Here is a 288,358-nt window from a genome sequence, read left to right on the forward strand (position 1 = left end):
ATAAAAATTTTTAATTAAAAAAGAACAAAAATAACAATATCAATATTGAAGAGACTGTGAAGAAACTGTAATCTTCACGCACTGCTACTGAGACTACAAAATGGTACAACTATTTTGGAAGTCTGACAATTTTTTTTAAAGTTAAACACAACACTCAGCATATGACTCTACAACCCCACTCCTAGGTTTCTACCCAAGAGAAATGAAAACATATGTCCACATAAAGATTTATACGCAAACATTAACAGCAGCATTATTCATAATAGCACAAATCTGGAAAAAAAAAAAACCAAATGTCCTCCAACTAGTGGGTGAATAAACAAATCATAGTATAGCCATACAATGGAATACCATTCAGTGATAAAATTGAAGGAACTGGCTGGGTGTGGTGGCTCATCCCCGTAAGTCCAGAATTTTGGGAGGCCAAGGTGAGAGGATCCCTTGAGCCCAGGTTGTTGACGGTGCATTAAGCGTGGTCGCGCCACTGCACTCCAGCCTGATGACAGAGTGAGACCCTGTCTCAAAAAAAAAGGAACTAATAAATGCAACAAACAAGCCAGACACAAGACTATGACAGAAAGTATCAGTGACTGCCCTGAGTGTGGAGGGGTTAGGCTATAACAGAGCATGAGGGAACTTTTTGGGTGATGGAAGTGTTCTAAAACTTCATGGGGGTGGTGGGTACACAACTGTATACGATGTATGCTTAAAATGTATTTATACTTTATTGTGTATAAATTATAGCTCAATGAAATAGTTTTTAAAAACCCTGCGTTGATTATATCTGTAAGTTATTAGCTACGTGACATTAACCAAAATGTTTTTTTTTCCTTCAGATATGCCTATTCTGTTTCATCAGTTTTCATTTCTCACATGCACAAGTTTTATTTTTAAAGTGAGCGATTCTATAATGTACTGCAGTTATTGGGCTTACAGATAATTCTTACTTCCACCGGCAAAAGTATATAGTTATCTGCACTGCTACTTGCTCTATCTTGTAAGATTGCTGTGAAACATCAAATAAGATAACTGATGAGAAAGTTCTTTGGTTACTGTAAAATAGTATTACGCAACTATACAGTAGACTTTACATTTTTGAAAAACAGACATGAAAATGTTTTTTCACATGAGTGACTTGAGACCCTTGTAAACCTAGGTACCCAAAGTCAATCTTTGCCCAAAAATAGAAAGCAGTTGTCTATTCAAATGCCACCTTTTAAATATCCTATCGGAACCTGTTTCCTATTGTCGCTTGAGTTACTAGATGGCTCAATGTAGTATCTAAGCTGCACTTTCATTTTTCAAAGGAAAAACACTAAAGAAATGTTTAAAGAGAGACAGACGAGCATGACACATTTATTTTTCAGGGGAAAGACAGATACGTAGAAAAATGTCTTCAATTCCATATGCATTTACTGAATTTTTCCTGATGAGACCTGCATTAGCAAGAGAGTGAATAATTTTAAGAATAGCAAAATTTCTTAAACCAGTGTAGCACAATCATTTCAACTTTGCCTTTTCCAAAATTTGACAGATTCTTTTTTTTATTTTGTTTCTACTACTGTTGTACAACTGGGCTCTTTGCTATCCTACCAAGTTTAAAACGTGTGGTATCTGACATTTAGCCTAGTTATAGTTGGAAGTTTCCAAACTGCAATACGTATAAAGGCTGTTTGGACATAATCTCCTCAGGTGCAGTTTTACGACTAAATTTTATCTTCAATTCAGGTTTATATCAAATCTTACAATTCCGAAAAGTTACTCTGCCAGCAACAGGTACTACAAGGAAAAATTAACAAAGCCTGTAACACAAAGTGCTCTGCTAACATTTTCCATTTTTAAGACTCCTTTTCAGTAACAGTTCTGAGGAGGAAGAATCTACAGCCAATTCCAAGGCCAGATTTCATTCAATTTGGTCTTGCTTCGGCAGTAACCTAAACTCAAGTTTCACATTTCTCCTTCGATAACATTAAGGTCGCTCGGTCCGGTTACTGCACACCTCCAATTTTAGCGTCCAAGAAACCGGAAAGAACGGCACCTTGCCTACTCGCTCCTCCAGCCTTCTCAACTCAGAAGCTTGGCCAAACGTGCCGCTCTCTCCACAACGCCAACGGAGCTGGAACGCAGCGCCCGGAGGACAACTGGTCACGGGGAGGAGGGGAGAACTTCGCGGCCCGAAGTACGGCGGCTGAGGTCCAATCCAGCCCGCGCCCAACTCTACTCGGTGCCAGGAAGGCGTGTGGACCCAAAGTCTCAGGCCGCGGTGCTAGGTCCGGAGGAGCAGAGTCGCGCGTGGCTGGAGGCAGGTCGTAAACAAACCGACGGGAGAAGGGGGAAGGGGCAACGGCGAGGCGGGTGGGGTAAAAGAAAAGGTAGGACCTCGCTCCAACCCTTCAGCGCGAGCCCGCAGCCGGCTCCACCCCACCGAGGACCAGATGCTGGTCGCGGCGCGGCGCTTCCGCTCGGGTCGGAACACCGAAGGCCCCAACACCCCTGGAGCCCGGAGCCCACAAGGCCATCGGCTCCGCGACCCCCGCCCCACAGCGCCCTACCTGAACCCGCAATCTGGGTCCCGGGAGTCGCGGCCGGGCGCGCCCAGCCCGGTCCTCTTGCTGAAGAGCTTCTGGAACAGCGTAGGGGCCATGCTAGCCACGGCCAGGCAGGGGTCGCTCCGCTGGGCGCTTGCTAGGCCCCTGCTCCTAGAGCCGCCCCGCCACCCCCATGGGCGCCTCAGTCATATGACAGAAATTAGTCACTTCAAACGGCCACGGCGCGCGGGGCGGGGCACGAGGCAAGGCCGGCACTCATTGGCTGGAGGTGGGCTGCATCACGTGGCGGCGCGCGGAGCAGGGGGCAAGGTGGGGGCGTGGGGCGGAGCTGCCTCCCATAGGCTCACTGGCGGGTCCCGTCACGTGGCAGCTCACGGGGCGGGGCGTGAGCCGAGAGGACCGGACTGGAAGGAAGGTGGCTAGGGATGTGTAGCGGGAGCAGGCTCAGTCTCGATCCTCCCCCTGAGGCTGTCAGCGACCATCAGAGGGTACGCCAGGGTGGCGCGGGGACGATGCCAGGAGCCTTGGAGTGCAGAAGCCTTCGACTCCCCCCACCCACAGAGTTGCGTAGGGAACCACGGGCAACCGACTCTTCCTTGTCAGCCCCTCCCTAGCTTCTGCGGCTTCACACCTCCATTCCGCGCCGGGCAGAGTCTGGCGGCCCCTGGAGCACGGAAGGCCCACAAGCGTACCCGTGGGGCCGCGGCCAAGGCTCGACTTTGAGCCCAGGACCACAGGCCCGCCCTTAGAAGGCCGCGCCGGCCCGCGAGAGGTCTGGGATCTGGACAGCGCGGGGTCTGGCTCACAGGGACTGGTGAAGGAAACTGCCGGGACCCCTGCCACAGCCATGGCTCCCCGCAAAGACGACCTGGAGCAGGGACTGCGGGCAGTTTGTACTAGCGCCTCGAACCCTGACACCGGGAATTAGTCTCTTGGAAGAGCTAGCGATTGGAGGCTCAGGAGTTAGGCTGTTTCCTTGGTAACCAACAAAATCAGGTGAAAACAACGAAGTCAGGAAGCCTAAAGACATATGTACAGATATCTAACCCTTTACGCTAATTATTTAGATTTTTAATAAATTTATCTTAATGTTTAGGCATGAAGAAGGGAGGAACTGTGGAATTTTAATCAAGTTACAGGGAAGAAACGCTTTCTAAAAAAAGAAAAACATTGCTCACATGTGACCTCACAGTCTTATTTAACCCATGGAACCAAAATATATCAGAGTTTGGATCAAACTAATCTTATAAATTTTCAGCAACCCCATCCATTCACTCCCCCTCCAGGATGAGGAAACTTGTACAATGGGATGCAATCCTCAGAGAAATTTAGGAAATAACTTGTATATGGTTGGAAGGCTGGATAAAAATACTTTGGGCAGGCGTGGTAGCTCACGTCTGTAATCGCAACACTGCAAGGCCGAGGCAGGCAGATCGCTTGAGCTCTGTAGTTCGAAACCAGCTTAGGCAACAGTAAGACCCTGTCTCTACAAAAAAAAATTTTTTTTAATTAGCCAGGTGTGGCCGGGCACTGTGGCTCACGCCTGTAATCCCAGCACTTTGGGAGGCTGAGGCAGGCGGATCACGAGGTCAGGAGATCGAGACAAGCCTGACCAGCATGGTGAAACCCCGTCTCCAAAAAATTAGCCGGCGTGGTGGCGGCGCATGCCTGTAATCCCAACTACTTGGGAGGCTGGCACAGGAGAATTGCTTGAACCCAGGAGGCGGAGGTTGTAGTGAGCCGAGATTGTGCCATTGCACTCCAGCCTGGGCAACAAGAGCGAGACACCGTCTCAAAAACAAACAAAAATTAGCCAGGTGTGGTCACGGCGCACACCTGTGGTCCCAGCTACTCAGGTGGCTGAGGTGGGAGGGTAGCCTGAGTGTGGGAAGTCAACGCTGCAGTGAGTGCCACTTGTACTTCAGCCTGAGCAACAAATACTTTTTGAGAATTTCATTTAATTAGGTATACAAATCAAATTTTATTTTCTTTAAGTGGCTACCAACTCCCACTGATTTGCAGCTAGAGTTTATGCTCTAAATAAGGGTCTGAAGATATTTAGAAAAGAAAAAGTAATAGGCAGAATTTATATCTCTGAGAATTTGTCAACAACCAAAATACTGAGTTTCAATGTTCCAAGACTTTTTTAAAGCACTATTTATTGATGATTAAGATATTGACATATTCATTCCACAATCATTTACGTTCTAGGCAGTGGGGATCCAAAGTAAAAAAGAGCTAACTTTCTACGTGAGGAGACAGTAAATAAGTATTTGAAGTTATTTCAGATAGTAACTACTCTTGTGAAGTTAGTAAGAACTAAGCAATGAAATGGGGGTGTCAGCAAAGTCTGAGGAGGTAACATTTGAGGTGTTTAGGTTGAAAATCATTCAGTTGCTCTGTATATTACCCAAGGTCCAGAAGCTACTAGGCAATACAGGATCAAAACAGCAGTACTATTTCACCTAGACATTTCAGATAATCCTCTGGTATCAAACGCTGAAAGATTTCTAAGAGGGTAAAATGAGCTGTGTATATTTTTCTCAAAAAACATTTGAATGTAGAAGGAAATTTTTGCAAACAAAAAAATAAAGTCAATGCAATTTTTAAAAAGTAAACAGAAGTGTAGATCCTATCAGTCAATTAATGGGGCAATCATTTGGGGAAGTTTTGTTTTTATGCTAGTTAAGTTACACTAAATGAGTACAAGTGGAAACAGGCTAAAGTCTGTCTATACAGGACCAAAGACACTAAGGACTGATGACTCTCCACGACTGGCACAGAAAAGAGTAGTTCCAGGTCCCCTCAGAAGGAACTTTCCAAATACAATAACCTTGTGTGCTTTCGTCTTGGGAAAAAATTACTTCATGGGTAATTACAGATATTAATAGTAAGGGAAAAGAATATAACTGCTTGCATAAGAGACACTTTCAGTATTCTCTAATCATGTAATAGCTTTATTTCTGTAGTCTCATTTAGTCTTATACTTGAAAGGTACAGAGAAAAACTAGATTTACTTCCTATTATTCATCACATTTCTCCTATGTGGCAGTATAATACTAAAGTCACAGAATCGGAGAGCGCTGAAATGATACAAGTTTGTAATAAAAGAGGACAAAACTATACATAATTATTCAGATTAAATTTTAAATATTTCAATCGCAGTATCAGTGAATATTATATTTTTCCTTTTACTTAGTACTACATCCTATCACAGAGAAGCTGAGGTGTCTTACAGGCAGCCTTTGTAAGTTTAAGGAGTCAGCAAAGAGGAAATGTGAGAAAGAAAATAATTATCTACTCATTCATGCTACGTTACATCAATGTGGAACTACTGGGTTACAAAGATTAGACATAAGGCCTACACTCTCACTCAAGGGTAGAAGATTTAGTCTCCTCAAAACTCCAACAGTCCATGGATTTCTGTCTACCTGCTTCAAAGATTCCCCTCCTGATAGCATAAAAGACAGGCACTCTTTGCTATAGGCATTTCCTGGTTACTACATATAGGAAAAGGTGGCAATAAAACTAAAATCTTCCTCAACCACCATGCTAATAAGTATAGTCTCAATTATGCTGAATTATCATGAAACAAATTAGAATTTCATTGATGACATCTCAGAACAAGATATTCAAAATCAAGAAGATCAAGGAGACCTGCCTGAAAAACATTTAGATGGGCTCAAGTTACGCCACTTTTAAAAACTCGTAAACCAACTGACCATTTATTGCTATATAATAAGGAAATGGCAGTATTCTGAAGCACCAGAAAACATAAACAGCGATTTATTCAACAAACACTTCTTGAGTCCCTCCAACATCTCAGACTCTACTCTAGGCACTGCGAATATGGTATTGAACAAGAGAGTCCTTATTCTTAGAAACTTAGTTTTTTGTGGGAAGAGACAAAATAAACAAGATGTTTGCAAGTTGTGCTAGGAGCCAGGAAAGAAAGCATGGATAGCAAGCAACTGATGGAGACCAAATTTAGATAGGGTGGTCAGGGAAGGCCTATCCAAAGATGCGTGATTTTAGCTAAGATGTAAAGAATGAAAAGGAACCAGCTATAGGAAGAAGGTGGTGAAGAACATTCTGGCAAAGAGAATAAAAAGTACAAAGGCTCTAAGAGAGAAATGGTTTTGGCCTGTTTGAAGAGGAGAAAGGAAGCCAGAAGAACTAAAATATTCTCTGAGAATGGGAGATGGTTTGAAATGGTTAGAAAGGTACAAGGGGCCAGATTATGTAGGACCTTGTAAATTATGGAAAGGAGGTTAGACTGAGTGTGATGGGAGCTATCAGAGGAGTTTGAAACAAGAGAGGGACATAACACAATTTATGATTCTACTGTGGCTGTTCTGTGGAGAAGGAATTTTAAAAGAGGAGGAATGGAATCAGAGAAATGAAATAGGTGACTACCTGTATTTTAGGAGAGAATTGATGGTGGCGAACAAGTTATTTTGGAAATACACACTTCTAATAGGAATGAAGGAAAGAAAAAGATGACTCCTAGGTTTCTGCTATGAGCAACTAAGTGGAAGTTATTTCCTGATTAAAAGACCAGGGAACACATGGATTTTAAGAGGAAAACCAAGCATATTAAGTTTGGAAGTATTAAGTTTGAATTGCCTATTGGACATTCATGTGGAGATATTGAGTAGAATATATGGGGAGAAGCTAGGATTAGTGAGAGCAATTTGGGAGGCATCAGCTTCTAGACAGAACTTATTTTTATTTTTATTTTTTTTTTGAGACAGAGTCTCACTCTGTCTCCCAGGCTGGAGTACAGTGGCATGATCTTGGCTCACTGCAAGCTCTGCCTCCCAGGTTAACGCCATTCTCCTGCCTCAGCCTCTTGAGTAGCTGGGACTACAGGTGCCCACCACCATGCCTGGCTATTTTTTTTTTTTTTTGTATTTTTAGTAGAGATGGGGTTTCACTGTGTTAGCCAGGATGGTCTCGATCTCCTGACCTCGTGATCCGCCCACCTCTGCCTCCCAAAGTGCCGGGATTACAGGCGTGAGCCACCGCACCCGGCTGACAGAATTTAAAGTAATGGAATGGATGACTTTACGTGAAGGGAGTGTATATATAAAGAAGAGGGTTCAGAACTAAAACCCAAAGAGGATAACACTTACAGGTCTGGAAGAGAAAGATCCAACATAGAAAAATGAGAAGCAGCAGCAGTAAGACAAGAGAAAACGTCTCTAAAAAGAAATGAGTCAACTGTGTTGAATGATGCTGAAAATTCAAGTGTTCATTAGATTTGTCAATATGGATATCTTGACAAGAACAGTTTCAATGGAGTAATGTGAGTGAAAGCCTGAGGCAGGTTCCAAAAGATAAAGAGGGCAAAAAGGAAGTGGCAAAAAGTGGAGCAGACAACTCCTCTTTTTTTGCTGAGATGGGGAGCAGAGAGGAGATGGAAAGGGAAAATTGGTTTTCTTTTGTTTTAAGATGGAAGATAGTAGAGAATTTTGTATGCAACAGAAACAACCTAATAGGGATGGTGAAAATAAGAACCTACTATGTTCCAAGTGCTAGGAATACAATATGAACAAGATGGGTACAGGCCCTGCCCTTAAGAAACTAAACAACAAAAAAAAATTACAGATTGTGATGTTATTTTAGGGAATCAAACTTTTCCTTCAAATATAAATTGGCTTGAAATCCTCATCTTGAATTCTATTATAAGTGCACAAAACTATGACAAAAATTATTTCAACAAATATTTTTCAAACATTTAATATGCTTAATATGTATCTGTGCTAGAATCCAGCAATACAATAAAGAACAAGACATAGTTTCTGCGTTCAAGGACCTTAGAGTCTAGGGAGAAAAAAATAACTGACAGGCTGGGTGCAGTGGCTCATGCCTGTAATCCCAACACTTTGGGAGGTCAAGGCAGGTGGATCAGTTGAGGTCAGGAGTTCAAGACGTGCCTGGCCAACATGGCAAAACCCTTGTCTGTACTAAAAATACAAAAATTAGCCGGGCATGATGGTGCACAGCTACCAGTAGTAGCAGTCCGAGCTACTACTCAGGAGGTTGGGGCAAGAGAATCGCTTGAACCCAGGAGGCGGAGGTTGCAGTGAGCCAAGATCATGCCACAGCACTCCAGCCTGGGTGACAAAGATCAAGACTCTGTCACAAAAAAATAAAAATAAAAATAAAAAATTGACAGGCAATTATAGTACATTTTGGTAAATACTATGATGTGGGAAACTCTAGAAAGATTTTGATTGAGTCCATTAGTCAGGATGTTCTATGTTGCACATGATAGAAAACCCAAACAAAACTAGCATAAGCAAAGAATGAAATTGATTAGCTCTCATAACTGGATCTAGTGTAGATGAAGAGTTCAGGCACAGCTTTATCCAAGGACTGCATCAATGGTATCAAGAATTCAGTTTCTTCTTCTCATCTCTAATTTCTCTGTGCGGATTCTATTCTCAGGCCATGTCTCCAATCATGGACATAAGCTGGCTGCCAGCAGCTTCCAGGATATATCCTTTCAGATGAAAGTCCAAGAGAAAAAGAAAAGTCTGTCCCCACATTCCAAGAAAAAAACTCTGATATTTAATCCCAATAGGATCGTTTTAGGCCTTGGACCCATCATTGAACCAATTACTGTGCCAGAGTTGAGAGGGCTAACATGAATTGGCTTATGCCATTAAAGGCCTACCCCTGGAACTATGGGTGGGATCAATCCCACCTAAACCATATGGCTGAGAAATGTAAAATCCACTTAGGATAAAGTTAGAAAGGCAATGGATAAATGCAGGGGAAGTCACCACACGTGTCCACTACCAATATCCATAACAGAGACAAAAACTTGGGGTCAGCTGCACAGAGATGGTAACTAAAGCCATTAGTATATGAGATCACTCAGTGCAAGTGTTGCATGAGAAGAGGCCCCAGAACAGAATCCCAGGAAACATCAAAACTTAAAGATTGGGCAGAAAAAAAGGAGCCTTTGTAAGAAATGGAAAAGAGTGAGCTAAAGATGAGATGAAAGCCTGGAGGGTAATGTTTCAGAGAAGTCATTCTTTTTTGGAGGCTTTTAAGAAGAAAGTACTAGTCTATAACATCATTAGCTGGAAGAAGTTGGGTAAGATGAGAACTGAAAAATACCCCTTAGATTAGCACCAAGGAGGTTGCTCAGAGCCTTAAGGGGAACAATGTCAGTGGAGAAACAAAGCTAAGGCCAAATTATGTGTGTTTGGGTATGTTTAGGAAGGGTAAAAGGTGAGGGGTCTGTGAGAAACTAGAAAGCATGCTCTTTAGGAAACATGAATGCAAACGGATGAAGAATGATAGGTTAGCTAGAAGAACATATGGAGTCAAGGTAGGATTTAACATGTAAGATGATGAAACATTTTAAAATTCAGGTTAGAAAATAAGAGTAAAGCAGGAGAGGTTGAAGATAACTTTTATCTGGAAAGTCTGGGCATCACACCCTTTATATAAACACATAGGCTATATACACAACATAAAATAAAAGGCTATTCATTACTGAACAAACCATGATGAATGATATCTTGGAGAGGTGGGAAAAAAATTCTAGTTAAAAATTTAAAAATGGAAATGATATCAACTTTCATGTACTTTTTTTTTTTTTTTTTTTTTTTTTGAGACAGAGATAGCTCTGTCACCCAGGCAGGAGTGCCGTGGCACGACCATGGCTCACTGCAGACCTGCCTCCCGGGCTCAAGCAATTCTCCCACCTCAGACTCCCGACTAGCTGAGACTACAGGCAAGCACCAGCACTCCCAGCTAATTTTTGTACTTTTTTTGTAGAGATGGAGTCTCCCTACGTTGCCCAACCTGGTCTGAAACTCCTGGGCTCAAGTGATCCGCTGCTTCAGCCTCCCAAAGTGCTGGGATTATAGGCATGAGCCACTGTGCCTGGCTCTTTCATGCACTTTTAACTGAACTTTTGAGGTACTTATGACATGAGATTTGTTTTTAATGACATAAAATTTTAAGATATAATTTTAAATGCTTAAAAATAAAGTTTAGTTACATGCTGAAGTAAAAGGGTTGTTTCATTAACCTTTTTTAGATCACAGACTACATTGAAAATAGATGAAAACTATGAACCCCTCATCCCAGAAAGAGATGAATTCCTTTTTTCATATTCTTCCAGGGAGATTCACTGAAAGAACTCTGAGGCCTGGAACAGATATAAGATTAAGCATACAACCTTTTCCAAGGACTTGCCAATAGGATTCCTCTTTGGACTTCTCATGTCACCAGCCAGCAGGCTTCTTCTGCTTTCCTTGTGTGGTTTTTGTTTTTTTTTTTTTTTTGAGACGGAGTCTCACTCTGTCACCCAGGCTGGAGTGCAGTGGTGCGGTCTCAGCTCACTGCCAGCTCTGCCTCCTGGGTTCATGCCATTTTCTCGCCTCAGCCTCCCGAGTAGCGGGGACTACAGGCACCTGCCACCACGCCTGGCTAATTTTTTGTATTTTTAGTAGAGGCGGGGTTTCACCATGTTAGCCAGCATGGTCTCGATCTCCTGACCTCGTGATCCGCCTGCCTTGGCCCCCCAAAGTGCTGGGATTACAGGCGTGAGCGACCGCGCCCAGCCATTCCTTGCTCTTAATCATAATTGAAGTTGTTATATCCTCCACTCCTAAGCCTTGAATACCAATGCCAATGCCAATTCCAATTCCTTTCTCCCTCCGACCTTTCCTTGTGCTGCAGTCTATAAAACAAAAATATTGAATATGCTTTTTCTGGGGAGAAGAAAAAAATATTATACTCAAATACTCCTGCCCCATACCTTGGCTCCATCACTTCCTAAATTACATAGCCCTGGCCAAACATTTACCTCTCAGAGCTACCTATATTTTCTTCATCAGCAACGTGAAACTATCAAATGTTTATTTCTTCCACCCCACCAGGCCCAATCCAAGAATCAAGTATCATTCTTTCTCACAGGAACCTACCACCTGATTAGAAACTAGCAAATAATTCATTCTCATTCTCTCATATCCCACTTGAAATATAAACTGCTTGAAGGCAGAGAAGAGGGCTTCTATTTCATTCCTTACTTCCCCACTGCTTATCACATTTCTTCTTTTAAAACCACCACAAGAGTTGCTGACTTAGTTGAGTATTAATTTAGAATACAGGTCTAAATTTTATGCTAACCTCCATCGTTAACATTCTCATCTATGTTTCTTCACAACTTTTCCGTATTTCATCTTCAGGTGAAACCACAAAATCACAAATAGCTTTGTTAGTGGCTTAAAGCCTTGTCAAATCATTGTAAGAGTATCTTCATAGGGATGCCTAGTTAAAAATGAATACTATATAGATTATTTAACTGCAAAATAACTCATAGATGTTACAATCTTTCTTAATCCTGAAGTTTTGAAAATTTGACTCTTATGAATGTATAATATTAGTAAAGCCCTTTAGCATCAAGGACTAATCAAGTTAAAATCTCTCCAAGTTATACAAGTGGACTCTGTTCACTTTACAGGATTATTGCTTTTTAAGAAGGGAATTGTTGAGATACTGCAAGTTATATTACCAAATTTTAAAAAATCCTACAGATAGTATTAGCTGAAGAAGGTTTTTTTTGGGGATAAGGTAATGTATTAAATAGTGTAGGACTGATTATACATATTACACATTCCCTACTTCAGCAAACCTTGAGTATAGAGTTTCTTTCAGTCAGACCTGAAATTAGGTCTCTCACTCATGTGGTTTCAATTAAGTTCTGTTAAAAATAGCTCGTAATGTAAGCATTTTCATTTTTAGCACTTCAATAACTTCACTACTTTTTTGTTTTGTTTTTTGTTTTTGTTTTTCTCTACATTGCTTTACAGAAAGATTTACTACTTTTAATGGTACTAGCGAAAAACTTTGAAGGAAAAAAAAAACAATCAAAGGAAGTTACATTGTACCCTGGCATTGTCTTTCTTTTTTCCTTCTCAGACCTCTCAGGGATGAAGGCTCTTTGTGAATAGCTAAAACCATCTATTTTAGTGTACAGTCTTCTAATACCAATGATTTGGTTCTTTATCTTATAATATAAATACATATATTTAAGAAGCATATGGAATAATTTTTTTTCTTAACTGATTAAAAGTAAATGACAAGAACCTCAGTAGAATTTCAACACAGAGATATATCACAAATAACTGGACAATTTTTAATTTTTAATTTCATATAATTTCAGGCAGACATTCTGCTTTATAGACTTTGACTTGACACTCTTGTCTTCAAAGTAGTGAAAATTCAGCCACAGCTGTTTTTTCATGCCATTTTTATTATGATATCTGGAGAAAAAAATATAACAATAGATTACTTTGTATGCAAGCAGGTGTCCAATACTTACTAATAACCAGTCTGCAGGGGAGAGAGCACTTAAAGCCCAGGTCACTCTTAATTTCAGCCCATCAAGCCTCAGGAAACAAATCCAGAGGCCATTAAAAAAAAAAGGAATATTTGGCTGATCCCTTCTAGGACATGCTGAGGACATCTTCTCTTTGGAGAAGCAAGGAGATCTGATCAATAACATTCTGGTGGAAAGCCCAGCAAAAATTGCTGTCAGTGGCCATCACAGGACCTTTAACCCCAGCCCTGTAACCTGGAGCACTTGATCCAGTTGTGCTTTTCATCCCTGTCCTCAGCCACCACCCAGGAAGAAGCCTCTCATATTCTCTTGCCCATCCTTCCTTTGCATTTTCCTACCCTTTATTACAATTGAACCCAGGCTCCATGCCAAAGCAGGACTGATTCTGGGGCCTTTGCCCCCACATCTTGTGCCAAGAGATCCAGAGTGGAACCAGCTTTACCTAGTTAACACTGCCACTTTCATACTATCATATACCTCATCCTCTGGCCAAATCAGCCTATATCAATGGCTCTGAAATTTTGTTGCATCTAAAGCTACCTAGGATTTTAAAATCCTGATATCTAGGCCATCTTCCATACCAATTAGATAAGGGACCCACATATCAGACAACCGGGAAGGTATGATGTGCAGCTAAGTTGAGAACCCACACCTGTATCTTTGCTATTCAAACTAGGGTCCATGGACCAGTTATGTCAGCATCACCTAAAAGGTTGTGATAAATGTAGAATCAGCAGTCCCATTCTAAATGTACTGAATCAAAGTCTCCATTTTAACAAGATCCTCAAGCAATTCACAAGTACATTAAAGTTTGGGAAATGCTGGCTATACTTACTACTCTCTACTCCTCCCTGTTTACTGACCTCAGACACTGCTCACTCATTAGACTTTGGAAAATGGTTCACAGTCATCCTCTCCACATGAACTTCTGGGTAACTTCCCAAATGGGTAATCAGCCCACCCAACTATCTTGTCTCACCTACCCTTCAACTTCTCAGTCTTCAAATACACATCCAAGGCCATGACCTATATTTCCCCTCGCCATCACCTACAATGCATCATTTCTGACACTTTACAATATTAAAGACCCAAAAGTCATCTCTAACTACCATTCTTTCTTACTACCGTGCACAAGTACCTATGTTAGTCACTAAGCCCTGTCAATTATACCAAGAAAAAATTTCTAGTTTAGACTGGTTCTCCTAAATCCTACAGAAATCCTAAATGAGATCCCTGAGGCGATGATCTGGGAATCTGCATTATTTATAAGTTCCTCTGGTTGTCTGGGCACCACATTTTGAGATACACTAGCTCAGATACTTATTTTTTCGACTTTGCTCACTGGAACTTTTGCAAAACTCCCACTTGGTCTTTTTGTTTCTAGGGTCATTTCTTCTCAAATCACCCCTGTACTTCCTGTGAGAATGAGCAAATAAAAAGTAAATTTGAGCCAAGTGTGGTGGCTCATGCTTGTAATCCCAGCACTCTGGGAGGCCAAGGTGAGCAGATTGCTTGAGCCCAGGAGTACGAGATCAGCCTGGGCATCGTGGTGAAACCTGGTCTCTACAAAATACATAAAAATTAGGTAGGCATGCTAGCACCTGCCTGTAGTCCCAGCTACTTGGCAGAATCGCTGGAGCCTGGAGGTTCGAGGCTGCAGTGAGCTGTGATCACACCACTGCACTCCAGCATGGGTGACAGAGCAAGACTCTGTCTCAAACAAACAAAAAAAAAACACATACATACCTCTATTGGGCTTGTTTTACATATCTGACTTCCTCTATGAGACTATAAACTTTATAAAGACAACTGTGTCTTTATCTCAATATCATCAGCAACTATTTCTAGCATATGATATCCAGACTCAATAAATGTTTGCTGAATAAGTGAACCAAATAACTGGAGAACTTCATCTTTTCATTCTATAACCACATGACACTAAAACAACAGACTTAAAAGGCCTCTAGGATGGCGATCTAGTTTGATTTCTTTATCCCCAAGGCACTGGCTGGCATACTTCATCTCTGTATTTTCACTAGAACAATGGTTCTGTGTCAAAGACTATACAAACTTACCTGACATATTCTTTACATGAGGTGGCATAACCAAATTTACCATCAATGACACTAACCAGTCAGCATATTTTAGGCTTTTTGCAATTTGATAAAAACCAAAGAACAGGCTGGGCACGGTGGCTCACGCCTGTAATCCCAGCACTTTGGGAGGCCGAGGCAGGTGGATCACAAGGTCAGGAGATCAAGACATTCCTGGCCAACATGGTGAAACCCTGTCTCTACTAAAAATACAAAAATTAGCTGGGCATGGTGGTATGTGCCTGTAATCCCAGCTACTCGGGAGGCTGAGGCAGGAGAATCACTTGAACAAGGGAGTCGGAGGTTGCAGTGAGCTGCCACTGCACTCCAGCCTGGCAAGAGAGCAAGACTCCGTCTCAAAAAACAAGCAAACAAACAAAAAAACAAACAAAACCAAAGAACAGTTTTCAAAAGGGAGATGAAGAAAGCTAAACTTGAGAAATTAACCTAACCTATAGAAACAAATAATTATTGCATAATGAGTGATTATTATATGTCACACTCTTTACAAAGATTATCTCTAGTCCTCACAACAATTCTTTGAGGTAAGAACTACTATTTTACCAATTTTACAGATAGGAGGCTAAAATTCAGAAAGTTTAAGGAATGTGCTTATATAACAGTTAGGACTGGAACTTAGGGATGTCCTATTCTTAAGTGATTTCTACTACCATCTTTCGGATACTCAAATTAATATGTTTCCACTTCATTTGTCATATATCTGTGTGATACTTCTGCCTGCTATTATTATCCAGAAAATCAAACTTCTCCCTAAAGATAACATATGCATCCAGTTAAAGGCTGTGATTCTACAGTACTAGACTGAGATATGAATTTATAACACATACTTTATCGTCTCTTCTGGAGCTCAAAATAAAATTTAAAAATCTTAAAATTTACTATAAGGATAGCTACAGGTTTTGTCTGATTAGCCAAAAGGTATTATTAGACTTTTCTAACACCTCAAAGTTAAACGTGTCCTCTCTTGGGTTCCTACAGTGTCTTGTTCTAGTTCTGATTCTACAAGTAATAAGCTCTGTGAATTTGGGCAATTCACTTAACCTGGCCAGGTCATTTTTGTTATATGTAAAATGAGTAAAATAGACTAATGAAATGGTTCTCAAATGTTTGTGCTTACTGGAATCACTTTCAAAATGCAGGTTCCTGTGCCATCTCTAGAGACTGTAGTTTACCAGGTCTGTAGTTATTCTGGTGGAGGTGGTCAGAAGGACCACGCATTGAGAAACCTTAGACTAGATGTTTTCTACAGCCCCCTTTATCTGGCTGTCACTATTCCAACGACTTACCCACACCACCTCCTCTGTCACATCTCTTTGGTTCACTTTCACCATTGTTTTTTCTTTAATCAGCATAGTGCCAGTTATTAACGAACAAAAAGCATACTGATCACAGTCCTAGACTGAAATTCAAAAGTGAATTTCACCCCGTAATCCTGATTAGATTACTGCCAAAATAGCTAAAACTTTAAATGCCAGGACTAAAAATAGGCTGCTGCATGCTCAAAATAACATGATCACTAGTTAGCTTGCTGCTTTGCTATTTTTACTAAAGGAAAGAGACAAGTGGCCAGAGGTTGAAAGGGAAACAGGAGGCAACTGTTACGGTGAGAGCCTAGAAAGAGGCCAGGAGATGGCACCATCAGTTCATTAGTTCAACATTAATGGGGAGGAGAACTGAGGGCTGTAAATTAAACTAAAAAACTTCAGTCTGAACACTCATAAGAACCTCCCAGACACACTTTGGTTTTGATTTGTTACATACTTAAGTCCAGAATTTTGACAATATCTAATGTCAGAAACTAATATGACAGGCCAAAAAGATCAAATTAAGAGTGTTTCTAGTGTTATTTGTAAACTTTTTCTTTTTTTTTTTTAAATTTTTTATTTTTGAGATGGAGTCTCACTCTGTCACCCAGGCTGGTGTGCAGTGGTGCAATCTCAGCTCACTGCAACCTCTGTCTCCCGGCACCTGCAACTACGCCCAGCTAATTTTTGTATTTTTAGTAGAGACAGGGTTCTGCCATGTTGGCTAGGCTGTTCTCGAACTCCTGACCTCAGGTAATCCACCCACCTCAGCCTCCCAACATGCTGGGATTACAGGCATGAGCCACCACGCCTGGCCAACTTCTTCTTCTTCTTTTTTTTTTTTTTTTTTGAGACAGAGTCTCACTCTCTCACTCTGTCGCCCAGGCTGGAGTGCAGTGGCACGATCTCGGCTCACTGCAAGCTCTGCCTCCCGGGTTCATGCCATTCTCCTGCCTCAGCCTCCCGAGTAGCTGGGCCTACAGGTGCCCACCACCACGCCCAGCTAATTTTTTGTAGTTTTAGTAGAGATGGGGTTTCACCGTGTTAGCCAGGATGGTCTCAATCTCCTGACCCGCCTGGGCCTCCCAAAGTGCTGGGATTACAGGCGTGAGCCACCGCGCCCGGCCCAGCCAACTTCTTAAAGTATAACAAATACACGGAAATGTACACATATGTACAGCTTGATAGGTTTTCACAAGCACAACATACCTGTGTAAACAGCACTGAGATAATGAAACACAACATTACCGGCACCCTAGAATTCCCCCTTGTAATCCCTTCCAAGTAATGCCCCCACTCCAACAAGGGTATCCACTATCATGATTTCCATTATAGTTTAGTTTTGCCAAGTTTTATACTGTATGTAGATAATATTAAATATACTCTACTGGGTCTGGCACCCTTTGTTAAATGCATCATTATGTTTGTAATTTTGTATATAACATGTAATATGTAACAGTTGTATATAACTTTATATTGTTGATTTTCACTGCTATATAGCACTCTAATGAATGAATATACCATAGTTTATCCATTTTACTTAATGGGCATTTGGATAGTTTCCAGCTTGAGGCTATCATGAACACTGATGCTATTAATATTCTAGTAGATATTTTTTGGTGACACATATATACATTATGGTTGGGTATATTCCTACAATGAAACTGGTGGGTCTCCAAAGGCCTTCCACCTTTGTAATTTCCAGGGGTCAAGTAGTATGAGAGACATCCCTATTAAGGTGAAGAATGAGGTATTGCATCTGGCACCTCCTATAACCAAAAGGCAGACACAATGCCTAGTCAGCTTTTTTGGATTTTGGAGTTAACATATTTTTCATTTAGGTGTGCCACTCCAGCCCACTCACTGAGTGACCTAAAAAGCTGCTAGATTTGAAGGGAGGCCCAGAACAAGAGAATGATCTGCAATAGGTCGAGGTTGCTGTGGGGCTGCTCTGACAATTGTGCCAAATGATCCAGCAGATCCAACGGTGCTTGAAGTGTTAGTGGCAGATAGAGACGCTGTTTGGAGCCTTTGGCAGGTCCCTGCAGGTGACTCACATGGTGAACCTTTCGGGTTTTGGAGCAAAGTCCGTCCATCCTCAGTGGAAAACCACTCTTTTGAGAAACAGCTTTTGGCTTATTGCCAAACTTTAGTAGCAACTAAGCACTTAATCATAGGCCATCAAGTTACCATGTGACCCACGCTGCCTATCATGAACTATGTGCTGTCTGACCTACCAAGTCATAAAGTTGGTGTTAATGGCTGCACTCCATTATCAAATGGAAGTGGTTTATGTAAAACTGAGCTTCAGCAGGCCCTGAAGTCATAAGTCAGTAACATGACGAAGTGACCCAAAAGTCCATGGCCCCCACCCTGGCTACATTACCGTTTCTCTCACTGCCTGCTCTGAAGATGACATGAGGAGTTCTCTACTATCAGTTGACTGAGGAAGAGAAAACTCATATTTGATTTACAAATGGTTTTCTATGATATGCAGGCCCTGCCTTAAAGTTGACAGTTAGAGCAACTACAATTTCTTTCTGGGATATCCCTAAAGGAAATTGGTGAAGATAAGTCCTCCAGTGGGCAGAACTGAGAGGAGTGCACCTGGTTGTGTGCTTTGTTGAAAGGAGAAATAACCAGATGTTTAACTATATATATATATATATATATATTTTTTTTTTGAGACGGAGTCTTGCTTTGTCACCCAGGCTGGAGTGCAGTGGCACGATATCGGCTCACTGCAAGCTCCGCCTCCCGGGTTCACACCATTCTCCTGCCTCAGCCTCCTGAGTAACGGGCTACAGGCACCCGCCACCATGCCCGGCTAATTTTTTTGTATTTTTAGTAGAGACAGGGTTTCACTGTGTTAGTCAGGATGGTCTCGATCTCCTGATCTCGTGATCCGCCCGCCTCAGCCTCCCAAAGTGGTGGGATTACAGGCTTGAGCCACCGCGCCCGGCCGATGTTTAACTGTATTCTAGAATGGTAGCCAATGATTTGGCTGTATGGTCAGGGACTTGGAAAGGACATTTTATTAGTCAGGGTTCTCTGAAGGACAGAACTAATAGGATATATATACATAAAAGGGAGTTTATTAAGGAGTATTAACTCACACGATCGCAGAGTCCCACAATAGGCCATCTGCAAGCTGAGGAGCAAGGAAGCCAGTCCAAGTCCCAAAGCTGAAGAACTTGGAGTTCGATGTTAGAGGGCAGGAAGCATCCAGCATCAGAGAAAGATGTAGGTTGCAAGGCTAAGCCAGTCTAATCTTTTCACATTCTTCTGCTTGCTTTTTATTCTGGCATGCTGGTAGCTGATTAGATAGATGGTGCCCACCAAATTGAGGGTGAGTCTGCCTCTCCCAGTCCACTGACTCAAATGTTAATCTCCTTTGGCAATACCCTCACAGACACACCCGGGAACAATACTTTGCATCCTTTAATCCAATCAAGTTGACACTCAGTAATCCATCACAAGTGGACTGAAAAATTTGAGAGGAGGCATTGGACAGACCTTTTGTTTTTTTTTTTTTTTTTTCCGAGACAGGATCTCACTCTATTGCTCAGGCTGCAGTGTAGTGGCGTGATTACAGCTTACTGCGGCCTCCACCTCCTCGGGCTCAGATGATCCTCCCACCTCAGCCTCCCAAGTAGCTGGAACTACAGGAGTGCACCACTACACCTGGCTAATTTTTGTATTTTTTTGAAGAGATGGTTTCAAAATGTTGTCCAGGCTGGTCTCAAACTCTTGGGCTCAAGCGATCCACTCGCCTCAGCCTCCCAAAGTGGTGGGATTACAGGCATGAGCCATCACACCCAGCCAGGACAGACCTCTCTCAATGGGGAAAAAAAGAAAAGAAAAGAAAAGAAGGATGTATGGCATAAAATTGTCACCAAAGGTGATCTTAGCAGAGGAGGATTTTAATAATGAAGTGAATATAGGATAATCAAGTCTGTGGAAACCAGTCAGTCTCTATTCCAGCCACCTCTGTCAGAACAGGGCTGGGGAAAGAGGCTAACTGGTATCCTCTTTGTTCATGGCTCATGAACAAAGTGGCCACAGTGGCAAGAATGGCGGTCATACATAGGCTCAGCAATATGGATTTCCACTATCCAAGGCCAACCTGGATGCCACTGCTGAGTGCCCAACCAGTCAGCAGCGGACAACAACACTGACTCGAAGTATGGCACTATTCCTCTGGGTGCTCAGTCAGCTTTGTAGTTGATTACATTGAACTACTTCCATCATGGAAGGGGTAGCATTTTGTTGTTACTAGAACAGACACGTGATACAGATTTGCCTTCCTCATACAAAATTCTGCCAAAATTGTCATCCACGGTCTCATGGAATGCTTTACCCATTGTCATGATATTCCATACAACATTGCTTCTGATCAAGGAACTCACGTCACAGCAAAAGAATTGCAGTATGAGTCATTGCTCCTGGAATTCACTGGGCTATGTTCCCTATCATGCTAAAGAAGCTGGCCTAATAGGATGATGGGATGGCCTTTTGAAGATTCAGTTACAACACCAGCTAGGTGGCAATAATTTGCAGGTAGGGCAGAGTTCTCCAGAGGGCTATATATATGCTCTGAATCGGCATCCAATAAATGGTACTTTTTTTTCCCTCCATAGCCAGGAATCAAGGGGTAGAAACAAAAGTGGCACCATGCATTATTAACCCTGGTGACCCACTAGCAAAATTTATCCTTCCTGTTCTCATAATTTTATGCTCCACTGGCTTAGAGGTCTTAGTTCCAAAGGGAGAAATTCCTCTACCAGGAGACTAATTCCATTAAACTGGAAGTTAAGACTGCCCCCAGTCACTTTGGAGTCAATAGGCTAAGAAGGGACTATGGTGTTGACTAGGGCGACTGATCCGGACTATCAAGGAGAATCTGAACTACTACTCCACAATGGTAGTAAGGAAGAATATGTCTGGAACACAGGAGATCTCTTAGGCTATCTGTTAATTTTATCATACCCTGTGATTAAGGTTAATGGAAAACTACAACAACCCAATCCAGGCAGGACTACTAATGGCCCAGACCCATCAGAAATAAAGTTTGTGTCACCCACCAGGTAAAGAACCATGACTATCTGAAGTGCTTCCTGAAGGCAGAAGGAATATGGCATGGGTAATGGAAAAAGGTGGTTATAAATACCTGTTAGGATCACCTGATTAGTTAGGCAAGTATCTTTGTTTTCTTCTCTCCCTTATCCCTTTATCATATAATGTACAATGTATTAATAATAGTTAACTTTATATCACAGTTTTTAAGTTACAGGATAGCAAGAAGAAGGGTGAACATTGCCTGAAACTTTGTATCCTCTTCTGGGGAAAAGGTTAGCACATTTTCAGTTTTATGCAGGACAGCTGTAGCATGTTAGGCAAAAGTATGACTTTATTATTGTCTTTATTTGGAGATTAAATATGGTTTAAGGAGATGCAAATGGATGCGTAGTTGATAAGGAGTGCGCTGTGATGGTTAGTTGTATGTGACAACTTGCCTAGGATATATTACACAATTATTCAGTTAAATACTAATCTAAGTGTTGCTGTGAAGGTACTTTGTAGATGTGGTTAATATCTATAATAAACTTTCTATCAACTTGAAGGAGATTATCCCTAATAATATAGGTAGGCCTCATTCAATCAGTTGAAAGGCCTTAAGAGCAAAACTGAAGTTTATCTGAATAAGAAGAAATTTATCTGTAGGCTGCATCATTGGCTCCTGCCCAAGAGTTTCCAGCCTGCCATACAGTTTGCAAACCTGCCCAGCTATACTTCTACAGCTCCATAACTGTATAAGTCAATTCCTTGTTTTATTCTCTCCAGAATGGTAATTAGCATACGTTAGGCCTTATTCTATCCTCTATAACTTTCAACCTCTCTTTAATATTTTCCATATATGTATATGTGTGTGTGTGTGTGTGTGTATATATATATATGTATATAATTGGCTCTTTTTGTTTGGTAGGATCCTGACAAATACAGGATCTTGCTATTCCCTACCACTATGCTGATGTTATCAGAGATAGAAGTCAATTACGTGCTTTCTCCTTGAAAACTTCATAACCTAAGGAATATGAAATATGAAAAGTCAGCACTGTAAATTATGTTAGGTAGCAAATATATTATTGTGAGGGTCAATTTTAGATATCAATTTGGCTGGAATAAGGGATACTCAGAAAGCTGCTAAAACGTTATTTCTGAGTAGATCTGTTTCTGTGAGGATGTTTCCAGAAGAGACTGGCATTTGAATCAGTGGACTGAATAAAGAAAATCTGCCCTCACCCAAAGTGGTCAGGCACCATCCAACTGGTTGAGGACCAGAATAGAAAAGGCAGAGGAAAGGCAGATTTACTCTCTCTTCTGGAGCGAGGACATCCATTTTCTCCTGCCCTTGGACCTTGGAAGTCCAGGTTCCTTGGCCTATGGATTCTGGGAGTTTCATAAACACTCCCCAAGTTCTAAGTCCCTTGGACTTGGACTTAGTGATGCCACTGGCTTCTCTGGTTCTCCAGCTGACAGATGGCACGTCATGGAACTTTTCAGCCTCCATAACCACATTAACCAATTTTCATTAAAAATCCCCCTCACTGGCCGGGCACGGTGGCTCACGCCTGTAATCCCAACACTTTGAGAGGCCAAGGCGGGTGGATCACAAGGTCACGAGATTGAGACCATCCTGGCTAACATGGTGAAACCCCATCTCTACTGAAAATACAAAAAAAAAAAAATTAGCCAGGCGTGGTGGTGGGTGCCTGTAGTCCCAGCTACTCAGGAGGCTGAGGCTGGAGTATGGTGTGAACCTGGGAGGTGGAGCTTGCAGTGAACCAAGATTGCGCCACTGCACTCCAGCCTGGGTGACAGAGCGAGACTCTGTCAAAAAAAAAAAAAAAAAAAAAAAAAATTCCCCTCTCATATATCTCTATCTCCTCTAGGTTCTGTTTTTCTGGAGAACCCTGACAAATACAATTATTAAGTATCAAATGAGTAGCACTGAATTGAGTATTCAAGGAACTTGTAAAAAAGAGAGATCTCTATAGACTTAGAGAATGCTCAGGGCAGGTACTGTGGAGGAAATAAGTACAAGAATTAAGAATGGACATCTTGGTTGAATTGAAGCTGTACATATCTAACTAAATTTCAATTGCTTCATTGGCTGTTTACTCATAAAAAGTCCAAAGTGCCACTGAGTAATCAGACATTCTGGCTGAAGCATTGTGGGGGGAGATGTTAAGCCTTCTCAACTCAAAAAAACAAAGAAAAAACAAAACAAAAAAACACTGCATTTGGAGTTTAGAAAGCTTAAAAGATTGAATTCCTCTCTACCACTTGGAAGAAGTATGATCTTGGACAAATTCCATACTACTTTAAATCTCAGAGTCTTAATATGTAAAATAGGAATAACAGTACACATCTCATCTATTATAAAGTCATAATGAAATATGAGGTTCTTAGCACAGTGCCTTTCACAGAGGAAGTACTCAACCAATATGAGGTGAATGCAAAAACATCTCCACATCTCTAAAAGGAATGCTACTAAAATTGAAACCAAAACAATACTAAATTTCACATAATTATAAGAGGAAGTATCCTGGATAGATTTTACATCAGTGTCATACACTAATTTTTCAAAAGATAAAGTATCTGTCTTTAAAGAAATTATTTTACTCTGGTTCTGGTTCTGAAATCTGACCACACTTTTTTTTTTTAATGAAGAGACAGGGTATCCCTCTGTCACTCAGGCTGGAGTGCAGTGACCTGATGATAGCTCACCATAACCTTGAACTCCTAGGCTCAACTGATCCTCCTGCCTGAGCTATCCAAAGTGCTGGGATTATAGGCATGAGCCACTGAGTCCACCCCGACTAGGCTTTTATAATTTTACCATTTCCACTTTGTGCAAGAACTCTTAGAATACAATTTATAACTGAATTTCCTGTGTACATACGGCATTTTTAATGAAAAAAATGTTTTATATCATCCAAAAAGTATGCTCTGCATTCATACTACAGTACCTTGAGGGATATCCTTAGGAAGAGAATATTTCTTCTTTACAATAACACCTTTATTTTTCACTTGTCTAGTTCTTGGTGATGTTCTAATAATACAACATATTTCTGATGCATTTGCCGGAAACTGGAAAAGAAAAAAAGCAGATATTGCATAATTCCTCCAAATACTACATTTGTATGTTGCTTTATTTCAAAAGCAACTAGTCTTAATATCTGTATTTCTTAGATATTAATAACAGCAAGCATTTATTAAATGCTTACTCCACTTCTAACAGTAATTGGTTTTAAAACATATGTTCATTTAATATTCACAAGAACCAAGCAAGGCAGATTATATTATCTCCATTTTATAAATGAGAAAACAGTTTCAGAGAGATTGACTTCCTTAAGGATAGGGAGTAAGTAATGGTAGAGCTGAGATTCAAGCATGCTGAAGTGGGAGAGAAAGTTTGCATGATTTATTGAGTTAAAACCCAAATTTAAATTTAACTGAGTTAAACACAAATTCCTTGATTTTTTACCTCAGGTAATGTTGACAATTTCCCATCAGGCAGATAGTCTCCGGAATAAAAAAATACCGGCTGGGCACAGTGGCTCACGCCTGTAATTCCAATACCCTGGGAGGCCAATGCAGGAGGATTCCCTGAGGCAGAGGCAGAGGTGGAGGCAGAGGCAGAGGGGGAGGGAGAGGGGGAGGGAGAGGAGGAGGGAGGGGGGAGTGGGAGAGGGAGACAAGGAGGGAGGGGGAGGGGGAAAGGAAGGAAAGAAATGCCATGTCTTTCAGAAGTGACGTATCTTGTTTTTTAGAATTCAGAAGCCGAGATGTATTTATCCAGGGCTTCTGTTATTTTAAATAAAGTCTATATAGAAACTTCTTATGTATTTTCTTTTTTTTTTGAGACAGGGTCTCATTCTGTTGCCCGGGCTGGAGTGCAACACCTTTGATCTTGGCTCAAAGCAACCCCTGCCTCCCAAGTTCAAGTGATTTTCATACCTCAGACTCCCAAGTAGCTGAAACTACAGGCATGCGCCACTACATCCGGCTAAATTTATGTTTTTAGTAGAGACAGTGTTTCACCATGTTGGCCAGGCTGGTCTGTAACTTCTGACCTCAGGTGATCTGCCCGCCTCAGCCTCCCAAAATGCTGGGATTACAGGAGTGAGCCACCGTACCTGGCCAGAAACCTCTTAGGTGAATTTAAAAAAATCTTTTTTAAGTTTTGTAAGTACATAGTAGGTATATATACTTATGCAGTACATTAGATGTTTTGGTACACACATGCTGTGCATAATAATCACATCTATGGAAAATCGGCTATCCGTATCCTCAAGCATTTATCCTTTGCATTACAAACAATCCAATTAGTTATTTTTAAATGTACAATTTTAAATACCAGACTTTTATAATTTTACTGTTTCCACTTTGTGCAAGAACTCTTAGAATATAATTCATAACTGAATTTCCTGTGTACATAAGACAATTTCCTATATGGCCAGCAAATACTAGGTCTTCTTCATTCTTTCTATTGTTTTGTACTCATTAACCATCCCCACCTCCCCCAACCAACCCCAATCCCGAGCATCCAGCTATCTTTCCCAATGTCTGGTAACCATCCTTCTATTCTCTATCTCCACGAGTTCAATTGTTTTGATTTTTAGATCCCACAAATAAGTGAGAACAAGTGATGTTAGTCTTTCTGTGCATGGCTTATTTCCCTTAACATAACGGCCCCCAGTTCCATCCATGTTGTTGCAAATGACAGGATCTCATTCCTTTTCATGGCTGAATAGTACTCCATTGTGTACAAGTATCACATTTTGTTTATCCATTCATCTGTTGACGGACACTTAGGTTGCTTTCAAATCTTGGCTATCGTGAACAGTGCTGCAACAAACATGGGAGTGCAGATATATCTCCGATATACTGGTTTCCTTTCTTTTGGGTATATACTCAGCAGTGGGATTGCTGGATCATATGGTACCTCTATTTTTAGTTTGTTTGTTTGTTTCCCCAAGACAGTCTCACTCTGTCGCCCAGGCTGGAGTGCAGTGGTGTGATCTTGGCTCACTGCAACCTCTACCTACTGGGTTCAAGCAATTCTCCTGCCTCAGCCTACCGAGTAGCTGGGATTACAAATGCACACCACCATGCCTGGCTAATTTTTGTAGTATCAGTAGAGACGGGGTTTCACTACGTTGGCCAGGCTGGTCTCGAATTCCTGACCTTGTGATCTGCCCACCTCGACCTCCCAAAGTGCTGGGATTACAGGCATGAGCCACCGTAGCCAGCCTATTTTTAGTTTTTTGAGGAACTTCCAAACAGTTCTCCATAGTGGTTGTACTAATTGACATTCCCACCAACAGTTTATAAGGGTTCCCTTTCTCCACATCCTCACTAGCAACTGTTATTGCCTGAGTTTTGGATAAAAGCCATTTTAATTGGGATGACATATCTTATTGTACTTTTGATTTGCATTTCTCTGATCAGTGATGTTGAACACTTTTTCATATGCCTTTTAGTAATTTGTATGCCTCCTTTTGAGAATTATCTTCTAAAATCTTTTCCCCATTTTTGAACTAGATTATTAGATTTTTTCCTACAGAGATATTTAAGCCCCTTTTTCCTTTAGAATTGTTTGAGCCCCTGGTTATTAATCCCTTGCCAGATGGGTAGTTTGCAAATATTTTCTCCCATTCTGTGGGTTGTCTCTTCACATTGATTGTTTACTTTGCTGTGCGGAAGCATTTTAACATGATGTGATCCTATTTGTCTATTTTTGCTTTGGTTGCCTGTGCTAATGGGGTATTATTCAGTAAATATTTGCCAAATGTCCTAGAGTGTTTCCTCAATGTTTCCTTGTAGTAGTGTCATAGTTTGAGGTCTTAAAGTATTTAATCCATTTTAATTTTTGTATAAGGTAACAGGTAAGGATCAACTTTCATTCTTCTGCATATGGATATCCAGTTTTCCCAGTATAATTTACTGAAGACAATGTCTTTCCCCAATGTATGTCCTTGCTACCATTACGGAAAATGAGCTCGCTGTAGATGGATGGATTTCTCTCTGGGTTCCCTATTCGGTTCCATTAGTCTATGTGTCTCTTTTTATGCCAGTACCATGTTGTTTTCATAGCTCTGTAGTATAACTTGAAGTAACGCCATTCCTCCAGTTTTGTTCTTTTTGCTCAGGATAGCTCTATTAGTCTGTTCTTACACTGCTATGAAAAAAATATCCAAAATTAGGTAATTTATAAAGGAAGGAGGTTTAATTGACTCACAGTTCCACATGGCTGGGAAGGCCTCAGGAAAGTTACAACCATGGTGAAAGGCACACCTCTTCACAGGATGGCAGAAGACAGAAAAGTGCCAAGTGAAGGGGGAAGCCCTTTATAAAACCATCAGATCTTGTGAAAACTCACTATCATGAGAACAGCATGGGGGAAACTGCCCTCATGATTCAACTATCTCCACCTGGTCCCACCTTTGACACGTGGGAATTACTACAATTCAAGGTGAGATTTGGGTGGGAACACAGAGACAAACCATATCAATAGCTTTGGCTATTCTGGATCTTTTGTGACTGCATATAAGTTTCAGAATTGTTTTTCCTATTTCTGTGAAGAATGTCATTGGTATTTTCATAGAAATTCCATTAAATTTGTACATTGCATTGAGTAGTATGGGTATTTTTATGATATTGACTCTTCCAATCTATGAACATGAAATATATTTCCATTTTTTTGGTGTCCTCTCCAATTTCCTTCATGTTTTATAGTTTTCACTGTACAGATCTTTCACTTTTTTGGTTAAGTAAATTCCTAGGTATTTATTTTACCTGTGGCTATTGTAAAAGGGATTATTTTTTAAATTTCTTTTTCAGATTGTTCACTGTTGGCATATAGAAATGCTACTGATTTTGGTATGTCGATTTTGTATCCTGCAACTTTCCTGAATTTATTTGTCAGTTCTAATAACTATTTAGTGGAATTCTTAGGTTTTTCCAAGTATAAAATCACATTATCTGCAAACAAAGATAATTTCACTTCTTCCTTTCCAATTCATATGCCCTTTATTTCCTTCTCTTGTCTAACTACTCTAGCTAGGACTTCCAATACTATGTTGAATAACTGGTGAAAGTGAGCATCCTTGTCTTGTTCCAGGTTTAAAAAGAAAGGCTTTCAGTTTTTTCTCATTCAGTATGATACTAGCTGTGCGTCTATCATGTATGGCTTTTATTATGTTTGATGGAGCAGAAGCACCGTCATCTCAGACAAACACTGCCACTTTAAGTTCCAGCTCCCTTTCTAGCCTCATGCATTTCAAGGAAATAATTTCTCTTCTAACTACAAGCAGCCAGAAAGAGCAGACAGTAAAACACAGATAAGACAGCTCCGGCACAAAGGGAGATGGGGGGAAAGTCTTTTGGGTAACTGCCAAACTTCACCCTCATACAATGGGCCCCAGCAAAACAGTGAGCCTTAATAGGCACATTCCTTTCTCTGCAGGTGCACTAAGATAGGGAAGCTAAAAGACTGGGGGCGGGGAGTGGGGGCGGGGGGTGGGTGGGTATGCCCGCAGCTGCAGAAAGACGTATGGGAACAGACACACAACTCTCCCTCCCAGATAAGCACAACAGGCCAGTCATGGTGGCTCCTGCCTGTTAACCCAGCACTTTGAGAAGCCAAGGTGGGAGGATTAGTTGACATCAGGAGTTCAAGACCAGCCTAGCCAACATGATGAAACCCCATCTCTACTAAAAATACAAAAATTAGCCAGGCATGGTGGTGTGTGCCTAAAATCCCAGCTACTCTGGAGGCTGAGGCAAGAGAATTGCTTGAACCCCTGAGGTGGAGGTTCACTTCCAGCCTGGGTGACAGAGCTAGAAGCTAGAATCCATCAAAAAAAAAAAAAAAAAAAAAAAAAGCAAGCACAACAAAGAGACACAGAAGCAGTCTAAGCTTCTAATAAACTCTCCTACTCTGAATCCTTAAAAACTCTTGGTCTGTAAGAGAGTGTGCCTCTGACCTAACTCAGCCAGAACGCTCCTCTCAGGTTTGTTTTCTCTAAAATAAACCTGTCTTAACTGGCAAGCTACCTTTCTTGTTTCTTTCCTTTTTTTAACTCTTACAATGTTGAGATATGTTCCTTCTATGCCCAGTTTTTTGAGTGTTCTTATCATGAAGGGGTATTAAACTTTATCACATGCTTTTTCAGCTTCAATTGATCATATGGATTTTGTCCTTCATTCTGTTGACACAATGTATCACGTTAATTGATTTGCATATGCTTAACCATCCTTGAATCCCTGGGATAAAACCTACTTTGTCATGATAAATGGTTTTTGTTTTTTTTTTTCTTTTTTGAGATGGAGTCTCCATCACCCAGGCTGGAGTACAGTGGTGTGTTCTCAGCTCACTGCAACCTCTGCCTCCCAGGTCCAAGTGATTCCCCTGCCTCAGCCTCCTGAGTAGATGGGATTACAGGCATGTGCCACCACACCTGGCTAATTTTTTTGTATTTTTAGTAGAGACAGGATTTCAGCATGTTGGCCAGGCTGGTCTCGAACTCCTGGCCTCAGGTGATCTGCCTGCCTTAGCCTCCCAAAGTGCTGGGATTACAGACGTGAACCACTGTGCCTGGCTGATAAATGATCTTTTAAATGTATTGTTGAATTTGGTTTACTACTATTTCGTTCAGGATTTTTCCATCAATATTCATCAGAGATACTGGTTTATAATTTTGTCTTTTTGATGTGTCTTTCTCTGGTTTTGGTATCAGGGTAATTCTGGCCTCACAGAATGAATTTGGAATTATTCCCTCCTCCATTTTTCAGAACAGTTTGAGTAGGATTGGTATTAGTTCTTCTTCAAATGCTTGGTAGAATTCAGCAGCAAAGCCATGAGGTCCTGGGCTTTTCTTTACTGGGAGACTATTACGGCTTCAATCACATTACTTGTATTGGTCTATACAGGTTTTTGATTGATGGTTCAATCTTTGTAGGTTCTATGTGTCTAGAAATTTATCCATTTCTTCTAAATTTTCCAAATTATTGGCATGTAGTTGCTCATAGTGGACATTAATGATCCTTTAATTTCTGTAGTATTCATTGTAATGTTCCTTCTTCATCTCTGATTTTATTTACTTGGGTCTTCTTTTTTTCTTAGTCTGGCTAACGGTTTGACAATTTTGTTTATCTTTTCAAAATACCAACTTTTTGTTTTGTTGATCTTTTGTATGTTTCTTCAAATTCATTTATTTCTGTGCTGATCTTTATTATTTCTTTTCTTCTACTAAGTTTGGGTTTGCTTTGGTCCTGCTTTTTCTAGTTCTATAAGATGCGTCATTAGATTGTTTATTTGAAGTTTTTCCTCTTTTCTGATGTAGGCACTTACAGCTCTAAATTTCCATTTAGTACTGCTTTTGCTGTATCCCATAGGTCTTGGAATGTTGTGTCTCCATTATTATTTGTTTCAATAATATTTTCAATTTCCTTCTTAATTTTTCATTGACCACTGGTCACTAAAGAGCACACTGTTTAAATTCCAGGTGTTTGTATAGTTTCCAAAATTCCTCATTATTGATTTGAAGTTTTACTCCATTGTGCTCAGGGTAGATGCTTGATATTGTTTCAATTTTTTGAGTGTTTTAAGACTCATTTTGTGACCCAACACATGGCCTGTCCTTTGAGAATGATTCATGCGTTGAGGAGAAAAATATGTATTCTGAAGCCACTGGATAAAATATTCTATAAATATCTATTAGGTCCATTTGTTCTACAGTGCAGATTAAGTCTGATGTTTCTTTGTTGATTATCTGTCTGGGAGATCTGTCCAATGCTGAAAATGGGCTCTTTAAGTCTCTAGCTATTGTTATACTGAGGTCTGCCTTTTTTTGTGAGACAAGATTTACTCTTTTGCTTTTGCCCAGGGTGGAATGCAGTGGTCCAAACACAGCTCACTGCAGACTTTACCTCCTGGGATCAAGCAATCCTTCCACTTCAGCCTCATGTATAGCTGGTGCCACCATGCCTGGCTTTTTTTTTTTTTTCTTTTTTTTGGAGACATGGGGTCTCACTTTGTTACCCAGGCTGGTCTCAAACTCCTGGGCTCAAGTGATCCTCCCACTTTGGCCTCCCCAAAGTGCTGGGATTACAGACATGAGCCACCACACCCAGCCTCTCTCTTTAGCTCTACTAATATTTGCTTTATATATCTGGGCGCTCCAGTGTTAGGTGCGTATGTATTCACAATCATTATATGCTCTTACTGAACTGACCCCTTTATATCTTTATATAATAACCTGCTTTGTCTTTTCTTACAGTTTTTGCCTTTAAATCTGTTTTGTCTAAGTATAGCTACTGCTTTTTTTTTGGTTTCTATTGGGATAAAATATCTTTTTCCATCCCTTTATTTTCATTTTGTGTGTATGTTTATAGCTGAAGTGTGCTTCCTGTAGGCAACAGATCATTGGGTCTTGTTTTCTTTTTTTTAATCCATTCAGCCACTCTATGTCTTTTCATTGGAGAGTTTAGTCCATTTACATTCAATGTTGTTATTGATAGTTAGGGACTTACTGCTGCCATTTTATTATTTTTTTTCTGGTTGACTGACAGTCTTCTCTTTCTTTTTTCCTTCCTTTCTGCTTTCCTTTTAGTGAAGATGATTTGCTCTTGCAGTACCCTTCAATTTCTTGCTTTTTATTTTTTGTGTATCTGTTGTATATTTTTTGATTTGAGGTTACCATGAGGCTTGCAAATATTATAACTAATTATTTTAAACTGATGACAACTTAACTCTGATTTCATAAACATGCAAAAATAATATTAAAACTATAACTTTGTCCTCTTGCTTTTTAACTTTTCATTTTTTCTCTTTATGTCTTACTGTACTGTCTATGTCTTGAAAAGTTGTAGTTATGATTTACTGGTTCACTGTTTAGTGTTTCTACTTAAGTCAAGAGAAGTTTACACACTGTGATAACAATGTTATACTATTCTGTTTTTCTCTGTGCTTACTATTACCAGTGAGTTTTCTACCTTTAGGTGATTTCTTATTGTTCATTAACATCCTTTTCTTTCAGAATGAAGAAATCCCTTTAGCATTTCCTATAGGACAAGTCTGGTGTTGTTGAAATCCCTCAGCTTTTGTTTGTGTATGGAGATCTCTATTTCTCCTTCATGCTTAAAGGATTTTTTTTTTTTTTTTGCCAGGTACACTATTCTAGGGTAAAAGTTGTTTTCCTTCAGCACTTTAAATATGTCATGCCACTCTCTCCTGGCCTGTAAGGTTTCTACTGTAAAGTCTGCTGCCAGATGTATTAGAGCTCCATTTTACATTGTTTCTTTTTTTCTTGCTGCTTTTAGGATCTTTTCTCTATCCTTGACCTTTCAGAGTTTGATTATTAAATGCCTTGAGGTAATCTTCGGATTAAATCTGCTGGGTGCTCTACAAACTTCTTGTTCTTGGATATTCATATTTTTCTCTATGATTGAGAAGTTCTCTGTTATTATCCCTTTGAATAAACTTTCTACCCCTATCTCTTTCTCTACCTCCTCTTTAAGACCAGTAACTCTTGGGTTGGCCCTTTTGAAGATATTTTCTAGATTTCGTAGGTGTGCTTCATTCTTTATTCTTTCTTCTTTTGTCTCCTCTCTGTCTTTTCAAATAGCCAGTCTTAAGCTCACTAATTCTTTCTTCTGCTTGATCAGTTCTGCTGTTAAGAGACTCTGATGCATTCTTAAGTATGCCAAATTGCAGTTTTCAACTCCAGGATTTCTGCTTGATTCTTTTTAAGTATTTGAGTGCCTTTGTCTAATTTATCTGATAGAACTCTAAATTCCTTCTCTATCTTATCTTGAATTTCTTTGAATTTCTTCAAAACAATGATTTTGAATTCTCTGTCTGAAAGGACATATATCTCTGTTCTCCAGGATTGGTCCTTGGTGCCTTATTTAGATCTGGTGGGGTCATGTTCTCCTGGATGATGCTGTTGCTTATAGATGTTCATCAATGTATGGGCATTCAAGAATTAGGTATTTATTGTAGTCTTTACAGTCTGGATTTGTTTATGCCTGTCCTTCTTGGGAAGGCTTCTTAAGTATTCCAAGGGACTTGGGCCCCAAGCCAAGTAACACTGGTTTTTGCAGACTTGTAGCAGTACCACCTTGGTAGTGTTGGATAAGACTTGTAGCAGTACCACCTTGGTAGTACCACCTTGGTAGTGTTGAATAAGATCTGGAAAAATTATCTGGATTCCTAGGCAGAGACTCCTGTTCTTTTCCCTTACTTTCTCCTAAACAAATGGAATCTCTATCTCTCTTTGCTGAGCCACCTGGAACTGAGGGTATGGTGATGCAAGCACCCCTGTGACCACCACCAGTGGGACTAAGCTGGGTCAGACCTGAAGCCAGCATAGCATTAGACCTTGCCCATGGCCTTTCCCTCCAGTGTGGTGAGTTCCCTCAGGCCTCAGGCTCTCAAGGATGAACAAGCAACCAAAAACTATCAGGAATAAAATGCAAGCCAGGTGCAGTGGCTCACACTTGTAATCCCAGCACTTTGGGAGGCCAAAGTGGGAGGATCACTTGAGGCCAGGAGTTCAAGACCACCCTAGGCAGCACAGTGAGACTTGACTCTAAAAAAAAAAAAAGAAAAGAAAACTTAGCCAGGTGTGGTGGTCCACACCTGTAGCCATAGCTACTCAGGAGGCTGAGAGAGGAGAATCACTTGAGCCCAAGAGTTGAAGGTTACTGTGAGATACGATCCCACTACTGCACCCCAGCCTAGGTAACAGAGAGAGACATCCTGGCTCAAAACAAAACAAAACAAAACAAAAAAACAAAACAATAACCAGGAATGGAAAGAAGATTTGAAAAAGAAACAACCAGAATTTCTTGAAATGAAAACGTTTTTGAAATAAAAAATTCAGTGAAAGGCTTAAGAAGCAGAGTAGATAGATAAAGAATTACTAAAGAAAATGCCCAGACTATAACAAATAAATGAAAAATATTGAACAGAGGTTGAACAACATGGAGAATAGAATAAAGCCTAACATATAATTACCATTCCAGAGAGAATGTAATAAATAATAGCTGAAAATTTTCCCAAATTAATGAAAGACATGAATCCACAGATTTAGGAAGCCCAATCCCAAGAAAAATTAGAATTTACAAAGAACAGCAAATAAAATTAATAATCAAGCCAGGTGCACTGGCTTACAGCTGTAAACCCAGTACTTTGAGAGGCTGAGGTGAGGGGATCACTTGAGTCCAGGAGTTCAAAACCAACCTGGGTAATATAGGGAGACATCATTTTACTGAAAAAAAAAAAAGAAGAAGCTGGGCATGGTGGCATGCATCTGTAGTCCCAGCTACTCAAGAGGCTAAGGTGGGAGGATCACTTGAACCCAGGAGGTCAAGGATACGGTGATCCATGATCTTACCACTGCACTCCAGCCTGGGTGACAGAGTGAGACCCTGTCTTAAAAAATAATAATCCTTATCATCCACTTATGTACACATTCCAGTAAAATTATAGCACACCCCAAACAAAGAGACCTTAACAAAATCCAGAAAGAAAAGATATATGTGTCAGGCCCCAAGACCACCCTCAGGCTCAGTGATTTGCTAGGACTCATAGGATTCAGAAAAGCTGTTATACTCAGGGTTACAGTTTATTACAGCAAAAGGATACAGATTAAAATTGGCAAAGGGAAAAGACATAGGGCCAAGATAAGAAGCAGTTGTCCTCCAGTGGAGTCACATGATCAGCACTTAATTCTCCCATGTGCAAAGGGAAAGCTCAGTGAGCCTTGAGGTCAGGGTTTCTATCTGGGGTCAGTCACACAGGCATGTAGTTCCTTTGTGACAGACCTCAGCTACCCAGCCCCCAGAGGTCAAACAGACACAGTGTGGAGCAAAGCCTTGGGCATCAAAAACAAGTATTTACCATAAACCACATTGTTTGTATAAACTATCTGGCAAGGCCCAAGACCTCAGGCATACAGACATTCCTAAGAGGCAGAATACTCCAAGACTCACAGGTTATCTCCCAGGAGCCTGGCCACAGGACAGTCCTAAGGACCTTGGGAATGTGCAAGCCTGCTGAGTTAACCCTTTCCTGCATACATATACTTTACAAGGCAATCACAATTATACTATTAGGACAACTGTAACTGCCACATGTAAATCAAAAGACAGTGGAATGACACCATCAAAGACCAGAGAGAAAATGACTGTCAACTTAGAAATGTGTACCAAGAAAAACTACCTTTCAAGAATAAAATCAAATTAAAGGCATTGTTTTAAACCTAACACAATCTACCACCAAAGACCTTCACTAAACAAACTAATCTAAATGGTGAATTTTTCTTGTGTTTTTTTTTTTTTTTTTTTTTTTTTTACTACAGCTGGGATCTCGCTATATTGCTTAGGCTGGTCTTGGACTCCTGGGCTCAAGCAATCCTCCCACCTTGGCCTCCCAAAGTGCTGGGATTACAGGCATGAGTCACTGTGCCTGGCCTAAATGGTGAATTTCAAAATGAAGAAAAATGATCTGAGATGATTGTCCTAAGAGGCAAGAATAAAAGGTAAGCAAATTTAAATATATGTAATATACACAAACATTGTCTAAATAATAGCAATAATGCTGATTATTATAATTTGGGGTTAAAGAAAAGACAGAACCAAAATACTGTAAAATAAAAATATGTCAGTTGGGAGTGGGTGATTGAACTTAAAAGTATTGTAAGGTTCTTATATTTTTTGCCAACAAAGTTGAGTTGTTTACTTTTAGACATTACTAACTTAAATATACCTCGTAAAATTTCAACAGTAGCCATGATTGATAGGGCTTGGATCTGTGTCCCACCCAAATCTTGAATTATAACCTAAATTATAATCCCATGTTGGAAGAGGGACCTAGTGAGAGGTGACTAGATCCTGGAGGCAGTTTCCCCGATGCTGTTCTTGTGATAGTGAGTGAGTTCTCATGAGATTAGGTTGATAAGTGTCTGGCACTTCCCCTGCGCTCTCTCTTTCCTGCCACCTTGTGAAGAAGGTACCTACTTCCCCTTTGCCTTCCCCCATGATTGTAAGTTTCCTAAGGCCTCCCCAGACAGGCAGAACAGTGAGTCAACTAAACCTCTTTCCTTTATAAATTACCTGGTCTCAGGTGGTATCCTTATAGCAGTGTGAGAACGGACTAATCCAATGATAACAAACAAAATAGAAAGCAGTAGTTTCAAATCAGTAGGGGAAAGAAGTGAAATGGAAAAAGTTAACTTTTTTTTTTTAATTTTTAAGAGTTTCACTGTGTTGCCCAGGTTAGAATGACACAATCATGGCTTACTGCAGCCTCAAACTCCCGGGCTCAAGTGATCCTCCCATCTGATCCTTCTGAGTAGCTAGGACTACAGGCATGTGCCACAATGCCTGGCTAATTATTTTTCCTTTTGTAGAGACAGGGTCTGTCTATGTTGACCAGGCTGGTTTTGAACTCCTGGCCTCAAGCAATCCTCCAGTTTTAGCCTCCCAAACTGCTGAGATTACAAGTGTAAGCCATCATGACCAGCCAAAATTGTTTTTTCAATGAACCAAAAATTGTTAAGAAGAAAAGGGAGGCATACAAAAAAACTGGATAAAAGGAATAATTATGATCACAGAAACAAGTCCAAATGTATCAATAATAACAGTACATATAAAGGGACTAAATTTGAAAGTTAAAAGACAGAGCTTGTCAGACTGGAAAGCTATTTACAAGAGATATACCATAAACATAAGGCCATAAGAAGGTTGAAAATAAAAGGGTAGAAAAAGATATACTAAGGAAATATGTAAAGAAAAGCGGGATAACTATATAGCAGACAAAACAGAATTCAAGACAAAAGAAAACATTATTAGAAACAGAAAGGCTTGCTAAAGAATGAAAACAGGTTCAGTTCACCAGAAAAACATAACAATCATAAACATGCATTGAATAAATAAAAGAGCTTTAAAATACATAAAGCAAAAATTTAGAGATCTACTGATTTGGGGTGGAGAATTCTGTAGATGTCTATTAGGTCCGCTTGGTGCAGAGCTGAGTTCAATTCCTGCATATCCTTGTTAACTTTCTGTCTCGTTGATCTGTCTAATGTTGACAGTGGGGTGTGAAAGTCTCCCATTATTATTGTGTGGGAGTCTAAGTCACTTTAGGTCAAAAAGGACCTGCTTCATGAATCTGGGTGCTCCTGTATTGGATGCATATATATTTAGGATACTTAGTTCTTCTTGTTGAATCGATCCCTTTACCATTATGTAATGGCTTCCTTTGTATCTTTCGATCTTTGTTGGCTTAAAGTCTGTTTTATCCGAGACTAGGATCGCAACCCCTGCCTTTTTTTGTTTTCCATTTGCTTGGTAGATCTTCCTCCAAACACCACACCTATTCCAAAATTGACCACATAGTTGGAAGTAAAGCACTCCTCAGCAAATGTAAAAGAACAGAAATTATAACAAACTGTCTCTCAGACCACAGTGCAATCAAATTAGAACTCAGGATTAAGAAACTCACTCAAAACCACTCAACTACAAGGAAACTAAACAACCTGCTCCTGAGTGACTACTGGGTACATAAGGAAATGAAGGCAGAAATAAAGATGTTCTTTGAAACCAATGAGAACAAAGACACAACATACCAGAATCTCTGGGACACATTCAAAGCAGTGTGTAAAGGGAAATTTATAGCACTAAATGCCCACAAGACAAAGCAGGAAAGATCTAAAACTGACACCCTAACATCACAATTAGAAGAACTAGAGAAGCAAGAGCAAACACATTCAAAAGCTAGCAGAAGGCAAGAAATAACTAAGATCAGAGCAGAACTGAAGGAAATAGAGACACAAAAAACCCTTCAAAAAATCAATGAATCCAGGGGCTCGTTTTTTGAAAAGATCAACAAAATTGATAGACCACTAGCAAGACTAATAAAGAAGAAAAGAGAGAAGAATCAAGTAGACGCAATAAAAAATGACAAAGGGGATATCACCACTGATCCCACAGAAATACAAGCTACCATCAGAGAATACTATAAACACCTCTATGCAAATAAACTGGAAAATCCAGAAGAAATGGATAAATTCCTCGACACATACACTCTCCGATGACTCAACCAGGAAGAAGTTGAATCTCTGAATAGACCAATAACAGGCTCTGAAATTCAGGCAATAATAGCTTACCAACCAAAAAAAGTCCAGGACCAGATGGATTCACAGCCGAATTCTACCAGAGGTCCACGGAGGAGCTGGTACCATTCCTTCTGAAACTATTCCAATCAATAGAAAAAGAGGGAATCCTCCCTAACTCATTTTATGAGGCCAGCATCATCCTGATACCAAAGCCTGGCAGAGACACAACAAAAAAAGAGAATTTTAGACCAATATCCTTGATGAACATCGATGCAAAAATCCTCAATAAAATACTGGCAAACCGAATCCAGCAACACATCAAAAAGCTTACCCACCATGATCAAGTGGGCTTCATCCCTGGGATGCAAGGCTGGTTCAACATATGCAAATCAATAAACATAATCCAGCATATAAACAGAACCAAAGACAAAAACCACATGTTTATCTTAATAGATGCAGAAAAGACCTTTGACAAAATTCAACAACCCTTCATGCTAAAAACTCTCAATAAATTAGGTATTGATGGGACGTATCTCAAAATAATAAGAGCTATCTATGACAAACCCACAGCCAATATCATACTGAATGGGCAAAAACTGGAAGCATTCCCTTTGAAAACTGGCACAAGACAGGGATGCCTTCTCTCACCACTCCTATTCAACATAGTGTTGGAAATTCTGGCCAGGGCAATCAGGCAGGAGAAGGAAATAAAGGGCATTCAATTAGGAAAAGAGAAAGTCAACTTGTCCCTGTTTGCAGATGACAGGATTGTATATCTAGAAAACCCCATCGTCTCAGCCCAAAATCTCCTTAAGCTGATAAGCAACTTCAGCAAAGTCTCAGGATACAAAATCAATGTGCAAAAATCACAAGCATTCTTATACACCAATAACAGACAAACAGAGAGCCAAATCATGAGTGAACTCCCATTCACAATTGCTTCAAAGAGAATAAAATACCTAGGAATCCAACTTACAAGGGATGTGAAGGACCTCTTCAAAGAGAACTACAAACCACTGCTCAGTGAAATAAAAGAGGATACAAACAAATGGAAGAACATTCCATGCTCATGGGTAGGAAGAATCAATATCGTGAAAATGGCCATACTGCCCAAGGTAATGTATAGATTCAATGTCATCCCCATCAAGCTACCAATGACTTTCTTCACAGAAGTGGAAATAACTACTTGAAAGTTTGTATGGAACCAAAAAAGAGCCCGCATTGCCAAGTCAATCCTAAGCCAAAAGAACAAAGCTGGAGGCATCACACTACCTGACTTCAAACTACACTACAAGGCAACAGTAACCAAAACAGCATGGTACTGGTACCAAAACAGAGATATAGATCAATGGAACAGAACAGAGCCTTCAGAAATAATGCCACATATCTACAACTATCTGATCTTTGACAAACCTGACAAAAACAAGAAATGGGGAAAGGATTCCCTATTTAATAAATGGTGCTGGGAAAACTGGCTAGCCATATGTAGAAAGCTGAAACTGGATCCCTTCCTTACATCTTATACAAAAATTAATTCAAGATGGATTAAAGACTTACATGTTAGACCTAAAACCATAAAAACCCTAGAAGAAAACCTAGGCAATACCATTCAGGACATAGGCATGGGCAAGGACTTCATGTATAAGACACCAAAAGCAATGGCAACAAAAGCCAACATTGACAAATGGGATCTAATTAAACTAAAGAGCTTCTGCACAGCAAAAGGAAACCACCATCAGAGTGAACAGGGAACCTACAGAATGGGAGAACATTTCTGCAACCTACTCATCTAACGAAGAGCTAATATCCAGAATCTACAATGAACTCAAACAAATTTACAAGAAAAAAACAAACAACCCCATCAAAAAGTGGGCGAAGGATATGAACAGACACTTCTCAAAAGAAGACATTTATGCAACCAAAAAACACACGAAAAAATGCTCATCATCACTGGTCATCAGAGAAATGCAAATCAAAACCACAATGAGATACCATCTCACACCAGTTAGAATGGCCATCATTAAAAAGTCAGGAAACAACAGGTGCTGGAGAGGATGTGGCGAAATAGGAACACTTTTACACTGTTGGTGGGACTGTAAACTAGTCCAACCATTGCGGAAGTCAGTGTGGCGATTCCTCAGGGATCTAGAACTAGAAATACCATTTGACCCAGCCATCCCATTACTGGGTATATACCCAAAGGACTATAAATCATGCTGCTATAAAGACACATGCACACGTATGTTTATTGTGGCACTATTCACAATAGCAAAGACTTGGAACCAACCCAAATGTCCAACAATGATAGAGTGGATTAAGAAAATGTGGCACATATACACCATGGAATACTATGCAGCCATAAAAAAGGATGAGTTCATGTCCTTTGTAGGGACATGGATGAAGCTGGAAACCATCATTCTCGGCAAACTATCGCAAGGACAAAAAACCAAACACCGCATGTTCTCACTCATAGGTGGGAATTGAACAATGAGAACACATGGACACAGGAAGGGGAACATCACACACCGGGGACTGTTGTGGGGTGGGGGGACGGGGGAGGGACAACATTAGGAGAGATACCTAATGCTAAATGACGAGTTAATGGGTGCAGCACACCAACATGGCACATGTATACATATGTAATAAACCTGCACGTTGTGCACATGTACCCTAAAACTTAAAGTATAATAATAATAAAAAAAGGAAGAAAAAATTTATAGATCTATAGGAAGAAAGTAATAAATCTACCATTGTAATAGTGGCTAATTTCAACACATTCCTCCATGTTATTGATGGCTTAAATGATAAGCTATTAGGAAAGGTAGAAGAATATTGGAAAACAGAATTAACAAGTTTTATTTAATTGACACATGGAGAATTTACCTATCAACAATTACAGAATAAACTTTCAAACACATGCAACAAAAACAATTTAAGTTAAATTACTTTCAAACACATGCAACATATAATAAAAACTGACCATGTATTAGGCTCTATTGCATCTATCAATAAATTTCAAAATAATTTGCCAGGCATGGTGGTGCACGATTGTGGTCCCAGCTGAGGTGGGAGCTGAGGACCATGATTGTGGTCCCGGCTCAGGTGGGAGGATCACTTGAGCCCAGGAGTTTGAGGCCATGAACATGCCTCAAACATGCCTTTTTGAGACCCTGTCTCAAAAAAAAAAAAAAAAAAATCAAGATCAGAAGATGTAGTAACCATGAAATAGTGAAGTACCCAGAGAACAAAAAAGAGCTCATGTACATTAAAAATATTATTGCATAGTACAAAAGCTTTAATATAAGATTTGTTTTGGGACACATCTGGCTCTGTTGCCCAGGCTGGAAAGCAGTGGCATGATCTCACGATCTTGGCTCACTGCAATCTCTGCCCCACCCCGGGTTCAAGTCAACCTCCCACCTCAGCCTCCTGAGTAGCTGGGACTATAGGCACACACCATCATGCCCGGCTAATTTTTGTATTTTTTTTAGAGAGGGGATTTCACCATGTTGCCCAGGCTGGTCTTGAACTCCTGAGCTCAAGCAATTTGCCTGCCTTTGGCTTCCCAAAGTGCTGCCACTGTGCCTGGCCTAATATAAGATTTGGAAGATAAGATTGAGGAAATCTTCCAGAGAGTAGAACAAAATGACAAAAGATTTTTAGAAGAAGATAGGAAGATGAGAAGGCCAATACAGGAAGCCCAATCTCCATATAACAGATGCTCAAAAAAAGAAAGAAGTAGAGATTATCAATAAAATGATTTTTAAAATTTCCCCAAACCAAAGTGCTTATTTTTCCAAATTAAAAGGATCTACCACGTTCTACCACATCACATAGGAAAAGACTCATATTAAAGCACGTTTCGAAGAATCCATACCAGGTATGCAACACTTTCTCTGACCATGATGTAATTAAGTTGGAAGTGAACAACAAATATATGTTAAAAGTCTTCATGCACTCACAATTTCTAAAATCCATATTTCTAAGGAACTCCTGGGTCAAATGAAAAGTCATAAGGGAATTTAAGACTACATAAAGCCAAATAATACTGAAATTATAACCTATCAAACTTGTTGGATAAAGCTAATCCAGTACTAAGCAATGTATAAAATAAGCTGAAAGAAAATAGAAGGAAAAAGTCAATAAAAATAAAAGCAGAAACCACTGAAGCACATCATCATAAAATTTCAGAATACAAGGGACAAGGAGAAGATCCCTCTAGCTTCCACAGAGAAATAGTTTATCATTATAATGGAGTAGAAATCAACATGGCTTCTCAAAGAAACACTGGAAGCTAGAACTATAATAAAGTTATACTGAAAAAATTATAAAGAAAATTATTTCCACCTAAAATTCTAGCCAACTTAAATAATCAAATATGAAGATGAAATAAAAACATTTTCGGTCATGAAAAGTCTCAAACAATTTCTATAGTATGTACCCTTTCATAGGAAGCCAATGGAAGATTAGCTCCTAAACTAAGGCAAAAAGAGAAAGCCATGGGATGGGGAAAACAGAAGATTGGCAAAGGAGTTCCCAGGATGATGGTACAAGCAGATCCTAGGATGGGGCACAGAGGGCAATAGCACCCTATGGAAGAACAGGTAAGAATGCTCTAGGAGAGACTTCCTTAGTAAATTGAAATTTGTGGTAAATTTGGTGAATCTGAAGATCTAGAGAGGCAATATAGGCAATCGGCAAAGAGTTTAGGATGGACTAAACAGAAAAATAAAAAAACAAGTGTTACGGGTTGAATTGTGTTCTCCTCCCAAAAAATATGTTGAAGTCCTAACCCCCAGTACTTGTGAAGGTGACCGTATTTGGACATAGGGTCTCTGCAGACTTAACCAAGTTAAGATCACAAAGACAAAGGGGGAAGACCGTCATGTGAAGATGGGAGATAGATATTGGAGTTATGCTGCCCCACAAGCCAAGAAATGCCTGAGTTTAACAGAAGATAGAAGAAAGTGCCTCCCCTAATGGCTGTGGAGGAAGCATGGCCCTGCCAACACCTTGATTTCAGACTTCTGGCCTCAGGAAATGAGAGAATAAATTTCTGTTGTTTTAAGAAGCCACCTAGTTTGTGGTTCTTTGTTACAGCATCTTTAAAGCATTAACATAAGAAGTAAACAAGATAATAATTTACTCTAGGAGAAACACAACACAAAAGTGGTCACAGTTTACCATATGCCATAAATTGGGTAGAATCTCCACTGATTTTAAGATTTATGAGACTGAGCACAGTGACTCATGCCTATAATACCAGCGCTTTGAGAGGCTGAGGTGAGCAGATCGCTTGATTGCAGGACTTTGAGATCAGCCTAGGCAATGTGGTGATACCCCATCTCTACAATAAAAAAAAAAAACACATAGAAAAATTATCCAGGTGTGCTGATACACGCCTGTAGTCTCAGCTACTTGGGAGGCTGAGGTGAGAGGATCAATTGAGCCTGGGAGGTCAAGGCTACAGTGAGCCATTATCATGCCACCGCACTCCAGCCTGGGCAACAGAGTGAGATCCTGTCTGAAAGAAAAAGATTTATGAACAAGAAAACAAAAAAAACAAAAAAAACCTTAAAGACTATTTGCATTACAAAAGAAAGTAAATGAAACTAGGCAATGATTGGAGATATAACAGAAAATGAGTTTAACACATTTTCAAAAGAAAAATATCTGTTCAGCAAGATTCTCATCTTCCTTTTGGTTATAAACTTTGTCACCTGACCACAGAAGTAAGCAAGTGACCCAGGATTAGCCAATTATAGTTTACCATTTCCCTGGCAATGACAATTGGTCCAAAATGTAGGCATGTCAAACAGTCAAAGCTAACTGGAGCCCTTAACCAGAACTGAAAAACATACACACCTAGAAAGAAACCTCTCCCCTTCAATCTAGACTGTGATAAAGTAAGCCACAAGAGATGGGTGGAAGTCTGTTTCTTGAGCGGAAGCCCAAGAAAATTAAGCCAATCAAAGATAGGTTAAGATTTTAAAAACAAGAACAAACAAAACCTACAAGTCTGAGGAAGACTTTGGTTTTATTTTTTTCAGACAGAGTCTCCCTCTGTCACCCAGGCTGGAGTGCAATGGCATGATCTCAGCTCATTGCAACCTCTGCCTCCTGGGTTCAAGTGATTCTCCTGCCTCAGCCTCCCAAGTAGCTGGGACTATAGGTGTGTGCCATTGCACTTGGCTAATTTTTGTTATTTTTAGAAGAGACAGGGTTTCGCCATGTTGGCCAGGCTGGTCTTGAACTCCTGACCTTTGGTGATCTGCCTGCCTTGGCCTCCCAAAGTGCTGGGATTACAGGTGTGAGTTGAAGAGGACTTTCTAACAAGATCCACTAAAGTTTGGATTCAACACTCTCCTCTCTCCTCCCCATTTATATGAGTCAATAAATCCTCTTTTGGCCAGGCATGGTGGCTCACACCTGTAATTCCAACACTTTGGGAGGCCAAGGCAGTAGGACTGCTTGAAGTCAGGAGTTTGAGACCAGTCTGGGCAACAAAGTAAGACTGCTGTCTCAACAACAAAAAAAAAAATTAAAAATTAGCCAGTCATGGTGCCACATGCTTGTAGTCCTAGCTACACAGGAGGCTGAAGTGGGAGGACTGCTTAAGCCCAGGAGTTTGAGATTACTGTGAACTATATCACACCACTGTATTTCAGCCTGGGTGACAGAGCAACACCGTGCCTCAATCAATCAATCAGGAAGTCAATAAATCCTCCTTCTACACTTTTTATTTTTGGCTTATACTATTTGGGTTTTTTTGTGATTGTAACTGTATTAGTCTGTTTTCATGCTGCTGATAAAGACATACCCAAGACTGGGAAGAAAAAGAGGTTTAACTGGACTTACAGTGCCACATGGCTGGGGAGGCCTCAGAATCATGGCAGGAGGTGAAAGGCACTTCTTACATGGTGACAGCAAGAGAAAATGAGGAAGAAAACAAATGCAGAAACCCCTGATAAACCCATCAGATCTCGTGAGGCTTATTCACTATCACAAGAACAGCATAGGAAAGACTGGCCGCCATGATTCAATTACCTCCCCCTGGGTCCCTCCCACAACACATGAGAATTCTGGGAGATACAATTCAAGATTTGGGTGGGGACACAGCCAAACCATATCATTCCACCCCTGGCCCCTCCAAATCTCATGTCCTCACATTTCAAAGCCAATCATGCCTTCCCAACAGTCCCCCAAAGTCTTAACTCATTTCAGCCAAAAGTCCACAGTCCAAAGTCTCATCTGAGACAAGGCAAGTCCCTTCCGCCTATGAACCTGTAAAATCAAAAGCGACTAGTTACTTCCTAGATACAATGGGGGTACAGGTATTGGGTAAATACAGCCATTCTAAATGGGAGAAATTGGCCAAAACAAAGGGGTTACAGGGCCCATGCAAGTCTGAAATCCAGCAGGGCAGTCAGATTTTAAAGCTTTAAAATGATCTTTTTTTGACTCCAGGTCTCACATCCAGGTCACACTGATGCAAAAGGTGGCTTCTCATGGTCTTGGGCAGCTCCACCCCTGTGGCTTTGCAGGGTACAACCTTCCTCCTGGCTGCTTTCATGGGCTGGTGTTGAGAGTCTGTGGCTTTTCCAGGTGCACGGTGCAAGCTGCCAGTGGATCTACCGTTCTGAGGTCTAGAAGACAGTGGCCCTTTTCTCACAGCTCCAGTAGGCAGTGCCTCAGCAGGGACTTTGTGTGGGGACTCCAACCCCACATTTCCCTTCTGCACTGCCCTAGCAGTGAGAACCCCGCCCTTGCAGCAAAATTCTCTCTGGGCATCCAGGCATTTCCATATATCTTTTTAAATCTAAGAGGAGGTTCCCAAACCTCAATTCTTGACTTCTGTGCACCCACAGGCTCAATACCATGTGGAAGCTGCCAAGCTTGAGGCTTGCATCATCTGAAGCCATGGCCCAAGCTCTGCATTCACCCCTTTCAGCCAGAGCTAGAGCGGCTAGGATGCAGGGTACCAAGTCTCTAGGCTGCATACAGCACGGGGGGATCCTGGGCCTGGCCCAGAAAACCACTTTTTCCTCGTAGGCCTCCAGGCCTGTGATGGGAGGGGCTGCCATTAAGACCTCCGACATGCCCTGGAGACATTTTCTCCATTGTCTTGGGGATTAACATTTGAATCCTCATTACTTATGCAAATTTCTGCAGCCAGCTTGAATTTCTCCTCAGAGAATGGGATTTTCCTTTCTCTCAAACTGTAAGGCTGCAAAATTTTCAAACTTTTATGCCCTGTTTCTCTTTTAAAACAGAATGCTTTTAATAGCACCCAGGTCATCTCCTGAACGCTTTGCTGCTTAGAAATTTCTTCTGCCAGATACCCTAAATCATCTCTCTCAAGTTCAAAGTTCCATAAATCTGTAGGGTAGGGGCAAAATGCTGCCAGTCTCCTTGCTAATTTGCTAAAACATAACATGAGTTACCTTTGCTCTAGTTCCTAAGTTCCTCATCTCCATCTGAGACCACCTCAGCCTGGACCTTATTGTTTATATTGTGATCAACATTTTTGTCAAAGCCATTCAACAAGTCTCTAGAAGGTTCCAAACTTTCCCACATTTTCCTGTCTTCTTCTGAGCCCTCAAAACTGTTCCAACCTCTGCCTGATACCCAGTTCCAAAGTTGCTTCCACATTTTCGGTTTAATTGGACTAACAGTTCCACATGGCTTGGGAGGTCTTAGAATCATGACAGGAGGTGAAAGGCACTTCTTACATGGCAGCAGCGAGAGAAAATGAGGAAGAAGCAAATGTGGAACCCCCTGATAAACCCATCAGATCTGAGGCTTATTCACTATCACGAGAATAGCATGGGAAAGACAAGCCCTCATGATTCAATTACCTCCCACTGGGTCCCTCTCAGACAACATATGGGAATTCTGGGACATACAATTCAAGTTGAGATTTGGGTGGGGACACAGCCAAACCATATTAGTAACCAAATAAACCTCTGAAATATAGCAATAAATTAATGTCTACCAAGTTCTAAGAAGAAAATGTTTGTAAAATGTTTATCTTTCCTTTGTTTCTACACAAAGATATTCTCAGATAATAAAAACTCCAAAAATTAATCACTGCATTCTTCATGAAAACCTTGTCTTCGGACACACTCTACCTACCTAAGAAATAAGTAAAAGTTAACAACTAAAAAATGAGAGAGCTGTGATGAAAGATAACTGGTGGTGGATACTAAAACAAACAGTTTTACATGTTAATAACGGCTGTACAAAACTGACTGCAAATATTTTGGTTTGGAAGGACAGGTGTACTAAGTGTCGACTGTATTTTATTTATAATCACCATTTTATTTTTTCCAGCTTTTCTCAGGTATAATTGACAAATAAAAATTGCATATATTCAAGGTGTACGTGATTTGATATACACATACATTGTGTAAGAAGTACCACAATCAAATTAACACATCCATCAACACACAGCTTCCCTTTTTTGTGTGTGGTAAGAACATTTCAAATCTGTTCTCTTATTATATTTCAAGTAAACAATTCACTGTTAACTATAGCCACCATGCTGTACATTAGATTCCCAGAACATACACATTTTATAACTAAAAGTTGGTACCCTTTGACCAGCATCTCTCCATTTCCCCCACCCCCAGGCCCTGTCAACCACCATTCTACTCTCTGCTTCTCTGTGACATTTTTAGATTCCACATATAAGTGAGATCATACAGTATTTGTCATTATATGTCTGGCTTATTTCACTTAGCATACTGTCATCCACGCTCATACATGTCACCTTTCTTCTTTTCTAATGGTTGATTGGCAAATGTATGTCACATTTTCTTTATCCATTAATCTGTCAATGGACACTTGTGTTGTTCCCATATCTTGACTATTGTAAATATTGCTGCAGTAAACACGGGAGTGCAGATATCTCTTTGAGATACCGATTTCATTTCCTTTGAATATATACACAAAGTTGAAATTACTGGAACCTATATTTTTAATTTTTTGAGGAACCCCCATCCTTTTTTCCATAATAATGATACCAATTTAAATTCCTATCAGCAGTGTACATGGGTTCCATTTCCCTACACTCTTGCCTATACTTTTTAATCTGTTGCTTTTAAAATAAGCAATTCTAACAGGTATGAGGTCATCTCTCATTGCAGTTTTGATTTGAATTTCCCTGATTAGTGATGCTGAGCTCTTCACATAAGTGATGGCCACTTGTATGTCTTTTTTGGAGAAATGGCAATTCAGGTCCTTTGAGCATTTTTTAATCTAGCTATTTGGTTTTTTGCCAGAGTTTTGTGTTCCAATATATATATATGATATATGATATCAACTCCATATCAGATATATGGCTTGAAAATATTTTCTAACATTCCATAGGTGTGTATTCATCATGTTGTTTTCTTTGCTGTACTGAAGCTTTTTTATTCGATGTAGTCCAGAATGTTTATATTTGCTTTTGTTGCCTGTGCTTTTGGTGTCATATCCAGGAAATCACTGCTAAGACCAATATCAAGAGGCTTTTTCCCTATGTTTTGTTTTAGGAGTTTTATTATGATTTCAGGTCTTACATTTAAGTCTTTAATCCATTTTGAGTTAATTTTTGTATATGGTGTACTTCTGGGCACTCTGTTCTGTTTCGTTGGTGTATATATCTGTCTTTTTTTTGTTTTTTGAGACGGAGTCTCGCTCTGTTGCCCAGGCTGGAGTGCAGTGGCGCAATCTCGGCTCACTGCAAGCTCCACCACCCGAGTTCATGCCATTCTCCTGCCTCAGCCTCCCGAGTAGCTAGGACTACAGGTGCCTGCTACCATGCCTGGCTAATTTTTTGTATTTTTAGTAGAGATGGGGTTTCACTGTGTTAGCCAGGATGGTCTCAATCTCCTGACTTCATGATCCGCCTGCCTCGGCCTCCCAAAGTGCTGGGATTACAGGCGTGAGCCACCATGCCCGGCCATGTCTGTCTTTTTTTAACTTTTAAGTTCAGAGGTACATGAAGAGGTTTGTTATGAGGTAAACCCGTGTCATGGGGGTTTGTTGAACAGATTACTTTGTCATCCAGGTATTAGGCCTAGTACCCATTAGTTATTTTTCCTGATCCGCTCCCTCCTCCCACTCTCTACCCTTTAAAAGGCCCCTGTGTTGTTCCCCTGTATATGTCCATGTGTTCTTATCATTTAGCTGTCATTTATAAGTGAGAATATGCCATATTTGGTTTTCTGTTCCTGTGTTAGGTTGCTAAGAATAATGGCCTCCAGCTCCATCCATGTTCCTGCAAAAGACATGATCTCATTTTTTTTATGGCTGCATAGTATTCCATGGTGTATATGTACCACATTTTCTTTGTCCAGTCTACCACTGATGGGCATTTAGGTTGACTCCATGTCCTTGCTATTGTGAACAGTGCTGCAATGAACATACACATGCATGTGTCTTTATGGTAGAACAATTTATATTCCTTTGGGTATATACCCAATAATGAAATTGCTGGGTCAAATAGTAGTTCTGTTTTTAGCTGTTTGAGGAATTGCCATACTGCTTTCCACAATGGTTGAACTAATTTACACTCGCAATAACAGTGTATGACTGTTTCTTTTTCTCCACAACCTCATCAGCATCTGCTATTTTTTTACTTTTTAATAATTGCCATTCTAACTGGTATAAGATGATATCTCATTGTGGTTTTGACTAGCATTTCTCTAATCATCAGTGATGTTGAGCTTTTTTTTTATACGCTTGTTGGCCACATGTATGTCATCTTCTGAAAAGTGTCTGTGCATGTCCTTTGCCCACTTTTTAATGTTTTTTTTTCTTGTAAATCTGTTTCAGTTCCTTATAGATGCTGGATATTAGACCTTTGTTAGATGCATAGTTTGGGAAGATTTTCTCCCACTCTGTAGGTTGTCTGTTTACTCTATTGACAGTTTCTTTTGCTGTGGAGACAGTCTTCAGTTTCATTAGATCCCGTTTGTCAATTTTTGCTTTCGTTGCAATTGCTTTTGGCATCTTTGTCATGAAATCTTTGCCTGTTACTATGTCTCCAGGATTTTCATAGTTTTGGGTTTTACATTTAGGCCTTCAATCCATCTCGAGTTGATTTTTACACATGGTGTTAGGAAGGGGTTCATTTTCAATCTTCTGCATATGGCTAGCCAGTTATTCAAGCACCATTTATTGAATATGGAGTCCTTTTTCCTTTGCTTGCTTTTCTCAGTTTTGTCCAAGATCAGATGATTGTAGGTGTGTGGCCTTATTTCTGAGCTCTCTATTCTGTTCCTTTGGTCTATTCGTGCTAGTACAATGCTGTTTTAGTCACTATAGTCCTGTAGTATAGTTTGGAGTAAGGTAGTGTGATACTTCCCCCTTTGTTCTTCTTGCTTAGAATTGCCTTGGCTATTCAGGATCTTTTATGTTTTCATACAAATTTTAAAATAGCTTCTAGTTCTGTGAAGAATATCACTGGTACTTTGATAGGAATAGCACTGAATCTATAAATTGCTTTGGGTAGTATGGCCATGTTAACGATGTTCATTCTTTCTATTCATAAGCATGGGATGTGTTTCCATTTGTTCGTGTCATCTCTAATTTCTTTGAGCAGTGGTTTGTAGCTCTCTTCGCTGAGATCTTTCACCTCCCTGGTTAGCTGTATTCCTAGGTATTTTATTCTTTTTCTGGCAATTCTGAATAGGACTGTGTTTCTGATTTGGTTCTTGGCTTAACTGTAAATGGTGTATAGGAATGTTAGTTATTTTTGTACATTGATTTTGTATCCTGAGAATTTGCTGAAGTTGTTTATTAGCTTAAGGAGCTTTCGGGCCAAGAATATGGAGTTTTCTAGATATATGATCATGTAGTCTGCAAACAGGAATAGTTTGACATCCTGTCTTCCTATTTCTATGCCCTTTATTTCCTTCTCTCACCTGATTGCTCTGGCCAAGATTCCTAATACTATATTAAAGAGGAATGGTGAGAGAGGGCATTCTTGTCTTTCTTGTGCTGGTTTTCAAGGGTAGTGCTTCTGTTTTTGCCTATTCATTATGATGTTGGCTGTGGATTTGTCTTGGATGTCTCTTTTTGAGGTATATTCCTTCAATATCTAGTTTATTGATAATTTTTAACATCAAGTGGTGTTGAATTTTATCAAAAACCTCTTCTGCATCTATTGAGATAACAATGTGGCTTTTGTCTTTAGTTCTGTTTATGTGATGAATCACACTGATTTGTGTATACTGAATCAACTTTGCATCCCAGGAATAAAGCCTACTTAATTGTGGTGAATTAGCTTTTTTATGTGCTGCTGGAATTCAGTTTGCCCATATTTTGTTGAGGATTTTTGCATCAATGTTCATCAAGGATATTGGTCTGAAGTTTTCTTTTTTTGTTGTGTTTCTGCTAGGTTTTGGTATCAGGATGACGCCGGCCTCACAGAATAAGTTAGAAGAGAGTCCCTCATTTTCAATTTTTTCGAATAGTTTAAGTAGAAATGGTATTAGATCTTCTTTATACTTCTGGCATAATTTAGTTGAAAATCCTTCTGGTCCTGGGCTTTTTCTGGTTGGTAGGCTTTTTATTACTGATTAAGGAAATCATTATTCATCTGTTCAGAGATTCAATTTCTTCCTGGATCAGGAAGGTGTATGTGGGAGGGTGCATGTGTATAGGAATTTATCCATTTATTCCAGAATTTCTAGTTTGTGTACATAGAGGCTTTCATAATATTATCTGATGGTTATTTGCTTTTCTGTGGGGCCAGTGTTAATATCCCTTTTGTCACTTCTAATTGTGTTTATTTGGCTCTTCTCTCTTTTCTCTTTATTAGTCTAGCTAGCAGTCTATGCATTGTATTTTTTTTTTCCAGAAAAACAATCCCTGGATTTGTTGATCTTTTGAATGGTTTTTCATGACTCAATGTCCTTCAGTTCAGCTTTGATTCTGCTTGTTTCTTGTCTTCTGCCAACTTTGGGGTTGGTTTCCTCTTGGTTGTCTAGTTCTTTTAGCTGTGATGTTAGGTTGTTAATTTGAAATCTTTCTAATTTTTTGATGTGTTCATTCAGTGCTATAAATTCCCTCTTAACATTGCCTTAGCCATGTCCTAGAGATTCTGGCATGTTTTATCTTTGTTCTCATTAGTTTCAAAGAACTTCTTGATTTCTGCCTTTATTTCATTATTTACCCAAATGTCATTCAGAACAGGTTATTCAATTCCATGTAATTGCATGATTTTGAATTATTTGTCTTGAATTTTATTTTAATGGTGCTGTAGTCCAAATGATTGTTATGATTTCAGTTCTTTTGCATTTGCTGAGGAGTGCTTTACTTTAGATTATGTGATCAATTTTAGAGTATGTGACATGTGGTGATGAGACGAATATATGTTTTGTTGTTTTGGGGTGGAGTGTTCTGTAGATATCTATCAGGTCCATTTGATCCAGTGCTGAGTTCAGGTCCTGAATATCTTTGTTAATTTTTTGCCTTGATGATCTGTCTAATACTGTCAGTGGGGTGTTGAAGTCTCTGACTATTATTGTGTGAAAGTCTAATTCTCTTTGAAGGTCTCTAACAACTTGCCTTATGAATCTGGGTGTTCCTCTGTTGGGTGCATGTCTATTTAGAATAGTTAGACCTTCTTGTTGAATTGAACCCTTTACCATTATGTAATGCCCTTCTTTGTCTTTTTTGATCTTTGTTGGTTTGATATCTGTTTTGTCAGAAACTTGGATTGCAACCCACGCTTTTTTCTCTTTTCCATTTGCTTGGTAGATTTTCCTCAATCCCTTTGTTTTCAGCCTATGTATGTCATTGCATGTGAGATGGATCTCTTGAAGACAGCATACTGTTGGTTCTTGCTTCTCCATCCAGCTTGCCATTATGTGCCTTTTAATTGAGGCAGTTAACCTGTTTACATTCAAGGTTCATATTGAAATGTATGGATTTGATCCTGTCATCATGATGTTAGCTGGTTATTATTCAGACTTGTTTGTGTGGTTGCTTTATAGTGTCACTGGTCTGTGTACTTCAGTGTGTTTATGTAGTGGCTGGTAACAGTCTTTACTTCCCATATGTAGTGCTTTCCCATATTTAGTGCTTTACTTCCCATATTTAGTGCTTCCTTCAGAAGCTCCTGCCTCCTTCAAGTTACATCTGGTGATAAATTCCCTCTGGTGAAAACAAATTGCTTGACTGAAAAAGATATTATTTCTCCTTCACTTATGAATCTTAGTTTGGCCTGATATGAAATTCTTGGTTGGAATTTACTTTCCTTAAGAATGTTGAATATTGGCCCCCAATCTCTTCTACCTTTTAGGGTTTGTGCTGAGAGTTTCATTGTTAGACTGACGGGCTTCCCTTTGTGGGTGACCTGAACTTTTTCTCTAGCTGCCTTTAACCTTCTTTCTTTCATTTCAACCTTGGAGAATCTGATGATTATGGATCTCATGGATGATCTTCCTTGTGAAGTATCTTAGTAAGGTTCTCTGCATTTCCTGAATTAAAATGTTGGCCTCTCTAGCTAGGTTGGGGAAGTTATCATGAAAGATATCCTAAAATATGTTTTCCAAGTTGCTTCCATTCTCCTCTATCAAGGACACCAGTGTGTCATAGATTTGCTCTCTTGCATAATCCCATATTTCTTGGAGGTTTTGTTCATTCCTTTTCATTCTTTTTTCTCTATTCTTATCTGTCTTATTTCAGAAAGCCAGTCTTAAGCTCTGAGATTCTTTCCTCAGCCTGGCCTATTCTGCTATTAACACTTGTGATTGCATTATGAAATTCTTGTAGTGTGTTTCTCAGTTCTATCAGGTCAATTACATTCTTTTCTACCCTGGCTTTTTGTCTATTAGCTCCTGTATCATTTTACTGTGATACTTAGCTTCCTTGGATTGGCTTTTAACGTACTCCCGCATCTCAATCATCTTCATTCTTATCCATATTCTGAATTATATTTCTGTCATTTCAGCCATCTCTGCCACATTCAGAATGCTTTGTGGAGAGGTAGCGCTACTGTTTGGAGGAATAAAGGCACTCTGGCTTTTTGATTCATCAGTTTTCATGTGCTGGTTCTTTCTCATCTTTGTGGGCTGATATTCCTTCAGTTTTTGAAGTTGCTGTTCTTCAGATGGGTTTTTTTTTCTTTTATCTTATTTGATGGCCTTGAAGGTTTGATTGTGGTATAAGGTGAGTTCAGTTGACTGGCTTTGTTTCTGCCCCCTTTAGGGGGCCAAGTCTCAGCTCCCAACTGCTGAACTGCATACTCTAACTCTGAGGGACTTGTATTGGGCCCCAACTTTGTTCTCTGGCTCCTCGAGGTTAGGAACCTACTGCACTGGGTGAGAGTGGTTGGGGGGCTGAGGTGCTCCTAGACTACTTGTCTCTACAATCCAATGGGTGGTGCCAGCCAAAGCATTTCATAGCTTGGTGGTAATGGGATCCATTCTCATTCTCATGTGACAGCAGCTAGCAGCAGTGTGGTGGGGCACGCACTCATCAGCTACAGCAGGGTGCTAGTGGATCCTGGGGTGCCTGCCTCCCTATGGGCATTTACAGCAGCAGTAGAGGCAGCACAGCTCTAGGCGATGGGAGGTTTCCACTGGTAACTGTGTGCACAGTTGTGCTAGTGGTGGTGTTAGCACAGGAGTGGGACACTAGTAGGTGCAGGCCTGAGTGTACCCTTTATGCGCATTCAAGCAGGCAGGGGTATATGTCTGTTTCTATGCCAATACCATACTGTTACACAGGTATATACTACTATTGTTTTCAAATATAGCTTGAAATTGGGAGGTGTGATGCCTCCAGCTTTGTTGTTTCTAAAGATTGCTTTGGCTATTTGAAATCTTTTGTGGTTCCATATGAATTTTAGGATTGTTTTTTCTATTTCTGTGAAAAATTACATGGGAATCTGGATAATGATTGTAACGAATCTGTAGATCACTTTGATGTATGGACATTTTAACAATATTAACTCCTCCAATCAATGACATGGTATATCATTACATTTATTTGTGCCTTCAATTTCTTTCACTAATGTCTTATAATTTTCAGTATATAGCTCTTTTGCCTCCTTGGTTGTATTTGTTCCTAAGGATATTATTTTCTTTTTTTTTTATTATTATTATACTTTAGGTTTTAGGGTACATGTGCACAATGTGCAGGTTTGTTACATATGTATCCATGTGCCATGTTGATTTCCTGCACCCATTAACTCGTCATTTAGCATTAGGTATATCTCCTAATGCTGTCCCTCCCCCCTCCCCCAACCCCACAACAGTCCCCAGAGTGTGATGCTCCCCTTCCTGTGTCCATGAGTTCTCATTGTTCCATTCCCACCTATGAGTGAGAACATGCGGTGTTTGGTTTTTTGTCCTTGCGACAGTTTACTGAGAATGATGTTTTCCAGTTTCATCCATGTCCCTACAAAGGACATGAACTCATCATTTTTTATGGCTGCATAGTATTCCATGGTGTATATGTGCCACATTTTCTTAATCCAGTCTATCGTTGTTGGACATTTGGGTTGGTTCCAAGTCTTTGCTATTGTGAATAGTGCCGCAATAAACATACATGTGCATGTGTCTTTATAGCAGCATGATTTATAGTCCTTTGGGTATATACCCAGTAATGGGATGGCTGGGTCAAATGGTATTTCTAGTTCTAGATCCCTGAGGAATCGCCACACTGACTTCCACAATGGTTGAACTAGTTTACAGTCCCACCAACAGTGTAAAAGTGTTCCTATTTCGCCACATCCTCTCCAGCACCTGTTGTTTCCTGATTTTTTAATGATGGCCATTCTAACTGGTGTGAGATGGTATCTCACTGTGGTTTTGATTTGCATTTCTCTGATGGCCAGTGATGATGAGCATTTCTTCATGTGTTTTTTGGCTACATAAATGTCTTCTTTTGAGAAGTGTCTGTTCATGTCCTTTGCCCACTTTTTGATGGGGTTGTTTGTTTTTTCTTGTAAATTTGTTTGAGTTCATTGTAGATTCTCGATATTAGCCCTTTGTCAGATGAGTAGGTTGCAAAAATGTTCTCCCATTCTGTAGGTTGCCTGTTCACTCTGATGGTAGTTTCTTTTGCTGTGCAGAAGCTCTTTAGTTTAATTAGATCCCATTTGTCAATTTTGGATTTCGTTGCCATTGCTTTTGGTGTTTTAGACATGAAGTCCTTGCCCACGCCTATGTCCTGAATGGTATTGCCTAGGTTTTCTTGTAGGATTTTAATGGTTTTAGGTCTAACATTTAAGTCTTTAATCCATCTTGAATTAATTTTTATATAAGGTGTGAGGAAGGGATCCAGTTTCAGCTTTCTACATATGGCTAGCCAGTATTCCCAGCACCATTTATTAAATAGGGAATCCTTTCCCCATTTCTTGTTTTTGTCAGGTTTGTCAAAGATCAGATAGTTGTAGACATGCAGCATCATTTCTGAGGTCTCTGTTCTGTTCCATTGATCTATGTCTCTGTTGTGGTACCAGTACCATGCTGTTTTGGTTACTGTAGCCTTGTAGTATAGTTTGAAGTCAGGTAGCGTGATGCCTCCAGCTTTGTTCTTTTGGCTTAGGATTGACTTGGCGATGCAGGCTCTTTTTTGGTTCCATATGAACTTTAAAGTAGTTTTTTCCAATTCTGTGAAGAAAGTCATTGGTAGCTTGATGGGGATGGCATTGCATCTATAAATTACCTTGGGCAGTATGGCCATTTTCACCATATTGATTCTTCCAACCCATAAGCATGGAATGTTCTTCCATTTGTTTGTATCCTCTTTTATTTCATTGAGCAGTGGTTTGTAGTTCTCCTTGAAGAGGTCCTTCAAATCCCTTGTAAGTTGGATTCCTAGGTATTTTATTCTCTTTGAAGTAATTGTGAATGGGAGTTCACTCATGATTTGGCTCTCTGTGTGTCTGTGATTGGTGTACAAGCATGCTTGTGATTTTTGTACATTGATTTTGTATCCTGAGACTTTGCTGAAGTTGCTAATCAGCTTAAGGAGATTTTGGGCTGAGACAATGGGGTTTTCCAGATATACAATCATGTCATCTGCAAACAGGGACAAGTTGACTTTCTCTTTTCCTAATTGAATACCCTTTATTTCCTTCTCCTGCCTGATTGCTCTGGCCAGAACTTCCAGCACTATGTTGAATAGGAGTGGTGAGAGAGGGCATCCCTGTCTAGTGCCAGTTTTCAGAGGGAATGCTTCCAGTTTTTGCCCATTCAGTATGATATTGGCTGTGGGTTTGTCATATATAGCTCTTATTATTTTGAGATACGTCCCATCAATACCTAATTTATTGAGAGTTTTTAGCATGAAGGGTTGTTGAATTTTGTCAAAGGCCTTTTCTGCATCTATTGAGATAATCATGTGGTTTTTGTCTTTGGTTCTGTTTATATGCTGGATTACATTTATTGATTTGCATATGTTGAACCAGGCCTGCATCCCAGGGATGAAGCCCACTGGATTATGGTGGATAAGCTTTTTGATGTGCTGCTGGATTCGGTTTGCCAGTATTTTATTGAGGATTTTTGCATCGATGTTCATCAAGGATATTGGTCTGAAATTCTCTTTTTTGGTTATGTCTCTGCCAGGCTTTGGTATCAGGACGATGCTGGCTTCATAAAATGTGTTAGGGAGGATTCCCTCTTTTTCTATCAATTGGAATAGTTTCAGAAGGAATGGTACCAGCTCCTCCTAGTACCTCTGGTAGAATTCGGCTGTGAATCCATCAGGTCCTGGACTCTTTTTGGTTGGTAAGCTATTGATTATTGCCACAATTTCAGAACCTGTTATTGGTCTATTCAGAGATTCAACTTCTTCCTGGTTTAGTCTTGGGAGGGTGTATTTGTCGAGGAATTTATCCATTTCTTCTAGATTTTCTAGTTTATTTGTATAGAGGTGTTTGTCGTATTCTCTGATGGTAGATTGTATTTCTGTGGGATCGGTGGTGATATCCCCTTTTTCATTTTTTATTGCATCTATTTGATTCTTCTCTCTTTTCTTCTTTATTAGTCTTGCTAGCGGTCTATCAATTTTGTTGATCTTTTCAAAAAACCAGCTCCTGGATTCATTAATTTTTTGAAGGGTTTTTTGTGTCTCTATTTCCTTCAGTTCTGCTCTGATTTTAGTTATTTCTAGCCTTCTGCTAGCTTTTGAATGTGTTTGCTCTTGCTTTTCTAGTTCTTTTAATTGTGATGTTAGGGTGTCAATTTTGGATCTTTCCTGCTTTCTCTTGTGGGCATTTAGTGCTATAAATTTCCCTCTACACACTGCTTTGAACGTGTCCCAGAGATTCTGGTATGTTGTGTCTTTGTTCTCATTGGTTTCAAAGAACATCTTTATTTCTGCCTTCATTTCATTATGTACCCAACAGTCATTCAGGAGCAGGTTGTTCAGTTTCCATGTAGTTGAGCGGTTTTGAGTGAGTTTCTTAATCCTGAGTTCTAGTTTGATTGCACTGTGGTCTGAGAGACAGTTTGTTATAATTTCTGTTCTTTTACATTTGCTGAGGACAGCTTTACTTCCAACTATGTGGTCAATTTTGGAATAGGTGTGGTGTGGTGCTGAAAAAAATGTATATTCTGTTGATTTGGAGTGGAGAGTTCTGTAGATGTCTATTAGGTCCACTTTGTGCAGAGCTGAGTTCAATTCCTGGATATCCTTGTTAACTTTCTGTCTCGTTGATCTGTCTAATGTTGACAGTGGGGTGTTAAAATCTCCCATTATTATTGTGTGGGAGTTTAAGTCCCTTTGTAGGTCACTCAGGACTTGCTTTATGAATCTGGGTGCTCCTGTGTTGGGTGCATATATGTTTAGGATAGTTAGCTCTTCTTGTTGAATTGATCCCTTTACCATTATGTAATGGCCTTCTTTGTCTCTTTTGATCTTTGTTGGTTTAAAGTCTATTTTATCAGAGACTAGGATTGCAACCCCTGCCATTTTTTGTTTTCCATTTGCTTGATAGATCTTCCTCCATCCCTTTATTCTGAGTCTATGTGTGTCTCTGCACATGAGATGGGTTTCCTGAATACAGCACACTGATGGGTCCTGACTCCTTATCCAGTTTGCCAGTCTGTGTCTTTTAATTGGAGCATTTAGCCCATTTACATTTAACGTTAATATTGTTATGTGTGAATCTGATCCTGTCATTATGACGTTAGTTGGTTATTTTGCTCGTTAGTTGATGCAGTTTCTTCCTAGCCTCGTTGGTCTTTAGAATTTGGCATGTTTTTGCAGTGGCTGGTACCGGTTGTTCCTTTCCATGTTTATTGCTTCCTTCAGGAGCTCTTTTAGGGCAGGCCTGGTGGTGACAAAATCACTCAGCGTTTCCTTGTCTGTAAAGTATTTTATTTCTCCTTCACTTATGAAGCTTAGTTTGGCTGGATATGAAATTCTGGGTTGAAAATTCTTTTCTTTAAGAATGTTGAATATCGGCCCCCACTCTCTTCTGGCTTGTAGAGTTTCTGCTGAGAGATCAGCTGTTAGTCTGATGGGCTTCCCTTTGTGGGTAACCCGACCTTTCTCTCTGGCTGCCCTTAACATTTTTTCCTTCATTTCAACTTTGGTGAATCTGACAATTATGTGTCTTGGAGTTGCTCTTCTCGAGGAGTATCTTTGTGGCGTTCTCTGTATTTCCTGAATCTGAATGTTGGCCTGCCTTGCTAGATTGGGGAAGTTCTCCTGGATAATATCTTGCAGAGTGTTTTCCAACTTGGTTCCATTCTCCCCGTCGTTTTCAGGTACAGCAATCCGACGTAGGTTTGGTCTTTTCACATAGTCCCAAATTTCTTGGAGGCTTTGTTCATTTCTTTTTATTCTTTTTTCTCTAAACTTCCCTTCTCGCTTCCTTTCATTCATTTCATCTTCCATCAGCGATACCCTTTCTTCCAGTTGATCGCATCTGCTACTGAGGCTTCTGCAATCTTTGCGTAGTTCTCGAAACTTGGCTTTCAGCTCCATCAGCTCCTTTAAGCCCTTCTCTCCATTGGTTATTCTAGTTATCCATTCTTCTAATTTTTTTTTCAAAGTTTTTAACTTCTTTGCTCTTGTTTTGAATTTCCTCCTGTAGCTCAGAGTAGTTTGCTCGTCTGAAGCCTTCTTCTCTCAACTCGTCAAAGTCATCCTCTGTCTAGCTTTGTTCCGTTGCTGGTGAGGAACTGCGTTCCTTTGGAGGAGGAGAGGTGCTCTGCTTTTTAGAGTTTCCAGTTTTTCTGCTCTGTTTTTTCCCTATCTTTGTGGTTTTATCTACTTTTGGTCTTTGATGATGGTGATGTACAGATGGGTTTTTGGTGTGGGTGTCCTTTCTGTTTCTTAGTTTTCCTTCTACCAGACAGGACCCTCAGCTGCAGGTCTGTTGGAGTTTACTAGAGGTCCACTCCAGACCCTGTTTGGCTGGGTGTCAGCAGCGGTGGCTGCAGAACAGTGGATTTTTGTGAGACCACAAATTCAGCTGTCTGATAGTCCCTCTGGAAGTTTTGTCTCAGAGGAGTACCCAGCCGAGTGAGGTGTCAGTCTTTCCCTACTGGGGGGTGCCTCCCAGTTAGGCTGCTCAGGGGTGAGGGACCCACTTTAGGAGGCAGTCTGTCCGTTCTCAGATCTCCAGCTGCATGCTGGGAGAACCACTACTCTCTTCAAAGCTGTCAGTCAGACAGGGACATTTAACTCTGCACAAGTTACTGCTGACTTTTTGTTTGTCTGTGCCCTGCCCCTAGAGGTGGAGCCTACAGAGGCAGGCAGGCCTCCTTGATCTGTGGTGGGCTCCACCCAGTTCGAGCTTCCTGGCTGCTTTGTTTACCTAAGCAAGCCTGGGCAATGGCAGGCGCCCCTCCCCCAGCCTCGCTGCCGCCTTGCAGCTTGATCTCAGACTGCTGTGCTAGCAATCAGCGAGACTCCGTGGGCATAGGACCCTCCGAGCCAGGTGCGGGACACAATCTCCTAGTGTGCCGTTTTCCAGGCCCGTTGGAAAAGCGCAGTATTAGGGTGTGACTGACCCGATATTCCAGGTGCCATCTGTTACCCCTTTCTTTGACTAGGAAAGGGAACTCCCTGACCCCTTGCGCTTCCCGAGTGAGGCAATGCCTCGCCCTGCTCCGGCTCGCACACAGTGCGCTTCACCGACTGTCCTGCACCCACTGTTTGGCACTCCCTAGTGAGATGAAACCGGTACCTCAAACAGAAATGCAGAAATCACCCATCTTCTGTGTCGCTCAGGCTGGGAGCTGTAGACCGGAGCTGTTCCTGTTCGGCCATCTGGGCTCCACCCAAGGATATTATTTTCTTAATCTCTTTTTTGGAAGCTCATTGTTAGTGAATAAAGACAACTGATTTTTGTATATTGACTTTGTATCCTGTAATATGATATCGTTTATTAGTTCTAACAGTTTTCATTGACGTCTTTAGTTTTTCTTTCATATGAAATCATGTCATCTACAGAGACAATTTAACTTCTTTTTTTTTTTTTTTTTTTTTTTTTTTTTTTTTTTTTTTTTTGAGACAGAGTCTCACTCTATCTCCAGGCTGGAGTGCAGTGGCACAATCTCAGCTCACTGTGACCTCCACTTCCCAGGTTCAGGGACTACAGGTGCATGCCATCACGCCGAACTAATTTTTGTATTTTTAGTAGAGATGGGGTTTCACCATGTCGGCCAGAATGATCTCCATCTCTTGACCTCGTGATCTGCCTGCCTCGGTCTCCCAAAGTGCTGGGATTACAGGTGTGAGCCACCTTGCCCGGCCAACTTCTTCTTTTTCAATGTGGACGCTTTTTATTTCTTTTTGTGGTCTAATTGCTCGGCTCGGACTTCTAGTACTATGTTGAATAGAAGTAGCAAGAATGGGTACTCAGGTCTTGTTGCTCATCTTAGAAGAAACTTTCAGCTTTTTATCATTGAGTATATTAGTTGTGAGCTTATCATTAACGGCCTTTATTGTGTTGAGGTACATTCCATCTATACCTAATTTGCTGAGAGTTTTTATCATTAAAAATGTTGGATTTTGTCAATGGTTTTTATGCATTGATTACAATGATAATATGTTTTTTCTTCTCTTGATGTTTTTCATTGTGATTTGTTGATTTTTTTTTTTGCAATAGTGTGTGTTCATTCCTTTCTATTTCTCTTTTGTGTATTTACTAAAGGATTGTTCTTTGTGGTTACCATAGGGCTCACATAAAACATCTTGTAGTTAGAACATCCTGTTTTAAGCTGATAACAACTTAACTTCAGTCACATACTTTTACTCCATGGAGTAAAAGTCACATGCTTTTACTCCACCCTTCCACATTTTATGCTTTGAATATCATGCTTTACAACATCTTTTTATTTTGTGTATTCTTTAACAAATGATGGTAGCTCCAACCCCACATTTCCCCTCCACACTGCCCTAGTAGAGGTTTACCATGAGGGCTCTGCCCCTGCAGCAGACTTCTTCCTGGATGTCCAGGTGTTTCCATACAGACTCTGAAATCTAGGCAGAGGTTCCCAAACCTCAAATCTTGCCTTCTGTGCACCTGCAGGCCCAACACCTTGTGGAAGCCACCAAGGTTTCGGGCTTACCCTCTTAAGAAATAACTTGAGCTGTACCTTGGCCCCTTTTGGCCATGGATGGAATTGGAGCAGCCGGGATGCAGGGTGCCATGTCCCAAGGCTGCACAGAGCAGCAATGCCCTGGGCCTGGCCCAGAAAACCATTTTTCCCTCCTAGGCCTCCAGGCCTGTGATGGGAGGGGCTGTTGTGAAGGTCTCTGAAATTCTCTGTAGGTATTTTTCCCATTGTCTTGGATATTAACACAGCTCCTCTTTACTTATACAAATTTCTGCAGCTGGCTTGAATTTCTCCCATCAGAAAATGGGTTTTTCTTTTCTACCACCTGGTCAGCCTGCAAATTTTCCATACTTTTATGCTCTTCTTCCTTTTCAAATGTAAGTTCCAATTCAGACCACCTCTTTGTGAACACATATAAACATAGGCTGTTAGAAGCAGCCAAGCCACATCTTGAATGCTTTGCTTAAAAATTTCTCCCACCAGATATCTTAGATTATTTCTCTCAAGTTCAAAGTTCCACAGATCTTTACAGCAGGAGCACAATGCTGCCAGTATATTTACTAAAGCATAGCAAGAGTCACCTTTACTCCAGTTCCCAATAAGTTCCTCAGCTCCATCTGAGACCTCATCAGCCTGGCCATCTCTGTCCATATCACTATCAGCATTTTGGTCAAAACGATTCAACAAGTCTCCAGGAAGTTCCAAACATTCCTTCATGTTCCTGTCTTCTTCTGAGCCCTCCAAACTGTTTCAATCTCTGCCTATTACTCAGCTCCGAAGTTGCTATCATATTTTCAGGTACCTTTATAGCAATGCCCCATTTCTCTGATATCAGTTTTCTGTATTAGTCTGTTCTCACATTGCTATAAATAACTACCTGAGACTGGGTAGTTTATAAAGAGAAGAGGTTTAATTGACTCACAGTTCCACATGCTGTACAGGATTTATGGCTGGGGAAGCCTCAGGATACGTGGTTATGGCAGAATGTGAGGTGGAAGCAAGCATATCTTCACATGGCAACAGGAGAAAAAGAAAAGGGAGAAGTGCCGCACACTTTCAAACAACTAGATCTCGGGAGAATTCACTCACTGTCACAAGAACAGCAAGGGGGAATCTGCCCCCATGATCCAATCACCTCCCACTAGATCCCTCCCCCAACACTGGGAATTACAATTCAACAAGAGATTTGGGAGAGGACACAGAGTCAATCTATAACATTCCAGACTTACCCTTTCACCTAAAACAACAAAGATAAATAAGAAAAAATACATGAAACAACAGTTTTCAGGACACCAGACATCAGACATTGAAGGACAGTAATCTCCAAGAGATGGAAAACAAACAATATGAGTCTTACAATTTCCTCAACTTACTGCCTTGCGAGAATTTCTAGCCTGCAGTACAGGGAGGGAAAACTAAGCAGTACCCAGCAGACTGCCTGACTTGAGGAGATGCAGCTGAGTGTCTAGGGAAACCAAAATGACTTAGATTATAGGGCGGAATACCAGAGAGGAGAGAGCTACACACAGAGAGAACCCCAGCAATATGCATACTGTTCAGTATGCAGTAGAGTACTGATCAGTACATGCTTATGAAGAAACTATCTGAGGCCAGTAGAAGAACTATCTGAAAAGATTAGCAGAAATAGTGCTAATGCTTACACAATACTGGGAACAGTACCTGAAGATTTAACAGGCAAGAACCCTTTTTTTCGCAGTTATTTTCTTTTCTCCTTTTAGGAGGTACACAATAATGGCTAGGACATTAAAAAACAACTGCATATACAAGGAAAGCTAGACAGTGACTGTGCATGTCTAGAGAAATATGCAAACCTCAGAAAAGACCTAAGAAGACCTTAAGTTTACACCTCAAGCTGATCTTTGGCATACAAGTAGCCTATGACAATGAAAACAAAAACAATTACAAAAGACGCCAAAGTTGGCCAGGTGCAGTGGCTCACGCCTGTAATCCCAGCACTTTGGGAGGCCGAGGTGGGTGGATCCGGAGGTCAGGAGATCGAGACCATCCCAGCTAACACAGTGAAACTTTGTCTACTAAAAACACAAAAAATTAGCCAGGCATCGTGGTGGGCACCTGTAGTCCTAGCTACTCTGGACACTGAGGCAGGAGAATGGCATGAACCCGGGAGGCAGAGCTTGCACTGAGCTGAGATGGCACCACTGCACTCCAGCCTGGGCGACAGAGTGAGGAGACTCCGTCTTAAAAAAAAAAAAAAAAAAAGACGGCAAAGTCTAAGAAGGGTGGAGAGACTCATTTCCACATTTACTACATTATTATATTCAAACATCCAGTTTTTAACAAAAAAATCAAAAGGCATAAAAGAAACAGAAAAGTACATTACATTCAAATGGAAAAAAAAATCAGCAGAAACTGCCTCTAAAAAGGAACTGATGATAAATGTATTCAAGAACTTTAAAACAATTCTCTTTAAAAAAAAAAAAAGATGCTCAAAGAACTAAAGGAAGATGTGGGAAAAAAAGTCAAGAAAACTATGTATAAACAAAAGTAAAATATCAGTAAAAAGAGAAAATCTCAAAAGAAGCAAAAAAAAAATCTAGAGCTTTAAAGTACAATAACTGAAAAGTAAAATTCACTAGAAAGATCCAAGGGCATATTTAAGCAGGCACAAGAATCTATAAACTTGAAAATAGGACAACAAATTTATTTAGTCTGAAGAAAATAAATTTAAAAATTGAAGAAAAATGAACAGAGTGTAAGGGACCTGTGGGACACCATCAAGCAGACCTACACATATATCGTAAAAGTCGCAGAAGGAAAAGAATGAGAAAAGGGGGAACAGAGAATATTAGAGGAAATAATGACTGAAATTTTCCAAATTTGATAAAAGACATAAACATCTAAGAAGCTCAACAAACTCCAAGTAAGATGAACTGAAAGACACCCACACTTATTATAATCAAACTTTAGAAAGAAAGACAAAGAATCCCGAAAGCAGCAAGAGAAGTGACTTGTTGCACACAAGGGATCTTTATAAGATAATCAACAGATTTCTTGTCAGAAATGCTGGCTACCAGAAGGCAGTTGGCTGATAAATTCGAAGTGCTAAAAGAAAAATATCTGTGAACCAAGTATCCTACATCCAGTAAAACTGTCCTTCAAAAATGAGGGAGAAATTAAGACATTCCCAGATAAACAAAGCTGAGGGAGGTAGTTACCACTAGATTTGCCCTGCAAGAAATGCTTAAGGGAGTCCTATAAGGTGAAATGAAAGGACACTAGACAGTACCTTGAAGTTGTATGAAGAAATGAAGATCTACATAAAGGCAAATAGAAGGAGCAATTATAAAAGCTACTATTATTATAACAACGGTGTATAACTTCTTGTTTTCTATATGATTTAAGAGACTAATAAATTTAAAAAATACTTATTGGTATAAGAGCTAGTATTATTGTAACATTGGTTTGTAACTCACATTTTATTTTCATAATTTAAAAGACTGAAGTGTTTAAAAGTATTACTGACTGGGCATGGTGGCTGACACCTATAATCTCAGCTGCAGGCAGACTGCTTAAGCCCAGGTGTTGGAGGCTTGCCTGACAAACATGACAAAACCCTGTCTCTATAAAAAATACAAAAATTAGCTGGACATGGTTGTACATGCCTGTAGTCCCATCTACTCAGGAAGCCAAACTGGGAGGATTGCTTGAGCCTGGGAGGTGGAGGTTGCAGTGAGTCATGATCGTGCCCCTGCACTTAGCCTGGGCAATAGGATGAGTTTCCATCTCAAAAAAAATTATTAATTTACGTTTTAAGGCACATGATGTATAAAAATGTTAACATAATCATCTGAAAGGGGCGGAGGCAGAGATGTAAAGGGGCAAAGTTTTTGTATGTCATTGAAGTTAACCATAAATTCTAATTAGAGTATCATAACTTTAGACTGCTAAATAAATTCAAATTAGAGTATCATAACTTTAGACTGCTAAATAAATTCAAATTAGAGTATCATAACTTTAGACTGCTAAAGGTAATCCCTCTGGTAACCACAAAGAAAATAGCTATAGAATATAAACAAAAGGAAATAAGAAATAAATTCAAATATTTCACTACAAAAAATCAATTAATCACAAAAGAAGACAGTAATGTAGAAAGTGAAGGACAAAAAAAGATAAAGGCATATAGGGAACAATGAGCAAAATGACAAAAATAAGTCTGTCCTTATCAGTAAGTATTTTAAATAAATGAATTAAATTCTCCCATAGAAAAACTGAGATTGGCAAAATGGATAAAAAACATATATGTTGTTTATAAGAGACCCACTTTAGATCCAAAGACATAAATAAATTGAAAGTGAAAGAACATATTGCAATGGTTGCCTTAAGGTGTTTGCTCGTTGTGTACATAGTGTGGTTAATCATTAGCTATACTGCTTCCCACTTGATTAGAGCAATGGGAAGCATACTGTGGCCTACCAGCATCTGGAAGTGTGTGCTCGATCTGTATGTGTGCAGAGGTGGTGTGGATGTGAGCGTGCATGAAGGAAAAAAAGCTGCTACTCCTAGTAGGCCAAACGCTCAGGTTAAACAACTGACGAGTGTTACTGTAGGGTGTTTTTTTGGTTTTTGTTTTTCTTTTTCTATCAAATTGCTACTTTTGTTGTGGAAGACAAAAGCATTTCCATTTCAATGAGTTTGTCAGCTTTATTAATGTTGGGCAAAAATTGATATGTCATGAAAATGAAACAGATCTATAGTTTTGGGACAAAATTATACAATTAAAATGTGTAGTTAACCTATTTATATACTGCTATAAAGTATTTTTTGAAGAGAGATGTGCAAAGAAGCTATTACGTACATAAGACGTATATTTAAAGTTTTTTTTTTCATCCTGGTGCCAGGAATATAAAAAAGAGTGGATATATTTAACCATAACATACTGTGATTCATCAAACAGCAAAACTTTCATTTCATGGAGTTTATCTGTTGACATTGATTTAAACTGTCACTTGTTTTATCATGTGGGAACATAAGTTATGTGGTCAAAAATATAAAGATTTTGAACTAACATTGATTCAAGTTGTATTGTCTTATTGTATTGTCTTTTCAAAGTGTTGCCAGTTGAAAAGGGAAGCATTATGTTTACAAATCTGTTTTGAAATGTTTGCCAAAATTTTGGTAGTGTCTTTAATAAAAATGTTTGTCTCCAGCATCTAGAAAAATAAATAAATAAATAAATAAATAAAAAGAAAGTGAAAGAACAGGAAAAGCTACTCCATGTAAATAGTAACAAAAGACAGCAGGGGCAGCTATAATAATATCAGATAAAGTTTCTATCAAAAGGTTATAAGAGACAAAGATGAACATTATATATTAATAAAAGACTCAAGATAGCAAGAACATATAACAATTATAAACATTTACACAGTGAATGACAGACCATCAAAATATATGAAGTAAAAACTGACAGAACTGAAGGGAAAAACAGATAGTTCTATAATAATAGTTAAAGACTTCAATACCTCCGTCTCAATAATTGATAGAATAACCAGACAGAAGAGAATACGAAAACAGAGGACTTAACACAATAAATCAATTACATGTAACATATATATAGAACAATCTTTCAAATAACAGCATATATATTCTTCTCAAGTGCACATGGGATATTTTACAGGATAGACCATATATCAGGCCATAAATTAAGTCTCAATATATTTTAAAAGATAGATATCATGCAAAGTATTTTGTCTGACCAAAATTGAATGAAGTCATTAAAAAAACCCAGAGTTTGTAAAACTGAAAAATTCAACAAACTGTGAAAATTAAACAACATGCTCTTAAACACCAGTGGGCCAAAGTAGAAATCACAAGGGAAATTAGAAAATACTTAGAGACAAATGAAAACAAAACCACAACATATCAAAACTTAAGGGATTTAGTGAAAGCAGTGCTAAGAGGGAAATTTATGGCTGTAAATGCTTAAATTGAAAAACAAGAACTGTCTCAAATCCACAACCTAACTTTACAACTTAAGGGACTAGAAAAGAACCATCTAAACCCAAAGCTAGCAGAAGGATGGAAATAATAAAGATTCGAGCAGACAGAAACAAAATAGAGAATAGAAAAAACATAAAGAAAATCAATCAAACCAAAATTGGTTCTTTGAAAATAGCAACAAAACTGGCAAACCTTTAATGAAAAAATACTAATAACAAGGGAAAGACTTAAATTACTAAAGTCAGAAATGAAAGTGGTGACATTACTGCCAATGCTACCAAAAAAAGAATTACAAACAGAATATTATGAACAATTGTATACCAACAAATTTGATAACCTAGATGAAATAAACAAATACCTATAAACACAAAGCCTCTCAATACTAAATCATGCAGAAATAGAAAACCAGAATATACCTACAGAACTAGTAGGGAGACTGAATCGGTAATGAAAAAACTCCCAACAAGGAAAAGCCCTGACTCTGATGGTTTCCCTGGTTAATTCCACCAAACATTTAAAGAACTAATACCAATACTTCTCTAACTTTCCAAGAAGAGAAATGAATGATTCATAACTCATTCTATGAGACCAACATTACCCAAAGTCGAACAAAGGGTCTTTTCTGGACAATACATGAAAAGAAAACTACAGGCCAATATCCATTAGAACATTGAAGCAAAAATCCTCAACAAATTACTAGCAAACCAAATTCAGCAGCATATTAAAACGATTATAGGCCACAACTAAATGGGTTTTATTTGTGGAATGCAAGGATGGTTCAACATACAAAAACCAAACAATGTTTTTGCTTAATTTGGCAAGACTTAAAAATATCAATCACTGTAATATACCACATATAGTAGAATGAAAGGAAAAAACGTGATCTTCTCAATTGATGCTGAAAAAGCATTTGACAAAATTCAATACCATTTTGTGATAAAAACAATAAACTAGGAATTGAAGGAAATTACTTCAACAAAATAAAAGCCATTGATATGGTTTGGATTTGTGTCCCTGCCCAAATCTCATGTGAAATTGTAATCCCCAATGTTGGAGGTGGGCCCTGGTGGGAGGTGACTGGATCATGGGAGTGGTACTTCACAGGGGTGGTCCCTAATTGTTTAGCACCATGCCCTTGTTGCTGTTCTAGTGAGGGAGTTATTGTGAGATCTTGTTGTTTAAAAGTGTGTGGCACCTCCCCATTTTCTCTCTTCCTCCTGCTCTGGCCATGTAAGATGCCTTGCTCCCCTTTTGCCTTTCACCATAATTGGAAGCTTCTTGAGGCCTCCCCAGTAGCAGGTACCAGAATCATGCTTCCTATACAGCTTGAGGAATCATAAGCAACCTCTTTTATTTATATAAAGAAACCTCTTTTCTTTATAAATTACCCAGTCTCAGGTATTTCTTTATAGCAATGTGAAAATGAACTAATACAGCCATATATGAAAACCCACAGTAAACATCACATTCAATGGTGAAAGATGGAAAGCTTTTCCTCTAAGATGAAGAAAAAGGCAAGGACGTCTGCATTTTCAACATACTACTGATAGTTCTAGCCAGAGCAATTAGGCAATTAGGAAAAGAAATAAAAGGCATCCAAATTGTAAAGCAAGAAGCAAAATTATCTCTGTTCACAGATAACATGGTATCACTGTGGAAAACCCTAAAGATTCAATTAAAACTTTTTAGAATAAATGAATTCAGCAAATTAACAGGACACAAAGTCACACAAAAATCAGGTGAATTTCTACACACTAACATAAGCAATTTGAAAAGAAATTGCTTTTCTTTTCAATGAATTGAAATTATCAATTCATAATAGCATCCAAAAGAACATTTAGGACTTAACCAAATAAGTCAAAGACTAACACAATGAAAACTATAAAACATTGGTGAAATAAATTAAAGAAAATATAAATAAATGAAAACACAAATAAATGAAAACACATCCCATGTTTATGGACTGGAAGATGCAATACCGTTAAGATGCCATTACTACCTAGGGTGATCTACAGATTCCATTCAATCTCTATCAAAACCCCAATGATGTTTTTTGCAGGAACAGAAAAACGCATTTGAAAATTCACATGGAATCTCAAGGGATCCTGAATAGTAAAAACAATAATGAAAAAGAAGAACAAAGCTGGAGGACTCACACTTCCTGATTTCAAAATGTACAAAGCTACAGTAATCAAAGCCATATGGTACTAACATAAAGACAGACATATAGATCAATGGAATAGAGAACCCAGGAATAAACCCTCACATATATGGTTAAATGATTTTTGGCAACGGGGCCAGACCATTCAATGAGGGAAAGGATGTTCCCTTCAACAAATGATGCTGAGAAAACTGGATATCTACATGCAAAAGAATGAAGTTGGACCCTTACCTAATATCATACACAAAAATTAACTCAAAATGGATCAATGACCTAAATACAAGACCTAAAACAAAAAAAAATTTTGAATAAAATGCAGGGCAATAGCCTGGGCACCATAACAAAACCAAGTCTCTACAAAAAATACAAAAAATCAGCTGGGCATGGTGGTTTACGCCTGCAGTCCTAGCTACTCGAGAGGCTGAGATGGGAGAATCACCTAAATCCTGGAAGTCAAGGCTGCAGTGAGTCTGTGAGCCTTGATTGCACCCTGACACTCCAGCATAGAGGACAGAGTGAGACTCTGTCAAAATAAAAGAAAAAAAAAAGAAAAGAAAAGAGAAAAGAAAAAAGAAAAGAAAAGGCAAAAAGCTTCAGACATTTGATTTGGCTGTGATTTCTTGCACAGGACACCAAAGGAATGAGCAACAAAAGAAAAAACAGACAAATTGTACTTCATAAAAAATATAAAATTTTGTGCATCAAAGACCCTAACCAAAGTGTCAAAAGGCAAACTGCAGAATAGGAGAAAATATTTGCAAATTATGTTTCTCATGAGTTAAGAGATTTCTTATAGCACCTCATATACAAAGTATCTAATGTAACAGTAATTATTTCCTTTAGTAATTGAAGGAAAAATGGAAAATACTACCTCATTTGAAGAATTTTCCTGCAAACTTGACACAGGAACAATTTCATTTGAATTAATATAATTGCTGACATTTGGAAATAGTTCTTCAAAAGATGCTTTTTGCACTGAGGACAAATCAATCTATAAAAGAATACATTATTCTTTTGTAGAAGTTAAACATTGCAAAAGCAATGATTTTTAAGTAATTAAAGAAAAGCTGAAAAATACCATCTCATTGGAAGCATTTTCCTGTAAACTTGACACAGGAACAATTTCATCTGAATAAACATAATTACTGACATTTGGAAATAATTCTTCAAAAGATGCATGTTTAGAGACAAATCAATCTGTAAAATGGGTTATAATGTTCTTTCACTTTATTTTTTAATTAGGAATTTTTGTTTGCTATGATACATTTTTTTTCTGTTCAGTCTTCCAGTTATCAAATGCCTGCTAAATGAAATTTATCTACTCAGCAACCATACTTCCTATAATAATTTCCCCTGCCCTTCCTTTAAATGTAAACTTCCCAGCACTCTTCCCTTATCTTCTTGCCTACGATTTGAACACCAGAGATTTTTAAATCACTATCTCTAACATAGAACTCTCTCCTAAGTGCCATATCCATTTTTCTATCAGGTTACTGAAATCACCACATATTTGTGTACCAAATTAAAAATTTCCAAAAAAGATGACTGATTGATTTAGAGATGATTTAAGGTGTGCAGGATGCACATAGGTTATATGCAAAAAAAATACTATGCCATTTTATATCAGGAACTATAGCATTCACATATTTTGGTATCTTTGAGAAGTCCTGGAACCAATTCCCCATGGATACTGAGGGATGACTGTATATAGTTAAGACAACTGAAAACACATGTTTAACAAACACTTGTCAACAAATGTTCATAACAGTATTATTCATAATAGATAATAAATGGAAATAAATGCCCATAAACTGAATTGATAAACAAAATATGGTATATGTATATAATGGAGTATAATTCAGTTGATTTGGTTTGGCTGTGTCTCTACCCAAATCTCATATTGAATTATAATCCCCATAATCCCCATAGGTCGAGGGAGGGACCCAGTGGGAGGTGACTGAATCATGGGGGTGGTTTTCTCCATACTGTTCTGATGATAGTGAGTGAGTTATCCCGAGATCTGACGGGTTTTTTTTTTTTTTTTTTTTTTTAATTTTTTTTGAGACAGAGTCTCGCTCTTTCACCCAGGCTGGAGTGCAGTGGCATGATCTCAGCTCACTGCAAGCTCCGCCCCCTGGGGTTCACGCCATTCTCCTGCCTCAGCCTCCCAAGTAGCTGCGACTACAGGAGCCCGCCACCTCGCCCGGCTAATTTTTTGTATTTTTGGTAGAGACAGGGTTTCACCGTGTTAGCCAGGATGGTCTCGATCTCCTGACCTCGTGATCCGCCCGCCTCGGCCTCCCAAACTGCTGGGATTACAGGCGTGAGCCACCGCGCCCGGCAATCTGATCGTTTTATAAGGTAGTTTTCCCTGCTCTTCCATGTTCTCTCTCGCCTGTTGCCATGTAAGACAGGCCTCTTCCCCTTCCACCATGATTGTAAGTTTCCTGAGGCCTCCCCAGCCATGTGGAACTGTGAGCCAATTAAACCTCTTTTCTTTATAAGTTACCCAGTCTTGGGTATGTCTTTATAGCAGTGTGGAAACAGACTAATACATTGGTCATAAAAAAGGAATGCAGTACCGATACCTGCTATAACATAGATGAATTTTTAAAACACTATGCTAAGTGAAAGAAACCAGGCACAAAACGCCACATGTTATATGATCTCATTTATATGAAATACTCAGAAAGAGCAAACCTATAGAGACCAAAACTAAATCAGTAGTTTCTTGGGAGTGGAGGGTGGGATGGGGGAATGAGGGCTGACTATTAATGAATAGGGTGATGAAAATGTTCTTAAATAGGATTGTGATGATAGCTGCACAGTTTGTAAGTATGTTAAAAACCATTGAATTATACACTTTGGTATACTGAGTTTTATAAAATGTAAATTGTACCTCAATTTTAAAAATATGTTGATATTTGTAAAATAGTCACTAAATTAGTTTTGCCACAAAAAAATCATTTTGGTACATTTGTTATTCATCAATACATTTTAACTCCAAATATCAACCAAGAATGAATAAAAAATGAGACACTCATTTTCTGGAAAAAGTATTGATTTTTGGGCCACTGGAAAGACTGTGAGCAGAGTATTAACAAAATCCTTTTTCCCATCATGAGCATCTCTTGGTTAAATCCGTAACTCCTTTCCCCTAGGAACCTGATAAGTATAAGAATGTCAACGGTGTTACTAGGCAACGTTGCTTATGGTAAAAATAATGTCTGATTGGAAAATTGTATCTCTAGGAGGAACTATAAATGCACTATAAATAAATAAATACTGCACTATAAAAGCTAAAATACTTTGGGTTTCCCTGACTGCAGGGACATTGTAATTACACATGTCCTTTGTGGAGACCATGGACGTTATGCCTAAGTGTTGTTACAAAAGATACTGGATTTCATTTCCTTGTGCCTGAGCAGTCCCCACACTGCTATGTAAGCTGCTGCATGAAACTCTGTGAGGATTGCTCACATTGAAGAGGAACATTGGATATTTGACTGAAGACTTGATGACACTGGATTTGATAATGATTTCTTGGATATGACATCAAAAGAACAGGTGATAAAAGAAAAAGACAAATTTTACTATGACAAAATAAAAAACATTTGTGCATCAAAGGACACTATCAACAGAGTGAAAAGGCAACCCATGGAAGGGGACAAATTATTTGTAAATCATATGTTGGGTAATGGGTTAATATCCCAGATATATGAAGAACTCCTACAACTCAACAATTAAAAATTCAAAAATAAACAAAGGACTTGAGTATTTTCCCAAATAAGATATACAAATAGCTAATTAACACATTAAAAGATGCTCAGTGTCATCCTTACTAGGGAAATACAAATCAAAACCACAATCAGATACCACCTCACATCCATAAGAACGACTATTACAAAAAAGAAAATAACAAGTGCTGGTAAGGAAGTAGAGAAACTGGAACTCTTGTGCATTTTGCTAGTGGGAATGTAAAATGGTACAGCTACTAAGGAAAACAGTGTGGTGGTTCCTCAAAAAGAAAAACTGAATTACAATATGTTCTAGCAATTCTACTTCTAGATACATACCCAAAAGAATTGAAAGCAGGGACTCAAACATGTATTTGTACACCCATGTTCATAGCAGCATTATTCACAACTGTCAAAAGGCAGAAGCAACTCAATTGTCCATCAGTAGATGAATGGATAAACAAAATCTGTGATATACATACAATGGAGTATCAATTCGTCCTTAAAAATAAAATTCTGATGCATGCTATAACATAGATGAATCTGAAGATGCCATGCTAAGTGACATAAACTAGTCACAAAGGACAAGGACAAATACTGTATGGTTCCACTTATATGAGGTACCTAGAGTAGTCAAATTAATAGAAACAGAAAGTAAAATGGTGGTTTCCAGGGGTGGGGTAGCGAGGAACAGGAAGTTACTGTTTAATGCATAGGCAATTTCAGTTTTGCAAGATGAAAAAAGTTCTAGAGATGAATAGTGGTGATGGTTGCATAATGATGTGAATGATACACTTAAAAATGGTTAAAATTATAAATTTTATGTTATATATATTTCACCACAATTTTTAAAACTGAAAGGAAGAAATGGAATAATCCTGGTTGTTGCTGCAGTACTCTAATTTTTCCTTCTCTCTTGCATGTATAGTAGTATACAGACTACTTCCATTGAAAGTGTGCTTAAGCAACAGAAAAACACAGATATTATTCTCCATAGGCAATATTCCCCTGATATGAGAAAAATAGAATGGGGAGAGAAGGAGCCAGAAAACAGATACTACAAGTGCCAAATGCTAATACTTACCACAAAACCAGCTGTCTCTGAAGATGGAGTACTTGTCAAAAGGCCTCTGTTTTTCTTACCAGGAGTACTGGAATTTGTTTTCTATAAATGTTTTTATAAAATAGGGATTGAACAGCAGAAGGAAATAAACTATTTTAGTATAGTAAAACTACAATTTAAAGTTAGTTGACTAGATCATAATGTACAGTACTAAGAAAATCTTTAATCTGTTCATTAAATTTTAAACCACTTCACAGGAAACTAAAGAATTTTCTCACTTGAGCTAGATCAAACAACGTCCAAGAGAACTCTATATGGCATAGCAACTATATGAGAATACCTTGGTTGAAATGAATACCTTGGTTGAAATTACTATTAATTTAGAAAGAAAAGCTACTTAGAGTGTTGAGTTAGGAAATGGTGTTTCAGTTATCTTTGTTAACTACTAAGAAAGGTATTTTACTTTCAGCATTTAATTCCTAGTATATTATTGTACTTTTTGTGGAAAGAGATTATAAGTTATTTCTGAAGCTGTGAAATGTATGTAGCAAGGATAATTGGTTTAAAATATATAACATTAAATGTATATAGATACTTTCATTTATGGAACATCAAAGTTAAAGAAATAATAAAGTAGGATGTAGGCTCATTTTCTACTTCTTGAAGATACAAAGAGTCAGACAGACAGACAGGTAGACAAAGCAAGAAAGAGTAAAAGACAGAGTGAGGAGAGAAACAGACAAGATACAAAACCTAAAGAAAGTGACAGAAAGTGAGGAAGGGACAGGCCAAAAGAGAGAGAGGGAGGACGGGAGAAGAGGGGAATGGAGAGGAGATGAAGGAAGAGGTAGAGGAGAGGAGGTAGGACAGGAAGAATGAGAAGCAAAAGACAGAGAAGGAGAGAAAAAGAGGAAGACCAAGAGAAGGAGAGAGGAAAAAAGAGAAGGACAGGAAAGACAGAGACCAACATAGATTGTGAGCAGAAATTGAGAGAGAGAGAGACAGAGCAGGACAGTGAGAGAGATCAACACAGAGACCAAGGAAAAGAGACAGACTGAGACTGCGAGAGAGAGAAAATCTAGGATAGCAAAAGCAAAGAAATGGGTAGAAAGGTAGAGTAGAAAGTAAGAGTGATAGAGAGTCAAACAGACAGAGACAGGCAGCTTTATTTCTAGAAATCAGCTGCCTTTTCGGCCTTTAGACTCCATGAAACAACCATATCCTTCTGATAAATGTTCTTTTTGAATAGGTGTCTCTTGTAAGATGTCAAGTCTGGAATCTTACTTTCACCCTTTCTTTCCCTTCTGGCTTAAAAGCTCTTAAACTGATTGTTGGTACAAGACATAATCTGGAATAGTTTATTAGAAAAATTTTTATCAGAAATGTTTATGGGTATATTTACAATAAAATGAACACATCAGCCTCTAACTTATTAGCAATATTTAATTTTCTCATTTGAACAATGAAGGTTAATCTATCTCTAGGGACTGTGATGCAAGGGTTACAAATAACATATGTAAAGAGAACCTATGGTGTCTGGAGAGTAGGAGCTATTCAATGATAATTATTATCATCATCACTGTGGCAGTCCTGAAGGTCCTCTGTTCAGGTTTCTTCGAACAAAGAACCAGCTGTTCCAGTGCAAGGAGTGTAGTTAGCTGATAGCCCCCAACTACAACATCTTTAGAATATGCTTCAGCTTTCATGCGGAGGCCACCATCTTTTCAAGCAGCCCCCAGCCAATGTCTGGGCATAACAGCCCAACACAAGACTTTCATAATAGACAATCTTTGCTCCAGAACTCCCCATTGTTGAGAGCTTCTGTCAGTTGTGCATTGAAGACTGAGGCTATCCCTGCATAATCCTGCTTCTTCCCTGCCTTCCTTTCTTAGTCATTACCCCCTGATGTTTGAACTCTTTATACCATCTTAGTATCTGCTTCCCAGGGGTCTCATTTGACATAATTGTCAACTATCAGTCCAATTTTAAAACATCAGCTTGTATGTAGCTGTAAGTATATAGCTTCCCTACATTTTTTCCTAGATTTGTTAAAATATATATATATATATTTCTAAATCTTCCCAATCAGTACATGTTTATAGTCTTTTCAAAAAATATTAGTTAATAAAAGACTAGTTCTTATCAATGCAGGTTTTGGGGACTGAGGCAGCAGAACTAAACTGTTCTACCTGCATTGCTTTCTTTCTATTTATTTATTTATTTATTTATTTATTTATTTATTTTTACTATACTGTAAGTTTTAGGGTACATGTGCACAACGTGCAGGTTAGTTACATATGTATACATGTGCCATGTTGGTGTGCTGCACCCATTAACTCATCATTTAACATAAAAGCAGACCTATAGTGGGAAGATGAACCTTGACTTTTAGATAATAAGAGTTTAACTGAAAATTTGTATCTCTATGTTCAGAATTTTTTCCAGGCTGAAACAAATTCATAATCAAGAAATAAATTTTATAGTGCTATAAAAACATTTCCAGCACTTCTCACATGTCCTATTACTTCAACTTGAAAAAAAGATTTAAACTTAGAAATAAATGATTTTCTGGAAAAAAATAACATGTCACACATTTAAGTTAAAAAATCTGCTGAAAGACAAAATAGTTTGAAATACAGGTGGAGCAGGATGGCCAGGGATGCTCATCCTCCAAGGCTCGCCATACTCTTCTAGGTGGCTTTAGCTTTTGGGTAACTGTAGGACCTGGAGAGTGGGGCAGTCTTATCTACGAGATGTGTCCAGTCCGATCTGAGTGTCCTCATCTGCCAGCCTCTCCTGGGGCCCCAGCCTGGCATGTCCACTTGTGGCACAGCCTCGCATGCCCAACCAGGGTGCTTCCTAGGAGCCCTTCTCATAGCTCCTTCACTAGCAGACCATGCCTCACCATCAGAGAGCTCCCGCTGACCAGCCACCATGGATGCGCACCTGCCTACCTACAGCCTCCACTCCCTTACAGACTTCCCCCACCTCACCTTGCCGTCATGCACTTGCCCAAGGTCCTCTCCACTGCTTTGCTGGCCCGCAAGCGCAGGCGACTATACTTCCTCTCTCCCACTGGCATATGTGTGTACATGCATCCTGCCTCTCCACCACTGCTGGTGTGAGCACACCCTGCCACCGCTAATGTGCGGCACTCTGCCCCGCCAATGTGGCCTGCATGAGGGTGTGTACAGAATCCAGTGCCTCACTCCTGCCAGCAAATGGCCACCCTGCCCCACCACTGCTGCTGCTGCCATACTCAAGCCAGCATAGATCTTGCTATGGTATGCCACTGCCTGAGGAAAGGCACTGGCCAGCACTCCCCATCAGAATGCTGTGGCCAGCAGAGCAGGAACACCAGGCCCCTCCAGTGCAGTGAGTTCCTAAGCTCCTGAGACTGGAGAACAAAGCTGGGGGCCTGGTACCAGCACCCTTAGAGTTAGAGCAGGCAAACTAGGAATGCTGAGCTGAGCTCTGGCCCTCTAAAATCTTCCTCAAACAAACTTAACAGACACAAAGACCAATGGAACAGAATAGAGAGCCTAGAAATAAAGCTGCACACCTACAACCATCTGATCTTTGACAAAGTTGACAAAAACAAACAACGGGGAAAGGACTGTTTTATTCAAGAAATAGTGCTGGGATAACTGGCCAGCCATATTCAGAAGACTGAAACTGAACTCCTTTCTTATACCATATACAAAAATCAAGATGGACTAAACACTTAAATTTAAGACCTAAAACTATAAAAACTCTAGGAGAAAACCAACAAAATACCATTCTGAACATAGACCTTGGCAAAGATTTCATGAGGAAGATGCCAAAAGCAATTGCAACAAAAACAAAAATTGACAAATGGGACCTAATTAAACAAAAGAGCTTCCGCACAGCAAATGAAACTATCAAGAGAGTAAACAGACAACCTACAAAATGGGAGAAAATATTTGCAAACTATGCATCCGACAAAGATCTAATATCCAGGATCTATAAGGAACTTAAATTTACAAGCAAAAACCAAACAACTCCATTAAAAAGTGGGCAAAGGCACAAACAGACATTATCAAAAGAAGATATATGTACGGCCAACAAGCGTATGAAAAAATGCTCATCACTAATCATTAGATAAATGCAAATCAAAACCACAATGAAATACCATCTCACACCAGTCAGAATGCCTTATTAAAAAGCCAAAAACTAATAGATGCTAGCAAGATTGTGGAGAAAAGGGGAATGCTTATCCACTGCTGGTGGGAATGTAAATTAGTTCAGCCACTGTGGAAAGCAATTTGGTGATTTCTCAAAGAACTTAACGCAGAACTATCATTTGACTCAGCAATCCCATTATTGGGTATATACTCAAAGGAATATAAATCATTCTACCATAAAGACACCTGCACACATATGTTCACTGCAGCACTATTCACATAGCAAAGACATGGAATCAATCTAAATGCCCATCAATGGTAGACTGGATAAAGAAAATGTAGTACATATACACCATGAAATACTATTCAGGTGTAAGGAAGGAGTCCAGTTTCAGTATGCTTAAGTCTTTAATCCATTTTGAGTTGATTTTGGTAGATAGTGATGATGTAGTGTGAATATGTGTTCCCATCCAAATCTCATGTTGAATTGAAATCCCCAATGATGGAGGTGGGGCCTGGTGGGAGGTTATTGGATAATGGGGATAGATTTCTCCGGAATGGCTTAGCACCATCCCCTTAGTGCTGTTCTCTTGATAGAGTGAGTTCTTACAAGATCTGGTTGTTTAAAAGTATAGCACCTCTCCCACCCTCTCTCTCTTGTTCCTGCTTTTGCCATCTGAAGTGCCTGTTCCTGCTTTGACTTCCACCATGAGTAAAAGCTCCCCAAGGCCTCCCCAGAAGCAGATGCTGCCATGCTTCCTGTACAGCCTGCAGAGCTGTGAGTCAATTAAATCTCTTTTCTTATAAATTATCCAGTCTTAGGTATTTTTTAAATCACAACACAAGAACAGCCTAATAAAGGTGAGAAATAGGGGTCTAGTTTCATTCTTCTGCATGGGGATATCCAGTTTTCTGAGCATCATTTACTGGAGAGACTGTGCTTTCCCCAATGTATGTTCTTGATGGCTTTGTTGAAGATCAGTTGACTGTAAATATGTGGATTCATTCCTGGGTTCTCTATTCTTTTCCTTCAGTCTCTGTGTCTGTTTGGGTTAGTACAGCCTTGTAATATATTTTGAAGTCAGGTAGTGTAGTGCCTTGAGCTTGTTCCTTTTGCTTAGGACTGCTTTGACTATTCTGGATCTTTTTTGGTTCCATATGAATTTTAGCGTTGTTTTTTCTAGTTATGTGAAAAACTACATTGATATGTAGTTAGAGATTGCACTGAATCCATAGATTGCTTTAGATAGTATGGTCATTTTTAATGATATGAATTCTTCTGATCCATGAGCATGGGATGTCTTGTTTCTTCTTCAGTTTCTTTCATCAGTGTTTTGTAATTTTCCTTGTAGAGATCTTTCACTTCTTGGTTAAATTTATACCTAGTTTTTTTTGTTGTTTTTGTTGGTTTGTTCTGCAGCTGTTGTAATGTGATTACCTTCTTGATTTTTTTTTCAGATATTATTGGTGTATAGAAATGCTGATTTTTGCTTGTTTGTATCCTGTGGCTTCACTGAATTTGGTTCAGTTCTAAGAGTTGTTTTTTTGTTTGTTTGTTTTTTGAGACAGAATCTTGCTCTGTTGCCCAGACTGGACTGCAGTGGTGTGATCTCAGCTGACTGCAACCTCTGCCTCCCAGGTTCAAGCAATTCTCTGCCTCAGCCTCCCAAGCAGCTGGGATTACAGGCACCCACTACCATGCCTGGATAATTTTTTTTTGTATTTTTAGTGGAGATAGGGTTTCACTATCTTGGCCAAGCTGGTCTTGAACTCCTCACCTCATGATCCACCCACCTCAGCCTCCCAAAGTGCTGGGATTACAGGTGTGAGCCACCACGCCCAGCCTGTTTGGCTTTTTTTTTTTTTTTTTTTTGAGAGAGAGAGTCTTGCTCTGTCACTCAGGCTGGAGTGCAGTGGCACAATCTTGGCTCACTGCAACCTCCACCTCCTGGGCTCAAGTGATTCTAGTGCCTCAGCCTCCCGAGTAGCTGGGATTACAGGCATGCACCACCATGCCCAGCTAATTTTTGTATTTTTTAGCAGACATGGGGTTTTGCCATATTGGCCAGGCTGGGCTCAAACTCTTGGCCTCAAATGATTGCCTGCCTTGGCCTCCCAAAGTGCTGGGATTACAGGCATGAGCCACCATGCCCAGCCCTAAGAGTTTTTTGATGGAGTCTTTTGGTTTTCTAAAAATAAGAATAGGCCAAATGCAGTGGTTCATGCCTGTAATCCCAGCACTTTGGGAGGCCGAAGTGCGTGGATCATCAGGTCAAGAGATCGAGACCATCCTGGCCAACATGGTGAAACCCTGTTTCTACTAAAAATACAAACATTAGCTGGGCATGCTGGTACATGCCTGTAGTCCCAGCTACTTGGGAGACTGAGGTAGGAGAACTGCTTAAACCCGGGAGATGGAGGTTGCAGTGAGGCAAGATCGCACCATTGCACTCCAACCTGGGCGACAGAGAGAGACTCTGTCTCCAAAAATAATAATAATAATGTAGTCCCCAAAGAGGGTCAATTTGAGTTCCTCTTTTATTCCTTTTTCTTGGCTGATTGCTCTGGCTACAACTTCCAGTACTATGTTTAATGGGCATGGGGAAGGTGGGCATCCTTGTCTTGTTCTTAGAGGAAAGGCTTTCAACTTTTCCCCATTGAGTCTGATGTTAGCTGTGGGTTTTGTCATATATTGCCTTTATTATTTTAAGGTATGTTCTTTCTATGCCTAGTTTGCTGAGAGTTTTTGTCATGAAGCGATGTTTAGTTTTATGAAATGCTTTTTCTGCATCTATAAAAATAATCATATAGTTTTTGTTCTTGGTTCTGTTAATGTAATGTTATCAAATTTATTGATTTGCACAGGTTAAACCATTCTTGCATCCCTGGTATAAAACCCACTTAATCAAGGTGTTTTATCTTTTTGATGTGCTGTTGGATTTAGTTTGCTAGTATTTTTTTGAGGATTTTTGTGTCTATGTTCATCAGGCCTGTAGTTTTCTCTTTGCTGTTGTTGTTGTGTCCTTGTCTAGCTTTGGAATCAGGGTAGTGCTAGCCGCAAAGAATGAGTTAGGGAGGATTCCCTCCTCTTCAACTTTTTGAAATAATATGAGGAAGATTGGTATTAGTTTTTCTTTATATGTTTGGTAGAATTTGGCAGTGAATCCATCGATCCTGAGCTTTTCTTTATTGGGAGACTTTTTATTATTGATTCAATCTCACTACTCACTATCGGTCTGTTCAGGTTTTCTATTTCTTCCTCATTCAATCTTGGTATGTTGTATGTTTCCAGGAGTTTACCCATTTCTCTAAGTTTTCTAGTTAGTATATAGTTATTCATAAAAGTCTCTGCTGATGTTTTCTATTTCTGTGGTATCAGTAGTAACGTCTCCTTTTTCATTCCTGATTTTGTTTATTTGGGTCTCCTCTCTTCTTTCCTTGGTTAACCTAGCTAGTGGTTTATTAATTTTATCTTTTTGAACAACGAACTTTTCATTCCATTGATACTTTGTATTTTTTTTAGTCTCTATTTCATTTCTTTCTGCTCTGATCATTATTCTTCCTTCTGCTAATTTTGGGTTTTGTTTGTTCTTGATTCTCTAATTCCTTAAAGTGCATCATTAAATTCTTTACTGGAAATCATTCTACTTTTTTTCTTACATAACATTAAATTTACATAAGCACATACTACTTTTTTGATGTAGGCATTTATTGCTATAAAGTCCCCTCCAAGCACTGCTTTTATGATATTCCATACGTTTTGGTGTTTTGTGTTTCAATTTTTATTTATTTCAAGAATTTTTTTTAAGAGACAAGGTCTTACTTTGTCACCCAGACTAGAGTGCAGTAGCACTACTGTAGCTCACTGCAGCCTCAAACTTTTGGGCTCAAGTGATCCTCCTGCCTCAGACTCCTGAGTAATTAGGCGTACAGACATGCACCACCATGCCTGACTAATTTTTAAAATTTTTAGGAGACAACGGGGTTTCAATATGTTGTCCAGGCTGGTCTCAAACTCCTGGCCTCAAGTGACCCTCCAACTGCAGCCTCCCAAAGTGCTGGGATTACAAGCATGAGCCACTGTTCCTGTCTTTATTTCAAGAATTTTTTTATTTCCATCTTAATTTCTTCATTGATCCAATGATCATTCAGAGGCATCTTGCTAAGTTTTCAAGTATTGTATAGTTTCCAAACTTCCTTGTGGTATTGATTTCTAATTTTATTCTACTCTGGCCTGAGAAGATACTCGACATGATCTCAATTTTTTCAAGTATGTTGAGACTTGTTTTGTGGCCTAACATAGGATCTATCTTGGAGAATGTCCCATGTGTGAATGAGAAGAATGTTAATATGTATTCTGCAGTTGTTGGCTAAAAGGTTCTGTATATGTCTGTAGGCCCATTTGGTCTAAAGTCCAGTTTAAATCCAACGTTTATGTGTTGATTTTCTGTCTAGATGATCTGTTGAGTGCTGAGTGAGTGGGGTGTTGAAGTCTCCCCCATTACTATATTGGATTCTGTCTCTCTTTAGATCTAGCAATATTTGCTTTATACATCTGAGTGCAGCATTGTTGGGTGCATATGTATTTAGTATTGTTACACTCTCTTCTAGATTGATCCTTTTATCATTATATAATGACCTTCTTTGTCCTTTTTTTTTTTTTTTTACTGTTTTTGACTTAAAGTCTGTTTTATCTAAATATGACTACTCCCGCTCAGTTATGGTTTCCGTTTGCATGGAATATCTTTTTCTATTTGATATAGTTTGGCTCTGTGTCCCCACCCAAATCTCATCTTGTAACTTCCATAATTCTCACGTGTTATGGGAGGGACCCTCTGGGAGATAACTGAATCATGGGGGCAGGTCTTTCCCATGCTGTTCTTGTGATAGTGAATACGTCTCATGAGATCTGATGGTTTTAAAAATGAAAGTTTGCCTGCACAAGCTCTCTCTGCCTGCCACCATCCATGTAAGACATGACTTGCTCCTCCTCACCTTCTGCCATGATTGTGACGCCTCCCCAGCCATGTGGAACTGTAAGTCCATTAAACCTTTTCTTCTTCCCAATCTCAGGTATGTTTTTATCAGCATTGTGAAAATGGAGTAATTCACCATTCCTTTACTTTGAGTCTCTATATTTCTTTACAGATAAAGTGCATTTCTTGTAGGCAGCATATAGTTGAATCATGTTTTTTTAATCATTCAGCCAGTCTATATCTTTTAAGTAGAGAATTTAATCCATTTACATTCAAGTTTATTATTGATATGTCATGCTTTGTTCTGGTTATATTCTTAATTGTTTTCTGATTGTTCTGTATACTCTTTGTTCCTTTCTTTTTCTCTTATTTGTCACTGTGTTTTGGTGGTTTTCTGTAGTGGAATCATTTGAGTCCTTTCTCCTCCTCCTTTGTGTGTTTGCTTTACTTGTGAGTTTTATAGTTTCATGTGTTTTCATGATAGTAACTATCACCATTTCACTCCCAGTTGTAGGACTCCCTTGAGTTTAGTAGTAATGAATTCTCTCGGCATTTGATTGTCTGGGAAATACTTTATTTCTCCTTCATTGATGAAGAACAATTTTGCTGTATATAGTATCCTCGGCTGGCAGATTTGTTCTTTCAGCACTTTGAATATATCATATCATTCTTTCCTGGCCTGTAAGGCTTCTGCTGAGACAGTCTGCTGTTAGTCTAATAGGGTTTCCTTTATGACTATATACTTTTCTCCTGCTGCTTTCAGAATTCTCTGTCTTTCACTTAGACAGTTTGACTACAATATGCCATGGAGAAGACATTTTTATGTTGTATCTGTCTGGGAAATCACTGAGCCTCCCATATCTGGATGCCCACATCTCTTGTTAGACTTGGGAATTTTTCACCTATTTCATTAAATAGGTTTTCAAACCCTTTCATTTTCTCTTTGCCCTCAGGGATATCAATACTTTGAGTATTTGGTCATTTGATAGTGTTCCATAGTCACAAAGGCATTGCTCATTCTTGTTAATTTTTTATTTTTGCCTAACTGGGTTATGTCAAAAGAACTGTCTTCAAGTTCTGAGATTCTTTCCTCTGGTTGATTTAGTCTATTGTTGAATCTTTTGAGTGTATTTTGTATTTCATTCAATGAAACCTTCATTTCCAGAATTTCTGTTTGGTTCTTTTTTCAATAATGTCCATCTCTTCGGTAAATTTCTCATTTGTATCCTGAAATTTTTTTCTGATTTCTTTGTATTGTTTTTTGGAATGCTCTGGCATCGCACCAAGCTTCTTTAGTATCAAAATTTTGAATTCTTTTTCCTGGGATTTTGTGAATTTTTTTTTTTTTTTTAAGATGGAGTCTTGCCCTGACACCCAGGCTGGAGTGCAGTGGCACAATCTCCGCTCACTGCAAGCTCCGTCTCCTCAGTTCATGCCATTCTCCTGCCTCAGCCTCCCGAGTAGCTGAGACTACAGGCACGTGCCACCATGCCCGACTAATTTTTTGTATTTTTAGTAGAGACAGGGTTTCACCATGTTAGCCAGAATGGTCTCAATCTCCTGACCTCGTGATCTGCCCACCTCAGCCTCCCAAAGCGCTGGGATTACAGGCATGAGCCACTGTGCCTGGCCATGAATTTCTTTTGTATTAGGATCTGTTGCTGGAGAATTATTGTGTACCTTTGCAGGTGTATATTTCCTTGCTTTTTCATGTTTCCTGTGTCCTCACATTGATATCTGTGCATCTGGTGTCACAGCTGCTTTTTCCAATTTTTTTGAATTTGCTTTCATCAGGGGCACATTTTTCTGAAGATGTGTATATGGTGTTGGTAGGCTAGAGCACATTTGCTCTGATTCTGGGCATATGCAGTATTATTGTCTTTGTATGATTTCTTTTGCTGTAAACAGCATCGGTGGTATCTGTGATTTCCTTGGTGGCTTAGCATGTGGTTGTTAGTGGAGGCTATGATGAAGTTTTGCTGGGGACTGGGATGCCAAGTAGACTGGTCACCAGGCCTCAATGGTGGCAGTGGTATGTTAAGCATGCCTGTCCTTGGGCCCCAAGGCAGCACAACCTGGCATTGGTGTTAGTGGATCCAGGTAGCCAATTCTTGGGCCTCTAGGTGTCTTGCTTGTGTGCCAGGCATGGCAGCAGTAGGCTGTGTAGGTGGGTGAATTCTAGAGTCCTTGTGGAGTGTGCATGGCATGGCCAATAGCAGTAGCAGTGGTAGGAAAATCCACTGGAACCCAGTCAACCGTGTGGGTGTTGGCATGGGTACAATGGGTTGGGAAGACTGGTTTCCAGATCTGCAAGTGGCACATGCTGGTGAATGCCAGCTGTGGTGGTAGTGGCAGGTTGACTGGGCCTGATCTCAGACCCTGGGGAGAGTGCTCAGGTGCAACCAATGGTGTACCAGGCTGGGTGATCTTCAGACCCCTGGATAGTGTCCTTGGGTACTAGGGGAGGTAGAGCCAAGCTAGGTTGTGCCCTTAGGCCCCCTCATGGTGTGTAAAGATGCTGGCTGTGGCATGCAGGGGCAGAATGACCCTGTGGCCATTGGCAGAATGCTCAGGTGGAGGCAGCAGCAGCTGTGCTGTGGCCCTGCAAGTGGGAAGAATGGGGTTGCTTCCCCTGGGAACAGCCATAGGCAGGAAACTGAAAGGGACAGGCTTCATCTGAGCCTTGGCCTAGAGCAGGCAGTATAATTTGTCTTTGGTGTGTGTGTGAGAATGCACAGTTGCCCCTCTGTGGGGGTGAGGGAATAGGATTGCTGTCTGTGGCTGCCTCTTCAGCCCCAGGAGGGAGGGAAGGTGAGAGAGTGAGGGAGAATTCATGGAACTGACAGTACGCATGGAAGCAGGAGAAGGACAGGTAATCATGAGGAAGCGAAGAAAAGAAAATGTAGAAAGGATGGGGAAGATTTTTTTATTGCTTTTGGCTAAAGAAGTGAAATTCGGGCCAAGTTCAATTAGATCTCTAGGCCACAGAGAATTCTAGTTGCCTATTGAGCTAAATTTAGCTATCCTCTCTTCCTCCCTTCCTTCATTCCCATTAGTCCTCAACAATGATACAGTATATCTCATCTTAAAAGAAAAAGCTTCCTATAACCCTGCATATTCATCCAGTTACCATTATTTTTCTCTATTTCTCTTCAGAGTCAAGCTCTATAAATAACTGTTACTTCCTCACTTTCCATGGTCTTCAACCTATTCTAATCTGGTTTGCCTCTCTTTAGTCTGCTAAAATTTTTCCTACCAAAGTCACCAGTTTCCTTCATGATTCCAAATTCAACTGACTTTTTAAAAAAAAATTAATGAATTTTATTTTTTAGGTCAGTTTTGGATTCACAGCAAACTTGAGCAGAAAGTATAGAATTCTCATATATCCCCAGTCCCCACACATGTAAAGCCTCCCCTGCTATCAACATCCTATACAATAGTGGTATATTTATTATAATCAATGAACCTACACTGACACATCATTATCTCAAAAGTCCACAGTTTACCTTAGGGTTGGGTTCACTCTTGCTGTTGTATATTCTGTGGGTTTTGACAAATATATAATGAGATGTACCCACCATTCTAATACCATACAAAGTAGTTTCCCAGTCTTAAAATTCCTCTGTAATCTGCCTATTCATCCATCCCTTCCTCCTAACCTCTGGCAACCACCAATCTTTTTATTGTCAACATAGTTTTGCTTTTCCAGAACATCATATAGTTGGAATCACACAGTATGTAGCCTTTTCAAAGTCACTTCTTTCACTTAGTAATATGAATTTAAGTTTCCTCCATGTCTTTTCATTGCTGGATACCTAATTCCTTTTTAGTGCTAAATAATATTCCATTGTCTGCATATACCACAGTTTATTTATGCATTCACCTACTGAAGAACATTTTCGTTGCTTCCAAGTTTTGGAAATTATGAAAACAGTTGCTATAAATATTCAGCTGCATTTTTTGTGTGGATACAATTTTTCAATTCATTTGCATAAACACTAAGGAATGTAATTGCTGAATCATATATAAGAGTATGTTTAGTTTTTAAAAATCACCAAACCATTTTCCAAAGTGACTGTATCATTTTGCATTCTCAGCAGCAAAGAATGAGATTTCCTATTGCTTCACATCCTCCAGCATTTGGTGTTGTCAGTATTTTGGATTTTGGCCATTCTAATGGGTGTGTAATAATAACTGGCTGTTGCTGTTTTTGGTTTTTTTGAAACAGAGTCTCACTCTGTTGCCCAGGCTGGAGTGCAGTGGCATGATCACAGCTGATTGCAGCCTTGACCTCCCAAATTCAGGTGATCCTCCTACCTTCACTTCCAGAGTAGTTATGACTACAGGCTTGCACCACCATGCCAGGCTAATATTTTTTAGTAGAGACAGGGTTTTGCCATGTTGCCCAGGCTGGTCTTGAACCCTGGGCTCAAGCAATCCACTTGCCTCAGTTCCCCAAAATGTTGGGATTACAGGCATAAGCCACAGCACCCAGCCACTCACTGTTGTTTTAATTTGCAATTGTAATTGCCTAATGACATATGATGTTGAACAACTTTTCATAAACTATTGCCTTTTGTATATCTTCTTTTGTGAGGTGTGTGTTCAGGTCTTTGGCCCATTTTTCATTAGGTTTTTCATTTTCTTATTCTTGAGGGTTTTTGTTTGGTTGGTTTTTGTTTTTGTTGTTGTTTTTGTTTTTTGAGACAGGGTATCACTCTGTTGCCCAGGCAACAGTGTGCAGAGGTGTGGTCAGGGCTCACTGCAGCCTTAACCTCCCAGGCTCATGCGATCCTCCCAACTCAGCCTCCTGAGAGGGATTCTGTCTCTACAGAAAAAAAACCAAAATGTTGCCCAGGATTGTCTCAAATTCGTGGGCTCAAGTGATCTGCCTGCCTTGGCCTCCCAAAGTGCCAGGATTACAGGCATGAGCCACTGTGCCTGGCCCTTATTTTTGAATTTTAAGGCTTCTTTGTCTATGTTGGTTTACAATCTTTTATATGTCTTGCAAATATTGTCTCCCAATCTGTGGCTTGTTATCTCATTATCTTGACATTGTCCTTCATACAGCAGAAGTTTTTTTATTTTAATGAAGTCCAGGTTATCAATTATTTCTTTTACAATTCTGCCTTTGGTATTCTATCTAAAAAGTCATCACCGGCCACACGCGGTGGCTCACACTTGTAATCCCAGCACTTTGGGAGGCCGAGGCGGGCGGATCACGAGGTCAGGAGATCGAGACCACGGTGAAACCCCGTCTCTACTAAAAATACAAAAAATTTAGCCGGGCGTGGTGGCAGGCGCCTGTAGTCCCAGCTACTTGGAGAGGCTGAGGCAGGAGAATGGCGTGAACCCAGGAGGCGGAGCTTGCAGTGAGCCGAGATCACGCCACTGCACTCCAGCCTGGGTGACAGAGCGAGACTCCGTCTCAAAAAAAAAAAAAAAAAAAACAAAGTCATCACCATACTCAAGGTCACCTAGATTTTATCCTATGTTATCTTCTAGAAGGTTTATAGTTTTACATTTTACATTTAGGTCCATGACCCATTTTGATTAATTCTTGTGAAGGGTATAAGGTCTGTGTCTAGGTTCATGTTTTTGCATTTGGGGGTCCAGTTATTCAAGTACCATTTGTAGAAAATACCAACTTTTCTCCATTATATTGCCTTTGCTCCTTTGTCAAAGATCAGTTGACTATATTTATATGGATCTATTTCTGGGCTCTCTCTCTATTCTGTTCCATTGATCTGTTTATTCTTTTACCAAACCCATTCTGTCTTGATTACTGTAGCTTTACAGTAAGTCTTAAATACAAGTAGTATCAGTCCTTTGACTTTTTCTCCTTCAATATTGAGTTGGCTATTCTGTATCTTTTCCCTCTCCATATAAACTTTAGAACCAGTTTGTCTACCACATAGGTCCCCCAGCAGGTTAGGTTCTGAAAAATACTTTCTCCTGAGGCCAGGCCTTGTTACAAAAAACAAAAACAAAAAACCCGAATATTCTAGCATTCTGTTTCAAATAGTTCCTTTCTCTTCCCACTGCTAGAAGCATGAGAGGATTTTACTCTAACATTTACTATGAAGACCTGATGGTAGAGCTCCTGGAAGTAAAACTCACAAAAGTGGCAGGGGGACCACCTATGACTCTCAGATTTGTCCATATTCAGTCTCCAGCAATTAATCAACACTGTTTAGGTTTTCCTATCCTGGCAATGGTTCCCATGGAGGTTTCTGTTCATGGGTTTCTGTTTTGGTAAGTTGTGATTCTCTGTATCCTCCTGTTTGTCTCTCCAATATTTGGTGCAGCAGTTTTCTCTATGACCTTACTTCTCTGATGGACCCAAGAAAAAACTGGTGACTTTTCAGTTTGTTCAGCACTTTACTTGTTGTTAGGACAAAGTGACAACTTCTAAGATTCTTACATTGCTGCATTGGAAACTGGAAGTCCTACAATTGACTTTTAAATTCCTTCCTAACACAAAGAAACAATAAATTCTTGAGATGATGAATATCCCATTGACCCTGATTTGATTATTATGCATTGTGTGCCTTTATCAAAACATCACATGTACCCTGTAAAGACATACAGCTATTAAGCACTCATAATAATTAATATTTTTAATGTAAATAAATAATCAAAATAACATAGACACAAAAAACAAAAAAAATTCTTTATAATACTGGACGTTCAAGCAGCATTCAACACTGTTGATCATTCCCCCTTTTGTGGGTGAAATGATTTCCTCTCTTGATTTCTATGATACTACATTCTGTTTATTTTTCTCCTCTTCTCCACCACTCTTCCTTTTGTACTTGACTATGGAGTTTTCCAGAGATTGACCTGGGCCCACTTCTCTTCCTTGCTCTATAGATACTTTTTCTTAGGATATTTCACCCGTTTCCATGACTTAAAAAAAATTTATAATACAGTACATCTGTTCCCCGACCTCCAGATTGATAGCCAATGGCCTTCTCAACATTTCCATCTTCATGCATCCTCAGAACACCTGTCTTTCCTATCACATTAAATAGCACCTTTATTCACTAAAGATGCTCAAAACAGAAACCTAGAAGTCTTTCTAAACATTTCTTATTCCTTCATCATTTGTATCCAATCTATCAACTCTACAGGCAAAATTATCTTGAATACATGCGTATTTCTTGATCTCTCCTATCAAACACCCTGGTCAAAGCCACCACTATATGTCACCAAAAATCTTTGTAACTCCCTACTAATGGGTCTCCCTATTCACCTTCTTGCCCCTTTTCTATTTGCTCTCTAATTCCTTATAGTGACAATCTAGTGTAGTAGAAAGAGTATAGGCTTTAGATCCGGAAAGACCTGCCACAATCTCCTCAAAAAACTGGTGAAAATCTAAATCTCAGTTTTCTTAGCTGTAAAATAGGTAAAAACAGACAAACAAACAAATGGAAACTAACTACTAACCTGCCTGGAACACCATAAAGAAAATATATAATTAATGAAAAGCCACTCAAAAAGTAGCTCTTGCTATATACAAAATAAAGTCCAAAATTTTCCCTAAAGACCTCCAGATTCCAGCTGGGCATGATGGCTCACACCTGTACCAACACTTTGGGAGGTTGAAGCGGGTGGATCGCTTGAACCCAGGAGTTCAAGGCCAGCCTGAGCAACATGGTGAAACCACGTCTCTACCAAGCTACTAGGTAGGCTGAGGCAAGAGAATCATTTGAGTCTGAGGAGATCAAGGTTACAGTAAGTGGTGAGCAAGCCACTGCACTCCAGCCTGGGTGACAGAGCAAGACCTTTTCTCAAAAAAAACAAAAGAATACAAAAAAAAAAAGATCCAGATTCCATGCCTAACATAATGATTCATAAGTAATCTTCAGCATTATTCAAAGGAAAGTTGGAAAAAATGTACAGTAAACTGGTACTCCCCCCCACCCATCACCCATCCACAGTTTTGTCTACCACAGTTTCGGTTACCTGTGGTCAATCACAATCCAAAATATAAAATGGAAAGTTCTGGAAATAAACAATTTGTAAGTTTTAAATTGCACACCATTCTGAGTAGCATGATGAAATCGTGTGCCATCCCCCTCAGTCCAGTCCACTCCAGAATCAATCATCCCTTTATCCAGCATATCCATGATAGACATACTATCCGCTCATTAGTTACTCAGTAGCTGTCTCAGTTATCAGATCAAAAACATGTAGTATATATAGGGTTCAGTACTATCCACATCCACTGGGGGTCTTGGGATATATCCCTCACAGATAAGGGGGGACTACTATACATTTTCATTCTCTTTCATTAAACTTATATAGAGTATATACTCATTTATAAGCTGCATAGCTTTTTCATAAATTGAATAATCTATTTGATAAACTCCCAAAATGCTTTTAATTATTGACTTAAATAGCTGAAAAAGAATTCCTATAAAAGTATTGGTTGGCCGGGCACAGCGGCTCACACCTGTAATCCCCGCATTTTGGGAGGCCGAGGCAGGTGGATCACAAGGTCAGGAGATCGAGATCATCCTGGCTAACACGGTGAAACCGTCTCTACTAAAAATACAAAAAATTATCCAGGCGTGGTGGTGGGCACCCGTAGTCCCAGCTACTCAGGAGGCTATGGCAGGAGAATGGCATGAACCCAGGAGGCAGAGCTTGCAGTGAGCCAAGATCTTGCCACTGCACTCCACCCTGGATGACAGAGTGAAACTCTGTCTCAAAAAAAAAAGTATTGGTTAAGGCTGGGTACAGTGGCTCATGCCTGTAATTCCAGCACTTTGGGAGGCTGAGGTGGAAGGATCACTTGAGGCCATGAGTTTGAGATGAGCCTGGACAACAAGTGATATCCCATCTCTACAAAAAAATTCAAAAATTAGCTGGGCATGGTAGTGCATGCATGCCTGTAGTTCCAGTTACTTGGGAGGCTGAAACAGGAAAACAGCCTGAGCCCAGAAGTTCAAGGCTGTAGTGAGCTATGATCGCAGCACTGAACTCTGAACTCTAACCTGGGTGACAGAATGAGACACCATTTCGTTAAAAAAAAAAAAAAAAAAGCAAATTTAAACTGTTAGTTAAAAGTATATTCTTCATTAATGAAATGTATTATGATTTATATAGTTATTCTGCTTCAATACTTGCTTTTTTCTTTGTTTTTTCAGGAGTTGAAGGGCAAGTTTTCTCAGCAAGCAAAATCTCACAAGCTGCATTATCTATAAATAAAAACATAGTTTAGTATTCTACTTATTTCATCTGTCATTAACTATGAGTCCAAAGGACAAGAGAATTCAAATTTGACAAAGCAAAACAATATTTTTAAAACCCCTGATTGTAATGACTGCACCTTTGTCAATAATTAAACAAGAAAAATTAATGTACGTTGAATAACAAAAACATCCTTGAGAGCTCCAGGTTTCACAGAAGCAAATAAAAAATATATAAAATATTTCAGTTAGTAGGGAAAGTTGCATGTGATTATAATTCTTCATTCATTATCCTATCATTTCCACTCTCCACATTTTCAAGCTCTTTTTCTACTACAATTTTTTCTTTTTTCCTTTTTTAAATTTCAATAGCTTTAGGGGTACAAGTGGTTTTTGGTTATATGGAAAAACTGTACAGTGGCAAAGCCTCAGCTTTTAGTCTACCTGTTTACTGCAACTTTTCTATCAGCATTTTAAACATTCTCAAGCCTCTCTCATCAAAAACTTTCCTTGTACCTCATATCCAACTCCTGCTACAGCCCCTATACCTCCTCTTGCCCACAGGCAAATTTCTTAAAAGATCTGTCCACATATATCAACTTTATTTCCTCTCCTCCTATTTACTTCCAAATCCAAAGTATCCAGTTGTACTTCCACCAATATCAGCAGAAACCTTTCCTGTCCTACCTCACTGTACCTTACTTCAACAGGCTGGAACATTTCTAACCTGGCTCCTTTTTATGTCTCTTCTTCAGTCTTGAGTCTTCCCTTTTCCTCTCTCTGGACTCAATCCAAGCAATAAGTATTTATTGAGTGTTCTGCTATGTGCCAATTTTGCCTATCATATGCATTTAAAATTGCATATTCAGCTTTTCTTTTTCTTTTTTTGAGATGGAGTCTCACTCTGTTCCCCAGGCTGGAGGGCAATGGCGCGACCCAGGCTCACGGCAAACTCCATCTCTCGGGTTCAAGCAATTCTCCTGCCTCAGCCTCCCAAGTAGGTGAGGCACACACCACCATGCCCAGCTAATTTATATGTATGTATGTGTGTATATATGTATATATATATATATATATATATATAATTTTTTTTGAGACAGAGTTTTGCTCTTTGTCGCCCAGGCTGGAGTGCAGTGGCGTGATCTAGGCTCACTGCAACCTCCACCTCCCGGGTTCAAGCGATTCTCCCGTCTCAGCCTCCCGAGGAGATGGGATTACAGGTGCCTGCCACCACGCCCAGCTAATTTTTGGTTTCTTTTTGTTTTTTGTGGTTTTTTTTTAGTAGAGACAGGGTTTCCCCATGTTGGCCAGGCTGCTCTCAAACTCCTGACCTCAGGTGATCTGCCCGCCTCGGCCCCTCAAAGTGTTGGGATTACAGGCGTGACCCAACATGCTCAGCCTATTTTTTTTTTTTTTAGGTAGAAATGGGGTCTCACCATGTTGGCCAGGCTGGTCTCAAACTCCTGACCTCAAGTGATCTGCCTACCTCGGCCTCCCAAAGTACTGGGATTACAGGCATAAGCCATGATACCTGGTCCAGCTTTTCTTTATTCTTAACAATATTACCTTGAATTAAGGCACCAGGAGACTTTTCTTTAGTTTCAACAGCATTTCAATTCACCTCCCTCTGCAGTCCATCATCCTTGTATACTTAAAATGCAAATATTTTTTGCTTAAAACTCTTCAAAGGCTTTCTACTGCCCCAAGTTAAACTCAAGCTCCTTAATTTACCATTACAAAGTCCTTCTTTTTATGATCTGTGTATTTCTTATGTATTCCTCAGCCTCACTACAGAGGCTAATAGGGTTGCCAGATAAAATACACTATGCCCAGTTAAATGTGAATATCAAATAAACAATGAATAATATTTTAGTATATCACATTTAATATCACAAGCATGAGCAATATTTAGGACATATTTATCTTAAAAATTATTTGCTGTTTATTATAATTCAAATTTAACTGGGTGTTCTGTAACTTTATTTGCTAAATCTGTTAATCCTAGAGACTAATAACTCCTGCCAGATTTGGAAATAGATTAGATATTAGCCTGAGAAATGACAAAAAAGGAAGCGTTAAGGATGACCCTCAGGTTTCTGGTTTGCTAAACCACATCTGCTAACCAACCTGGAGGACAATAGCGTAGGACCAGGCTAGGTCTTGGCTGTGACAATTCTTAGTCCTCAATCCTCATTTGATTTCATAATCTTTTTTAAAATTTCATTATTATTATACTTTAAGTTTTAGGGTACATGTGCACAATGTGCAGGTTTGTTACATACGTATACATGTGCCATGTTGGTGTGCTGCACCCATTAACTCGTCATTTAGCATTAGGTATATCTCCTAATGCTATCCCTCTCCCCTCCCCCCACCCCACAACAGTCCCCGGTGTGTGATGTTCCCCTTCCTGTGCCCATGTGTTCTCATTGTTCAATTCCCACCGTGAGTGAGAACATGCGGTGTTTGTTTTTTTGTCCTTGCGATAGTTTGCTGAGAATGATGGTTTCCAGCTTCAACCATGTCCCTACAAAGGACATGAACTCATCATTTTTTATGGCTGCATAGTATTCCATGGTGTGTACGTGCCACATTTTCTTAATCCAGTCTATCATTGTTGGACATTTGGGTTGGTTCCAAGTTTTTGCTATTGTGAATAGTGCTGCAATACACATATGTGTGCATGTGTCTTTATAGCAGCATGATTTATAATCCTTTGGGTATATACCCAGTAATGGGATGGCTGGGTCAAATGGTATTTCTAGTTCTAGATCCCTGAGGAATCGCCACACTGACTTCCACAATGGTTGGACTAGTTTACAGTCCCACCAACAGAGTAAAAGTGTTCCTATTTCGCCACATCCTCTCCAGCACCTGTTGTTTCCTGACTTTTAAATAATCGCCATTCTAACTGGTGTGAGATGGCATCTCATTGTGGTTTTGATTTGCATTTCTCTGATGGCCAGTGATGATGAGCATTTTTTCATGTGTTTTTTGGCTGCATAAATGTCTTCTTTTGAAAAGTGTCTGTTCATATCCTTTGCCCACTTTTTGATGGGGTTGTTTGTTTTTTACTTGTAAATTTGTTGAGTTCATTGTAGATTCTGGATATTAGCCCTTTGTCAGATGAGTAGGTTGCAAAAATGTTCTCCCATTCTGTAGGTTGTCTGTTCACTCTGATGGTAGTTTCTTTTGCTGTGCAGAAGCTCTTTAGTTTAATTAGATCCCATTTGTCAATTTTGTCTTTTGTTGCCATTGCTTTTGGTGTCTTAGACATGAAGTCCTTGCCCATGCCTATGTCCTGAATGGTATTGCCTAGGTTTTCTTCTAGGGTTTTTATGGTTTTAGGTCTAACATGTAAGTCTTTAATCCATCTTGAATTAATTTTTGTATAAGGTGTAAGGAAGGGATCCAGTTTCAGCTTTCTACATATGGCTAGCCAGTTTTCGCAGCACCATTTATTAAATAGGGAATCCTTTCCCCATTGCTTGTTTTTGTCAGGTTTGTCAAAGATCAGATAGTTGTAGATATGCAGCATTATTTCTGAAGGCTCTGTTCTGTTCCATTGGTCTATATCTCTGTTTTGGTACCAGTACCATGCTGTTTTGGTTACTGTAGCCTTGTAGTATAGTTTGAAGTCAGGTAGCGTGATGCCTCCAGCTTTGTTCTTTTGGCTTAGGATTGACTTGGCAATGCAGGCTCTTTTTTGGTTCCATATGAACTTTAAAGTAGTTATTTCCAATTCTGTGAAGAAAGTCATTGGTAGCTTGATGGGGATGGCATTGAATCTATACATTACCTTGGGCAGTATGGCCATTTTCACGATATTGATTCTTCCTACCCATGAGCATGGAATGTTCTTCCATTTGTTGTATCCTCTTTTACTTCATTGAGCAATGGTTTGTAGCTCTCCTTGAAGAGGTCCTTCACATCCCTTGTAAGTTGGATTCCTAGGTATTTTATTCTCTTTGGAGCAAGTGTGAATGGGAGTTCACTCATGATTTGGCTCTCTGTTTGTCTGTTATTGGTGTATAAGAATGCTTGTGATTTTTGCACATTGATTTTGTATCCTGAGACTTTGCTGAAGTTGCTTATCAGCTGAAGGAGATTTTGGGTTGAGACAATGGGGTTTTCTAGATATACAGTCATGTCATCTGCAAACAGGGATAAGTTGACTTTCTCTTTTCCTAATTGAATGCCCATTATTTCCTTCTCCTGCCTGATTGCCCTGGCCAGAACTTCCAACACTATGTTGAATAGGAGTGGTGAGAGAGGGCATCCCTGTCTTGTGCCAGTTTTCAAAGGGAATGCTTCCAGTTTTTGTCCATTCAGTATGATATTGGCTGTGGGTTTGTCATAGATAGCTCTTATTATTTTGAGATATGTCCCATCAATACCTAATTTATTGAGAGTTTTTAGCATGAAGGGTTGTTGAATTTTGTCAAAGGCCTTTTCTGCATCTATTGAGATTATCATGTGGTTTTTGTCTTTGGTTCTGTTTATGTGCTGGATTACATTTATTGATTTTCATTTGTTGAACCAGCCTTGCATCCCAGGGATGAAGCCCACTTGATCATGGTGGATAAGCTTTTTGATGTGTTGCTGGATTCGGTTTGCCAGTATTTTATTGAGTATTTTTGCATTGATGTGCATCAAGGATATTGGTCTAAAATTCTCTTTTTTTGTTGTGTCTCTACCAGGCTTTGGTATCAGGATGATGCTGGACTCATAAAATGAGTTAGGGAGGATTCCCTCTTTTTCTGTTGGTTGGAATAGTTTCAGAAGGAATGGTACCAGCTCCCCCTTGCACCTCTGGTAGAGTTCGGCTGTGAATCCATCCGGTCCTGGACTCTTTTTGGTTGGTAAGCTATTAATTATTGCCTCAATTTCAGAACCTGTTATTGGTCTATTCAGAGATTCAACTTCTTCCTGGTTTAGTCTTGGGAGGGTGTATGTGTCCAGGAATTTATCCATTTCTTCTAGATTTTCTAGTTTATTTGCGTAGAGGTGTTTATAGTATTCTCTGATGGTAGTTTGTATTTCTGTGGGATCGGTGGTGATATCTCCTTTTTCATTTTTTATTGCATCTATTCGATTCTTCTCTCTTTTATTAGTCTTACTAGCGGTCTATCAATTTTGTTGATCTTTTCAAAAAACCAGCTCCTGGATTCATTGATTTTTTGAAGGGTTTTTTGTGTCTCTGTTTCCTTCAGTTCTGCTCTGATCTTAGTTATTACTTTCCTTCTGCTAGCTGTTGAATGTGTTTGCTCTTGCTTCTCTAGTTCTTTTAATTGTGATGTTAGGGTGTCAATTTTACATCTTTCCTGCTTTCTCTTGTGGGCATTTAGTGCTATAAATTTCCCTCTACACACTGCTTTGAATGTGTCCCAGAGATTCTGGTATGTTGTGTCTTTGTTCTCATTGGTTTCAAAGAACATCTTTATTTCTGCCTTCATTTCGTTATGTACCCAGTAGTCATTCAGGAGCAGATTGTTCAGTTTCCATGTAGTTGAGCGGTTTTGAGTGAGTTTCTTAATCCTGAGTTCTAGTTTGATTGCACTGTGGTCTGAGAGACAGTTTGTTGTAATTTCTGTTCTTTTACATTTGCTGAGGAATGCTTTACTTCCAACTATGTGGTCAATTTTGGAATAGGTGTGGTGTCATGCTGAGAAGAAAGTATATTCTGCTGATTTGGGGTGGAGAGTTCTATAGATGTCTATTAGGTCTGCTTGGTGTAGAGCTGAGTTCAATTCCTGGATATCCTTGTTAACTTTCTGTCTCGTTGATCTGTCTAATGTTGACAGTGGGGTGTTAAAGTCTCCCATTATTATTGTGTGGGAGTCTAAGTCACTTTGTAGGTCACTAAGGACTTGTTTTATGAATCTGGGTGCTCCTGTATTGGGTGCATATATATTTAGGATAGTTAGTTCTTCTTGTTGAATTGATCCCTTTACCATTATGTAATGGCCTTCTTTGTCTCTTTTGATCTTTGTTGGTTTAAAGTCTGTTTTATCCGAGACTAGGATTGCAACCCATGCCTTTTTTTGTTTTCCATTTGCTTGGTAGATCTTCCTCCATCCCTTTATTTTGAGCCTATGTGTGTCTCTGCATGTGAGATGGGTTTCCTGAATACAGCACACTGATGGGTCTTGACTCTTTATCCAATTTGCCAGTCTGTGCCTTTCAATTGGAGCATTTAGCCCATTTACATTTAAGGTTAGTATTGTTATGTGTGAATTTGATCCTGTCGTTATGATGCTAGCTGTTTATTTTGCTCATTAGTTGATGCAGTTTCTTCCTAGCCTTGATGGTCTTTACCATTTGGCATGTTTTTGCAGTGGCTGGTACCGGTTATTCCTTTCCATGTTTAGTGCTTCCTTCAGGAGCTCTTTTAGGGCAGGCCTGGTGGTGACAAAATCCCTCAGCATTTGTTTGTCTGTAAAGTATTTTATTTCTCCTTCACTTATGAAGCTTAGTTTGGCTGGATATGAAATTCTGATTTGAAAATTCTTTTCTTTAAGAATGTTGAATATTGGCCCCCACCCACTTCTGGCTTGTCGAGAGATCAGAGAGATCTTTCTCCCAAGAGATCAGCTGTTAGTCTGATGGGCTTCCCTTTGTAGGTAACCCGAGCTTTCTCTCTGGCTGCCCTTAACATTTTTTCCTTCATTTCAACTTTGGTGAGTCTGACAATTATGTGTCTTGGAGTTGCTCTTCTCGAGGAGTATCTTTGTGGCATTCTCTGTATTTCCTGAATTTGAATGTTGGCCTGCCTTGCTAGATTGGGGAAGTTCTCCTGGATAATATCCTGCAGAGTGTTTTCCAATTTGGTTCCCTTCTCCCTGTGACCTTGAGGTACACCAATCAGGCATAGATTTGGTCTTTTCACATAGTCCCATATTTCTTGGAGGCTTTGTTCATTTCTTTTTATTATTTTTTCTCTAAACTTCTCTTCACACTTCATTTCATTCATTTCGTTTTCCATCGCTGATATCCTTTCTTCCAGTTGATCTCATTGGTTATTGAGGCTTGTGTATTCATCACGTAGTTCTCGTGCCTTGGTTTTCAGCTCCATCAGGTCCTTTAAGGACTTCTCTGCATTGGTTATTCTAGTTAGCCATTCGTCTAATTTTTTTTGAAAGTTTTTAACTTCTTTGCCATTGGTTCAAACTCCTCCTTCAGCTCCGAGTAGTTTGATCTTCTGAAGCCTTCTTCTCTCAACTCGTCAAAGTCATTCTCCGTCCAGCTTTGTTCCATTGCTGGTGAGGAGCTGCGTTCCTTTGCAGGAGGAGAGGTGCTCTGATTTTCAGAGTTTCCGGTTTTTCTGCTGTTTTTTCCCCATCTTCGTGGTTTTATCTACCTTTGGTCTTTGATGATGGTGACATACAGATGGGGTTTTGGTGTGGATGTCCTTTCTGTTTGTTAGTTTTCCTTCTAACAGTCAGGACCCTCAGCTGCAGGTCTGTTGGAGTTTGCTGGAGGTCCACTCCAGACCCTGTTTGCCTGGGTATCAGCAGCTGTAGCTGCAGAAGAATGGAAACTGGTGAACCGCAAACGCTGCTGCCTCATTGTTCCTCTGGAAGTTTTGTCTCAGAGGAGTACCCAGCTGGCCATGTGAGGTGTCAGTCCACCCCTACTGGGGGGTGCCTCCCAGTTAGGCTACTTGGGGGTCAGGGACCCACCTGAGGAGGCAGTCTGCCTGTTCTCAGATCTCAAGCTGCATGCTGTGAGAACCACTACTCTCTTCCAAGCTGTCAGACAGGGACATTTAAGTCTGCAGAGGTTATTGCTGTCTTTTGTTTGTCTGTGCCCTGCCCCCAGAGGTGGAGCCTACAGAGGCAGGCAGGCCTCCTTGAGCTGTGTTGCGCTCCACGCAGTTCGAGCTTCCCACCGCTTTGTTTACCTACTGAACCCTGGGCAATGGCGGGCGCCCCTCCCCCAGCCTCACTGCCACCTTGCAGTTTGATCTCAGACTGCTGTGCTAGCAATGAGCGAGGCTCTATGGGCGTAGGACCCTCCGAGCCAGGTGCGAGATATAATCTCCTGGTGTGCCATTTGTTAAGCCCATTGGAAAAGCACAGTATTAGGGTGGGAGTGACCCGATTTTCCAGGTGCTGTCTGTCACCCCTTTCTTTGACTAGGAAAGGGAATTCCCTGACTCCTTGCACTTCCCGGGTGAGGCGATGCCTCGCCCTGCTTCGGCTCACACATCATGTGCTGCACCCACTGTCCTGCACCCACTGTCCAGCACTCCCCAGTGAGATGAACCTGGTACCTCAATTGGAAATGCAGAAATCACCCGTCTTCTGCATCGCTCACGCTGGGAGCTGTAGACTGGAGCTGTTCCTATTCGGCCATCTTGGCTCCACCTGATTTCACAATCTTGATAACTTTTGTCATAGCTGGTATTATTCCTTCCTTAAAACACTCTCCTCTCCTGGCTTCATCATTCTTTCCTGGTTTTCCTACTACAGCACCAGCCATTAGGTCTCAGTTTTTTTTTTTTTTTTTTTGCTGAATATTTCTCCCTTTCCCTACCTCTAAATGTTGGAGTGTCCCATTTCCATTTCCATTCACTGTGTTTTTTAAAAATTATTTTTACCTCCTACATGATTTCATTTAATCCTATGGCTTCAAAACGTCTCTTTGCTGACTCCAAATGTGTATCCATAGCCCCAGTGTCTGGTCTGGAGTTCTCCAGACTCCTGCATCATAAACTGCCTTCGTGACATCTCCACTTGAAAGCTAATAAGCCTTTCAGTTTTTAAATATTTTATTGAAGTATACCATATATACAATAACAGTCACAATCTTGGTATATATGTATTCATCCATGTTTCTACCACCCAGATCAAGATACAAAATATTTCCAGCACCTGTGAAGTTTTCTATGTGTTCTTTCCTTGTTGGCACCCTTTTTCCAAAGACTACCTCTATTTTGACATGTCACCCAGAAGAGTCTTGCCTGTTCTTGAACTTTATATATATGAAATTATATAGTATATACTTGTGTGTTCTTTCACAAAACATAATGTGTATGGGCTGCCAGATCAAATTTAATATGTCCAAAAAAATTCTCTTAACCATTCTCCCAACTTGGTCTGCCCTATAATGCTCCCATCTCAATAAATGGTACCATCATTCATCTGATTTCTCAAGAATTTAATACTCACCCTTGACTTCTCTTTTTTTACCTTATCTAATATCCAGCCTAATCACAAATTCCTGGTATGCCTGCCTTTAAAATATATTCCAAATCAGACCACTGCTACCATCATGGTTTAAAACACTATTATCTGATCACTGTAATAGTTTAATAAGGTCTCCTTGCTTCTACTCTTGCCCTCTTAGTCTATTCTCCACATAACAGCCAAAATGATAATTCTAAAATATATAATCTGAGTCTTTGGAACATAGAAAAGTACCACCTCTTAGAACCTTAGGACCACAGATGCACTGGACCCAGACACATAGAACTCAAGGGCTCTTGGAAGCTTGGAGTTTCTCCAGCTTAGAGATTGCTCCTCTGGAGTGACGGATAAAGCAGAAAGAATAGGTGAAACACGGTAGTTCCTCAGATTTATATTTAGATTATTTTCCTTCTTACTACAACATATATGAATATCCTAAAATGGTAATGTCCGGTGTTGTAGCTACCGACCTATGGGGCTATTTAAATTCATTTAAAATGAAATAAAATGTAAAATAAAAAATATATATCTGATCATGTCATCCCTCTGCTCTAAGATGATCTAAGATGTATTTCTCAGTACATTTAGAATAAAATCCATAGTCCTTACAATAGTATACAAGACTCTATACAACCTGGTTAGCTCTCTGACCACAATTTCAACCATTCGTCTTCCTACTCACTGTGCTCCAGCCACGCTGACCTCTTTCCTCTCCCTCAAACATGCCAAGCACATTCCCATCTCATGGGTTTTTCACTTATTATTCCCTTTGCCTGGCATGCTCTGCCCCCCAGGTTTCCACAAGGCTGACTCTCTAACTTTATTCAGGCTCTCACCTCCTCAGAAAGGCCTATCCTGATTGCTCTATCTAAAATAGCATGCCTAGTTACACCTCTTTACCCTACGTTATATTCCTTAGTTACTGTTATTTCTACTGATGTTATATATTTATTTATCTGCTTATTATTTTTTTCCACTATGTAACATTTGTTCTATTAGGGCAAGGATACTGTCATGTTTCCCAGTAACTAAAACAGTTTGTGTCATACTTAGGTGCTTAATAAATATTTGCTCAATGAACTAAATTAACGAACACTAAACTGAGATGCCTCTAAAATATCCAAGAGGTGATATCTAGAAGGCAGCTACATATAATGGTCTTAACCTCAGAGGAGGAGAATCTAGGTTAAGAGAAAACCTGGAAATCCTGCCTGTTACATGACACCTATACATATCAGGCAGAAGATAAAAAGAGATTAGAATCTAGGAACTAACTTTGAAAAACTCCCACATTTAATGACTGATGTTGGCAATTAAGATTGCAAGTCTGAACAGGAGTTGCTTGGGAAGTACTTTCTTGTTTATTTGTTTATCTCTATTACTAGACCATACAATCCTTGACAGCAAGAAAAACAACCATTTCTGAATTTCTTAACACTTAGTAGAAGAGCCTGGCACACAACTGAAACACAGCTGGACCTGTTGAATTAAGAAATGTATAAGGAAGGACAAAGCAACGTGGCCAAATAGAAGAGTCCACTGATCATTGACCCTGCAAGGACACCAATTTAACAACTATCTACACACAAAAAGCACCTTCATAAGAACCAAAATTCAGATGAGCACTCACAGTATCTGGTTTTAACTTCATGTTGCTAAAAGAGGCACTGGAAAAGGTTAAGAAAGACAGTCTTGAATCACCAATGCCACACCTCCTTCATCCCCCCGCAGCAGGCCTGTGGCATGTAGACAGAATCTGTGCATTTGGAAGGATAGTACAGGGATTGTGAGACATTGCACTGAACTCAATGCTGCCCTGTCAAGTGGAAAGCAAACCTGGGCTGAACTCAGCTGGTGCCCACCCATGGAGGGAGTATTTAAACCAGACCTAGCCAAAGGGAAATCGCCCATTCCTACAGTCAGAACTTGAGTTCCAGCAAGCCTTGCCACTATGGAATAAAGTGCTCTGGGGCCCTAAATAAACTTGAAAGGCTAGGCTACAAGGACTGCAACTCCCAGGTGAGTCCTAGTGCTGAACTGGTCTCAGAGCCAGTGGACTTGGGGCAGGCGAGGTGGGGTGGTGGTGGGGAGCGGGGATGTGACCTACTGAGACACCAGCCAAGGCAGCTAAGGGAGTGCTTGTGCCACCCCTCTCACAACCCCAGGCTGCACAGCTCATGGCTCCAAAAGAGACCCCTTCCTTTTGCTTGAGGAGAAGAGACAAAAGAGTAAAGAGGACATTGTCTTCCATCTTGCATACCAGCTCAGCCACAGCAGGGTAGGGTACCAGGAAGAGCAGTAAGGCTCTAGCTCCCAGACAACATTTCTAGACACACCCTGGGCCAGAAGGGAACTCACTGCCTTGAAGGGAAGGAAGACCCAGTCCTGGCAGGTTTCATCACCTGCTGATTAAAGAGCCCTTGGGCCCTAAATAACCAGCAATGATACCAGGTAGTATACCATGGCCCTCGGGTGAGACTCTGAGACTGGCTGCAAGTAACACTCAGCACATGCCCAGCTATGGTGGTTATGGGGAGAGACTCTCTGCCTGAGAAAAGCAAGGGAAATGTAAAGGAGATTTTATCTTGCACCTTAGATACCAGCTCAGCCACAGAAGGGTAGAGCACCAAGCAGGCCCTTGGGGGTCCCTAATTCCAGGCCTTGGCTCTTGGACAGCATTTCTGGACGTGCCCTGGGCCAGAGAGGAGTCCACTGCTCTGAAGGGTGAGTCCCAGGCAGCATTTACCACAAGCTGACTGAAGAGCCCTTGGGCCTTAAAGGAACACTGGTGGGTAGCCTGGCAGTACTCCCCATGGGCCTGTGGTGGCTGTGGCTGCAGGGTGAGGCTCCTCTGCCTGTGGAAAGAAGAGAGAAGAGTGGGAAGGACTATGTCCCATGGTATGAGTGTCAGCTCAGCCACAGTACAACAGAACACCAAGTAGACTGCTAAGGGTTTTCACTCTAATTCCTGGCTCATGGATGGCCACTCTGGACCTGCCCAGGGTCTGGAGGAACTTGCCACCCTGCAGGGAAGGACATAAGCTTGGTTGGCTTCATCACCTGTTGTTTGCAGAGCCTTAGGGCCTTGAGAAAACACAGGCAACAGCCAGGTATTAGTTACAATGAGACTTGGGTGAGACCCAGCGCTGTGCTGGCTTTAGTTCTGACCAAGCACAGTCCCACTATTGGGAATTGGAGGCCACAGAGGTGCTTGTGTAGTTACCCCACCCCCAGCTGCAGGCCACTCAGAACTGAAAGAGAGAGAGAGAGAGAGAGATTGATTGAGATTGATTCTGTTTGTATGGGAGAAAGTAAGGGAAGAGAAAAAGAGTCTCTGCCTGGTAATCCAGATAATTCTTCCAGATCTTATCTAAGACCACCAAGGTGGTACCTCCATAAGTCTGCAAGAACTACAGTGTTACTGGGCTTTGGGTGCCGCCTAATGAAGATACGGTTTAGATCACAACACCCAAGTCCTTTCAAATACCTGGAAAGCCTTCCTAAGAAGGACAGGTACAAACAAGCCCAGAATGCAAAACTTACAAGAAATAGCTAACTCTTCAGTGTCCAGACACCAACAAACATCTATAAGCATCAGTACTATCCAGAAAAACATGACAGCTCAGACACAGAGGGGTAGAGCACCAAACAGGTTCACCAAATGAACCAAGTAAAGCACCAGGGACCAATCCTGGAGAAACAGAGATATATGACCTTTTAGATAATGCAAAATAGCTGTTTTGAGGAAATTCAAAGAAATTTAAAATAACACAGAGAAGAAATTCAGAATTCTGTCTGGTAAATTTTACAACGAAATTTAAATAACTAAAAAGAAATAAGAAATTCTGGAGGTGAAAAATGCAACTGACACGTTGAAGAATCCATCAGAGCCTTTGAATGGCAGAATTGATCTAGCAGAAGAAAGCATTAGTGAGCTGGAAGACAAGTTATCTAAAAATACATAAAGAAGACCAAAGAAAAAAGAATAAAAAAAATGAAGCATGTTTACAAGATCTAGAAAATAGCTTCAAAAGGGCAAATCTAAGGGTTGTTGGACTTAAACAGGAGGTAGAGAAAAAGACAGGGGTAGAAAGTTTATTCGAAGGGATAACAACATGGAATTTCCCAAATCTAGAGAAAGATACCAATATCAAGTACAAGAAGGTTATAGAACACCAAGAATATTTAACCCAAAGACTACTTTAAGGCATTTAGTAATCAAACTCTGAAAGTTCAAGGATAAAGAAAAGATCTTAAGAGCAGCAAGAAAAAAGAAACAACATACAATGGAGCTTCACTAGCAGCAGACTTTTCAGTGGAAAACTTACGTTCCAGGGGAGAACAGCATGACATATTTAAAGTGCTGAAGGAAAACAACTTTTACCCTACAATAGTATATTAGGCAAAAATATCCTTTAAGCACCAAGGAGAAACACATACCTTCCCACAAACAAAAGCTGAGGGATTTCATGAGTGCCAGACCTGTCCTACAAGAAATTCCAAAGAGAGTACTTCATTTACAAAGAAAAGAACATTAATGAGCAATAAGAAATCATGTGAAGGTACGAAACTTATTGGTAATAATAAGTTCACAGAAAAACACAAAGTATTATAACAGTGTAATTATGGTGTGTAAACTACTCTTATCTCTTTATTTTTTATTTTTTTATTACACTTTAAGTTCTAGGGTACATGTGCACAACATCCAGGTTTGTTACATAGGTATGTGCCATGTTGGTTTGGTGCACCCATCAACTCGTTATTTACATTAGGTATTTCTCCTAATGCTATCCCTCCACCAGCTCCCCATCCCCTGACAAGCCCCAGTGTGTGATTTCCTCACCATGTGTCCAAGTTTCTCATTGTTCAATTCCCACCTATGGGTGAGAACATGCAGTATTTGGTTTTCTGTCCTTGTGATAGTTTGCTGAGAATGATGGTTTCCAGCTTCATCCATGCCCCTGCAAAGGACATGAACTCATCCTTTTTTATGGCAACATAGTATTCCATGGGGGTATATGTGCCACATTTTCTTAATCCAGTCTATCATTGATGGACATTTGGGTTGGTTCCAAGTCTTTGCTATTGTGAAGAGTGCTTCAATAAACATACTGTTTATATGTGTGCATGTGTCTTTATAGTAGCATGATTTATAATCCTTTGGGTATATACCCAGTAATGGGATCACTGGGTCAAATGGTATTTCTAGTTCTAGATCCTTGAGGAATTGCCACACTGTCTTCCACAATGGTTGAACTAATTTACACTCCCACCAACAGTGTAAAAGCATTCCTATTTCTCCACATCCTCTCCAGCATCTGTTGTTTCCTGACTTTTTAATGATCACCATTCTAACTGTTGTGAGATGGTAATTCATTGTGGTTTTGATTTGCATTTATCTGATGACCAGCGATGATGAGCATTATTTCATGTGTCTGTTGGTTGCATAAAGGTCTTCTTTTGAGAAGTGTCTGTTCATATCCTTTGACCATTTTTTGATGGGTTTGTGTTTTTCTTGTAAATTTGTTTGAGTTCCTTGCAGATTCAGGATATTAGCCCTTTGTCAGATGGGTAGATTGCAAAAATTTTCTCCCATTCTGTAGGTTGCCTGTTCACTCTGATGGTAGTTTCCTTCACTCTGATGGTAGTTTCTTTTGCTGTGCAGAAGCTCTTTAGTTTAATTAGATCTCATTTGTCTATTTTGGCTTTTGTTGCCATTGCTTTTGGTGTTTTAGTAATGAAGTCTTTGCCCATGTCTATGTAACGAATGGTATTGCCTAGGTTTTCTTCTAAGGTTTTTATGGTTGTAGGTCTAACATTTAAGTCTTTAATCCACCTTGAATTAATTTTTGTATAAGGTGTAAGGAAGGGATCCAGTTTCAGCTTTCTACATATGGCTAGCCAGTTTTCCCAACACCATTTATTAAATAGGGAATTCTTTCCCCATTGCTTGTTTCTGTCAGGTTTGTCAAAGATCAGATAGTTGTAGATATGCAGCATTATTTCTGAAGCCTCTGTTCTGTTCCATTGGTCTATATCTCTGTTTTGGTACCAGTACCATGCTGTTTTGGTTACTGTAGCCTTGTAGTATAGTTTGAAGTCAGGTAGCGTGATGCCTCCAGCTTTGTTCTTTTGGCTTAGGATTGACTTGGCAATGCGGGCTCTTTTTTGGTTCCATATGAACTTTAAAGTAGTTATTCCCAATTCTGTGAAGAAAGTCATTGGTAGCTTGATGGGGATGGCATTGAATCTATACATTACCTTGGGCAGTATGGCCATTTTCACGATATTGATTCTTCCTACCCATGAGCATGGAATGTTCTTCCATTTGTTGTATCCTCTTTTACTTCATTGAGCAGTGGTTTGTAGTTCTCCTTGAAGAGGTCCTCCACATCCCTTGTAAGTTGGATTCCTAGGTATTTTATTCTCTTTGTAGCAATTGTGAATGGGAGTTCACTCATGATTTGGCCCTCTGTCTGTTATTGGTGTATAGGAATGCTTGTGATTTTTGCACATTGATTTTGTATCCTGAGACTTTGCAGAAGTTGCCTATCAGCTTAAGGAGATTTTGGCCTGAGACTATGGGGTTTTCTAAATATACAATCATGTCATCTGCAAACAGGGACAATTTGACTTACTCTTCTCCTAATTGAATACCCTTTATTTCTTTCTTTTGCCTGGTTGCCCTGGCCAGAACTTCCAGCACTGTGTTGAATAAGAGTGGTGAGAGAGGGCATCCTTGTCTTGGGCCGGTTTTCAAAGGCAATGCTTCCAATTTTTGCCCATTCACTATGATATTGGCTGTAGGTTGGTCATAAATTTTGAGGTACGTTCCATGAATACCTAGTTTATTGAGAGTTTTTAGCATGAAGGGCCATTGAATTTTGTCGAAGGCCTCTTCTGCATCTATTGAGATAATCATATGGTTTTTGTCGTTGGTTCTGTTTATGTGATGGATTACGTTTATTGATTTGCATTTGTTGAACCAGCCTTGCATTCCAGGGATGAAGCCCACTTGATCATGGTGGACAAGCTTTTTGATGTGCTGCTGGATTTGGTTTGCCAGTATTTTACTGAGGATTTTCACATCGATGTTCATCAGGGATATTGGTCTAAAATTCTCTTTTTTTGTTGTGTCTCTGCCAGGCTTTGGTATCAGGATGATGCTGGCCTCATAAAATGAGTTAGGGAGGATTCCCTCTTTTTCTATCGATTGGAATAGTTTCAGAAGGAATGGTATCAGCTCCTCTTTGTACATCTAGTAGAATTCGGCTGTGAATCAGTCTGGTCCTGGACTTTTTTTGGTTGGTAGGATATTAATAATTGCCTCAATTTCAGAGCCCATTATTGGTCTATTCAGAGATTCAACTTCTTCCTGGTTGAGTCTTGGGAGAGTGTATGTGTCCAGGAATTTATCCATTTCTTCTAGATTTTCTAGTTTATTTGCATGAAGGTGTTTATAGTATTTTCTGATGGTAGTTTGTATTTCTGGGATCAGTGGTGATATCCCCTTTATCATTTTTTATTGTGTCTATTTGATTCTTCTCTCTTTTCTTCTTTATTAGTCTTGCTAGCAGTCTATCAATTTTGTTGATCTTTTCAAAAAACCAGCTCCTGGATTCATTGATTTTTGAAGTGTTTTTTGTGTCTCTATCTCCTTCAGTTCTGCTCTGATCTTAGTTATTTCTTGCCTTCTGCTAGCTTTTGAATTTGCTTGCTCTTGCTTCTCTAGTTCTTTTAATTGTGATGTTAGGGTGTCGATTTTGGATCTTTCCTGCTTCCTTTTGTGGGCATTTAGTGCTATAAATTGCCCTCTACATACTGCTTTAGCTGTGTCCCAGAGATTCTGGTACATTGTGTCTTTGTTCTCATTAGTTTCAAAGAACATCTTTATTTCTGCCTTCATTTCATTATTTACCCAGTAGTCATTCAGGAGCAGGTTGTTCAATTTCCATGTAGTTGAGTGGTTTTGAGTGAGTTTCTTAATCCTGAGTTCTAATTTGATTGCACTGTGGTCTGACAGACAGTTTGTGTGATTTCTGTTCTTTTATATGTGTGAGGAGTGCTTTACTTCCAATTATGTGGTCAATTTTAGAACAAGTGCAATGCGGTGCTGAGAAGAATGTATATTCTGTTGATTTGGGGTGAAGAGTTCTGTAGATGTCTGTTAGGTCTGCTTGGTGCAGAGCTGAGTTCAAGTCCTGGATATCCTTGTTAACCTACTGTCTCATTGATCTAATATTGACAGTGGGGTGTTAAAGTCTCCCATTATTATTGTGTGGGAGTCTAAGTCTCTTTGTAGGTCTCTAAGGACTTGCTTTATGAATCTGGGTGCTCCTGTATTGGATGCATTTATATTTAGGATAGTTAGCTTTTCTTGTTGAATTGATCCCTTTACCATTATGTAATGGCCTTCTTTGTCTCTTTTGATCTTTGTTGGTTTAAAGTCTGTTTTATCCGAGACTAGGATTGCAACCCATGCCTTTTTTTGTTTTCCATTTGCTTGGTAGATCTTCCTCCATCCCTTTATTTTGAGCCTATGTGTGTCTCTGCATGTGAGATGGGTTTCCTGAATACAGCACACTGATGGGTCTTGACTCTTTATCCAATTTGCCAGTCTGTGCCTTTCAATTGGAGCATTTAGCCCATTTACATTTAAGGTTAGTATTGTTATGTGTGAATTTGATCCTGTCGTTATGATGCTAGCTGTTTATTTTGCTCATTAGTTGATGCAGTTTCTTCCTAGCCTTGATGGTCTTTACCATTTGGCATGTTTTTGCAGTGGCTGGTACCGGTTATTCCTTTCCATGTTTAGTGCTTCCTTCAGGAGGTCTTGTAAGGCTGGCCTGGTGGTGACAAAATCCCTCAGCATTTGCTTGTCTGGGAAGTATTTTATTTCTCCTTCACTTATGAAGCTTAGTTTGGCTGGATATGAAATTCTGGTTTGAAAATTCTTTTCTTTAAGAATGTTGAATATTATCCCTCACTCTCCTCTGGCTTGTAGGGTTTCTGCCAAGAGATCCACTGTTAGTCTGATGGGCTTCCCTTTGTGGGTAACCCGACCTTTCTCTCTGGCTGCTCTTAACATTTTTTCCTTCATTTCAACCTTGGTGAATCTGCCAATTATGTGTCTTAGGGTTGCTCTTCTTGAGGAGTATCTTTGTGGTGTTTTCTGTATTTCCTGAAGTTGAATGTTGGCCTGCCTTGCTAGGTTGGGGAAATTCTCCTGGATAATATCCTGAAGAGTGTTTCCCAACTTGGTTCCATTCCCCCCATCACTTCCAGGTACACCAATCAAATGTAGATTTGGTCTTTTCACATATTCCCATATTTCTTGGAGGCTTGTTCATTCATTTTCATTCCTTTTCCTCTAATCTTGTCTTCTCACTTTATTTCATTAATTTGATCCTCAATCACTGATATCCTTTCTTCCACTTGATCAAATCGGCTATTGAAGCTCGTGCATGCATCACGAAGTTTTCATGCCATGGTTTTCAGCTCCATCAGGTCATTTAAGGTCTTTTCTACACTGTTTATTCTAGTTAGCCATTCGTCTAACCTTTTTTCAAGGTTTTTAGCTTCCTTGCAATGGGTTAGAACATGCTCCTTTAGCTCAGAGAAGTTCGTTATTACCAACCCTCTGAAGCCTACTTCTGTCAACTCATCAAAGTCATTCTCCGTCCAGCTTTGCTAATGTTGCTGGTGAGGAGCTGCGATCCTTTGGAGGAGAAGAGGTGCTCTGGTTTTTAGAATTTTCCACTTTTCTGCTCTGGTTTCCTCCCATCTTTGTGGTTTTATCTACCTTTGGTCTTTGATGTTGGTGCCCTACAGATGGGGTTTTGGTGTGGATGTCCTTTTTGTTGATGTTGATGCTATTCCTTTCCATTTGTTAGTTTTCCCTATAACAGTCAGGTCCCTCAGCTGCAGGTCTGTTGGAGTTTGCTGGAGGTCCACCTCAGACCCTGTTTTCCTGGGTATCACCAGCAGAGGCTGCAGAACAGCAAATATTGCAGAACAACAAATATTGCTTCCTGATCCTTCCTCTGGAAGCTCTGTCCCAGAGGGGCAGCTGGCTATATGAGGTGTCTGTCAGCCCCTACTGGGAGGTATCTCCCAGTTAGGCTACACAGGGGTCAGGTACCCACTTGAGGAGGCAGTCTGTCCATTCTCTGAGCTCAAACGCTGTGCTGGGAGAACTGCTGCTCTCTTCAGAGCTGTCAGACAGGGACATTTAAGTCTGCAGAAGTTTCTGCTGCCTTTTGTTCAGCTATGCCCTGCTCACAGAGGTGGAGTCTACAGAGGCAATAGGCCTTGCTGAGCTGTGGTGGGCTCTGCCCAGTTCGAGCTTCTCAGCCACTTTGTTTACCAGTTCTAGCCTCAGCAATGGCGGAAGCCCCTCCCCATGCCAGGCTGCACCCTCACAGGTCAATCTCAGGATGTTGTGCTAGCAGTGAGCAAAACTCCGTGGGCACGAGTCCCCCTGAGCCAGGCACGGCAGAGAATCTCCTGGTCTGTCAGTTGCTGAGACAGTGGGAAAAGCACAATATTTGGGCAGGAATGTCCCGTTTTTCCAGGTACAGTCTGTCATGGCTTCCCATGGCTAGGAAGGGGAAATCCCCTGACCCCTTGCACTTCCCGGGTGAGGCAATGCCCTGCCCTGCTTTGGCTTGCCTTCTGTGGGCTGCAACCACTGTCCAACCAGTCCCAGTAAGATCAACCAGGTACCTTAGTTGGAAATGCAGAAATTACCCGTCTTCTGTGTCGATCATGCTGGGAGCTGCAGACCAGGGCTGTTTTTGTTCAGCCATCTTGGAACGGACCTCTACTCTTATCTCAATTAGAAAGACTAAATGATGGACTAGCCAAAAATAATAACTACAATAACTTTTCAAGACATAATGCAATAAGATGTAAATAAAAACAACAAACAGTTAAAAAGTGGGGAGATGAAGCTAAGATGTAGTTTTATTAGTTTTCTTTTCACTTGTTTGTTTATGCAAACAACGTTAAGTTGTTATCAGCTTAAAATAATGGATTATAAGATAGTATTTGCAAGCCTCATAGTAACCTCAAATCAAAAAACATACTACACATACACAAAAAATAATAAGAAATTAAACTATAACACTAGAGTAAATCACCTTCATTAATAGGAACACAAAAAGGAAAGAAAGAAGGCCACAAAACAACCAGAAATAACAAAATGTCAGGAGTAAGTCTCTACTTATCAACAGTAACACTGAATGTAAATGGGCTACACTGTCCAATCAAAAGACACAGAGTGGCTGAATGGATTTAAAAAAAAAAAAAAACAAGACCCAGTGATCTGTTGCCTGCAAGAAACACACTTCACCTATAAAGACACACACAGACTGTAAATAAAGGGATGCAAAGAAATATTCCATGCCAATGGAAGTCAAAAAAGAGCAGGAGTAGCTATATTTATATCAGACAAAATAGATTTCAAGACAAAGAAGGTTATATATAATGATAAAGGGGTCAATTCAGCAAGAAGATATAATAATTTTAAATATATATGTACCTAACACTGGGTCATCCAGATATATAAAGCAAACATATTAGAGCCAAAGAGAAAAATAGGCCCTAAACAAAAATTGCTGGAGATTTCAACACTCCACTTTCAGCATTGGACAGATCTTCCAGACAGAAAGTCAACAAAGAAACATTAGACTTAATCTTCACTTATTCATTTGTCTTCAATTATTTAGAACAAATAAACCTACAGATATTTACAGAAAATTTTATCCAATGGGTTCAGAATATACATTTTTCTCCTCAGCACATGGATCAGTCTCAAGGTCATATGTTAGGTCACAAAACAAGTCTTAAAACATTCCAAAAAACTAAAATAATATCAAACATCTTCTCTGACCACAATGAAATAAAACTACAAGTCAATAACAAGAGGGAAGAGGGAGGTAAGATGGTTGACTAGACACAGCCAGGAGGAACATCTGTCACTGAGGGAATGAGACATTGGGAAGACTGGTGAATTCCTAGCAGATCTTCAGAGGGAAGGCATTGAGAGTGAATGGAAGGAAGACATAGATGCTAGGCTAAAGGAAAAAGAAGCTGGGAACCCTGCAGAAGGCTACAGCACACTAGGACTCATTCCGGGCCCCATTGACTCCTGGGGAAGCGGTAAGTTGAGCAGGCAAGTAGCAACCCACCCTTGCCATGGGCCTCTAGAATCCTGGCAGGAGGAGACCTCATGACCCCACAGACACTTGTTCTGTAGGGGCAGAACTCCAGCTGGTGCAGATCTCAAAGGGTTTGGTGTTGGAGCATGTGTAGTGGAGCACAGCCAAGGACGCCCATCCCCCAAGGCTTGCCTTGCTCCTCTTGGAGACTTTAGCCCTAGGGGAACTGTTGGACTTGAACAGCCTAGGGTAGTCTTGCCCATGAGATGGGGCTGGTCTACCTGGGCACCTCTTGGTTGGCTTGCCTATCCTGGGGATCCAGCCTGGCAGCACTTGCTTGAATGTAGCCTCAGATGCCCAGGTGAGGTGCCTCCTGGGGGAGCAGCAGCATAGCTCCTGTGCTGGCATACTGCTCCTGACTGGTATAGAGTTCCAGGAGAACAGACACCATGGATGTACACCAGCCCACCCACGCCCTCCCCCTGCTGCAGCCTCCTTCGTGCGGCTTTGCCTGCACACATTTGCCCATGTCCAACACATAGATCGCTTTGCTTGCACATGTATGCATGGGTGGACCTTGCTGTGCACCCCACCCACTCACCCACCATGCTGCCATTGCTGTCGAAGCATTTGCAGGCACGAAGACTGCTAGCCCCATGCCTGCCAGTGCCCTGTTCTTGTGCTGACACTGTCATTGGCGTGAAACTGCATGTGGTGACCAACATACCTACCCCACGCCCTGCAAGGCCACTGCCACTCACATGAATGCACGTACAGATGGCGTCAGTCCGACACCTACCAATGCTCTGTCCCTGTGCTGACACTGCCATTGGCACAAAACTATATAGGGAGACCAGCAGACCTGCCCCTACCCTGAGTAGCCACTGTTGCCTGCATGGATATCTGTACAGATGGCACACAGAGTCCCACACCTGCCAGCACCCACCTTGTCCTAACATTGCCACCAGTATGAATGTGCACACAGACCCCAGTGGGGCCTGTTCCCCTCTGTGCCATGCTGCCAACCCCACCACTGTTAATACCTGCATGGACACTGGTACCCCTACAATTGCCAGCACCCTGCCATAATCAACGATTATGCTCCCTGCTGCACTGCCACTGCTGCTGGCATGTACAAATCCCACTGCCACTGCCCTGTGAAGAGATTTGGCTGGCACCCCTCATCAGAGTGCTGTGACCAGCAGTCTGGGAACACCTTGGCCCTTGGTGAGCTGGTTTCTCACCTCAAGGGGCCAGAGAACAAAGCCAGGGGGCCTGATACAGCCCCACAGAATTGGAGCACACAATCCAGAGGTCCTGAGCTGAGTCTTGGACCCCAACAAAATCTTCTAGAAACAAAACCAGTTGACTGAACCCACCTTATACAACAAGAAAACCCCCAAGGATATCAAACAGGGCAAAAGAAAAAAAAATCCAAAGGGGAGTGACATGATTTGGATCTGTGTCCCTGACCAAATCTCATGTCTAACTGTGATCCCCAATGTTGGAGGTGGGGCCTAGTGAAAGGTGATTAGATCATGGGGGTGGTTTCTCATAAGTGCTTTAGTACCATCCTCTTGGTGCTGTTATCATGATAGTGAGTTCTCATGAGATCTGGTCCTTTAAAAGTGTATAGCACCTCCTCCCTCTCCCTGTCTCTCTTCTCCTGCTCCAGCCATGTGAAGTGCCAGCTCCCTCTTTGCCTTCTGCCATGACTGTAAGTTTCCTGAGATGGCTGGGCACAATGGCTCATGCCTGCAATCCCAGAACTTTGGGAGGCCAAGGCGAGTGGATCACTTGAGCTCAGGAGTTTGAGACCAGCCTGGGCAACACGGTGAAACCCTGTCTCTACTAAAATACAAAAAATTAGCCAGGTATGGTGGTGCACACCTGTGGTCCCAGCTACTCAGGAGGCTGAAGTGGGAGGATCACTTGAGTCTGGGAGGTGGAGGTTGTGGTAAGTCAAGATGGTGCCACTGCACTCCAGCCTGGGTGACACAGTGAGATCTTTCTCAATAAAAAAAAAAAAAAAAAAAGAAGTTTCCTGTGGCATCCCCGGAAACTGGGAAGATGCCAGCACCATGCTTCCTGTACAGCCTGCAGAACCATGAGCCAATTAAGCCTCTTTTCTTTATAAATAACCCAGTCTCAGATATTTCTTTATAGTAATGCAAGAATGAATAATACAGACAGCAACTTCAAAGACTGAAGAAACATCAGCCCACAAAGATGGGAAAGAACCAGTGCAAAAACTCTGGCAATTCAAAAATCCAGAGTGTCTTTTTACCTCCCAACAACCCCACTAGTTCCCCAGCAATGGTTGTTAACCATGCTGAGATGGCTAAAATGACAGAAATAGGAATCAGAATATGGATAGGAACAAGGATCATCGACATACAGGAGAAACTCGAAACCCAATCCAAGGAATCTAAGGATTACAATAAAATGATACCAGAGCTGATAGACAAAATGGCCATTATAAGAAAAAACTGAACTGACGCAACGGAGCTAAAAAATACACTCTGAGTATTTCATAATGCAATTGCAAGTATTAAGAGTAGAATTGACCATGCCTAGGAAAGAATCTCAGAGGTTGAAGCCTGGCTGTACAAAAGAACTCAGATAAAAATGAAGAAGACACAATGAAAAAGAATGAACAAAACCTCCAAAAATATGTGATTATGTAAAGAGGCGTAATCTATGAGTCATTGGTAAACCTAAAAGAGAAGGAAAGAAACCAAGCAACTTGGAAAACATTTCAAGATATCATCCATGAAAATTTCCCCAACCTCACTAGAGAGGCCAACATTCAAATTCAGGAAAAGCAGAGAACCCCTGCAAAATACTACATAAGAAGACCATCCTCAAGACACACAGTCATCAGATTCTCCAAGGTCAAAATGAAAGAAAAAATGTTAAAGTCAGCTAGAGTGAAGGGGCAGGTCACCTACAAAGGAAATCCCATTAGGCTAACAGCAGGACCTATCAGCAGAAACCCCATAAGCCAGAAGAGAATGGGGAACTATATTCAGCATTATAGAAGAAAATAATTTTCAACCAACAATTTCATATCCAGCCAAACCAAGCTTCATAAGCAAAGGAGAAATAAGATCCTTTTCAGACAAACAAATGCTAAGGGAATTTGTTAACACAAGACCTGCCTTACAACAGGTCCTAAAGAGAGTGCTAAATATGGAAAAGAAAGACCATTACCAGCCACTACAAAAAACACACTTAAGTACATAGACAAGTGACACTATAAAGCAACCACACAAACAAGTATGCATAATAACCAACTAACAACATGACGAAAGGACCAAATCCACACGTATCAATATTAACCTTGAATGTAAATGAGCTAAATACTGCCAATTAAAAGGCACAGAGTGGCAAGTTGGATAAAGAAACAAAACCCAACAGTATGCTGTCTTCAAGAGCTCTGTCTCACACACAATGACACTCACACACTCAAAGTAAAGGGATAAAGAAAAAATCTACCAAGCCAATTAAAAAAAACCCCAAAAAACAAAAAACAAAAAAAACAGAAAAAAAGCAGATGCTGCTATTCTAATTTTAGACAAAACAGACTTTAACGAAGATAAAAAAAAGACAAAGAAGGGCATTACATAATTTAAGAAGGGCATTATGGGGCTCAATTCAACAAGAAGATCTATCTTTCCTAAATATAAATGCACCTAACACAGGAGCACCCAGATTCATAAAGCAAGTTCTTACAGACCTATGAAGAGATTTAGAAAACCACAGAATAATAATGGGACATTTAAACATCCACTGACAGTATCAGACAGATTGTCAAGACAGAAAACTAACAAAGATATTCAGAGCCTTAACACAACACTTGACTAAATGGATCTAATAGACATCTACAGAACTCTCCACCCCAAAACAACAGAATATACATTCTCCTTATATGCACATGGCAAATACTGATCACAGAGTTGCATACAAAAGAATCTTCAGCAAATTTCAAAAGAAATGAAATCATACCAACCACTCTCTCAGACCACAGGGCAATAAAAATAGAAATAACTGCTAAGAAAGTTACTCAAAATCATACAATTATTGAACTAATTTACACTCCCACCAATAGTGTATAAGCGTTAAAGACAGTGTGGCAATTCCTCAAGGATCTAGAATCAGAACTACCATTTGACCCAGCAATCCCATTATTGGGTATATACCCAAAGGATTATAAATCATTCTACTATAAAGACACATGCACACGTATGTTTATTGCAGCACTGTTCACAATAGTAAAGACTTGGAACCAACCCAAATGCCCATCAGTGATAGGCTGGATGAAGAAAATGTGGCACATATACACCATGGAATACTATGCATCCATAAAAATGGACGAGTTCATGTCCTTTGCAGGGACACGGATGAAGCTGGAAACAATCATTCTCAGCAAACTAACACAGAAACAGAAAACCAAACACCACATGTTCTCACTTATAAGTTGAACAATGAGAACACATGGACACAGGGAGGGGAACATCACACACCAGGGCCTGTTGGGGGCTTCGGGGATAGGGGAGGAATAGCATTAGGAGAAATACCTAATGTAGATGAAGGGTTGATGGGTGCAGCAAACCACCGTGTGTATACCTATGTAACAAACTTGCATGTTCTGCACATGTATCCCAGAACTTAAAGTATAATTTTTTAAAAAGTGAAAAAAAAACCATACAATTAAATGGAAATTTAAAAAACCTGCTCCTGAATGACTTCTGGATAAATAATGAAATTAAGGCACAAATCAATAACTTTTTTGAAACTAATGAGGAAAAAGATACAACATACCAGATTCTCTGGGACACAGCCAAAGCAATGTAAGAGAGAAGTTTATAGCACTAAATGCTCACATCAAAAAGTCAGAAATAAATTAACAACCTAATATCACAACTAGAGGAACTAGAAAAACAAGAGCAAATCAACCCCAAAGGTAGCAGAAGATAATAAATAACCAAAATCAGACCAAAGGAAACTAAGATGAAGAAAAACATACAAAATATCAATGAATTAGGGGCTACTTCTCTAAAAGAATTAATCTGATAGATCACTAGCTAGATTAATAAAGAAAACAAAGAGAAGAGCCAAATAAACACAATTAGAAATGACAAAGGAGACATTACCACTGACCCCACAGAAATACAAAAAACCCTCAGAGACTATTATAAACACCTCTATGCAAACAAGATAGAAAACCTAGAAGAAATGGATAAACACACAGACCAATAGAGAAACAAAATAGAGAACCCAGATATAACCACCATATCTTTGACAAATCTACCAAAACAAGCAATGGGGAAAGGATCCCCTATTCAATAAATGGTGCTGGGATAACTGGCCAGCCATATGCAGAAGACTGAAACTGGAGATCCCTTCCTTACACCATAAACAAAAATTAACTCAAAATGGATTAAAGACTTATATCTAAGACTCAAAACTATCAAAAGCCTGGAAAATAACCTAGGAAATACCACTCTGGACAAAGGACATGGCAAAGACTTCATAACAGTGACGCCAAAAGAAAGTGCAAAGAGAGCAAAAATGACAAATGGGACCTAACTAAACTAAAGAGTTTCTGCACAGCAAAAGAAACTATCAACAGAATCAACGATCTATAGAATGGGAGAAAATATTTGCTAACCATGCATCTGACAAAGGTCTAATATCAGAATCTATAAGGAATTTAAACAAATTTATAAGCAAAGAACCATTCCATTAAAAAGTGGGCAGAGGACATGAACAATCTTCAAAAGAAGACATACACATGACCGACAAACATGCAAAAATGCTCAACATCACTAACCATTAGAGAAATGCAAATCAAAACCACAAAGATACCATCTCAGACTAGTCAGAATGACTATTATTAAAAAGTAAAAAAATAACAGATACTGACAAAGTTGCAAAGAAAACAATGCTTATATACTGTTAGTGGGAGTGTAAATTATTTCAACCATTGTGGAAAGCAGTGTGTTAATTCCTCGAAGAGCTAAAAACAGAACTACCATTTGACCCAGCAATCCCATTATTGGGCATATACCCAAAGGAATATAACTTATTCTACCATAAAGACACATACAAGCATATATTTATCACAGCATTATTCACAATAGCAAAGACATGGACTGAACCGAAATGTTCATCAATGGTAGACTGGATAAAAAAAACGTGGTACATATACACCATGGAATGCTACCCAGTCATACAAAAGAATAAGAATATGTCCTCAGCAGCAACACAGATAAATCTGGAGGCCATTATCCTAAGCAAACTAATACAGGAACAGGAAACCAAATACTGCACAGTCTCACTTATAAGTGGGACCTAAACATTGGGTATATATGGACAGAAAGAAGGAACAATAGACACTGGGGCCTACCTGAGGGTGAGAGGAGGGTGACTATTGAAAAAGTACCTATCAGGTACTATGCTTATTACATAGATGATGAAATAATCTGCACACCAAACTACTGCAACACACAATTTATCTACATAACAAATTAGATACGTGTACACCTGAATCTAAAATAAAAGACAAAAAATAACAAGGAATTTTGGAAACTAACAAACACATGAAAATTGAACAATATGCTCCTGAATGACTAGTGAGTCAATGAAGAATTAAGAAGGAAACTGAAAATATTCTTGAAACAAATCATAATGGAAATACAACATACCAAAACCTACAGGATACAGTGAAAGCAGTACTAACAGGGAAATTTACAGTTACAAATGCTTATATCAAAAAGAATAAAAACTTCAAATAAACAACCTAACAATGTATCTTAAATAACTAAAAAAAGAGCAAACCAAACCCAAAATTAGTAGAATAAATAAAAAAGATCAGAGCAGAAACAAATGAACTTGAAAACAATACAAAAAAGCAATGAAACAAAAAATTGGTTTCTTATTAAAAAAAAAAAACTGACAAACCTGTAGCCAGACTAAGAAACAAGACAGAAAACCCAATTAAATAAAATCAGAGATGAAAAGGGACACATCACAACTGATACTGCAGACATTCAAAGGATCATTAGTATCTACTATGAGCAACTACATGCCAGTAGACATATGCAATCTAGTGTGACTGAACCATGAAGCAATCCAAAACCTTGAGCCGGGCAGGTGGCTCCAGCCTGTAATCCCACCACTTTGGGAGGCCAAGGTGGGCGGATCATGAAGTCAGGAGTTTGAGACCAGCCTGACCAACATGGTGAAACCCCGTCTCTACTAAAAATACAAAAATTAGCCAGGCATGGTGGCGTGCACCTGTAATCCCAGCTACGCAGGAGGCTGAGGCAAGAGAATCACTTGAAGCTGGGAGTCAGAGGTTGCAGTGAGCTGAGATTGTGCCATTGCACTCCAGCCTGGGCAACAGAGTAAGACTTCATCTCAAAATAAATAAATAAATAAATAAATCCAAAACCTGAACAGGACAATACAAGTAACAAGATTGAAGCTATAATAAAAAGTCTCCTGGTAAAGAAAATTCCAGGACCTAGAGGCTTCACTGTTGAATTCTACCAAATATTTAAAGAAGAACTAATACCAATCCTACTCAAACTGTTCCAAAAAATAGAGGATGAGGGAATACTGCCAAACTCATTCAATGCAATCAGTATTACCCTAATATGAAAACCAGACAAAGACATATCAAAAAGAGAAAACTATAGGCCAATATCTCTGATGAATATTGATGTAAAAATCCTCAACAAAATAGCAAACTGAATTCAACAACATATTAAACAGATCATTCTTCAAGACCAAGTGGGATTTACCCCAAGGATGCAAGGATGGTTCAACATATGCAAATCAATCAATATGATACATCATATCAACAGAATAAAGGAAAAAACCATATGATCATTTAAATTATGCTAGAAAATCACGTGATAAAATTCAACATCCCTTCATGATAAAAATTCTCAAAACACTAGGTACAGAAGGAACATACCTCACTATAATAAAAGCCAATATATGACAGACCTACAGCTAGTATTATACTAAATGGGGAAAAACTGAAAGCCTTTCTTTGTAAACCTGGAACAAGACACGATGCTCACTTTCACCATTATTATTCAACATAGTATCGGAAGTCTAGCTACAGCCACCAGACAAGAGAAAGAAATAAAGGGCATCCAAATTGTAAAGGAAGAAGTCAAATTATCTTTGTTTGCAGATGACATGATCTTATACTTAAAAACTAAAGATTCCACCAAAAAACTAGTAGAACTAGCAAATTAGCAAAGTTACTTGATACAAAATCAACATACAAAAATCAGTGGCATTCTCATATGCCAACTGTGAACAATCTGAAAAAGAAGTCAAGAAAGTAACACCATTTACAAGAGCAACATATAAACTAAAATATCTAGGACTTAACCAAAGATCTGAAAGATCTCTACAATGAAAACTATGAAACACTGATGCAAGAAATTGGAAAGATATTCCATGTTCATGGAGTGAAAGAATCAATATTGTTAATATGGCCACACTACCCAAAGCAATCTGTAGGTTTAATGCAATCCCTATCAAAATATCAATGAAATTCTTCCCACAAATAAAACAAAGTACTAAAATTTATATGGAACACAAAAGATCCAGAATAGTCAAAGCTAACCTGAGCGAAAATAATGAAACTGAGAAATCACATTACTTGACTTTAAATTATACTATGGCGCTACAGTAACCCAAACAGCATGGTACTGGCATAAAAAACAGACACATAGACCAAGGAATCAGAAAAGAGAACCCATAGATAAATCTATACATCTACAGTGAACTCATTTTTTTACAAATGTGCCAAGGACATTCTTTGGGGAAGGGCCAGTTTCTTTAACATGGTGCTTGGAAAACTGGATAGCTATGTGAAAAAGAATGAAACTAGACCCTTGTCTGTTGCCATATACAAAAATCAAATTAAAATGGATTAAAAACTTAAATGTAGGACCTCAGACTATGAAACTACTACAAGAAAACATTGGGGAAAGTCTCTAGGACATTGGGCTGGGCAATGATATCTTGAGTAATACCCCACAAACACAGGCAACCAAAGCAAAATGACAAATGAGATTACATCAAGTTAAAATGCTTCTGCACAGCAAAGGAAACAATCAATAAAGTGAAGCGACAACCCACAGAAGGGGGGAAAATATTTGCAAACTACTCCACCTAATTAGGGATTAATAACCAGAATATATAAGGAGCTCACACAACTCTATCTACACAACAAAAATCTAATAATCCAATTAAAAATGAGCAAAAGACCTAAACAGACATTTCTCAAAAGAAGACAGACAAATGGCAAACAGGTATATGAAAAGTTGCTCAACGTCACTGATCATCAGGGAAATGCAAATCAAAACTACAATGTCATATCATCTTACCCCAGTTAAAATGGCGTTTATCCAAAAGTCAGGCAATAACATGCTGGTGAGGATGTAGAGAAAAGGGAACCCTCGTATACTGTTGGTGGGAATGTACATTAATATAACCACTATGGATAACTGTTTGGAGCTTCCTCGAAAACATAAAAATAGAGATATCATACAATCCAGCAATCCTACTGCTGAGTACATATGCAAACAAAAGGAAATCAGTATATCAAAGAGGTATCTGCACTCCCACATTTGTTTCAGCACTATTCACAACAGCCAAGATTTGGAAGCAACCTAAGTGTCCATCAACAGATGAATGGATAAAGAAAATGTGGTACATAAACACAATGGAGTACTAGTCAGCCATAAAAAAGAATGAGATCCTGTCATTTACAATAACATGAATGAAACTGAAGGTCATTATGATAAGTGAAATAAACCAGGCACAGAAGGACAAATATCGCTTGTTCTCACTTATTTATGGGATCTAAAATCAAAACAATTGAACTCATGGAGATAGAGAATAGAAGGATGGTTGCCAGAGGCTGAGAAGGATAGTTGGGGAGGGGGAGTGGTTTGTAGGGAAGGTGGGGATGGTTAATGGGTACAAAAAAATAGTTAGAAAGAATGAATAAGACCTAGTATTTGCTAGCACAACAGGATGACTGTAGTCAAAAATAATTTAATTATACATTTAAAAATAACTAAAAGAGTATAACTGTATTATTTGTAACACAAAGGATAAATGCTTGAGGGCATGGATACCCTACTTACCCTGATGTGATTATTATGCATTGCATGCCTGTATTAAAATATCTCATGTAAGCCATAAATATATACACCATCTACATATCCACAAATATTAATAAAAACACTGTAAAAAGAAATGTGTAAAAAAATCTCTAGAGTAAGAAGTGGCTTATTTAATTTTAAATTTTAAAATAAAAGTAAGAATACAAAAACATACAGAATTCAAGAATCACTATTCTGCCCTACCACCAAGCTTTGTAAATATTTTCCACAGCTAAAGCAACACTTTTTATTCGGCAAAACCCAGGTAAAATCATGGTTGTTTTTGGTACGCTTACCACTTTCCCTTTAATTAGTGCTCATCTGTTATTCACACATTCCCTTATTCTTTGATCTGTAAAACAAATCCTTCTTCCAATGCTAAACCTCCGGGGTAGAAGGTATTGCTCCTTCCAGGGATTTTGTGCTTTTATAAGATTAGTTTTTATCACTAGACTAATTTTGCTTAGAACAGAAAGTATATTAATTGTTTTATACCTACAGTTCCTAACTTAATGTGTGGCATTTAGTAAATGCTCATTAAGATAACTTCTTAAAATGAAGATTATGCAAATACATATTCATACAAACATTTACAACCATCAAGAGCAAAATCAGCAATTCTTCAAATTTACTTTCAAATGGATGCTATAAAACTTGATGCAGGAAATACAGAAAAATCTGAGATACAGCAGAGGTTAATAAGGATGTAAATATCTTGCTAAATTTATCCTAATAGTAAACTACATAAGGGTTTGCAAGACACTTTGCTGATCCCTTTATTTTTCAATCATTATGCATAACTACAATATATGTTTACTTATTGTCCTCTCCTGCAACTGAAATCTACAAAGGGAGGAAAAGTGTATCACTTCCACTAGTAGATATAACAATATCTAGTATGGAGTTCATATCCATTAAATGTTATTAAATGAATAAATGATTGATGCTGTGGGGATAGCTAAGACCCACTTTCTGATCCCACATATCTTCATTTCTTAAATACAACCAAGCTAAAAAGTACTCGGTTCACTGGGCTACTAACTTTGTTAATGCATGTTGCAGGTAGCAAAAATAAATACAGAATCATGTATTTTAACATAAATATTACAATTACTACAGAAAATAATTAGTTTCATTATTTATTACCTGATTCTGAATTTGAAGCTTTTGGAGAAACATTTTGATCTGCTACTGTCATCACTCTATAACAAGAACAAACTAGTTAGTGGTATTTTCTAAATCCTTCAGTAACTTTCAAAAATCCTCAAATAATATTTAAAATAAAGATATTTATTTGAAATTAATTATCCTGTGGGAAAATATACAGTTGCTTAGAAAAATATTATGGTATTTATATGAACAAATAGTTTAATAAAAAAGGCAATATATTTATACATTTATGAGTGTGAAGCAATATGAGTAGAGGACAGGGCATAGTGTTTAGAATAAGACAGACCTTGCTTTAAACTCCAGTTCCACTACTCACACTTGTTGAGTGGCCTTTGGAAAACTACTTAGCCTGTCTTGAGTCTTGGTTACCTCATTTATGCAAAAGGGATAGCAATCTTGTTTCCTAAGATTCTTGTGGAAAGAATTTTAAGATACATGACAGATTATTATTATTATTATTATTATTATTATTATTATTATTATTGAGAGAGGGTCTTGCTCTGTTACCCAGGCTACACTGCAGTAAAAGATTTTTTTGAAATTAATATCCTGGGTTTTTTTTTTTTTTTGTACTTCTACAAACTAGACCACCCCTAATTCTATCTAAATGTGCAGGAAAGGACTAGCTATCACAAAAGGAATAAATACCAAAGGATCAAAGCTCAGCCTCTGACCACAAAAATGGGATTTCTGAGTCCCTAGCAAGAAAATGCAGTTGAAAACCAAATGTGAGAAGGGAATTTTCTAAATTCCTATACTGATTAATTGAATAGTTGAACTCAGTAAACAGAAACAATTTTATTCTTTCATATTTCCCTTTAAACGTATCCTGTCAAAATAGTACTTTCTTGCCTCTGAATGAACTTCCAGGTAGATTTCTTTTTACTAACACCTTTCTGGCATTCTCTTGTAATAAGTAGCTATTTTTAGGTAACACAAAGTTCAGGGTAATATTACAAATCCAAACTCTCCTTATGCAATGTAAATTTTTTCCCTTTCTCAGCTTGGGCATGATTTAGACTCAATATGCTGTGGAAAGAGCGACCACCATTGGTTTCATCTGTTTCTTGTTCTTTCCCCTTGCCTATTTGGAAACTACACTTCAGGTTCCTCTGGCAGTGAATTACAGGAAAGGAGTTTTGGAAATGTACAGGAAAGTCTTTCTCAATCTTGACTGATACAGTTATGTGCCATGGTATCTCTGGGATATGACAGGTAATCAAATGTGGACTCTTTCAAACTTGAAGTATTCTGAAGGGTTCGTTGGAGGTTTACCTATCACTGGAGCTCTACCTATCACTGGAGCTCTCTCACTTGCTGCTTTTTATCATCTCCTCAGCTTTTGCCTTTGATGATAGAACCTCCAACTGCTTTTGAGTGAGGTTAATTCATCCTTTGCAGGAAGTCATATTGGGCATAATCCCTTTCAAGATGATCCATAATTAGCCCCCTTCTATGGAATCCATATTGGGTCTATTGGCATTATGCACAGATCTTTGTCATGTCAAACTCTGAAAGTATATCTAGCTTCCTCTTTATTCTGCCATACCAACGCACCTAACAGACCCTCTTTGCCTTTAGACTTTTCGGGTATGAGTCAGAAACTAACTCCCAGGGACGTATGTTGAACCTTCCAAATGGTTCTCTTGGAGCTTCCTTTCTTGTGTTGAGGTAAGGGAGAAGTCTCCTTGCTCCATATGACACCAATATATAGCTCTTTTCAAAGAAACACACATTCTTGGACTTTTCATCCTCTCCATGTATTCTTAGCCTTTTCTTAGTTTGGAGATGAGTAATAAGCTAATGCTGGTAGAATTGGGTTTTGACCTCACCTTTTACAAACTCCACATAGATAATTCTACACAGAATAAGGAATGGGGGTACTTGTCAAAGATTTGTGTTTATCAGTAAGGCCATTGTCCAAACTCTAAGACAACATGAAAACCACATTTAACATTTTGCTACATTCCTCAAGTTCCTATTAACATATGTAAGTTAAAACACAACTACAGAGTTCTACTATTAGCCATTGCTATGGTTTGAATGTTTGTCCCCTTCAAAATTCATGTTGAAATTTAATACCCAATGTGGCAGTATTGAGAGACAGGGCCTTTAAGAGGTGACTGGATCATGAGGGCTCTGCCTTCATAAATGGATTAAGCCATTCATGGATTAATGGAGTAATGGATTAATATGTTATCATGGGAATGGTATGATTGGCTTTACAAAACAAAAAAGAGAGACCTGAGCTACTACGTTCAGTCCCTTTGCTATGTGATGCCCTGTGCTACCTCGGGACTCTGTGGAGAGTCCCCATCAGCAAGAAGGACCTCACTAACTGCAGCCCCTTGACCTTAGAATTCTTAGCCTCCATAACTGTAAGAAATAAATTCCTAGCCAGGCATGGTGGCACATGCCTGTAGTCCTATTTACTCAGGAGGCTGAGGCTGGAGGATCACTTGAACCCAGGAGTTTGAGGTTACAGTGAGCTATGATGGTGCCACTGCACTCCAGCCTGGGCAACAGAGTAAGACTCTGTCTCGAAAAGAAAAAAAAAAAGAAAGAAAGAAAGGAAAGAAGGAAGGAAGGAAGAAGGATGGACAGACAGATGGAAGGAAGGGGGGGAGAGAGAGAAAGAAAGAAAGAGGAGAAAAAGAAAAGAAAAAGAAAAAGGAAGGGAGGAGAGGGGAGGGAGAGGGGAAGGGGAAGCAGAAGGGGAAGAGGGAAGAGAAGGGAAGGCAAGGGAAGGGAAGGGAAGGGAAGAAAAGGAATTCTTTTTCTTTATAAATTACCCAGTTTCAGGTATTTTGTAATAAGCAACAGAAAACAGACTAAGACAACCATATGATACAGAAAAAGCTAAGGAAGTTAACAAAGCTAGATCTCTCCTCCACACCTTCCAGTCTAGAGCATTATTAGAAAGAGAAGGGGGACAAAGACTTAGAAAACAAGCAGACAATGGGAGCTGACTTTTCTCCCTCAAGGCCCAAATATGGAGATGGGGTAATAAATGGGAAGATGACATTAGAAGAGATGAAGAGAAAGCCAAAAGAAGACGGAGTATGTACTAACTCCCTGTTTAGAACTCTACGAGATGTCCACACAGGGAGGAAACAACATGACAAGAAGAGCTGGGGATGTTCAGGCAGAGAGGCGGCATCAGTTAGCTCTCCTGAGATTCTCTTAATTCCTGGGCATTGAGAACAAGTTCTCAAGGTTCCATACACCAAGGGCAATGAAGAAAGTGGCCAAATTTACAGCTAAAACACCTGGCATAGGAGTGCTGCAGTGAAGTGACTCTACTACAAAGGTTGTGGAAAGCCACCTAGTCAAAGTCTGGATACAAGACTTCAATGAGACTCAAAGGGTTTGAGAAAGCAACAAAAACCAAGGTAAGGTAAAATCAGCAATGGAGGACCTCAGGTCCTAAATAAGGCCTTAAGTTTATGAGTCAGTGATTTTTTCAGTGGAGCCCAGACCAGGTATAGAACCAGTCTAGCAGCCTTGCAGCATGAATCAGTAAAAATCCAGAGACAGCTTATGGGATTCCAGATACCCTCAGATCCCAACCTTACCCTTTCCCCAGCACTGCTACAAGGCTACGTAAGGTCTGCCCCTATTCCTAAACACTTACATTTAGGGTGACTATTTGTCCAAACTGGAACATTTCTGAGAGTACGAGGGTACTCTATTAAGAATTATGTCAGGAAACAGGCATATACTGAAACTGCCCAGGCAGATAAAGGGATATGATCACCTACCAATATGCCATTCTCAGGACTATGAAATGGGGAGAAAATCCAAGATTCAGCATTTACCCAAAAAGGACTTCTAACCAAAAGTAAATGGATGACAATGAGTGAGTTTAACTCATTATTTCCCAGCTAAATAGGGGAGAAGGGTGATGAGGGTTTAAGAGAAGTTTAGATGAGTTATTTTAAAAAAATAAATGAAGCTGTATTTTCTTTGCACATATAAGTGGTAGGTTTTATTTTTCAAAGAGAGGTCAGTATTTAGGTGAGACAGGAAATAGTCTCAGATACACATAATGAAGTGTTTTATTACATTTGCTCCATTTCAATACATAGGCAACAGTCATTAAAGTGGATCTAAAAAGAAGTTATCACAATATAAATAAAACCCCCTTTCTCCATTAGCTACTATGTCAAAGTTGTAGCAGTTTTACTTTGTGAATGTGCTACTTCAATAAAGAGAATGCCAGATGTCTAGTAGGTGATAGGCACTCAAATCTGGTATCGTTATTATCCAAATACCCTTCTATCCTCCTTAAGAATATATTATAAATTGGGAAGGAATTTTTTAAGCGAGTCCATCTTCATCTCTGGTCACCTTAGTCATTTCTATTTACAATTTTCAGTGTTATTTGCTGAAAGACAATTCACCCAAAAAAACAGTAACAGATTTTCTTTTCTTCAGAAATTTCTCACCATTTAGATACAGGCATATTTATAAAGAGGCTATCGTACTAATGCTACTCTCTTCTCACTCTACATACTTTCCCAAGGAGACAACTATGCCTTCAGCCCAGGACTTCCCTTGCTCTCCAGGCTGGGCCATCCAACTTGTTGTTGGACATCTCCACTTCAAAGTGCTGTCGGTACCTCAGTATTACCCCAACCCACTCTTGCTTTTTCATTTGTGTTCCCTCACCTAGTGAACAAGTTTTCATCCAATTTCCTAAGTCAGAGGGCTGAGAGCCAACTTGGATTTCAACTTCTTCCAATCTGTCACTAAAAACTATTGACTATCCCTCTTGAATTTTTCTCAAACTTTTCCTTTTTGCTATCATTGCTGAGGGCAGAGATTTTGTTTTTAATCAATTTTGTTCACTACTATATCGCTAGCAATTACAACAGTCCTGACAGGTAGTGAGTCCTCAACAAATAATAAATGAACACCTGAGCTTGTGGACTAACAATCATATTTGCTATATACTATTATAATACAGGGTTTCAGAAGCTCAACAATTTTAAAATTTTTAGTTCTTACGTTTTTCTATGGCATTTCTGATAGTCTTCTGAAGAGGTACCTAGGAAAGAAAATAAAAACAATCTATTAGAAATATAATTCGAAGACAAACCAGAGGCAAAAATTAGGTAAAAATGAATATTTTCCCCCAAGTGCAGTTCATTTTTATAACTTTTTTAATATTGTTTTTATGTCTGCCACTTAAATTAGGTAAAAATATTTTCAAAATATCAAAGTAAAAAAATGTCGCAAAATTTTATGAGATACAGGAATCTCTCCCTTGTATTTGAGTAGTTCTTTATAATTTTTGAAGTCTTTTTACGTATATTATCTTACTTGATTCTTACAACAATCCTGTCAGGTAAATATATCAATTTATTATCCCCATTTTACATATAAGAAAAAAATAACTGGTCAAATTACAAAACTAGGCCGGGCACGGTGGCTCATGCCTGTAATCCCAACACTTTGGGGGGCCGAGGCAGGTGGATCACCTGAGGTCAGGTGTTCAAGACCAGCCCAGGCAACATGGTGAAACCCCGTCTCCACTAAAAACACAAAAATTAGCCGGCCGTGGCAGCATGTGCCTGTAATCCCAGCTACTTGGGAGGCTGGGGCATGAGAATCGCTTGAACCCAGGAGGTGTAGGCTGCAGTGAGCCGAGATTGCGCCACTGCACTCCAGCCTGGGCAAGAGTGATACTCCGTCTCAAAAAAAAAAAAAAGATTAGAAAACTCATAGTCGAATACTAGTCCAATATCAAATATATAGAAATGCATACTAATAGATTGATTAGTCAAGAGAATTTCTGTCAGCCAACATTTGACTGCCTCAGGTACATTAAGATATTACTAGGAATATAAAGAACCATGGGTTCAGTTGTCTAAAGAAATTAAAAGCTTTAGTGGCTGTGGTATTTTGCTTATGTTAGATTAGACTTTTTAAATCTCACCAATTAAGAGAAGACAAAGTGAATGATGCCTTTAAGCATTTCCTCAAAGGGAGGTTCTCAAAACATAAAGGGCTACAGTGGACCCTTATCATCTAGCATCTACTCTGTTTTTGCTGGTAACAGTCACCTCATTTTTTTTCCCCTGATGGTCCAGGCATAGCCTATAACTCAATGCTGTGAGAGCCCTGCATCTCCCTGGATAAAGTGACTGGTTCAGGGTAAGGCATATAAACTAACGAAGCCCATGTGTAAGGTCCAGGACTTCAGTTCAAATTGCTGGGAATCAGAAGCACTTTTTTCAATGTATTTGAGGCTGTGATTATGTAAGCCCAGAGCCAGCAAAAGTTTCTCTAAGAAGGGACTTCTCTGAGAGCATAACTGACAGAGTGGGATCCTGAGCCAAGAGATAGAGAGGAAATGGATCCTACCGATATCATTTGAAACCCTGGATAAAGTTGCATATGTACCTAATTTATTGCTGAATTTTTCAGGTACATGTGGTAACAAATTCCCTTTTTAACCTAATACTGTTAGATTTTTTGACATTTGCAACAGACAAGAATCCTAACCAAAATATTTGCTAAAGAGACAGGCTGCTTCTTTGAGAACTTTATTTCAGCAAAGGAGTTGCCAAACTAAACATAACACAGAAGACAAGGCCTTCAAACACTGTAGAAATATTGCCATCCAGACAGCTATCAACTTTCCAATAAAGGACCCCTAACTCAATGTTCTTTGACTAATACGACCCTTTTGTAGTGGCAGGCTCTAATAGGTGGGCTGACAATATCCATTCCTACTCCCCTTCTTCGTTTTCCTTGCCTTCTACCACAATAGAGGATAGGAAAGCGAAATACTTGGTTTCTCAGCCTCCCTGGTGGTAGATAGATGCATGACCCAGTTCTGGCCAATAGACCAAAGTAGAAGTCAGCTGGGAATTTCTGGGAAAGCTTTTCGTCTTCCAATAAAAGAATATATGTGGGGCTATTCCTGCCCTCTCTCATTCTTTCTACCAGGAACATGGCTGTGACACCTAGAGTTTAGCAACCACCTTGCAACTATGGGGTAACAAGCCAACACACTTGGTTGCATGTTGACATAAGACCCTATGATCTTGATGATATTAGTGAACTGCTACACTAGCTCTGGGCTGGTATGGGAGAAACATAAATCCAATATAAATAAAAAAAGTTGCATGACAAAAAATACCATGAACAAAAAGACAACTGACAAACTGGGACAAAATATTCATAATATATACCACAGACAAAAGGCCAATATTCTTCAAATAAAAATAGCCCTTAAACATATGAAAAATGTTTAAACTCACATATAATTATGGAAACGCAAGTTAAAATAGCACAGAGATAACATTTGTCACCTATGAGAGTAGCAAAAATTAAAAAAAAATATGACAACACATTCTGCTGGTAAGGATATAGGGAGACCAGCACTTTAACACACTGCTGTTGGGAATGCAAACTGTTATAATCCTTCTGGAGGAAAATTTGGCAATATCCAATAAAATGATATATGCACTTACCTTTTGACCCAGCTATCCTACCTCTGGAAATCTACCTTGAAGACACACTGCCAATAGCATGAAAATATATATCATAAGTTTATTCACTGCAGTATTGTTTATGGTGGCAAAATATTGGGGAAAAACCTAAATACCCAATTTATAGGTATTTTTGAATAAACAAAAGTACATCCACAGAGTGAAGTACTATGCAGCTGTAAAAAATAAGAGGAAGATCTCTATGTAAACCAATGTGGAGTGATTTCCAGTACATACAGTTAGGTGGAAAAATCAAAGTGAAAAAAGAGTAGCTATATAGCACGGTACCCTTCATGTAACAAAGAAGAGGATATAAAGAAATACATGGATATCTCCTCATTTGTACAAAAGAAACACAGGAAGGATAAGCCAAAAACTAAAAAGACCGGTTACCCACAGGGGGTAAGTGAGAAAGGGGTAGAAAGAAGAGAAGAATGGTAGCTGGAAGAAGGAGAAAGTGACAATTTTCTGAGAATACCTTTTTATATAGCTATGACTCTTAAAACCATAGTAATATTTCATATTCCTGAATACATAAACAAAACCAAACAGGAGAGGTGAATGCAAAAGTGAATCAATAACAAATGAGTCTAGCTATACATATTACAAGTGAATAACTTCTCATATGCTAAGGGAGGTGGGGAGCAAATGAACTTACGTAACTTTGGAAAATTAGAATTTTGACTGGATGCTATAATGCTAAAGACAAAAAGAACTGTATGCAAATGCTGTAATTTATTTACTAAATGTGTTTCTTACAGGAGCCTGGGTTAACACTTCTGAAACTACTCTATACATATATACTAGAAATAAATAAATAAATAAATACATAAATGAACGAACGAATGATGAAAGTGTTGGATTTCAAACCATAAAATAAATATCCATGAGTCTACACCGAATAAGTAATCAAATAAATAAACAAATGGCAGAAAAGAGAAAGTTCTTCTTTTACAGTAGAATTTCAATTAATAAAAGTAGCAGGAAAGAATAGAATAAAAAATCACCCTTGGACAAACACCACAGGAATAAAGGTTGAAGTCACCTGGCTCCTCTGATGGCTGCTAAAATTAGTGAAACAAAGTTTGAGGAGAAACAGAGTTTACAGTCTCAAACTATCTTTTTGTAGATATTCAAAAATTACAAAGAGAAAACGCAATCTTTAACTGGAGAAATTCAGCAGATACCACCTTAACCAAATGATGAAATTTACCATCACCGGTAATAAGACATAATATTTTTCAAATAAAAATGGGGGGACATCATGAACCCTTTGATATGATATGATACACTGCAAAGGCCATTTCTGTGGTATTCTTAACAAAAACTGCATAATTTCATTCCTTTTTTTTTTTTTTTTTTTTTTTGAGAAGATCCTCATTCTGTCACCCAGGCAGAAGTTCAGTGGTACAAACATAGCTTACTGTAGCCTTGACCTCCTGGGCTCAAGTGATCCTCTCATTCTCCCACCTCAGCCTCTTGAGTAGCTGGGACTACAGGCGTGCACCATCACGTCTGGCTCATTTTATATTTTTTGTAGAGACAGAGGTCTCACTATGTTGCCCAGGCTGGTCTCAAACTCCTCGCCTCAAGCAGTCCTTCCATCTCAGTCTCCCAAAGTGCTGGGATTACAGGTGTCAGCCACTGCACCCAGCCATAAGTTCATTCCTATCACAAGGAAACATCAAGACAAATCCCAATTAAGGGACATTCTACAAAATAACATCAGTAATCTGAAAGACTGAGGAACTATTACAAACTGCAGGAGACTAGGGAGAAATAACAATTAAAAGCGACATGGGATCCAGGATAGGATCATGAAACAGAAAAAAAGAAAGACTAAACAAAAAGTCTAAAAATAGTTCAAAATAAAAAGTTATAAAAGACTGAGTGCAATGGCTCATGCCTATAATCTCAGCACTTTGGAAGGCCAAGGTAGAAGAATTACTTGGGTCTAGGAGTTTGAGACCAGCCTGGGCAACACAGCGAGACTCCATCTCTACAAAAAATTTTTTAAATTAGCTTGATGTGCCCGGGAGCAGTGGCTCACACTTGTAATCCCAGCACTTTGGGAAGCCAAGGCAGGCAGATCACCTGAGGTCAGGAGTTCAAGACCAGCCTGGCCAACATGGTGAAACCCCATCTCTATAAAAATACAAAAATTAACTAGGTGTGGTGGCACGCGCCTGTAACCCCAGCTACTAGGGAGGCTGAGGCAGGAGAATTGCTTGAACCTGGGAGACAGAGGTTGCTGTGAGCCTAAATCGTGCCACCGCGCTCCAGCCTGGGCAACAGAGTGAGACTCTGTCTCAAAATAAATAAAAAAGTAAACTCATACATACTTATGCTATTATTAGATATTATCTGTAGCCAAAGGCAATCCAACTGATAGACTTAGCTTAGAAATCATTCAAGAGAAAAAATACTTTGCTTTTCCAACATAGATGAGAAATGTTCCCCTGTGTGTGCAACTCACTTAAAATTGCAGAGACATTTGAAAACTGTGGTGCCTTCTCTATTGCTACTGCTTTACTGGTATCCAGAAGAGTAGAATTCTTCCACTGCATGTGTTCTTCCAAGTTGGGACACTCCCAGTCTAAAACAGCAGAGAAGAAATCGTGTAAGACCTTGAACAACAGCCTACAAATGATGGGTTACTCTCTACCCCACCTTAGGTCCCCAGCCCATACCAAACGATGGTATCATATTTGAAGATTTTGGATGAGACAGAAAAAAATAAGCCTTGATGGATCAATATAGTAAATAATCTATGGTCTATTCTGGTTCTCTTACCCTGCCTTCCTCTGTAGACTTTTCTACCATAAGGATTATTGATCTAAGAGACAGGTAGGACACATGTGAGCTGCCTGTTATATTTTATATATGTTATACCTATGTGCCATTAAAAATCGCATCACTAAATAACATACAGTCAGCCCTTTGTATCTACGAGTTCCACATTTGTGGATTCAACCAACCATGGACTGAAAATATTCAGGAAAAAAATTGCATCTATACTCAACATATACAGCCTTTTTTTTCTTGTCATTATTCTCTAAACAACACAGTATAACAACTATTTACATAGCATTTACATTGTATTAAGTATTATAAGTAATCTAAAGATTATTTAAAGTATGTAGGAGGATGTGCATAGGTTACATGCAAATACCATGCCATTTTATATCAGGGACTTCAGCATCCACAGATTTTGGTATCCAAGGGAGGTCTTGGAACCAATCCCCATGGATACCAAGGGACAACTGTACGTAAACTGCTATTACTTAATATCAGTTTTTTTTTGAGACGGAGTCTCGCTGTGTCACCCAGGCTGGAGTGCAGTGGCGCAATCTCGGCTCACTGCAAGCTCTGCCTCCCGGGTTCACGCCATTCTCCTGCCTCAGCCTCTCCGAGTAGCTGGGACTACAGGCACCCGCCACCACGCCCGGCTAATTTTTTGTATTTTTAGTAGAGATGGGATTTCATCATGGTCTCGATCTCCTGACCTCATGATCCGCCTGCCTCAGCCTCCCAAAGTGCTGTGATTACAGGCATGTGCCACCACTCCTGGTCTCTCTGTATTTTTAAATCTATTTAATTTCAAATACTACCAAACTGCATAAATCCATTCCATTTATTCCACTCCCAGGTGTTTTAGAATTTCATAATGCTGTGCCTTGGTGTTTTTCATCTACTGTACTAGGCACACTATGGTCCTTTTAACCTGCAAACTCATAATTTATCGCTCGAAAAATGTTCTTGAATTATTTCTTAATAATTTTATTCCCTTTTTTCCATTATCTTTTCCTGGAACTCCTATTATTTGATGTTGGATTTCATATACTGTTCTTCTATCTTATATTTTTTTCCTCTAAATTTTAATCTTTTTTAAATTTTTCTCCTCTTTTTTCCTCCTTTTTTTCTTATGATTTTTTTTCTGGTAAATCTCAACTTAATATTTTAATCCTTTTACTGAGTTTTCCATTCTGCTTTTGCACTTCATTGTTCTTAGAACAGCCTCTTTTTCATAGCATCCTATTCTTATTTAACGGATAAAATACATATTTTCTTATCTCAATGAAGATTTTTAAAAGTATTTTCCTCTCCTTGTTCCTATTTCTCCTTGATTCTTTTTCCTCCTACTTAATTTCCTTGTTTCGAGATTTTTTTAATTTTAAAAGTTTAAACATTTTAATTTTAAAAATTCTTTTTATAGTTAGAACACTTAACATGAGATCTACACTCAAACTTTTAAGCATACAATCCAGTGTTGTTAACTAAAGGCACAGTGTTCTACAGCAGCTCTCTAGAGCTCACTTCTACATGTGTAAGTGAAACTTAATACCCATTGATAGCAACTCCCAATTTTCCCTTCCTGCCAGATCCTGTCAAACATCATCCTACTCTCTGCTCCTATGAGTTTGGCTCTTTTAGATAACTTATATAAGTGGAAATATCAAGTATTCGACCCTCTGTGACTGGCTTATTTCATTTAACATAATGTCCTCAAGGTTCATCCATCTTGTCACAAATTGCAGGATTTCTTTCTTAAGGCTGAATAATATTCCATTGTATTTATGCATCATATTTTCTTTATCCATTCATCTATCAATAAACATTTAGTTTTTTTCCACATCTCGGCTACTGTGAATAATGCTGCAATGAATAAGGGAGTGCTAATATCTCTTTTGAGATCCTGATTTTAATTATTTTGGATATTCACACAGGGATTGATGGACCACATGGTCATTCTGTTTTTAATTTTTAGAGACACCTCCATACTGTTTCTATAGCTGCTGTGCCATTTTACATTCCCACTAACAGTGCACAAGGGTTCTAATTTATCCACATCCTTGCCAACATTTGTTATCTTTTGTTTTTGTTTTTTGGTAATAGCCCTTTTAACAAGTGTGAGGTGATATTGTGGTTTTGATTTGCATGTTCCTGATGATTAATGATGTTGAGTATTTTTTATATACTTGTTGGCTATTGCTGCTGCTGCTTTGGAGAAATATCTATTCAAGTTGTCTATTTTTTAAATCAGGTTGTCTTTTTTGCTTAGTTTTGCTATTCAGTTATATTCCTTATGCATTTTAATTATTTACTCCTTTATCAGATATATGATTTACAAATATTTTCCTCCATTTTGGTAGGTTATCTCTTTACACTGTTGATTGTTGCTTTTGCTGTGCAGAAGCTTTTGCTGTGCAGAAGTGATGATGTCTCACTCGTTACTGTTCTTGTTGCCTATACTTTTGGTATCATATCCACGAAATCACTGCTAAGACTAATGTTATGAAGCTTTTCCCCTACATTTTCTTCTAGGAGTTTTACAGCTTAAGGTCTTATATTTAAGTATTTAATCCATTTTGAATTAATTTTTGTGTATGGGTGTCAATGTCCAATTTCATTGTTTTGTATGTGGATATTCAGTTTTCCCAATAGCATTTGTTGAAGAAAGTATCCTTTCCTCATTGTGTATTCTTGGCACTCCATCCTGTCAAAGATAAGTTGGCCATATATGTATGGATTCATTTCTCTTATGACAGTACCATACTGTTTGAATTACTATAGCATTGCAATGTATTTTGAAATCAGGAAGTATGATGTTCCTACTTTGTTCTTCTCAAGATTGTTTTGGCTATTTGAGCTTCTTTGTGGTTCCGTATACACTTCAGCGCTGCTTTGTTATTTCTATTAAAAAATGCCATTGAGATTTTGATAGAGATTGCATCAAATTTGTAGACTGCTTTGGGTGTATGGATATTTTAACAATATTAAGTCTTCCAACTCATAAACATGGGATGTGCATCCATTTGCTTGCATCTTTTTAAATTTTATTCACCATTGTTTTCCAGCATACATATCTTCTACTTAAGTTTATTCCTAAATATTTTATACTTTCTGATGATATTGTAAATGAGATTGTTTTATTTCCTTTTCAGGTAGTTTATTGCTAGGATATAGAAACACAACTGATTTTCGTATGTTGATTTTATAATCTACAATTTTACCAAATTCATTTAATCGTTCAAGTAAGTTTTTGTGTTTTTGTTTTTTTGTTTTTTGTTTTTTTGAGACAGTCTCACTCTGTCACCCAGGCTGGAGTGCAGTGGCACGATCCCAGCCCACTGCAACCTCTGCCTCCCAGGTTAAAGCATTCTCCTGCCTCAGCCTCCTGAGTAGCTGGGACTACAGGCACCTGCCACCACGCTGGCTTATTTTTGTATTTTTAGTGGAGAAGGGGTTTCACCATGTTGGCCAGGCTGGTCTCGAACTCCTGATCTCATGTGATCTGCCCGCCTTGGCCTCCTAAAGTGCTGGGAGTACAGGTGTGAGCCACCACACCCAGCCTTGTGGTGTCTTTAGAGTGTTTTACATATAAGATCATGTCATCTGCAAAAACAGATTATTTTACTTCTTTTCAATTTAGATGCTTTTATTTTTTTGTTGCCTAATTGCTGTGGCTAGGACTATGCTGAATAAAAGTATTCAGCATACTTTCTGACCTTAGAGGAAAAGCTTTCAGTTTTTTACTACTGAGTATGATGTTAGCTATGGACTTCTCATATACGGTCTTTATTATGCTGAGGTAATTGCCTTCTGTTCCTAGTTTGAGAGTTTTCATCATAAAAGATATCGAATTTTGTCAAATCATTTTGCTGCATCTATTGAAATTATTGTGTAATTGTTACCCTTCATTCTGTTAATGTAGTGTATCACTTTAGTTGATTTTTGTATTTGGAACCATCCTTGCATCCCAGAGATAAATGCCACCTGGTCATGGTGTATGATCCTTTAAATATAGAGATGAATTTCAATTGCTAGTATTTTGTCGAGGATTTTTACATCTATGTTCATCAGGGATATTGTCTTACAGTTGTCTTTGCTTGTAGTATTTACCTCGCTTTAGTATGAGGGTAATGCTGGCCTTAAAGAATTAGTTTGAAAGTGTCTTCTCCTCTTTAATTTTTTAGAAGAGTTTAAGAAGAATTAGAATTAAATATTCTTTAAATGTTTGGTAGAATTCACCAGTGAAGCCATCTGGTCCTGGATTTTCTTTGTTGGAAGGTTTTTGATTGCTGGTTCAATCTCCTTACTAGTTATAGGTCTGTCCAGATTTCATATTTCTTCACGACTTAGTCTTAATAGGTTATATGTTTCTAGGAATTTCTTCTTTCCTTCTAGGTTATTCAATTTATAATTGGGCATGGTAGTCTCATGATTATTTTTGTTTCTGTGTTATCAGGTATAATGTCTCATCTTGCACTTTGAATTTTATTGAGTCTTTTTTTCTTAATCTAACTAAAAGTTTGTCAAATTTGTCTTTTCAAAAAACCAACTCTTAGTTTCACTGATTTCTTTCTATTTTTTTCGATTTTCTGTTCCATTTATTTCTGCTCTAAATTTTATTTCCTTCTGTCTGATAATTTTTGGCTGTTCATTCTTTTTTCTAGTTCCTTGAGGTGTAACATTAGCTTATTTGAAATTTTTCTTTTTAAATTCAGTTATTGCAATAAAATTCCCTCAGTACTGCTTTTGCTATATCCCACGTTTTAATATATTGTACTTTCGTCCAAAGATATTTTCTAATTTCCCTTTTGATTTCTTCTTTGACTCACTGGTTATTCAAGAGTATGTTAAATTTCCACATATTTGTGAATTTTCCAGTGTTCCTTCTGCTACTGATTTCTAGTTTTGTTCCATTATGGTCAGAAAAGATACTTGGTATGTTTTCAATCTTCCATTTGTTAAGACTTGTTTTGCGACATAACATGATCCATTATGGAGTATGTCCTATCTGTGCATGAGAGAAATATATATTCTGCCACTGTTAGGTAGAATGTTTTGTATACATGCTAGGTCCATGTTGTCTATAGCGCTGTTCAAGTCTGCTGTTTGCTTACTTGTTTTCTGTCTGAATGTTCTATCCATTGTTAAAAGTGGGTTATATTGAATTATCCCACAATTATTGTATTACTATTTTTCCCTTCAGTTCTGTCAATGTCTGTTTTATATATTTAGATGCTGATGTTGGGTGCATACGTATTTATAACTGTATATCTTCCTGGTGAATTGACCCTTTTATTATTATTTTTGTTCTTCTTTGTCTCTCATGACTGTTTTTGATTTAAAGTCTATCTTGTCTGACATAAATATAGCCACCCCTGCTCTCTTATGGTTACCATTTGTATGGAATATCTTTTTCCATCTCTCCACTTTTAGTGTATGTATCCTTAAATCTAAAGAGGGTCATTTGTAGACATCACATCATTAGGTCTTGTTCTTTTATCCATTCAGTCACTCTATGTTTTGACTGGGAAGTTTTACTTATTTAAAGTAATTATTGATAGGTAAGGACTTAACTATTGTCATTTCACTAATTGTTTCTGTCTTGTAATTCTTTTGTCCCTTTTTCCTTTAGTGCTGTCTTTCTTTGTGTTCCACTGCTTTTTGTATGTATTTATAATGCTTTTCTTTTTCTTCTTTTGTGATTCTTCCACAGGAATTTTGTTTGTGTTGACCATGGGGCTTACGTAAAATCTTATATAGTTGTAACAGTCTAAGCTGATAACTTAATTTCAACTGCATACAAAAACTACACTTACACTTCTCCCCCTCCTGCACTTTATTCATGTCACAATTTATATATTTTATGTTGTATTATTAACATCTTCAGTTAGTTTTTAACATTTTTATCTTTTAACTCATATACCAGAACTAAAAGTGATTTAATTTTGCTATACTAATATAACAATATTACTGTATTCTGTACAGTATTACAATTACTATTACATTACTATTGCAATAGTATACTATAAAGAATTAGTGAGCTTGAGGACAGGTCATTTTTAAAGACTCCAAAAGCAATTGCAACAAAAACAAAAATTGACAAACGGGACCTAATTAAACTGAAGAGCTTAATAGTAAACTACTATTACAATATTACTGTATTCTGTATTTCTCTCTATATTTACCTTTACCAATGAGTTTTATACTTTCATGTTACTGTTTAGCATCCTTGAGTTTCAACTTAAATAACTCCTTTCAGCATTACTTGTAAGGTAGGTCTAGTCATGGTAAATTCCCTCAGCTTTTGTTTGTCTGGGAAACTCCTTGTCTCTCCATTTTTGAAAGACAGTTTTCCCGGGTGTACTGCTGTTGGTTGATAATTTTTCTTTCAGCACTTTGAATATATCATCCCATTCTCTCTGATCTGTAAGGTTTCTGCTGAGAAATCCACTCATAGTTTTATGGGGGCTCCCCTGCACATGTCAAGTCACTTCTTACTTGCTGCTTTCAAAATTCTCTTTGTATATGACTTGACAACTCAGTTATAGTGTTTCTCAGTGTGGATTTCTTGGATTCCTTCTACTTGGGTCCCTTGGGCTTCCTGGATCTAAATGTCCATTTCATTCCCCAGATTTGGGATGATTTTAGCCACTATTTCTTTGAATACACTTTCTAGTCCTTTCTCTCTTCTTCTCTGGGACTCCCATAATGCAAATGTTGGTCTGCTTGATAGTGGCTCACAAGTCTCTCAGGATTTCTTCAATCTTTTCATTCTTTTTTCTTCACTAATGGCATAATGCTAAATGACCTTTATTTTTCTTCCAACTTTTTAGATACAGGGGGTACACATGCACGTTTGTTACATGGGAAAACTGTGTGTCAGTGGGGCTTGGTGTACAAATGATTTTGTCACCCAGATAGTGAGCATAGTATCCAATAGGTAGCTTTTCAATCTTCACCCTCTTCCCACCCACCAACCTCAATTAAGCCCCAGTGTCTACCATTCCCTTCTTTGTGTGCATGTGTACTCAATGTTTAGTTCCCACTTATAAATGAGAACATACGGTATTTGGTTTTCTGTTCCTGCATAATTTGCTTAGGATAACGGTCTCTAGCTGCATCCATGTTGATGCAAAAGATATGATTTCATTCTTTTTTATTTCTGTATAGTATTCCATGGTGTACATGTACTACACTTTCTTTATCCAGTCTACCACTGATGGGCATTTAGGTTGATTCCACGTCTCTGCTATTGTGAAAAGTGCTGCAACAAACATATGTGGATGTGTCTTTATAGAATGATTCCTTTGGAAATATATCCAGTAATAGGATTGCTGGGTCAAATGATAGTTCTAGGTTCTTTGAGAAATCTGCAAACTTCTTTCCGCATTGGCTGAACTAATTTACATTCCCATTCCTCCTGTGTACCAGCAGTGTATAAGCTTTCCCTTTTCTCTACAATCTCATAAACACATTATTTTTTGACTTTTTAATAATAGCTACCTTGACTGGTATGCGATGGTATCTCATTGTGGTTTTGATTTGCATTTCTCTAACGAGAAGAAGACATACTTCTTTAGACTTCTTTATATTCATGTCCTCTGCCCATTTTTTAATAGGATCGTTTTTTGCTTGCTGATTTAAATTTCTTATAGATTCTGGATATTAGATCTTTGTTGGATGCATAGTTTGCAAATATTTTCTCCCATTCTGTAGGCTGTCTGTTTACTATGTTGCTAGTTTATTTTGCTGTGCAGAAGCTCTTCAGTTTAATTAGGTCCCATTTGTCAATTTTTGTTGTTCTTGCAATTGCTTTTGGAGTCTTTAAAAATGACCTGTCCTCGAGCTCACTAATTCTTTATTCTTCTTGAGCTAGTGTGCTGTTATATTGCTCTACTAAATTTTTCTTTTATTCTTTTTTTATTTTTTTTACAGCAGTCTTGCTCTGTCACCCAGGCTGGAGTGCAGTAGCATAATCATAGCTCACTGTAACATCAAACTCCTTGGCTCAAGTGATCCTCCCACCTCAGCCTCCTAAAGCATTGGGATTATAGGCATGAGCCACTGTGCCTGGCCTCAGTTCAGTGATAGTATTCTTCAGCTCCAAAAATTCCTATTTTGTTCTTTTTAAAACGTTCTTTTTGTTGAAATTCTTATTTTGTTCATGTATTGTTCTTCTCAGCTTGTTGACCATCTTTTTAATGATTATTTTGAATTAGTTGTCAGACAATTTGTATAGCTCCATTTCATTAGGGTCAGTTTCTAGGGATTTATCTTGTTCCTTTGTTTGGACCATGTTTCCTTGCTTCTTAATTTTCCTTGACAATTTTACTTGTATCAGCATCTATGCATTAGAAAAAAACAGCCACTTCTCCCAGTCTTGCAGACTGGCATTGTACAGAAGACCCTTATGAATAAGCCTACCCAGAGATCTCTCAAATCTTTGTGCTAGTCCAAACCACCATCTTTGTTGTTATCAGCCTCCAGGCATTTAGAATATGTCAGATCCTGTCAACACTGTAAGACAGATGTGACAGAAGCTAGTCCCAAGAACATCCCTTGAAAAGTTGGAACATTGGACACAAAGTCCAACTCTTTCTCTCCCAAGGGAGAAGCTGATATCTTTTTTTATCCCCCACTCACTCTGCACTGAGCTAGGTGGAGAGCCTATGGCAAATGTTTGTGTCCTAGACCAAATTGTCATCTTTGTTCTCAGCAGTCACCAGTCACCTTGGGTATGTTGGCTCCTATCAGTACTCTGAGACAGGCAAGACCGAAATCAGTTCCCTCAGGTATCCCTCAGAGAATTCAGAACACTGGATGTATTGTCAAGTCCCTTATCTTGCTCTTCCCCTCAGGGAGAAGCTGAAAGCTGTGGTATGGGTTTTCTCTCAATTGTATGATGCTGTGCTAGGCATAGGAATTATGGTGAGGATGTCTCAAATTTTCCTACTGGCTTTGATGTGGCTGGCCCCATGCTTGCCAGGATGCAGGCGCCTGTCGACTATTTTCTGAATTTTTCACAAAGGGAACTGGTCCATATATTGCTGTTGAATTGGTGTGTCCGTAAGGAGTAGGCAGGTCCATGGCTTCCTGTTTCAACATCTTGCTGACACCATTCTCACATTTTGTTTTGTTTTGTTTTGATATCTCTTTTTAACGTTAGAGGCTTTCCTCAGAAGTCTGGTGATCCTTGGCTCTCTGTTCATATTTAAAAGTGGGTCCTAAAAGGCTAAGTGGTATCCCTATGGCCTAGGTGGGGCTTGTCATATAGTTGGCTTCACTGTAGGATCTTCTGCCTGGTCAGTTTCATTGAGGACTCCTGAGGTCAGTATCTTTAGATATTTTCTTCTGGGGTACTCAGTTCCTGAGAAAATAATCTTTCATTTTCTCAACAGAAGGTTCAAGTCTGGGAAGCTGACAAGAAAAATGGGCTCCTGGGGTGGGGTGGAAATAAGCATTGGGTGAGCAGATCCCATAATTTAGGATGTACACTCTTACTTAATTCCCTCTTCCAAATTCAGTACATTATCTGCAGCAGTCAGCTTTGGCTGTTTAATAAACAACCACAAAATCTCAGTGGCACAAAGTGAAAAGCAGTTGTTTTTTGTTTCCATGTCTATTAGTTGGCTCAGGTAACTCAGATTACAGGTCTGCAGATCAGCTGGGGCAGCTCCCTGAAGTGAGCTGGTTGCCTAGACTGTTCCGCTCTGTAACTCTCATTCTGGGGTTCCACGAGAGAGGCAGAAGCTAATTAGGATACATTCTCACGATAATGGCAAAAGTGCAAGAAGACAAGCCCAACCATTTAAGCAATTTGAAAGCTTTTTTAAAATTGTGTTTGTTGCAGAAAGCAAGTGACATGGCCAATCCCAAAGCCAGAGAGCGGAAAAGTACACTCCACCCATTATGAGGGTATGAATATAATACTACAGAGAAATGAATAATTGGGACTGACATTTCAAAATACCACAGTATCCCTGCTATTAAAAGGATCTCGTATTCTCCAGTCTAGAGTCCCTGTTTCAAAATATTCTAAAGAATAAATCTCCAGGCTCCCTTTGAGCAGGAAAGGAGCAGTTAACCACATCTTTCATGTTTTTGACATCTATTTACAAGTATTTGGCACAACCAAATTATGAGCTTTTCTGACACTATAGTGCAAATTGTCTTGTTTCTGAGGTATCCACATTGTTGGTTTAGGACTCTGCTTTCTTAGGTCTGCTGTATCAGACCACCTGATTAACCTTCCAAACTTTGTACTTTCTTTTTTCCAATTATCTTTGTCCTTATGAGTGTATTACTTTAAAGAAAAAGCTGTTTTCTGCCATTGCAAGATTGTAGAGTAAGGCATGTATTTGATCTGCCATCATTAACCAAAGCCTATATTTATATGTATAATAAATGTAAATAACTCTTAATTTGTGGAGAAAATTCAAGCAGGGACTTGGCCTAGCTGACATTTAAGTTATTTGCTGAAAAGTAAGATAAGTACAGGAAAAAAAAGATAACATACGGTTCAAGAGAACAAGTATACATTCATTAGGTATAAAATTGATTAATAATTGGATGTGTATTACATATAAATGCTAAATGACATTTCTTCATCCTTCCTTGATCTGAGGGCTTTTACTCTATTAGTCCTGTGTGAATGGGAATGAAACACAACGGGTAATGGTCAGGAAAGTGAGGTGTTGGTGAGGAAGAGGAGTATGCCTTCTCGAAAGGGACGTTTATTCATTGGAGGATTTGTGGACAAAAGAATAACTTCTATAGTAGAGCAACTTAAGGTTGGAATTACTTTCTCACCTAAATAATCTGATTTTCTGAGCAGTTCAGGTGATGGAAAGCTCTCTTCAAAACTCTTGTATTCTGCATAAGAGTCTGTGACTGAATAGCTCAGAGGAGAACTGGCCATACCATGGTGCCAACTTAATCCTGTAGAGTAAAGGAACAAACAAAATGGATAAATGTTTTGATACAAAACAGATGTGAAATCCTAAAAATTGAAATGTATGGAAATGTACATGCTTAGTTATATATTATTACTAGAACATAAAACTGCTTCTACATACAACTAAAAAGCCATAATATTTTAAACTATTTTAATTTGATCTTGGACAATCATTCCATTTTTGATGGTGATAAATTTGTTATAATCCTCTTTTGTTGTTTTTCAAAGTTTTACAACTTACTCCTTTTCTCTACTTTGGTTCAGTTGTGATTCTTGGCTCAAAAATTTAATTTTTTTTTTTTTTGAGACCGAGTCTCACTCTATAGCCCAGGCTGGAGTACAGTAGCACGATTTCGGCTCACTACAACCTCCGCCTCCCAGGTCCCAGTTCAAGCAATTCTCCTGCCTCAGCCTCCCGAGTAGCTGGGATTACAGGAATGTGCCACCGTCCTGGCTAATTTTTTGTGTTTTTTTTTGTATTTTTAGTAGAGACGGGGTTTCACCGTGTTGGCCAGGCTGGTCTTGAACTCCTGACCTCATGATCCACCTGCCTCAGCCTCCCAAATTGCTAGGACTACAGGCGTGAGCCACCGTGCCCAGGCAAAATTTAAGTTTTATATATAAGTAACCCACTAATTGTAAGCTAACTAGCTGAGGAAAGGGTGATACTAGTTATTTCATCTAAAAAACAATGAGCCTACACATACACAAATAGATTAAAGGAATTTAGTAAGAGAGCATGGATTGACTCACACATAGATAAGCAACTGATTTTTGACCAATACGTAAAGGCAATTCAGTGGAGAAAGGATAGTCTTTTAAACAAAATGTGCTGGAACAACTAGGTATCCATATGAAAAAAAAACTAAATAAAAAAACTTGCACTCATACCTTCCATCACAGAAAGAAATTAAATGCATCATAGATCTAAATGTAACTCCTAAAACTCTAAAACTTCTTTTAAAAAATGGAGAAAAGTGTAACACCGAGTTATGCAAAGAATTTTTTTATATAACACTAAAAAAGATTCATAAAACAATAGCACTGATAATTTGGACTTTAGCAAAATTTAAAACTTCCCTTCAAAAGAGACTATTAAAAGACAAGCTATAGGCTGGGTGCAGTGGCTTATGCCTGTACTCCCAGCACTTTGGGAGACCGAGGCAGGCGGATCACGAGGTCAAGAGATAGAGACCATCCTGGCCAACATGGTGAAACCCCATCTCTACTAAAAGTACAAAAATTAGCTGGGAGTGGCGACACACACCTGTAGTCTCAGCTACTTGGGAGCCTGAGGCAGGGGAATCTCTTGAACCCAGGAGGTGGAGGTTGCAGTGAATCAAGATCAAGATCGGCCACTGAACTCCAGCCTGGCGACAGAGTGAGACTCCATCCAAGAAAAAAAAAAAAAAGAAAAGCTACAGATAGGGAGAAAACATTTGCAAATGGGCTGAAATCCAGAATGTAAAGAACTGGCTCGGCACGGTGGCTCATGCCTGTAATAACAGCACTTTGGGATGCCAAGGTGAGAGGATCATCTGAGCACAGGAGTTTGAGACCAGCCTGAGCAACATAGTGGAATCCCATGTCCACAAAAAAAAAAAAAAAAAAAAGAAAAACCAGAATATAAAGAACTATGAAAACTCAATAATAAGAAAACAAATCCTCAATAAGAAAATGGACAAAATATTTGAACAGAGAATCTTCCCAGACTCAGCGGTCTTAAAGTCATTCCTATGGGAGTGGACTAGAATGAAGAACTGTCCAATAAATGATGGCGACAGAACATAGTACTAAAAGTTGCGAACCACAGATTTGGTAAGAAAAGGGAAAATGTGCTCTGCTATATTTAGTCTACATTTATTAAACATTTCCAATATGACAAGATAGAGATCAACACTGATAGAAACTGGTTGCGGGGGTCAGGGGTGGTAAGAGATCAAAGGGGAGCATTGTTCTGAAAACCTATTATTTCCTGCCCTGGAACTAACTTACACCTATCTCTGCTCATCCATTACCTGCCTGAGACAACTAACTCTTTGCCCTTCCTCCTAAGACCTCACCACAACTTTTTCTCCTATGCCAACTCCCTTGTTAAAAATGAGAATTGTTTTCTACCTGGACATCTTCTCCAGCTGCCACTGCAACACTTAAATCGACTGACTCAATCTTCCATCCTTCTCCATATCCTCAACTGTCAAAGTAGTAGGCTGTCCCTCTGAGCATCCTTTGCTTTCCCTTCTCCAACTGCCCTAGAGTGTCCTGTCCCTCTCCTTGCTAACTTTTATCCTTCTCACACTGTCTTCATCCTTCCCAACCACATGTTGTATCTGTTTTGCCTTCCATTTCCCAAAATTTCATGAATACCCCTCATGGCTGAGCTATCCTTAACACCAAGCCCCAGAACTCAAGCCAGGCTCAGAAATAAGGAAAGCCCACCATCTGGGTAGTTGAGTAGAAAAAATAATAAATGTTAATGCTGTATCAGTAGGAGGCTGTCCTGGTGTCACAAGTTAGAAATGTAAATGCAATTAAAAAATATATTTTTATCAAATTGCTCATTGTTAAAATGACAAATAGTTCTACAAGGCTTATAGCAAAAACTGCAATCTCTTGTCTCATATCTCCCCATCATAATTTTCTACTCTCTAGAGACAACTACTTTCAACTCTATTAATGATTTCTTTTCACAGGCACCTCCTTTACATTTCTAAATTAAATGCATTCAATGTTTCTATTATTATGACTATTCAAATATACTCGTAGCCAAGCCCTATACTGTGACATCACCTTTTTGCTACAATTTATTTTCCTTTGAGCTATTTATTATCTAATTTTAAAATATGTTTTCTAAGTACTTATCAAGTATTAATACTAAGTACTATTTTGTTCCAACTTTTTTTTTCTTTCTTTTTGAGACGGAGTCTCACTCTGTCACCCAGGCTGGAGTGCAGTGGCAGGATCTTGGGTCACTGCAACCTCTGCCTCCCAAGCTCAACTGATCCTCCCACCTCAGCCTCCTGAGTAGCTGGGATTACAGGTGCGTGCTGCTATGCCTGGGTAATTTTTTGTACTTTTAGTAGAGATGGTCTCGAACTCCTGACCTCAAGTAATCCTCCCACCTTGGCCTTCCAAAGTACTGGTATTACAGGCGTGAACCACAGCGCCCGGCCTTGTTCCAACTTTTTCCAAACGTATAAATTTCCTCTCAATACTTTTAAAACACCAGGTTATCTATTTTTTATTTTCCTCCCTCTCTCCTTCTTCTTCTGTGTTTTCTTCTTTTTAAAAAAAGTATAGCTATTGGAGATCTCAATCCATTTGCTCAAATTTGGACTGTTTGTCCTCTATGCATCCTACACAGTTGTCTTCTTGGTATTTCCCTTTACCATTGTCCTAAGAAATTCACGTATTTCCTGTATTAGATAAGAGACTTTGATTCCTAGATCCCATGATTTCTTCTTATTTCCTGGTTTTCTTAGAACATCTGCTTCATTTCTGAGAAAAGGTACAAAAAAGATGTGTCTAAAAATTCCTTTATCCTAACAACTGAGTGACAGTTTGGCTGGGTAAGAATTCTAGGTTAGTATATTTAAGAGACTGATTCAATTTTTTGATGTGTGACAGCTTTTAAACCTCACTGTTCCCTCTTCCCCTTCCCACCTCACATCTGGGTGACAAGAGAGCCTTGGTGTTCCATCTTTTGGCAATGGTTGCAAGTTCAAACCATGCACAGGAAACCTCAACCTGGTCCAATCCTCTTAACATCATGAAAACTCCAGGCCAGGTCTCCTTCCCCTGCATTCTCAAGTCATTTTCAGTCCTGCTTGCAGTCACCTTTCTCCCAAGAAGGGCTTATTATATGCGTAATATACCTTTCCATACCTTCTTGGTGTGTGAATGGCATAATCAGTGTTGAAATCCAGGACAACTTTTGAGTGGGAGTCCATCTTGACTCTGCAAAATCAGTGTTCTTCAGAATTCTGAATACATTTTTCTCCCCACCATGTTCTACCTTCTGGAGTTGTTCTTCAGAAGTCCCATGCCATTGAGATTCTTGATCATTTATTGCAACTGATTATTTTTTCTCTGGAAAACTAATAAATTTCTCTATCTTGAGGACTTAAAAATTATATAATGTTGGCCGGGCGCGGTGGCTCACGCTTGTAATCCCAGCACTTTGGGAGGCCGAGGCGGGCGGATCACGAGGTCAGGAGATCGAGACCACGGTGAAACCCTGTCTCTACTAAAAATACAAAAAAAAATTAGCCGGGCGTGGTGGCGGGCGCCTGTAGTCCCAGCTACTTGGAGAGGCTGAGGCAGGAGAATGGCGTGAACCCGGGAGGCGGAGCTTGCAGTGAGCCGAGATCGCGCCACTGCACTCCAGCCTGGGCGACAGAGCGAGACTCCGTCTCAAACAAAACAAAACAAAACAAACAAACAAAAAAATTATATAATGTTGTAACTTGGTGTGGTTTTTTTTCATTTATTGGGGTGAGCACAGTTTGCACCATGCAAACTTGGCTCTCAGTATCTCTGTTCATACTATTCAGAATCTGAATGGCTCTTTCAGTAAATATACTCATGACCATTTTTAATTCTAGGAAAATTTCTAGCTTTGTGTGTTTAATAATTTTCCTTCTGTTTATAATGTCTGAACTACTGTTTTTTAGATGTTAGAATCATTGGACTCATCTTCTAATTATTTTTCTTGTTAAAATAACAACTTTATTGAGATATCATTCACATGCCATAAAACTCACCCCCCCCCTTTTTTTTTTTTTTTTTTTGAGACAGAGTCTCACTCTCTCACCTAGGCTAGAGTGCAATGGTGTGATCTCAGCTCACTACAACCTCCGCCTTCCAGGTTCAAGCAATTCTCCTGCCTCAAAAATTCCGAGTAGCTGGGATTAGAGGTGCACACCGCCATGCCTGGCTAATTTTTTGTATTTTAGTAGAGACACGGTTTCACCGTGTTGCCCAGGCTGGTCTCGATCTCCTAGGCTCAGGCAATCTACCCGCCTCAGCCTCCCAAAGTGCTAGGATTACAGGCGTGAGCCACCGTGCCTGGCCAAAACTCACCCTTTTAAAGTGTACAATCAGTGGGTTTTTTGTAGACTTATGGAGTTGTGTCATCACTGATGCTATTTCTATCCTTTATTTTCTCTTTCATGTTTCTTCAACTTTTTGGAATATTTCCTTAAATTTATCATCCAATTCTACAGAATGTTTTCTGATTTCATATTTTTATTTTTTAACGAATTCTTTTTGTTCTGGACGCTTTTTATAGGAGCCTGCACTTGTTTCACGGACACAACATTTTTTCATCCTCCTGAGGATATTAATGAAACTGTGGCGTTTTAAAAGATTTTTCTTGTATTGTCGTTGTCCTTCAAGTTTCTTTTATTTAGTATCTGTTATTTTAAATGTTTACTTAAAATGTCTGCTAATTCTTGCATGTTCAAGAATGAGGTACCAAAATGGCATAATAACTGGGGCTTAGGAAGAAGTGGATTTTACTGAAGAGTATTTAGACAGGGACCAGGCCATACTACCAGAACGCACAAATTCCAGTCTTCTCCTGGGGACAGAAATTTCCAAAAGAGGAATCCTCTAATCTTCTAGTTGGAGTGTATTTGCCTGAGTGCATAAGGGGTCTGGGGATTTCACATCAAAATATACAGACTTTCACTTAATTCCCTTTCCTCCCCAGCCACTGCTAGTTTTCAGTACAATATCCTTGAATCCAGTCCCTCTGCTTCAATGTCTTAGACTACCAGGGTGGGAAGAAGCATAGTTGCCTGGTCACAGTGTGTTAGGGAAAGGATCAAAGCATCTGATACTTTTGAAGATTCCAAAAAATCTTATTTTAAAGATTTCCTCCAGGAATATGTAATGCCTCTAATTCCTGAACCTTTAGCCTGAATCAGTTTGTTTCTTGTTTTGTCTCTACTCTAGACACCTAGTTTTCAGCTTTTTTTTTTTTTTTTTTTAAGATCTGTTAGGTCAATTATAATGCCTTAATCTACCTTCCACATTCCAAACTTTCATTAATTATCCCTTGCTAGCTGAGGTCTCTTCTTTTTGAACCTATGGCTTTACAACATTTTTATGCCTTTATTGATATTTTAGTAGGGTTTCAGAAAAGTAAATGTGTATTCAATCTTCAACATTAAATATAAAATCCTTAATTAATTTTTCAACGTGTTATAAAGTTACTAGATTCCAAGGTAGAATTAAAACAATAAATCATATGTTAACTAGAATTCTGTGGACTGCTCAAAACTTAGCCCATCACAGTATTTTATTATGGGAAAAAGTATTTCAAGTTTCAAATATCAATCAGCAAATGAACTCTTAAAATACAAGCAGTTTGTAAGTTAGAGACAATTTATTTTCTATTTCCTTATACCTTTCACATGTCAACTTGATAAACCTAGTAATTAGGACATTTCTCATATATTTAAACTACGATTTTAGAAAATGCTGATTATAATTAAATGGTATTTTCTCTAAATAGAGTACAAGACCATCCAACAAGCATTTGAGACATTCAACAATTATTTGAACCTGTATTATCTTTGAAACTGTATTCCAAGCATGAGATAGGAAGATAAAAGATAGTGCTAGTTCTCAATGGTTTTAGAGCCATTTTCCTCTTTTTCAAGAGTTAAAGACAGACAAAAACAATTTCACTGTGGTTTTGAGTCTTTTGACAGAAGTATACAGAGTGCCACAGAACTACCAGGATAGAACAAGTCACCTAGAAAAAGAGAAGTCAGAAGAGGCTTCCCAGGATAAATGGCTCCTGAATTTATTTTTGAAAAAGTTAATAAGGCAAAGAAGGGAGAGGAAGGAGAGAAAAGCATTTCCTGACCACCTCCCATGTTCTTTTGCACTGCATTCTAGGAAATATTCCCCTAGTCTATTTTTCTAGCTCACTAATTTTAGTTGAATTAATTCTAATATTAGACTCTTTGGTTAAGTTTTAATTTGATAATATTTTTAGTGCCCAGAGACTACAATTTTTTTCATAGCAGCCTGCTATATTACGGATTCAGTGTCCTCTTGTATCTACAGATATTTAGTTTTGTGCCATTTCCTCAAATGTTAGTTCTGTTTGTTGCATTTGTTGCCTCTTTTCCATGGAACTGGTTTTCTTCAAAAGTTTGGATATTCCTGGTTGCCTTATTTGTGTCTCTGAGAATCCGTTTATGTGGCAGTAAGTAAAAATTCTGAAATAGTGGCTTGCTTCTGGAGATTTTGGAAGAGTGATGAGACATTCTGGGAACTTGTGTTCTAGGTGGGGATGTCCTGTATTTTTTAGGTACTGTAGGTGACATGGGGGCACTGCCCTAACTGGCCAGTATCCACACTGGAAGTCTGCTGTATCAGAAGTCTCACGGTTCAGAGAGCCATACTAACTTTATAATGGAGTTAACAAACATATGAATTGACTACCTCTTTTACTTTTTTCTTCCTCTGCTATCCTTGTGACAATATGGAGTTACTTCAGACTCTCCTCTGTTTATCAACTCAGCCCCAACATTGACCCTTAAGAGCCAGCCCCTGAATAGTTCACTTTGCTTGGGAGTAATTATCAGGGTTTTCTCCTGGCAGCAGGCACTGGTAACTGCCAGAGTTTCCAATATAAGAAGGGGATTATGAAAAAGGGACCAGATATTTCAAATGTAGTTCTTAATCCATCACCTTGACAATCCTTTCAAGTTTTGTTTGTTTTTTGTTTTTTTTGTTTTTTTGTTTTTTTTTTGTGACAAAGTCTTGCTCTTGTCCCCTAGGCTGGAGTGTAATGGCACAATCTTGGCTCACTGCAAACTCCGCCTCCCGGGTTCAAGCGATTCTCTTGTCTCAGCCTCCCGAGTAGCTGGGATTACAGCCGCCTGCCACCATGCCTGGCTAAATTTTGTATTTTTAGTAGAGACGGGGTTTCACCATGTTGGCCAGGCTGGTCTCGAACGCCTGACCTCAAGTCATCCGCCTGCCTTGGCCTCTCAAAGTGCTGGGATTACAGGCATGAGCCACCGTGCCCGGGCAAGATCTCTTCTATTACAGTCTTTTACTTTACTGATCAAGGGTTTAGAGTATTTCCAGGCTACTTTTACCTCTGCAGTGGTTTTTTTTCCTGCTCTTGATATGTTCGTTAATCTTGTCTCATTTGCTTTTAAGAATTTCTCTGTATTTCTGATGTGCTGGTGGCATCCCTGTTTTCAAAATAACTTTGATTATACCAATATGTAGGTGGCTCACAAATTTCTATCTCCAGCCCTCCATATCCAACTATCTGGTTGATATTGCTACTTAGTTATCTTAAACGCACTCATAACTTAATATACTAAAAACTGAATTTCTAGTCTTTTCTTCAAACCAGTTTTTCTTTCAGTGAATGACACTACCTTGTATCCAGTTATACAAGCCAGAAACAGTAGTCATCTTTGACATCTCCATCTCCTTCACTCTTCATTTGCCAAATCCTCTCATTACCTAAAATAGCCATCACATCATATCAGCACCCTTCTTTCCATCTCCAATGTCATCACCCCAGTAGAAAGTGCCATTATTTCTCCCCTAAACTACTTGAACAGCCTGTTAACTGCACTCCTGATTCTTTCCAGTCCTTCTTCCACACTGCAGCTAAAGTGATCATATCATTCTCTATTAAAATGACTTCAATGACTTTTTGCTGCTCCAAATACAAACATCAATATTTTGATATGGACTACAAGGCTATGCAGGGCCTCAAACTGGTTGTCTACTCCTGTCTTACACTCACATTTCCTCCTACTCTCTGTACTGAAGTCATACTGGCCTTCTTCAGTTACTCAATACATAATGCTCAGTCCCATGTTAGAGCTTCCCTCTGCCTTAATTTCTCTTTACTCATCTCTGCATAGTTAATTTCTACTCTCCTTCAGATCTTGATTCAATTACCATTCCCTCATGGAAGTCTTCCCTACTTTCTCTAGGTAAACTCAATTAATCACACTCAAGTCCATCTCTTTTATAGTACTTATCACAAGTAATTTCACATTTACTGGCATGTGCTTAAAGGCTTTAAGGATGAGATCTATAGCACAGTCAGAAGGATTCACTTTGGAGTAGGGAAAAGACACCTCTTCCACTGAGATGGGAAGATGGGAAGAGATACAGATGGATGCTTATGTTTGGAGGAAAAACAGAAAGCTGAGGGAGTTCACATTTGACAGTCTTACCTGATACTAATTCACTATTTGATGAACTACTGTCAACCTGGAGGTCATCAGTAACTGATTCCTAAGTGAAATAAGAATTAAAGCTATAGCAAAATTATGAGATTGACCATTTCTATATTATAATCTTGTACAGATTTATTTTAGAAAAACGAAAACGTCAACTTTGTATATGTTTCATATATATAATACATTCATTCAGTTTATTGTTCAGATGTAATCTGATATTTAATATTAAACCTAAAAATAAATATTAAAATATAATATGAATATATCTTGTAATCAACAATATGCTAGTCAACTAACTACTGTGGGATGACAGCAAATAGAAGATAGAGGTGAATATTTTTCTGGTTCCCTAGTGGGGAGGGGCTTTTTTTCCATCTATAGAGGCAAATATATAAATCAAAAGAAAAGACTAGGAAGTCTAAAATACTAGAAACAAAATTAAAGGCAAGTAAACAAATATGGAAACATTGGTTATATATGTATGTACAAAAGTATAGCTATCTTTTATATTTAATAGACATTTCACAAAAAAGTACAAATGGCCAATAATTTGAGAAAAAAAAGTATCGACTTCCCCAGCATACAAAGAAATTAAAAGTAAAAAACATGCTACTTTTCATCTATCTATCTATTTCATATATATATATACACACACATATATATAAAAGTTTCAGGTAAGATGGTGCTGATTTATCAACACGAACAAAAAACTTGAAACATGATCCAACCTGTGATCCACTGCAAAGTATTTATCTTAGGGTAACAATGTGGGGTACACAAAAAACTTCTGCAACAGAATGTCTATGGATATAAATAACAGCAAAACCTAGGAAAAAATCTCAATTTCCGAACCACAGGGAAACAGTAATACAAATTACAGTATATCTATCTACAAGACAAAACACTATGAAGACACTAAAATTCATATTTTTGAAGACTAATGTATGGGAATATACAATAAGACAACCTGTAATTTTTTTAAAAGCACAGGAAAAAAGGAGCAGAAATATATAAAAATTTTAAGAAACTTTCAAAACACTATTTTTTCATAGTATAAGTACTCTACAAGGACTACTTTACACTGTTAAAATATGGGATAAAAGCCTTTTAAAAAAATATCTTGTGTTGAAACTGCCTTCCCCCAAAAACATGTTATAAAGGAATATTAAGTTAAAAAAAAATAGAACTTGGCCAGGTGTGATGGCTCATGCCTATAATCCCAGCACTCTGGGAGGCCGTGGCAGGCGGATCACTTGAGGTTAGGAGTTCGAGACCAGCCTGGCCAACCTGGAGAAACCCCCTCTATACAAAAATTAGCTGGGTGGTGGTACACGCCTGTAATCACAGCTACTCAGGAGGTTGGGGCAGGAGAATCGCTTGAACCCGAGAGGCAGAAGCTGCAGTCAGTGAGCCAAGACTGTGCCACTGCACTCCAGCCTGGGTGACACAGCAAGACTCTGTCTCCAAAAAAAAAAAAAAAAAAAAAAAGGAACTTGACTACGAAGTTTAATGTTAATGTCAGATGAGTCACAAGCAATTTTTAAAATCTGAGTTTCCCTAAATTAGTGCTGTACAGCTTTAAAATATAGTACAGAATTCATATTAAATACAGCACATCAAGAAGTTATAAAATATTCTAATGAATAAACATTAGAATGCTCTGTAACATATTAAACGCTTAGTAATGAATGTTTCCAGTTAATGGAAAATCAAATGGAAAACATGAAAAAAGGAGTTATTAAGTAACATTTTGTATTTGTCATACAGAAAATTCACCAATTACGGACGTTTCTCCAAAAATGTGTCAAGGCAAAGCGAAAAACAAAAATGCATGACTATGAATCTACCCAAGTCAGAAATTCAAGGCCCTGTCTAAAGACACATCAGTGTTTATAAAAATCCTGGCGAGCTATGTAACATCTACAGAACAAGGCCCATTTTATTCTTTCATCCGGAGGTACATCAGGTACTGATTAGTCTCTACACTAAGTGTATCCAAGGACTAAAAGAGAAACATACATACACTCAACGGTGCAATCTTCTCATGCTGGGGGTCTTCGCTAAACCTATTTTCTTGCAGGCTTTTCTCTCCTGTAACTCCTAAGCGATGGCTAACAAACAGACAACACAATTAGTTTGCACCATCTGGATTTGGCTCTCCACGTCTGTTCAGACTCTTTAGAATCTGCAAGGCTCTTTAGGGACATCTTTAGGAAGAAGTAAGGACCAGAGTGGTGACTTGCACCAAAAGCCAAATGCAGTGACACAATCGTATAGCTCACCAACCAATTTATCTCACTTCCTTTTACGTAAATTGGCAAGCCTTCCCCTTTTTAAAAATAAATCTTCCTGAAGTCAAATTTTGGGGTCCATGTTCTGAGAAGAGCAAAATCAGAGTACTGTATTTGTTTTGTTCATTGATTGTTAGAATAAAAGGCCACTAGCAGGAAATTCAGCTTGAAGTTAGTTCTGAGGCGGCCAGCTAGGATGGGGCTGTTACTCGAGGCTACATACCTAGGCGGCCCAGAGCCGCTACCTCCCTGCCTGCTCCGCTCTGCTTTCTCTGCAATCTTCGACAAGCCGTGCGCTTTGCCTTTTCTCTTCGAACCTGAGAGAGGGCGGCACGTTTCAGGGCAAGAAACCCTGGGCCCAAGGCCTAGCACCCCCGCCCGCCCTCGGTCCCGTCCCGCAGGCAGCTCGGCTGAGCTTATGGTGGGCCAGCCTGGAGCCTGTACCTGGCGGGGCCTCCGCCTTCGCCGGAGAGCCTAGGTCTGGCGTCGGGGTAAGATTGAGCCTCTGACCCTCCCGCTTTTTGCGTGTATAGACCCGTAGCGGCCACATTGCTATCCCACCCTACCCCCAGGCCTCGGGTGCCTCTGGACCCTCGACGGCCTGCCTTCCTGAGGATCAGCGCTAAGTGGCAGGGAGTCGGCGTCCAGGCGAGGCCCGCGGAGCAGCCCCACAGCAACTAACTCAGCGAAAGCAAAAGCCCCAGAACTGGAGCGGCCGGGCGTCGCTCCCGCGTTTTTATCTCTGTGAGGCCGCGCAGAGGCTTCTGGGAAAACGGAGGAACGCCGCAGCCGTCCAGCCCTCCAGTAAGGGCCCAGTGGTTACTGGGCCGCTGGCGGAGGCTCCCTCAACTCCAGCGAAACGAGAGTTTTTTGGAAAAAAATTTTTTCTCGTCCAGAAAAAGGTTTAATTCAGCCCCTCCTCCTCCGTCTGAGCACTTAGGTTTCCCCTGTGGCTGCATGCTTAATTCAACTGGGCATGCAGGAGTAAAGGCGTTCCCTCCTTTGGGTGGGCCCAACACTTCCTCTGGGCGAGCTCTCCCTATCAGCACTGCATAAGGCCTTAGTAATGGAGTTTTAGGCCACCAGCACAGGCAGTCTTGTGAGGGGCTGGCCTCAGTGCAGAAAGGTCACAAAGAGGACTGAATGCACCTTAAAGTGACAAGGAGCTTCTCCCCGAGGAATCAACTTCAGTCCCCGGGCCTGCAAATTACTGGGAGGCTATGGTAATTAAGAGGCTAACCAAGCCTCTGAAGATCCCAGGCTCTAGGAGGCTGCTTCTGGACGACAAACAGGCCGTTAGCCTGTGTCCAGGAGCCATCTCTAGAATCTGGGCGTCCTTGTGGTTAAGGTAGAAGATTCCACAGGGGCTCTCCTCCTTGTGCCCTGGGCCTCAACTTGTTGCTGCACCAGACCAATCTGTTTCTCCTTCTTCTTCTTTCTTCTTTCTTCTTCTTCCTCTTCCTCTTCCTTCTTCCTTCCTCTTCCTCTTCCTCTTCCTCTCCTTCTCTTCCTCCTCCTCCTCCTCCTTCTCCTTCTTCTTCCTTTTTTTTTTTTAAGACAGGATCTGGCTTGTCACCCAGGCTGGAGTGGAGTGGTACAATCATAGCTCACTGCAGCCTCAAACTCTGGCCCCAGGTGATCCTCCCACCTCAGTCTCCCAAGTAGCTAAGACTACAGGCACATGCCACCAAGCCCAGCTGATTTTTAAATTTTTTTATAGAGACGGGGTCTTGCTATGTTATCCCAGCTGGTCTTGAACTCTTGGCCTCATGTGATCTTCCTGCCTTGGCCTCCTAAATTCTTGGGACTACAGGTGTGAGCCACCTTGCCCAGCCTTGGTTCAACTTTTATGTAACAAAATTGTGAGTTGTTTTTCAGTTGCCATGAACCCTGAGGTCATGTAACCTGAGCATGCCTAGATGAACCAAGCATGCAGCCACAGGGGAAACCAAGTGCTCAGATCAAGGAGGAGGGACTGAATTAAGAAGTAGATATGGCATGGCAGGATCCAACCAGGTTGAGCTCTGGCTTCATCCTATAGCAGGATCCAGTCAGATCATGCCTCCCAGTGTCACCTCATTACAAGATCCAATCAGATCACATCTCATTACCCTATGCTTATAAAACCAACCCAAACCCCAGCTTAGGAAGACAGATTTGAGCATTTCCTCCTGTCTCCTTGCCAGCCCACTAGCAATAAAGCTTTTCTTTTCCCAAAAGCCGGTGCCATGGTATTAGCCTCTACATTCATCAGGCAGTGAGCCCATTGATTGCTCGATAACAAACTCTTCTGCTCTGTCAATTAGAGAGATGTTGGAATTACCTCCCTTTCTCTCCATACCCTAGGTTGAACCATCTGGCGACATCAGATGAGCATATTATGCACATAACAGTAACCATCTTTTTATTCTAAAAAGTGGAAATATTTCACAACATTTAAAATGCAGTTTGAAGAGATAAAACTATGAAAAGCTCAAAGATTTTTCTGTAACACCTCAGTATTGTATGTGTGAATATAAGCACATATATATCCACAGTATTTTTGTAATATAATCACTCCAAATATTTTATTTAAAATCTGCTCATAGAAACATTTATGATAATCGATTTACTAGATAATTAATCATCAAAATCTAGCTTTCTAAAGAACAGATGGTAGGCATTCTTACCTGGTTTTACCTAGTGTTTTGAGTCGATGAATCAATATTTACTGAACATTTTAATCTGTATTAAGCACTGTGGTAGGTCCTGGGAATACAGAAGTGAATCGGAAATCATCCTTCAGTTAAGGATCTCACAGCCTTGCTGCAGTATGAAGCAATTATCATCTTTCAACATCCTTTCTTTAGTTGTGTCCATAATATGCTGGCAGGCAGTCTCTAGTTTACAAGCCAGGCCTTTATGCTCCCCCCTCTCCCTTTGGGGGCTGTTGTGAAAAAACTCAGAATTCTTAAGTGACATTTGGGAGGTCTACAGCCTGGGGTGCCTTAGGCCCAGAAATGGAAGAAACATTGCAAAATGAAAATAGGTTAAACCAAAAGCTGGTCTGCCATTTGGTGGTCCTGTTCCCTAGAACTCTGTCTCACTATACTGAATTACATTCACTGATGTATCATCAAGTAATTCCCGTAGGTTTGTGGGAATTAATGTATCGGGTTTCAAAACCAGAAATAAACTTTGATATGATTTCTTTAGCCAAAAGCGTCCTTAGATATGATCTAGATGCCTCCTAATTTTGCCACTGAGGAAACCAGAGTGTAGGGAAGCTGTTTAAAACAGATGATTGGCATAGGGAACATGGTTCTCCTGGCATCTGGCTGCTGAGCTTGTCCTACACCCATTCTTCCTAACACATGGCTGGGAGAAAAGTAGGGGGAGCAAAGAAAGGAGCTTGAATTCCTTGGTAGCAAGGGGAAGTGAAGGAACTAGAGACAGACTTGGTCTCTTTGATACTTCACCTGGAGTCAGCTTATAAAGGGGGAAAGAAACGTGTCTCCTACAAAAGGATGAGACAGGGCAGAGATATCTCAAATTCAGTCATCTGTCTCCCCCTACTCCACTTCCAAATCTGCAAACACCAGTGCAAGTGTTCAATCATGAGTGTTCAAACTTCTTCCGTTTCCCCATTGCACTGCTTCCATACCTAGACCCAGATCTCAGTAATCAGCATTTCAGTTCAACCCATGGTGGATTTGACTAGGCTTGGAACAATCATTGAGAAATTAACTTCCATGGGAAAACAAATTTCAAAGAGATTTCTGAATAAATCTTTGGGGAAAACAGCCAGTTTGTGGGTTTGAGATTCACCGGAGCCCAAAGTAAATCTTTTTGAATGATGTTTTCTTATGGAGTAACCCACTGGGCATCTTTGTGGTGCTATCCATGAACTACGGGAATCCAACTGCAAACCAGTTTATTTTTGCTTGGATGACAAGAATGGAATAAATTACAGTGATAGAGGAAATATATCTTCAGGTATTGCAGTCTTAATGCTATGCAACATATGAGAAAGGACAAAGGGGATTTTCCTTCAATAGGCATTTCTTTAGTATCTGCTATCAGCCAGAGCTGCGCTGGGGGTAAAACTTCAAGCAACTCAGTCTAAGTAGGGGTGGGGCAAAAGGACCATCAACGAACCAACCACGTGGGAAGTTTCTCAGAGAAAAGGATGCTGGAATTTGAATTTTAAAAGATGAATGGTTGGAATTAGGGGAATTAGAGGAAAGGGCATTCTAGGAGAAAGGGACTATATGTGTAAAGGCATGTAGGCATAAGAAAGTATGATGCTTTTAGGGAACTACAAAAGCAATGAGTATGATTGGAGCCGAGGCTCCATGGAGGAGGGAGTAGAAGAGATGCTAGTCCCTGTGTGCTGAACCAGCAAGTTTGAAGTTTATCCTGGAAACTATGGGAAGTCACTGAAGGACTATTAAGCAGAAAAGTGGCATTTTCAATCTAGATTTTCAATTTAGAAAGATTGCCCTGGCTGAAATGTGGATGGTGAAATTTGAGGATGCTGGAGTGGAAACATGAAGGCTAGTTAAGAAAGCACTGTAATATTCCAGACAAGAGATAAGGGTGGCACAAACTACACTAATAGCTGTGACAATAGGGAGGAATGGATGATAGCAAACATATGGAGAACGCAGAATCTGCATATCTTGGACACAGTAGAATTCACTATTTTAAGAAATTGCATCCATTATTCTGAATATGAGTAAAAGACATGGAAATGGTATTTTAAAGGCCACCATAATGGAAAGTTTGAAGACAGTTATTTGTTATGTATTCATAAAAATGATTTAAATCCAGGAGATATCTGACATTAGCAAAAATTCCAACAGACGCTTGGGCAAAGGAGCTCTTCTCTGGATGGACCATAAGTTCTTGGAGTTTGTGGAACTTTAACAGAGGACGTAGAGTACAGATGTAAAGTATACTGATTGGTAATGTAGCTTGATACTATGTTTATCATAAGCAGTAACTGTGATTGATAATTACCAAATATACTCACATGAGGGGATTATATTATGTAAATATATAAAATAGTAATTATAAGCAACTTTGAGAAATGAAAAATCTTTTATTTTTTACAAAAATTTTCATAAATGCATTTTATATTTAATATGCATGCTATTATAACAAAGCAACTGAAAATGTAATTACAGTTAAGATACTTTTATGCATATTTAAAAAGTAATATTTTAATCCCCTCAGTTTTTAAAAATTGAAAGTAGAATAAGCAATTCTTCAAAAAATATCCATTTTCCCCCATGCAACTGTTGCAATGATTTAACAAGGAAAATTAGAATAATCAGTCAAATGAATGTTTAAAAGCCACTGTCACCTCATGAAACCCTTTCCATTTGGGACCAAGTTTAGAAATGCTCACATTTCAAATATTTATCTACTGCCTCTGTGTTACAACCATTAATGTGTTCTAACCGAAGAGTTTCTCATTTGGGGTATTGACCTTACTTGAATGCTAACCCACTTCGTATTGCAGTTCATTGTAAATTCACAGAAAGTATTTTCTAGCATACTTGAGAGGAAATTCAGACTACTAGGATCCTTTTTTCTTTTCATGTAAATGCTTCCTTAAAATTAAAACTGGCAAGGAAATACAACCAATTTATAGTTTATCAATTTTTTATATGGTTATTCATTTTTTTTTCCTGAGATATTAAGCACATTGTAGGTAGCCTGTTTTCATGCAAAAAATATATTTTCCCATTCTTTACATTCATTTTAAAGTATTTTATGTTTTAAATAACTATATCACATTTGTGCTTCATACATTTGGAAAATAAAGGATATTTCATTTTCTTTACTGCAGAAAAAGGAAAGGTTATTGGTTCTTTGATAGGTAATACAATCAAATTAAGTGCTGATTTCAAGTTGCTAAAACATTACCTGATTGTAAAAAATTCCAATGGAAAGTTCTATTTTTTCTCATACTTGTAGTTTTAACTACATTTAGAATGAAAGCATGACTTGTGTAAATGAAGGAGGCATAAAATATTTAATCCTTGGATTTCTGAATTTATGAGTTCCTAATACATGGGGCAAGGCCTACATACTACACCTGACCAGAGGCTCCTCTCCCATTTGCAAGGGAAGTCTCAATATTATATAAAGACATCTTCCACAGCAAAAGGAAAAACAGGTTTGGTATATATTTTATAATATACACAAAAGGATCTGTTTGCAAAATATGAGAATTACTAATACATTTGAATAACAGATAAAAAGGCCAAACATTTAAGAACATATTTACACTTAAGGAACTGATTATCTGTTATACTTCTAGGCTTAAATAGATCCAATGCCCAATATGAACGTGACCATGGTAAGTACATGACCTTTTTCTACCTTTGTTAATGAGAAATACAAATTTTTTTCTCCTCCAGAATAAAGTTGGGAAATCTGAAGCAAGAAGGATTTTTCCACTGATACATAGGGTTTCATTTCTCATTTCTTACAAAATTAAGTGGCATTAAACAGAGAAATAGATAAATGTACATGCAAGATATTTAGGGTACACTATTTACTTTTCTCAGCACATCTGAACTAACCCATTTATTGGCCCAAGTGTGATGATTTCCACATAGACCTGGAAATCTAGAAATATAAGATCTTTTAAGTGGCAAAAAGAAGAAATCTTGTTTTTTTTTTGTTTTTTTTTTTTTTTGAGACAGAGTCTCCCTCTATTGACCAGGCTGGAGTACAGTGGCACGATCTCCGCTCACTGCAAGCTCTGCCTCCTGGGTTCATGCCATTCTCCTGCCTCAGCCTCCTGAGTAGCTGGGACTATAGGCGCCCGCCAACACGCCCGGCTAATTTTTTCTATTTTTTTAGTAGAGATGGGGTTTCACCATGTTAGCCAGGATGGTCTCGATCTCCTGACCTCGTGATCTACCCGCCTTGGCCTCCCAAAGTGTTGGGATTACAGGCGTGAGCCACCGCGCCCAGCCAAAAAGAAGAAATATTAAGTTGTCCATAATCTGTCATATCTAACTATTATAAAGTAAAAATAAAACAAAATAAGTTTTAAATTACTTGTTTATGTCACATTGTTCAAAATTCTTTTGGGCTTAAAGCCAACTATGAATTTCAGTTCAGTAGGAGGACAATGGGAAACAGCTTCTTTTTTTGTTGTTATTGAAATGTAAGCAACTTGCCCTTAAAACAGTATGAATATCCAGTTCAGGTTACAATTTTCACTTTTAATTAGTCAAATATATATTAAATATAAAAATCTAATGCTGTACAGATGTGACTTTCAACATTTTAAGTATTAGTTTATTCAGAAACGCCTTTAAAAATCAGTGTGTATAGAAGAACTAGCTCATTTCTTAAATGTCAAATTTAGAAGTGCAACAGTGGGTCTTCAGAGAAAATATGCCCAAGAAAGGCTGGATAAAAACACTGGGTAAATACATCAAATGAAACTGTGTGTCACTTTTGACAAGACTGAAATATAAGTATATAATCACTGATGCATATTTATTCAATAGGCCCATGTGATTATGTGGTTTTTGACTAACAGCATTTATTTTTGCAAACTGCTTGGCATTCCTCCAAGGCAAAGGAGCTTCTAGACTACAAACACTGAGCATATACATTTTAAATTAACACAGGAATTGCATATGGATTGTTCATATGCTTTTAGAGTCCTGTCTCTACAGAAGAAAAACACCTTCCTGGGGTCCATGCCTTTTTCAGAGGCACAATCTATAGCTTGGAATTTAATTGCCGTCCATGGTATCTGGACTTTAATTATAAGAAATTGTTGACACCCCAATACAGGGTGTGTCTAAATACATAATGCAAGAAAGGAGGTTTTAGTGGTTAAACTTCAGCACACTTAAAGATTTTAGGAATGGAATTATGCCATTAGGTGGTATTTCTTTGTCTATGGACTTAAAAACTTTTCTTGGGGCATTTTAAAGAGGTTTATCAAAGTTATATTGTTGAAAAACTATTTTCCCTGGAAATAATATCCCCTCCTTCCCACCTTCTGCCTTGACATTCTTACTGGAAAAAAAGTGAAATTGTTCAGAATTACAACCATATAGGGTTTCCAGGCATAGCATGGGCACATTGGGAATGGAAGACTAGAAGACCCCAGCAAGGAATGTAGGTACATTAATTGCTGCCTACTGTTAGAAATAACTCTGAGTTTCTTCTCCCAAGTCTTCCTCAAGGATCCATTCATTGTAGAGTCAACAGATGTCTTTTAGAATTCATTATGATAAGAAGTCCATGAACATACATATACTATCCTTGAATAGTTTTACTTATAATTTTTCTAGGTAGTTCCTGAATACTTTAATGAACTTAATAAATGAGAAAATGTATTGAAAGCTCTTTGTAAGTTACTATATAAATATGACATGTGTTTTAACAATATGTGAATTTGGCTGGGAACAACGGCTCATGCCTGTAATCCTAGCACTTAGGGAGGCCAAGGCGGGAGGATCCCTTGAGCTCAGGAGTTTGAGATAGCCTGAGCAAAATCTCTAAAAAAAAATTTTCTATTAGCCAGATGTGGTGGTGTGTGCCTGTAGTCTCAGCTACTTGGGAGGTGAGACAGGAGGATCGCTTGAGCCCCAGAGATGGAGACTGCAATGAGCCATGATTGAGCCACTGCACTCCAGTCTAGGTGACAGAGCAGACCCTGTCTCAAAACAAAAAGAAAAAAAAGAATTTCTGAATTTTCATTTTTCACGAATGAAAGTAAAAATCAGAGAGAAAACTTTCACATATGACAATATGGATTGTCATGTTTAAAGACTCTGAAGTTACGTAGACTATGAGTTATCATGTTTTGTTTTAGCATGATTCTTTACACCTAGCTTTAATTTTTGAAGTCTGATTTAATTGTGATTTTGACAATCAGTTATTGAATGAGGTAGTCCACATTGCTTAGATATTTGCTGCATCTGGTTACTATTTCACAAATAATTAAGTACAATATATCACTTATGTTTTTCCTTTATGTTTAATAGTTCTGTGAACATTGACAATATATTACTTTTAGTGGTACACAGTTCTTGAGAAAATGTCTTGATTTTTACATTGCCATTTGCGATATTTTTAGCAGCCCACCACAATATAATTTTAATAATAAAAATAAAGTGTACTCATTGATGATAGAGAAAATATTGTTAAAGACCTCTTGGGACAGGAAAAGGCTCAGTCATAAAATCAGATGCTTATTCATTTCCAGCTGTGTCATTCTGACTCATTACTTTCAAGAATAACTATAATATTGCTACACAGTCCATTATACTGAGAAGAACTTTCCTTGAACTTCACATGGAGATTGAGTAAAGCTCTTCTATTTGTTTTTTGAAGTACTCTCTCAGCTCAGGTCTCTTAGCTTTTAGTGTTGGTGTCAGCAAGCCATTTTGAACTGAGAACATGTCAGAATGGATGTGAATGGCTTTAACCTAAAAACCAAATGCAGAATACATCTTTAATAGGAATAGAGCACAGTATTTATAGTATACATGGGAAAAAGCAAACAGGCACATGAGAGTAGATATATTGACATACAGACATTATGCTAAGTCAAAATCATGTTGAGAGCATTTCAGCCTATTTTACGTATCTAAAAGCCAACTTTTTTCCTTCCTATTCATTCATTTAGCCAGTCAACAGAAATGAATTAGTTGCTTACTCTATGCCAGGCACTGAGGATACAAAGAGGAATCATGAATGCCTCTGCCCTTAGGGAGCGCACATTCACATCCAGTAGTGGAGACAGAGAAACACTGGGCAATTATCAGTATGGTATGCATGAGATAAAGCGCACCCATCTCAGGCATAGGAGGGGAGAGGGAGAGACAGTCAGGGAAGACTTCCCAAATCAGATGGATGTTAAATAGTGGGTTATAGTTAACCAGCAAATGGGGAAAAGTGGGTGGAGAAGGGCATTATAGGCGGAGGCAACACCAAAACAAAGCCATGGGAGTGAGAAATGGCAGAGTGTGAAAAGGGAACTCTAAGTGGTTTCTTGTTACATAAAATAAGAGGCAAAGAGTGTGAGGGATGAAGCTAAAGTGGTAGATGAGCCAGTTTATGGAGGAGCTCAAATTTTATTCCAAATACAATAGTAAGATACTGAAGGTTTTTAGTTAGGGCAATGGCATGGCTGAATACACATTTTGGAAAAATCTCTACAAGAGAAATGGGAAGACTGTTTTTGAGGGGATTTCTAGGGTATCCAATTTAAATAGCTGGAAATCTTGCCTAAAGATGGGCATCATCTTTATGGTATCATCTATGGCTAAAGATAGGTATCATCTTAAATAGCTGGAAATTTTGGCTAAAGATGTGTATTATCAAGTGTTTCAAAATCAGATATGGTTATTGTAAAAAGGGTTTTGTTTGAAAACTCTCTCAGTGTGCTTGATATTCAAAGAAGCACAGATTCAGTAAGGAATAGGGCTGCTGTTCTTTGTACCCTATAGAATATACTTTTTTCCTAATTTGTTGTTACAAAACATAAACCATCCTAGGAGACCCAATATTTATTGGAAACAGGTCCCAAGGGAGACGTTTTTAAACCATAGTGCACTGAGAACTAGGTGATCTGCAGAGGCCACTGCTGGGGATGGTGTAGAAGTGGGGTTTAGATAGGTAAGGGTAGAAAGGAGATGGAGAAGGGTGGGAAGATGAGGTGAGGTGCTTAGGAGGAAAAGTGTGTGTGTAGAAGCTCTGGCTCAAGCCCTAAACCAACCTGAGTAGCACTGCTCTTATGTTTTGTGCATGCTCAATTTTTATATGTCATCTAAGTTCTAATTAAATAAGTTTGGAAATCACCATTTGATGACAAAATTAATTAAAGAAAACATTAACACAATCAAAATCAAATTTAATCTCAGTTACAGGGATTTAATGCAGTAGTAACTAACCTTTACTGTCAAAATGAAAAACTGAAAAATTGACAGTACTAATATCCTTAACTTTTCAAAAAAATTTCTCTTTCTGTAGAAGCACTATCAAATGAAGGCTTCTGGTAAGTGCAAACCACCTATCCACCTTCTTTTGTTATTAAAATTAATACTATGCTTTTAAAAAGGAGATACAAGTGCCAAGATATAATTTCTCAGTGTTGTAGCCTGGGTTTTGGCTTGTCTGCATTCCTAACAGCATGTGGAGAACATTGTGTAATTGGGACAAGAGTCTATGTTCAGTATGGGAACTTGGGGTGAATATCTTTGAAAAGCCAGCAGTGACAAGCAGAAACTACTAAAAAATACAGTACTGGAAATATAGATTTCATAAGGAGAGGTATATCATGTCATTTATATGGTTAAGTAGAAACGTAAAAGAAAACATTATGATCTTAGGAAGAAAGAATGGCATCAACAGGTAGATTTGGAATATCTGCCAAGCCAGCTACCTCCCCAAACCTAAATGGCTGAGTGGGACATCTGCAGCTCCATGTGGCTGTCTACAAAATAGTTCTGCCTGAGAAGAGACTATATCATTAAATACAGCCTTGCAGAAGCCCAAGCAATATGGCAGCCTGCTCTGGGCTCACCTTTCAGTCCCTTAGTGAGCAGGTCAAAGCTGCATGCCAGTCCCTAGTCTGGTCTGACCTACGGACCTTGGACTATTTAAATCCTTCTATGAAAATACCTATACAACCTGCTTGAGTGACTAAAAAATATAGGCAGTGAGTGGAAAAAATGAGTCAGCCAGTTGTTTAACTGACACTGACTTTAACTATGGGCCATAAACCTATAGTTTTTTCAGAAGTGAATCAATGATAAAAGCATGTTCATTTTTTATAATAATTATTTTCTCATAAAGCCAAACTGTCCAATTGTGAACTCGTAAAAAAAAGGTATGAGAGTCCTTATTCTCTCTTTATGCCAAACACTTCATGAAACTGGAATTTCCATTTTTTAACTAGCAAAGCTTTTGTTGGGAAAAGAAAAAGGGAGATGCCTAATATTAGCTTCCCTTTCTGAAACCATACTCTTCTCACTGAAAAGAGATGCTACAGGATTTTAAAAAATAATTCAGAAATACTGTGACATTTAAATATGGCATTGGAATAAAATTCCTCAAAATTGTCCATTTCTGCCAACTCATAAAAGCACAAACTTTTCATAATTTTAGAGACATAGTATTTTAAGTTTTTCAATGGTCTTAATGAAATCCTTTAACACAATATTGCTTGTAGAGAATAAACACAGAGTGAATAATTTAGAACAGGAAAGACAAAGTAAAAAAAAAACCAATTACATGAGTTAAGGAAATGCTCATTTTCTTATTTAAAGGCAAATTGGTTAGGTAAGTGTTCATTTCAATGACAGGAAACACAATAAAATATTTTTAGTAAGTGCTTAATTAGTCAGAAATTGAAAATATCAAGCGTCAAAGTTTACATTGTATTGCCTATGCAAATTAATAAGGCATATAAATGTCAAACAAATGGTTAAATCACGGCTAAGTATGCTCAAATACTTCCCAGCCACCTATCTACTCATTAAAATATATCTTCCAAAGATCTCCATAAATTAATAATGGCTGGCCTAGTTCTAGGAATTGTCTGTTCTTGGAAATTAAATTACATCAATTGTTTTTCTAATTCAAAGTTTAATTCGGATCAACCAAGTCCAGTAAGTCTGAACGCCTAAAGCTTTTGTTGAATGACTTAAACTTTGGATATTGAACTTGAATTCATTATTTGTGTGTGTATGTGTGTGTTTAATTAGAGTTAGGCCTTAATTGGCCATTATTTTTGAGGAAGAGGGAAAAGGACAAGCTGACAATGGATTATGGATTAACTGAAATAATTTATGTTGAGCTTTGGATCACAGCTGAGAGCACACCCTCCTCAGGCATGAGGCCTGGTTTTTGCTTTCCTGTGGTCAGCTGAGGGCACACACTGGCTATGGTAGGGAGGGTGTCATAGACCAACAAAGAGGAGAATGAGAAGAGAGAAAATCAAAAGGCGACAGCCTTGGCAATAAAACTAAAGGCCTCTGAGATCCCACATGGCTTCCCTGTATTGGAGGTTACCATGGTGAGGGCAGATTATTAGAGCAGAAACTCTGCGAAAGGCATGTGGAAAGTCAAGAACTCATCTCCTCTCAGTGAAAGCTCTAACCGGAGCAATGGTTAACACTGGAAACTTAACTAAAGGTACCTTTTAAGCATAATCTTAAGAGTTGGTATTTTTTTCCATGAAGAGGAATCTGGGTGTCATGATACTCTGTGTGCCCTGGGACAGGTCCCGCATCCAAACACCAGCAGGGGGCATGCGGGCCTTGTGAATGCACCAGGATGTCCGCGGGGACTGCAGCTTAGGCTGCAGCCAGCCCTTCAAATCCACATAGGCCCAGACCAACCAGGCCTACATGATCACAGAGGATCCCATCACACAACTCCCCACTGAGGAAGGGCAATGAAGTCAGTTCTTAGGCCAAAATTGACCTTTTTCTTTTAGAAAGATAAATGTAACTTGCCTGAATGCCTCAGATTCTATACTTTTAAAAAATATTTATTTACCCAGGCCTAAATTGCCCTAAAACATACTGACAGTTGAGGGTAAAGCAGTGTTTCTCAAAATGGATTAATATAAAGATCTATTTTTAAAGAAAAACAGTATTTTTAGACCCTGAATCTATGCTTAGATTTCCATAGTTTGAAACTAAAAAATTAAAATTTTAATCCATGAAAATGCTTTTTTAAATTGCAAATTAAAGCACTATAAGAGTTTTATATTTTAAGCTGGTTTTAAATGTTTTTAGGTTATTAAGTGAACACACAAAATTTAAAGATTCTTGTCAAACTTGAAGACCCCGTCACTAAATTTGGGGAAACAAACTTGTATGAAAAACAATTATTTTAATGAAATGTTTATCTTATGAAAAACAATTATTTTAAATAGAAGGAAATTTTAAAAATCAGTATATTAATGTTTTTCCATTTGAAGCATTTTTCTCTTTGAATTTTTGACAAAAGAGGATGTATAAATGGTATATGTAAGTCAGACTAAGTATGCTTATGAGCTCAATTACAATAAGAACCCAACCTTGCAGAAAAAAAAAAAAGTCTTGGAAGACTGCTGTGTCCTGTCCCAAAGCATTGTTTCCTCCTCTTTACAGAGGGCATGCTGGGCTGACAGATCACTGGCCCGAGGAGACCAATCTTTCCAATGGCCTCCTAAAAAGCAAGCTTGTCTGCTGAAGCCAAGAAGACGGTCCCCATAAAAATAAAAATAAGATAGGACTGTCATCTGTGGTAATGCAGGAAGCTTGGAAGACAGATCATGTCACATGATTTACTAGTGACAGCTAGGGTATTATTTCAGCCTTATTAAAGTTTGTAATTATAAGGACGAGTGCAATCTCTTTTGACATGTGACCTATTTTGGTTCAGGAGGCAGCTTGGAACAGGCCTTCAGGGGTCCATTGGTACACACCCTGCTGGCGGGCCACACCATGAAAAGTCAGGAATCTAGGTCAGGGTCACCATGGGTTAATTTAATTTTCATCACTGCCTAAAGGGCTGTAACGAGTATGGGGAAGGTAACAGTTACCTGCTCAAAAGAATGGAGTCCACTTTCTTTTCCTAACCTCACCATATCTTCCAAAATGGCTTTCTTCAGATCCTGAATCAAACCATATGAGAAAAATTACAAGACAAGAACACATTTCAAAAAGGAGGTAGAGGAAACAACACTTTTGAGTAAAGTGCAAATGACGATTGTGCCAACATGTGCTAACCCACAGCCCGCAACTGAGGCTGATACTCCCTAGCAGCACTCCAATTACCACCTCTCATCAGGCAAGTAAGTACCTGAAATGGCCAAAGGAGTGACCATGAATGGGCTAAGGGACCACTCAATTTTTTTTTTTTTAAAGCAGCCTTTTAGTCAGCCTGGTGAGTCTTGCTAACCCTAGATGAGCCCAGGGCCCAGGGTCCAGTAGGAGAGGGAGAGTCTATGGCTACTACTAAGAAATGGACCATGTGACTCAAGGGGCTACACTAAGTCAGAGCACGGCGACCTCCTCCACAGAGTTCTAGACGTGCCATTAGAAGGTTTCAGGAAGGTGTGAATAGCTAATGCTCTAAGTAGGAAGAATTGTGCTCCTTTTTCTATTCCATGACTAGCTGTCTACACCCAGTAGACACAAAAACCACCTTACATCTGAGGGAGCATGGCAGGTGAGTCAGAAAGCCTATGCTCGCATCTGACTCTGCTGCTAACCAGCTGTGTGACCTTGGGCAAGTTACCACCCTCCCTGGACTCTCCTCTAAGCCACAAAGCAACAGGGCTGGATAAGCTTTCTGTGATGTCTCTTGGCTTAAAATCCAAACGTTTGTCAATCTTTCTAAGAAGAAATATGAGTTTCTTCAGTAACAAAAAGACAAATCGCTGGTTTAGAAACCCCGCTATGTATAAATTAATGTTAGAAATCCCGTATGAGCTCGAATTTCACTGGTCTACAGCTTTTCTGTCTTCTCATTACGTGGTATCATAAAACATTCAGTAATCTTTCAGGAGACAGCCCCAAGATACCAACCTTATTTGTGCAGAGATCTGCATATGTTCCTTCAATTCCTCTCTTCTGGGCCCAGGAGGGCATAACTTCAGGGTCAGGCACAACAATGCCTACCAAAAAGGCCTGTAGTGCTCACCAAAGGAGAACACAGTCACAACAAATGCATTTAAAGTGGTTATTTGTGGTCCAGCATTAATATTCTCAGACTCCACCTTTTTCAAAAACTAAGTATACGTTTATAAAACATTTATTGATGTCATGAAACATTTCTGCCAATATATCATACCATTCATTATCTGATATATTCCCCTAGTTTTATATGAAAAAATAAGGACATTAAGAATCAGTAAAGTTAGACTGATATGCACCTTTGATTCTCATGCCAATCTCAAATCAGCACATCTTTAGGAGGCTGAGCAAACAACTCTCTGATCCAAATTCTATGAACCAAAATGTTTCCCAGGATTACCAAACCACGTTGAAATGGTTTCATTAATACGATCTTCATTCATGAAAGACTTCTTCATTTTGTTTATTTTTTCTTTTGAGACAGGGTTTCACTCTGTTGCCTAGGCAGGAGTTCAGTGGTATGACCATGGCTCACTGCAGCCTCGACCTCCAGAGCTCAAGTGATCCTCCCATCTCAACCTCCCGAGTAGCTGGGACTACAGATGCACGCCACCACATGTAGCTAATTTTTGTATTTTTTGTAGAGATAGGGTTTTACCACGTTACCCAGGCTGGTCTTGAACTTCTGGGCTCAAGCAATCCTCCTGCCTCAGTCTCCCAAAGTGTTGGGATTACAGGCGTGAACCACCATGCCAGGCTATTTTGATTTTTAAAGCATTTCTTCGAAAACAATTCATAATATTTATAGAAATGCAATGATAGTACAGAACATATTTGATATCGGGCAAGGCATGGTGGCTCACGCCTGTAATCCCAGCACTTTGGGAGGCTGAGGCAGGCACGTCACTTGAGGTCAGGAGTTCAAGACCAGCCTGGCCAACATGGTGAAACCCTGTCTCTACTAAAAAAACAAAACAAAACGAAAAAAATTAGCCAGGCATGGTGGTGGGCGCCTGTAGTCCCAGCTACTCAGGAGTCTGAGGCAAGGGAATCACTTGAACCCTGGGGGTAGAGGCTGCAGTGAGCCGAGATTGTGCCACTGCACTCCAGCCTGGGTGACAGAGCGAATATATTTGATATCTTAGATATCATAGAATATACTCATGATCTTTCTGACTTTAAATCTAAATAATATTGAAAGGAAAATAAGTATAAAACTCCTCCAAATAATTGAATCCTAGTAACCTATATTAGTATTAGTACCATTAGTACATTTTTTTTTGCAGTACTCATTAATTTGTAAAGTTCATTTGCATATTAAAAAAATCAAAATAGGCCAGGTGTGATGGCTCATGCCTCTAATCCCAGCACTCTGGGAGTCTGAGGCAGGAGGAGAATCACTCGAGCTCAGGAGTTCGAGACTAGCCTGGGCAACATAGTAAGACCTTGTCTCTACTAAAAATTAAAAAAAAAAAAAAATAGCTGGGCATGGTGGTATGCACCTGTAGTCCCAGCTATTGGGGATGGGGAGGGAGGGGGAAGGGGATGAGGTGGGAAGATGGCTAGAGCCCAGGAGGGAGGTTGAGGCTGCAGTGAGCCATGATTGTGCCACTATGCTCCAGCGTGGGTGAAAGAGCGAGACCCTGTCTCAATAATAATAATAGTAATAATAATTTTTAAAATAAAAATAAAAACAGTAGAAATCCTGAATCTTGCTCTAGTATTTTATCTCAAAAATCCTTGGAAGTAAGTAGAGCATAAGTGAAAACGAATGGGAATGTTCATTAGTACTACTTCAGACAATTTACTTGACCTAATTTCATTTTAACAAACTATAAGTAAGATTTCTCCTTTTAAAAGGAATTTTCTCTCATGTTTTAAAATGCAGAGGAGAATCTTGGTGTCTGATTGGAGGTTAATGTTTAATCTGGGTTTTTCAGCATGCACAGGATATGTGGGAGGGCTGAAGCCTAGGGGCCTCACCTTTAAGCTGTCCCCATGGACATAGATTTGCGCCACAGGTTGGCTCCGGATGTAGATGTTCTCAATCTTCTCGGGTGCAACATATTCTCCCTGAGCAAGTTTAAATATGTGCTTTTTCCGATCAATAACTTTAAGAGTTCCTGCCTGTAGAGTTGGACAAACAGCTTTATAAGAACATGGCACTCTCAAGCCTGAAGCCTTTGCTCCTCAGTGACGTAACTCCCTGCCCTACCCCACCCAGTAGACCCCACCCCAATTTCTTTTCCATCTGTTGTGTCTACTCTTAGGGAGCTGCAGGGCTCCTGGAGAGAACCACTGTGCACCGCAGGTTGATGGCATCCAAGCTCTGCTGGGCCGTGAGCATCCACTGTCCTTTCCCCTCAGCAGTTAGCCCCCTACACAGTCCTCCCACCACTGCCACCCTCATGCCTAGCAGCAGGTATCCTCAGCTCCTCCTTCTCGGAGGCCCACCGCCCTTCCATCAGGGCACCCCTCTTGCACACACCCTTGCTCCAGCTGCCTTTTTTCTCACCAGCATCTTTGCTTAAGCATCACTCCCTAAGACTACACTCAGGTCTCTTGCCCAGCTACTGTCTCCACCCTTAAAGAGCAGCCTCTGCATCCCCTGGCATATACCACAGACCTGACAGAGCCCCTGTGACTCCCACCTGACATGCCAGATGTCACTAGGAGCCCAGGCCCCTGTAGGACTTCTGCAGCAGGCAGGTCACCTCCTTGGACAGGGAGTGCTGGTGCCACTGGCCTCCAGGAGCCGTCCTCACCTCCCTGACTCTCCTCGACCTTTTTGAGCTTCCAAGGGGATTAGGTAGGCCTCTTTCCCCTCACCTCCACTGACAATGCACCTTGGAGTAACCACCGTTTTCTCTTCATTGGTCACTCCCAAGTCAGTTCAAGCTTCCGGCTCTTCACTGAGCTCCAGATCCAGAACCCAAATACCCTTGGAATGCTTCAAAAACTAGGCTGTTTGTCTCAGAGGATGTAACATGCTCCTATATGAAATTCATGACCAAGCTTCTCAAGCCTGCCCCAGCCTCCAAACCCCAAACCTGGAGATGACTTTGTTGTTTGCCTCTCCTGGGATCTCCAGCGGTCAGACTCACCTGTCCTTGCTCACAAATCCATCTCATATCCACCACCTCCTCCCAGCAAAACCACTTTCTGACTGGACTTCTGCACACACTCTGTCTCTACCCCATCTGCTTGATCTGCCAGTGCCAGAGCAATCTCTCCAAAAGAGAAAAATAAGCAGACTCTGTTTTGCTCAAAACCCAGGCTAGACATCAGGTACTTTCCCTACTCCAGCTAATTTGATCCTCATGGTCCATTAGCGCTGGGTGTTGCCACCTCTGTTTCACAGATGAGGAAAATGAGGATCAGAAAGCTTAGTTAACTCCTCCAAAGCCACACAGCTAGGAGTTGGGGAACCAGGATTTGAATCCCGATCCTTCTGGACCAGAAGACTATGTTTACTCCTTGATCTATTTAACATGATTTCAAAATAACATTTTTAAAAGCACAAATGTCTTTATAGATGATTTCTACCTAAATTTCAAGAATGAATCATTCAAAGCTTGAACATACTCTTCCAAAAAACGGGGAAAAAACCCACTTACCAACTCATTCAATAAGCTGACAACAAAACCATAATAGGGTTGTATATAAAAGGAAAATTACAGATCAATCTCATTTGTGAATATAAATGGAAAGGTCACACACAATTTTTAGGAAAAATATTATTTAAAAAGTCACATCATGGTTAAGCTGAATTATGTCAAGAATGCATGATTTGCTTTACATGAGAAATATAGAAAAGTAAGTATCTCAATAGCTGCAATAAGTTTTAATTAAATTTCAAAAATCATTTAAGAATAATAATTTAAAAAATGGACTCTCACAGACTACCTGCCTGCAACTTTAGGCTCTGTGCTCAAGCACAACACTAAGTGCTTTACATGAATTCATTTATTTGCTTGATATTACCCCCTAAATGGTGGAGGGTTTCATTCAAGTTACAGGGCATCAGCAGCAGATCCAGGGATTTGTGAGACTTCAAGCTTTTACAATATTGAGGGCCCTCTTCAAGAAAATCTAGGTAAAATGAAGTGCAGGGCCTTGGAAGGGGCTGATGCAAGTGAGGGGGCTTGAAGCCTAAGCTTCCTGAGCCGACAGGACAATCCACCTTCTGCAGATGTTCAGGGCCTGCTGACCTCTCTAGCCTCTCTCTTCCACACCTATGGGTCTTCAGTTGGAATTAGTTGCTTCGCATGTCTGGTGCCTCTACTCAGCATATATTACTATCATGCCCTGATTGTCCTTCCCACTCCCTCCTCTTGAAACATGACTCATATCCTAAGACTTGGATGCAGTAGGTGCCTGTCCTCCTCTGCCTCTCCCGAGGTGAGTGTGCCCCCAGTGTGCCCCCAGCTCATGCCCATCACATTGGGTTGGGAACTGTCTAATCATGCATATCTTCCCTAAGCAGAGTCCCTGGGCCAGGGCACTCACTGGAGATACATCTTTGTCTGGAGCAGGCATGAGGGTTTCTCAAAGGGAAGTGCACAGGCCCAAGCAGGGGCAGATCCATTTACCAGCCCACTCAGCCCCCCCTTGGGCTCAACATCATTCACGTGCCTCATTAACTCAACACCTCAAAATGTCCACCCAAACCTTAGCACTTCCCAAAGACACAGCAGAGGTTCCTGGGGTGGGCTGCTCCAGGCAAGAGTTCTCAGTGTCAGTGACAGCCGTTTTCTGGTCAAAGCATTCATCTAAGCATCTCCTATGTGCCCAGTACTGTGCTAAGTGCTTTGCAGGCATAATCTCATTTGTTCCTCACAAAAATAACTTTATTTTTCTTTCTTTTATTAAAAACATTTTTTAAGGATAAAATCCAGGCTGGGTGCAGTGGCTCATGCCTGTAATCCCAGCACTTTTGGAGGCCGAGATGGGCAGATCACTTGAGGTCAGGGGTTTGAGATCAGCCTGGCCAACGTGTTGAAACCCTGTTTCTACTAAAAATACAAAAAAGTTAGCCAGATGTGATGGTGGGCACCTGTAGTCCCAGCTACTGGGGAGGCTGACGCAGGAGAATCGCTTGAACCTGGGAGGTGGAGGTTGCAGTGAGCCAAGATCTCATCACTGCACTACAGTCTGGGTGACAGAACGAGACTCCATTTCATAAATAAATAATAAAGGATAAAGTCCAGATCTTGCACAATACAACAATAACTTCAGAGGTAAGCAATGTTATGATCCCTATTTTAAAAATGAGAGAATGAGGCAAAGTGATTTTGGCTAAAAGCTGGGGGCCATGGGCAAGGAATGCTATGAAGGCTTGTTCTCCTGTTCTGTAAGTGAGTCAAGGTGAAGCCACAGAGGGGGATGAGGCTCTGCTCAAGGTTACGTGAGCAACTGCTGGCAAAGCCACAGGAACTAAGGCATTCTCCCGCCTGTCTCCAAGCTTTCCCCTTCACTCAGTGCCACCCTTTGGCTGGGGGCCAGCATTGGAGGGCTTGCAGGCCTTGCCCTTCTCAGACGTCCTAGAGACATGTATCCCCTGTTCCTCCTACTTCACATCAGATTCCACACACTGTCAGATGTCTTTCTGGGAACCATTAAGGATAGGAATTCAGTCTCCAAGACCTCAGCCACACCCACCTGCACAGGTCCCTCATCACCTTCATGAGATGGAGTGAGAAGAGGAAGACGCTCTGGGGCTCAGAGAAGGAAGAGCCTCCCCCCAGACCCCAGAGGTGCTCCTGAATGAGTCATTGTCAGGGGGGATTTGGAGAAGACTCCTGCCTCAGTGACCCGGACCACACACCCTCCCACCGCCAAAATGTTTGGAGATCTGTGGTTCCAAACGTACACACCGGCAGCCATTTTCCGATGTCTCCAGTGTGAAGCCAGCCATCGCTGTCCAGGGCCTCCTTCGTCCTGTCTGGATCTTTCAAGTAGCCTTTGAACACATTTGGTCCTCTCACACATATCTATGGGACAAAAACCATGGCTTCTCTCAGCCACAGCATGAGGAATGAGGAGATGGGAGGCTGTCACCAGGCATACGGAGATAAGGTGCATTATCCATCAGGAAAGCCACTGTGGATATGGCAGGGATGGAAACAGAGGACGAGGAACAGCGAGCAGCCATCTGAACTGTCTCCTGTCTTCTGTCAAGCAACATCCTCCCCATCTTTCTCCCCTGCCCCGACCTTCTAGGCCTTTGTCATCTCTTCTCCCTCAGGAGCCCTCTGGCCTTGGCCACATGCTGCTCTGTGACACTTGATGGGGATTCATCATAGATATTGATGGCTGGCTGATTCTACCAGGAATGCTTCAGCCCCCTGCCCCATTAACAGGCAATCATTCCCACTCACTCCCATGGAATGAACAAGTACAGGCCAGCTCTATCTACTCCATCTGGCCTATTTGTAAAGGGTCATGTTTCTGCTGGGACAGATCACACAGCAGCAGGCCATGACACAGTTAGGGGAAAAAATGAATTTTCACAAAATTTGGGGCTGGGCATGATGGCTAGCACCTGTAATCCCAGTGCTTTGGGAAGCCGAGGCAGGAAGGATTGCTTGAGGCCAGGAGTTTAAGATCAGCCTGGGCAACACAGCAAGACCCAATCTCTAAAAAAAAAATTAAAAGTTATCTTGGCATGGTGACACATGCCTGTGGTCCTAGCTACTTGAGAGGCTGAAGCAGGAGAGTTGCTTGAGCCCAGGAGTTCGAGGCTATGGCCTCGAGTTCAGTGGACTATGATCACGCCACTGCACTCCAGCCTGGGTGGCAGAGCACGGCCTTGTCTCTATTGAAAATTTAATTAATCAAGGGCCAGGCGCGGTGGCTCATGCCTGTAATCCCAGCACTTTGGGAGGCCGAGGTGGGCAGATCACGAAGTCAGGAGATCGAGACCATCCTGTCTAACATGGTGAAACCCCGTCTCTACTAAAAATACAAAAAAAATTAGCCAGGCGTGGTGGCGGGCGCCTGTAGTCCCAGCTACTTGGGAGGCTGTGGCAGGAGAATGGTGTGAACCTGGGAGGCAGAGGTTGCAGTGAGCAGAGATCACACTACTGTACTCAAACCTGGGCGACAAAGCGAGACTCCGTCTCAAATAACAATAATAATAATAATAATAATAATAATAATAATAAATTAATTAATTTAAAAGTCTGGGAATTCCAAATCTTGATTTAGACCAGCTCATTCCCAGCACTGGCCCTTGGTTGCCTCATAAACAGGAGAGGAGATGCTGAGTTGAGCTGAGTCAAATTAATCAGTAGTTTAAAATGACTTCATACACAAGGCAAAAGGAAAATCATTCCATCCCTACTGTTCTTGTTTGTTTTTACTCACTACATGTAGCAGCCACAGGCATGAATGGCTAAATCCTTGTTTACCTCTCCCTCTCCTTTGCAGGCCCAGTAGTTCAGTTCCTCAACATCAACGAGCTTGATATGATTGCAGGGAAGTGGCGCCCCTACGTGCCCTGGAACACCAGAGCAAGATGGCATTTGTTAGTGTTCAGATCCGTTTTAGCACTGAAGATGTTCCAAGCCCCTTAAAATCTCTGAGCGGCCAAAGCGGGGAATTATGTATGGAAAGTAACACACCTTTAAAGGGGCATTTGTTACTTGCAAGTGTTGGTAATAAAACAAAGTTCTGGAGAAAGCAAAGGCCAACCTCTGCCTGGGCATTTGTTTTACATCTGATTCTTAATGAGCAGGACAGGCACACCTGGCCCAGCACCAATGTGCACAGGGTCCTGGGTAGGGTAGGGTAGGGGGCATCAACCACAGGGTCAAGACTTTTGACAATGGTGCCCACATTAAATCATTTTCCCCATTGTCAGATCACACGTCTTGGTTTGGGGATCATAAAATATAGCAATCATTGCTTTTCCTCTAGCCATCAGACTGTTGATTAATGTGCTGGAAATCTAGAAATCGTAAGCTGTGGATTCTGATTCAGTGGGTTTGGAACAGGGCCTGAGATTCGACATTTCTTACAGGTACCAAGGCGATGCTACTGCTGGTCCCACACCACACGTTGCATAACAAAGGAATGGAAAGCTGGGATGAAGAAACTTGCCCTATGAAAATAAGACTCAAAATTCTCTTGGTCAAATTTACCACAAAATTACATCTAAGTCATTTTTCTAGTGATTGTGGTTGTTAGATAATTCACTGGCAAGTTGGACGGGTTTTAAGCAGATGCTAGCCAAGGTCCTGAAAGAAAATTGAGCCGCGTATATGAAAAATGAGGCTTACCACCTTGGTTTCTCTTTTAAAAGAGAGGCTGTCAAATCTTTGACAAAACTATTCAAAGATATCTATCCTTACACGCAAAAAACCTTTTCAAGTTTTATGCTAAGAGTGAACTGAAAAAGGGAAAAACCTCAGCAGTGTTTACATAGGAAAATATAAAGGATGACTTGAGAGGGAAGAGATACATGTCCAAAAGGAAGGGATACATGAGGGTAGATACTGGAAGAACCTGCTCTACATCTGGTGGGTAATCCATGGGCTGCCTACTACAGACCTGTTTCCCCTTTTGCTGAAAACCACTCAGCAAAAGAATCCTTCCGGATACTGACTTCCTCTCCAAGCCTGGGGCCACTCTTTGTACTTAAGTTTGCTCAACTACAAACTGGAAAATTTTAGGATGACGTGCATGTGAAAGAAATATGCCGTTTAATGCAATATTATTTTCAGAGTACCTTGAGATAGTCAGCAGAAACAGGCTAGGTGGATTTTAAACTGAAATCATATTTGGCCAAGCTAAGTATGGAAGCATTTTTTCCTTAGTCCTGTCTTTTAAAATTATAGTTGAATAAAGCCTATTTTGCAAACAAATTATTTAATCACTTTGCTGCTGGCAGATCTTCCACAGGAACCACCTTTGGAGATCATTTTTTTTTGGCACAGGTTTTAGTATTTTCCTATTTCTTTTATAGATAAATAGAAGTTATGCACAAAAGAAGTAACAGATCACAAGATACAACTCCAGATGGAAAAATGTTTATAATATCAGTATATTGCACTTTTATAGATTCTAGATACTACATGGCCTTGCTTACAGTATTTTAGAATGAAGGAAGCAGGCTATGAATTGGACATGACGTGTAAAAGAGAGGCAGGTTCATAGTGGCCAGAGTACTGTTTCTTAAAGGGCCATTTTAGAGGCCCTTTGAGAACTACGTTCTCCTGTGATATCAATGTCTCAAAGGCAGCGGCAACCTCAGAAAGGAACAGCTCTCATCCACACCCTCATTCTGAGGAGATTCATCCTTCAGGGCCAAGGGAAAGCAGGGCTGTAGTGGGTAACCCATGGATTACTCACCAAATTTAGACCAGATTCTTCCAGTATGCTAAGGATGAATAAAAAAGGGAAAAACCTCAACAGTGTTTACAGATTCACAATGCCACAATCCAGACATAACCACCATTAATGTTTTTCTTCTATCTCTTTTGCTTTTTTCCTAAGTACCCATGCAAATTTACTTTCCATGAGGGAGTTTTAGAGCTGGCTGCTTTTACTCCGCAGTGCCTTGTGAGCCAGTCCCATATCTCTAGCCCGTCCTACCTGAGGTCCAGTCGCCAGGCGTGGTGAAGGTACATCCAGCTGTGCACTCAGTTTGGCCATAACCTTCATAAACCTTCAAACAAAACCCAGAAGCCACACTGTGGGCACACACTCTCCAAGAGCTGACTGGCCACCCCTTTCAGACAGCTAACCTCCCACTGAGTGTGTCTGACTGCTTCATGATCAGGGCGATGGAGGGAGGGAGGTGCTCTGGAGGTAGATAACTCCAGGTGAAACTGAACATAGACGAGAAGCACGGCCACATTCACTTGCAAAAAGTGCTTTTTTTTTTTTTTTTTTTTTGAGATGGAGTCTCACTCTGTCGCCCAGGCTGGAGTGCAATGGCACGATCTTGGCTCACCGCAAGCTCCACCTCCGGGGTTCACGCCATTCTCCTGCCTCAGCCTCCCGAGTAGCTGGGACTACAGGCACGTGCCACCATGTCCGGCTAATTTTTTGTATTTTTAGTAGAGACGGGGTTTCATCGTGTTAGCCAGGATGGTCTCGATCTCCTTACCTCGTGATCCACCCGCCTAAGCCTCCCAAAGTGCTGGGATTACAGGCGTGAGAAGTGCTTTTTTTATCACAGACACTTAGTAGATAAGGTTATATAGTTTAGGGTAAAGATTTCTGACCTATTTTCAACCACTGGATCTACTTTTCATCCGGATAATAATGCATTAAAAATAAACATTTTAAAATCTACTCTGTGTTTTATTTTGGCTCCATAAGCTATTCCCCTCCAGAGCCCCACCTGTTTGCATGAATACACCATGTGGGAGTGTCTGCCTTTAGAAGTGGTCAGGCCATGCCGATGTGGAATAGGAGCACAGTAAATAAAGATCAAGGCTTCTAAAGCAGAAAAATGTAAGCATGCACAATTATGAAAAAGATGGGTCTACTTTACTTCAAATCTGTCAGCCACAACCACGTTATGATACCCTACATATGCAGAAACTTAATAAATATGAGTTGAATGGAAAATGAAGAAATAAACTTTTAGAGATGACAAAACATAATAGATCAAATAACACATAAATGGGCTTTCTTCCTTGTTCTCCTTTTCTGGGTTGCAAGATATTTTGCAGGCTGAAGCAGATAGAGACGCAGTATAGGTGTGGTACAGATTCTCCAGCACATTGATGATCTATCTATGGTTTGTCTGATCCCTTTGCCCTTTGTGAAAAACTTCCAAAGGTCCAGATAAAAGAATTTCCCAGAGTGGATAAACCTGGGCTTTCCAGAATGTGGCAATGCCATCCTGGTTTTCACTGGCTCTGAGTTTTTTCCTCCTCAGAGGAGGGAGCTTTTGTCTCACAAAAATCTTGTCCCCTGGTTCTTTCTCTGAGCAGTAGAGGGTATAGTAGTTTTCCTGCCCTAACGAACTTCCTGCTGTTCCCAAGGGAGGACACACAATGACAATACCTGGCACCCTAGAGCTGCCCGGAGAAATCCCAGAACTGTTGGTGATGCTGGGGCTGCTCCAGTAACAATCATCCGCACACACCCACCAAGGCTGGCCTGTGGGAAGAAAGAAGAGCTGCTGAATTTTGTGATGTCTGAGAGGGTGTCCAGCCCATCTGGGTTTCATCCAAGGTCAACATCCAACAGTTGGGTCCTACCTGGATGCTAGGGCTGGGATCAGAAAGAAGGCCTGACGTTGTACAACACACGAGTTGAGGAAATTCCTTCCCCTTCCTAATGATAAACACAATCAGATCTGCAACTCAATCCACCATATGACCAATTCTTTTATGCCTTTTGAGATAAGTACCATTAGTCTGGGTGGCATTCTATAATATTAGTTCTTCTCCCTTCCTTAAAATACACAGCTGTTCCCTCACTCTCCCATCGTTGACAAGAATCCAAAACAATTACTTAGGACAATTTCTTCCAATTTCCATTTTAATGGCATTGCCTTTTTTCATGTATAAATTAATACCATCCTTTATTTACTATGTACTGCTGAGGACAAAGAATACTTGAAACACTTTGTTTATGTAAGTTGAGCCAAGATATTTTAAATATTAATTTTCATAACTAAAAATAGAGTAGCAAGAAAAAAATGAATAATGCTACTAATTAACCACAGATTCCTTGGATAATGCAAGCTTGAAAACTTTTGAGGAGGCACAGAAATAAGTAATTCAAGATTGGCCTGGTGTGGGAGATATTAAAGGGACAGAACACAGGAAGGAAAAAGAAGATTTTGAATCATTTGGCTAGAACCATGCTGCTGGAAAGCCACCATGGCCAGGATTATAGGGAGGGGCAAGAGAACCTTCAGGGCCCAGGAGCTTCTCAGTGGAGCACTGACCTGACTACCCAAGGGCAAAGCCACACTGTTGCCTGTGGAGATCAAGGGACCTAGTATCCATAGTAGGTTTTCTTCTTGCTCATCTCAAATGTAACATATCTCCAAAAATCAAAAATGTCTAAGTTTAAAATTTCAATCGTAGCTTAAGCTTTGATTTCATGAGCAAATGAGTTATTATTTCACATGATTACAGGGCACTGGGATGAATTTCTCCAGTTTTCCTGTAAGGTCACCCGTTGGATACTTAGGTGTCACTCTATAATCACTTGTTCATTTTCTTACCTGAATCTTATTAAAGAAGAGTTCATCCCAGATACTATCATTCCTGATGATTCCACTCCGGACCTCAGCTTGCTTACGCTTTGCTGCAAACTCCAGGAGCCAGCGCTTTAATGGTGTGTTTGCCTGGCTGAAGATCTGAGGAACACAAGTTGGAAGCAGCTGTCAGAGCCTGAATGTCTCACTTCTAGACATGTCCCCCAGGAATAAGGCCCAGACTGGCCAGCAGAGAAGCCATGTTCCATTTTACCCCTGTAGGAGGTCACTGAATGTGTGACATTGAGTTGAAGGTTAACACTGCCAGGGTCCAGGCATGCTGTGAAGATGGAAGTTCCTGAAAAAAAATCTCTCCCACAGGGGTTTTTGGAGAATAGGAAGAAAACAGGAGAAGGAAGAATGAGAAAGAGTCAGGAACTACAAAACAGGAGGCAAGTTCCAGGACTTGGCCGTGGAGGCATTGAAAGCCTGCCTGGGGCTCCAGACCCTGTCCAAACAAGCAAATATGCAGCCCCTGAGCCTGGCTGAAGACTCCCTGCAGAACTCACCTTGTCGTACATCCGGTTCAGCAGTCGTGGGACCACAGGGAAGATGGTGGGGCACAGAGACTTCATGTCATCTGAGAGGAGGCGGATGTCTCCCTGGAAGAAGCCAACGCGCCCTCCGTGGCAATAGACGACAGACTGGAAAGACAGGACAGGAAGGGAGGATTCCCTTAGGGTGGTCACTGCTGGCTATAGTCCAAAGCTGTCCAAAGTGCTGCCCTACATCGAGGGCACCCATGACCCACTGACCCAGCTCTGGCTGCTGCCATGAGACACTGACAAATGCCATCTGAGGTGATCCCCATCCCCTCACCTTCCAACTAAGTCCCACTCAGGCACAAGGAGATGAAGCAGAAAATGGAGTGGAATCCTGAGCCTCTGGGAGATGCCAAAGCAGCCATTCTCACTGGCGTGTGCCCCCTCACCTACTCCCAAACCCTGGACATGGGCCTCCCTGGGGACTCAGGTCTTTGAGATGTACTACAGCCTACTAATGGGTCTGTTCCAGGTCTTAGAGTTGTTGGATTTCCCCAGGGAATTCTGGGAAGGTGAAGGTGTGTAGGCCCCATGAGTACTGGAGATGCTGCTGAAGTTGGCTGTGGGTGCTGTTTAGTGGGAGGCCAAGGGGGAGCCCCTGGCTGGTTCCTAATGGGACTAGGAGTACACCAGGGGCCTTATATATGCTCCTTTCTTTAATGCTCATAGCAACCCTGTAAGGGAAGTGGCATTTCTACAGGTGAGGAACACAAAGCTCAGAGAGGTTACATGACTTGCCCAGGGTCACAAAACTAATTTACAGTAATTGCTGGCATTGAATCCAGGTCTGGAAAGCTGGAAAGCATGCTCTCCAGATGCCAGGGCCTTACCTGCACTATTACATAAGACCTCCCCCAAGGCAAAATGGGAAAGGCCTAGAAGACACAGTTTTTTCATACACTGGTAGCTTCAGTGACACATATATGGAGAATTCCTTGTCTCCATAATCACATATGGATTCCTCCTCCCACTCTCTCTGTACTTCCACAAGGCCTGTCTCAGGGCCAGCCTCAGGCCAGTCCCCATCTGCAGCCTGAGGAGCCATGCCAGTTTCATTCCCCAACTTTACTCTTTTGTTTTCTCTTTTAGGAGTTTGTGAATTGTAAAAGTTATGGAACATAAGTGTTTTGGTCATAAATGGAGCTGTACTGCACAGAGTTTGAATGGTAAAGCCCTCTGCAAAGCTGCAATGCTCCCTGAGAAGATGCTATCAGCTGTGGTCTCTCTCAGCTGAGTGTGTCCATGGGTAAGACAGGGCAGGCCTGGGGGCTTCCCTGAACAATGCTCCCAGGAGGGACAAGTGGGGAGGCTAAAGTCCTCTGAGCCCTCTGACCCCTATGGTACCTTCTGAGGACAGGGCAGTTTGGTCCTACTTCATGCCACCTGTGACAAGTGACACCCGCTAGGGTTATGGGTTCTAGGCACAGAGCGTGCCTCCCTGATGCCAGGGCCTTACCTGCACCATTCGCTCAAACATGTGTGCTAAAGGCAAATAGGAAATGTGCACATCCGCACAAGTGGGAGCCCACTGACTCTGTAAGAAAAAAGAAGGAGCCCAGGCAAGGCCCGGTCAGTCAGGTGGGCGTCTTACCTGGATTACTCTCTCAAACATGTGAGCCAGAGGCAGGAAGGAGATGAGCACATCGTCCTGTCTCGGAAAGATCACTTTCTGCAGGCGACGGGCATGGGAGACAGAAAGGAAAGAAACACTGACAGGAAGACGACAAGAGAATCATAAAACAATAAAGAGAAAATGGTCCTGGAGGGCAAACAGGAAGAGGGGGAGGGGAATGGGAGTGGTGAGGACAGAGAGAGAGGTGAGATGAAAGAGAGAAGAAATGAGAGAGAAGGAGAGAGAGAGGGAGGGGGAAGGTGCAGAGAGAAGAGACAGAGAGACAGGGCAGCATAGGAAGCGGAGTGTTAGGTCGCAGCGTCAGTGGGTCTAGGTTATCTGCAGAAGCAAAGAGCCAAATGAAGCACACAGAAACCAGCAGAGTGGGCTCCGCAGGGAAGTCTCCTCTCTGAGGGCCTGCCCCTCACTTGCAGTCAGTCAGCGCTAGCCGGGCTCTCTCCCCTTCCTCCCCACACCTGCAGGACCTGCCCCACACCCTGTTTCTCCAGGATCCCTGGGCTACCTGGGCAGGGATTCAGAAGGTCTTGGCTAGTCAGCACTTTCTAGTCCTTCCAGAGAAAGGGGCCCAGAGACTCCTAAGTCTAGGCAACTGTGGCTGGGGTACGAGCCCCAGCCAGAGGAGGAGACAAGGCCAAATCCCAAACACTGGCTGAGCCTGGCCTCACAAGCCATCCCTGGAACCAGGGCCTTAAAGGGAACGCTGACAGGGAGCCCTGCTGTGCCCCGCCAGCAAAGGGAGGGCCCAGGACACATCTCACAGATGGGACTGACCGTAGGGACAGGGGCTACTCCAGCCAGGGCAGCCCTGCACAAGGCCTGGGATCCAGGTGGGCTGTGCCTCCAGGTGCTCTCCTCTGCTGGACTTCCCTGCTCTCCACCCCTTTGCAGAGGCCTTCATTCTCCTGTGCTGGCTTTTCGGCCAGCTTGGGCAAACCTTGGCTGCTGACCTGGGCTCAGCCATCAACTCTCTCTCACAGTTTTCTACTAAAATAAACTGTCTCTCACAGTTTTCTACTAAGCGTTTGGGGCACACACTCTATAATGCCATCTACCATGAATGTGGAGAGTGACTTTCTCCACAGTGGAGAAAAAGCCAAACTTTTTTGAAAAGATACACTCCTTTATGCTGAAGGAAACTGCAGGACATACTCACCACTTGTGGGAAAAGTCCTCCTTTGTTAGCCAGTTATAAAATGCTAACATGCTTTGGTCAGGCCAAGATAACAAAGCTTTTTTGATTTTAGATTTACCTTTAAGTACAGCCTTATAAATTAGCAGCTGCCGTTGTTTCTCAGACTCTAGTAGTCCTTAAACACAAAATGACTGAATTAAACCCTGACCTTGGAAAAACAAGTTATTAAGGATTACTTTCTAAATAAAGGTACACACAAAACCATAGGTATATCAATTTCCGAAGTTATTTGAAGTTAGAAAGGAAAAATAGGTTTGCATGCTTTTCCTTCTGGGATCTTAGTACTCCCAGAAATCAACTGAATATTTGTCATGTATGGATCATTTCAGTATTTGGAGTGAAAAGTGATGGTAAAAGTGGGGATGCTCTAATAAGAACAGAAACTCCTGCCTGTGAATGGCAGCCCAGATTATATCAGGAAAAAAAAATAAAAAGAAAACAAACAAATACAAAAAATCCTCTGAGGCTTGAGGTTGTCCTCAAGAGACACCTGCAACAGTAATTCTACTTTATTCACCTCTGTCACTTTCAGAAAGCCTGAGAAATCAGCCACCACGTTCCCATGGGTGAGCATCGCACCTTTTGGGTTCCCTATAAAAAGAAAGCAAGAAGTCAAATTAGTTGGAAACTCAAGGGCCACTTCTTGAGAACAGTGCCCAAGTTGGCAGCCCCAGACACCCAGGCTGTCCACCCAAGCCTCTGGCCTTTGTCTTCAGCCACCTTTAGACTTACAGGCAGATGAATGCTGCTTCAGGGACCGACTTCCTATAGACATAGCCTACCATTAGGCTCCCAGCAGCATGGGACCAGGAGACAGGTGACATGGCTGCACAGGAGGGGTGCCTCAAGGCCTGAAGGGTCAGCTGCTTGTGGTCTGTGCCTTATCCTCTCCCGTCTTCCTTCAGGAGCAGAGGCTGTCAGCCCCCAGTCCCCTTACATACAGCAAGGGCTCTGTACTAGTCCCTGGGCCTGAGTGGGGCTGGTCTCCTGAGTCCAGAAGCCAACTCTGATGGCAGAGGACTTCTCTGCTGCATTTGGCACCTGGAAAGGCCCCAGGCTCAGGCCAGGCTGGAGATCCAAGAGGGCTGGGCAGCCCTTCCTGCCTGCTCCTTCGCGGAAATGGGATACAAATATTCTTGCTTTGTTTTGAGATGACCTTTCACTACTGCTCGTGAGGCCTAGTTCTCTGGGCCCTTGAGGAAGTCAGGGGCTGCTAGGATGACTCAGGGGGTAGAGGTGGCTAGGGATCCCAGGCACAGCAGGCTGGGGAGGCCAACTTGGCTACCATTTCCTGTCAGGGTAGATACAATCCCAAAGTTCCTGCCAGACAGATCTGACAGGGCTCAAATCCTAGCCTTGCCACTCACTGCCAGCATAACAGTGGCAAGAGAGGAACAATGGTTCCTCTCCGTTTCCTTACCTGTAAGATAGGGACAGTAATGCCCACCTCACAGGCTTCTATAAGATCTAAAGATATAATATAGGTATGAAAGATGTTAAATTAGTTTCCACTGAGGCAGCCAAAGATGTTAAATCAGACGTTTCCACTGAGGCAGCAGATACAATAGCTGCAAAATGCAAAAGTGAGGGGCCAGACTACAGGCAGAATTTACCCAGGAAACATTAAATAAGCCAACATGTTAACTTTGGAAACCTCACCGTGAATGAGGCAATAAAAGGGCTGAGTAGAGACTAAGAGAGTGTTGTACTCAACGCCCCTGAATTGCTCACTTTAAAATGGAGTTGATTTTATGCTATGTGAAATTTGCCTCAATGAGGGGGTGGGGAGAGAAAGAGAGAGAGAGAGAGAGAGAATTTTTTTTATCTTTGGAGACAGCTACACTGAGTCATAGCCCATCAAAAGGGGAGGAATGAAGGGTCCTCTCTCCCAGTCTCAACCTAACACCTGAGCTAACTCAGCCCCTTATGGGATCACTTGAAGTGCCTGATTGTGCTCCCTGTAGCTAGGGGGCCCAATGAGAAAGATGAAGAAGACTGTGGTTGTAAAACTAAAAAAAAAAAACAAATTAATCCCAGGGAGTCTGGATATGGAGTCTACAGAAGGAACATCAGTCTCAGAGAGCAGTGGTGGGAATGGTGGGGTGCAAGAAATCTTATCCATGAGACCAGTTTGCCAGGGCAAAAGGACCATTGGCCATGAGGGGAGACAATCAAGAGTACACCAGAGGCAGAAGCTGAAGTGGAGCAGGCAGCAGGCAACCCAAGGAAGGGCATCACCTAAATCAAGAGTGCTCATGAAGGCAGCCAACAAGCAGAGGGAGTTTTAGACGTTTGCCCAAAACCATCTTTCAACTTTCATAGTCCACTTATTTACTCTCCTACCCCACTTCAAACCTGGTAGGAGAGGGCAGAAACCTCTGTTAGCAAGCTGGAGGAGAAGGAAAAACATCAGAGAGGAACAGAGGAGAGGAGGACCATGCCCTCCTTACCAAGCCTGCAGCCAGCCCTCGCTCAGGAGAGGAAGGAGTCTCAGTGAAGTGTACTGATTCCTATTTTGGACTGACACATGTAATTCTGAATTAAGACTGTGTTTGTGACTTGCAATGTCCATAGGACATTTTATTAACTGAGAGTGACCAGAAAAGGCACAAGATGCCTGCGTTTTTGCCCAGGAGCAGAAAAAGAACTACCCCCGCGGCACAAATTTAAAGGCACGAATGGAGATAAAAATAAAGTTGCTCTCATAATTATAGCCCAGGAGGCCTACTTGTTCAACTTACTGCTGACCCATTTGTCAGAGATAAGAGCATCAGGCATGGTCCAATCTTTGAATTCAAGAGACAAGACACATCTGTTTGACTGAAATGTGTGGTGGATGGGATTTTAACCTGCACTCTGGCACTTCCACTCATATTGCAAATCACAGAGGTGATTCTGGGCACACAGAAGATTATGACATGATTTAAAAAGTTACATTTCTCTAATAAATAGCTGTCAAAATATCTTCCTTTTGAAAAGAAAAAGTGCCATGGGGTCTAATTTTATCTCTGCCTATCCTTCTTTCATCCTAACATCTTTCCTCAAATCCAGGCTCGGATTAAGAAATATCCAAGTTGTCTCATATACAAATCCCACAGAGTACCTGGGCCCACAAAGTATTCCCACTTTGTGGGATTTCTTCCCACTGACTCTTAGGATCTGGAGGTTTCTAAGGAATATCTCCAAACACTAGGTATGAAATCAGAAGTGTCATGAAATAGAGTCCCGTGTTACAGAGCTTTGGATTTGCAAAGTTGGCTGACTTGTTCATGCTTGAGAGAACTCAGGGTGAATGGTGTAAGAATCTCAAGGGAAAACTGTCTTCATTGATAAAAAAGAAATTCTAAAGCCTCCATTCAGTTCAAGCCAAAACACATACAACAGCAGTAGTTATTCAATTCCACTTGGTTAGATAAGCCCTTTTCTTCTCCAACATGATGAGAAAAGTTCATGTCCTTTAGTTTTCTTGTGGATATGAATGCCATTTTATACACGTCTAATGGCATATGGAATTTTAAAACATTCCCAGACATGCCCAAATTATTTATTTAAGTTGTCTCTACATGTGGTCCCAAAGGATGATGAAGAAGTGAATGTTGGCAACAAATTGTGGGGGAAGACTGAAAGGTTGCAGAATCAAATTGCAGAATTTTCCCTGGTTTTCTCCTTTTCTGGTGCAATGTCAGTAAGAGATGCTGGCTACCCAGGCCACCAGTGTCTCAGCAGTATGAGACCCACTGTCTATTTCCCATCATCCACTCATAAGCTGACCATTCTTGTATTTAATTTTCTCTCTAGCCACTGAAGAAAAACTCTCCAAGTGTTAGATTCTGCCAATGACATCTTGGCTTTGGCCAGTGTTCCTGGGCAGGCCTCCCGTGGCTATTATGTAGAAAGGCATTTTGCTGGGTGACCATCTGCCCTGGTTGGATGTTGGCTCCAACTGACAGCAACTGCGGATGGAGTTGAGCTCAAGGTTTCTCCTGCAGGGGTGGAAGTGGGTTTGGGGACAGTTCTGGGCCACCCAGCTGGGGGATTCTGGCTGCTTGTTTCTGCTTTTAAATAGTCAAAGGTGGGTTATAACAGTTACTGGTGACTGACATTCTCTGGAAGTTTCATAATGCAGGTAAAGTGTTTGTCTTCCTGCTAAAGGCTCTCAAATCTTTAGGTCTGAGTCTTACTTTTATCAATCCCATATCCACCAATTTTTAAAAAATCAGACTTGAGGGCTAGTAAGAATAGAAATAATAACTATAATAGTAGCCAAGTACTCAACACCCACTAACATTGGCACTGTGCTGGGCACTTCATACACGGTAACTCAGTTATTTCTTGAAACAACCCTATGCAGTAAGTTAAATGTATTCATCTAATACCCAAGAAAACAAGCTTAAGAGAGGTTAAGTAATTCTAAAGCTGTACAGCAGGAGTGCTGAGATTTAATTTTATGTCTACATTCATTAAGGTCTTGAACCAAATAGATCACAAAACGAGTAGGTCATGGTGAACATTTTCCCCAGAAAGCCCACCTCTGAGTAGCCACAGTTCTGGGGATGATGGGCACTTACATGCTCAGCTAAATGACTGTATATGCCTGGGCTTTCATGGGCATCCTCAGTTAGAACAGAAGGGATGCCCCAATTTGAATGGCCTCCATCCACCCCCTCAGCCTCCCGGCCCCACAGCCAGTGCTTAGAATTGATCCCTCATGCTTTGAGACGCTTTCATATGACTCCAGACCTGTGGCCCTTCCCCTCCTATCTTCTTTCTCATCCCTCCCTCCCTCCCACGCTGACTCCTGTGCCCCTCCCTTCAGGCACTCTCCTGTCAAGTGCTTTAGCTCTTGGGCCTCCCCAAGGATCCCATTCTGAAAACCCCACCAAGCCAATCCAGCTGCCATCCTTCCTGCTCCCTCCACAGCGCGGCCCCCGAGGCTCATAGCCTCTGTCCCAGAGGGGCTCTCTTCCCAGAAACTGTCAACACATGCCCCCTTTAGACTCCTCTCATCCTCAGCCAGGACTCTGACTCCCACTCCACAAAGATGGCAGAAGCCATCAGAGGACTCCCCGCATCTTTCTGGCCTCCCAGACTCTGCTTTTACCCCTTCCTTCTTAGCAGGGCCACCTCCTCCCTGGTAGTTGGACGCCTCCTCTCTCCCCGACCCACACCAAAGCTTTGGGGGCTTTGGTGCTTGAGCATCCTCTTCCTTTCCTCTGTCTCCAGTGGCCCCTTCTCTGCTATAAGAAACACTTCCAGGATCTCCAGAAGAGCAACAAACCTCCCCCAAAGCCCTTGGCTCCACCAGCTGCCAATTTTGCTCTCTGCCATACCTTCATAGTCAACTATTAAAAAAAAAACACAACTTTCTCCTCAAGTATAACACACACATGGAAAAGTGCCCAAATAAGTGTAAAGCTCAAGGGAGTTTTCCAAAGTGAACTTGGCTATACAACCAGCACCCAGATCAAGACATAGAACATCACCAGCGTCCCAGAGGCTCCCTTATCACCCTTCCAGGGTGCCATTATCCCAGAAGACACCGCCTATCCTGATTTGTAAAACCACAGGGTAATTTATCATGTTTTATAATTTTATATGAAAGAAATCATACAATCTTTTGTGCCTGGTTTCTTTTGCTCAACATCGTGGCATAATGTTCTACTGTAAGCAAATAAGCATTTGAATTATTTCCAGATTTTGACTATTACAAACAGTGTTGCTATGAATATGATGGAGCATGACTTTTGGTGGCATGGCCAAGCTTCTTGAAAGAAGTGCACACATGCTTGTACTGAATCAATATCTTTACTTCCCATTCGCTCCTCAGTCCACAGCAACCAGCTCCTCTACCCCACGCCCCAGGACCAGCTTTTTTTTGTTTTGTTTTGTTTTGTTTTGTGATTGAGTCTTGCTCTGTTGCCCAGACTGGAGTGAAATGGTGCAATTTTGGCTCACTGCAACCTCTGCTTCCCAGGTTCAAGCAATTCTCCTGCCTCCACTCTCAAGTAGCTGGGACTACAGGCATGTGCCACCACAGTCAGCTAATTGTTTGTACTTTTAGTACAAATGGGGTTTCACCATGTTAGCCAGGATGGGCTCGATCTCCTGACTTCGTGATCCGCCCACCATGGCCTCCTGAAGTGCTGGGAGGACCAGCCTTTGTCAAGAGCACCAGCAGGTCATTTCATGGTGACATCCTCCAGTTACAACTTACCCACAGACAATGCTGACAGACCCTGTTCTCCTCTAGCCTGTCCAGCCCCTCCTGCCTGACCTCTAGTGGGAACTCCTGTCCCATCATCTCCCTCGTGCTCGTGCCCTCAAGCCCTGCCTTGGGCCTTCTCTTTTCCTCTTAAAACTCCCTCAAAGCAGCGTGTTCTGTGCTACCATCAGGCCTCCGCACATGCTCTTTCTCCTGCAGGGAATGCCCTTCCCTGGCTTCTGCAGCTACCGATCCTTCAGGACTCTGTTTAGACTGACTTCCTCTGGGAATTCTTTCTGTCCTGCTGTACTGATCTCTCGGTGACCGGGTAACCCATGCACCAGGGATGCAGACCTCAAGGCAGTGACCGCATCATATTGTAACTGCCTGATGACACAAGCTGGGAGCTCACGGGTGCAGACCTATGTCTTCTCCATCCCTATGCCCTCAGCAGCCAATGCTAGGTCTGATGCATAGTGGGTACTCACAAAAATGAGCTGAATGAATGAATATAGATGAATTAGAAAATGAGTACTAAAAACACATAGACTGGAAGTTATGTTTTTTAAAAGCACTGTATTTTCTTTGCTGGGAAGACAAGGTATATGAACTCACAAGGATAAAACATCCTAACTATCATTCAAGAAACCCAATTTCCCAAACTGGGCTGTGTTACACCCACATATTATCTTTTTTTCAGAGGTGGGAATGGGTTCAGATTCCAGTCCAGCTAAGAGTTATTTTGAAATGAACAGCAAACCACATGCCCACCCCTCAGCCATCACTGGGTACAGACAGACCACAAGCTCTCACCACCTCCCAGGCCTTTTTGGCCTGAATAGGGACTTCAAAGTACTGACTTATTCTAGGAATCTCCACAGATTTTTTCCACCGCATGCCAAGGAGGAAATCTTCCTGGAATGATTCCACCAGAATCATGGGCCAAATGTCAGGTTCAGATCATATTTTCCATCTTTCCCCACGAAAAGAACAATGTGGCCCTTGATGAGGCTGGGAGCCAGGACATTTAGCTTACATTTAAGGGAAGCTGTATCTGGGCTGTGATGCTGAGGACACACAAGGCTGATGTGCCCGACAAGAGGATGCGTACAAGAGGCACAGCACGGGCTTAGCCTAAAGCCAAGGAAATCCAAGTGCACAGCCAGGCGGGGTGATATCAGGCCAGAGCTCTGCTTACTCCCCCAGCTCTGCCCAGGCACCAGCCATAGCTTTGGAGTGGGAGGTCTGGGAAAGTAAATCACAGCCTATGTTTCAAGCCCCATACATTCTGCTTCCACCACACAGAGCTTGAGCAGGATGGCTCAGCTTCCTACAGTCTGGAAAAGCACTGGACATGATGTCTGCCCTCCCCAGCCAGGCAATAGCACATTTCTGCATCACGAAGTTTTTCTCCAGATCCAAGGGCAATGTCTGTGACGAAGTGACCTGTTAAAAGGCTGAAGGCACACTTTGAAGGCAGATCCAAAAGTAAGGCCATAGCCGTGACCTGCTCCCCAAAACCATGTCACCAAAAATTCACATTGTAAATCTCAAGACAAAAAGACATTGGAAACTGCTCTTTAAAAAGCAACATAAGCCTGAAGGGCATTTTTGAATTCTGGGTTGGCTCTGGATGTCAGCTCCTGGAGAGGAAGGGTTGTGTTGTTATTTTTCTGACAGAGTTTAGTAGAATATGGTGGAAATCCTTGAACCCATGTGAGTTAATGGTAAAAATCTATCTATATTCAATAAAGCATATTTATCATGATCCACTGACATGAATAATCCTGGTTGTAGGGCTGGTCACAGGTCTGTCAAATGCCTTAGAGGCTGCATCTGCAGAAGGCATGCAGAGCCCCAGTTCACTGCCCACTGAGAGCTGTCATCAAGATGGGCCAATCCTCAGTTTGGAAAAAGAAGGCTGGAGACTTCCTGCCCATTTAGGGCAAGGCAAGTGACATCCACGTCATCAGATGAGATGGAAAGGCAGCACTGGGAAAGGCTCTGGCCTGGGAATTATGAGAGCAGGGCACAGGTCCTGGTGCTTCTACTTGCTGATGGTGTCCCTTTGGAGCAAGCAGTCTTGGTGACAGTCCTGCTCACCTCACAGGCTGTGCTGAGGCCCCAGTGGTGCAGAGAGAGGGTGGACAGCATGCTATAGAAATGCAGAGGGTTGTGCCTGTGCTGTGTCCTCTTGCGCTTTCTGCCTCCCCCAGGAAGCCTTCCTTGATTATTCCTGCCACTGTTGATGTGTGTGCTCCTGTCAGTTCCAAGCACAGAGGGCGTGATTTCTGCTTGTGTGCTTTGCCTGACAGCCTTGCTCATGGCACACCAGCCCCAGCCTGCAGAGCATCTGCATTGCCCGTTCACATACTGTCCCATCTCCCACTTGGCACCTTTAGCCACTCTCATGGCAGATGAGAAATTGGGGGCAGTGGTGGCAGAGAAGTTAAATGACTGGCTCACAGTCCCTCAGCAAACAGTGGAGGTAGGACTCAAACCAAGGCTGTCAGACGCCAAACCTCACACTCTTTCCTCAGTCCCCAACACAAAGGGGCAGAAAGCAGGGAAGTGAGAGCTGTTTACCAGAGAGAAATGATGCCAGTGAGAAAGGACCTTCCCTCAGCACATGATCCAGCTGCCCATGACTCTGCTGACTCAGCTCTGGGAGGTGCCAAGCCCTCACACTGGACCTCCCAATGCACACTGTCCATCTGCATCTGGCCACTCTTATGCCGGGCACTGGGAGGTGCAGGAGGGACTCAGTGCCTGGAGCCAGGCACCAGACAAGGCTCAGCCCATTTCAAACAGGGTATCAAAGACTCCAGCAGTCACCTGCTAGGCCACCAGGGAAGGGTGCAGGTAGCCATGGCTGGGGATCTGCGTGCCTCTGCTTACCTGTCGTGCCGCTTGTGAAACACACAATGGAGAGGTCATCAGGCTGCGGGGGCTGCAGGGGTGAGAAGAGGAGTGTGTTAGGGAGACCCAGTGTGGCCAGCCAGGGCCCAAGATGCCTGGGCTCCCCCAACAGCCAGGCCCATATGTATGCTGTATGTGGGTGTGAGCATGTGTTGGGCACGCCTGCATGCTCCTGTGTGCTGCGCTCAGAAAGGTGGGCAGGTGAGCGCTCAGGAAAAAGAAAAAGAAGCTGAGGAAACCTAACTGGGGTGTGAACACTAACCTGTCCCACCAACCTCACATCTGGTCCCACTGCCTCCCCTACTTGAGCCTGGGCTGAATTATCCTAGGTGGGATTGGGCTGCAGTGGCCACATCTCAGTCTCTATCAAAGCTCTGACCTTTCTAGTGGATGTGACCCAGTTCCCTCCCTCCTTCGCACGTTCTCCCAAGTATCTGGGGTTAAGCTTGGGAGCACGTGTGGCTTGGGCACTGAGCTGCCCACTGTGTCACCAAGGCTGCTCTGCATCAGCCCTTGCCCTGGCACTGGACACAGTCTGGGGTCACCAGAAGGAGCCCACCAAGTCTGCTTGCATGTAGAGGATGGCTTCCCAGAGGAGGTGACAGTTGAGTTGAGACGGAAGGGCAAGCAAGATTTCTCCAGATGAAGTGTGGGTGGGTGTTTTGGGGAGAGGAACCAGCCTGGGCACACGCACAGAGGCAGAAGAGAGAAAGGGTGCTGAGGGATGGGAGAGTGGTTCTCTAAGATTGAGCCCTGATGTGTGGGAGATGGGCAAACACCAGGAGCTACCCATGCAGTACCCTGGGAAGCCAGGGGTGACCTGCTCAGGCCTGTGTGAAGGGAGAGGGAAGGACTGAGCTGGAGGGAGGCCTGGAGGCCATATGCCTTTTAGAAAGTTGAAAACCCCCACACGGCCCATCCCGGAGGGCAGCTGTCCTCGCTGTGGCTCAACCCCAGCAAGTATCACATGGGGATGACGCACAGAACAGTTCACAAAGCAAAGATGAACAAAGACAGCAGATGCCACAAGCCCATTTGGCACAAGAGTCCATTTCTGGTTCTGTTGCTGCTTCTGTCTACTGCATCTTCTGGAGAGTTCGCCATATTCATAGGGAGAAAATAAGACTTCCCAAAGAAGTTACTTGAAGAACCAAGGGTGGCCAGAATTGGCAGCCCTTTTTTCTCCCTCCCAAATACCTGACTCCTGTTCCAGGTCCTTCCCTGGGCCCTCGGCCCACAGAAGTCCTGGACACCCAAGTGGGCATTTCCTGGCTTGCACACAGGAGTTGCTTATTAACACAGAGGTGCTGTTATGTGCACAGTGAGGGACTCTGTGAGGACAGGCCCTGCATGCCATCTTGCTCAATAAAGACCTGCAGGCGGATTCACTTACCACAGGAGCATGGTGATTCTCTTGACCACAGTCCTGAAAGAAGAAAATGCTGTTTTTAAATGCTCAACAGTTCTCTCACTCTCTCTCTCTTTCTGTCCCTCTGTCTCTGTCTCTCTCTCTCTCTCTCACACACACCACACACACAAAATCAGAATAAACAGCTCAGTAGGCCTCACTCCTGCACCAATCCCAGAGTTTAAGATTCCAAAAAGGCCACTGAGATGGTCATGGCAGACACGACCTCAGTGGCCTCTTCTCAGACAGACACCTAAGCCTGAGGCTCCTGGGAGACAGGGAGGGTGACTAGAGGTTCTAGGCCACCCCATACATTACAGACAGGGAGGCTGAGCCCCAGGGAGAGGCTAAGCAAAGTGCACACGCCACCTGTACAATGGCAATCCGAGTGTGAGCATGTTGGGCTTAAAGTGCTCTTGGCACGGCTGGGCACATGCTCGGGATGCAGCAGCTGGCTGGACTAGGCTTCTGGATGAGCAGTCAGTGCTAGTGGGGAAGGTGGGGGCTGCCAGTGTAGGTCAGCTGCCAGTGCCAGGGAGGGGTACAATGCAGAGGCATTACCAGTAGAGTGGGGAGCACACAGGGAAGCAGGAGAAGGAGGGCCTGGGGCCTAGATCCAGTAGGGCATAGTGGGGGGTCAGCTGCTACTGGGCAGGGCCTGAGGCCTTGAAGGCCAGGATGTCCTGTGTCACCCCAGCAGACCACAAACTGCCACCAACCTGATGTCTCTGGGGAGGCCAGGCACAGAAACATCCGTTCTGCTGGCCGCTGGGGGTCTGGATCACATTTGCAAGAAGCTCTCCCAGACTCCTGGACTATGTCTATAGTCCTCAGACACAGACAGGCTGAGGCTAGCTGGAAATGAGGAAGCTCCAGAGGCTGTGTGCGCACCTCTGAGGTAAGCTGGCACCACAGTCCACCAGTCAGCGCCTAGTGCCAGGCTGGATTAACTGATCCAGCCATGGAGCCTGTCTCCTAGAGGATGCCTGTGGGCACCAACCCCAACACCCACCACCATCCCTTGCAAAGCCTGCCCTGTCTGGACACTGATATACCCTGCGGGCCCAAAACAGCCACCCCAGGGCACGAGAGGGACAGATAACCAGAAGTTCTGACTTGGTGATCAGCCAGCAGTAGCCCAGCAAGCAGCCCAGAAGCAGACCCTCACCTCCATGGCCTGCATGGACTTAATGACCACCCCGCACTTCTGCCCTCTCTCTTTCAGGGCTTCTTCGAATGGGTCCATGAGGATGATCAGCTTGAGGCCTGGAGTCTCCTTCCTCTCCACATGCTCTAGCAGAAGCACAGCCTTCTGAGGTTTGTCCACAATCACGGTGCTGATGTCTGCTGCAGGGGGCCATCAAGGAGAGTCAGGCCATGTGGGCCCAGGCCACGAGTGCAGGCAGCATGTGCCAGGCAGCACTTCCATGAGCTGTGTGCCCATAGCTTATGTGTAAATAAATACATAAGACGGGCCTCGTGTACAGAGGAATGTGCCATGGGTCCTGGGCGGAACCAAGGGCAGAAGGCCAGGAAACCTCCTCAAGCAGATTCCAAGCTCCCCTTTGTTCCAGGCTCTGCCCCCATCGTCCCAGGTCTGCCCACCCCCCTGCATCTGTGCTAAGCTGTCATGAACTTCAGAGGGTTGTACCCTGTGTGGAGGCTGTTGCAGAGGCTCCTTCTTAGCAGCTGAGCCCTGTAGAAGGAACCTTCGGGTGAAGTCTGACAGGGGACAGCTTGACTCAGGAAGCCGACTCAGGAGCCACAGTGTAAGCCCCTAGTATTTTCTGAGAGCAAAGTGCCTCTTACGAGTGTCAGACAATCAGCATAACCTGGGAAGCTGGAGGCTGGGGGCCAGCTGCCAGTGGCAGGGTGGGGTGGCAGTGGGCTTACCTGTATTGATGATGTAGCGGATAGCCCCAGGGCCCAGGGTGTCATACAGCGGGACCACCACCATGGAATATGTGTAGCAGGCCAGCTCCGCAATGATCCACTATGGAGACAGACAAGGCAGGGGGTGGGGAAAGAGGGGAGATTAGAGGGCTGTCCTGCCCTTAGGCCCAGGTAACCAGGGTCCCTGCTCTAAGCCTTATGCCTGTGGCAAGGAATCCACGAGGTTAATGGGTTGTGTTTGCTCACCCACAGCCTTCTGGACCACGCCTGTCCCAGAGAATTCTGTAACTCCTGGATTTCATGTCTAAACTGCCCCCAAGGACAGTTCCATGGCCCGCATGAGCCTATTCCTCAGGTCTTTCCTCCCCACTGGCTCAAGAGGCAGCTGTTTGTAGAGCTGGGTGGGGTGTGGATGGAGCGTGGCTGGGGTGGCCAGTGCTGATGAGGGGCAGAGCCAGGGTGGGAAGAGGAGTTGTGGCATAGCCCAAGGGTCTCTGTTTTTTCTTTTGTCCTGGGCCCTACAAACAGTGAAAGCAGGACTATTCCATGGTAGCCAACCCCTACCCCACGAATCCCTCTAAAACCAGTCAAGGTGGATGCTCACCTCTGGCCGATTTTGTGCAAAAACACCAATAAACTGATCGGTGCATGCTTTACAATTGTGCTGGAGAAGTCCGGACCCCAGAAATTCAGCCCTGTTGGCCACCTGCACACAGATGTGGGGGAAGTGATGGGAAAACAAGGACTCTTCAACAGGGGAAGGAGATCCCCAGGAGGGATTCTTTTTTTTTTTTTTTTTTTTTTTTTGAGATGGAGTCTTGATCTATCACCCAGGCTGGAGTGCAATGGCACAATCTCTGCTCACTGCGACCTCTGCCTCCCAGGTTCAAGCAATTCTCCTGTCTCAGCCTCCCGAGTAGCTGGGATTACAGGTGCATGCCACCACACCTGGCTAATTTTTTGTATTTTAGCAGAGACAGAGTTTCACTGCATTGCCCAGGCTGGTTTCGAACTCCTGTGCTCAGGCAATCCACCCGCCTTGGCCTCCCAAAGTGCTGGGATTACAGGCATGAGCCACCACGCCCGGCCAGGATTCTTATAGATCTGAGGGACCTCCCTGACTCCCAACCCGGGTATGCTGGAAGCCCTTCAAGGCTGTTGCCGGGAGTTTGGCAGACAGGCCAGAGAAATAAATGACCCTCCAAGACCCAGCAGGTGCCCACATCCCTCCCTACCTGCCCTGAGTGTCAGATCTGTATGGGTGGCCAGGGTGGGGCCTGTCCTGTATCACTCACCTCCTGGTAGGACAGCCACTGGTAAGGCTGCTTAGGCTTCCTGAAACCAAGACAGGGCCCATCCCCTGTAGAGAGAAAAGAAAGCCTTGTGCCAGGGAGGGGTCAGAGTGGATGTGCCACCTACATCCGCCCATCAGAAACCTGGATGGACATCCCATACTGTAGTGTGTCCATGGGCCAAGAGAACTGCCCTCCTGCACTGCCAGCTACCTGTCTAATCTGCTGAAGCCCAAGAGGGCCTAAAGCACATAAGTATGGCATCACCCCAGGGATCAGGGAGGTCTGGAAATGGGGAATGATGCAGTGCCCAGTCCCCACCATAATTTGTGTGGTTATCCCTATTACAGACCCAAAGGATACAGACACCTGGGGACCCCTGGGAGGAGGTGGTAAGCTACCTCTCTTTGCCTCTTACCCTGAGAGCACCCAGACATCTCAGAGGTTCAGGTTCAGAACCATGCCAGCCAGTGGCCTGGCAGTTCAAGACTCCCCAAGAGTATAGAGTATGGGCCAAGTGATGGCCTAAGGTCAAGCTGCCCCAGGGGCTGGAACAAAGCTGAGGTCAGCCCTTTAGCCATATAATGCAGCTGCTTCTCTGACTGGTGGGAGGAAGGCCAGGAGTAGCTTCTCTCCACTGAACCTGGGGATAGCTAACCTGCCGTGGCCCTGGTATCATGCTTGCATACCCACCCTTGCACCCACTCAACCCCCGCCATGCAGCCCCTCCACACCCCCACAACCCTTCTCACCTGAGATGCTAAGCCCACGGCGGAAGACCTGGTACATGGTCCGGGCATCATCATAGTAGTGGGTAAGTAGCTGAGGGCCAGACCCAATCACAGATCGCCGTGCCCCACCACTGTCCTACAAGACAAGCACCGGCCAGAGAAGTTGGCTGAGGCAGGTAGGGGTGCCAGGAGAGGGCCGCAGCAGGCACAAGGCGGTACACAGCTCGGATGTACAACCTGTGTATGCAGTTAGCAGTGTGGCATCTGTGTGCCCGTGTACACATGGACTACACACACCTGGACTGTACACACTCAACCTGCATGTAGCCACACTCCGACATAGTTGGCTCATGCGTGAAGGCCGGGTATACCAGTGTCCCCAAATACAAACTCCATACACACATACAGCATTCACACAGCAGGTCAGCATATACAGAATGTCTAGAGTTTTCAGTTACTGTTCATATACACCATGGCTCATTCATACAACACAGTGGGGAGTACTGGCTGGATTCAGGAACAACCTGCCAAGGTATCCCCCATCCCATCATCTACTGCTATGCCCCTGAGTTAAAGATCAGTTGGGTGTGGTGCTAGCTAAGAAGGCTGCCACCCATCATTCACATAATGATGTGAGTTAGAGGACTGTGCTGAAGGTTCTGTCCCAGGCACAGAGGCCTAGGAGGCTAGGGAGGGAGGACAGGCTGAATTTTGTCATGTGCAATGGAGGAGGAGAGGCAGGCAGAAAGTTCCTGGGCCCAAAGTGGCACGGGTGCAGAGTGGGAAGGTGGCAAACCCCCTCTGTGCTGGTCAGTAGGGTGAGGAGCCAGCCTTCTCCTGCCTCCTCCCCTTCCACCCTGTCACCCTTCCCCAGGGTGCCCAAACCCAAACTCTCCAGTATCACAGCTCCACCTCTTCTTCAAGCACTATTTGAGCTACCCTGGGCTGGGCCAGAGCCTGCCACCTCTTGGAACAGCAGGTCTAAGGAAAAAAACATCTGTGAGAACCAGAAAGCAAACAGCCAAACTCAAAACCACAGGCAGCTCCTGACTGTTTTGGAGTGGAAAGTTCTGATTGGCCAGTGCTTTCAAGGACCAAGCCCACCTAAGACCTGCAAGAGAAGCTGGGACACATCCAATCAGACCCAGTTGGCACTTGGGCAACAGATATGGTACAAGGAGAGACTGTATGCCAGGGACAGAAGAGGCTCAACACCGGGCATGTGTGTTATCGATCAGCTGCCAAGCTGGGCTTCGATGGATGCACGGGGGTTGCCGGACAGAGTAAGGAGGAGGGAACAGCAAGCCTGCATAGGCGGCACCACTTGCAAATGCACCGGCAGGAGGCACAGGTGCATTTGGGGAACTGTAGACAATTCATGGAGCTCCAGATGGCAATGGTGGGGGAGGAGGCCAGAGAGGCTGCAGATCAAGGCAGAATCTGGATGTGAGGTTGAGGGTAGTGGGGAGCCAGGAAAGGGTTTTAGGCCAGGGGGAGTGACAAGATCTGAATTGTTTCTCACCACACAGCAGGCACAGTCAATGCTGCCAGGCCCTGTCTGATCTGGGCCCCTCTTGCCTCTCCCATCTCATTTCCTACCACTGTCTCCTTTGCCTACTCCGGTGCAGCCACTCTGGCTTTCTGGGCTCCTGGGGGATGAGGCAAGGGAGGAAGCAGTCATTCCAGGAAGGGAGGCATTAGCTTCATCCCATGTCCTGTCTTCCAGACCCACAAAGTGACTCACTCAGTGGCCCCTACACACGAGCCAGGGTCATCCCTCTCACCATTCTGACACCATCCAGACCACTGTCACCACCAACCCAGATGCCTGCAGCTGCTTTCTTACGCTTGCCCCTGTCACACCCACCCTTCTACGGCACAAACTGGCCATGTCTCTCCCTACTGAAAACCTCAAATAGCTCCACGCTGTTCCCTCTGCCGGTCCCTGCACAGTTCACGGGGCTCTGTCCTTGCTGACCTCTCCAGATGTGATATAATCACAAGCTTAACCAAAAACAGCTGTCCTTAGTGCCTTCTCTGGGTCATCACACCCAATCTTTACCACACCTTAGAAAGCAGGTGCTCTTTTTATTACACACTTTACAACTGAGAGCCCTGAGGCTCAGGGAGTTAAGAAACTGCCCAGGGCCATACAACTCAGAGGCACAGCCAGGCTTCAAACCCAGGACTGCCAGTCACCAAAGGCCATTCTCAACAGCACTTGGCCAGCCCATCTCCAGCCCCTCTCCACTACCTAGCATCCCACACAAAGCCCCCATGTGCTTCAGCATACACCTGCACCTTTGCACGTACCATTTTTCTGCTGGAAAAATGCCCTAAAGATCCCAGCCCCTACATCAACCTGCACCCTCCCCTGCAAGGCAAAACATGCTTATGATCGCCAAGGTGCACTGTCAAGAGCAAAAGGCAAGGTGCACAACAGGGTATGTGGTGGATATGAGTTAAAGTGTGGTGAGTGTCTCTACACATCTGCTCATGGCCAGGACACAGCATTAGCAGGTTGCCTCAGTGGAAGAGAACTGGGAGAGCAAGGAAGAAGACAGAAGCTTTTCAGTACATTCCATTTGTTTGTTCTGGACTATGTGGATACATTATCTATTCCAAATGAACAGAATTAAAGAGGAGAAAAAGCAAATTTTTAAAAGGCAAAAATAAATTCCATAAGCTTCATAATGAAACACACCTCACCAGTCCTTCCGGGCTTAGCCTAGAACACCCTTGTCCACTGGCCCTTGTATCATCTTCCCCTTGGTGGCACCATGTGTGAGTCCATGCACTCAGGGAGAGCAGGGCCAGGGGTGAGCTGAATCCTGGGTCCCAGCACCAGACCGGGAGAGTTTGGGAGGGAATCTACCAGGAAGCTCCTCAACAACCTGCTTAGGCTTCCTACTGCAGTACCAATGAGCCAAGGCCCTCCTACCCGAGAAGCAGGCAAACCAGAGGCCCAGTGCAAGGCCCAGCTCAGGCTCTGCCCAGATGCAGTTCCTGGGAGAGGCAGAAGGAGTGCCTGGTAGGAGACCCTGCCCGAGGCTGCTGCAGAGCTAAGTGGCTGACTGCCAGGGGAGACAGACCTTCTCTGGGCCATGTGAGTTCAAATAAGCCACAAGCCTGGCATCTACTTCCAAGATGCCTGTCCTCCGCCCCCTACTTTCTGCAGTGGAACGTCTCCTACCCTGCTCACCTCTACTTCTTCTGACTGCATCAGGAGGTTGCATGGCGGCTGCAAGGCCTTTGGCCGGTGAGCGAACCAGTAGGCAAGGATGGCAGCCAGGGCACCCATACTCACGAGGGTGGTGGCCGACAGGCTGTGGAAAAACTGTCCCAAGTCACCCAGCTCAGGCAGCCGCAGTATCCTCAGGATCTCATGTGTCTGCATCTTCTCCAGAAGTGAGAGGACAAACTCTGTTGAAAACAAGAGTCAGATGAGACAAGAGACCTGACGGGGAAGGTTAGGGAAGGGTCCTGGGTCACAGGACCTGATATCTGGTCTGAAACACCGCAGGGCAGGCCCTGGAGGAGTTGGGATGTACAGAGTGCACCCCAGAAGCTGGCTACCTAGAAGGGCTTTTCCCAGGAAGAGGCCAGAACCTTCTGCCGTCACACCTGACAGTCAGATATCCTGCCCACTTTTCCTGAGAACCACATGCTCAGGCCCTGGGCCGTGGCTGACAGCTGCTTCCATATTTTCCAGGGCCACTGCTCTGGCAGCTCTGGAAATGATGCTTCCTGGACCTCAAGGCCTGGGTGCTCTGTTCTCCTGTGTGACTGCTGTCATAGCATTTTACTTATCTTTGCTCCTGGGGTGGGGAGAAGAGGGAAGGGCAGCAGAAGTGCTCAGCACAGTGCCCAGGGGTGAAGGAATGCAGGCTCCTCCCCCTCTAACTCTAATCTCCCAACTCCAGGCCCTGACCCTGAGTGAGAGCGAAGTGGGGGCAGGGCAAAGACCGCAGATCAGCCCTGACAGATACTCCAGCCCTCATGATGTGAAGGTGAAGACCTATCTGACTGTATGAGCACTATGGTTCTGCACTGTCCCTGACCGAGTACCAAGAGGACAGCTGGCCCCACCATAATTGGGCCCTGTGCTGTCCTCCCTGATCCCATCAGCAAGTGTTCAGAGGCAAGGCAGGTGGCAGAGGAGAGCAGGTGTTAAACTGGTAGGAAGAGAAACCACGGCTCAGAGAGAATGGCTCAGTGGAGTGCTGTGTGTGCTCCCCGGGGGACCAACATCTCCTGCCATGTCACAGATGGTGGCCAGGGAGCCACCCTCACCCACTACAGCCCAAGTGGGTACAGTGGGCCCATCAGGGAGACATGGGAGATGCCCTGGTGTAGACAGAGGGAAGGTCTCTGTGAGACGCACTGGAGAATGGTTGAAAGAGAAGCAGGCCCCAGGGGCCTGCGGCATCCTCCTCTCTGCCACTAAGTGAGGCAGTGTTGGCAGAGCAAATACACAGCCAGTTTGGCTCAAGAGTTCTGTACCTTGCTTGGAACTGAGGAAAGTATCAAGGGTGGGCCAGGTGATGGGTGCTGGCATCCCCAGTGGGAACCCCTCATGTCACTGCCTAGTAGGACCTGAGGCTAGAGGCACCTACAGGTCTGCCAGCCCAGTGATAGCAGGGTGGGCTCGAGGCTGCCCTGTACCACCCATAGGCACCCTCCTCACAGGCCCTCAGCCTTTGGAAACATGGCTGTGCTTCCAAGAAGGGAAACAAGGAGAATGCAATAGTGGCTACTCTGCAGCCATGGGATATGAGCCAAAAAATTGCTTGACCCCTGAGAGAGGGGAGATCTGCTGAAATCCCAATAAATGGCATTTGTGTTAAACCATAACATCACAACACCGGAGATGAAGCCAGTGATGTGCAAAGTCATTGCAGAGACACACAAAAAATTCTTCAGTTATAATTCCTTCTCCTTCTCTTATGAGCAATGCAAGGTTGAGCCTATTCTTCTTCTTTGAACCTCCACTTCCCCATCTTTAAAATGAGGGCAGTACCATTTAGACATATAAAGCCCCTTGCACTGCATCTGGCATATTCAGAGGACTAAAGAGACGGCTAAAGAATATGCTTGTCAAACCAACAGGACTGCTCAGCCCAGGACACATGAAAACGGCTCAGGAGCAGGCCTGGTAGAAGCACTGGGCAGAGGTGATTTGGCCTGGACACTGCGGCCCCACAGAAGGAGTTTATGCTCTGCAGATGGCACAGCAGTCTGAGTCTTGGGAACACTTATCAGCCACCCACAGGCTCTGGGTGAGCCTCCAGCCAAGTGTGGTATTTTCACTGAGCTCCTGAGCTGGAAATCCAGTTTTAATAGGAGCTTCCTTGAGCTGGGTCAGTTACGGGACCATCCTGGAGGAACAACCCACTCCTAGCATATCCTTCCAATTCAGCTTCTGCATAAAAAAGCAGAGGCCAAGCTATAGACCACAGTAGATTCACCAGGGAAAATTACTCTGGAGAAGACTCTGGGTAGGTGACTAGCTGGCCTTCTTGGGACATTTACTTCCCTAAGCTACAGATGGGAAGATAAAATCACAGCCAGGCCTATCAGATAAATGACTCACTACTTAGTAGAAAATCCAGATATGCTCATCAACTCTTAGGGTGGGTTCTGAGCTGATGGACATTTTTCTTAAAGGAGCTGAACTGACTTAATGATCTGAGAAGCCAAGGACCAAGAAACTCATGCCTAGCACGAGGGCTCAGCTGTATACCCCAAAAGTTTTAAAGAACCCTGGAAGGATACTTCATTACCACCAGTCCCTGGTCCTTGGCAGATGCTCATAGACTCTGAGCTTTGCGTATTGTGGCATTCGGTGCAATGCTAGAGTTTTTACAGAGCACAGCCCAGATTAGCCAAGTCATCCATCTGTCTTTCCACCCATCTGGCAGACCCTCACACAGTCCCTGTTCTCATCTAGCTCAGAGTTGGGCCTGCCCTCGGTCCCATGGGAAGGACACATGAGGAAATGGGCAGTGTTATGATCAGACATGGGGAGCCAGAAAAGCTGCCTGACTCAGGTACAAGGGAGTCAGGGCAGGCATCTGGCAGGAAGTGATATTGATCCTGAGAATGAAAGATAAAGATGAAAGGGTGGCCCGGCAGAGGAAAGTAAATATACAAAGGCTGGAGTTGAAAAAGCACATGGAGTTGAAAAGACACTTACGGAACAGAATATTCTGTGCAGAAAATAAAGCACTGAGCCCACAGAATCTCATACAAAGATCAGTGCTACAAGTCTGTGAGGCTGGCCTCTTGGATGTGCTGAGCTTTCAGCAGTCACCATATTACCATGGTCCTCAGTGGGAGGAAGAAGGGGACTTGGCCTAAAATTCCTGAATTCCTGATGCCTGGGCAGCCCTTTCTTACACACTGTACTGTTTGACCCTCACAACAGCTGCAGGTACTCCCTCTAAGGTGGGAGAACAGAGAGAGACTCCACTGGAGAAGCCACCTTGTTCAGCAAGCAAGGCACACAGTAAACAAGTAGTAGAGCATGGACTCAAGCCCAAGACTGCAGTCTCAATGCCAGCCCCTTGTGTGGTATGGCCACCCCAACCCCTGCCAACACTGGGCCCACTCCCACAATCCATCCTTTCCTTCGCATTGGCACTGAACCCACAGACAACCAGCTCCAGCTGCTTGGAAGAGCCCAGGCCCAGGTTCAGGGGCTGGGGGAAGTGCAGGGCCACCAGAGCCTGTATGAGGGGACCAGCCAGTTGGGCCAGTCATTTGCTATCTTTTGCCATGGACATGGGTGGGCTTCTTCCTGGCCTCACATCAAGAACTCACCATCTTCTCCTGGCTGAGTCCTTCTCCTCCTACTGGGGTGATGGAAGGCAGTGCGCAAAGGGCTTGGCTGCCCACTCCTCCTTACAACTTCTACTTAGGTGCTCACCCCAAAGGAGGTATTTGCAGCAGTGGCAGCTCCTCTGGCCTTGAGGCTGGGCCTATACCCCACCTTGGCTGGGCAGCAACCAGAGGGTCTCTTTCTTTGAGGCTTATCGACCTTCTCAGACAGTGAGAACTGCTTGCATTCACACTGAGGTTCCCTTCAGACCTGGGAGCCACTGCAAGGCAGAGCTGCGAGTCCAGGTCCCCTGAGGACATGGGCCTCAGAGCCAGCCCAAGCCACCAACCCTTTGGCATGGGGAGGGCAGAGCCTAGGCCTTGGAGTCTGGTCTTATCTCATTATTTCACAGGGCCTTGGCCTCCTCTGACCTCCACACCTCTCTTTTGACCTGGGGTAGGGCTTGGTGGTCTCTAGGGTCCCAGCCATACTGCCTTCTTCCATACCCCAAGAGACTCTCTTGGCTGCAGCAGAGATGTGCGTTGTGTGTGTGTCGGGGGCAAGAGGAGTGTGGACAGAACTCAAGGGAATCAGTGGTGCTGGTGTTGCCAGGTGAGCGGCTGTGTTTGTAAATATTCACCTGGCAGGAGGACACAGGCATGAACAAGCCACCTCACATGAACTAGCCACCTCCTCCTCTCTTCCTGGAATATCCGACATCTTTTTCTCCAGCACAGACCAGCTTATAATACCAAGTGGTAGCTAAGGCTGAGGAAACTGGAACTTCCTCCCACCTCAGCATGCCCTCTGCTGATTTAGGGCAATCCAGCATGGGAGAGAACAGGAAGAAAGGGGCCCTGGTGGGAAATATGTTGGCTCCAAGGTGGTGGGGTGGCAGAAGCAAAGCCCCAGAGCACAGTCACTGTGGAAATGGCCCTGGGGACCCTGACATGGCTCTAAGAACTCTCTGCTGGTCCAGCCTCCTAACCTCAATACTCTAGGCTTCACTGTCTAGCTGGATACCCGACCATTCCTCTCTACCCCAACAGCCCCTGGCCTGACAGCCACCACCAAGCACAGCCCAGACTCCCATACCACCCTCTCCATAGGTCTCCTTGCTCTAACAGGTGCTTGCCCTGTTACTAAAGTTATTTCCTGATATGTAGATAGGATCATGTCATGGCACTGCTCAAAAACCTTATCTGGCTTCCTATTGCCTTAGGACCAGAGTCCAAACTAATGCTCACACTGAGGCTCTCCATGATCCTCAGATTCTTCCCTCCCCTTAGAATCACTCCGGCTTCCTCTGTATCAGCCTCTCTCATAGGGGTTCATATGATGGAGTTCTGGGCCTCTGCAAACCTCTGAGGTCTTCAAAAAGGGTGGGGAAGCTCAAGCCCAGCCACCAAATCATCAAAGAATGTCCTCAACTCCAAGTGAAGAGCTCTAAAAAGAAAACTACAGCCTCTCCCAGGGCCCAGGGACCCTAGCAAATGAGCTTGGGAGGGGACCCAAAGTGGGTATTCCGGTGCTGAACTGACCTGGGTCCAAATCTTGACTCAGTCTCTTGATAGCCGTGTGGCCTTGGGCAGGTCACTTTGCCCCTCTGGGCCTCATCTCAAACAAGCTCATGGACAGAGAGTGCAGTGCCAGGCATGTAGTAAGGGAAACACTTAGTAGATAGTAAGTAGCTGAAGCAGTTACTCCATCTCTTTGCAAGCCAAAGGGGCTCAAAGACAACTTGCACAAGTAGATGCATTCACACCCTACCTTTCCAGCAGGCTCCTGGCACTGAGGAGGCGGCTGAGCTCGTCCCACTAGAACCAGCCTCCGTTTATAGGGCCTGTGGGGCCCAGGGAAAGAAGTTACCACATCTTGATCAAAGCACAAAAGTGGCGAAGGCCCTGCCCCGAGTCTGCCCTCCTGGGGACAGTCGATGGCAACAGCCGCCTGCTCTGAGAAGCCGGGTGGTGGTAGAGGCGTTAGCAGTGGTAGCGCAGGCTCCCTGGTGGCTGTGGGAGCAGGTCTGGCAGGGAACAGGGCACAGAGCAGTTCTGTAAGGAGTTGCTGGCCCCTCAAGGCCCCCACCAGCCCCACCTCCATCTGCATGCAGGGCGGTGCTGGCTCAGATCAGCTCAGAGCCAAGCAACCCAGCCTTAACCCTCACCCTGCCAGCGTGCCAGAGCCTCAGCTTACACCCCCCTGCTTTTCCCCTCACCCCACCCTGTTTGCAGTTCTGAAAGGGAGTTTGCCAAGTGGGTTTCTTAAGAACAAAGCCTCCTTACACATCCATTTGAGACAATGATTAGGGTCAGGCCTTTGCTATGGGCTTGGGACTGCAGTCAGCATGAGTTTATGTGTGTAGGGGGTGGGGGGTGACAGGAAGTAGTGGGGAGTAGGGGATGGGGATGCTAGCTCTCTGGCACTGAGGGCAACTGTACCATCTACCTGGGAGATTCTGCCCCCAGCCTCTCCCAGGGGCTGCCTCTGCTCCCCACCCCCACAGGGTCACAGCCAATCTACTTGGGAAGAGGAAAGAAATGGCACAGTTCCAGATAAAACATCTGCTTAGGGATGCTCTGGGGAGTGAGGACACTCTGGACCAAGGATCAGAGCCAGCAGGTGGAAGATAGTGGCTGATCTCCACCACAAGACCCCAGGGCAGCATACCAGCCCTGCTCTCATGCCTGCACTAAGAGATACTGTTGCCTAGCTTGCACAGGAATGGTCACCCTGGAGCCAGAACCCACACCCTTGCCTATTAGGACTGAAGCTGAGCTCTGAAGTCCTGCAGCACTTCTGCCAGACTGAGAGACTGAGGTCCCAGGGGCTCTCGGGGGTCTCACTACTGCAAGATCTGTAAGGCTTAGGGGTGTGGGTGGCTACTTCCATAGCATTTTCACTCCTACTTCCATGGCTAACATGCGGCTGAGCACACAAATATGATCACTGTGTATTTTGAATTGGACACTCATTCCGACCATAAGACAGACAGCTAGACTCATGGTGGCACCTGCTAATAAGTAAAAGACAACTCCAGGCCATGAGACCCAGCTTACCACCACCCCCAAGCCCTACCCACATCAGATGTTTCTGGGCAATTACAAGTCTGCCTGCACTGGGCCACTGTCCACCCAAATTTAACCCTGCTCCCTTGCTGCAAGAATGTCCCAGAACAGGACCCAGTGCTCTGAGCTCCCTCTTGAAAGCTGTTTGCCCAATTGCCTGGCAAGTCTAGAGCCCACAGGCTTGCAACACCTTCCCTGGAGCTGATAACGGCTTCCACTACTCACCCTACCATCTGGGTGAGCCATGACAAGAGCGCCCTGCCTCAGCGACCCTCATCTGGAACTTGGCCCTAGCTTCCCCCAACCCACCCCAATTAAAATGAACAAATATCTGAGGACCCCCGATCAGCCCACAAAGTCACTTCCCCTTTCTTCTAGGCAGGACCCTTACTTTTCTCCAAATATCTTCAGAGATGTTTTTAATATGAAAGCTTACTTTAATGCTTCTCAAGGCAGCCTCTGGGGCAGGAAATCTCGTGGTCAGTGGGAAATCCCAGAGTGCCAGAGGCATAGAGCTGAGGGAGTAGTTTCACCCCAAGCAGTGTGCAGCCCAGTTGCCAGGTTAAGAAATGCACAGCCTTCACCGTCACACATGTGCAACCCCGACCTGCAGAGGTGCAAACACAGCAGTGCACACTTGCCCAACACCTGCCCTCTCCACACAGGCATTCAAGCTTCTCTCTGCTGTGAGAGAAGGGTTTGCTCTCTATTTTCCTCTTGGGTTTTGATTAGATTCGCAGAACCACATAAGACCAGGGCAGAAATGGAGCAAAGAGCCTCCCTGACTTGGGAATTGCCAGGTGAGACCCACTGTACATCCCCCATGAGATAGAGGCCCAGGATACGATACGGGGTTGCCAGGTTACACGGTGGCTCACCTGCCAAGCCTCCCCAAGGAGCCCGATCACAGTTCTGATGGTTCAGTTAAGCCCCTTGAATGTAGAAAGGCCCAACTAAGGCTGGCTGTGACTGAGTACTTTACAGAGCCACCTGTTGCAACTAGCCCAAGCTCACTGTGAACATGCCTCCCTTTAGCAGCCTCCACTGCCCGCTGGCCTCCCCATCCTCATGACAGTACCTCTCAAAAATCTCACTTACCCTAAGCCCTGCTCAGGGAATGTGGGTCCACACTCCTGACACTAGCACCAGGAAGCCAGGCACAAACAATGCTTTCAGGAACTTTAAAATACGAATAGCCTTGAGAACAGAGGAGCAAACAGATACACAGTGCCTTTCACATGCTCTGAGATAAAGGTTGCCCTCCCCATCAATCAGGCGGGACAAAGTTCTCAGAGCCAAGAGGGACAGCAGGGGCTAAAAAACAGCAGTAGTTCCTTTGGAAATATTTACAGGGTATGATAACCAGTACTGATGGTGTGGATGAGTTCAGATCCTTCCACGCCAAGCCCTGGGACAGCAGGCAGGACCCTAGGAATACTGACCAGGGCCATCATCACCTCACAGTTACAGGGACACTCCCTGGCGAGGCCTTCCTGTGCAGGAAGCCAAATCCTGTGGCTGTAACATGATCCTTTGCTTTCCCAGCCATGTCCACGTTAGGACAGCTGGTGTCCTGGCCTCAGGAGCAATGATTCATTTCTGCCACTGGCTCAAACTCAGGACACACTGCAAACTAAGCTTGAACCAGCAAAGGGCATATGGGCTGCTCATGGCGAGGCCATGCACTCAGAGCTCAACTGCAGATGGCTGGGGTACAAGCAGGATGGGATGCGACCTCCTCCAGCTAGAGGGAAGCTCCTTGAAGTAGGGAGGGTCCTGCCAATATATGGTTGGGGATCACTGAGGTGCGGGGAGCAACAGAGGGATTTGCTTGCCTGCTTGTTCACTTAGGAGCCCTGCTGGTCTCCTGGGGACACGTGCTAGGGGAGAAATGCGCAAAAGACAGAACCTGAGACATCCTTAGCCAGGGAGGGAGAACAAGGAGAGAATCCGAGCTGGGTGGGAAAGGGTAGAGAACAGGGCTATAGAAGAGGGACAGAAGTGGGTTGGTAAGTCACAGGAAGAGCCTGTAAGATGTTGGGGCCCCTGGCAGGAGCCCTCACACAGTGGCAGGAAGGAGGCAGAGGCCTGGCTGCACTGAGGGACTAGGGCAGGAAGCTGAGGCTGGCAGGATGGCACTTAGCTATGGGAGAAAGGAAAAAGATGGTGATGGGTACTGTATATCTGCCTCATGCCTTCAGAGTCACAGCCCACAAGCTAATGGCACTCAGCCCTGGGGATGCAAAAGTGCCCCAGGCAAGCTGTGCTCCTCCATCCTCGGCAAAGGGATTGCTGCTGCAGCCAGGATCCGGCATGGCTCCTTCACCTACCATTCCAGAGTCAATGAATTTTTTTGTAGACTAGAAAGTGAGCAAGACAAAAAGAGTTTTGCCTTTGGTTAAGGGCACATTTTCTGGCAAATTTGGTAAATAGCTGAATATTCTGGCATCCCCATAGTCTGACAAAATTCCTCTTCTGAATGCCACAAGAAGAAATAAGTCTGAATTTCCTCCAGTTTAGCAAAAGGCTGTGCTGGTCAACGGGAATCTGCCACCTCCTGAATCCCCCCTCCGGAGGTCAGGCGGCGCAGCAGCTGCAGCCTTAAGCTGCTCTCCCTCCAGCAGCAAGCGGTCAAGTTCTGCTGTTGGCCTGTGAGAGCCTACAGTGTCCACAGAGTTAACACTAGACTGGAGTGGCCCAGCCCTCAGCAGGCAGGAGCACTGGGAACTCAGGCCTCCTTTTCAAGGCCAGGATGAATGGGAAATATGCAAATGGCCGCCTCCCAGGAGCGGCAGGGGAGGGCCTGCTGCTGGCAGGAGGGCATAACTCCACTTGGGTCTGTCACATGAAAGGGTTTGTATTCCTGCCGCTGGCCGGCTCCTGGCCAGGCTGGGGCTGTTCTCACCAGAAAACAAAAATGTCTTTCAGACCAAAGCAAAACGAGGCCCCAGCTGGCCCAGGCAGGCCATCGGGCGTTGTCCACACTGACCCACTGTGAACACCAATCACTGGGGCTCTCACTTTGCACCCACTGGAAGGAACCCACCATCTTTGGAGAGGGAACTGGAGGCCTCGGTAGCTGCTGAGGAAAGCACTACGTAAGGTCGGGGGGATGGAGGTGGGATCCAGAAAGAGGGTCAGCCCCCTCTGACGCTCTGTTGGTTTTGTGCTTTTCAAAAACAGTAGTGGTGGAGTCTGGAGTAGCACCCTTTTTTTGTATAAGGAAACTTCAGTCATTCTCACAGTGTTGATGGTAAACATGGAGAAAGAAATGGGAAGAAAAATGTGCTGGTACACAAGAAGACCCTGCAGTGCACAGAGAGGACTTTTAATAATGGAGGCCACGTGTGTCCTCTGCCTGGTGCCCACAGTCCTGCTGCCACAAGTGCCCTCAAGCTGGAGGTGGGGATGAGGGCAGCCCAGAACCCCATGTGCGGGATCACTAGCTTCCAGGGCTTGGGCTCCTTCTTCAACCAAGGCTCCATGCCAAGGTCAGGCTTCTATTTTTTTTTTTTTTTTTTTGGCTGACTTTCAGCAGCCAGAACACTGCTTCGCTGACACCCCATGGTCACCAGGAGCTGCCTATTAACCACAGCACGGACCTTGTGCCCTGTGGAGCATGGATGCCACTCAGACTCCCACTACCAGGAGAAATAGCACAGCAAGATCTCAAGCACACATGTGGCCATTGAGCCTGAGAGGACATGTAGGACAAAACCACTTTGGAATTGATTTTGAACCAAGTGGGTTGGTGGATGCTCCATAGATCTCCTGAAATCCAAGGGAGATATGTCTTGTTAGCCTCTGGGGCTAAAGGAAAGTAGTATTCGTTTGGGCCACACAGTATCTTCATGAAGCCAAGGTGCCAGGCATGTCTCTGTGAGAGGTCATGGAACTGTCCAGGGAGCAGAAGCAGGAGGCAGAGGAGACAGGACACTTCAGAATGACCTGGAAAAGTTGGCTCCACAGGTCATAGCCTTCCATATCTGGTCTGTGGCAAGGACATCAGGGACACATGCACCCAAATCCCCTACCAGCCTACTGGATGGGGGAAGGCCCAATCTCCATTTCTCTCTAAACCCTCCCTGCCACCACAGACAGACCTAGGCTTAGGGGAGTTGGCCTGCAGAATATGCATGAGTTGGCTGGGTGTGGTGGCTCACACCTGTAATCCCAGCACTTTGGGAGGCTGAGATGGGTGGATCACCTGGATCACCTGAGGTCAGGAGTTCGAGAACAGCCTAGCCAACGTGGTGAAACCCCATCTCTACTAAAAATACAAAAAAATTAGCCAGGTGTGGTGGCAGGCACCTGTAATCCCAGCTACATGGGAGCCTAAGGCAGGAGAATCACTTGAATCCAGGAGGCAGAGGTTGCAGTGAGCTGAGATCACGCCATTGTACTCTAGCCTGGGCAACAACAACAAAGCTATGTCTCAAAAAAAAAAAAAGAAAAAAGAAAAAAGAAAAAAAATGCGTGAGTTGAAGGTGTCCCCAGAGAATGACATCCAGCCCATCTGATGGAAAGCACAGTCACCATGTCACCATGAACACTGAAGTTCTCCAGCCATTAAGCATGGTCCTGGGGTCTATGTGGCTTCATGCAGCATCAGCTCTAGTGGCAGGGCAGAGTGGCCAGAGCTTCTGCCCCTTCCAAAGCAAAGGGGTCACTGCAGGCCTGGATGGGTCTCCACTGAGTCCACTTTCTCCATACTGACAGTTGTCTTCCTCTCACTGGCCTAAAGGTCTTACTGTCCAGCCTCCAGTCAACCTCCCTGTCCAGTCTCACTGGCAGGCTCACATGCTACCTTGTTGCTTTCTGTCCCAGCTCTAACTGTCCTTGCTGTGTAGCCTCTAGCTGCCCTGTCTATCCAATATCTGGTTGACCTCACTGTCTCTCCCAGTGACATTTCTGCCTATTTATGAGGCAGGATCTGCAGTCAGTGTCTAGAATGGTCTGCAGCAAAGCTAAGGCTGGGACAGGGGTGCATGGGCAGGAGGAGTCCCACAGGGGAGTCTCAGCCCCTACAACAGTCCATGAGTTGGAGGGAAAAGCAGGGCTTTGTAGCAGGGCTGAGTCTTGATCAGTCCCTTGGAATCCACATCCTGCACTGGTGGGCCAGGCTGTGCTGAGAGTGAGGCAGGGTCCCAGGCATTGGTCAATAGGGTCTGTCCCAGAGCTGCCCAGTCAACCTGGGCCTGCCTACTCACTCATTTCTCGAATAGCTATCAATTACTAAGTCTGTTCCTGGCCCTAACAGGTGCCAGCCCACATTCGCTTATACCAGGGTCTGAGCACTAAGATGCTGATTGTTCCCTCACTGGCCTGGCTTCCTGCTCTAAATTCCCAGGAGACAGTGATCTGGGAACACAGGCTTAAATGGGCAGATGGCAAATCAGAAGCCATTCCCAACTCCCCCAGACGCCCCTACTACATGCCTGGATTAGGTGCAGGGAGAGGAAGGGTATCTCTGGGAAGAGCTGGCAAATAGGGTCAGGTGAGACTTCTTGGGATTTGAAATCCTTCTGGCGCTGAGAGTATTGGTTGGGTCTCAGAATAGATAGCTCAGCTTGGCTTGGAATTTCTGTTCCAATCCACTTCCCATCTTCCCATTTCTGCCTGTCCCAGGCCCCAAGATTCACATAAATTAGGAGCTACACAAAGGAAGTAGGCCCAGGAATAACCACACATACCACGGATCTCCTGAGGCAGCTGAGCAAATGATGAGGAACCACCTCTGGGCATCCTGAAGGAAAACCCCAAGGGCTCAAAGCAGCATCGCATCCACAGCACTCCCCTAACCCCACCAATCTGTGGACCCAGTGGATGGTTAGTGGGAACTCTGGCGAGGCCAACGCAAGGAATGGGAGCATCACACCAGACCATCCAGTGAGGTGAGGATCTTGACTGGGAATTCCTCTCATCTATGCTTGGCAGAGTGGCCCAAGCTCCCAATCTGTCAGGAGACTGGAACCTTGGAGCTCTAAGGAAGCAACAGCCCTCAGAGAAGACTCTCTTCCACAAAACTGGTCACCCAGAAGCTGTGAGTTCACTAGTTCGTTCATTCATTCAGCAAACACTTCTGGAGCACCTCCTTCTATTCCAGGCTGCACTGGTTCTCAGCACTCAGGGTTCTCCGGTGAAGGGTAACCTGGCCCTGCCTGCAAGGAGTTTACACCTGCTTTTCCCTACTGCTTCTAACATATCGGCATCATCCCCCAGCTGGGCACAGAGCCTGGCATCCTAGCAGGAGCACACTCAAAATCTGTTGTTTCCTGATTGACTTGTGGTAAGGAAACAGCTTATAAAACACATTATTAAAATAAATTACTCTCAGGGAATTCTTTAGTTTATGCACTAAACACTTATGTACCCTGTGTGCCCAACTCTGGGTTGTGGACACAGACATGAGACACCTGGCCCTGCCCTCAAGGATACCATGGACTTGTGGAGGAGGCTTCTGGAGCACAGGAATAGTGTCACCTTGGTCATCCACATGCCCAGTTCTACCCACACCTCCTTGACACAACCACTGCACAGAATAAAGCCAATGCTGCTTGGCCTATTATCCTAGGCCTGCAGAGCCCACCTCTGGCAAACTCACCGGCCCAGCAGAATTGGTCCTTCAACTTCATTCAGTCCTATTGCCAATCTTCCCTCACACAGGTCCTTTGGCCTGGAATGCCTTTTCTTTCCCCACTCCATTTCTGCATGTCAGAATCCTGGATCCCCTTTAAGGAAAGCCTAACACAATTTATTATAATTTTAGCTAACATGGCTGGCTGATCATGCTTGGTGGTCCCTTCCTGGACTGAAAGTCTGAGAATGTGGCCTGACTCACAGCTCTTACAAGGTGCTTCACCACTGAACCTCTCTGAGTCTCAGGGCCTTGCCTAGGCAATGGGGATAACAGCACACAGTGTTGTGGGAGGATGGAAGGAAAGTTTGGAGAATCATTGACAGGGTGCTTGACACATAGTAGGTGCTCAGTGAAACAGCAGCCAAATCAGCCTGTTTGCAATAGTTAATCCCGTAAAAACACCCCTCCACACACACCTAGTACTTACTGAGTATTTGAGTGCCTACTATGTGCCCAGTGCTAGCTGGATACACAGTGTAGCTTCTGTTATACAAAAGCCTGTAACTTTTGCCCCTTTTTATAAACAAGCCAGAGCCTTATGATCACTCACCCCATGTATGGGACAGTCCTGAGTCCCATCTGGGGCTGTAGCTGAGCCAAATTCAGCCTTCTGAAGGTCAACATATGAATCCTCATAATCACAAGGGACAGAACACTAGCTGGAGAGCATAATGACTGGGTTCTGCTGCCCCCTGGTGTCAGTATGCTCCTACCATATAGGCTGGAGAGCTGTGAGAAGGTGCTGCGGGCAAAATCCTGCTCCATGCTGGTGCACCTTGTACAAATTCAGGCTTTCTTTGTGAGGCATGTCCCCAGCTGGACACAGAGCCACCTGTTCTGCCTGGAGCTCTACCATCTGTCCCAATTCATAACTGCCATCTCCAAACCCCTGGGGTGGCCCTAGACCTCAAGTCAGTTCTCTACCCTAATGGGAGCCCAGAGTGGGGGAAGGGGAGGATCTCATGGGCCTGAACTAAGCCAAAGTGTGCAAGTCTATGCTTGCCCTAGGCATCTATAGCCAGGAGCATGCCAAACCATTCTTTAGACTGGCAAACTTGTCTCACCCCACCAGGGCCAGCCCCACTTCTCCTAAGGCAGAGGCCAAGGGTGGGGGCTTATCTCTTCTCCTTACTGGAGCCCAGCCATGACTCAAGCCATCCTTGGACCACATCTATTCTTATCCATAACATCATTACGACCTCCTACTATCCTCCTGGATTCCACTCTCTTCCTCTTGACTCAGCAGCTAAATGGAGGGCTCCTCTACCACCCAAATGAAACCTTCTCCAGAATCCTCTCCCAAAACCCACATTGCTCAGGCACAAGACCCTGAAGACTCATCCCCCATTGCAGTTTTTCCACAAACTCTGCTAGTATGGCTTCCTCCACTTGGATCTTGGCCTCCCTATCTCTGACAAATTCCCCTGAATGCTGCAGAAGCCCACTCAGATATCACTGATGGTTGGGTATATGATTGAACAGATTGGACCCTGCGGCATGGGGCTGCCTTAGCCTAGAGGAAGGTGTGCCCTTTTAGAAAGTTATCCACCAAGAGTGGGACCTCTTCCTACTTTGCACAAAGGTGCTGTATAGGCAGGCAGAAGGTCTGATCCACTGCTCCCATTGTCCTCTAGGTGTTTATGGCACTGAGGGCATGCTTCCCCAAACCAGACCTAGCATCTGACTCACGCTGGACTTATTTTACCTGTCTCCTTGTTTAGTATTCAACACACAGGTGAGATCTGGGCTGGCCCAGGACCCATTGCTGGCCTCTCCAGCAGGCAACAGGACAGACACAGCACAGAACAGATGGCTACCTCCCCCAGACAGTCAGATCCTCCTCCTGGTGCATTGCCACACCCCCATCCCCAACTTTATGTCATCTCTCCCTGAGGGCCCTTGAGGGAAACCCTTGCCTGGCCCTACCTTGTCTCCCTAGGGCCAGGTTAGGTGGCAAAAAGCACATAACTCTACTAAAGAGAGACATTGCCTCCTGTTACTGGCTGAGTGGAGGGGATCTGGCAGCTGCCATGGGACCATGGGACCCCGGAGATGACAAGGCAGAGCATGTTCTCAGGTGTGCTCACAGAACTACAGCTCTTAACTCAGGAGTCTCTTCTGCCACCAGAGAAAGGCTGGGGGCCAGGTGGAGTCTCAAGGAGGGTGGATACATAACTTAAAATGCCCCGGCGTTTGTCTGGGGTATTCTATCCAATGAGCACCAAAGACCAGCCTCAGCCTCTTGCTTTTTGCACTGGGAAGCTCGGCCTCTGTGGAAGCAGCCACTACCTGCCCCAAGAATCACTCCTGCTTGACGGTTCTGAGGCCCTGTATAGTCTCTCAGTGAGGCAGGTCCCCCAGTTTCCCATTAGAGGAGGCAGCTGACCACTTTAGGAAATGCTCCACAAGGAAACAGGACTCCACTTTGAGTCAGTGCCAGCTAACCCTGCTCACAGACAAGGAACCCACAGGGTGAGGGACTTTTTCTCACAGGCTGCTGATGACCCCGGTCACAAGTGGTCCTGCAGCCCCTAGATATCTCCCTGCAGCCACAGAAGACCAAGTCTTCAGAGAGCTGACCTTGGACCCATGGTTGGGTGGGGGCCTCCTGAGGGTAGGGCAAAGGGGTCCTAGCAGTGTGGAGAGGCTCTGAGACCATCCATCACTCAGGCATTAAATGGTGGCTGTTACGACCACCATCACCATTCTTTTAATTATCCTTGCCCTTTACCTCCAACCCCAGCTCTAGCCCTGCCCTTGTCTGCTGGATGTGCCTCAGGACCAGAGTGCCCCTGCACAGACACTGGCAGACAGAAGGAGCTTAGGGAGCTGAGGGGATTAGGGAGGCTTCACTCACTCCCCCAGCTCAGGGGAAGTGTCCCTGTGGCCTAACTTAAGGAAATGGTGGGGGTGAAGGAAGTGATTACTTGGCCCACCAACCCTCCAGGTTCAGGCCTGATCCAGCCAAGCACTTAGCATTGGTTGATCAATTAAAACCTCGAATGGAATCCCAGTCTGCCAGATATCCGTGTGATACTAGGCAAGTCAATTGACCTCTGAACTCAGTAAAAAAAGGGATGGTGTCACTGACCTCCTAGGGTTTTCCATGAATATTAAATAACACGTACAAAGTCTCAGGTAAGGATTTCAAAAGGGTCAACTTCGTCCCCTTCCTTGGCTCAGAAAGAGCTTTATTACCACTTCTGATGGTGCTGTTTGAATGTGAGATAATAATAAACACTAACATTCATATAGCATTTGCTGTGGCCTAGGACAGGTTTAAGGCCAATTTAAGGATCAAGCACTGCACACAAATTATCAGGCTGAATCTGCACATGGGGCTGGGGGTGCAGGTGGAGATCCTTTAGTGGTATTATATTCTGGAGGACCCCAGGCTCAGAGAGGGGAAGTAGCCGGTGTGGACAGTAGAACTGGCAGATAAAAGAGCCTGTGGTGAGACTCCAGGTGTGGGTGTATGGGGGGTTGAGGGAGGTAAGTGCGGAGGTGGGATCGAGCAGGGGTCCTTGTAGCCGCCTAAGAAGTGCAGTGGTGAGGCTGACTCCTGTGAGGTGGAGGGGAGGGGTCTGGAAACAGTGGAGACACAGCAGCCCTGGGCAGAGCAGAGGAGCCAGGTGAATCCTACTTTACAGAAATCTTGTACTCTGGCTGAAGGACGGGAAGGGAGGGGTCGTGAGGAAGCCCCTCGCCGGGATCAGGAAGCCCAGGTCAGTCCGGGTTACATAGCTGACCTGCTGTGGGACCTCGGGGACCAACACCCTCGGTCTCCGGTCCCAGGAGATGGACAAGGACGCAATGTCTGTTCCTGGCCGTGGCTCAGGGCCTAATCTGATCCGCGGATGGTCCTTGCCATCAGGGAAGGGGGACGCAAGAACTCGGCGGGGGGTTGTGGTGGGGTCGCAGAGAGCAAGCCCCCATCTCCCTCCGCAGACCCAGGTGCTCCTCAAACCCGGCCCGGAGCCCGCGAGAACTGGGGGCGGAGGGTGTACCTAAGCGGCCCTGGGGACCTTGACGGGACAGCTCAGCAGCAGGGGATGGGGACTCGGCGGCCGCGGAGATGTAACACCTCCACCTCGGGCGAAGACCTCATAGCCTGCGGGAGATGGGAGTCCGGGACGCGGACAGGACGGGCACTTACCTACGAATAGCCAGAGGGAGCCCCCCGACACGAGGAAGAAGGTCAGCATGGCGGTCAGCGGGGCCTGGCCCGGCCCGGCCTCCCCGGCCCGCAGCCCGGCAGCCCCGCAGCCCAGCAGCCCCAGCAGTAGCCGCGCCGCCGCCGCCGCTGCCGGGTATTTTTAGCCCCCGCCCTCCGGCCCCGCAGCTCCCGCCTCCCCGCGCCGCTGCGGAGACGGCTCAAGGGGGAGGGCGCGGCGCGCGCTCTCAACCGAGCCTTACTCCCTGCCCTGCAGCCGGTCCGGGTCTGGGACTTGCCCCGCGCTGACCGCGTTGTCGGAACCGCCAAGCTCCCGGGCGGGGGAGGGGCCCGGCCGCAGAGCGAACCAGCCCTCTCCGGACCCTCTCCCCAACGTCAGTACCTGGCGTTCTGGGGAAACCGGCTAGAAGGGGGAGCACGGGCGACGAGCGCCAGAGCGTGACATTGAGCCCACCCCGCCGCCACGCACCCCATCAACACGCGACCCTGCCCCCGCGCGACTCGCAGCCTGGGTTTTATGGCTGGGCAGGCTCGAATGGCAGCTGGGTCGCTGTTACCTGTCCTAGGAGGTGCACACTCCTGTGGGCTGGTGCCCCCTGACACCAACGCCCGCTAGGACCCGAGTTTGCAGACATGGGGAGCCTCTGGGTGCCGCCTCTGCAAACCAGTGAGGGGAGGGAGTGGCAAGGGTTCACCTAGGCTCTGACAAATCGGGCAGCTAGACCAGATAGTGCCCAGATCATCTGGGGACGCACGAGTTCAGGTCTGAGGCTACACAAGGTCACAGGAGACTTCAGTGTGATCACAGGCTGCCATATGTGTTCACCAGTAGTAACATGGTCACAGGCAGCCACATGGAATCACAGGTGTCTCATGAGGAAACAGACAATCATGGTCTTCATACACAACTGTATGTGGCACACGAAGTCTCAAGAAACCCCCATAGCCACAATGAATGGCCATATAGCCACACACAGACACAGATGCCCACGCTGCTGGGCTGAGGGCTTGGACACCTGTTGCAGTGTCTGCTATTGAAAGGAGGAAGCCCAGTTGCACATTTTCTGAAATAATAAGGGTAGGCATCCTGGTGGGCACCCCATGAACATCTACACCTCCAAGCAAGATCACCTCTTCCCAATGCCCTTGCTTGTTTTCCTCAAGCATGCAGAGCCCACCAGGACTCCAGCACCGAGGACAGCGCTCAGGCAGCCAGGCCTTCTCTATAGGCAGCCCTCCCAGGCCAGGAGCTGGCTGAGCCACTGCCCAGGAAGAAGAGGATAGAAAACCAGAGAGCAGAAGTCAGGAAGCAGAGAGTGGAAGAGCACGAGATCTCTTCAGGCCCACCAGAGACCATCAGCCATGAGTGCATGTGCGCTCTCAGCTCAGCAGCTGGGCGTGAGCGTGTGGGGGCCTGTATCTGTAGTACGAGTACATGGCATGTACGTGCCCAGGCCTGTGTGCACCTTGTAGTGGTGCAAGTGTGCAGATGTGTGCCTCTGAGTCACTTCCAATCTTTACAATAGGATCCTACACCTTCTCCATCATAGGATCTGGACTCCTGGGAGAGCTGCTCCAGCTTGAACTCAGCCACAGCCTGGCAGGGACTTTGCTGGGATCTCAAGCTTGGCAGGGCTCCTCCAAGAGGGTGTGACAGAGGCCGTGTGGCAGGACTCCTCCCAGCAAGTAACATGGCTTTCAGAATCCCCCCACCCCACCCCTACACTCCCACTGGCAGCAGAGTAACTGGAGATCTGCTGGTACTGAAGAGGAGACCCAGGGGAACCAGAAGGCTGGGCAGAAAGAACATATCTCCCCAGACCAGATTGGTCTAGGGAGGTGGTCAGGTAATTTCCCCATAGGCCAGGGGGCCAACAGAGCATTTCTTCACAGAGCAAGGGGCCAGGAGCCAGGCTGCAAGCCTCAGGCCTCTGCGGCACTCAGCTGTAGGAGCACTCCAGGCCCTATGCGGCTCTGGCAGCCTCCTCTTCAGAGTGATGTCATGGGACACATTTAGCTTGGCCTCCAGCAGGATGTCGCATCCCGTTACTCTCCCTACAGCTGTCTCTGCTACTTGTGAATATTTTAATTCAAAAACCAGTACTGGAGCTGTGACTGATTCCAGCTTAGCCAAGTATTTTTCTGTTTTCCTCTGAGCATGGCTTGGCTTCCCCTGAGAGATGAGGACAGAAAGGCCCTAGCCTGGTTGTGGGATCACGGCCAGGTCTCTCTCCTCTCAAGGCCTGCTCCTTCCACTGAGTAATGGGACTTGTTCTTTCCTGTCCTGAGTTCCCATGGTCTTCCTCCTTCTCTGTGAGTCTCAATCTGTGGACCATCTGCAGGCATGGGTAGACGCTGTGACTCAGGCCCTAGACTGCATGGGTGTGGCATCCATGGAACCCAGGGCCCAGAAATGCCCAGGCCAGGCTGGGGAGCCCTTGGATATCCCTCTTAGTCCTTAGCCAGCAAATCCAGCCACCATAGTGGCCAGCCATGTTCACACATATCTCCTCCCAGACTAGCATCTCTGAGTGGGCTGGCAGGCAGGAGCCTAATCATCTATTTGCAGCCCTGGCATGGGGTCTGGCCCAAAGAATGCAGAGGATATTATCCTATTTGACAGAGCAAAAGACTGACGTCAGGAAAGGTGAACAACTGTCTTAGGTCACACAGCAGTTCTGGGCCCCTGACTCCCATTTATTCATTTTTCATTCATTCTCTCCTACATTTTGATAGTTTCCCAAGTTGCACGTGTCTCTAGTAGAATCCAGAAAACTCACTTTTCCAGCTTCCTTTGCAGCTAGGAGTAGATTAGTGACTTAGACTGTACCAATGAAACACACTCTCGTGAGCCTTTGATAAAAAAGCCAGAAATGAATGAGACAAAGTCGTGCACATGGCATCTACGTTGCTGGCACAAGAGTGGTAACAAAAGCCATGGATGGTGGATGATTCTGGGAGTCATTTCAGAAACTGAAATTTGAGCCTGTTTCTTGAACTGCCCCAAAAGTTGAGCTTTTTAGAAGTGAACATGTTCTTTAATGTACTCTTTTTCTGATTAAAACAGTCAGTCCAGACTTTGTTTAGTCAGTTTGGAGCCAAGAACTCAAACTGATCCACTCACCATCCCACTGCTTAAGGTCTTTCCTGCCCTCCAGAGGGTGTGGCTTTGGGGCTGGCACACAGCATGATGCATCCTCTGTCCCTATTACTGCATCTCCTAGTGGAAGCTCTGGCTGATGGGGCTGGGTGGGCTGAGCCAAGTCTTTGCTTCTCTGTATTCTAACAACCACACATTCGGAGACCTGAACCGGAAACTTGAGACCCAACAAGGAATCCACTAAGGATAGCTACCCCATCTGGAGCAAAGGCTTTTAACACATGATATAATGGTTGGGGAGCTGCAAACAATATTCAACCTTGTCTTTTACTGAGTAGTGGTGTTTTTCCCCCTCAGATTAGTAAAATTGTTCAACACAGAAATTTTGGAAAATATAGAAAAGTATAAGATAAAATCACTTGTAATTTCATTCCCCAATGAGAATGCAATAATAACTAATGCATTTTTGTATATTTTCTAACAATAATAATATCCAACATTTACACAGGGCTTAGTATGAGCCAGACATTATTTCTAAGCACTTTATGTATGTATTATGGACCGAATTGTGTCCCCCACATCCCAATTCATATATGGAAGCTCTAACCTTCAATGTGACTGTATTTAGAGTCAGGGTCTTTAAGGTAAGTAAGGATAAATGAGGTCATAAGGGTGGCGCACTAATCCAATAGGACTAGTGTCCTTATAAGAAGTGCGACATCAGGAATAAAGGCCTGAACTTTATTGCAAGAAAGTTTATTGTGATAACTTTATTGCAGAGAGAAGGCAGTCATCTGCAAGACAAGGAGAGGTCTTGCAGACCAGACACCAACTCTACCGTCACCTTGACCTTGGATTTCCAGCCTCTAGAATCATAAGTAAATAAAATTCTGTTGTTTAAGCTACCAAGTTTGTGGTATTTTTGTTATGGCAGCTCCAGCAGCCTAATACAATATGCTAACTTGTTTAATCTTTACATCAACCCTGTCTTTTCCCCATGTGTAGTGCAGTTCAAGAAATACTTGAATGAATAAATGAATGATGGATATTGTGTATTCAGTATCTTATGTTGCCCTTTTTTTTTTTTTTTTTTTTTTTGGAGAGGCATGATCTCGGCTCACTGCAACCTCTGAACCTCTGCCTCCCAGGTTTAAGCAATTTTCCTGCCTCAGCCTCTGAGTAGCTGGGATTACAGGTGCCCGCCTCCACCCCCATCTAATTTTTGTATTTTTAGTAGAGACAGGGTTTTGCCAAGTTGGCCAGACTGGTGTCAAACTCCTGACCTCAGGTGATCTGTCTACCTCGGCCTCCCGAAGTACTGGGATTACAGGCTTGAGCCACTGTGCCTGGACCTTATGTTGCTTTTTAAAAACCTGACATGAGTTTTTTTCCTATGTTATTACCTCTTTACATTTTAAACAATGAATACATGACAGCCTTTCACGCATTCATTCATCTAACAAGTATATGCTGAGTCCCCACTGTGTGCAAGGCGTTGTTCTAGGTCCTGGGGATGTAGCAGTAAATAAATAAAAGGTCCCTGCCTGCACGGAGAGCACTTGCCCTGTGGAAATGCCATTGTCCATCTGTCAGGCATGAATTAACCCCGCTTATTTGGGAGAGTTTCTTTTAATTGAAAATTCTCTGTTGATCCAACCAGACAGACAAAACCAATGAGATTCTTTTTTTAAAATAACGCCAATTACATAACTGAAGGGCTTCTGGGATTTCCCCAGAGCTATGGAAAGGCAAAGATAGAGCTCTTAGAAGTTGTCCTGAGTCCGCTAGGCTGGAAGTTAGCACTGGTTAACTGGCTGGGAGTTAGCACTGGCACCTCCAGGTTCCTGAGGGGATGCCTGTGCATATGTCTCCCACTCACACGAGGTCAGAATCGGATGGGAAACAAACGACATTTTAAAGACTGAAAATGAATCTAACTTGAAGAAAATATAGATTAATGTTTACACCATCTGGGGATGGGGAAGGTCTTTTTATGCACAACAGAGAAGGCAGAAACCACAAAGGAAAAGACTGGTAGATCTCAAGATCTGACTACATGCAAATTTTAAATGTCTACGTGTTAAAAAACACCATTACAAAAATCCAAAGAATCAATAGATAACTTGCAAAAATATTTATGCCACAGGCAACAGAGGGTATGACATGTAATCCAAATCAATAAGAAAAAGACAAAAGAGCAAAAGCCATAGACAGGCAATTCAAGAAAGAAATGCTGTCCTTCTCAGCCAAACTGCCCACCCGGGCGAAATGTGAAGCTGTTGCCTGTATGTTTTGTCTCCCTCCTCCAGAGACTACAGTGGCATCGCAGGGTGCTGATCCCTGTGATAGGAGAGATGGCCAGCATTCCATAAGCCCCATCTCATCCATCTGGAACCCCCTCACCCACCCCAATCACTTTTCTCTTCACTAAGAATCCAGACCCTTTTCCCCAGTGGCCACCTAAGCAACTCAAGCCCACCAACCAGGCCAGATAATTTTAAACAATAAAAGCAGGATAGAGATGTTAAGAAACTGTGTGTCTGAGGGTCTGACATCCTGAGAGCCCTTTCTGCAGGGGGATTTGGTAAGGAGTAATATAAACCTCAAAAAATTCTTACCTTTGGACTATCAATGGTAGGTTGATCAGGAATTAATACTAAGCGTGTGTATGTGGTGAGGGGGGTGGGAATCAGGAATTATTTGTTCAAAAGGATTGTCATTGCAATATTATTTACAGTAGTGCCAAGTTGGAAGCTACCCTAATGCCCAATCACAAGGTTGGAAACATTTTTGGATATCTATAGGATGGCATATGCTTTGCTACCCACAAAAACGATGATGCAGAAGACTGCACAGTGACACAGAGAGATGTTCATGGCATGAGGCCAATTGAAAAATGCAGGTTATAAAACAGTATAGTCAGCATTATTCAAATGATGTTTAGAAGCAGTTATATATTCATGGAAAAAAATAGAAGAAAGGTTAATAGTAGTTACCAGTGAGTGATGGGATAATAAGGCTTTTTTCTTCTTTAAATTTATCTGTATTTTCCAAATTTTCTACAATGAATAAACATTTTTGTAACAAGGAAAAATCTATTATAAGAAGAAGCCATTTCCGGTGTCTCTTGGTTCTGTGAGGGCTGGGGTGCTGGAGAAGGGGAAGCAGGTCATGGGAAGATAATTAGGGAAATCAGAGTGACGCCCCCTCCCACATTGCCTGACAGCAGGGTATGAGTAGAGAGTTCCTCCTCCAGGGACCTGTCACCTTCTGACCCTGCAGTCTTTTGGCACCTGCCCCAGGTCCCCCTTTCTCTTGCGGCCGTTAGAAAACCACAGTGAGCTGGGGCTGGATAGAGAGAGAACAGGGCTGGAGGTGGCCATGAGGACTTTCAGGGTAGCTCCTTTAAGCCTGGGAAGATGGTACAGAGAGAGAGACGGGGGAAGAGCCAGAGGCTTTTAGAGGTGGTGGAAGGAGGATCTCCAGGAGGCGGCCAGGTGCCAGGAAGTCAAAAAAGAGAATTTCCAGAAGAGGGTGGTGCATTCTCTGGAGGCAGGCAGAATGTGTCCTGCTCACAGACCTTATTACAGGGAACCAAGACTTCAACACCTAAGACACTGGACCCTGCCCATTTGCACCCAGACCCATGGAAAACAAAACCTGTCCTTTGGGAGGGCCAGGAGAGTAACAGGAAGGTGGAGAAAAAAGTCACTAGAAATCTGCTAGAGGGCGCCAGAAAGGTGAAGAAGGGGCCTGACAAAAGAAACAACCCCAAGAACCACTGGCAGACCACCCAGAAAGGCCAGCAGGGTGGGGGCCTTAGAAGCCATCGGAGCCAGCTGTCCTGTCCTCCCTAATTCCACAGAGGCCCAAGGTGGCGCAGGAACCTGCCCCAGGCCACACAGAAAATTAAGACTAAGACCAGACCAAATCATGGATTTCTAACTCCCTCCCCAATGCACCATTCATTATTCCCTAGGGAGAATGTTTAAAATGTTGAAAACTTAAATAATTCCTGCATATAAATTATTTAAAACTATATAAAAACATTATTTGTCATCCAGTTCAATTTATGAGGTAAATATAGACACAATTCCAAGACTTGATGTGACATCAAATTTTTTGGACTAAAAATAGTCCAATATTGAATATAAATACAGGCACCATAATCCCAAATGAAATTTTAACAGATGGATTAACTATATAAATAGAAATTCCATGAAAATAAAATAGCATCTCTCTCCAAGGTGCCAGGTTGATATGGAGCAAGCAGCCAGGGGCAGAACGCACACACTTGTTGAGCATCATCCAAGCGCAACTGCATGATGAACTCACATTCTACCCCTAGACATGCTAAAATATAAGGATGCTAGGATTATCTCTGCAGCACCTTCTTTAGAGAATGCCTGCTCTCGCTATGCCCTTCATTCCTTCAATAAATTTATGATAGCAGCTGCCATGGTCACAGAAGTGTGACCCTGTTCACTGGTTACCTATGAAACATCCAGGTGACCAATAACTAATTGGTCCAATAACTAGCTGGACCCATCATAGTTCTTCCCTGGGAACTCTGAGTTGGGACTTTAGTCCTTTTCTGTAGAGAATATATATCTGCAGAAAACATGACAAGTGAAGCAAATATGCCCAGAGAAGCAGAGATGAAAAACAGAGGAATGCATTGCTAGATTCTCTATAGGGCAGACGACAGGTGGGGAAATCAGTGCAAAAAATCAGACTAGAAGAGGGCTCAAAACCAACTATGCTGCATCTCAAAGCCCAGGTAGAGGTTTTCAGCCAGTCCAGAATGGAGTCTGACCTTTCAGTGGCCCTCATTTCCCACTGTGCCTGCAACTGTGATTCTAGTCAGCCCTGGAAGCCCAGCTGCACTCCTGCATTTGGAACATGTGAGATACTTCTGGTGACTGACTAATCAATCTCAATTCCCTTTTAGCTGGCTTGAGTAGATTACGGTGCTTGTGGTCACTTGCACTGACTAACACCTCATTTTACAGATGAGGAAACTGAGGCTTAGAGAGCTGACATAGCTTGCCCAAGGTCTCACAGCTGGCCTGAAATTTGAACCCAAAGCCATCCAAATTCCAAGCCTGTGTTCTTTCCATTATATCTATTAACAGGAAAACTGGCAAAGATCATACAAAGAGGAATTCACAACAATTCAATATCTTTTCTCAATAAAATCTATTAAAATTAGAAATAGAGAATTTCTTATGTGGAAAAGGAAATGCAAGAGTTAATTTCTTGGGAAGAGGCAAACTGAATTCAGGAGGCACTCTGTTTCATAGTAGGAAAGCATAGCAAGTGTAACCCCAGAAACCTTAGTAGCTGGAGTCTTTGCTCATCACTGAAGCTACTACAGCCTTGCTGTGGTTGTGTAGGGGCAAGCCCCAGAGGGAAAGAAACAGAAGATCCCCTGCATTTGTAGAAATACCAGAGCCAACCATGAGCTCTCAGTGATGACACAACAGCAGGGAATCCACCCAAAATACCAGCACATCCTACACTCCAGCCTCTCTCAAAATAATTCTCAAAAAGAAAAGGTGAAATCTGACAAGGAAAACTCCCAAATGAGGAAAAAGTAATGGCATGTAAGACACTCAGGACAGAAACACTGAGCCAAGTGTGCAATAAAGAGAGGACAGTTTCACAAAGTGAATTCCCCGAAACTGTGAGGTGAGGAGTAAGGGAGGTGACTTGGCCACAAACACCTGTGAAAAGTCAGATTGAAACCCACAGGGCCACCCTTTCCTGACACTGTGTCACCTCCTACACTCAGCATGCACATGGTATCTCGCTCAGCCTTCTGGCAATCCAGAGATACTCAATAAAGGCATTCACTAAAAATTTGTGCTATAGAATTTCAGAATGAAAGAGACGTCCTTGAGCAGGTGTAAACACCAGTAGGGCCTGTTCTGGTGGAGAGTCAGAAAATAATTCACCCTGGGGCAGTACTTTTTGTGCCAGTCAGCGTGTGCATTTTGGGAGTGAGGAGGATGGATCTCTAATTTGTGCCCTTGGTTTCCTCAGCAGGGCAGGGGCAGACAGTGGCTCTTAAAGGAAGAGGAGCATTGGCAGACAGGTCCGTACTCACTCTGCACCTCCCTCCAAGCACCTCTGTTCCTGCCAGCCCCCTTCTATGCAGATTCAGCCCCTCTTCCTCCATGGGCCATTCTTCTATTCCCATCACCATGCTCCTCAAGGGTGGGTCCTCCCTGCCCAAGCAGAAAGTCCAGGTCCTCCAGCCAGCCCAAGCATTCAAGGCTTGGTCCTGCTGAACCTCCTGCCATATTAACCACTACTCCCTCCATGCTTCCCCTAACTGATTTGCTCCTACCAGACGACCTATTTCCACAGTTCCCTGGCTGGGTATCCCCCCTGTCTCAACCTGAACAAGTCTATGCCTCCACATAAGACTCCTCTTTCCAAGATAAGCACCAGTGAGCTCACTGGGGGAAGATCGCACTCCTCTGAGGACAGCAGCCCACACTGCTTTGTACTTCCGCTTTGGATTACTCAAATTTAGCTCTGCATCTATATGTGGATGGAAGAGAGAAAGAGGAAAGAACCAAAGTGAGTGCCTGGAGGGCAGAAACTTCAACGGAAGCAACTAAAAAGCTTTGTACTTAAGAGGAGTATTTATGAGGTGGCTGAGAATTTATTACATATGAAAAGAAACAGAAAAATAACAGGAAAAATGTTTCATTCAAAAAGCAACAAAAAATAGAAAATAACTGGGAATAAACTTAAGATGTGTGCAGGACCTAGATGAAGAGCAATATAAAACTTTATAGAAGGACATAAATGCACGAAGAGGTAAACTATATTCTTGGATTAAAATACTAATTGTTATGAAGACGTTAATACTTTCCAAACTTATGTTTATATTTAATGTAATCTCATTTCTAAACTTAACAATGTGAATATAAATATCATTTGAAAATTGTACATGTACAATGCTGGCCAAGAAACATTTGTGAAAGGAGAATAATACTAAGCATTAAAATACCATATTAAATAAGTACAATGAATAGCATAAAAATAAAATCTGTGATACAAGTGCAAAAATGGACAGATCAATTGATTAGAAAGCCCAAATATTAAATAAAAATACCACATAAAATCAAAAAAATTTCAACTCAAAAATATGTATTATATGAGGAGCTGTTTATAAATCAATTAGGAAAAACACACCCCAAAAGAAGCTGACTAAGCAATTCAGAAAATAAAAAATACAAATCACTAGTAAATATTGGTCAATCCCAAAAGTAATCAAAGAAAAAGCCAATAAAAATAAAAATAATGTACATCTTTCCTGTCAGTTATCAGAGTTTAAAGCATGATAATAGATTCTACTGGAAAGGGTTAAGGACATGGGTTTAAATCACCCTTTTGGGGAGGGAAGGCAATTTGGCAAAATACATAGAAAATTTTACTAATCATGGTAAACCCAGCAAGTCCCCCTCTAGGAATTTATCTTAAGGAAATATGTACAAAAAATAGCTATATATGAAGATGTTCACCATGATGTTACTGATAATATAACACGTTTGAAGCAACTTTAATATCTAACAATGGTGGATTAGAGAAATAAATTATTGCATACCCATAGGACAAATACTATGTAGCCAGTAAAAATAATGGCATACGAGAATGGGAAATAATGCCAGAAGATGGCTGCACTGCATTAAATTAAAATGGGTTATGAAATCCATTCTTCCAACAAATATTTATTGAGTGCCTACTATGTACTAGGAAACAGCAGTGAACAAAGAAGATAAAACCCCTGTTCTCATGGAGCTTACATTCTATTATGAAATTTATAAACTAGAATGGAAGGTATGGCTCCAATTAACAAAAAGAAGATGTGATTGGAAGGGAGTAAGGAAAGACACAGACTGATGTGTCAGAAGTAAATAATGACCTCTGAGCTGGATCGAGGGTGGCTTTTGTACTCTTTCTGGTGTTTTTCTGAGTTCTCCAAACTTTCTATAATGAACATATATCACATTTTTAGTCAGAAAGAAAAATGAAGTTATATTTTTAAAAAGGAATGCAAATGAAGACATACGTAATAATCAGGTTTTCAAAATCACAGGGTTTGTTTTTCTCTAAATGCATTGCCCACCACTGCAGAGAAGACAGGCTGGATGGGGCTCAGGAGTTGGCTGCTCTGGGAATGGAGGTGAGGGGGCTCTGGGGAAGGGACATCTCAGCAGCAGAGGTGGGTGTGGGATCCAGATAACACAGGATGAGAGGTGGGAGGAAAGAAAGTTCAGGCAAAGGAACATCTTGCAGGTCTTTCTCAAACAACCTCCCCCACAAAATCATATTGATCCTGATTACAGCGTCTTTCCCATGAGTCAGTGTCATCTCATCCCCAGGCATGGCTGAGGCCCAGGCTTCCCCTGAGCAGCTGGAACAGACAGGTTGCCCACTGGCTTGACTCAGTCCTTCCTAACCTGGCCTTTTCGGTTGTTTTTTTCTGAGCCTCTGCTGACTTTTTGGAAATTAGCCTTCAGAATTGGTCAGTAATTATTTGACCGCTTGTTTTCTTTTTATTCATCAAATGTGTCACTTTTGGTTCCTTCTAGTACCCAGGTAATGGGTGGCCAAGATTTTTTTCCCACATCCTGAGATATTGTAGACCCACCACACCCATGACAATCCACCCAGCCCAGTCCAAGCCCTTTCCGAGATGCCTGAGGTCCCATTTTCTGACCTCTCCTGTAATCCCCTGGCAATAGTCTGACCCCTGTAATCTCCATTCCTCAGGTCATTGGCCCCTCACCCCATTCCCCTTCAACAACCTCCATCCCAGCCTCTGCTCCCATACGGCCTTCCTGTGTCCTCTGGACTCCAAAGCAGGAAAATCCCGAATGTCTGGAAGTCTTCACAGACCCTCCCTTCACCTCCTGCCCTGATCTGGCCCAGGATGCTGCTCCTGGAAGTCCTCGGTAGGGGTTGTTTCTTCTCATGGACCACACTAAGCTGGGTTTGGCAGATGGGCAGGACAGAAGCAGTCACAGATCATCTACTTACTCCCTGTGCTCCAGCTCCTTGTTTGACCCCCAGTCCAGCCCTGCTCTATCTTCTGGAGCTGGTTATGGTGATCCTCCCTAAAATGGAGTGCTGATACTCTTTGGGGTTTCATGTGGCTCCTAAGTCATCCATGGATAGATCTTGCCCTGATCTGTGCAGCTAATCAAGTGGCTTCTTTCCCAGGTGTGGATGGGCCACTGGGCTGGAGTTCGGTGGCATGAGTGAAGAAATGACACAGCTCAGAAGGAGATGAATGCTTCCAAACTTTATCATGACACATGTGATGACTTGGCACCAGCTTATGGGGCTTCTCCCAGCCAAGGCACCACCAGCCTCCAAGGATGGCCCAGAACTTTAAGATCCTGTTCCTGCTCTCTTCCAGGCCATCACCTCTGTGTCCCAGCTCTCCCCTTCCATGACTTTTACCCACACACATCCCAAACAACACAGCCTCAGGACGGTCCAGCACTCGTGCCACTCTCCCTGCCATGCTGGCCATTGGGCCTCTACTCTCCCTCATCCTTTATTTCCATTCCTGTCCAGCCCCAACTCTCTTACGCCCATGCCCCCAACTCCCTATCAATCACTTTTGTCAGTGCCCTGGGTTTTCCGTCTGTGCTGATGCACTTGTGAATGGGGCTTAATCTTCCACTCCATTGTCCCCAGCCCGGGACCAGCCTGGGCTGCTGAGAAGAGGTGGGCATGGGTAGTTAAAGTGGGGTGGGCTGTGTGCTCTGACAGAAAGACTCCAAGGGGTTCGGAGGCATAGGGCACAGGGGCTCCTAGCCCAGGGCCACTCTGAGTCCAACTTCAACCCTGAACAGAGAAGAAAATGACTGTCCTGTGGCCTGGATGTTCCTTTTGGACCACAGCTGTAAACCACATGGGCACTGGCTCCAGCCATGATAGACTCTTACTTGAGTCCATTTTTACCCCCAAATATGGCACCTTTTCTCTTCCATTCACAGGAAAATTCCCTGATGGAGCGGTCTACACTCACTATTCCTACTTCTCCACCTCATGGCCTGTCCTCCAAGGCGTGACTTGTCAAGGTCACTAACACCACCATGTTGCCAAATCCAGGGTCCACGTCTTTGCTCTCATATTGCTTTTTTGCCGGCCAGCCTTCCACTCAGCTGCAGGGAAACAGCTTCCTAAGTGTTTTCTTCTCTTGCTTCCATGATAGCACATGCCCCAGGCTTTCCTGCCACCTCTCCAGATGCTCCTTTGTTCTCTCCTTTGCTGCTTCTCCTCAGGAGCCGTCCTGCCTCTAAGTGCTGGAATGCTCTGGGGCTGAGTCCTCAGAGCACAATTTACACATGCTTCTCAGTCCCCTCTCCCAGCCTCACAGGTGCAAGTACTGTCTACCTGCCAATGAAAACTAAATTCTTATTTCCCACCCTGATCTCTCTCTGGAGCTTCAGACTCCTGCATCCACCTTTCCTCTTGGTAACTCCCACTGGATATCAAGTGGCCTCTCCACCGAACTACAGCCCTGTGGACATCGGTGCAGATGCACTTTCCTGGCATCCTTCCCACCCTTCCTGCTCTGGTATGCAGATACTCCTAGTGTGAAAGCAACTGGTAGAACCCTGCACCATTGCCACCGTGATTGGTCATCTAAATTAAACAAAAGTTCAGGACTTTTGTTTAATCGTTTGACAGCAGAAACTTCTGCTGGTGGATGTCAGGACTGGAACCAGTGCAGCCATTTTGCCTTATTGAGGGATGCCAGACTGAGGACAAACCAACTGATGGAGAAGGACTGACCCAGCTATGCCAGAACCTGCACCACCTCTGGGCTTTTCAGTCACTGGAGTCTATGCAGTCCAACTGCAATCCTCCAATTCACCCTTGCCTCTTTCTTCTCATACCTCACATCCGGCCTGCCTGTCAGCAGCTCCTTCCAGCCCTGTTTGAACGACAAATGCAGAGTCCATGGGTGACTGGCTGCTCTGCAGCTGCCCCCAGCTCCCTGCCCTGCCGTGCCAGGTGCCTCACTGGTCACTCCACTCCTACTCTTGTCTCCCTGCTTCCCACTCCACCACAGCAGCCAGGCTCATCTTTGAAAAACCTAAATGAGATCGTGTCACTAGCCTGCCTGAAACTCTCTAACTTGGAAGAGAATCCAGAGTACTTATCAGGTCCACAAAGCCACGAGCGATCCAGCCCTGTCTACCTTTCTGGCTCATCCTCTCCATGGCCCCCAGCCACTCATACTGGCCTCCTCTTCTTCAGAAACACCCTGGTCACTCCCACCGCAGGCCCTGTCCCTGTTCCACTGCACCCACATTCTTCCTATGCCGTTCAGGTCTGAGTTCAGATGTCCTCTCCTGAGGGAGGCCTGGCCTGTGGCCCATTCTCATGGCACCCACCCAAACTGCTGCAGTCCCTTGTTGGATGAATACCATTTATCACGATGGGACATTACCTTGTGCGTGCATATGTTCACTCTTTAATTGTCCGTCTCTCTCCCTCCCTTGGGAACTCCTTGTTGGCAGGCCCAGCCCCGTTCCTTGCTATATCCTAGGTCCTAGCATTGCATTTGGACAGAATGTGAATTCCAGCAACGTTTGTGGCCATCATAGAAGCAGAAGGTGGTTGTGGCCTCGCTGGTATGAGACTTTCTGCCCCACTGCACTGGAAGCCAGAGTTTTCCTCCAGGCCTCTGGGCAGAATGGAGGTGCAGATGCAGATGCAGAGGGTTCAGGGGAGAATCTGTGAGGCTTTCAGAGACTGTGGTTCCAGATAGTAGTTCACACCAGTTCCCAGATGTTCTATGGAAAAAGTATCAGAGAAAAGGGGCCTGAGAAACCTCTGTGGCTGCAGTCACGGGAAGCCCCAACTCAGAGAGGCCCTGGGGCGGGGTGTGTGGGGAGATCTCAAGTCATCCTGAGGCCTTTGGTCATACATTCCACATCTGCTGGGGTCTGGAGTTCCTGATGCCATAGTGACCACCACCCTGACCACTATGGGGTGGGTGATACCATCTGGGACAAAGTGGGCCATGGCAGGCCTCAGGTCAGACCTGGGACTCTGCTGGTCCAAGGCCACTCAGGTCTGGGCTGGGGGCGGTGGGGCTGCTGAACACATTTCCTTTCTCCCATTTGATGAGCAAATGTTGTCACTGGGGCCTTGGCCACAGTTTCCTGCCTTCTTCTGAGATCAGAAGCCACAGCCACAGTCTCAGTGACTGCCCCACAAGGCTGGTCTTGGCTGAGAGTCAGCCAGACTACTTCAGAGACAGGGCCAGGCATTTGATGTCAGCCCATGCTCCCCCACCCCCACCCTCAGCCCTTCCCAAGGTGGGCACTCTGTGATTCAGGGGGCACATTCAGTGGCAGCCAGTTGGATGTCTTGGGGAGGGTCAGCTCTGGCCCCGGATGGACAGGACAGCTCTGGGTAGACCTGCACTCACCACAGGTATGATGAGCACCCTTCGGGCTCTAGGGAACCCCACTGAACCCCTGGCCAAGGGTACAGATGTAGGTACTGGGGGCCATCTGTGGACCAACATCCCTGGACTATGATCTTCACCCAAGCTCTCCACGACCCAGGCTGGTCATGCCTCATGCGCACAGCCCTGCCCTCCTGAAGCCATGATTAGCCTGTGGCTCTCTGTGGAGCCACCCTCTCTTTCACTTTTCATCCTGCTTCCTCTGCCTGAATACGTTTCCCCACTGTCTTCACTCATGGGACACTCCTCCTGGAAGCCCTCCATAAGCTCCCTGCCATCATGGAGGGCACCTCTCTATGCTCTCAAAGGCCCTAGACAGTGTAGTTCTCTCTCTCTCTCTCTCTCTCTCTCTTCTTTCTTCTTTTTTTTTTTTTTTGAGATAGGGTCTCACTCTGTTGCCCAGGCTGGAGTGCAGTGGTGCAATCTCGGCTGCCTGCAACCTCCCCCTCCCAGGTCCAAGCAATTCTCCAGCCTCAGACTCCCGAGTAGCTGGGACCACAGGCATGCGCCACTACACCCGGCTAATTTTTTATTTTTTTGTAGAGACGGGGTTTCACCGTATTGCCCAGGCTGATCTTGAACTCCTGAGCTCAAAGTGATCTGCCCGCCTTGGCCTCCCAAAGTGCTGGGACTACAGGCATGAGCTGCCATGCCCGGCCAACAGTGTAGTTCCCAATGAGGCTGCAAATGATCTCCCTAAGTGCTGCCTTGACTACTTTATTTAACATCGTTATCCCTCCTTCCTCTTCTTCCAAGTATCCTTGGTTCCCTTATTCTGCTCTACTTTTTCCAAAGCATTTATCAGCTTCTAACATCCCATACATTTGCTTACTAAAATCACGTGTAGTATTAGTATTGTCTCTCTTTCTCCTTGCTGAACTTTACAAGGACAGGCATCTTTGGCTGTTTTCTTTACTTATACATCCTAAGCACTTAGAACAGTGTCTGGCAACTAGGAGGTGGTCAATAAATATCAGTGGAATTAATGAACCATAGCTGTCTCTTTGCTTGTTGGTAAGCTTCAAGGGTAGGGCCTAAAGATGAGCCACCTCTGCATACTCAGCACTCAGTGCAGGATTGTGGGCAGAACAGGCATCTGTAAACTAAAGCCCTTGGTCTGCCATTCAAGGCTCCTATCATCTACAACCAAGCTTTCTTTCTAGCCTCATTCAGCAGAGTACAGCGGGAAGAAGTTCTGGCTGAACAGTTGGCAGCTGCTTTGCCCTTTTCACTGTGGTTCACTCCAGGCTGCCCACTCTGCCAATGCCTGCATCACTACATGAATGGGACAGGCTCTGCTAAAATCTCCTGCCAATGATCAGTGGTCACTTGTACCTTGGAGTGAATAATTCTAACATCTGAGCATGTGTGGGCATCAGTATGAGTTGTGTGCGACCATGGATACTGCTCTGGGGACACTCAGAAATAATTGAGGGATGGTGGAGGGGCATGGAAGTGTGTGTGTCAGAGCAATTCCTGTAATTGTTCCAATTGCTATAATTACATTTGAAGAGGGGTGAGTTATAGAATACAAATCAATGGGGGAAAGGATCAATTCTTCACTAATAGTGATGGGGAAAATGGCTTTTTAGGAACAAAACAAACAAAACAAAAGCTGGTTGAGATCCCTGCCTCATGCTTAATCACAACAAAATTAATTCCAGCTGGATTAAAAGCTAAATGTTAAAAATAAAAGCCCAATAACTAGAAGAAAAGTTTAAATACTTATCCTCTCATTGAATGGCAGAGGACTTTCTAAATAAAAGTCAATGAAAGAATTTATCCAGGAGAAATCAAAGTATATGTCCATATAATGAATGCCTGTACATGCAATCGCAGCTTTAGGTGTAGCGGCCCTAAATTGGAAACATCCCAAATTTCCACCAACAGATAAATGGATAAACAAATTGAGGTATAGCCATACAATGCAATACTACTCAGCAACAAAAAAGAATGAACTTTACTTTTTTTTTTTTTTTCCTGAGATGAAGTCTCATTCTGTCGCCCAGGCTGGAGTGCAGAGGCATGATCTCGACTCATTGCAACCTCGCCTCCTGGGTTCAAGTGATTCTCCTGCCCCAGTTTCCTGAGTAGCTGGGACTACAGGCGTACACCACAGCACCTGGCTAATTTTTTGTATCTTTTTGTAGAGACAGGGTTTCACTATGTTGCCCAGGTGGTCTTGAACTCCTGGGCTCAAACAAGCCACCCACCTTGGCCTCCCAAAGGGCTGGGATTACAGATGTTAGCCACTGCACCTGGCCTAGGTATGTCTTATATATAATAACATATATAGATATGTGTACAACTCAGTGAATTTTTGCATATGCATATATACTTGTGTAAGCAACACTCAATCAGGATCTAGAATATTTTCAATATCCCAGAGGTTTCCCTCATACTCCCTCTTACTCAAGATCCTCCCAAAAGAAATCAGAGAAAGGCCAAAAGGCCAGTAGATGTGCTCATATAAATTTAAAACTTTTATGTGTGAAAATCATCATGAATTATATTAACAAGTAAGTATCAGGCTGGAGAAAATATTTTCCACAAATATGATAAAACATTTCTCACCTTAATATAGGAGAAGTTCTTCTAAGAAAAACACTCGAGGCCTCAATGGAAAAATGGGCAAAGAAAAGGAAAAGGGAAAAGGAAAGGAAAAGGAAAAAGGAAAAGGAAAGGAAAGGAAAGGAAGGAAAAAAGGGAGAGAGGGAGGGAAGAAGAGAAAGAAGGAGGAAGGAAGAAAAGAAGATATTCAATGACTTTCAGTCAACTAGCATTTATGATGGGACTACTGTCTAGGCATTGATTAGATGCTGAGATTATGAGAGGAAATAAGGCACAGTGCTCACAGTGTCATGAGAAAGATGAGCAAATGACAATTAAATGAGAAGGATAAAGTCTACAATCCACCTCGTAAGCACAGGTGCTATCTGAGCCCAGAGCAGTTATCTGACCCAGACATGGAGGTTTCCTGGAGGGAGCAGTGTCAGAGCTATGGTTTGAAGAGAAAGAGGTGGTATGAGGGCAGGAGAGGAGGAGGCCAGCATTCCAGAGTGAAAGAAAAACTTGTGTAAAGGCCTGGGAGGGAGAGAAAGGAGCATGACTTGTTCAGGCCAGGTGAACCCAGGGTTCAGGGGCACAGGAGTGATGGGAGATAAGGCTGGAGGAACAGGCGGTGATGACCTTGGACATAAGGCCATAGAGAAACTGAAGAATTTTGAGAAGCAGGGGAGTGAGATGCCTGGAGTTAAATTTAAGAAGACCACATGTGGCTCTGGGTGGGAGAGAGATTGACAGAGCAGGACTGGATGGCAGGATTCTAGCAAGAAGCCTGTAGTAGACAATGAGTAAGAAGCCATGGGGTTGGGGGCAGGGGACAGGGCCAGGAAGAGTCTTCCCAACAGGATTGAGAGAATGCTTGGAGGTAGAGGTGAGGTGAGCAGGCGATGTGAGGGTGAGGCATAGGGGAGGTGAGGATGACTATGTGGCTTGAGTTTCTGGGTGGATGATGGTGGTAGTCACTGGTTGAGAAATGCTTTGGGAAGAGGAGGCTCAACTAGAGAAAGATGATCCAGTTTAGAATGTGGTAAGCTGGAGGTCGGGTGCAACCCAGGGGAGACACTGGCCTAGAGGTGTCATGGAGCTATGGAATTCTGGCTGTCCTGGTCTAAGTGGTAGAATTCCAAGACTGTTTTGGAGTCAGACAGAGGCAGAGGAATAAGTTATAAAGTCGAGAAGGAGCTGTCAGGAGGATAACCAGAAAAACCAATAAGGCTGCTGCTGCAACAGGTTAAGGATTCTGAAACCATTTAGTGAAATCCCTGGAGTAGATATTCACTGAAATTGAACCCTCATGTGCTTCAAGTATAGCAAGGACCTTAAGCAATGCTCCTTTCAAAGCAGCCCCCTTGGGTAGTGGGCTCACAGCCCACACTGGAGGAGTGAAAAAGGAAATATGAGAGTAGGAGAGAACAGGATTTCCACCCAAACTCCTATCCCCCTCCTTGTTGCTTGTGGTCCCTGGGCTCTGCTCCTTATAACTTTCCTTAGTTCCCAAGAAGTCAAGGAAAAATGGTATGATGACAATTATGTAAAAAGAAAATGTTAGGGGATATTACCCAGTTGTAATTTCCTGGTAAATTGTTATCCACAAGGCTTCCCCAATTCCCATGGAATGTGATGTATCTGAGACTTCCAGGGAGGGTTCAGAAACAGAACAAAACAAAACAAAACAAAAACTTTTGAGTTTCAAAAGCCCAAACTCTTAAGGAATTTGGGACACAGGGAATGAACGCAAAATGACTTAGAGCTAGGCCTCTAGCCCAACTAGAAAAAGATTCCCCAGACTGGTAGGAGGGAGTATTTGGGGCGAGGCCAGCCAGAGGGAAAGTGAAGGTCCCTAGGAAAAGTCCTGTCCCTCCCCCTTCTTCGCCAGAGGATTTAAAGGATCTCAGTGTGGAAGCGTACCCTCTTTTCAGGTGGAGCTAGAGGTGGGTGAGACCACACAGTGGCCAATCTAGGCTGCTGGGCCAGAGACTCTCGCAGAGATCACTGTGAATCTCCAGTTTGGCCTAGGAGCAACAGGATGGCTAGGGGCGACAGAGCCATCCAACCTCTGCCCCTCATGGAGGGGTGTCTGTGACCTGAGAGAGGGTCAGATGGAAGAAGCCTGGGTGAGGAATGAGGGAAGATTTTGCAATGACATATGAAAACAAACATCTGAAGGCCCTCATTGATTCATGATTACATGGTTTGTTGTTGTCCATGCCTTTCTCTTCTCTGATGGCTCCAAAATACCCAGAATGTAAATACAACGCAGGAAATGGGAGAAGACCCAGATGAATTTATCAAGTATCACAGAGGCTTGCAATGGAGAATGAATTTAGTCATAAAAATAAACTAAAAGGTTTCATTTACAGTAATATACTGGTCTAGGTTATCGGAATTGAAAAAAGGCATGAATGACTTGATAAGATGGTCAAGAAGGACCAGAGTATAAACTAGGGGTAGAGTAAGAAATGAAGGGGAGAAAAAAGGGAAAACAAAGTTCTAAAGAGGTGTATAGAACACTGAAGCCACTTCTGCTCAGAGTATTTACCAGTCCTGCGAATCTTGACTTCAGTTCTGATGGTCTTACAGAGTGAGGAGTCAGAAGTCAAAGTGCAAGCCTGCCTGAGGTAGGGAGTCTAATAGGGCACACTTCCCTCACTAGCCTATAGCCCTAGAGGCCTGCACTTTCAGAATAAGAACGAAACAGAAATGAATCTGGCAGACGCTAATGCAGTCACCTTCATCTTAGACCTCAATTATCACCATAAATAATTTTTCAAGGACTTTGAAACATGCACAGTAAAAATTAACCAGGCATATGAGAAAACAAAGCACTGTGAATGAGCACCAGAAGAAACAGAACTGCAAAGACTTTAGATATTTGAATTATCAGACTAGATATTTGAATTATCAGACACAGATTATAAAACAACTACGTTTGTTAGGATTCAAAGAAACAGAAGAGAAGCTTGAAGATATCTGAAGGAAATAGGAAACTATAAAAAGTAATCTAGCAGTTTTGAATTAAAAAATAAAGTAGAACTTGTAGCATTTAAAAAACACAACACTTAAATAAAAAACTAAATGGAAAGGTTTATAGCATATTAGATTCAGCTGAAGAGAGACTTAGTAAACTGTAAAACAGGTAAGAGGGCATTATCCAGATTATAGCCCAGAGAGAGGAAAGAAAGACAAAAAAAGAGAAAAAGAAGAAAGAAAGAAGAAAGAAAAAGAAAGAGAAAGAAAGAAAGAAAGAAAGAAAGAAAGAAAGAAAGAAAGAAAGAAAGAAAGAAAGAAAGAAAAGAAAGGAGAGAGAGGGAGAGAAAGAGGGAGGGAGGAAGGAAGGAAGGAAGGAAAAAATGGAAATTAGGATATATGAGGGATCAAATAAAAAAACTAACATATATTTAATCAGGATTCCAGATGAAGCAGAAAGAATGAAACAGAGGAAATTGAGACAAAACAGATTTTATTTTTCCAAAACTGACGTAAAGGCATCAATTGTCATACTTAAGAAACTTATTGAAACCCCAAAAGAATAAATAAAAATAAATCTATGCCAAGACACATTACAGGTATACTGTAGATCATAAACGACAAATAGGCAATCTTAAAAAGAAGTCATTATACTAGACAATAAAGTAAATCTTAATAAATTTCAAACCATGACATCATCTGTAGCTGCACTGTCCAATACAGTAGGCACTAGACACATGCTGAACACTTGAACTGTGGCTAGTCCTAATTAAGATGTATCAACACTGTATTTAAAAACATTGTCAAAAAAGAAATGTAAAATATCAGTAATTTTTTATATTCATTGCATGCTGAAATGATATAGTATTTGGGTATAGTATATTGTGTCAAATAAAATATATTATTACAATTAATTTCCACCTGCTTCTTTTTACTTTCCCAATATAGCTACAAGAAAATTTAAAATTACATAAGAGGCTTGCATTATACTTCTTTTAAATAGCACTGATATAGAGTATATTCTCTGACCATAATGCAATTAAACAGAAATCAGTGGCAAAACAGACAAATGAAAAACAAAAAAGAAAAAAAAAACAAGAAAACTAGAAATGCCTAAATACTTAGGCATTAAGAAACATTTCAAAAATAACTCGTGTGTCAAAGAAGAAATCAAAATTGAAAGTATAAAACATTTAAACTGAATAAAAAAGTACAACATCAAGGTCTGTGGCATGTTGCTAAAGCAATACACTGAGCAAAGTTTAGAACAAAATGTGGCAAAATCCAGCCCACAACCCAATTTTATAAATAAACTTTTATTGAGACAAAGTTACTTCTATTTGTTTATTTACTGCCTATTGCTGCTTTTGCCCTACAACGGCAGAATTGAGTAGTTCAGACAGAGACCTGCCGAGACAAATATATTTACTATCTGACCCTTTACAGAAAAAATGTTTGGTTTAGTACATACATTAGAAAAAAATACAGCATGAAAAGTAAAAAATTAAGGATCCATGTCAAGAAATATGGCAAAGAACAGCAAAATAAACCCAAATAAAATGTATGAAAGAAGGCTGGGTGCAGTGGCTCATGCCTGTAATCCCAGCACTTTGGGAGGCTGAGGCTGGCGGATCACTTGAGGTCAGGAGTTTTGAGACCAGCCTGGCCAACATGGTGAAATCCCATTTCCACTAAAAGCACAAAAATTAGGTGGGTGTGGTGGCACATGCCTGTAGTCCAGCTACGTGGAAGGCTGAGGCAGGAGAATAGCTTGAACCTAGGAGGCAGAGGTTGAAGTGAACTGAGATTGCGCCACTGCACACCAGCCTGGGTGGCAGACTGAGACTCCAACTCAAAAAAAAAAAAAGATGAAAGAAAGTAATAAATAGTAAAGAGTAATGAAATACAAAATTATCATTTAATAGAGAGGACTGACAAAACTCAAATCTGCTGTTTTGAAAAGACTAAAACAATTAACAAACCTCTAATGAAATAATAAAGTAGAGAGAACTAATAACCAATACCAGAACCTTTAATGTTGCAGACATTAAAAAGATGAGCACATATTTTGAAAAACCCTACGCTAACACAATTTAGAAAAAATTGACGAATTACTATAAAATTATAACCTCAAAGTTGACTAAAAAGTAGAAAACAGTAATAACTCTATAACCTATAAAATAATGGATTCAGTAAGGAAACTTTGACCCCAAAATGGCTTCAAGAGTGAATTCTACCAAACATTCAAGGAAAATAACTGTTCCAATCTTATACAAACTGTTCTCAGACATATAGAATGAGAAAACACTGCTGTGATACCAAAACTGGACAAAGATAATATGAGAAGATAATATCACAGGCCATTCTTACTAGCATGACCATATACTTTATTGTCCAAACCCAGGCACTTTAAGAGTGTAAATGCTATCAATAATGATGCAGAAAAACAAGTGTAAACTGGAGTTGTTCCAGGTAAATCGGGCCATGTGGTCCCCTAAATCTCACTCATAAACATAGATACAAAAATCCTTCAAAGGTATAACACATAACTAGTAACACAAAAAAAAATAGTATTAACATATGATGACCATGTTGGGTCTACCTGGAATATGAATTATTTTAATATTAGAAAATAACTTAATGAGATTCACCACATTAAAAGATTGAAGAAGAAAACACATATGATCATCTCAATATATGTGGAAAAAACAACTGATAAAATCAACATCCATTCATGATGAAAGCTCTTAGCAAACCTAGGAATAGAAGGGAACTTCCTTAGTCTGATAAAGAATATCTGCAATACACTTAGAGGAAACATCATGCTTAATGGTAAAATGATGAAATCTTTCCCTTTCAGATCTATAACAAGGATGCCTGATGTTATTACTTCTATTCGGCATTCTACAAGATATCCCAGTCTGCGTAGTAAGGAAAGAAAAATAAATAAAAGATAGGAAACTAAGAAAAATAGAAGAAAATCTGTCACTACTCATAGGTGATGCATTTGTATATGTAGAAAATTCAAAAGGATCTATAGATGAGGTTTTAGTATTGATAAGAGAGTTTAGCAGGTTTGCTGGATACAAAATCAATCTATAAAAATCAATTGCATTTCTTTATACCAGAAAAAGACATTTATTAAGATGATATTTTAAAAGAAGTTGCCATTTTTAATGTAATGCCAAAATACCAAGTTCCTAGGAATAAATATAACAAAACAAGTTCTCTATTAAGAAAATTTTAAACTTTATTGGGAGACACACACACACACACACACAAACACACAAAGTGAAAATACCATGTTTATGAACTAGAAGTCTCAATACTGTAAAGATGTCATTCTACTGAAATTGATTTATAGAATCAGTGCGATCTCAAAGTCCCAGCATTTTGGGGTGTGGTGGGAAAAGTTGACAGGCTAGTTTAAAATGAATATGGATAAAGAATAGCCAAGACATTCTTAAAGAAAAAGAACAAGGTGGGAGAACTTGCTCTTGTAGATACCAAGATGTATTATAAAGTTAGAATATTTAAGACAATGTGATATTAGTTTAAGGAGAGACAAATAGAGCAATGGAACATAATAGAAAACCCAGAGGAAGACCCACACCCACGTATCTATGAATCCTTGAAATATAAGAGGCAGCAATGCAAATCAGCAGGAAAATAAGTCTCTGCAAAAAATGTGTTGGAACAAATGAGTATTAATATGGAAACAGCTAAACCAGAGCCCTGCCTCATTCCAGGTCAATTAAAGACATAGATGTGAAAGAAAAGACTATACAGTTTTTAAGATACTATACAAGAAAATATCATCATCTCAAGGTAGAGAAGGAATTCCTAAACAAAACAAAAAGCAGTACCTATTTTTTTAACTTTCATTTTAAATTCTGGGATACAAGTGCAGGTTTGTGACATAGGTAAACTTGTGTCATGGGGGTTTGTTGTACAGATTATGTCATCATTCAGGTATTAAGCCTAGTATTCATTAGCGCTTTTTTGCTGATCCTCTCCCTCCTCTCACCCTCCACCCTCCAAAAGGCTGCAATGTGTGTTGTTCCCCTCTTTGTGTCCATGTGTTCTCATCATTTAGCTCCCACTTCTAAATAAGACCATGTGGTATTTGGTTTTCTGTTCCTGTGTTAGTTTGCTAAGGATAATGGCCTCCAGCTCCAGCCATGTCCCTGCAAAAGACATGATCTTGTTCTTTTTTATGGCTGCATAGTATTCAATGGTATATATGTACCACATATTCTTTATCCAGTCTCTCACTGATGGACATTTAAATTGATTCCGTGTCTTTGCTATTGTGAAAAATGCTGCAATGAACATACGCATGCATGTGTCTTTATAATACGATTTATATTCCTTTGGGTATATATCCAGGAATGGGATTGCTGGGTTGAATGGTATTTCTGTCTTTAGGTCTTTCAGCAATTGCCACACTGTCTTCCACAATGGCTGAGCTAATTTAATTTACAATCCCACCAACAATGTATAAGCATTCCTTTTTCTCCACAACCTCACCAGCATCTGTGATTTTTTGACTTTCTAATAGTAGTCATTCTGAGTGTTGTTAGATGGTATCTCATTGTGGTTTTGATTTGATTTGCATTTCTCTAATGATCAGTGATGCTGAACTTTTTTTCATATGATTATTGGCTGCATGTATGCCTTCTTTTGAAAAGTTCATGTCCTTTGCCCATTTTTTATGGGGTTGTTTTTTTCTTGTAAATTTGTTAATTTCCTTATAAATGCTGGATATGAGATCTTTGTTGGCAAAAGTTTTCTCCCATTCTGTAGGCTGTCTGTTTACTCTGTTGATAGTTTCTTTTGCTGTGCTGAAGCTCTTAAGTTTAATTAGATCCCATTTGTCCATTTTTGCTTTTGTTGCAATTACTTTTGGCATCTTCATCATGAAATCTTTGTCTGTGCCTAGGTCCTGAATGGTATGGCCTACATTGTCTCCCAGGGTTTTTATAGTTTGGGATTTTACGTTTAAGTCTTTAATCCATCTTGAGTTAATTTTTGTATATGGTGTAAGAAAGGGGTCCAGTTTCAATCTTCTGCATGTGGCTAGCCACTTGATCCCATCACCATACATTGAATAGGGAATCCTTTCCCCATTGCTTGTTTTTGTTGACTTTGTCAAAGATCAGATGGTTGTAGGCATGTGGTCTTATTTCTGGGTTCTTGATTCTGTTCCACTGGTCTACAGGTCTGTTCTAGTACCAGTGCCATACTATTTTGGTTACTGTAGCCCTGGAGTATAGTTTGGAGTCAGGCAGTGTGATACCTCCAGCTTTGTTCTTTTTGCTTAGAATTGCCTTGGTTATTCAGACTCTTTTTTTTGTTCCATATAAATTTAAAAATTTTTTTTCTAGTTCTGTGAAGAATGTCAACAGTAGTTTAATGGAAATAGTATTGAATCTATAGATTGCTTTAGGCAGTATGACCATTTTAATAGAATTGATTCTTCCTATTCATGAGTATGGAATTTTTTTTTCTTTTTTCTTTTTTTTTGTGTGATGTGTGCATTCATCTCACAGATTTGAACCTTTCTTTTGTATTAACAGTTTGGAAACTGTCTTTTTTTTTTTACACTTTAAGTTTTAGGGTACATGTGCACAATGTGCAGGTTTGTTACATATGTATCCATGTGCCATGTTGGTGTGCTGCACCCATTAACTCATCATTTAGCATTAGGTATATCTCCTAATGCTGTCCCTCCCCCCTCCCTCCACCCCACAACAGTCCCCAGAGTGTGATGTTCCCCTTCCCATGTCCACGTGTTCTCATTGTTCAATTCCCACCTATGAGTGAGAACATGTGGTGTTTGGTTTTTTGTCCTTGCGATAGTTTACTGAGAATGATGGTTTCCAGTTTCATCCATGTCCCTACAAAGGACACGAACTCATCATTTTTTATGGCTGCATAGTATTCCATGGTGTATATGTACCACACTTTCTTAATCCAGTCTATCGTTGTTGGACATTTGGGTTGGTTCCAAGTCTTTGCTATTGTGAATAGTGCCGCAATAAACATACGTGTGCATGTGTCTTTATAGCAGCACGATTTATAGTCCTTTGGGTATATACCCAGTAATGGGATGGCTGGGTCAAATGGTATTTCTAGTTCTAGATCCCTGAGGAATCGCCACACTGACTTTCACAATGATTGAACTAGTTTACAGTCCCACCAACAGTGTAAAAGTGTTCCTATTTCTCCACATCCTCTCCAGCACCTGTTGTTTCCTGACTTTTTAATGATGGCCATTCTAACTGGTGTGAGATGGTATCCCATTGTGGTTTTGATTTGCATTTCTCTGATGGCCAGTGATGATGAGCATTTTTTCATGTGTTTTTTGGCTGCATAAATGTCTTCTTTTCAGAAGTGTCTGTTCATGTCCTTCGCCCACTTTTTGATGGGGTTGTTTGTTTTTTTCTTGTAAATTTGTTTGAGTTCATTGTAGATTCTGGATATTAGCCCTTTGTCAGATGAGTAGGTTGTGAAAATTTTCTCCCAATTTGTAGGCTGCCTGTTCACTCTGATGGTAGTTTCTTTTGCTGTGCAGAAGCTCTTTAGTTTAATTAGATCCCATTTGTCAATGTTGGCTTTTGTTGCCATTGCTTTTGGTGTTTTAGACATGAAGTCCTTGCCCATGCCTATGTCCTGAATGGTATTGCCTAGGTTTTCTTGTAGGGTTTTTATGGTTTTAGGTCTAACATGTAAGTCTTTAATCCATCTTGAATTAATTTTTGTATAAGGTGTAAGGAAGGGATCCAGTTTCAGCTTTCTACATATGGCTAGCCAGTTTTCCCAGCACCATTTATTAAATAGGGAATCCTTTTCCCATTGCTTGTTTTTGTCAGGTTTGTCAAAGATCAGATAGTTGTAGCTATGCAGCATTATTTCTGAGGGCTCTGTTATGTTCATTGATCTATGTCTCTGTTGTGGTACCAGTACCATGCTGTTTTGGAAACTGAACAACCTGCTCCTGAATGACTACTGGGTACATAACGAAATGAAGGCAGAAATAAAGATGTTCTTTGAAACCAATGAGAACAAAGACACGACATACCAGAATCTCTGGGACACATTCAAAGCAGTGTGTAGAGGGAAATTTATAGCACTAAATGCTCACAAGAGAAAGCAGGAAAGATCCAAAATTGACACCCTAACATCACAATTAAAAGAACTAGAAAAGCAAGAGCAAACACATTCAAAAGCTAGCAGAAGGCAAGAAATAACTAAAATCAGAGCAGAACTGAAGGAAATAGAGACACAAAAAACCCTTCAAAAAATTAATGAATCCAGGAGCTGGTTTTTTGAAAAGATCAACAAAATTGATAGACCGCTAGCAAGACTAATAAAGAAGAAAAGAGAGAAGAATCAAATAGACGTAATAAAAAATGATAATGGGGATATCACCACCGATCCCACAGAAATACAATCTACCATCACAGAATACTACAAACACCTCTAAGCAAATAAACTAGAAAATCTAGAAGAAATGGATAAATTCCTCGACAAATACACCCTCCCAAGACTAAACCAGGAAGAAGTTGAATCTCTGAATAGACCAATAACAGGCTCTGAAATTGTGGCAATAATCAATAGCTTACCAACCAAAAAGAGTCCAGGACCTGATGGATTCACAGCCGAATTCTACCAGAGGTACAAGGAGGAACTGGTACCATTCCTTCTGAAACTATTCCAATTGATAGAAAAAGAGGGAATCCTCCCTAACACATTTTATGAGGCCAGCATCATCCTGATACCAAAGCCTGGCAGAGACACAACCAAAAAAGAGAATTTCAGACCAATATACTTGATGAACATTGATGCAAAAATCCTCAATAAAATACTGGCAAACCAAATCCAGCAGCACATCAAACAGCTTATCCACCATGATCAAGTGGGCTTCATCCCTGGGATGCAAGGCTGGTTCAACATACACAAATCAATAAATGTAATCCAGCATATAAACAGAACCAAAGACAAAAACCACATGATTATCTCAATAGATGCAGAAAAGGCCTTTGACAAAATTCAACAATGTTTCATGCTAAAAACTCTCAATAAATTAGGTATTGATGGGATGTATCTCAAAATAATAAGAGCTATCTATTACAAACCCACAGCCACTATCATACTGAATGGACAAAAACTGGAAGCATTTCCTTTGAAAACTGGCACAAGACAGGGATGCCCTCTCTCACCACTCCTATTCAACATAGTGCTGGAAGTTCTGGCCAGGGCAATCAGGCAGGAGAAGGAAATAAATGGTATTCAATTAGGAAAAGAGGAAGTCAAATTGTCCCTGTTTGCAGATGATATGATTGTATATCTAGAAAACCCCATTGTCTCAGGCTAAAATCTCCTTACGCTGATAAGCAACTTCAGCAAAGTCTCAGGATACAAAATCAATGTACAAAAATCACAAGCATTCCTATACACCAATCACAGACACACAGAGAGCCAAATCATGAGTGAACTCCCATTCACAATTGCTTCAAAGAGAATAAAATACCTAGGAATCCAACTTACAAGGGATGTGAAGGACCTCTTCAAGGAGAACTACAAACCACTGCTCAATGAAATAAAAGAGGATACAAACAAATGGAAGAACATTCCATGCTCATGGGTTGGAAGAATCAATATTGTGAAAACGGCCATACTGCCCAAGGTAATTTATAGATTCAATGCCATCCCCATCAAGCTACCAATGACTTTCTTCACAGAATTGGAAAAAACTACTTTAAAGTTCATATGGAACCAAAAAAGAGCCCGCATCGCCAAGTCAATCCTAAGCCAAAAGAACAAAGCTGGAGGCATCACGCTACTTGACTTCAAACTATACTACAAGGAGTTTTTTTTTTCATTTGTTTGAGTCATCTCTGATTTCCTTCAGCAGTGGTTTGTAGTTCTTGTCAAGATCTTTTACCTCCCTAGTTAGCTGTGTTCCTAGGTAGTTTATTCTTTTTGTGGGAATTCTGAATGGGAGTTTGCTCATAATTTGGCTCTTGGCTTGAACGTTGTTGGTGAATAAAAATGCTAGTGATTTTTGCACATTGATTTTGTATCTTGAGACTTTGCTGAAGTTGCTTATGAGCTTAAGAAGCTCTGGGGCTGAGATGATGGGATTTTCTAGGTATAGGATCCTGTCATCTCCAGACAGCAATAGTTGACTTCCTCTCTTCCTATTTGAATGCACTTTATTTCTTTCTATTGCCTGATTGTCTTGGCCAGAACTTCCAATACTATGTTGAATAGGAGTGGTGAGAGAGGGCCTCCTTGTCTTGTGCCAGTTTTCAAGGGGAATGCTTCCAGATTTTGCCCATTCAGTATGATGTTGGCTGTGGGTTTGCCATAGATGGCTCTTATTATTTTGAAGTATGTTCCTTCAATACCTAGTTTATTGAGAGTTTTTAACATGAATGGATGTTGAATTTTGTAGAAAGCATTTTCTGCATCTATTGAGACAATCATGTGGTTTTTATTTTTAGTTCTGTTTATGTGATGCATCACATTTATTGATTTGTGTATGCTGAACCAAACTTGCATCCCAGGGATAAAGCCTACTTGATCATGGTGGATTAGCTTTTTGATGTGCTGTTGGAGTCTGTTTACCAGTATTTTTTTGAGGATTTTTGTATTGATGTTCATCAAGTATACTGGCATGAAATTTTCTTTTTTTTTTGTTGTGTCTCTGCCAGGTTTTGGTAGCAGGATGATGCTGGCCTCATAGAATGAGTTAGCGGGGAGTCTCCGTTTTGATTTTTTGGAATAGTTTCAGTAGGAACTGTACCATATCTTCTTTGTACATCTGGTAGAATTTAGCTGTGAATCTATCTGGTCCTGGGCTTTTTAGCTGTGAATCTATCTGGTCCTGGGCTTTTTTTGGTTGATAGGCTATTTATTACTGTCTCAATTTCAGAACTTGTATTGATCTGTTCAGGGATTCAATTTCTTCCTTGTTCAGTCTTGCGAGGGTGCATGTGTCCAGGAATTTATCCATTTCTTCTAGATTTTCTAGCTTATGTGCATAGAAGTGTTCATAATATTCTCTGATAGCTGTCTATATTTCTGTGGAGTCAGTGGTGATATCTTCTTTATCATTTCTGATTGTGTTTATTTGAATCTTCTCCATTTTCTTCCCTATTAGTCTATCTAGAAGTTTATCTATTTTATTAATTTTTTCCAAAAGCCAGCTCCTGGGTTCGTTGATCTTTTGAATGTTTTTTTCATGTCTCTATCTCCTTCAGCTCAGCTCTGATTTTGGTTATTGCTTGTCTTCTGCTAGCTTTCAGATTTGTTTGCTCTTGGTTCTCTAACTCTTTTAATTGTGATGTTAGGTTATTAACTTTAGATCCTTCTAACTTTTTGATGAGGACATTTTTTCCTCTTAACAATGCTTTAGCTGTGTCCCAGAGATTCTGGTATGTGTCTTTGTTTCAAAGAACTTCTTGATTTCTGCCTTAATTTCATTATTTACCCAAAAGTCATTCAGGAGCAGGTTATTCCGTTTCTGTGTAATTGTATGGTTTTGAGTGAATTTCTTAGTCTTGGTTTCTAATTTGATCGTGCTGTGGTCTGAGAGTCTGTTTATTATTATTTCATTTCTTTTGCATTTGCTGAGGAGTGTTTTACTTCCAATTACATGATTGCTTTTAGAGTAAGTGCCATGTGAATTGTACATCTGGTAGAATTTAGAGAAGAATGTATGTTCTACTGTTTTGGAGTGGAGACTTGTATAGATATCTATGAGGTCCACTTGATTCAGTCCCAAGTTCAGGTCCTAAATATCTTTGTTAATTTTCTGTCTTGGATGATCTGTCCAATATCATCAGTGGGGTGTTAAAGTCTCCCACTATTATTATGTGGGAGTCTATATGTCTTTGAAGATCTCTAAGAACTTGCTTTATGAATCTGAGTGCTCTTGTATTGGGTGCATATACATACTTACGCTAGTTATATCTTCCTGTTGAATCAAACCCTTTAACATTATGTAATGCCTTTCTTTGTCCTCTTTGATCTTTGTTGGTTTAAAGTCTTTTTTGTCAGAAACTAGGACTGCAACCCCTGCTTTTTTCTGTGTTCCATTTGCTTGGTAGATTTTCCTTCATCCCTTTATTTTGAGCCTATGTGTGTCACTGCATGTGAGATGGGTCTCTTTGAAGACAGCATATCAATGAGTCTTGGTTCTTTATCCAGCTTTCCACTCTGTGTCTTTTAATTGGGGAACTTAGCCCATTTACATTTAAGGTTGTACTGATATGTGTGGATTTGATATTGTCATCATGATATTAGCTGGTTATTTTGCAGACTTGTTTATGTGGTTGCTTTATAGTGCCAGTGATCTGTGTACTTCAGTGTGTTTTTGTAGTGGCTGGCAGTGGTCTTTACTTTCCATATTTAGTGCTTCCTTCAGGAGCTCATGTAACGCAGGTCTGACAGTAATGACTTCCCTTGCTTGTCTGTAAAATATTTTATTTCTCCTTCATTTATGAAGCTTAGCTTGGCTGGATATGAAATTCTGGGTTGGAAATTCTTTTCATTAAGAATGTTGAATATTGCCCCCCAGTCTCTTCTGGCTTGTAGGGTTTGTGCTGAGAGTTCCATTAGTCTGATGGGCTTCCCTTTGTAGGTGACCTGGCCTTTCTCTCTAGCTACCCTTAACATTTTTTCTTTCATTTCGATCTTGAAGAATCTGATGGTTATGTGTCTGGGGGATTATCTTCTAGTGGAATATCTTATTGGGGTTCTTTGCATTTCCTGAATTTGATTGTTGGCCTGTCTAGCTAGGCTGGGGAAGTTCTCATGGATTATATCCTGAAATACATTTTCCAGATTGGTTCCAGTCTCCTCATCTCTTTCAGGTACACCAGTCAGTCACAGATTCAGCCTCTTTACATAATCCCATATTTCTCAAAGGTTTTGTTCATTCCTTTTCATTCTTTCTTCTCTATTCTTGTCTGTCTTATTTTAGAACAGTAGTCTTCAAGCTCTGAGATTCTTTCCTCTGCTTGGTCTACTCTGCTATAAACACTTCTGATTGCATTATGAAATTCTTGTGTTTTTGGCTGTATCAGATTAGTTCCATTCTTCCCTGTACTGGTTATTTTGTCTGTCAGCTCCAGCAATGTTTTATCATGACATTTAGCTTCCTTGCATGGGGTTACAACATACTCCTGTAGCTTACTGAAGTTCGTTCCTGTCCATATTCTGAATTCTACTTCTGTCATTTCAGCCATCTCAGCCTCAGACTTGTTCCAAACCCTTACTGAAGAGGTGATGCAGTCATTTGGAGGAAAGAGGGCACTCTGGCTTTTTGAGTTTTCAGCATTATTGTTCAGATTCTTTGTCATCTTTGTGGGCTTATCTATCTTTAATCTCTGAGATTGCTGACTTTTGGATTTTTTTTTTTTTAACAGACTGGCTACTTTGCTGCAGTTTGCTGGGAGTCCACTCTAGTCCCTAGTGACCTCAGATTTTCCAGTACCTGGAGGTATCACCAGTGAAGGCTGCAAAACAGTAAAGATGGCAGCCTGCCCCTTCCTCTGGGAGTTCCTCCTTGGGAGGTATGGACCTATTGCTGGCCAAATGCACCTGTAGGAGGTGGCTGGAGACCCCAGTTGGAATGTGTCACCCAGGAGGATCGGGATCAAAGACCCACTTAAAGAAGCAATCTGGCCATGCTTTCATAGAGTAGATGTGCTGTGCCAGGGTACCACTTCCACCCCTCACCACCTTCAGCTCTCCAAAGCATGGAAGCTGGAATGGCAAAGTCACCCAAACAGCAAAGATGGCAGCCTCCCCCTCCCTCTGGGGCTCTGTCCCAGGAAGTTTTCAAATCTCTGTTAACCAGAGAACATTGGTGGTGGTGGCTGGAGGCTCTGGTTGGGAGGTCCCGCCCAGTGAGGAGGAACCGATTTGGGACCCGCTTAAAGAAGTCTGGCCACATTTTGGTACAGTAGCTGTGCTGTGCTGGGTTATCCCTTCTGCCCCCAGTCAGTCTGGACTCCCCAAAGTCTGCAGGCTAGAATGGCTAAATCACCAAAACAGGAAAGATGGCAGCCTGTCCCCCTAACTCTGTCCCTGAGAGAATTCAAATCTCTGTCAGTAGGAGAACACTGGAAGAGGTGGCTGGAGGCCCAGTTGGGAGGTTCTGCGCAGTGAGGAGGAATGGGATTGGGGACTTGCTTAGAGAAGCAGTCTGATCATGCTTTCGCAGAGCAGCTGTGCTGTGCCGGGGTACTACTTCTGTCCTGGTCAGTCTGGGCTCTCCAAAGCCTGAGTTGGAGGTTTTGTTTCCCTGAGTTGGGCTGAGCTGCCCAAATAGCAAAGATGGTGGCCTGCCCTTCCCCTGGGGAACTTGCCCCAGGGAGAATTCAAATCTCTGTTGGCCAGAGAACACCAGTGGGGGTAGGCTGGAGGCCCCAGCTGGGAGGTCCTGCCCAGTGAGGAGGAACAGATCAGCGACCTGCTTAAAGAAGCAGCCTGGCCAAATTTGGGTATAGCAACAGTTCTGTGCTGGAGACTCCCTTCTGCCCCCAGTTGGTTTTGACTCCCCAAAGCCCAAAGGCTGGAATGGTTGAGTCGCCCAAACAGCAAAGATGGCAGCCCTCCCTTCCCCATAGGAACTCCGTTCCAGGTAGGTGCAACAGTGTTGCCAGTGGCTGGCTGAAATTCCAAGACAGTGGGTCTTATCCTGTGAGATGCCCTAGAAGTGGGGTCTGCAGACTGTCACTTCTTGGCCCCCTGGATTCAGCCTCCTTCCTAGGGGTGTGTATGGGGGTCTAACCTCCCACTTTGCTGGAGTTGCAGTTACTTTTGCCAGGAAGCCTGAAGCCCAAGTATGTAAAACTCCTGAGTGTCCACACATGCCTGAGCAGCTGCTCTGTGGGTCACACTGAAGGCCCTGGGGGAGTGGATTCAAAAAGGGATCTCCTGACCCAAGGGTTGCAAAGACCCATGGGAGCAGTGTGGTTTCCTGGGGTGGTACATTGACTCACCACTTCCTTGTCTGGGAGAGGTTCCCTTGGCTGCATGTTGCTCCTGGGTGGGCTGTCATTTTGCCTTGCTTTTCTCCGTCCTCTGTGTGTCAAGTTGTTTCCTTGATTACTCCCAATGAGAGTACCTGGATGTTTCTGTTGAGGGTGCTGTATTCACTTGCCTCTTTCATTCCTGTGAAAGCCATGCACCCTAGCTGTTTCTAGTTGGCCATCTTGGCCACACTCCAGTATTCTATAATGAAAATATTTGACTACACTAAAATTTAGAACTTTGGTTCCTCAAAAGATACCATGGAATGAAAAGATACAAAATAGTGGGAGAAGATATTTGCAACACATATAATCCATACAGCATTAGTATCCAGTGTTAAAAAAAAAACTTCTATAAATAAGAAAATTAGCCAGGACATGGTGGTGCACACCTGTAGTCCCAGCTCTTTGGGAGGCCAAGGTGCAGGGATCAGTTGAAGCCAGGAGTTTGAGGCTGTAGTGAGCTATGATCACACCAACAGCACTCCAACCTGGGCAACAGCAAGATCCTGTCTCTATAAAAAAAAAAATAATGCAGACAATCCCATAGAAAGCCAGACAAAGGTTGAACAGGCACTTTATAATACAGGAAATCCAAATAATCAATAAAAGGTTCTCAATCTCACTCATAATCAGATCAAGGAAAATTTAAACCACAATAAGAGACAGAATTCAACTGGCTAGCCATATGTAGAAAGCTGAAACTGGATCCCTTCCTTACACCTTATACAAAAATTAATTCAAAATGGATTAAAGACTTAAATGTTAGACCTAAAACCATTAAAATCCTACAAGAAAACCTAGGCATTACCATTCAGGACATAGGCGTGGGCAAGGACTTCATGTCTAAAACACCAAAAGCAATGGCAACAAAAGCCAACATTGACAAATGGGATCTAATTAAACTAAAGAGCTTCTGCACAGCAAAAGAAACTACCATCAGAGTGAACAGGCAACCTACAGAATGGGAGAAAATTTTCGCAACCTACTCATCTGACAAAGGGCTAATATCCAGAATCTACAATGGACTCAAACAAATTTACAAGAAAAAAACAAACAACCCCATCAAAAGGTGGGCAAAGGACATGAACAGACACTTCTCAAAAGAAGACATTTATGCAGCCAAAAAACACATGAAGAAATGCTCATCATCACTGGCCATCAGAGAAATGCAAATCAAAACCACAGTGAGATACCATCTCATACCAGTTAGAATGGCCATCATTAAAAAAACAGGAAACAACAGGTGCTGGAGAGGATGTGGAGAAATAGGAACACTTTTACACTGTTGGTGGGACTGTAAACTAGTTCAACCATTGTGGAAGTCAGTGTGGCGATTCCTCAGGGATCTAGAACTAGAAATACCATTTGACCCAGCCATCCCATTACTGGGTATATACCCAAAGGACTATAAATCATGCTGCTATAAAGACACATGCACACGTATGTTTATTGTGGCACTATTCACAATAGCAAAGAGTTGGAACCAACCCAAATGTCCAACAACGATAGACTGGATTAAGAAAATGTGGCACATATACACCATGGAATACTATGCAGCCATAAAAAATGATGAGTTCGTGTCCTTTGTAGGGACATGGATGAAGCTGGAAAACATCATTCTCAGTAAACTATCGCAAGGACAAAAAACCAAACATCGCATGTTCTCACTCATAGGTGGGAATTGAACAATGAGAACTCATGGACACAGGAAGGGGAACATCACATTCCAGGGACTGTTGTGGGGTGGGGGGAGGGGGGAGGGACAGCATTAGGAGATATACCTAATGCTAAATGACGAGTAAATGGGTGCAGGAAATCAACATGGCACATGGATACATATGTAACAAACCTGCACATTGTGCACATGTACCCTAAAACCTAAAGTATAATAATAAAAAAAAATAATAAGTTTAATCATTAAAAAAAAAAAAGAGAAAGAATTCAAATTTCTGTTGGGGGTGACTAGAGGCCCCAGTTGGAAGGTCCCACATAGTGAAGGGGAATGGATCAGGGAGCTGCTTAAAGAAGTTGTCTGGCTACACTTTGGTAGAGCAACTGTGCTGTGCTGGGGACATTTGTGCATATCAGATTGGTATAAATGAAAACATTTTGGGCCGGGCACGGTGGCTCATGCCTGTAATCCCAGAACTTTGGGAGGCTAAGGTGGGCAGATTGCTTGAGGTCAGGAGTTTGAGACCAGCCTGGCCAACGTGGTGAAACCCCGTCTCTGTCAAAAAATACAAAAATCAGCCAGGCGTGGTGGCACATGCCTGTAGTCCCAGCTACTTGGGAGGCTGAGGTAAGAGAATCGCTTGAGCCAAGAGGCAGAGGTTGCAGTGAGCTGAGATCCTGCCACTGCACTCCAGCGTGGGCAACAGAGTGAGACTCTTTCTCAAAAAAAAAAAAAAAATTGGCAATTTTAGACAATTTCATGTATTGGCAAGGATGTGGAGCAAAAGGAATTCTCAAATACTGCTAATGGAAGTATAAATTGTATGTTTGTGAAATTGTTTAACATTATCTAGGAAAGTGAATATATCCCATGATTGATTCAGCAATTTCAGTCCTATGTGTATGTGTGCATGTGCACACATATACATGCATAATCACAAATTTAGTGGCTAAATAATGCACATTTATTATCTTACAGTTCTACAGCTAAGAAATCCTAAAACCAATGTATTGGTAGGGCTGCATTCCTTTTGGAAGAATCTGTTTCTTTGACTTTTCCAGCTTCTAGAGGCCTCCTGAATTTCCTGCTTCATGGCCCCTCCCTCCATCTTTAAGCCCAGCAGTGTAGTGTTTAAAAATTTCTCTCTCCTTTGCTTCTCTCTCCTCCTTTGTCATGTCTCCTTCTCTAGATCTGACCCTCCTAATTCCCTCTTACAAGGATTCTTGTGATTCCACTGGGCCCACCTGGATAATTCAGAATAATCTTCCCATCTCAAAACCCTTAACTTAACCACATCCGCAAAAGCTACTTTTGCACGTAAAATAACATATCACAGGTTCCAGGGATTAGGACATGAACATTTTTGGGGGTGGGGAGTGTGATGTATTATTCTGTTTAATAAATACATGTTAATGTATTCATATATACGTGCACCAGGATAATGTTCATAGCAGATTTGTTTGCATTGTGGACCGAAAACAACCCCAATCTATTTATTTAAAGTTTAAAAACAGGCAAAACAAAACTGTATTGTTTAGGAATGTGTAAGGGACAAAGCTACAGACAAAACCAAGGAAGAAAAAAATTGCCAGAGATCCAGGTTAAAAAAAAAAAAGGAAAGAAAACCAAGGAAGCAATCATCATAAAAGACAGGTGAGTGGGTTACCTCTAAGGGCGAGCGGTCACGATTAGAGGACAAATATGGGGAGAGTTTTGGAGTGTTGGCAATTTTTTTTTGACTTGAGCATGGTTAATTGGGTGATTGCTTATAATTACTTGTTAAATTAGGTTAATTAGGTTTTATTTACATGTTTTATGCTCTTTTCTGCATGCATTTGTGCTCTATTTTTTTAAATTAAAAAATAAAATAAAGTAAGACTACGTTTCTTGCACTTAAAATACTGGAAAACCAAAGAGAATTTGAAAAACTTTTAGAATGAAGAGAGTTTGGCAAGATGGCAAGAACCCTTGCTTTTTCCACTGGGCCTTTCTTCCTCCCACCCTGAGGGTGCTCCATGGAGAATGCAAATCTACTTAACTGACATTCCCAAATGTCCGATGTATAGATTATGAATTTCAAGGGGAGCCTGGGGCTGTGCCATATCCTGCTGTGAGCTACAGTTTTCCAGCCTCTAGAGCCATCTTAACATGGTGCCTGCCTGGTGTCTACTCCCCAAATATGTGCTCCAACCCCTGCCCAGGCCTCGTAGTGCTAGAGAGGATATTGACATGGCCACTCCATGGAAACCTCCAGGGCTGGTATGACACCTTAATAAACAAAAAGGGAAGATTGCGGGTACAGAGGGGACCCGCAGGAAGACAGGTGTTTCCTTCTGGGTGGTAGGGAGGCTGAGAGGGCCATCCAGAGTAGGGACCATGAACTGGGGTCTCAACATGAAGACTCGTTCATCAGATCTCAAGGGGGCAAGGCCCCCAGGCTGAAGGAGGACTAGGGGTCAGGGTGGGGAGGACGCTGGGATTGGCTGGGTGCTGTCTCTGTGCTGAGAGATTTGGGTGGTGGGAAACCTTGTAAAGAGTCTCAGGGTCTATTGCGAAAACATCCAGACTAGACTTTTTTCATGTGATAAAATATACATAACATAACCATTTTTAAGTGTACAATTCATTGGCATGAAGTACATTCACATTCTTGTGCAACCATCACCACCATCTACCTCCAGAATGGTTTCATCTTCCCAAACTGAAACTCTGTACCCATTAAATATAAACTCTTCATCCCCCAGCCCCCAGCCCCTGGTAACAACTACTCTACTTTCTAGCTCTGTGAATTTAAATACTTTAGGTATTTCATATAAGTGGAGGCAGGCTGAGCATGGTGGCTCACACCTGTAATCCCAGCACTTTGTGACGGTGAGGCACGCAGATCACTTGAAGTCAAGAGTTCGAGACAAGCCTGGCCAACATGCTGAAACCCTGTCTCTACTAAAAATACAAAAATTAGCCAGGCATGGTGACTCATGCCTGTAGTCCCATCTACTCAGGAGGAGGCTGAGGCATGAGAATTGATTGAGCCTGAAAGGTGGAAGTTGCAGTGAGCCAAGATCGCGCCACCGCACTCTAGCCTGAGCAACAGAGTGAGGACTCTGTCTTAAATAAATAAATAAATAAATAAATAAATAAATAAAAGCATATAATATTTGTCATTTTGTGTTGACTGATTTCATTTAGCACAATGTCTTCAAAGTTAATCCATATTGTCACATGTCAGAATTTCCTTTCGTTTTAAGGTTGAGTAATATTCCACTTATATACATACCACATTTTGTTTATCCATTTCTCTACTGATGGACATTTGGGTTGTTTCTACCTTTCAGCTATTGTGAATAATGCTGCAGCTACAGACTGAGTATCTGTGCCTCAATATTCTTACATTGAAACCTAAGCCTTAATGTGATGGTATTTGTAGGTGAGGACTTTAGGAGGTGATCAGGTCATGAGAGCACAGCCCTCATGAATAAGCTTAGGCCTTTATAATAGACACCTCAGAAAACTCCCTTACACCTTCTTCGATGTGAGATTATAGCAAGAAGATGGCTGTCTATGAAGCAGAAAGTGGGTCCTCACCGGACACCAAATCTTCTGGTTCCTTGATCTTGAACTTCTAGCCTCCAGAACCATGAGAAATAAATTTCTGTTCCTGAATAGCCACTCAGTATGGTATTTTATTATAGCAGCCCTAACGGGATAAGACAGCCACTATGAACATTGGTGTGTGAATACAGGCTAGATGTTTCAAAGTGAAATACTAAGGCAATTTCAGTTAAGAAAACAACCATTGGAGAGGCCAGTACAGTTACAATTACCAAGACCAGAGAGAGACCCAGGAACTCCAAGTCCATCTCCTACCTGCTGTCAGTGACCTCATGGCCCTGTTGGCACAGGCATCTCTGCAGAAATGAAGTGTGGTCGTTCCAGGCCACGGGCTTTTCAATAGCAGCTAAAACTTCATCCCAGCCTCATGGAATACTGTACACGTTCAGTGGAGTGACAAGAATGTGACTCAGTAGATAAATCTGAAAGTTTTCCGAGTTGAAAAAGTCCATCGCAAACCTGCAAGATCCCGTATGCAAGAAAATGCTTAGAAAACGTTAGTGCTCAATAGTAAAGCAAATGTTTCAAACTAAACTCCTACAAATGAAGCCAAACGTAAGGTTCTATGTACAGACGGGAGACTCACCAATCAGGTACAGCAGAGAGATCCTCACCACAGTGAGGTTTGCCTGGACCCATCCTGGTTTTTTAAAGCTAAAAGTCCTTTGTACTGGGAACCCCCTCAGGCCAGGGCAAATCTCTTGTGCTCTTGGGCTTCACAGGGCCTTCCGCAAAGATGTCTCTGCCGTACTTGCCCCTGGGTGCCTGCAGGGGAAATACACACAGTGAGCAGGGAGTTCGTAATCGCCATAATCGCAGCCACCTGTAGGAAAATAGCCTGTTGCGTGGCAAGAGTGACGCCATCTTGAAGCAAAACCACCATTGTGACTGACATTTGACTCCTGAATACCAAGGTGTTCGGCAGCAAGGTCAACAAACAATGCGTGCAGTGTAGATAAACTCTTGTAAAGATGCTTACCTAACTCCCCCAGAGGTTAGGGGTTTTGCAAGAGTGTCTAAGATATGAACAGTTGCACATGCATTTATCCTAAAAGCTTGCCGTATTAAGAGTACTTTCTGGAGGACAAGTGTGGGGATCCACCGTCTTGGCTGCCAGAGACATCACTTCCGTTCCTAAGTCCCTATTAAATGCTTCCTTCTGAGAAACTGGAGTTTTCAGACTTTTACTTCAGCCTCTTATTACTTCAGCCTCTCAGCTCCCTCGGCCTTCCGGGGTGGGTGTGCGTTAGACCTGCTCACCGCAGAAGCTATGTAAATTAAAGGATGGCAACAGCAACAAGCCAAGCAAAGCCGATCTCCGCTAGCATGCATGAGGTGCCTTTGCATGAGTGAGAATTCGCCCTTTAAGTGGAGGAATTACAGAAAGACACTTTTCCTCCTGGATGATACACTCTTGTGCTCAGCGCATGTCGAGGTCTGGCTTATGACCCTCTCACCGCTGAAGCTCAAAGCCCTTTTGGAAGACTCAATGCATGTGATTATGTGGGAAGAGCACTCTGGAGAGGTCTGAGTAAGAGGCAAGTGAACTTGTCCTGGAGCTCCTGTGAAACACAGAGCCCTGCAGCCCCCACTCCCTGCATCAGGAGTAGGGTTTATAAAGGCCCCGAGGTATTCTCATGGGCCTGCTCCTTTGCCCTGGAAGTGGACACCGTCAGAAGGTGCAAAGTCTGTAGAATGCAGAGCCTACATGAAGAGGTGCAGTGAGACCTGTCCTGTGTGGTCCAGGCCTGTGTCATGGAACACTGTCCTTCAGACTTCTGGGTCAGTCTCCCCTTAATGCCCAATTACATACAACACGAGCCCCAGCCTGCTGGGACCACATAGCACTCCCGTGATCCGGGGCCCTGTGGCTTCCTCTTTCTCTGACCACTACTCAGGGCTCTTGGCACTTACGCTCCAGGCTGCTTGTCACACTTCCCCTGCTGCTGCAACTCGGAGCTACCCACTGTACGGACTGGAAACCAAGCAGTAGGGGGTGGGCATCACCCCTGCACTCACAATTCCTGAGCCAGGTCTCCAGGCCTGAGATAGGGGGCCCTACCTGGGGATTTAAGAAAGTGGATCCAAGCTCTGCAAAGGAGAAGACCTCTGGCATCTTCTTGAGCTGAGTCCTGATGAAAGAGCAGGCCTGGGAGGAGGGCTTTCTCTGAGAACAGAGGGTGATGGTCCAGGGGCTGAAGGATTTTAGCTCCCCAAAGAAGTGCCCTGGAGGAAGGTGTGTGTGAGTCAGAGCAGTGAACATTTGTCCAAACTCTCCTCTCTCAGTCTCAGGGACTTCCACTTTAGCAGGAATGAAAGGTTATCGACACCTGACAGGTCTCCTTGGGGAAAGGTTAGTCAGGCGTCTGAATGGGGAGGCAGGTGCATGGGAATAGCTGGCTTTGAGTGAAGGGCATGGGGGAGCTGCAGCAGGGCTGTGGGCAGCTGGTTTAGGTGCTCTGCACCTGCACGTGGCTGTGGCAGGCCTGGAACCTGGGGGGCACACACAGAACACTTTGTTTTTTCCAATCACCAGCCACAACTGTGATGGCTCTAGAGGACAGTTAACTAGTAAGGAGGCAACACCACAGTTGCCTGGTGTCTGTAGTTGGCGTCCTTTAGATGGAGACTGACGGCAGGGTTTTAGAGTGTAGAAACTGCATTTATCCTAAAAGCTTGCCATATTGAGTACTTTCTGGAGGACAACTGTGGGGATCCACCGTCTTGGCTGCCAGAGACATCAGTTCCATTCCTAAGTCCCTATTAAATGCTTCTTTCTAAGAAACTGGCGTTTTCAGACTTTTACTGAAAAGGAAAAAGGGGCAGAGAGCAGTGGCTCACGCCTGTAATCCCAGCGCTTTGGGAGGTCGAGGCAGGTGGATCACTTGAGGTCAGAAGTTTGAGACCAGCCTGGCCAACATGGTGAAACCCCATCTCTACTAAAAATACAAAAATTAGCCGGGCGTGGTAGCACGCACCTGTAGTCCCAGCTACTCAGGAGGCTGAGGCACAAGAATCGCTTGAACCTGCGAGGCAGAGGTTGCAGTAAGCCGACATTGTGCAACTGGACTCCAGCCTGGGCAACAATAGTGAGACTCCATCTCAAAAAAAAAAAAAAAAAAGAAAAGAAAAAAGAAAAAAAGAAAGTGGGGGCACGTTTCATCTCACATGGTACGGGTCGCATGCTTCTTATCTGGTAGACCCCCAGGGATAGTTCCAAGGAGGTTGAGGAGGGCAGGAAGGGAGAGAGAGAATCAAAGTCTTAAATAGGGGTGAGGGAGTTTTGGCGGGGCAGGGATCCCAAAATAAAAAAGACTCATTGTTCCCTGAACTGGAAGGAGCCCTAGGAATCCTCAGTGGGGATTTCCACAGGAAGAAAACTGACTTGTTCGTCTCCTGGGTCCTGGTCCCAGGCAACCAACTGTAAATCAGTGGAGGGCCAACAGCAGAGGTGACGTGAGCAGAGAGGCGTCCATAAAGGCTGCTCTGACAACTGGGAGACATGCAGTGGCAGAACCTGGGCCTGAGAGCTGTGGTGAGAACCAAGGCGGCCTGGCCTGGACCAGGATGGGGGAGTCCATGGGAGCGATGAGAAGCAGACGGCGAAGAGAGACCTTCAGAGGCTTGTGTGGGCAGTGGGGAGAGGAGCGAGCAGGTGGAGCAGGAGTGATGGGGGTAACTGAGCCAGGGAGAACGAGCAGGGTCTGGGTGGGCCCACTCAGGGCATAAGCTAGGGAAATACCATGAAAATCCCCAAAGACAGAGTCCTGAGAGGAATCCAAGCTGTGGCATGAAAGAAATTAACTGTGGAGCATGGAAATTGCAACCCAGACCCAAATCAAATGGAGAAGCCTTCTAGAAATGCAGCACTGCTGACAAAGGGACCCTCTACAAAGTGCTCACTTTCCCAGAGGAGAAGCAACTTTCTGAAATCTGAGAGAGAAATGTAGATGCTCCCGTACCTGCTCTGAGCTCTGCTCAGAGACTCCTAAGAGGGCTAGCTTATTAAAAGAAAATAATTTCACAACAAAGTGAGTAACAGTTAAGTAATCTGCAACATAAATACACATGATTGTCAGTATCCCTGAGGTGAAAACTGAGTGGCTCACTCCAGAGCTAAACTTTCAACCGCTGACGTCTGTAACAAGGAGTGGAGTATTCCTGGGATATCGAGAAGGAATATTAGTGACCCAGGACCTGAGCCCAGGTCTCAGGCCTGGGAGTTCAAGAGCCTGAACAAAGCCATGAGAGAATTGGTTAGTAGCAAGAGCCCAACATCACCCAGGGTCCGCGGGAAGCTATTCAATAAGTTATTAAAATTGCTTTCTTCGATGTGCAGCTGCTGTTTTTCCCTTGAAGAAACCAGAACATTGGGTCAGGTGTAGAGAAGGTGGAAGGGTTGTGCCAGGTACCTTGCTCAGCCTGGGGCAGTGGGCATCCCAGCCCGGGTGGCAGTTTCCCTGGGGTGTGGGTGTGGAGATGGGCAAGGTTTGCAGGAGTTCCTGTGGGCCACAGACAAAAGAGGCCAGTCAGCTTCTGGAAGCCGAAAAGACCAGGAGAGCCCTTTGAAAAAACTGAGAAGGTCCTGGGTGGTGGTTCTGGCCCAGCCCTGGAGGGGCCGCTGGCAGTGGAGAGGGTAAGAACCTGGGGGACGGAGGTGGAGTGGAAATGCTGCTCCTGTTTGGGAAAGGGCAGGACAAGGGCAGGTGCTCTTACCTGGAATGGGTTCTTCTGGGAACACAGAGACTCTAGTGACAGAGGGATGCTCCCCAGCCTCACACGCCTCAATCGTCTTTGGATTGTTCCACATGGATAAAGAAGATGAGGTTTAAAGGGCTTTGAGGTGCTCAGTAAGGCAGCCAGGTTAGGCTTCGGAAAGGTGGTGTTCTACAGGGGCCAAGTGTGTGTGGTACAGCCAGGAAGGGCTGTCCTCGTGGCCTTGTTTGCCATTCCCCTGCCTCCTTTCTGAGGTGGCCTTCACTAGTTCCCCCATCACCTCCCCCAGCTCTGTCCTGCCCAGGCCCCAGGAGGAACCCAGCTGCTTTCAGGGCAGAGCAACCAAGCAGATCACAGCACAGTCTGACACACGCTGGCAGGGCAGGGACCATCATTCCTCCTGGCTCCAGGTGCACTGGGCAAGGGCCCGGGGTATAGGGGCACTTTCTGAACCAGCTTCCAGGATGCAAAAAGAAGGAGGTCAGCTGTGCCAATGTGAATATTACAATCCCCACACTTGGCGAAGCACATCTACCACACACATCCTCCATGAGGCAAAGATAGGCTGGTGGATGAAACTGCAGTGAAGATGCCAGATAAAGGTTGACTCAGGTGTGACCCTGCAGGTGCACCTCACCCAAATGTGCCCAAGCCCAGAGCAGTGACCAGCAATACAATGGCAGTGATGACTGGTAGGGAGGGCAGTGGGACTTCGGGGCTGTGTGCTCACCTCAGGATCCATTGCTCCTGGATCTCACCTTTCTGCAGGGGAAGAGCAAGAACACATGAGTGCCTGGCCTGGGGCTGAGCGGAGCTGTTCCTACCCTGTGCCCATCTGGCACCAGCTACTCATAGAGGGCATGCTCAGGTGCCACTGGATTTCAAGGATGATGTTCAAGAAGTTGTCTTTAGTCTGGATTCTAATGGCCACTGTGGGTAGGGGCTTTTGGAGGCTGAGGGGAAGAAGGATGAGGAGGAGGGGGAGGCAAAATGGTCTCCACATATGTGTACTGCTGGGAGGTACCGTGGTCTTCCCTAACCTGTGTGGATATGAAGTGGCCTGGCCCACATCCTCTGTAAAGGCCCAGCATGGGGGAGGGTGGTGCAGGAGATTCAGGGAGTGTGGGGGTTGGGGGGATGATGAGGTGTGGGGAGAAGCCCCAGATGGACTGATACTCTTTTCTGATATGGAACGTCCACGACAAACACATCAACTTATTCATCATTTTCTGTAAAGAAAAGATCAGTAAGGCTGGAAAAAATGTAAAAGGTTTCTCCTCACCTCAACAAGGAAGATAAGACAGAGTGGGCATGGCTGAGAAGCAGCCTGGCTCTGAGCTCACCTGGGCCTGTCTGTGTCCCTGCCTAGCTAGCATCTGGTCCTGCCCTTCCCTGGACAGCTCTGACCTGCAGCTGCCCACCCAGGCCGGCCCTTCCCCTCTCTCCCTGGGAGGCAGACAAGACTTTGCATGGCAACATCATCCACACAACTAATGCTCCATGTGAAGTCTCCCCCACTTAAGAGAGCATTTCCTGAGGGCCTGGACTGCCGTGTTCTTAGCATTTATGCCCCAACCTTGTCACCTCACAGTTTGGGGGCAGCTTCTTTGAGAACAGGGAGCTCTTGGTTTTGTCTGCGATAGATATGATAAATGCAATAGGAATGCATCTTCCAAAGCTTTGTATTCCAGGTGGGTAACAAGAGAGTGACAGACGCTGAAAGCCCATAACTTATTAATAACAATAGGAACGATATGGCCACCCCAGCTACCCAGATATTGGAGACCTCGATTGAGGCCAACAGATGAAGCACCTGCAGCCCCAAACCCAGCGCTCCCTAGGGAGCACTTCTTCTGTGGCATGCCTGGCTCCAGATCATCCTTTAGGTCATAGCTGTCCTTTCCTCCTGTCTTCTCTGATAGTGCAGGCTGGATGAGGCTGCCTCATTTCTGGGCTTCCGCCTCCCACAGGCATATCATTCTAAACGGGGATTCTCCAACTGTCTTCTCTATTAGACTGGGCCTGGGATGGGGGTGCTCTGCACAGACTGGGCCCCAAGGAAGCCATGTCCCTGCAGCAGCGGATAGAAAGGCAAGGGTGCACAGATGACGGCTGTGTAGGTCTTGGGGACGGAGTGCAGAGCCAGGTTGGGAGAGGAGGCCAGGGCTCTCCAGCTGGGCCCCCTCGGTGGCTTTTTCCTGAGCTCTCTGCTCAGGTGAGCAGGGGATATCTGACGTCACTGCTTGGCTGGCCAAGAACCCTGAGCTGCCTTCTCTGGTGACAAAACCAGGCGATGTCATCAGGGCCACCAGCAGAAACACAACTGAGGTCATGGGCAGACTAAATCTGACACTTGCAATGCCATGGAGAGGGTGGCAGAGGAGCTCGTCACAGTGACTGAGGCCCAGGTTCTTGCCTGTGGCGGCTACCCCAGAAAATTCCACTAGGCCTGTGGAGGTGAGTGATAGGAAGACGGAGGCATGTACCTCTGGTTGGACTGGACCCTGAGGGACAGGACTTCCAACACTGTGGCCCACTCCGTAGGGATGGGGTCAGGCCCACAGCGATCCATTAGACAGGGGTCCAGAGACCCCTCCTGAAACCTCCAGGGCTTTGGCAGACCCCGGGCTGCAGTCTTGGGCTGGCTTTCCTGTCCGGGCCCTGTCACAGCCTCCCTCATGCCTGCCCCAGGGGTGGGCATGTGTGCTCATTTCCCTTCTTGAAAGCAATCAGCCCAGCCCACAAAGGAGGGTTCCCCTAAGCCCGGCTGGGTTGACGCAAAGGCCTGGGGTGGAATCACCATCTTACAAGGGACCAGGTCTCTCCCCAAGGCCTGGCAGGACTGTGGCCTCTGGAGGAGGGAAGTGGTGCCTATGATTTTGCATGAAGCTCCTATACAGTCAAGGCAAACCTCGAAGGAGACCCCCAGGATGACCCAGGCTGTGCCTCGGTCCAAGGGCTCACGGAAGCGCTGTGGTGGCAAACTACCCAGATATCCTTGGCAGCCCCTCCTGAATGAGGTTTGCTTTTAGGAACACGTCCCTCCATTCCTCCCTGGTTCATTGAACAGCAGCAGGTATTGGGCCGCAGTCACTGGGCCTCTCTGGGGGCCGGGGCTGCACCACCTCCTACCTCCTTTGCTCTGCCCAGCTGGCCTCCCTGCCCATCCCAGCCTCCTCCCATGGCCCCACACCCTGCCTCTGGGGCCTTCCATTCCATATTCTTGCCTACCCTGGGTCCTCCCAACCTCCTCGGCCTCCGACCCCAGGCTGCCAGCCCCTCAAGGTCACCTCCAAGTAGTCACAGCTCAAGCCACCATACCTCACCACCCTTATTGCCTCTAGCCCCACCTCAGGGGCTGACTTGACCTCTATTTCACAGAGAACACAGAAGCCATTGTCCCCTCCCACCACAAACCTGTGGACCAACCGGGCCCACCCCACTGCACCTACCCCACCAGATGGACTGGGCCACCCAGGCAGCCTTTCCCTGAGCTCTCTGGGAGGAGCCCGTGACAGCTGATGGTGGGGCACTGCCTGTGCACTGCCAGCCGGCCATCTCACCCACTCCCAGCTCACCTCCATCAGAGAGGAAAGAGCTCAAACTTCTGTGTGGAAGGTGCGTCTCTGACCCCGTGACTCCTCTGGCTGCCCCATCCCCCTCTTTGCTTCAAAATAAAACTTCAAAGAATCTTCTACCTTCCGTCTCACCGTCACTCGCTTTTCAGCCCACTGCCAGTGGCTTTGCCCCACCATACACTGAAACTATTCCGCCAGAGGCCTCAGGGATCTCCCCATCAGTAATCGGAGTGGTTACGTCTCATCCTCACCCTGCTGTCCCCTCCTGCCACGCGGCATCATCCCTTAAGGCCGTCATTGTACGATGCTGCCCAGGGGGTGCTCAGCCTCTGGGTTGGACTGTTCCGCTTATCTCAGTCCCAGTGATGTCACTTCCTAGCTACATCAGCTCAGCTTCTCTGAGACTCAGTTTCTTCATGCAGAAAATGGCGCTAATAACAGTACCTGCCTCACAGTTCATCATGAGGATTAAACAAGTTCAGCCATGAAAAGAACTTAGTTCCCCACGCTTCACAAGTGCCACTCAATAGAAGTCAGCTGTGAGAGCGCTTCCCTCCACCCAGTCCTCTCCACCCCGTAAGAACCTACCTAGTCCAGCTTCCCACCACCTATCTTCCAGAGGACTCCCAATACCCCCTCACTGGCCACCCTGCTGCCTTGACCCTTCTCATTCATTCCCCCATAGCAGGTGCACCTGAGCTTCACCACACCTCCCCTGGTTGAAAACCCCGCAAGTCCTCCAATGCTCCTAGCATGAAGCCTCAACCTCTTTTGCCTTTAATAAACTATGTGTGTGTATACATATATATTTTATATATATATATATATAATTTTTCTGGAGAGATGGTCTCACTCCAATGCCCAGGCTGGAGTGCAGTGGCACAATCACAGCTCACTGCAGCCTCGACCTCCCAGGCTCAGGTGGTCCTCCCACAACAGCCTCCCAAGTAGCTGGGACCACAGGTGTGCACCCCCATGCCTGGCTAATTTTTTGTATTTTTTGTAGAGACGAGGTTTCACCAAATTGCTCAGGCTGGCATATAATCATTTCTAAAACGAGACAAACGCTACAAATGTCAAGATTTATAATACTACTACTCGGGATTTTGTGTGCATGTGTGGTTACAACACAGAGTCTTGATTTTTAAAGAAACAAAAAAAAATACAGGAATGTTTTGTCTCCACAGCTTTAAATTCATTGAACTTTAAAATTCCCTAGAAAAGCCCACTTACATTAAAAAAAAAAAACAGCTTTTCTCTATAAGGAATCACATTATTTGTGTACAAGTCCCCAAAACATTTATATAGACAGTAACACCAAGGTACAGTTGAGTATGCAAGGAAAAAACTCTGGGTCCATGGGGCAACAGGGGACCCTACCGGAGCTAAGATTGCTGAGGTGGTTAGATCAGAGCCCCTCGAATGTCACTGAATCACCGAGGATCTTGTCAAAATGCAATTTTTGATTCAGAAAGTCTGGGCTGGGGCCTGAGGGTTGGCACCACTAACAAGCTCCCAGGCAGTAATGACCTGCAGGTCTGGGACCACAGGAAGGGTAGCAAGACTTGAAATCTGTCTCCCTACAAGACTGAGCTGCTAGTGGAGGTTACCATGTCTGTTTTATTCACAGCAAGTGCTTTGTAGACGTCTGTTGAATGAATCGTGCCTACCGAGTACGCAACCTGGTCCTAAGGCTCCCCTGTGTTGTGTTGACTTGTGCCTGTCAGACTCCACTCTGGGTCCAGAACCTAGGGCTCCTCCTGGTCTAGGGCCCAGCCTGGGGCTGAGCCAGGAGCGCATATCAGCTACAGAAATTATCCTCACAGCATGGCCTTGAGTCACAGCCTCTTCACCTGCCTCCCCACAGCCACATCCTGGTCCTTGTCTTCACCTGATCTGCTTATGCTCAGAAGCCCAAAGCACCCAAATTCCCCTGCCTCAGCATAACCTCCTATCCCCCATCCCCCACACTGATCACAACACACCGCACCACGACCCAGACCCTGGCCTTTCCTTCCTGCTCTCCTCTCCTTCCCACCTGGGGCCAGTCATCTTGAAGAAGTCTTCCACACGCCCCCATCACACTCATCCCTTTACCAAAAGCCCCTACCCCATGGGATGCGTCAGGCAGGCCCCAAGACAGGCCCGTATCAGGAGGACACCTCTCCTCTCAGGGGCTGCCCTCTGGGATAACCACCCCCGCCCTTCTGGGTTTCCTGCTTCCTATCTGGCTGCAGCTTCTCACGTCCCTTGTGGATTTCCCCATGGTCTGTCCCCACTCACATCCCCTCTCTGTAAACTTTGCCTACTGGGCCTGGCAAATCCATGCTCAGCACAGACGGGGATCGAGACCTCTCAATACAACCGTCTCCTGCCAATCCCTGCCCCAGCAGCCTGAGGCCCAGTCTGAAACCAGGGAGTTGCTCTCCTTTCTTCTCCCCTCCCTTGACCTCACCCCTCGGACCATGCCAATTCTACCTCCTAAACCTACCAGGCCAGCCCCTCCCCCAGCTCCCAGTGACAGTGTCCTCAAGAGCTCCTGTCCTCAGGTACCTGAGCTCAGCTCTCAGTGCTACAAGAGAGACTGCCAGGGGCTGCAGCCAGGCCTCCTGCAGGGGCTGAGTCCCACAGCACAGGGAACAGCCATGCCACTGCTAGCAGACCAGTAAGAGAATGGCCACCTGGGGCCTGAGCGCCCTTGGCCACCCACCAGAAACAAAGTGTCAAGGAGAAGCTGCCCGAAGCCCATGGGACAAACCACTGGGGACTGGAACACCAGTAATTCTGTATTGGGAGGGGGCACCAAGAGATGTGCTTCTCAGAGTATGAGGCTGCACGTGGATGTTTAGCAGCGTGACCGGCTACCAGACAAACTCTCATCTGTTCCAGTGGCCTCCTGGCCACCCACCAGGACCAAGCAGGGCAGGCAGCAGAGGGCCAGGGTAGTCCAGGTGATGGCAGATGAGATCCCACTGGGCAGGAGGCCTGAGTGAGCTGAGTCAGGCTTCCCCCTCCTGCCACAGGGGTCCTCTCACCTGCTGCCATGCTTCCCATCTCTCATCCTCCTTGACAAGATGAAGTGATACCCTTTAAGTAATCTTTTTTCTTGTTTCACTGATCTTGAGTACTAGAAAGTCATGGATGAATAATTACATCTGTGGTTTTCTATGGAGGTTCCATGTCAGATAAAGATCCTTCCGACGCCTGCCTCACACCCCCCCCCCCACCCAACCACCGCCTCGCCCAGGGTTGTGGGCACTGTGCTGCTGCACATATAAGGCGGGAGGCTGTTGCCAACTCTTCAGAGCCCCACGAAGGACCAGAACAAGACTGAGTGCCTCCTGCCGATCCAAACATGAGCTGCCTGCCCGTCCTGCTCTTGCTCCAACTCCTGGTCAGCCCCGGACTCCAAGCTCCCATGACCCAGACAATGTCCTTGAAGACAAGCTGGGTTAACTGCTCTAACATGATCGATGAAATTATAACACACTTAAAGCAGCCACCTTTGCCCTTGCTGGTGAGTAGCTGGAATAAGACTGGCCTGTAGCAGAGAGGGGTGGTGGCTGCTTCAGGCCAACAGGCCTCATGGGCCTCTCTCTCCCTTCACCCCCACAGGACTTCAACAACCTCAATGGGGAAGACCAAGACATTCTGATGGTAAGAGCTCAGCCCGTGGATCCCAATCCACTTCCTGCCTGGGTGACTTCAGCCATGTCATTGCATCTTACCTAGCCTTGCTTTCTTCATCTGTAAAATAGGGTTAATAGCACCTATCTCAGTGGGATTGTTATGACAATCAAATGACACAACGTGCATAATGTTCTGGCCCAGCATCTGGCACTGGAGTTCAATACATGGCCATAGCCATGGCTATAATAATAAAAATGACTTTTAAATTAGAAAATGAAAAGGCAGTTCTAGGTGAGGAATACCAAGGGCCTTAAGTTTTCGGTAGGGCAGACTCTGGACTGACAGACAGAAATTTCCCCCACAGATGTGCCAGCTTCTTTTTCCCTTAAAAAACTGAGTTTATATTTTCCACCCTCATTGGCTGTGGCATTATCATTTACAGTTATTTTTCATGGTTCCAGTTGGTTGCAGTGGTTCTGTCTCACCTTTGCATGACATTTCTTGGGTCAAACAAGAAGTGGAAGCCTTTGCTGAGTTCCTGGGCCATCTGTGTTTGGGGCACTCACAGGTCACACGCTGCACCCGTTTCCATGCTGGGGTCTCTGTGATTTTCTTCTTGATTTCTAGGAGACTTTAATTCAGTCAGGGCATGAACACTGTTATCAGCCTCTGAGCTACAAATACTTCCCTTGGAAAACCCCCTGCCTTTTGCAGAGCTTCTTTTTGGAGATATTTTTTCCCCCGAGTGCAGAAAGATCCACCTAGGTACCCCCTCCCCACCCTTTTTTTTTTTTTTTTTGAGACAGAGTCTCACTCTGCTGCCCAGGCTGAAGTGCAGTGGCATGATCTCAGCTCACTGCTACCTCTGCCTCCTGAGTTCAAGCGATTCTCCTGTCTCAGCCTCCCGAGTAGCTAGGATTACAGGTGTGCACCACCACTCCCATTTTTGTATTTTTAGTAGAGACGGGGTTTCACCATATTGGTCAGGCTGGTCTTGAACTTGACCTCAAGTTATCTGCCTGCCTCAGCCTCCCAAACTGCTGGGATTACAGGCTTGAGCCACCACGCCCAGCTCACCTAGGCCCTTTGTGTAGCTCACATGGAGCCAGAGACTGGGGGCTTGAGGAAACCAGGTCCTGCCTGCCACTCACTTCTAGGCCTGTGCCCTTGGGCAGGGACCCACCTGAGGCAAGAACAGGACTAGGAGGGAACTCGAGGAGGTCCCCAACAGTGGGCTTGGGAAACTGTGGGGGTGACTTCCACCTGCTTGTGGGAGGGATACTCCGTAACCTTTCCCCCTTAAGTGTATTCTCTGCCCCGTTAGGAAAATAACCTTCGAAGGCCAAACCTGGAGGCATTCAACAAGGCTGTCAAGAGTTTACAGAATGCATCAGCAATCGAGAGCATTCTTAAGGTATGTGAAGCTGTTGAGGGTTTGGGATCCCTGTGTTGGCCCTGCCCTGCCTCTGGGGAGGACAGCAGGGCCCACTCCCTTTCCAAGGGAATCTCTGACCATCTGCTTTGGTCTCTTTCCACAGAATCTCCCCCCATGCCTGCCCATGGCCACGGCCGCACCCACGGTAAGCTGTCCCCCAAGATGCCCCTGTCATGGCTTGCTCCTCAGCTGGTCTTCACCATTACAGCCTGGACTTACCTAATGCCACCTTCTTGGTTTCTTTATAGCGACATCCAATCCGTATCAAGGACGGTGACTGGAATGAATTCCGGAGGAAACTGAAGTTCTATCTGAAAACCCTTGAGAATGAGCAAGCTCAACAGATGACTTTGAGCCTTGAGATCTCTTGAGTCCAACGTCCAGCTCGCTCTCTGGGCCGTCTCACCACAGAGCCTCAGGACATCAAAAACAGCGGAAATTCTGAAACCTCTGGGTCATCTCTCACACAGTCCAGGACCAGAAGCATTTCACCTTTTCCTGCGGCATCAGATGAATTGTTAATTATCTAATTTCTGAAATGTGCAGCTCCCATTTGGCCTTGTGTGGTTGTGTTCTCATTTTTATCCCATTGAGACTATTTATGTATGTCTGTATTTATTTATTTATTTATTTATTGCCTTCTGGAGCGTGAAGTGTATTTATTTCAGCAGAGGAGCCATGTCCTGCTGCTTCTGCAAAAAACTCAAGAGTGGGGTGGGGAGCATGTTCATTTGTACCTCGAGTTTTAAACTGGTTCCTAGGGATGTGTGAGAATAAACTAGACTCTGAACAACTGCTTTGTTACCAGTGTCTCAATTTGACTCGGAACTTAGCGACCATTTTAGGGGAGACTGGTGTGCCACGAATACTGGGTGGCTTGATCCTGCCACGTGGATGCTGTCTAGGTGAGCTTGTTCTCACACTGCCCTCCTGCCACCCCCATTTCCAGAAAGGTGATGATAACCCTAGCAATCTTGAATATCCACAGAACTGCTACCAGGTACCAGGAGCCGTTCTGAGCATTTCACCTGTGCTATCTAACTTATTCCTCACCCCAACCAAGAGTGTGTTTTCTCCGTTTCATGGGAAACTGAAGTTCAGCGTGGTTGAGCAACTGCCTAAGCTGATAGTGGCCCAGCTGGGTCTTGAATTCAGGTCTCCGGGGTCTGGAGCATGCTAATCCTGTGGCATGTCTCCCCCTAGTGGTCCTTTCAGAAACTGCAGCCGCCGCCCCTGCTCCTCCCAGGGCCAACGTCAGGGATCAACATCCCCTGACCCCCTGAATGCAGCAGGTTCTGCTGACACAGGCCACCCAATCCTTGATTCCATTCCTTTAAAACCCTCCAAGCCTGGAGTCTCCACCCCTGCCTAAGCCCCCAGCCTCTCCTGCCTGATGATTTAGCAGCCACCCTGTAGGCCTCCCGGCCAGCCCTGGAACCCACACCCTGACGATGTGTGCTCTACTGGGGAGCCAGATGGAGTTTTAGAAAATGCAAATCTGACCATGTGGATCTATACTGAAGCCCCCAGTCCTCGGGGTCTTCTGGACCTTGTCCATATCCTTAGGACAACGTATAAGGCTCGCCTCCACCTGTTGCTTCTATTTCCCCCATGGCTACCACCCTAATCAATGCTCCAGCCAAAAGGAGCGCTGGGACTTCCTAGACAGGCTTCCATGAAGCCTCTTTTCATGCCCCAGAGCTTCTGTCCACATTGTCACCTCAGTCTGGCATGCCTTACTTGGCATGATGAGTTCCTATTCCATGGACCGACTCAAACCCTGCCCACCTCTGGACTGTCCACACCGTCCCAGGATGGGGCCCTCCTCCGAAATAGGTGGGTACACAGGGACCCACTGAAGGGACAGCCATTGTGGCCCGGAGGTGGTGCAGACCAGCCTGGAGGCAGAAGGCAGGAGGCTGGGACATCCCAAGTGTGGCTTCAGTCTGCCGCCTGGCCCTTTAGCCCTGAGTGCCCCCCTCTAACTCCCCTGTACACCACCCTGTGGCCCTCCTCAGTCTGCCAGTGGAAGGAGGGGCAGAGGGGCCTTCCTCTGTCACCACGTAAGCAGCAATAGCATCCTCTCTGATTCCTCCCAAGTCCCAGAAAAGCGTCAGAGGCTGACACCAGGTGCTGGGGTCCTGTCCCCCTTTTTCCTCTCTTCCACCTTGATCCATCCCTCCCTTGAGGTTATGAATAAGGAACAGCCCGGCTGCTTGAATGGGACTGGAGATGATGGAAGATTTAGCCGCTACAGGCTCAGAAATCTATCCCCCTACATTTTTCCCCCTAAAAAACCGTTATGTTCCCACAGAAGAACTCTCTTCTCCCCCTCCCCCACCTCTCCGCAGCCTGGCTCACTGAGGGCATTGCGCGGGGGTCAGGGGATGTTTGTTGTTGGACTTAGCCTGGGAGGAGATATAGAGGATGCTGCTGCAGTTTCCGGATTGACCACTAGGGGGAGGTGTGTGCCACCGGTCTCAGGGCACACCAGGGGTCCTGGAGGAGCCAGGCCTGAGAGGGTAGGGTGAGAAGTCTGACTCTGGACTGGGTTTCCCAAGTCTCCTGCACACCCAGCACCCCCAGCCCTCACTTTCTCTCCCTCTCGCACGTGACAGCTGGTCCTGTTTTCATCCTGGGCTGAGGCAGCATTTATGCCCCGGCCCCATGTTCCCAGATGAGTCGCTGCTTGCCACCTCCTCTTCACACCCTGGAGAGTGGGTCAGCAGCCGTCTCCTCTGCTGGTCCTGTGTTAGTGGCTGATGCCTGCAAGAGGCAGGGTTAGTGGTTGGATCAGACACAGATCTGGTGCACGAGGCCAGTCGGCAGGACCTGTGGCTGGCGGAGGGTGGCAGGTGGAGGTGACATGCTGGAGAAGGCAGTGGGCGGACCTTTTCAGATGCGCTGGGGTCTTCTCGCTGACCTTCTGGAATAGTATAGACTGCAGCTTAAAGCCAGACTGGGGCCAGAACCAAGCGGCAGTCAGTTCCTGGACAGTTTGGGGTAATTTCTACATGCTTTAGACAGGAGGTTTATGTTCCCTCCACATTTGTATGTTAAAATTGAGTCCCCGCTGTGATGGTATTAGGAGGTGGAGCCTGTCCTTTGGGCCAGGTCTATGTGTCCAGATGGCGCCAGGGGGCAGCATCGCCCCATTATAAATCCCAGAACCACCAGAGAAGGCCCAAGTTCCTGCCTTCCCACATCCCAGGTGTCTGCTCAGGGGTAAGGTGGATTACAGCTCTCAGCCAGGAATTTTACTTTTCACTTAAAAAATACTATTGTTGGAGCGAGACTCCATCTCAAAAAAAAAATACTATTGTTTTTCATTGGAGGGGAAGATGGGAAAGTGTATATACTCTTTACTGAAAAACGTGGAAGTGCAGAAAAATAGAACAAAGGGAAAATTGACAGAAAGGCAAGTGCCTAAGGAGGGCAGAACTCAGAAGGCACAACCAGCCTCACCCCTTGACAGGAATCCTCCCACTCCAGGAAGGGGCTCTGTTCCTCCTGCCCTGGCCTCAAGCCCTCATTTGACTCAGTGGAGCAACTGCTCTGAGGACCCTCCACAGCTCCCCCAGGCTGGGGCGGGCATAGCTGAGACGCTGGGCCAGGTCTTTCAGCCCTCCTGGCCATGTGCAGTTGGCCCAGCACAGTGTGGCGGGGGTCATTACAGACAGCACGGGACCGACGGACAGGCGTAGACCTCATCGCAGGCACTGCCCATGGGTGGCACAGAAGGGGCCTGAGAGAGAAGTTCATCCAGCAGAGAAGGGTGGGAAAGGCACAGGGAAGGAAGAAGGCAGATGCCCTGGGGGAGGAGGGCATGGAGGTCGAGAAGACAAGGTAAGCGGAGGCACAGGAGAGTCTAAGCAGTGGAGAGGCCAGAGTGTGGCTGGGTGCCAAGTGTCCAAGGAGAAGGCTGTGCCCTGGGTCACTGCTTTTGCCCCTGGAGCCCAGCCAGCCTGGGCCCCAGGCACCTCTGGGTCTTAGCTGGTCTCTTCTCCCCATTCCTCCCTCTCTGATCCCAGGCCAGCCCAGCCCAGCCTGGCCACTGTGGAGACAGTAAGACTGGACGACCGTGGCCTGAGGAGGGGTGGGTGGAGGGAGGCGGAAGGACAGGATGGAGCCATGGCAGACACTGTGTGTTTAACCCCAACAGGAAGGATCAAGGGCAGAAGGAGAGAGGTGCTGGAGGAAATAGGGGCTGGTCCAGCAGAGGGGGATCCCTGGGCCCAAGAAGATGGGGGACCCATGGTGGGAGAGAGGGAGAGGAGGCAGAGGTGGTGTGGACCAGGGGTGGGGGCCAGGGGCCCAATTTTCCCCCTTGAAAGCCTCAGGTCAAGCTCAACGAGGTGGATCAGCAAAGTTGCTGCTGCCCTCCTGGACTGAGAAGGGACTCGAAGATTCCCCACAATGACCCAGGCACCCAGGCTGTGATTATCCCCATTACACAGACAGAGACTGAGGCAGAAAAATGAAGGTTATTTGAGTCCAGAGCCTCTGAATCTTTAAGCAACAGTGATTCACTAATGCCCACCAAGGCCCAGGAATTCTTTAAGTCTGACCCTGGACGTGCCTGGGGTCTCCCCTTGACTGGCTCCAAGCCTCCCGTGTTAACTTCTGCCCTACAACCTCCTGGTTCCAGCCCCACAGTGAGCAGTGCAGCATTAGCGCCTCAGCTCCACGCTTCTCACCTGACCACTCTCATATTGCCCAGTAAATGCCTCTACATGCCCATCTGTCCTGTCCTCCTACCTGGCACCCCCTCCCCACAACCAACACACACATTGGGGGCTTAGATCCAGGGAGGTGGTCCTCTGTGCTCCTCTCTGTCTCCGTCCCCATGCCTTAAGGAACTTCTGAGAGAGACCCTGGCTCCCAGCTGTCCCCTGCCATGGCTGGTTGTCAAGGCCTCCTCCAGCTCCCCCTCAGGCTCCCCAAAGACCCCAAGCTCAACTCCACTTCCAGCCATGGCTCATGAGTGACCCCTTCCCTTTCCCCTCCATGAGCCCTCCCTGCTCTGTGGGGTCCATGGAATCCTTCTGGTGTGAGCCCTTGACCCGGGATGCTCCCGGGACCTGCTTTGGCAGAGACTTGCCTGGGGCATGCACTTGGAGACTCAGCCCTTTCCTGGAGGGAAAGTGGGCTGTGTTGAAGACCAGCGGGAAGCAACGACAGCAGGCTGTGGGGATGGCGTGTGTGTCCTGAGAGGGGCCAAGTCAGGGTGTCATGGAGGGAGGACAGCTGTGGGGAGGCAACGGAGGGCAGTGGGTGCCAGAGCGAAGGCCAAGCAGCAGAGCAGGGGTCTCCTTCCCTGCCTCCCCTCATGAGCACCAGCTGCGCACCTGCTCTGAGTCCTGATCCCGTGGGCCGGACCCAGGCCCTCCTGAGCATGAGGAATAAAAACACTGGGCAGCCGCCACTACCATTCAGAGAGCCTTGAATCAGGGAGGATGCCCCCATGCAGTGGGTCTCTGATCAACATGACTCCCCTGCTCTCCCAGGCTGATGGCCAGACTCAAGAGCTGCCCCCGGCAGCCTTGGACCACCTCGTCCCCACCAGGACAAGTGGAAAGACTGAGGGGGATGGTTCCCTGTCCTGGTGTTCCAAGCTGGCTCTTTCTGGAAAATCTGTATGGCTCAGCCACTTTGCCATCAGTCAAGCTCGAGCACCAGGATGCAGGTGGCGTTTGCCTCCTGGGGCTGGGGTGGGGAGGCTTTAGGGCCCCGGGGAGGGGTCTACACAGGCCCACTTCCCATGAGGGAAACCTAAATTTACACTCACCTCCAGGGCATGAGAAGGCTGGGAGGCTGGTCCGGACCCTGGTAACCATTCCCCTCTCTCTGATGGACAGGGAGACTGAGGCTAGATGGAGGCACCTAGCAAGCCAAAACAGAAAACCAAAACAGAAACACCTTCCCGTGCAGATATCCAGTGCATCCCCCAAGAGCCTGCAAAAGTAGTGCTACATGCCCTGTGGGGTGAGCCAGCTAGGGCTCAGAAGGGGCAGGCCAGAGGCCAAGGACATGCAGCGAGCTGTGCCTGCCCAAACAGGGCCTCAGGGAAAGTCTGAGGGACCCGTGAGGGATCCAGAACAGTCTCGGAGGAGGCTCATTCCAGAACCACTCATTGTGCTGAGAGCAGAAAGCCCACACCTGCCACCTCAATTCTGACCCATCAGTTACAGGGGGATGCAGGTGCGCGAGCCAGGCAAGGGCCTGGGACTTCCACCCGGCATCTTGACCCAGACTCTAGCTCCAGACATAGAGGGCAGGAACGGATGCCCGCAGGACTTCAGAAATTATACAGGTTTCTGGTCTCATGACTTCTCCTGCTTTTGATTTTTAATGCACCTCCCGATGGCTCTTCCCAAGAGGGCACACATAAGCAGTGGGCCCTCTGGGTGCCTGATGATCCTCCCAGCCAGAGATGAGGCTCAGAGCAGAGACTCAGGAGCAGGGGATGCATTTCCGGCCCTAGAGGGAGTACACTCGGTGAGCAGTAGACACAGGTCGGGGAGGGCGCTGTGGTGGGCAGGCCTGGCACACCCATGGGGTGTTTGTGTCCACAAGGACTCCTCTGCCTGAGTGATGTGCATGGTGGAGTTGCCAGATCCTGAGGGAAAACGAGGAAGCCCCAAGAACAAAGAAGCAAACAAGGAGGTCTCATTGTCCTTGGCCATCCTCAAAAGTTGACACCCCACCACTACTTCCTGCCTGACTCACTCTCCATGGCCCCTCTGGTATCGGGAGCCTCCTCTTTACCAGTGACTTCCAAATGCCCTGACTTCCGGACCCACATGGCCACAACTGACTGAGTCTTCCTGGAGGTACCCTGGCCTCTCAAACTTGCCATTCCAGTGCAGCATGGGCTGACCTCTCAAACTTCTCTGTGACCTTGTGTCTCCCCCATCACAGCAAATGGTCTCCATGTCTCTGCCTATGAGTGCAGGCCTTGTGCTCCCAGTCCCCTACCCCATGGGACCACCAGAAGTGAGCTCTCCGAGTGCAAGGGGCCTGTGAGGTGTGTACTCCACAGCAGACCCTCCCGGACGCTTGGCTGAATAGATGCAGAGACCACATGTGGTTAAAGGTTAACCACCCTCAGATCCTCCCAGGCCAGTCAAGACTCCCTAGTGCCAGGAACCCGGGAATACCAAGAGGCCAAACTGGAACTGGAGCTTGGCAAGGGCAGCTTCCCTTTTTGAGGTGTACATTTGGGGACCGAGACAGAGGGGATGCAGGTGGGGATAGACTGGGACTGAAACCGCAGAAGCCAGAGATGTTGCTTCATATGTCTGGTGTGGCCTGGAGTGACAAGGGAAGGACAAACCACTCACGGTGCCATGCGGTACCAGGATCTCCTGTCGGTGATGCAGGACCCGGGAACCCTGACTCGGGTGGAGGCCGGACTCCCTACCTCACCATGTGTGTCCAGAAAGGTGCCCTCTGGGGCTAGGGCTGGGCAAGGGGCAGCTGTCCCTGGAAACTCCAGCAAGCCTTGCTCCTCTGCCCAGTTTGGGCTTCAGAAATCTCCCCATGCACTGGGCAGAGGAGAAATTGAAGGATTGTCTCTTCCCTGGGAGGATATCCCACAAAGTTTCCTGGGGCAAGCAACAGTTTCCTCTGTGAGGCAGTGGCCATTAACCCATTGTACAGATGCAGGGGTTGAGGCTCAGGGAGGAGGGACTTTCCTATGCTTCAGGGATCGGTGGTGGCTGGGTAAGGACAAGAGCCCAAGCCTGGGACATAGAGATGCCTGGATGGCAGGATCTGTTGGGGAAACTCTGCCTTCAGCCCAGACTTCCCTGGGACAGTCAAAGGCCACTCCAGCCTACCTGCCAACACCTGGCAGGCATCTCTCTTTACAGCTGCCTTGAGGGGACAAGCACGCTGGGTCCACCCCAGGTGACCAGCATTTCCCAACTTCCTGACCCCAAGACAATGGAAAACGCTAGGATAGCATGAACGGATATGGGTTCAAATTCTGGCTCTGCGGTCACTGATTGTGTGGACTGGGCTGACCACTGGTCTCCCAGATCTCAAGTCCCCAGAGATAACAAGGACCCTCACCAAGGATTGGACAGGTCAAAGAAGGATCAGATCAGCCCCAAAGCCTGTGCGGGGGTGCCATGGGACCGAAGGGACTTTGAGGCCCATTTCCTTCCCCTTGTGATAACGTCTCTCATGATAAGGATCCTGGAGTGACTCAAGCCCCTGTTTCCTACAGAGCCGGTGGGGTGGACACGCATAGGAAACTCCTTCCAGAGGGTTTTCTCCTGTCTCTGTAGGAAGGGGGGCCCCAGAGGGGTCATACCACCCATCGTGGTCCCCGCCTCTGCCCTGCCACAGCCCCATC

At 42.8% G+C, this 288,358-nt stretch overlaps 4 protein-coding genes and 1 long non-coding RNA gene across 11 annotated transcripts in view; 2 read left to right on the top strand and 3 right to left on the bottom strand.

Moving 5' to 3' along the window:
• The window catches only part of FNIP1 (folliculin interacting protein 1), a 159,969-nt gene extending 157,140 nt beyond the window's left edge, over positions 1–2,829 (bottom strand). For both annotated transcript variants that reach the window (XM_003259927.2, XM_003259926.2), the window contains exon 1: positions 2,553–2,829. In XM_003259927.2, the coding sequence (XP_003259975.2) occupies positions 2,553–2,644 (92 nt within the window). In that variant the 5' untranslated portion in view covers positions 2,645–2,829. The remainder of the gene's footprint in view (positions 1–2,552) is intronic.
• A 9,743-nt stretch (positions 2,830–12,572) lies between these two features.
• MEIKIN (meiotic kinetochore factor) lies at positions 12,573–160,516 on the bottom strand. The gene is made up of 13 exons (XM_012505287.2): positions 160,253–160,516; positions 160,032–160,125; positions 159,541–159,628; positions 157,512–157,572; positions 148,137–148,265; positions 137,011–137,130; positions 132,043–132,082; positions 127,009–127,064; positions 94,247–94,317; positions 76,012–76,092; positions 72,062–72,181; positions 24,370–24,490; positions 12,573–12,841 (listed from the first exon to the last, which is right to left on the bottom strand). The coding sequence occupies exons 1-13, from the start codon at positions 160,356–160,358 to the stop codon at positions 12,819–12,821; spliced, it is 1,110 nt and encodes a 369-aa protein (XP_012360741.1). The 5' UTR covers positions 160,359–160,516; the 3' UTR covers positions 12,573–12,818.
• Positions 160,517–164,871: 4,355 nt separating this feature from the next.
• On the bottom strand, positions 164,872–226,417 carry ACSL6 (acyl-CoA synthetase long chain family member 6). 6 transcript variants are annotated; one of them, XM_030818460.1, is made up of 21 exons: positions 226,136–226,416; positions 208,654–208,874; positions 205,473–205,587; positions 204,724–204,788; positions 204,033–204,134; positions 203,429–203,528; positions 202,704–202,882; positions 201,521–201,553; positions 200,107–200,158; positions 191,524–191,597; positions 189,773–189,850; positions 188,149–188,283; positions 187,607–187,741; positions 186,433–186,528; positions 185,008–185,080; positions 182,823–182,911; positions 181,287–181,403; positions 177,394–177,537; positions 175,363–175,464; positions 174,375–174,446; positions 164,872–169,263 (listed from the first exon to the last, which is right to left on the bottom strand). In XM_030818460.1, exons 1-21 carry the CDS (start codon positions 226,182–226,184, stop codon positions 169,126–169,128), a joined length of 2,169 nt encoding a protein of 722 aa, XP_030674320.1. In that variant the 5' UTR covers positions 226,185–226,416; the 3' UTR covers positions 164,872–169,125. The 6 variants fall into 6 exon arrangements, with proteins under 6 accessions (XP_030674320.1, XP_030674330.1, XP_030674332.1 ...); XM_030818470.1 differs by lacking the exon at positions 226,136–226,416 and adding an exon at positions 214,042–214,309; XM_030818472.1 differs by lacking the exon at positions 226,136–226,416 and adding an exon at positions 213,813–213,850.
• On the top strand, positions 218,218–221,666 carry LOC105739477. The gene is made up of 2 exons (XR_001115403.2): positions 218,218–218,437; positions 220,968–221,666. It is a non-coding gene; the product is annotated as an uncharacterized LOC105739477 (long non-coding RNA).
• A 51,814-nt stretch (positions 226,418–278,231) lies between the features above and the next one.
• Positions 278,232–280,788, top strand: IL3 (interleukin 3). The gene is made up of 5 exons (XM_003259929.2): positions 278,232–278,448; positions 278,547–278,588; positions 279,886–279,975; positions 280,100–280,141; positions 280,245–280,788. The coding sequence occupies exons 1-5, from the start codon at positions 278,287–278,289 to the stop codon at positions 280,365–280,367; spliced, it is 459 nt and encodes a 152-aa protein (XP_003259977.2). The 5' UTR covers positions 278,232–278,286; the 3' UTR covers positions 280,368–280,788.
• The last annotated feature ends 7,570 nt before the right edge of the window (positions 280,789–288,358 follow it).

Source organism: Nomascus leucogenys, chromosome 2 (assembly GCF_006542625.1).
Source record: "Nomascus leucogenys isolate Asia chromosome 2, Asia_NLE_v1, whole genome shotgun sequence".
NCBI lineage: Eukaryota > Metazoa > Chordata > Mammalia > Primates > Hylobatidae > Nomascus > Nomascus leucogenys.

Bases quoted from the DNA above. Each gene is read 5' to 3' on its own strand.
- MEIKIN (XM_012505287.2), bottom strand. From the start codon at position 160,358: ATGTGGCCGCTACGGGTCTATACACGCAAAAAGCGGGAGGGTCAGAGG. The intron at 127,065-132,042 runs GTAAGAACTAAA...TTCTTGTTATAG, and splicing joins CAGAAATGCCATAGAAAAAC to AGTGATGACAGTAGCAGATC. The intron at 24,491-72,061 runs GTAGTATTTTCC...TTTCTTTTCCAG, and splicing joins AGGAAAATTCTTCAAATGAG to TTTCCGGCAAATGCATCAGA.
- ACSL6 (XM_030818460.1), bottom strand. From the start codon at position 226,184: ATGCTGACCTTCTTCCTCGTGTCGGGGGGCTCCCTCTGGCTATTCGTA. The intron at 200,159-201,520 runs GTAAGTGAATCC...TCACCCCTGCAG, and splicing joins AGAATCACCATGCTCCTGTG to CCCCCGCAGCCTGATGACCT. The intron at 188,284-189,772 runs GTAAGACGCCCA...CTGTCTTTCCAG, and splicing joins TGTTTGAGAGAGTAATCCAG to TCTGTCGTCTATTGCCACGG.
- IL3 (XM_003259929.2), top strand. From the start codon at position 278,287: ATGAGCTGCCTGCCCGTCCTGCTCTTGCTCCAACTCCTGGTCAGCCCC. The intron at 278,589-279,885 runs GTAAGAGCTCAG...CTGCCCCGTTAG, and splicing joins AAGACCAAGACATTCTGATG to GAAAATAACCTTCGAAGGCC. The intron at 279,976-280,099 runs GTATGTGAAGCT...CTCTTTCCACAG, and splicing joins CAATCGAGAGCATTCTTAAG to AATCTCCCCCCATGCCTGCC.